Here is a 236111-nt window from a genome sequence, read left to right as displayed (position 1 = left end):
TGTGTATATGGGAGATTATTGGAAAACTTAGGCTGCTACCACTTACCTGCGAGTAAGCTTCATTGAACTCAACAAAACTCACTTTGAGTCGACATGTAGAGGATAGCACTGTTGTACTTGCAGCCAAGCCCTCTTCTCAGTGGGGCAGGTTCAGCAGTGCCTTTCTCCTCCATGCATTTCCCTAAATTCTCTTTCCCACTGGGTACTGCCCTCATTGTGTCAGGGTAGGAAGTAGAAGGCTTTTATTTTAACACTTCCCAGCAACTCCATTATTTGGCTTAAGATTAGCATTATTTTATAAGAAAAATGTGAGTCTTTAATACAGTAGTCAAGATATTAAAAAGAATCTATATCAAAGTAAAACCAAACCCCGCCCCATTACCTAAACAAGTGGTAGCCAGTATACAAGGGATTCAGTCGAGAATAAGAAATGTAAAAGGTGCATATTCAGAGTAACAGGGTAAGTAGAGGTTTTCACTTGCTCCAGGCTTACTCAGACTATAATCCTATACCCTCTTACCTGGGGACAAGCCCCACGGAACTCAGATAGATTGAACATCCAAATACGCATACAATATAGGATTGCAGTATAATATTTTAGTAATTGTCTTAATCTGCAGTAATTAAAAAGGTGCCTGAAAAGCATTTATTTGTATTTATTTAGTGAGTCTTGTAAAAAAAGTGTGCTGCTGTCATTCAGTGGGGAAGAAACGGGAAGAACTCTTCTTTAAATATGTTCATCCTCCTTTTTTGTACAGCAGCATTTTCATAATTGTGAACTCAATTACTGTAATGTATTGACTTCTGCAGTTTTATTATATATATGTGGACTGTATGCAGCATCTGGGTATCTCAGTGTGTTAGTGGTGAGTCTGGATTTTGGAAACTATACCATGGTTTTATGCTCATGATTTATGCAACTTGGTTAAAATTAACACAGTTGTTTGGGGCATTTTCATGCCTCCTGCTACAAACAGGAGTACAGCAGGAGGCTTGGAGAAGCATATAAGCATATCGAGAAGAGCAATCTGAGCAGCATCTTCAAAATTCAGGGCAACACTGGGACTAGCCTAGGATAGAATTTCTTACTTCAGTGGACTGCATAGAATGATGGGTGTAAGAGCACCAGAGGCCTGCTATTCCACCATCCTGTTCTCAGTAGCCAAACAGATGCCTACATGATCCACAGACCCCTTCAAATCTCTGGGGCCATTCCAGACTTAGTCATACAGTGGTACCTCTAGTTACGAACTTAATTCGTTCCGGAGGTCTGTTCTTAACCTGAAACTGTCCTTAACTAGAGGCGTGCTTTTGCTAATGGGGCCTCTTGCTGCCGCTGCACCGCCAGCACACAATTTCCGTTTTCATCCTGAGGCAAAGTTCTCAACACGAGGTAACTCTTCCAGGTTAGTGGAGTTTGTAACCTGAGGCGTTTGTAACTCGAGGTACCACTGTACTTAGAATAGGCCCATTGGGATCAATGGGATTAAAGTTAGTCATGACCTTAAGTGTCGTTGATATCAGTAGTTCTACTTTAAGCATGGCTAAGTCTGAAACCAACTTTTGTCACTAGATCCAATCCCGTACACTTACCAGGACACAAGCCTCCTGAACTCATTTCGACTTGCATCCGAGTAAACATGCATAGGAGTTCACTGTTGTATCATTCAAATCAAGGACAGATACCAACTGGGAGAAATGTATTCTTTTAGAACGCTGATTGACAGATGACCATCTTTAGCAGGAGCCAAAAAAGCAATGGAGAAGGCAACTGTCTGATATGCAGTGGGAAGGCGTTCCAAAGGGCACATTATGCGGAACAGGCCTCCTGATCAGATGGTATCTGCAGAACGCAGTGCTCGGTTGGGGATGAGACAATCTTTCAGATATCCTGGTCTCAAACTGCATAGGGCTTTTTACACCAGCACCTTGAACCTAGGCCTAATCAACAACTGAATTTTTAGATCCTTTACTGTAGCAATGGGGAACCTGAAGTCACCAAATATGGTTGGTTTACAACTCCCATCATCCTAGGCTGGCTGGGGCTGATGGGATTTAGAGCCCAACACAAACTGGAAGGCCACAGATTCCACAGCCAAGGAATGCCTTCCCATCAGATGTCAAATAAATAAACAACTATCTGACTTTTAGAAGACATCTGAAGGCAGCCCAGTTTTGTGAAGTTTTTAATGTTTGATGTTTTACAGTGTTTTTAATATTCTGTTAGGAGCCGCCCAGAGTGGCTGGAGAAGCCCAGCCAGATGGGCGGAGTATAAATAATAAATTATTATTAATAATAATATTAATTACTGTTTTACTGCATAATAGATATCGTGAGGGCAAACTTCATGCTTATAGCCCCCCCCCCCCAAATCCCCAGTCCACCACCTGGAGACCAGGAATTTGTTTTCAATACAAAAACTGAGCTCACAGTCCTTTCCTTCAGTCTGTTGGTACTGGGAGTCAGAAATCTTTGGTGATTTACTGTAAATCACCCTGAGATTAACCAGTAGATATAGATCTACATTCTGCCTTTCCCTGGCAGAATGTGGTGGTCTGGCTTTTTTTTATTGCCAAGTGTGTGTAGGCTTGTTATAACCTCACTCTTATGTATCCTGGCAGCTGATATACAAAGAGAGAAATGGAAAACTGTTATGCAGTGCCCCCTTGTGAGTGCACACTCCACACAGTCTTATCTATGGAGTGCCTTACATCTATCTTCTGCCTCTGTTGCATTTGAATGGAAACTTCTGATGAAGTGCTTTAATTACAATTTATTAGCAACAGCTAACTTAATACAGATCAGGGTAGGAAATAATAGCTGAAAAAGGAGGGCATTCAGTTGTGAGGATTTTGCGGGTGCATGTTTTTCTAGCAGTTCATTGTGTTAAGCGAATGTGACAACTTGAGCTTCGGTTCTTGGAGCATACTGAATTTGATTTTAAGGTGCCATCGCTGTAATATGATGTTGAAAGATCTTGACAGGCTGCAATAAATTTTTGCCTCTGCAAAATGACATCAGCTGCCTTTGCATTAATTGGAAAATAGACATTCTTAGTGGCTGCATGTTTACCTGAGCATGAGCATCATCCAGAGCTAATAGTCATTGGCTGTGATATCTTTTGGTGGACATGGTTCAGCAAGCGGAGATTGTCTGGTGGCATCCCACCCCAATCCCCGTGTGGTGCGAGATTCTAGGGCAGTGGTGGCAAACCTATAGCACATGTGCCAGAGGGGGCACTCAGAGGCCTCTCTGTGGGCACACATACCATCGCCCCAGCAGGGCCATAGCTAGGGGGTGAAACTGGCACTCCTGGCCACTTCCAGCATGGTCCCAGTGCTGCTAGGGCACCATTTTCACCCTTGGGGCCGCGCTGGGGGGTGGGGTGGGGGGAGAAGGACTCTTGCCAGGAAACTGCTGCTCCATCCAAAGCCTGCAGCACCGCTACTCAAGTCACCGACCACACCCATCTGCCACTGCAACCAAAGCTAATGGCTGCCTCTGGGCTGGCTCCACCTCCCCACTATCAAACTCTGTTGTGTTGGGAATGGCGCTCTCTCGGAGGCGGCTCCAAGACCCCTGGGTGACTCCCAAGAGGCCCCTCTGGAATGGCATGTCCCTTCACTCACAGAGTGCCTATCTGCGACCCTTAAGAGAAGAGCACACAAGTCTTCTAGCATCACGCAGCAAGAAGAAGGAAGCATCCGTAGATCTAAACTATGTTTATTTACAGTCTATATACAGAGAGTCCATTTCCATGTCTGTGTTCTCCAAGCTGGCAGAACAAGAAGCAAACTGCAACACAGCAGAAGTGAAACTAAATTACAATAACTCTCTTAGGCGGAAGAGATAAGACTGTCTTCCGTTCCCACACTCACTCAGACACTCATGTGATTTATACTAATCACAATAGTCCTGCTGAAGCAGCAGAGGCTACACAAAAATCCTAACAGGTTGTGCCCGACCCGCCTTCCTGCTCTGCTCTCGGGTGCCTTTAGAGCCGTGGTAACCCAGGTGAGCAAGGGGCTGAGCAAGTGTCGATTGATGCGTCAGGGCCTCCTGCCAGTCTCTTGTTCCTACTCGAGAGTAAGCTGCCTTGAGTTCAGCAAGGTTAGACAAATCATCAGCATGCGTACAACAGCAAAAATCACATTAATTGTTCAAAAGCATGCAAAATGCAAACTTTTGACTTTCAATAAAAACATTGTTTGTATCATTGAAAGCTTTGTTATTGTGTTTTTCTTTTAAGACACAGGATGTTAATGTATGAGTTGTTTTTTCTAAACTAAAACCTCAGTATTCAGGCTAAATTGCCATGTTGGCACTTTGCGATAAATAAGTGGGTTTTGGGTTGCAGTTTGGGCACTTGGTCTCTAAAAAGTTCGCCATCACTGTTCTAGGGGTTCCAGGCGCTTACCCAGGATTTGGCTTTCCTGGAAGGAAAGACTGTGGTGTCTTTATGAAATGTTGTTTTATTTATACCTATATACAACCTGAGCCTACAGTGGAGGGGCCAGAGCATTAACACCCAGAAAGTCTTGCTTGTCCCATTGTCACAGCTTTGGATCCAAGCAAATATCCAGCATGGCTCTCCCTCTCAGGCATCTGCCTGCAGCCTGCTTGTAGCCCAGTTCAAACATACAGGTGACTCCCCACTTACACAGGGGTTACCTCTTCCAGCCCCCCCCCCCCTTGCAGAAGTGAAATTGTGTAAAGTGGGGAGCACCCTCTAAACAACCTTTAATTGCCCTCCCATAGAATGTGCTCTTGTTACTTTAATGGATTGTGCTATTCAATTTCTCTGCCTCGTTTCATTTGCCAGCCCTGGTCCTGCAAAATAGGAGATAGCTGAAGTGTAATCTGGTTTTATAGTTTTAACTCGTTTTTAGTTTCGTTATATTAAGTCTTCTGCACACTGCTTAGAGACAACCATAGTAAGTGGTAAACAAACTGTTAAAAGTAATTTTAAAAATGCACAGAGGCCCCAAAGCAGAAAGCACTGAATACAACAGAAAGGACGAAACAAGGAACAAACGACCAGTAACGTATTGTTTTGTTCCTCCTAAAGCCATCCTTCCCACCCCAAGAAAAGGGAAGAGAGAGAAATACATTTCTGAGTACCTCTTACCTCAGCCTATACCTCTTTTTACATGCTGCCATGGCCTCCGGTCTATATACTGTTATCGCACTTCTCTGGACTCTTCAAGATGGTGGTAAGAACATGTCTCTTTCTCTTCCCCCCTTTCTATCTAATCTCTCATTTGTTCAGTCTGAGAAAGCCTTTTCACCAGTCTCTTAAAAGCAGTAGTATTTTCAACCATTTCTGCTGTATATGATCACCTCTCCCTTTCTCAATCCTTCTCTCTCCTGTTCTCACCCTTATCTGTGGCCATCTTTTAAACAATAAAAATAAAAAATGAAGCTGGTGCCATTGGGGTGATCTATCTAAGATAAAGCGTGGCTTGTCTGTGGATCCAAATTTGTGGGTGTAAAATTGAATAATAGTTTGTTTTTATTCTCCTCCCTGTTAATTGATAAATGCAAGGTTGCCCTGAGTGTTCTGAGTTGAAAGTGGGGAGGGGGAAATATTCACATTTTGTAAATAGTGAAATAATAAAACCCACCGACTGATAGTCAGTGCCTTAAGGCAAGCAGTCTCTTAACACTTTCCAGAACTGACAAAGCAATCAAGGATTAATGGGTGTAGTGAGTGAACATGTTATGTGAATATAGTGGTGAGTAGGGTTGCAGAAAGTATTGCAGCTCTTTCCCCCCCTCCCTCTCTCATCAAACTTGATGAGACTTTAGCAAACAATCAGTGATATTCCATGTATATATTGCTTATGTGCTACAAATGCTTCACATACATTATCAGTTTTAGTAATTCTATAAGCCTAGGGGGGTGGGAAAACCTTTTTTTTAAAGTCATAAGGGCCAGAAATAGAACACTGAAGGGTTGCATTTGGCTCCTGGGCCTTAGGTTTCCCATAACTATTGTCTCTGGGCCAGAAGAGTTGATTGTTACCACAATGACTGTCAGTAACAAGCAGTTTTCAATGAAAAAACACATCTTAATTATGTTAAAAATAGCCAGAAATAAGTAATATCCAGTTTGGGGCCATAGGGTTCACACTTTTAACCCAATTTGGGCTTGAGGGATCAATATATCCAAAGTGTATTAAAATAACTTTTGGCCAGAGGGTGTACAAAAATCTGTCAAAATATGCATGTTCCACAAAACATGTTTGGGCTATGCATAAGGACTAGATAATGTACAAAATTCAGTCAATATTTGCACATTTCCCAAAGCCCGTTGTAGTATTTATGTATTGATTGGGAAACAGGAACAATTTCCTATTCATGGATGATGTGCACATTCTCCATGAGGCCTGGTGAATGTGCACAACAGCTGGTTGTTATACGCATTAACCAATAATCTAGCATTCCCCATAACACACACACACAGAGAGAGAGAGAGAGAGACCCACCGAGCGAGCGAGAGCGCCACACTACAAGGTTGACTGTTTGTTTGGGCTCATGGGGAGATCTTTTGATTGCTTTTAAGAGAGAGAGGGGATCCTATGAGCAGGCTCTTGGATTCCTGTTGGGTCCTGCTTATGGGTTCATCAACAGAAAATTAATAAGCAAGTCACATGCAGCTATTTAATGTGTTTACACTGGTGAGATATCGTTCAAAAAAATTATATCACAAGAGGTTCGTGTGAACCTCATCACCATACAGCCTCACAGAGCAAGTGGCAAAGATAGACATTGAGCACTCGTCCACTACTTACAGCTTCCTGGCGCATGAGACGAAAATAGACGATATGCTTTACGAAACAGCCAGTTTTGAAACACTCTCCCTGCTCCCATTATTTCTTTGTCATCAAACTGTAATGCAGAATTGCTGCAAACAGTAAACTGGCCACTTCCGCCCATCGCTTTCCACATACCAGAATTTCATATGAACAGTAGTAAGTGGGGTGGGGGGTGGGGGTAGGGGAAGAAGAGGAAGTCGTCGGCAGCAAAGATGATAAATTCCCACAGCATTCTGCTAATGGACTCTGCGTATCATCTGAAATTTGCTGTTTCCAGTTCAGACAGTAGTTTTTAGAGTCAGCACAATCCTCTTTCTGTACTCCAGCACTTCGCTGGGCATCTTCCAGGTTGGGAATACCCAGAATTGCATTGGTGATATCTGAATTAATGGAACAGAGACCTGGCTCCCAATTTGCCCTTGTGTGTAGGTTCTACATTTGGCAGTTCGGCATGGGGGGGGGCAGATCTTCAGCTCCTTGTCTAAAACTTTGTGTAGAATATTTAACGTCAGCATTCAGATATTTAATTAGAAGTAAAAATTTCTACAGACATAGGCTAAACACTGTGGGGGAGAGTGAGTGTGCTCTGCTAAATGTAAAGCTAGGTGCACTGTGAACTGTCTTAGTCAAAAAGGCAACTAGATTGTGGACTTGTGGTTAAGTCCACTATCTTGTGGTGTAGAACAGTGGTAGATGCACACCTGGAGTATTGTGTCCAGTTCAAGGAGCCACAATTTAAGAATGCTGACAAGCTGGAACATGTGCAGAGGAGGGCAACCAAGATGATCAAGGGCCTGGAAACTAAGCCTGATGAGGAATGGTTGAGGGAAATGGGTATGTTTAGCCTAGAAAAGAGGAGACTGAGATGTGACAGCCATCTTCCAATATCTAAAGGGCTGTCACATGGAGGACGGAGCAAGCTTGTTTTCTTTTGCTCTGGAGGCTAGGACCCAAACCAATGGCTTCAAGTTACAGGAAATGAGATTCTGACTAAACATAAAGAGCTTTCTGGTAATATGAGCTGTTCAAAGGTGGAATAGACTCCCTTGGAAGATGGTGGACTCTTAATCCTTGGAGGTTTTTAAGCAGAGGCTACATTACAGATGGCCATCTGTAATGTATGATCTAGTTGAGATTCCTGCATTGCAGGAGATTGGACTAGAATGACCTTTCCAGCTCTATGATTCTATGATCTAGTGCAGGGGTCAGCAACCCACGGCTCCGGAGCCGCATGCGGCTCTTTTACACCTTTGCCACGGCTCCTGGGCTCCGGGGCGGATACGCCCATCCACTTCTCCAGCTGGCCAGCGGCAGCGGCCACCCTCCAGCTGGCCGGCGGCCCGCCCTCCGGAGGCTGAGGGCGCTGCTGCTGTGCTGCTGTGCTCATGCGTCATGCCTCGTTTCTGCCAGCGCAGGCGCAGCAGCAGACAGCAGCAGTTTCCCTCCGGAGGTGTGGCTGCTGCTGCTGCTGCTGCTGGCGTGGAGCTGCTGCTGGCTGCTGCGTCGAGGCGACGACGAGGTAGGCAGCTGCGGGCTGGGCCAGGGGCAGCGGGTGAGGGCGAGGGGGGAAGCCCTCTTTTAAAAAATGGTCGAGGAAGCAGCGCCTGTTTCCCTGCCGCTGCCTCCTTCGCTCCTGGTTCCGCTCGCAGCCTCAGACTGCCTCTGAGCCTCTTGCTCAGACTGCCTCTGAGCTTGCAGCCTCTTGCGGGCGCACGTCTCTCTCCGCCCCGGAGTAAGGCCGGGACGCCCCAAAAGGTTGCAGTTTTTCCTCTGTCCTGAGTGTGTGTTAGGGGAGCCTTGACAAAGCACCTGTTGGCATGGAAGAGAGGAGTCCTAACTTGGATCTGTGTTCATGTGCAAAATCTATCGCCATTGTCATTAAGGGGGCAGGGAACTCCCCTAAAAAGGTTTGAACACTATGAACTACTACAGCCACCTGTATGCAAGTCAGCACAAACATCACAGGCTTCTCTGGTGCAATTCTGTGCTTTATTTAGCAAGAGAGGAGGTTGGAAGAGGTGAGCATAGCCTCTGGTCTGGAATATTAAGGGTAAAAGACACTAAGATTATTGTAAAAGCCAGCAGTCTTCAAACATGGGACAAACATTTAACACAAGTGTGCAGTTGAGGACTCATTTTTTTAAAAAAACAACAACAACAAATCAAATATTTGTATACTGTTGCAACCCACCTTGGATCAGGCTGTGACCTGGTAGTGGTCCCCAGGGTGGATAAAAATGAATGATTTAAAAAAATAAAAAAATGGATTTTTTTTTTATTTAAATCAGATTTTTAAAATTTAAATCAGATTTTTTTTTATTTAAATCGGATTTTTATAAATAAAATGCAGTGTTATATTTGTTTTAAATGTCGCAATGGTTTTGCGGCTCCCAGGTTTTTTTTTTTCCTTCGGAAACGGGTCTAAGTGGCTCTTTTTGTCTTAAAGGTTGCAGACCCCTGATCTAGTGGCAGATTCCTGAGTCATTTGCTGTAGATTGGCCAGAATTTCTGACTCCCTATAGTTTAACAAGAGCAACACCAAGATGACTTTTTCCATCTAAATTAGAATGCTTTACTGAAGTTTGCATGAAAGGACTGAGCACTCATAGAATCAGAACTGTAGAGATCCTAGTTGCCAGAGGATCATCTCGTCCAACCCCCTGCAATGCAGGAATCTCAACTAAAGCATCTATGACAGATGGTCATCCAACCTCTGCTTAAAAACCTCCAAGGAAGGAGAGTTCACCACCTCCTGAGGGAGTTCGAGTTCAGATCCTGAAAACAAATTGCTAGACACACAGTGTGTTCACCCCGTTCTTTAATTCTAACTCTGTCTTTTGTACCTGTCTCCAGCTGGTAGAACTTTGGATTCTAGTAAAAAGCTAACTAGATCTGACAACCTGAAGTCCATCCACCCATGGTATATACTCCTCTAGTGTCAGACTACTCAATCTGTTGCCATCTCACTCCAGTTCAGATATGATAAAATTAGCATTCTTCTTACAGGCTGTTCTAGGATATGGGCAAGTGTTGCCAAAATATAGATGACTGAGCAACTTTTCTCAATCTTGGTAACTGTAAAAAAATAAAATAACATTCTCCTCATCTACCAGGGACTCTCCACGTGGATAATGACCATCTAATCAAGATTGCTTTTGCCAATGAAGAAATTATTGCACTCTGCAAAACAAACATAATTTATAAACCAGATTATACAACATTCATCCTTAGCTATTATCGGATTGACTCGGAAGGCAAGGAGATCACAGTCATGAAATCTCAAAAGTCTGTGGAAATTCCTCCCGGTCGTGAGAACAAGTCAGAGACATTATATTATGAATTTAAAATAAAGCCTTATATACATTCCTCTGTTTCTGGTACCTACTACTGCAAAGCTCTTTGGAGCTTTAAAAACCAAGTAAGAAGGGGAAGTGGGACATTTATCCTTTTCAGAGGTAAGTTCTTGAAGGCAAGTGAGCGGTGGTGGGTTGAACAACAACCGGGGGTGGGGCGGGGGTGGTCAATCTTGTATAAAGGCATTTTAAACTTTTCCTACCTTTATTTGAATGTATACTATAAGCAGACAAATTACAATGTCTAATTGCAAACAAATCACAACCCCCTTAAAGACCAACACATTTTATTCTGATGTAAGCTTTCATGGACTAGCAATTAGGTATAAGACCTTGAGTTCCTTGAAGGAAAAATGGGATGTAGATTTAAAACAATGAGCCTTGGCTCCCAGTTACCTGCATGCTTGGCTGCATGCTTGGCTTTCCTCATTTTCTTGCAGAAAAAGGATATACAGAGCCCTCTCTTACCATGTGGATGTGCCTTATCACCATCACCATTATTTTGGCTGTTGCAAGCATCATGGGAACTGTCCTGCTGTTCTGGAAGAGAGAGGCAAGTAATTATTACTTAACATCGTGTTGCATTTGCTACAAAATGCAAGACGTTTTGCAGTATCAACCATTCAGTACTGCTGAATATTAAAGTCAGTTACAAAATGCTTGGAATGAGGGCTTCTTACTTGATTAATATTACTTGATTAACCAAATCAAAATCTTACTTGATTAATCAAATTTTAATTATTAAGATTGAGTTGATTAATCAATTAAATCTGCATATGTTTGCATGTGGCTAACATAACAGTTCTGGAGAAAAATGCATTATTTCTTTGTCTGTAGAAAGTGAGTATACAGGCATCACCTTCAAGAGGGACGCTCCCCTCCTGTGGGAAATGGATGTTCCCTACCATCTGCAGTTTTACACACACACACACACACACACACACACACACAATTTTAACTCATGTGAAAAAACATTTATTTAATTATTGAAGTGTTGCCTAATCAGGAATGCCTTTTTGGTCAATGAAAAAATATCAAAGTACCAGTTTGTGGGCTTCTGATCAGCCACTGTGAGAACAGGATGTTGGACTAGATGGGACTAGATTGGCCATTGGCCTGATCCAGCTGGCTCTTATCTTCATACTTCCCTTATCCTGAATACTTTCGTGGGAAGTCCTGGACAGTCTTTACAAGGTCAGTGTGTTCTTTGGAAGAGAAAATACTACAGGCTTAGGCTTGTGGTGACTTTGTGACAAAATGTCTACAGATTTGAAGGCTGATACTTATATTGTATTATTGTTTTGAAATTCTTTTTTTAAAGTTAATAAGGAGGGGGATGAAGGTATCTCACCAGGCAGAACATTCCAGAAATTGGGAACAAACACCAAGAAAGCCTTATCATGGGTGAGCTCCAACTGGGCAGCACCCAGCACCACCAACAGAGCCTGCCAATCATGGTGCCTGTGATAGTTCATATTGGTCTGACCATCTTTTAGTTACTTGGGTCCCAAGCCATTTAGGGCTTTATATTCTAGAATTAACACCTCGATTTGAGCCTGGTAGCTCAATGATAACTCAAAAGCAAGTGCTAATCCCATTGACAACCTGAAAGGTGGAGATGACTGAATCACACTTCCATTGCTTTGAATGGGATATTAAATTTCCCATTGACCTCCATCAATATGCCTACCACAGGGAAATTTTAGCTGCAATGGACAGTCAGATGCCCTTGTGTTTCTGTAATAGTTCTGGGGCATTTCCTCTGAACTCCAAAGTTCATTATGTGGACAGTTCCTAAGCTTTGGTTTATTATTCACACCACAGAGGGGTAGCCGTATTCAAAATCCTTTCAACTCCTTTGAAAGGTAAAGAATTAGGAAGAAGAACCAAAGCTTGTACATGTTGAATTTATGCTTTGCCATTTATTCCCATTCATCGTATCCTCACGAATTTGTGGTGTGGCCTCAGTGGAGACAGATCAAGAAGTGCCCTGCTCAGAGACAACACCCTCCACACACTTCAGGCAGCTCAGAACCCCCAGAGCCCTCATATGCTGTGAGTATTACTGTATATCAAGAATGACTTTTTGTAGCAGCCCTGTTCAGAAGCCATTAAGTGTAACACGGTGGAGGCTCATGGGGATGAATCCACTGCAAAGTTCTGCAAAGAGGGAGGTTTACCATGTCTAGCTGTACATGGGAAGGTTCCCTCTCCAGGCAATGGAAAAAGATACAGGGGTCAAAATGGGCCTGGAGTGGGAAAGAAATGTATGAGGTACAGTGTGAAAAATTTAATTAAGAACTATGAGCCTCAGAAATAAATGACATGAGCATGTACAGAGTGTACCTCCCTTGGTCTTCTGAACAACACTGAAAAAGGTTGAACAACAAAGAACATGGTGACTTAAGACTCCAATTCATAAACCTTCAGCCCAATATTCACATGTTTGCTAAAGCCCATCAGGTTTCTCACTGGAGAGTACGCTATATATATTATTTTCACAGAATCGTAGAATTGTAGAGTTGGAAGGGACCCCAAGAGTCATCTTGTCCAACCCCTTGCAATGCAGAAATCTCAGCTAAAGCATCCATGTTTAGCTAGCAGATAATCATAATGCTACTAGATAATTCTGCAATGATTAGCGCATCAGCTGAAGATAAAACTGTCATTGAAAAGGAACTTCATATTCACTTTCTATTACCAGGTCTTTTCTGTCAATTCCATCCCTTAAAAGAGGGATATATGCTATATTACTTAGTAAGCAACGGAGATGAAGAAAAGCATCTTGGGCATCTTGAATAAATGCATCTTCAAATTTGTTATGTATTGTTGAAAGCTGAAGTACTCTGAGCCATGGAAGATATAACAGTAGAAAACCATGCAGCTGTGCAGGAGGAAAATTGCTCTTATGACTTGGGTGGGAAATAGGGTTGAGCAGAGATTTGAAGTAGATGCTTGGAAGTTGTATTCTATCCTTGACTATTAGATGCATGAGCAGTAGGTTTTAATTACGGTTTATGGTTACCAGTCAATTCAAGGGGTGGTTTTACAGGTATCATTTCATCTCTCCTCTTGCTGTGAGAAAAGGTGCACAGGGCATATGGTCATTTGATATCATGCTTTAAAATAACAGCTGAGACTCAAAGAACAGAGAAGGAAACTTTTATCTAGTTTTGTCAGGCCTGGGGTGTTGGCAACTGTCAGGAAAAAGCCAAGAGCTGTAAATCACAAGTTAGGAACTGGACACAGTGAATATTGTTCATGCTTCATGAAAATTCCCAGCTAGAACAGGAAGCTTGTACGGGCCTTTCTGGTCAGGGGCTGCCAGTGGGCAGCCTGGGTGAAAGGAGGAACTTCAGGGCAAAAGCGACTTTAGCTTCCCAGCAGGTGGGAATTACGGGGGGGGGGGAGGCTGTGGGGAGGTGGGCACAGTGCAAACATACCAGTGAGAACACGGCTGTTCTCACAATACTAAAAAGGCCTTGGGCTGTTCCTCAATGCACCTCTCTTCTCTCTTGGGGTTCACACAATGTTTTAGCTATTCCTTGCCTTCCCTACTTCCCTGTAATATCCCCCAATCATGTTGCTACCTACTGCAGTGGTGAGATCATCTTTAATAGTTAATTCACATCCTCTGTCAGCTTAGGGTAGTGCTGGTGTATTCATGGCTGCAGTCCCACCTAATAAAAAACTTTCCATCAAGCCTAAATCCAGCTGACTGTTATTTGGGGGGTCCTTTCACCTATGCCCCCCTTCATTCTTCTCTCTTCCTGCCCTTTCCCATTGCAGTCGCAGAAGGAGAATTGATTATTGGACAGCGCTGTGCGTTATCAGTTTGTTTTGGAGCGAGTGGTGGGAAACAGAGTTTGACAATTTGTTCTTTTCCTCTTGCTGCGTCACTGAGCCTTGCAAATCCTGCACGTTCCCCATTCTTCTGTTAATGCCACCTGTCTTCCTGCATGCTGAAGCTCCTCCCACCTTCCTGTTGCTAGGGGAACTGGCACCACGACCATGGCAACCTGCTGTTACCATAAACACACATAAGTGCTGTTTTTGGTGCCTTTTTAGATAAGAGACTTAACATCAATACATCTGACATACATATTTAGTGGCAAGATGTTTCATCTCTTTGCTTGTGCTTATTTGCAGACTCAGTTTCTCAGTTCTAGGTATTCTGAGCCGCTGCCTGGGGGGTGTAAAGAGCAGACCCCCCTTTCTCCTCCAGCCTTTCTTAGTGATAACTAGGAGGAGCCTAAGCATGGCTATTGTGTTCTTAAGGCAATTGTTGGGATTAAGCGTAGGGTGGAGTATTCTGCTGTATTTCCAAAAGATATAAAACTGTATCAGCTAATCCATTTTTCTTTTAATCACCTAAACTGCAATCTTAAACGCATTTACCAGGGAGTAAAGCACTGTTGGCAATGTGAAATGTATTTCCAGTGTAGAATAGTGGTTAGAGAATTGGACCTAGGACCTGGGAGACCAGGGTTCAAACCAGCATTTGGGCATGAAGCTCACTGGGTGACTTTGGACCAGCCAGTGCCTCTCAGTCTGTCATACCTCACAACAAAATAAAATAAAAAATTCCTTCCAGTAGCACCTTAAAGACCAACTAAGTTTGTTCTTGGTATGAGCTTTCGTGTGCATGCACACTTCTTCACAAGGTTGTTGTCAGGATTAAATGAGGATGGGGAGAACCATTTTTGCCACCTCAAGCAAAAGGTGGGATAGAAATTCTATAAATAAAGTAAGTATTTCCTTGTCAATATGCACAGGATTTTGTTGTTATATAGCGCTGTCTCAGTGTCAGTGAATTAGTCATTTTAGATTTGAATATATTTACATGAATCTCTTATGTAGCATAGTTATTACAAAAATTGAGTTTATAGTCAATGTCTCACACCAAAATATGCTGACAATTCATGACACTCCTGTGAGGCAGGGAAAAAGCAGTTTATGAGATTCCTGGCTAAACAGAGTTTCAAACCCAAGTCTAACACTCTTAACTGTTAGGCTGCAAACAGCTAATATGTACAGTATATAGGAATGATCTAGGGGTTATCTCCCCTTCTGTGAGAAGTGACAATTCAAGTTAAAACAAATTAAATAAATCCCAATAAAACTTAAACCCTGTGCAGAAAAGACTCATCAGATTGTTTTCTTTTCCCTCAGACTTTAATTCAAGGCTTGTAATATTATAAATGTTTGAAGCCTTGGTTTCTAGTGTTGGGACAAGGAGTAGGACATCAACAATGTTTGCTTGGTGCCCAAACTGGTTAATAATGCAGAGCCATTCTCATGAAGATTATTCCCTTCTCAATTTCCCCTATCCTCACTTGGGAACCTTGGGGGATGTACATACCGTAATTTAGGGCAAAACCCTGTGCACATTTACCTGGGATGAGAATAGTCTATTATTGAGATCCCAACATAGAAATATAAAACCATTGGTAGGAATTATAATTTAATTTGTATGTATAGGATATTATGATTAACACGTGTCCTTCCCATTCCTTCCTGCTTCAGGAATTAGGACCACGGGAACCTGATGTCTATTTTGCCATTAATAAAAGTACAGGTAGTCCATTGCACAAAAAGGTGCCAGCAGTCAAGGTAAGTCTGATACTTTTATCCCTGTTTCCTTCTGGATTGGCTGCTGTTACAGAAGCCATATGTGTGATGGGAATGCTAGCAAGAACAAACACATTATAATCTGCAGATCCTGGCTCACCCAACTCAGCCAAATTACTTGTCACCATCAGTGGTATCTCCTGTCTGCATCCTCGACTGACAGGGCATGTGAGGTATGCTTCCTGGCGTTCTGAACACTGCACAGATAACTTCTACATGCCCAAGATTAAGACAAGCAACTTCTAATAATACATTTTATCTGGGTCATGTGTATCCACTACTAAGGCAGAAGCAGCTCTTCGGGGTCAGTAAAGGATAAATTCTACAGGTCAGGGGCTGCTTCTCACCATTGCACTTTAAAGGTTCCTTGTGCTTCCAGATCAGCTTGTCAGGTAGACACTGTTGATCCAGTTTTTCTGGAATAGTTCAACAGTAGCTTCTTCCCAGCAGGGCAACCAGAGGACAACTTTTAATCTAATTAAATAGACTGTGACCAGGTCAATCTGATATAACTCTTTCAAAACTTGGGTTGCATGTATATGTAACTATCTTGAACCAAAGGTATAACATAATGGTATGACCAGACTGAGGGCAAGTCTGAAAATGTATCCAGAAGTGGTCAGACTTTAGGTTTGCAGGATCTGCTTTGTTTTTCACTAGAAGTCTCAGATTCACTAACCAGAAACAGGTGCAAAATAGTGTCTAAGGAAGGTGGATATAGATTTGATGGGGAAATTGCCTTTGAGGGTATGTTCAGTACTGTACCAGAACTGGAGTTCACAGACATTATTGATCACACATAAATTTTGGTTGTCCCCCCCTCCCCCCAGTATATTTCCTGATTTCAGCAGCCTAATTTAGAAGGGGAGAAATGGTTTTGTTGCCACTATGCTTAAGGCACTGGGAATTTTGCTGATCTGTAAATCATCTGGAGATCTATCTGTAAATCCCAATCTGGCTTCTGGCTGCCTGTGCTCTACTTTATGGTGTTTTGGATTTTTATTTTTATTTTTTTTTAAAAAAACTTGCCTCTCCATTGTTGCATATGCAATAAATAAAAACCATTGAAAAATGGAGTCACAGAAATCTCAATGTCCAATGGGTGAATACTTTGCCATAGAGGTCATTGAAAGAAGCAGGGAGTAAGTGTTGAAGTATTCACATCATCAAGGCTACAAAAAATCCAGTTAACCAACCACTACTGGTGCCTTTGAAATGAGAAAGAATAGAAAAAATGAAAAGAGGGGGTGTACCCACGTTTGCACATGTACAGTGCCCGGATAGTGCAGTCAAATTTAATTCTGCTAAAGGTAAAGCAAAATTGCAGTGTTAGCAACCTGCACTATGAAAAGATTCTGGGTTATTATGTGTACTGTCATGTATGCTATGTGCATGCCAGAAAATGGAAATAGAATATGGCAATATCTCCTAGATTAGCCAATCATGAAAAGGTTTTCAATCTTTTGGGTTTCACAGAACTCTTCATCAGGCAAATTGAGGATTCAGACCATTAAACAACGATATAATTTAGACCCTTATACTTTGAATTGCGGTAGCAATGTGCTTTCTGTACATTAGAACACTGTGTACTAAGAATCTCCTGTATTTCTTCCAAAATAGAGCATATTTCATTATGAGCTAATTCTTCTAACTCAAGTTAGAAAGGGAACATTTGTACTTGACTGTCATTTATCTGGTGTCTTGTTTCTATGCTTGGCTCTGAAAACATATAAAGGTTGCCAGCGCATCTCTCTCTAGACTAGACCAATTGGAATGCCAGCTGCTTAATTTCCAGATTATGCCTATATTGCTCTTGGGGCCAATTTGGATGTTGGTTGTTCTCTGGAAATAGCAGATGTGGAGTCAAATGCAACTCGGCATACCCACAGAAATATACCGGTAATGTGTGAATTAGAATTGTGTGGATTTCATCCATGCACTAAAATGTGTTTTGGAGTACACACATCAGAGTACAAGTGAGACCCATTGTTGCTGGGTATTATGTCAGTTTCGGGTGGATATGCAGAAACATGAGTGATTCCCATATCTTCCCGAAGAAAGTAACCTCTGAATTGCCACTTGCCAATGTTAAGGTAAACATATGAAACCAAACTGATGACTTTGACAGGTTAGGCCTTCAATGTTTTTTAAACTGAAGAAGGGAATAGAAAAAATGAACAACAACAACAACAACAGTATGGTAAATACAGAACCTCCATTACTTCTGTGTGAACATCTACACACCCTTCACTTCACTTCACTGTACTCATAGCATTCAGTATTACATGCCACCCCCTTGCCCAGGGCCTGTGTTTCCTGTGTTTAGAGCTCATTATCTCTATATCAGAACAAATGGCAATTCACTGAAAACCTGAATTGCTGTTTGCTCCAAATGAGTGCTAAAGAGGGGTTTTCCTTGGGGGAAAGCAGTGCGACAAGAGGAATGTGCATAAGCCTTTACTGCCTGAGGGTTTCTTTTTCACATGACTATACCTTGTGAAGATATCCCGAACTAGTAATCTTAAGGGTTTGTAACATCCATATGAAAGTTCCCTTCTTGGGTGTCATCCAGGTCTTCATGGCCTCCCTAACAGACCTGCAGCTATCCCATGTGTGAGGTCCTGTTCCACTCTACTTAAACTTGGGTTGAAAAGTAAGAGGTGCAAGTTCTTACAGGAACATAGAAAACTTCCTTATAGCAGGTCAGACTATTTCCCCATCAAGGTCAGTATTAGCAGCAGCTCCTCGGGATCTCTGGAGATTTTCCCCATCACTTGCTACCTGATTTTAAACTGGAGTTGCCAGGGCCTGAATTTGGGACCTCGTAGATGCAAAACACATTCTCTGCTGTTGAGCTATGGCCCTTTATTACTTCTTGTAGAACACATACCACAACAAGATCTGTCAAGCTTGCTCTATGTTCTGTTTTAGAAAGTTGGTGAAGACTTTATTCTAGCAAGCCTATGGGGGCAGTGGTTAAAACATTTAAATTGTAAATGTTTAAGTGAAGTATTAGCTATTTTTTAATCTGCACATTTTAATATTTTAAGGTTCTTTTTAATGTTTTATTGTTTCATTTCATTTCAATACCACGATATATATAGATATAAATCTCAAAGCAGTTTACAACCTACATAAAAACATCAAATAAAACAGTCCAGGATTAAACACTCCAAAAGAAGCTCAAATACAAAATATACATTCAAAGCAACATAATTAACAGGAAACTAAAATATTTTCTTAAATATTTCAAAATAAGACCTTACTAAAGGAGGTCAAATATAGAATATGCATTCAAAACAGGATAATTAGCAAGAGAATAAAATATTATTTTAAATATAGAACCTACCTGCTGCTGCCAGCGGTGGTTGATGGCTGTAGGAATGCAGTCTCGATGGCCTGGATCTACACTAAGTGACTTGGCACCAGCAGAACAAGCAAGGGGGTATTCACGTCTTCAGGTGCTTCACTAAATGCACACTTTGCAGCACACCTTGTGCATCACCAAGGTACTGCCTATGCAGCTTTTCACTCTATATACCGGTACCTGGAGGAAAACCAGGCGATTGCAAAGTCTCAGTCTGGTGGCAATCACCTGGAACAGAGTGCAGCCACACCTCCTTTCCAACAAGCCCAAGCCCAGTTTTAACTGCTATCTTGTTTTTATGGGTCCCTCTGCCAATTGAAAGGGCTCTTTATATTTGTGGACAGGGTTCTGCTTCACTAACTGGATGTTTCTGCAGATGAAGGGGAGCACTGAAACATGCTGCACTGCTCTTTTGAAGCGGTAACGGTTGTAGCAAATAAATATTTACTTTCTATTAGGGCTGCATCCATGGAGTGTTCTCCAGCGCATCTATTCCAGAGACAGACTGTACCGTTATATATCGGGTCCTCTTTTCCAGAACATTTTTTTTTACCCTTCCCCTGCCAATTTGCAGGTGTCTCGACAGAAAACGCAAGAAATCACAGATGTGTATGAGAACAATACAGCAGATTTGTATGAGAACATCTAAGGAGAGAGAGCTACACTGCACAGCCCCGCCTTTCTCCAGAGCTCAGAAGAAGGTTCTGAATTCTCAACATGGAACAAGTCATACATGTTCTATAAAGCAAAATGTTCTACTGATGTAGATAAAGGTAATACTGATACAATCAACACATGGAGCAGCCCAGTATTGTTCCTAGAAAATCCAGCTCTTTGAGACACATGCTTTCTACTGAAGAGAATGGGCTAATAAAGTGGGAATGGGAGCATCATGCAAGAACAGAGATTTGGGAGAAGAAAATAGGAACGTCTATGATTTTTAAAAAAATATTTATGATTTCCAATTATATACATTTCACTAGTTTTACAATCATTCTAACTCTACTTCCTCCTCTTTCTGCAGTTCCTTAAATTTATTTTTTTACATTTCCTACATATTCTAAATTAACTTAACTTACTCATTTATTCATCTACTTTAAATATATATTATAAAACTGCAGGTTATTACAATAATACTGCCAGTGTTCTTATCTGTTTACAGTTTGTAAATATTCAATAAACCATTTCCATTCTTTTATTTAAAAATTGTTATCTTGATTTCTTATTTTTCCGGTAAGTTTCGCCATTTCTGTATATTTCATAAGTTTTTGTATCCATTCTTCTTTCGTCGGGACTTCTTTTTTCCATTTTTGGGCAAATAACATTCTTGCCACTGTAGTCGCATACATGAATAAATTTCTATACTGTTTAGGTAGTTCTAAGCAATGAATAAAAAAGTGCAGGTGGCCATGCATTAGATTTTTGTAATGAAGTCAGATACTTAGACCTGTGCAATTATGATAAAATTCAAACTGACCTGGAGGTTCCTCTTAGTTTTAGACAATATTTTGTGTTTGGGAAAAGAGGGGCACACTAATATTGCAGCGCCAAGAGGCCTTTTGTTTAAGCCACAGCCAAAAAGACTATTATAAGTGTTTACAATAAATACAAATCATCTAAAGAAAATTTTGTGCCCATGAATCAAAGACATTTTGTTTGTTTGTTCGTTAATCTTCAGAAATGCATTGACATAAGAAGAAATAACAGAACTTTTTTCTTTTCTTTTTTTAGCTTAGAAGTCTGTGGGCAGGAACCATCTTATTTGCTAACATTATGTTGGCTGTTCTTTCAACCTTTTGGGCTGAAGAGCAGGGTAAAAATGCTTTGTATAATAAATATAGGTTATTAAATGTTACATGTTTCCTAGAACACCCACTTAACAGCAAATCCAAAGAATCTATTTTGGCATATAAGCGGTATATTAAACAAACCAACCAACAGATAATAGTACCCACCACACAAAATGGCTAAGCTCTAGTACCACTGAGGTATACCAAGTATCTATGAATATGGGTTGGGGGGAACCTCGGGACTGGGGGGGCAAATGCTGTGCTCCAGGCCTCTCTAACTCTTTTGACTCTCCGGAGGCCAAACCCCTCACTGACCCAGCTTTATACCCTCCTTGAGTGCTTTTGTTTTGAACAATGATAAAGATTATACATGGGTACAATTTACATTCATTGCTGCATCCCTGGCCATGCCCACCACTGGTGTGTGGCTCCAGTAAGATTGTCCAGAAAGGGATGTGGTTGGGAAGAGGTTCCCTGTCCCTCAGACAGAAACTACAGATTCAAAAGAGGAGCTATATTAGTCTCTTGTAATGAAAAACTTACAGTCCTATAGCAGGTTACTATTAACAGATTTTAAAGACTATTGCTATAACAGATATATTAACACCTGTCCTTGTGAAAGGAAAACTTACTTTATCAGATGCATGACATGGGCAGGGAAAGTATATAACGTGATTTTGTATGTCATAAAATGTAATCAGATATTCAGATTTTGAACAGTGGGGCTGAAAGACAAAGAAAAGCTTGCTGATAGCAGACAATAAACTACAGGAATCTGATCCAATCAATCAACTGAAGTTAATTTGTAACTGACATCAATATGAGCTTGCCATGCTCATCCCTTGTCTGATAACACTCAGTAGGGATATAGTGAAGCTTTAGTGGAGAACATTATGAATATGAATCAGCAATGGTGTCACCATTGGGAGAAAAATATACTGAATTGCATTAACAGAAATGTCACACCAGAAATAAAAATAATATGATTCTACCTGGTACAGACTTGGTTGGCCTCAGCTGAAGTGCATTCAGTTAAACATACCATAAGAAGTCTACAAACTAGTCAGGATCCAGAGATCTACACTTGTGGTTTTAAGAGTGGGATGCAGACATTAGGCCTCCATAATATAGAGGCAGAAATGGTGAAGACTCAACAGCAATTTGAAATATCTTCAGAGCTGCCACAAGAAAGAGTTGGGAAGGAATGTTTATCAGAAACCCAAAGGAAAGGACGAGAAGCAGTCAAGAAATGTACAGTAGGATGGAACAAGATATGAAGTAAGTTCTCCAGCACTGGCTTTAAAAGAGTGTGTATATTTCACAAATGGATTACAAAATAGCAAACTTTGCCATTGTGTTGTGTTTTGTTGCCAGAGGATACTCATCCCTTCCAAGTATTTTATATGGGTTTTCTTCACCCCCTCCACCAGTAATACATCCTGCACAGAAGGGAGAAGGAGGATGGATTTAAGAAAAGCTGTCCCTTAAGCCACCAGATGGTGCCCTTGATTCTCATTGGCTGCCTTCTTTGTAAGGTCTTCTGCCAAGATCTTGTGCTGCTCCTTCCACTAGTGGAATTGTATACATTTAGTCCACAGCAAATGCAGTCAGCTTGTTTGTCTGTAACATTATTGCTTCCCAGAATAGTTGTGATTATGCCTGTTTGGACACAGGTGTTTCACCAAGTATCACACTACAACATGAGATAATAAGTTCAGGGTACAGGCTGAATGTCAGCAATAACATCTTCTCTATTCCAAACCATTGTAACACTATGATTTCAGATGGCATGTTTATATACCGGTACTTTCAGGGGTGCATGAACTGGAACAGGTTACCTACCTATCACAGAAACATAGACACTAAAATGGTTTGGCCTAAGGGTTAGGGGTCAGCAAACATTTTCAGCTGGGGGCTGGTCCACTGTCCCTCAGACCTTGTGGGGGGCTGGACTAGACTCTGTTAGACCAACAGAGGTTACTGACCTTACTCAAAGCACTGAACAAAGTCTTCTGAAGTAAAAAGGACTGTTCTTCCATAACTCTTGAGCAGGCATCCCCAAACTCGGCCCTCCATATGTTTTGGGACTACAATTCCCATCTTCCCTGACCACTGGTCCTGTTAGCTAGGGATGATGGGAGTTGTAGTCCCAAAACATCTGGAAGGCCGAGTTTGCGGGTGCCTGCTCTAGAGGATTAAGCTCCAAAGTAACAAGGCTTAGTTCCAAGCTACCTGAAATACTGCATTCCCTAATATAAACCTGCCTGGGTTTTGAGATCTTCAGGGGATGCCCTTCTCTTGGTCCTGCTCCTCTCACAGGCATGCTTGGTGGGGATGCAGGAGAGGGTCTTCTTGGTGGCTGCTCCCAGACTTTGGAATTCCCTCCCTAGAGAAATTAGGCTGGCTCCTGCCTTGCTGTCCTGCCAGCAGGTGAAGACTTTATTTTGACTGCTTTTAATTAAAGGGCTGGTGCTGTGCTGTTTCTATTGTAATTATTGGTATGTTTTAAACAGATTTTATATATGATTTAAATTCTATCAATGTTTAATTCTATTTTAATGACTGAGCCTTCTAAGTTTTTAGTGGTTCTTGTTTTTATCTGTAAACTGCCTTGAGTCCCAATGGGGGGGGGGAAGCGGGGTATAAATATATAATGATGAAGAAGATAATTTTGTCCTACTTTGTCTATGTGACATCTCATTCACCAACCACATGTTTGTAAAGATCTTGATGCTGCATTCTATCAGCTATCATAGAGATGGAAAATAAAGAGATAAGATGCAAAATTCCTTATTGATACACAGGGCTTTTCCAGACTTTGTGGCAGTCTAACAGCATAGTGCAATTGTTGGGAGAGTACAATTATTTTCGTTTATTAATAATCAAATGTATATTATTAGCAAGAGTAAATTCCCACAACCATTAAGAGTAGACCTGTCATAAAGATGTCAGTGGACCACCTCTGGAGGTTCTCAAGACCTTCAAAGGCATCTCTAATTTATTAGGAAGTTACTGTTTTTTATAAATTTCTTTCAAAAATTAATAGCATTTTTCATCTACTGGTAACCATGTAAAGAATTAAGTAAAGCATTCTATATATCAGTCCTGAGAAACATACCACAAATTTTAAAAATATAATAACTGACAAAAAATTACCGACAGCATACAAATCAATATGGCTAACCTGATCAAAAACACCCACCCACCCCACTCACACAGGAAACCAAAGATCACCACAGCCAACCACAAATGAACAATCACACCCTATGCCAATCCCGACCTCTCTCACCGCCAAAGAAGCACAAGCGAACAACAGAGAACCTACACAAACAACGCTGACACCAAACCCTACATATATTAAGGAAAATAGAAACATCATCGTCACCACACTTCACCCATCCCCCCATCCCACCCACCTCCTTCCCACCTCCTCTCCCTAATGTCTCAACAACCAAAACTGATTTGCAAAAATGTTACATGGAAAAAATACGAGATAGACATATGTTCACGTCACTTCTCACTTCATATCGTTTTATAATTAGATTGAAACTGCTTTAAGAAAACACACGCCCAAGAGCAGTATTTGTCAAGAAACCACAAAATCAATATGGATCATGGCCAATGTTGTGTGAAGGCGGCTTCAAAAATTAGCAGTGGGGGCAGAATGGATGGGAAGTAAGCAGTTATATGAAAATACTCTAAATCTGCTCCAGCAGAGCAATCTCCTGCCCACAACAGAGCCACACCTTGGGAAACCTGATTACTTTATATAAATTAATATTGTTTTTCGTGAATTTTAAAATATAGTGTCATGCTTCTTGTTAGCTGCCTTTGATTTGTATCCTGAAAGACTATAAAAATAACCACTAGTAGTAATAATGAAGTATGATAATATTTGGGTGTCCCAAAGGTTAGTTTGTGGTGCAAAAGTAGTTAAATATAAACTTATTTAGTTTCCTTATTCGATTTGTTCTCTATTTAATTATTATCACATGTAAGCATGTTATCTGTATAATGCAGAGGTAAAATGTGTCATTTCTCACATGTTTTTGGACACCTGACTGCCATCAGCCCCAGCCAGCATGTACAATGGTCAGGGGAGGTGGGTGTTGCAGTCTGCCAACATCTGGAGGGTCACAGGTTCCCCACACCTGGTTTGAGGTATGTTTTATTCTTGGCCATGGGACATGATGGTAAGGCACCTTGTTGATGACAATCTTTTGGTGGTGTGGATGCTATAACATGGTGTGGCCCAAATCTAGCATTCTTCCAATCTATTTCGTGATTGATTCCTGGTAAGATTTCTGGGGTCCCATACTGGATAATTTTGTACTAAGACAAGTATTTTGCTAAGGTACCTCACAGAAGGCAAGTTGCCCTGATAGCATGGACATAGGATTTTGAATAGCCTTAAGCGTAAACATTATTTTGCTTTAAATCCCTGTTTGTTTTATTCTGACTGTGGAAGGGTCTCTGAAGTAGAGTGAATTCAGATCTGCAGAAAGGGAAATGGGCCGATTTCCAACCTGCAGTTCCAGGAACTAGTTTTTAAAATTTCTTTGTTCGTTTGCATAAAATCTATATACTGCTCCATCAAACAAACAAAAAGCCTCTAAGTGTTTTACAAAAAAAGGATCAAGAATTAAAATCTGCTTTTCTTCTATAAAAAAAATTGTTTAGGGATACTCTTATTTTCCAACTTGTATTGAAATACTGCCCCTCAATGAGGCCAAACTTGGATTCACAAAATGTTTAGAGGTATGCGTGTCCTTGCGTCCCCCCAGGAACAAAAAACACTGATTAAATTATCACAAAAATATTACAAACGTACTTAAAAATATACAAAAAGTTTAAACCACACTAGAATAGACTAAAACGAATTAAAGCTCATACAAATGTTCTAAACGTGTGGGTAATCAATAGGCAGGAAGTTCAGTTAGCAGGGTGGTTCGGTCAGGAAAAATCAGAGCAAGGTGGGGGGGGGGGTTGTTTTTGGACACGTGCTGCACTGAGACAGAAGCGACCCGGCTTTTTCTGCTGCCTTCCAAGACTATATATATATATATATATATATATATATATATATATATATATGTACAAATATATATATTTGTACATCTGTAAATCTCTCTGTGTATGGTGGTGGTGGTGGGGAAGAGAATTGCCCTCCTACTCTTCAAGGCATCACTGTGAGATGCCAGACCCTAATCAACAGCACCGGTACCTCCAGACTCGATCCTCATCTTCAGCCCCGGCTGCCGCGGAGAGAGCCAAGCCCTGGCAACGGCAGCCGCGCTCCTCCTCTCTGTCATCAGCCAGTTTGGCCTGACACATTGAGTACAGGCAGCCGAGTATTGTCCTAAAAGCGGAGGGGGGGGGGGATAGAAAAAGAGAGAGAGAGAGAGAGAGAGAGAGAGAGAGAGAGAGAAGGAGGGGTGGGAATAATTCAATCAATCACATGACTTGACAGGATTTCTAACCATTTTCTTTTTGTGTGTGTGCAACAAAATCATATCTATATATTTTAAAAAACACACACACAGCCCCCCTCCCTCCCTCACCACACACAGACACACACAGGAGCTAAGATGGGACAATAAGGAAGCATCTCAAGGTAAGAATGTCCTCCTGGAGGAAACTGATCTTTACAGTCAGGCTTCAAAGATCATTCGTCCTCAGGCTACATCGCTTGGGGGGCTGGGGAGCGGGGCTGGCTTGGTCTTCTTGCGGCTGATGTGCCCAAGGTCCTCAGCAGAGGGGAAGGAGTCGTGACAGGGGAGAAAAAGAAGCTGCTCCTCTGCTCCTACCATGATTGCTCCGTTTCCCACGTTTCCTTTTTTTTTGTGGCTGGCGGGTGGAAGAGAGATGTAGGCGGAAGGGGCGCGGGCAAGATTGCTAAGCTCTTGGAGGTGTGATAGAAAAACTTCCCTTCCCTGAACTACTCAGGTTTTAATGGCTCGATAGGAGGAAATGCGGAAGGAGAGGTATCCAGAGCGAATTCCCATGGGGGTAAAACAACAAGCAACTCCTGGGATGGGGGTGGGGAGGGAGAAACCTAGAAAGTGGAAACAGTTTTAAAAAACACGACCTCTCTCTTTCTTAAGGTGCGTCAAATAGGATGAATATAACATACACATATGAAATGGATTTCTTCTCGTCTCCTTCCCCCATCCCGGAATTTTGGCAGGTTAATAAAATAAAAACAAAACAAACTATTTCATTTGACTGCGCGGGAAATGAATCAAAAATGAAAAGACTCATCATCTCGGTGGTGATGAGTCTTGAAGGAAAAATACACCACCACCCCTTTCAGTGTATCCTGAGCCCTTCCCCCTTTTGGAATGGATTTGAAGAGCAGGCTGTTGTTGAAATGTATTACTGAAGGCAGAAGGGAGGGAAGCGGTTAGTGGGGAAGGATCTGTCGAGCTCACGTTTCACATTCTTGAGCAACCTTCCTTCTGTTAAGTGTGAGGGACGCACGCGCGCGGGCTTTCAACAATCCCAGCGTTTAACCCTTGGGAACAGATCTTTGCCTTTCTCTGCTTTGAACCAGAGACTTTTCAGACCCGTGTAAACAATGCGCGGGCGCGCGAGTATGCAGGAGGTGGGGAATGCGGGGAGGAGGGCGAGTTTTCCCCCTACGCTGCTATGGAGGAGGTTGAGGGTGGAGTGATTGTTGAAAGCTCTTCAAAGATCCGAATGGAATATTTTTTTTCCCCCTGTGATGTTTTCCATCTGCCACAATTTATCCTTGCTTGACGTTACCAGTTGTGAAACGACTAGGTATCTCTTTTGCTCTTGTCCAACCATCGTTATCGACTTGAAATTCTATAACATTTTAACTACCTTATACTCAGACCGTCTAACATGTTGTCTCCAGTGGATCTGTGCCAGCCTTAACTGGAGATCTTTGGGATGGAAACTGGGACCTTTTTAATATAAAGCATGTGCTGTCCCATGGCCCTCTCTTACTGATGACTCAAATATTGGTGTTTGAAGAAACCCTATTAACCCCGCCCCCTGCAGCCTTAGGACACATTCTTATTTACATGGTGAATTGTTATTCCCAAAGGAGGAATATTTGAGGAGCTATTCCCAATATGTACTTCAGTTACATGTCAAAGTTTATGAATTAAGTCCCTTGACTTTTCTAATACTTCAGCTGCACTTGTTCAGATATGTGTATCGAAAGGAATATTGAATTATCCAGTTCAAAAATCCATGGGGTTGAGTTGCTCAGGGATACTTTGTAAGGTACGGAAAAGCTGCAGACTGAAAAGATAACCTTAGTGTGTTGTTGGTGCCCAGTGGGGATGTGGTTGGTTGTGATGATAGCAGCCTCAGTTGAGCAGAGGGGTGTAGGATTGTCCTACACCAAAACACCACTGCTTCATGTTGTGTAAAATCAAGCCTCTTGATTTCAGAAAGCTACAGCTCTGCAAAAGAGCTCAGTAGAAGTCACGGCAGGTTTGAAGGAACTCTTTTCTCTCAAAATTTTCTCATCCAAATTTAGTGTTGAGGGCCTGGGCTGGGGAGAAAATTGCTTTGACTAAGGATCTGACTTCTTTCTGTACAGGGCTGCTAACCTAAAGGTGTTCACAATAAATAAAATAAAATCCCCCCTCCCCGCCCCGCCAAAGAATAATGCATTTTGATCCATTTCATTTCATTTCATTTCACAGGTGGCACTGTGGGTTAAACCACAAAGCCTAGGGCTTGCCGATCAGAAGGTCGGCGGTTCAAATCCCTGCGATGGGGTGAGCTCCTGTTGCTCGGTCCCTGTTCCTGCCAACCTAGCAATTCAAAAGCATATCAAAGTGCAAGTAGATAAATAGATACCGCTCTGGCGAGAAGGTAAACAGTGTTTCTGTGCGCTGCTCTGGTTTGCCAGAAGCGGCTTAGTCATGCTGGCCACATGACCCGGAAGCTGTACGCCGGCTCCATCGGCCAGTAAAGCAAGATGAGCACCACAACCCCAGAGTTGTCTGCAACTGGACCTAATGGTCAGGGGTCCCTTTACCTTTACCTACCCAAGTCATTGACCTGGAAGTGAAAGTTTTATGTATGATGAAAAGTTGAGAAGAGATGTAAATACTTCCTGAAATTGTGAAAATGGGAAATCCTGGGTTTACTAGACAAGTGGTATTAACCTGCTGTGGTCTGGAGCAGAACTTTGTTGGCATCCATCTATCTTGAGACACAATGCAGTGTGCCTCCAGGGGTGAAGTAAAACCACCTTGTTTTTGCTGCATTAGCAGCACTGAAGTGACCTCTCAGGGGCACAAGCCTGGGCAGTGTATGTGGAGGCTCTGGGCTGCTCCAGGTTGACGAGCCCCATGTGCCTCTCATGTCCCTCTACAGCACAGCTTTCTAAACTGTGTGTTGCGAGTGTGACACATTAGTGTGTTGGCCGCAGCGTGTAGGTGTGTTACATGAATGCTCCCAGCGCTCCTCCTGGGGCTGCAAAGGGATTAGTTTAACCTCCCGTTTGCTAGTAAAACTGAATTACATGTTGCAAAATAATGCATGTCTAAAAAGTGTGTCACCGACATGAAAACTTTTGAAAGCTCTGCTCTACAGCTTGTGCAGAAACTGCCTTCTTGACTGTTGGATCCACTGTTGGTCTCATCCTCTCAATCCACTGGGGCCTGTCTTCGCATGCAGGAGAAGTTCCTAATTCACTGAGGGTTTGACACCCATCAGCTTCCCTCACCTAGTTTAGCTCACCAGTCAAAACTCTTTCCCAGGATGTGGCCATTATTGCATGCTGACAGCTTCTAGGAGCCACAGGTGAGAGCTGAGTGCAGGGTGGAGACCAAAGGTGGGCAAAGTACCCCAGGATGAGCATGGCCTGTTTGCTACCAGATGTACTTCCTCTCCCCTAACATAATATTGCCTCTATCTTACCTCTTCATTGGCCCCCAAGAATAGCCCTACCTGCATACCGTGTTCACAAAGTGGTCAGCAAGATGCCTACAGGAGCCCTGCAAGCAGAAACTTAATGCATGTAAGATAAATACACAAGCAACACATCATGGAAAGCTTGGAGGAACATCTTTTGTAAAGAAGAACAGAATAGCAATATGAAATTCCTGATTTCATTCAGATAATACCAAGTTCAGGACTACCGAAGAAGAAGAAGAAGAAGAAGAAGAAGAAGAAGAAGAAGAAGAAGAAGAGTTTGGATTTGATATCCCGCTTTTCACTACCCGAAGGAGTCTCAAAGCGGCTAACATTCTCCTTTCCCTTCCTCCCCCACAACAAACACTCTGTGAGGTGAGTGGGGCTGAGAGACTTCAAAGAAGTGTGACTAGCCCAAGGTCACCCAGCAGCTGCATGTGGAGGAGCGGAGACATGAACCCGGTTCCCCAGATTACGAGTCTACCACTCTTAACCACTACACCACACTGGCTCTCTAAATAGGATAGCCCTATTTAGAAGTTAGCCTAAAGACCAATACATGAATGGAAAATGGGTCCTCACTAGCTAGATGGGCAGGGTATAAATATATTATTATTATTATTATTATTATTATTATTATTATTATTATTATTATGATGATGTTCTAAGACTAGTCACACTCCAAGGGAGCCTCCTTAGAGACATTCACACTGCACATGCAAATACTAGGGTCTAGGCCTGGTTGAAATTAAGGGGGATAAATTACTTGGAAGTCGGTGCTGATTGGAGGGATCTGGTAGGGAAACAAGCATTTTGGTTCATATTCCACCTCCGCCTTGCAGCCTTTGGCAAATCACTTGTGCCTGATCCTCACTAGTTTGCCTTTTGCAAAATGAATATTGTTCAGTAAATGTTGTGTCAAAGGAATGGTTTGGTGTTAAAGACTCAGATGCCACCAGTCTTGTACTGAGTTTGTGTTTTTAGGCAAACTTGTCTCCAGGTGTGCCAACTTGGAAAAATATATATATTTGGGGGGCCCAAGTAAGCCCCACCCACATAATTTATCACATGACATGATGCATGCACATCATTTAAATGGCAAAGCCCATGAAATTGGGGGGCATGCCCCCTCAAATATTTTATTGGGGGCCGAATACCTCTTGGCCCCTAGGAGTTGGCTCCTATGCTTGTCTCCATCTAGTCCAGCACTCTTATTTCCATCAATGGCCAGCCAAATGTCCTGGGAAAAACTTAAAAGGAGAGCATGATAGCAACAGTATGCCCCAGTTTTCTGTCCCAAGTGCCTGCAACATAAGATGAGCCCTGCTGGAACAAGCCAAAGACCCATCTAATCTAGAATGGAAAGGTTTTCTTCAGTACAATTCAAGCAAGATGTAAGTGTGGTTATGGAGAGGGCTCTTGAGAGCCAGTGTGGTGTATTGGTTAAGAGCGGTAGACTCGTAATTTGGAGAACCGGGTTTGCGTCTCCGCTCCTCCACATGCAGCTGCTGGGTGACCTTGGGCTAGTCACACTTCTCTGAAGTCTCTCAGCCCCACTCACCTCACAGAGTGTTTGTTGTGGGGGAGGAAGGGAAAGGAGAATGTTAGCCGCTTTGAGACTCCTTTGGGTAGTGAAAAGCGGGCTATCAAATCCAAACTCTTCTTCTTCTCTTGCTGTGGAGAGCCTTTTAGTCACTGCCGTGGCGGTGCAACTCTCAGAGCCTAATCCCTTTGATTCCAATAGGTTTAGGCATGCCTAACTGTGCAGCTAGGCTGTTAGCAGAATAGCCAAGGGGAAAGAAGAGTTTATGCTGCATAACTTTGGGCAAACTTGACAGAAGATGCTGGTGGAAGGTAGTGCTGGGAAAGGATGAAGAGAAAGAAATGATGAATATGTGACTGAAGCAATCAATCATGTTGAAGTCTTAGGCTGCATAGTAGATAGAAACTTTGCAAAGGGACATGGGAAAGTATCTTGCACAGTTCTCATTTGCAGTATTGCTTGGTTAGCCCAGCCTCAGAGGTGTGTTGCTTTGAGTGTGGGACTTGGTTTAAGGGGATGATTCAGTTCTTTAGGTCTCCCTCCTCAGCCATGAGTTTAACGGGTGACCTTACCCCAGCCACTTGGTCTGAGCTAAACCTACCTCACAGGATTGTTGTTGAGTTTAAAATGAGGACGGCAGCATTTGCTCTGTCCTGAGTTCTATGAGGTTACATGGAGGTATGGAAATTTAATTAATAAATGTGAATATATGGTGTATGACCATTTAAGATCTGCAGCCATTCGCCTTTCATGACTTCCTGGAAGGTGCACTGAAGAATCTGGCTCACATATAATTTTAATAGGTGAAAATGCACAAGCCTTTAGCACTGCTGACATGGGCAAGATTATTTGGCACACAGGTTTAGAGCCCTTAAGTAGGGCTGGCATCAGGGATCAGCATTGCTGGACAGCTGCCAAGGCTTATGACCTAGTAGTGAGTGGGGGGCACTGCCAATTCCTAGAGCCTCCTGGCTCTGGTGTTTTTATTTATTTATTTTCTGTTGCTGCCTGTTCACCAGTGCTCTCTGAGCAAGCAAACAAGCATAAGGGGGGCGAGGAGAAGGAACAGTAACCTTCATACGCCTTATGGAAGATGGTGCAGATTGGGCCAGAAGGAGAGTCAAGAAATTGGGCAGCGGCCATAGTGGTGATGAAGAGCGGGAGATCTTGCCATTCCAGCAGGCTTCACTGTGAAATGGCAAAATATCTGAAAACATGTCAGGGAAATCAAGAAATGTAAAACAACAACAACGTTTACTGTACTGTATTTCTATCTCACCCTTCCTCCCAGAGATCAGGTCTTATACACACATGAGAAATTGTTGCTTCAAAATAAAAGCTAAACAGTCGTGAAAGTCGAGTTGTATCATTGTAAACACAGTTGTTGTTTTTGCTGTTGTTTTAAGAAAAAATAGTTCTGAAAGCAATAATAATGTGGATCTTCACAAGATTATTATTTTATAGTATTTGAAACAGCTTTGCCATTTACCTTTTACAACAACTCCCCTCCAAATGTTTTTTTCCTGCACCAAATTTCTTGCTAATTATCAAACCCATTTGCCTTAAAATAGATGTTTACAATTCCACATCCTCCACTGTGCTTTCTTGCCTGATTCTGTTTTGAAATCGAGATGCTGGAGCCTGTGACATCACATTAATTCACCATGGCAACAGGCTCTGATTTACTTATTTCAATTTAATTAAAATGCATTTATCAAATTTTAGATGACTTAAATAAATAAATAAATAAACTGAGATCAGAGAGGAGAATTTCATACTGCATTCAGCTCACCCTCTCTGAAAAACCTTGGCAACAAAGAGAACCTTTAAAAATGTGTACTGAAATTAATCCAATCTGGATTTGTGAGCTGGAATGCCAGGAAGTATCGGTAATTCTACAGCCCTAGGATCTTTGATACCAGGGAGCTCCTGGATTAATCTTTGTAGTTGTTACTTCAAGTAGCTGAGGTGTTCCCTTCAGTAGCCGCTAGAGCTCCATTCGGCACCCACACTTGACTCTTCAACCCTGCTGTAATGGCATGAAATACCTGGTCACAGATATTGGAGGATGCACCAAAAAGATTTCGGACTTGGTCCGCCCTCTGCCACCAGTGCTCCTGGTCAGTAGTAACCAAACAATAATCTTTTAGGACTTTCCCATCAAACATGGCAGCGCATAGCTTCTGATACATAATGGTTCTAGTCAGTGTAGTTTTTCCTACTGCTGCATTTTAATTAGTTCCAGGTGTTTGCAGTCTTCAGACGGTTAAATACTCCAAAGTGATAAAAACTGAGTGCATAGCTGTAAAGGGGAAGTTTTAATTCTGACATAAATTGCAGTTGTTGTCATGGAAATGTAGGGTTGATGGGCTAGGATTTTGGTTTGTCCTTTTGATATATGATCTTGTACCAGATAAATATTCTTATACAAAAAAGACATCTGTTTTAGAAAAAGTTTGCTTTCATTGTTTGCTTCATGCTTGAACTTTAAGGAAGCCCAAGAAGAATGGTTTGTCTTGGTACTGCAAATGCTTCCCTCTGTTGGTACACAAACTAGCGCCATGGAAGTTGAATCCTAATTGAGTCATCTGGGCTATGACTATGGTAAAAAAAATAATCTTTATGAAGCCAGGGAACTTAACTATGGAGATGATGGAGGGAAGAGGGCTCCTGCATAATGAGATAGCAGAGGTAAGCCATATAACACAGGGGTAGCCAATGTGGTGCCTCCCAGATGTTTTGGATTCCAGCTTCCATTAACCTTAGCCATGATGAGAGTTGTAATCCACAACATTTGGCATTTGGAGGATTCTGTATTGGATACCCCTGATTGATAAATTTGAGGCAATTTATTGAATATTATATTATCAGGAAACGGAACATCCACAAAATACAGCTTGATCCAGTTTTGTACAATTCCTATTACAAAACAGCTTCTCCCAATCTGCTGCTCTCCAGATGGACCACATTATCCATCAGCCCCAGCTAGCATGATGGGCTGAGGCTAATGGGAGGTGTAGCCTAAAATATCTGAGTTTAGGGATATATTGCAAAGTTTTGCTTTTGTTTCAATAGGAACTGTATATTTAAAAACGAAGGGGCCAAAATCTTGAAGTTCATAAGTATAAAAATAATTTCACTTTTAATGTGTCAAATATTAAGGATCTTACGCCCTAAAAGGTCTCTTAAAATTGTGTTATCCCTTGGCTATATCTGTAGCTGTGGGCTTAAAAAACATAGAAGGGGCTCTGAGAGAAAATTACAGCTATCTTTCCTCAGCAGAGGAGGATCCAAAACAAACCTTTTATCTGACTCTCAATTCTTTTCAGAGGGTGAGGTGACTCTTCAGTTATGGCAAACATGAAAACTATTCCAGCCAGCCTATGGTGATACCATACCTTCCAGTTTTCAAAATATTGTTGCTTAGTAGTCTGACATCTATTGTTTAACACTTCAATTATATATCAACTGTTGTTGTATTCTGGGGTACCTATGCAACAACCTGTGGAACAAGATATTTTTCTGGACATTTCTGGAATGGGAATGCAGAAAAGCTTATTCAGCTTTTAATCCCACAGTGATAAAATCTCAGTTGTCCTTAGTGTTCAGGTTGATACCCACTTACCTGGGAGTAAGCACCATTGAACTCTCTGGCATTTGCTTTGAGTATACACATATAGGAGTCTGCTGTAAGAGTACCTGTGCATACATTTTACTAAAACATTTTCTCCAGTTATTTAGACCAACCTAGACAATATACAGAAGATCTGCACTCCGCAAGTTTAAAAGAGACACATTAGAGATTTAGGAATGAACATGGAAATGGAACTGATGTGCTGCATACTTCAGTGACTAATGTGATCATTATATCTGCTGCTCCATTTTCTATAATCTGAGCGCAAGATGTAACATGGAATTTTAAGGCAGGCAGACTGGCACAAAAGGGCGGATGAGTGAGAAAAACTTAAGCTTGTATATCACAGTTTACCATGACTTGCATCCTCAATTGGTTGGTTGCTAGAGGCACCTGGTTTCTCTTTCAGTGAACCACTTCCTAAAAACACAGGAGTGTGACCCAGTAACTAGAGAACTACCGGTCAGCTGGGAGATCAGGGTCCAAATCCCAGCAAAATCCACTATTTACTGGGTGGTCTGGTCATAAGCAAGTCTTGTGATTATCACTCAACATCAACTTCCCTTCTGTAAATTAGGAACATTCATGACCTTGTTTGGAGGATGAATTAAGTCTGTAAACAACTTCATATTCTGAAAGTTGTATAGAAATCACAAGCAGCAGTAAGAGATGCAATGCATAGCCATTTCATTAATTTTTGTTCCTGAATCCACCAGTTCTCAAAGCATAACGTCCTCCAAATGAAGTCACAATCTTTTTATGTACCACACATCACCATGAACATTCCTTTTGGAGCTCAGCAATGTAAGAGGGGTAAAGTAAAGGAAAATGTCTGCATGTGTCTTGTCCTACCAGCCTCATCCACTGACCATGTCACTGTCAAAGCTCATCACCATTCTTCCTGCCAGAATAGTTATCAACAGGATTCTGTAACTCACTATAGTGCTTTTCATTGTTTTTTTATGTTGGTATTTTTGAGTTGCTGGGTGGCACTACTATTCACGTTGCTCCTTATTGCTGGGCAATTCTCCACATGATGCATTCTAACAACCCTAGGGCAACTTGAAAGAAAACTGGGCACCAGCCAGGGAAGTTAACATAATTTGGGGATTGAACCCCACATACAATGCAACATTTCACACTAACACACAGCTGGCTTTCTCTTAGGCGATTTAGCCACATTTGTGATTTGTACATTGAGGAGATTTTTAGAATAATGGGTTGCTGTGGTCTTGTGCTGTTCAAGTGGTAGGGTGATGTTCTGGAATGATTTAAGCTTTCATGAAAGCCTCTATAGATGGGGGATCTGATGCAGTATTATAAAAAAAATTGTCATAGACTGGATAAAGACTAAGAGCCTAGTCTCTTTTGAGGGATAGAGTTCCAGTTTTTCAGTGTGAGTGCATCCTTCCCCGCTTTGTTCTTTGTACGAGTTGCTTGGGCTCCCACACATCCTCCTTTCCTCATTTTGAAGTCCTGTCTCCCACGACTTCCCCACTCACCACCTGCACATGTCATTTGCTCTATGACTACCAGTATTAGAAATTTTCAAAAATTCAGCTAGGGACCATATCTGCCAGTGGTGCACTTGCATCCCCACCCCACCCCCCTGCAATTTTGCTTAGACAGGCATATAGTTGTGCCCAAGTTCTTGAAAAACAAGGAGGAAGAGAGAAAACAGCCTCACTGTGAGGAAGAGGTTGAAACTGAAAATATGAGGAGATGGCTAAACTTGGAGAAGGTGGGCAGCTGGTCTCTGGAAAGTTCAACCTTTCCAAGCCCTACTAACATTTCATCCATTCCCCAGTATACTTTATGATGTTGTCTTGGAACAGGTGACTTGAAAAGAAAAGAAAAGAAAAGAAAAGAAAAGAAAAGAAAAGAAAAGAAAAGAAAAGAAAAGAAAAGAAAAGATATACAGAAGGAGGGAAAAGAAGACCCAGGTAACTACCGACCGATGAGCTTGACATCACTACCACAAAAGTTCATAGAACAGATCATTCAACAGTTGGTCTGTGAGCACTTAGAAAAGGATGCTGTGTTTACTGAGACCCAGCATGGGTTTCTCAAAAATTAGTCATGCCAGACCAATCTCATTTCTTTTTTTGACAGAGTTACAAGCTTAGACCCCCTGATCCACCAAGCTTGATGGTGTTTCACACGTTACATGTTTTCAGCAGGAAAAGCACTTGCATGCTGGAAAGTTTGAAAACTGCAAATAAATAATTGGATATGACAACCATGTGTGGCTGTCAGCCATTTAGAGTTTCATAGGTCAAAAACAGACCAGCTGTCAGTCATGGTCAGTATAGGCTTCCCCCGAAAGGCTTCTGGATCCCACTTAGCTCATTAAGTCTCTCCTTGAGACCAGGCTTCCAGCCCACCACCTTGCCTCATGCAGGGACCTGTCTCCTCAGAAGCTTTTATGCCTGAATAGTAAAATGAACATATTTCTTTTTTATGTTCAGCAAGTGTTGTCCCAGTTATTGAGGATAGACCTATGTTTATAAAGGTTACAAAGTCCTTATCAAGCACTGAAAATCTGGCATTGGTTTATTTTCCAATATTCCCTCGACCAACTTGGTGAGTTCAGTTGGAGTCTCTTCAATATGGTGGCAGTAAATCTTCCATTGATCTCAGGCCTCTAATAAACTGGTAGAGATGCATTTCTGCAGCTTTTGTGTGCGAAAGAAGCAGCAGTGGGGTGGGGGTGAGAAGAGACAACTTGAAGGCCTTCTAGGAATAAAAAATCTGAAGTATACTTGCTAGCCAGCTCAGGAACCTTGACTGGGAATCAGGATATAAATGGAATCAATCAATTAAAAAGAAAAATAGATTTTGTAGCCTAAAGTGGAAAAATGTAGCTTATTCACTATGTTAAAATGCTGAGCCAAAGATTACTGTGAGGCAGGACAGGATTATGTTAGGGAGGTAGTTGTGGAGGCTGTTCTACAGTTCTCATAAGAAACTCATGTGGAAATAATCCCAACCTGCATCTGGAGCGCCTCCACTTTCTGTATTTAGTGTTATTCTTTAGGGTCTTACTGACACCTGACAAATCTAATTTAGAGAAATTTCCATCTCCTCAATATTTTTTATGTATTAGATGACAAGGACATGTGGACACCAGGTGATGTGTCAAAAGTCGCTTTTTATTCTGTATCTTTTAAATGAACCAGATCCCTCCCTATATCCATGCCCTATGTGCGTTTCCTTCCTCTCCTTAAATCATCCTTATTTTTCTTTTGTCCTAAGATGGCAACATTTGGTAACAATTCCTATTTTTGCCTCCATGTCTCACCATGATTTCCTAAGATCTTTTTGTTTTGCTTTTCCATGAACCTCGCTGCTGTGGTTCCAGGATGTTGTCTTGGAACTACCATGCAGCAGGAATGCATTGCTAAATTGGCAGTCTAAAAAGATAATTCCCCATCTGTCCTATAGCCTATTGGTTCAATTAGCAATTTGTGCTCTTTTTTGGCATTTCCAGTGTCTATTTAACTGGCTTTAACTCTGGTTTTAAAAATGTCAAGGCACTGTTATTAGATTCTGCACAAACATACATGAATTAAATATGAAACAGGAAGTCCTTGATGCAGATCTTGACATTGGCATGAACACTCTTGCAGGCTCAGCCTAGTGTGTGGGGGGGCACAGGGGCGGTTGCTCCAGGTGCAAAATTGTTAGGGGCACAAAATTTAAACACCTGGGCTGCCTTAATAGAGCTGCACCCTTCCATTGCTGGGTTCTGTTGAAAACAGCTTCTCCGACTGCTGGCGCTCCTGCCATGGCGAACAGTGGTTCCCACGATAGTGGATGCTAGCCGTGCAGTTAATTAAGGATAATCTGGGGGTAATTATCCTTGCTAGCCCTGCCCCCCGGGGTTGGGGGGGAGATTTGACCCGCAGATCTTCCGATAACTGCCTCTCGCTCCGATGGAATGCAAGTGCAGGGACACAGAGTGCATAGCACTGTACATATTGGAAACTCCCCAATGCGGTCGCCATGAGTGGAGGTACTTCTGTTTCTTTTAAAATGGATCTAAATTTGGACTTAAGAAACAGATGTGTTCTGGATGAAGGAGAAAGATAACCTGCTAAATGAATCAGCCACTGAGGGCCAAGGTTTTGATCTGGAGAGGACTCTCGCTATCGTAATTGGAACGCTAAGTAAGTGAAGGGGAGCCTTTGTTTTCGTTTTACATTATATTTACATTATATTTGTTGTGTTATGATTCAGCAAGCCTTCACTGAATGGATTATAGCTATATATGAAATGCAAGAGGGATTCAACAAGAACCTATAATTTTATTTATGGACTACTTGAAAGAACAGACTGTGTGAAATACTTTGATGATTTGTGACATTGCCTACTAAAGAGAACTCTAATTTTTATTTATTATGGTTTTGGCAAGACACCAGTTAGAAAGTTGGAAAGGAGTAAAGGAGATAAATGCTGGAAGTAAGCCAAGAGTCACAGCTGGACACTGGAGTGCTTTCGGTTTTGGAGAGGCAAAATGGAGTTGTGGTATACTTAGAAATGAGTTTTCGGAGGAGGGGCAATGTTGAAGAAAATTGATTGATTACAACATGAAGGAAAAGAAGAACGCAAACAAATATTTCACACAGAAACTACAGGATATAAATTCCCTCTGCAAGTTAATGGATATGGATTTATTAAATACGAACGAAAGCACACCAGTGGCTGCTAAAACAAAGGAATAAGATCGGAATTGTAGAATTTGGACTAATTAAGAGAATTGGAGCAGGACCAAGGATTAACATCAACTTCAGATAACCGGAACACAGGAAGTCATCCAAAAACATTGAATTCGGAACTGATTAATTGGCCTTTTCATTGTATTGTGATTTGGCATGATTTGGTATTGTATTAATGTGGCCTCCATTGGATTGTTATTAATGAAAAATTTATAAAAATTAATTTAGTAATAATAATAAAAGAAAACAGCTTCTCCATTAGAACTAGGAAGTGACCTCTCCAGACAACAGAACAACTCTTATTTTCTTATCTATGTGGCTGTGATTTCCTGGGTGACACGTACGCCATTAGGCACTTGAATGCACAAGTGTACTCTGTCCATTTCTGTATCCCCACTGTGTGGCCCCGGGCGCTGGCAGCCCACGCTACGCCACTGCTTGGTTCTCTTTGGGCTATTTTGATTTTATAAAAACCGCTTTACCACCTGAGTCTCCTACTACTCCATGATCATACATGACTGATGCTAATGAGAGTTGGGGTCCCAACAATATCTGGAAGGCCACAGGTTAGCCACTGTTGTGACTTACACAGTTATGTGTGGAGAGAAAGAGGGTTTCCCCCCTTTCCCCTCTGTTTTAATACAAGAGTTTGGGGTCACCCAATTAAATTTAGTGATGGTAGATTCAGCACAGACATAGTCCTTCACACAATGCAAGTACCGTATTATGCATAGCATTCACTGCCACATACAAGGTGTTATGATCAGAATGGGATTAGGCAAATTTATAAGTGACAGGTCTATCAGTGGGAATTAATCATGTTAGCTAAAGGGAACCTTCAGGTCTGGAGGTACTGTACTAGTCTTCTGGGTTCCAGATTGTGGGTGAGGGCGGGATGAGGAAGGGGGCAAAAACAAGGAAGTTGTCTTCATGTCCTGCTGCAAGCTTCCAGTAGCATAATTTGGCCAATATTCTAATCGGGATTCTGGGCAAGAAAAGTCTTGGCCTGATCCCACAAGGCTCTTCTTATATTCATATGCTTTAGAGCCATTGCAGTGTAGCAATGAGAGTGTTGCACTAGAACCCAGGAGAGATCAGGGTTCAACCTTCCACTCAGTCATGAAGCTCTCTGGGTGACCTTGGGCCAGTCACGGTCTCTTAGCATAACCTGCCAGTGCAGGGTTGTTGTGTGGGTGTGATGGTGAGGGAGAGAACCTGTATCCCACCTTGAGCTCTTTGGAGAAAATGTGTGTCACACAGAATCAACTAAAAATAAATATTATTCTACATTTGTAGGATTTGGACGGTTTGGGTTTGAGGGCATCCTGTTAGATGGAGCAGGACATTTTGTGGCAACTGGAAGCGGTTATAATTCACGTGGAGAAACAAGACAGAGAGAAATATGCTCTTCCTCCCCCTCAGTTTCAGGGGGTCGTGGCAAAGGGACTGCTGCTCGAGGGTGTGAGATCAGAGGAAAGCCTGAGGAATCTGAAGGATGGTTATTTGTTCGGATGATCCTGGCGGACTAAATCTGAATGAGTCTGTGTGTCTCGGTACTGATGACAGTAGGGAAAATCAAAGTCTCCAGAAACCTTGATTGCAAACCTCAAACACTTGCTCTCTGAAAAGCTTTTGTGGCTAATTGGGATGTGTGTGTAGGAATAAAGGCAAAACCTAACAGTCAGCTCTGCCAGATCGTCACTTTTGCGCCAATATACTGGTGGCGTGTGTTAGTCATGCATCAATTTTTATTTCCAAACGTGCTTTATGTTGCTTGAAAGGCATTAAATGGAGAGGCAGAATAAATCTGAATTAGTGCAGCTTTTCATGCATTAATCTAAATGAGAGAGACTGAAAAGTGATTTCAAGATAAAAGAGGCATGTTACTGAGGAGCCACAGTTGAGGGCTGATAGACAAATATATCAGAAATATGTTGGCTGGTGAACTGAGTGCACTTTTTAATTTCTTGTTACAATAAAAAGCTGCTTTCGAGATTGTGGTTTCTTTGACATCTTTTCTTTTCTTGTCAGCCATTTTGATTCTGTGAAACATGGCTTTACCAATAATGAAAGTGCAGAACATTTTGGTGGGTGCTGACTTGAAACAATTACATTTTCTTTATCCCGACTTTTAACACTTGAGATGTATAGTTTTAGGACCTACCTTTGTGGTCATAAGTCCTTTTAAAATGTTTTTAACATTGTGTTTTAATTGTTGTAACCTGCCCTGGTACCTTAGAGTGAAGGGTGGGCTAATAATAGTGATAATAATTACAACAACAACAACAACAACAACAACAACACATAACACTCCTGTCAACAGAAAGCATGCAATGGACATGTGATACCAGAATCTGCAAATAATGAACTACTGCATGGGTTTATGTTTGATGCATGTCATTTGGAAGTATTCAGATAGAAGAGTCCCCACCAAACTTGCCCCCATCGCTTGGCAACAAATATTTGAGGCACCTAATGGCAGGTATAATCACTCCAGACCCCTTAATTTTCTTCAGAAGGAAGGGAGCGTTACCTTATTACACAATCAACTCAGGATGAAAGCTCATTGCCATATAACTAGTTGGTCTCGATGCTCAATAAAGACCAGACATAGTCTAGTCGCCACATAAGCTTTGTGCAAGTGAATCACAATTAATGCTGAATAAACAGACCATCTGAAGGATCTTTAGGAAACAGCAACAAACACTTCTGCTGTTCCATCTGCCAATTTCCTGTTTCACTTCTCTACCAGTACCTAAAGGACTTCGGGGCAGCTAGACCCAAACTTATTCTAACAGAACATTGTTAAACTATGGAATTAACTTCCACAAGGTGTGGCAATAGCCACCAACTTAAATGTCATGACTAGGTAATTTTTCAAATTCATGGGGGAAGGTTGTCACTGACTATTGCCATGGTGACTATATGCTACCTTCAGGATCAAAGGAGCCTGGGAAGAAACAGCAGGAGAGATTGGCGAGATTGGATCCAAATCTCTGATAAAGCTCATAGAGTCGCTTCCTTCACATAATGTGTTATGAGGCAAAAATGACAGGGAAACTAGCAATGCCACCTTGAGCTCCTTGGAGAAAGCATAGAATAAACTGTAGTCACTAGATTACCATACATTTTATTTGGTAAACTAGACATAATTTATTTTGACTTCTGGACTGTTGTCTTCCCAAAACATGTTTATCCAGTACCATCAGGTTAATTCAAGTAGTGTTGATAAATATTGTGACTAAGACCAATAGGGAACAATCTAATTTCAGAAGTCTTAGTTACCATTGAAGGAGCCAGCTCGTCTCCCTCTGCTTTCTCCTCCTTTCTGCTCTCTTCAGCAACCCTATTCTGGATTTCTGATCCCTAGATTTTTTCACCCCTGACCTTAAAGATACCGTGAGTGCTGTTTGTGCTCTTCTGGTGGTTAACAGCCACTGGTGCCTCTGCTGCGCCTGAATCTTAGTCCCATTTTTAAAGAAAAATATCTGTGCTAGTGAGGTTGTGCTGTGCATGTGAAGGCTATAGGTCAGTAGTGTACTGTACCATTATAATCCGATGCATGCCCCATTGAACCAGATAGGACAACTTCTGAGTAATCTTGAGTAGAGCTGGAATGGAAGAGTACTATTATTACTAGTTTAATCCAGCATGTTGTGCACTCTAGCAGTATGCTACTCAATAAAGGCTTTGACTATACTGCATGTGCTGCTTTTTTTGTTGCCATGGAGTGCTGAAAGGGATCCTTTTCTCCTACTCCAGTATGAGCATGGCAGGCTACAGGGAGTTTGATGGGCTCAAGGGCAATGCCCCTTCCATTCTTGACTCACTTTGTTCCCTGGAGTCTGAAGGGGGAAACAAGTGGGATGGGTGATGTTGCCAGTGTGCATGTAGCAGTCAGCTGTGGGAGGGAGAATGGGATGAGGGAGGGAGAGATGGGGTGTCGGGGTTTGGGTGCTGGAGCTCCTCGTGCACGGCCTTAGACTGGTTATGCACGAGGTACCAGTTGCGGGGAAAGCGGCCAGCGTTCCGCGTGCTTTTGAGCACGGTCGCCGGCCAAGCCTCACAGTCTGAAGGATGTTGAGTAAGCCAATTGACGACTCCGATGAAGTGTGAGTTCCTAATTGCCTTCTTTAATGAACGGTTGCCTCGTGAAATAAAATATATACCCTGACTCTGAATAGGCGGATCAGCTTAAAGAAATTAAAATTTTTAATTTACTCCCCCCTTTAACCCCAAAGGAAGACAGACACCGGTTGTATCTTTAGTGGCTTCGGCAGAACCCGCATAGGCTCGTCCCCTAAGCTAAGTTCTCCTAAGCTTAAAGTCCCTGCACGCCCGATCTTCCGCGAGGCTAACTAAATAAACTAAAACCGAAATATCTTCCGCGGGCCTAACCCTAGGCTAACCTAAAAGAACCTATCTAAAACTAAAACCGAATGATCTTCCGCGATCTAACTCTAACTAAAGAAAAACCCATCCAACCCATCCAGCCCGCTCCTAGTCCCTTAAACTAAACTTGACTTCAACTAAAACCCAACTAAAAGAACATAAGAAGAACGTGCGATCTCTCTCGCCTAAGCGGGGTGCCTCTGCCTTTTATTAGGGAACAAACGTGACATCATCAATAATGCCTTAACCAATAAAATCACTGTTGCTGCCCTCCAAAAGGGCGGGAAGCAAGTTTAACGCTCATTAACAACTTTGAACATGACCGGATCTATAAAATAAAGGCGGATTAATCTTGTAAGTGAACCACACTATTCATTCATGCTTTCACTTTCACTTTTACGCGCAGTTATACCAAAAGTAGACCTCGAAAAACTCATAAAATAACCAAATAAATATGAATCCATGGCGGATCCGTGAAACGTATTCCGACAATGGGGGTGATGATATGATAATGGAAATGTCAAGGGGTCCTGCTGGGATGTCACCCAACAGGGCTGGGCTATCCAGCAAAATAGCAGAAGTGGAGTGGATTAGTCACAGGGATTAGGGTGGGCCAAAAGGGTTGGCTTACCCCACAGGACCAGATTGTTTCCCAGCTGGAGCCTATGCAGCATTTGCCCTGTTTGGCTCCAGTTTGCATGCCTGGCCCTTTTTATTGCGGGGTAGTACTCTAGATTTAAACCAGGGGGCTCTAGCACATAAAAAGTTAGCTGTTCGACTTGGATGGGACTCCTTCTGCACCCCCTGTGCTCCTGACATCTATGGGTGGGTGTTGGGACTTCAGGCATTGGGGAATTGAACTTTCTGGGTCTGGTTGCTGTCTGCTGCTGTAACTGAGTGTCTCAGAGAACACTGCTCAGTTTGAGTGTGGGTTCAAGGCTTGTTACCTCCTCCTTTTTTGACCCAGGCTTGACTTTTCTCTATGCATGCAAATGGTGAGTGGAGGCATGTTTTCTTTCTTCCACCTAGTTGGGCTTGAACTCCCACCCCCCACCCCCCATTTCTCAGCTCCATGCCCTTTGGAATGACTCACTGGAGGCTACTGTTATTGGGGTGCCTGTCTGTGTCTGCCTCTGTGGCATGTCCTTGCCATCTCCTTGGGTTGCTTGGCGACACCATCTTTCACAACCTGAGTGGGTCTTTTACATGCTCTCTACAGACATCCAGCCCAGCGAGCTATGTGGCTGGTATGTTTTGTAGGTATTAGTCCTCTGTTTTTGGTGCAATGCTCCAAAAATGGTGGCTGTGAGAAGCATAAGAGGATTCAAACGCCTGTCTGTAGGAATGCCTGGGAACCTTCAGTATCATGTTTGATGCTGTCTCTGCCACTGGTGCTACTGCTGTAGCATCATTGTGCATGTATAGAAATAATAATCTTTTGGAGGTCCCGAGCAACAAAGATGCTAGGTTGGCCTCAACTACGGCCAGGGCCTTCTCAGCATTGGCCCCGACTTGGTGGAACAGTCTATCACAAGAGACCAGGGCCCTGCGGGATTTGGTATCTTTCCGCAGGGCCTGTAAGACGGAGCTGTTCCACCTGGCCTTTGGGTTGGCTTCTGTTTGATATTTATGCTTCATTCTTTTATTGGTGGGTTATTTGAAAATGAGACTGCAGTTTTAATATTGAATTTTTAAATTTGTATTTTAATCTGTTATTTTAAATTGATTGGGTTTATGTTTTCCTGTGATTTTAATTAGTGTTAGCCGCCCTGAGCCCGGTTTTTGGCTGGGAAGGGCGGGGTATAAATAAAAATTTATTATTATTATTATTATTATTATTATTATTATTAGGCGCTGCAGAGGCATGTGCTGGACTTCCCTCCCATCATCAGGAGTTAATGCACTTTCCCAGTGCATGGCTGGCTTGTGGGCACAGGAGGACTTTCTAGGGCTGCTGGGCATGTGTTTTTATGCCATTGTTGTATTTTTTTTGTGTGTTTCCCCTCTCCGCTCCTGGGCTGATCATACATTGGATACAATTCAAAAGCACACTAGTGTAAGTAGATAAACAGGTACTGCTGCGGCGGGAAGGTTAACAGCGTTTCCGTGTGCTCTGGCTTCCGTCACAGTGTTCCATTGCGCCAGAAGCAGTTTAGTCATGCTGGCCACATGACCCGGAAAGCTGTCTGTGGTCAAACGCCAGCTCCCTCCGCCTGAATTGAGATGACAAGCGCCACACCCTATAGTTGCCTTTGACTGGAGTTAACCACCCATGGGTCCTTTACCTTTACCTTTTTAACCTCACATTGGATACAGTAGCCACTCCACCAGAATAGTGGTGATATTAGCTTTGATCCTCACATAATGTGAGCATAAGATTGCTGTGCCAAAGGCAAATAAAGTTGTACCTCGGAAGTTGAATGCCTTGCGATTCGAATGCTTTGGCTCTGGAATGCCACAAACCCAGAAGTGAGTGTTCGGTTTTCAAACGTTCTTTGGAACCTGAACCTGAGCTTCCTGCAGCCAATCGGAAGCCACACCTTGGTTTCCGAACGTTTTGGAAGTCAAACAGAGTTCCGGAATGGATTCCATTCAACTTCCGAAGTATGACTGTAATAGTTTTTAGCCACACACACAAACACATGTTCTCTACACCATATAGTTTCTAAAATGTTAATCCCTAGCTCGAATTTTCTAAAACTTGTTCCTTTGTGCATTTTCTAATACGGTACTACAGTATTTGATTTGACCCAGGGTGATAGAAACAGAACAAAGTCCTCAAGGTCCAGCTAGACACATAATGATTTTTAGATGGGCCCTAACCGTTTCCATTGCTTTTGTAACTATCTGTAACATTCGTTGCCTTAGTAATGGCTGCTGTATGCTGAAGTGGTGTTTTCAATGGTCTATATACAATGCCTTCAAAATCCTTTCCCAAGTTATTCAAAAATCCAACCACAGAGAGCAGATTATTTCCCTCCCCAACATGCACTATTTTTCACTTATCAACATTAAATTTCATGTGCTCATTGTGTTGTTCAGTAATCCAATTATGCGAGATCTTTCTGCAACTCTTTCAGAGACTGCTTTGGACTCTACTGTAATGAACAGCTTTGTGTTATCAGCATATTTTGGACTTCATTGTTCACCCTTTGCTTTAGATTGTTAATTAAGATGTATGCCAGAGCAGGTCTTAGTGGAATTTCTAAATGTTTCTGCTAAAGCAGTGAGGAAAGACATGTGGGTATGCCTGTCACCTGGCAGGTTATATTTAGTTATTACATTTCTATTCCATCTCATCCATTAGGCATAAGCAGTGTTCAAATTACAGGTGGGCCAGAGGGGCCCTGCCTCGCTTTTCCTTTGTAACTTTCCCCTTAGCCTTTTTTTTTTAGAAGTTAAAGGGCCACATTTCAAGCACTAGACTCACGGAGGACAACAATTTCACCAATAGAAATATACTTATGCAGGAGGTTATGTTCTGGGGCCCCTCATGCATAAGTGAAATCGCATAAAGCGTGGAGGACCCTCTAAAAAGCCTCTAAATGCCTATTTCCCCCTGCTCTCCAGCTTTCTCTCTAAATATCCAGATGTGAAGTTCTGGGGCTGGCAGGAGCATGCAGGACATGTAGGAAAGCAAGTGCTGCTGGTGTGCTACCTGTGGGGAGGTTGAGCAGCCTAAACAAAGCCCCACTGAGCTTTGGGGCTTCCTCCACCCACACTGACGCCCTCTTCGGGCTCCGGGAAGAGTCTGCTTGCGAGCCACAAGAACTCTCCAGCTCTTTCCCGCCATTTCCGGTTATGATTCCAATTATTTCTTTCTTTCCCGGTGCTGTGCATATACGTGGTCGTGTGCAAGCTGATTGCACGTAAATGGGGAGGCAACTGTACAGTGGTACCTTGGTTCTCAAATGCCTTGGTACTCAAACAACTTTGAACCCAAACACTGCAACCCGGAAGTAAGTGTTCCGGTTTGCGAACTTTTTTTGGAAGGCGAACGTGCTCCATTTTGAGTGTTACGCTTCCAATTTGAGTGTTACGCTGGGGTCTGTCCATTTTTGCTATTTATTTTGGGTTTTTGTATTTGCAGCTCTCTCTCTTTGTTTTTGTGACTGTGTGGAACCCAGTCCAGCCACTGATGGATAGATTGTGTGAATGCAGTACATGGTTTTTCGCTTTCATTTTATGGATTAGTGGTCTCATTAGATAGTAAAATTCATGTTAAGTTGCTGTTTTGGGGGTTGTTTTTAAAAGTCTGGAATGGACTAATCCATTTTGCATTACTTTCTATGGGAAAGCGCGCCTTGGTTTTGGAACGCTTTGGTTTTGGAACGGACTTCCAGAACGGATTAAGTTTGAGAACCAAGGTACCACTGTATTAACAATTGCATATCTGTATACCTGATGTACCAGCCCAAAAAAGTTGTTCAGTTAAAGGAACTATTACTTTTGAAGCCTGCTTGTCGCTAAACCAGACCATTGTTTAGCTTAGTACAGTCTTCCGTAAGTGACAGTGGGTCTCAAAAGTCCTACACAGAGGTCTTTTGTGGGCCCTCCACCCAAGCTCCTTCCTGGAGATAATCAGAAATTGAACTTGGGGCACTCCTGCATGCAAGACATGTGTTTTGCCTCTGGGCTATGGTCCCAAGAGTGGTGGTTTTGTACAAGATGGATGACTGGCATTTCAAGTAGAATGTATTGTGCCATTCTTGTAAGTTCACATATTTTATTAACAGTTAAAATGTAATTTCAAATACAGTGGACCCTCTGGATATGAATTAAATTTGTTCCAGGGGTCTGTCAGCAACCCAAAAAGTCCGTAGGCAGCATAGCTGTCAAGTTTCGGATTTGAAAATAAGGGATCAGCAGTCTCACCTATCCCGGGGACAGTCACATGTCAGTGGTGGGCGGAGCCAGAAGCAAAAGTGGGTGGAGCAGCAATGTAAACTCCAAGCGGGGTCAGGCTCGGAGCGGAGCAAAGAGGAGGGCAGCCATGTGCTCTGCGCAATGGAGCCCCATCGTCTTCTTGTCTGATCCCATCAAAACAGGACAGGAAGCAGCAGCTGCTCAAAGGCAGCCAGGCTCCGCCCGCCAGCTAACCCTATTGGCCGGCTGAGGGGCTCGGCGGCAACGGATAGGGGCTGATGCAGGGGGAGGAATACACCCCCCTGTAAGCACGGGAAACGGCTCCCACTTGCTTTGAGGGCTGAGGCTTTTCTCTCCAAGTAGGCGAGGTCTTCCCACCCAGTCCCTGGCCAGCAGGGGAGGAGCTGCTTCCATTAAAAACGGGAAATTTAAGGGAAATAAAAAATAAGGGAGAGCAGTGGGAAACTGCTTGAAATAAGGGAGAATCCCGGGGAAAACGGGATACTTGACAGCACTGGTAGGCAGAGGTGCTGCAGTGTGCAGAGTGCTTCTGCTCATGCGTGAAGTGCACAGAGCGCTTCTGCGCATGTGCGCTCGGTGAAACCTGGAAATATACACTTCCAGGTTTGCCGTGTTCATAACCCGTAAGTTACATATCCAGAGCAGTACGTAACTAGAGGGTCCATTGTAAAGGGGGGGGGGGTCGAAATGGGGTTTTGCTTGTGGTCCAGAGCTGGAATGGGTTTTGTGTATCCCTTGCCTTGGAACTTGGACAATAGTAGCATGCATTTGCCCAACAGAGAGGTATGGAGAAAGGATTGCATGGGGCGTCTGTTTTCACTGACTTGCATCTGTTCTTGAGGAGGCTTTCACCTTTGATAAACACACACAAATAATTCCAGAGTTTCTCATTTACCGGTATTTGCTTTACTTTAGGGACTAAAGTGGGCAGCTACCTTGGAATTCTGTTTTGGAAAAGACTATGAAGAAACTGGGTTATTGTAAATCTCTTCCCAGTAGCAAATATTTTAGATATATACATCTAATTATATACAAGTAGTGCCAAATGCCCCTGCAATACTGTGGTTTGAGTTGTACACCATCTCTTCTCAGTCCCCACCCTCTACTCAATTCTCCCTCCCATTCCAGTGAAGTGACTTGAGAGTGGTGGGGTTTTGTTTTGGTTTGGTTTTTATTTTACTGCTCCTATATTTTCCCCTACCCTTTAGCATTTGACAATGGGATGTAGGTGGGCACATTTTTGTTTTACTTTAAGCAGACAGTGTACAAGCTAAATGAGCCTGACACTTTATGAAGATGAGGGGCATGACTCATCAGTAATTTTTATTAAAAACTACTTTCAGATTTTCAGAATGTACATGTTCATGTTTAGGTGTCATAAATACTAAAGCGTTGATATTCATATATCTCTTTCTCTTCAAATAGATACGAGAGTTTCCTTTCAGTGCCAAAAGGTTGCTCAAGTCAATTTATAACTAACTTTAAAGCAATACGAAAAACGGATCAAGAACAAGAGGGAAAAAATCTGCATTAAAAAACAGAGTGGAGTTAATGACATTTATAGCCAGCCAAAAGCTGTGCAGAACAAAAACGTTTTAATGGTCCACCTAAAATTAGGCAGCGGCAGGGGTGGGGTGGTGGTGGAATGAAGCAAGTATAACTTCCGAGTCGAAGCACACTTTCAAAATAATTCATTGCATACTAGCTTAGCTACAGCTGTGACTATTTGTAGACAAAGTGATGCCCTTCAGATGGTATTGGACTACGACTCCCTTAATGCCTTGCGATGCTGGCCAGGTCTGATGGGAACTGGAGTCCAATAACATCGGAAGGCACCGTGCTGGCTGCACCACACCTTGAATTGTAGGTGGGCTTTATAATTTACTCCTGTGTTTTGGCTTTTGAAGGTTTATTTCTCTGCAGTGTGGAAGTGGAACAAGTGTACTGCAGAGCCACATTTCCACAATGCCTTGCTCTGAGGAGGCATCCCTTCCACACAGAGGAGGTGCAGGAGAGTCGGAGGTGGTGATGGCAGGAGGAGTTTGTGGCTGCAGCTAGCTGGCATACAATACCTGGCACTAGAAGCAACTGTATAGGTTAAAACATGAAACTGAGGAGAGTTTCAGTAACAATTTCTAACTTGGTTTTCTGTGATTTGCCAGGCAGTAGAGGAAGCTATTGAAAAGCACAGCCCCAAAGCCCTACTGAGCAAACAAAACTAACCTACATGGTTCTTTGGATCTTAGTCACAGTATTAGGCAGAAATGCATTAAACCAAGCTGATATATGATGATTTGTCATTCCCAGCCTGGTGTCCCCATCTGCCCCAGCCAGCACACAGGGCAAGAGGGTGAGGAAGGCTGGGGTGGGGATAGAGCCCACAGGGTCCTGGGCACTATCTACCACAGCCACAACAGGCCCATTACACTTAGCTGTGCTGTTGTGAATTATTGTAATTTATTGGACCCAAAGTACAACAAGCAGGTTGTGGGAGTTTTTTTTGCAGTGAAACCTAAAAATGCATGTACAGTATATGTTAGTTAATGCCTTAAGAGGCTAAGACCATAGACCTGAATTTGCTAGAGAAGGCTCCACGCTCCCTCACCTTTGGGGCATTTAAACTTACTAAAACGTGTGGTCTATTCACTGTGAAAGGGGTAGAGACAGGGGGAAAGACAAAGCAGCACACTGTAAGTGTCTAAAATGAGTTATTTAAAGGTCGAATAACGTATTTTTTCCGTGCTACACAAATGATATACATGCTTGTGTGTCTAAACTCTGCTGGGGGCTCTTTTGATTAAAGAGTGAGCCAAGCCCCATGCTTTTTAAATTCAGGCATCCAGCTGTTTCTTTTGTAGTTTCCCCCATACATAGGACTTCAGGATTAAATACACAATCAATTCCCATCATAGGTCCCTTCCACTCACCTGAAGCCTCTGGCAATGAAGATATAGGAATGCCCCCCATACCCCCATGCATAGCCCAACAACTCAGACCAGGCAGCATTTATATAGCAATTTTTGTGTATCCCACTTTGTGCAGGTGGGTCTGGATTGTGGCCATTATTTCTCTTCGGCTTCTTTGAGGATTATTCTCTCTTGTAAAGTATTTATTTTTCTTAGCAACTACTCAAGGATATATTGTATCATTGAATTGTACCTAATGAAAAGTCATGGTGGCCTTGTTGATGGCTTTGTAGTCATGATCACCCACTGGTGCTGAGGGCCTAGCAGCACCTTCCTGGGTTATGCGTGGGTTATGATCCTGTGGAACTACGATGATAGCCATTAGCTAACTATTGCTGGAACAAGTGGTCCATGGTACACTGCCACCACCTCTCGGTGTGTGGATGAGGCCAAGCTCCAACCTTGGCAGCCTAGGAGACTCAACCAGCTGTGTGGACACATCTTGAGCGCAGATGGCTCCGTGTAAACTGTTATGGGCTTGCTCTGCGTTCACATTAGCATTGCTTGACTTAAAAGTAATTTTAGACTCTGTTCAGAGGCTTTCTGGGCACCTGTCCCAGAGTTCCCTGCAGAGATTCCCAAAACAGTACACCGTGGGTGGGACATTTCAAACAGGCAGCATCCGCATTAGGATGGAAGCAGCTGAGAGAGAAACAGTTCCGAATTAAGTAAGCGTTTGGCCCTGCTGAAATGCGATTTGCTCAGAACAGTGTGATGTAAAGATGTAAATAATTTGGAACGGTCGTATGGACAAACAGCACCACATTCCTAAGGAGAAAAAGAGACACATTGCATGGAAATTTTATTTTGCAGGGCCACATGTTTAAATGGAATTGCAAACAGAGAGCATCTCAGAAAACTGCTGGTTTTTAATCTGCTTTTTATAAATCCTTGCTTTTAATGATAAAATAGCTGTCTAGAAATTGTAATGACTACTCAAAACAGTCAAACTGGAAGGGGGAGGCGGGACTAAGCTAGAAGGACTCCCAAAGTGCCCCTTTGTACCCCTACATAAGCCATGGATACCAAGCCTCCTGCACCCATTAGCACACCTGGCTAAATGCTGAGTTAGGAGTACGGACAGAGAAGGCACAGTGTTAAGTTATGGGAAAGATGGACGAAGGACACAGCTCTTTAGATCAGCAGCTCTTTATTCCAGCAGTTAGAACTGCTCCTTGTGTCTGACACAACAGCGTAGCTGGCTGCCTTATATAATACTAAGTAACTTGTAACAGTAACAAATTCCAACTAACTAACCAATCAGTGAACACAGCTCTCAATCCTTCATTTGCATACTGGTGGCCCTGAGTGAGAACTGCAGCCAGTCTTAATACATAACACCCAGCATCAGAAAGTGACTAAAAACAACTGGGCCATTTCCAATAGCCACACCCTCTCCCCATCCTATGTCATTCAAAGCTTTATCTTTGGGGGGGGGACTTAGATATGGGGAGGAATTTTCACTGCTACATTGAAATTGAAATTCTCACTGGAGAAAAATGGTTAGGAGTGTGTGGAGGGGTGGAGGTGTACTTTTAGAGAGTTTTAATTTGTCTTTTGCCACTCTTCAATATTATATACCTTCAATCTGTATTCCTGCTGGGCTAGGAGTGTTTGTTGGTAGAGCACTTTGCATTCATGGCCATAAGACGAAGAAGGTTTTTTGGGTTTTTTTATGGGGGAAAATAATTACGTTTCCTGGATTTTTCCATTTCCAATGCCTTAAATGGACTGGGATCTGATTTACATGTTTATTTGACCTGTGCTTAGTAAGCAAAACTAAAAATAATATTAATGACATGTTAATGTTTAAACAAAATATAAAATCAAAAAATCCTTCCAGTAGCACCTTAGAGACCAACTAAGTTTGTTCTTGGTATGAGTTTTCATGTGCATGCACACTTCTTCAGATACCTTCAGTTAATGTTTGTTTTTCCAGTGACTTGAGCATTTAAATTGAAATATTTTATTAGGAAACAATATAAATCACACTCTAGCCACAGCTGTGGGCAGAGACGGAGTACCAGAGATGCACTACTCATGAGTAGACCCCTTACTTACAAACAGACCAATGACTCTGGGTGTGTACATGTATACTGTGCTGCTGCTCTTCAGCCTGGACCCAAAGCTTTTGTTGACATTGCTCTCACTGGTGAGCCACTCCACCTCCTTCTCTGAGAGTTCATGGGGTTCTTCTCAGTGTTCGAAACTCCCATTTTTCTAGGCGCATTTTTGTGACAGGGAATTTCATTAGCATGAGCAGTTTCTGAGCTCTGGGTGCAGTACTGTGCCTAAGATTTCAGATTAAAACCTCAGAGTGGAAGGAAAGGAGGACACTTTTCTGCCTCCCCACTTCTAGCTACTCTCTGAAGACTAGAGAAGATACCCTCTGAAAAATATTAGGAGGGTAGGCAGGGGAAGGACTAGAGCACGTGAAAAATGAACATAATATTTTAGCTGCGGTTCATTCATTTTAAGCTTTGTATGCTTGTAATTTAAAAAGTGTGCCTCGACATTCCGTTGTTGCGCCCATAACCTAGGATTAAGGTGCCATTTAGCTCATAGCTTTCATATCTCAGTTTCTAACAGTTTCTATTCATCAGGTAAAGACCCTCCAAGTGTCCCTATTTTCCAGGGACAGTGCCTGATTTAGAGAAGCTGTCCCAGTTTCTGATTTGATCCCGGAATGTCCCACTTTTATTTAGAACGTCCATTTATCATTGGAGGGTATGGAGTTATCCTATCCCCGAGCCATCTGAAGGCAGCCCTGTATAGGAATTTTTTTTAAATGTTCAGTGTTTTATTATTCTTTTATATGTGTTGGAAGCTGCCCAGAGTGGCTGGGGCAACCCAGTCAGAAGGGTGGGGTGTACATAGTAAAATTATTATTATGGAATGGGACATCCCTATTTTGGAGAAATTTTGGAGGGTATGCAGGTAGCAACCCAGAGGGCCCCTCAAGGAGATCCTCATAATTGGAAGCCCTACCTACTCCTCAAGGTCTTCATCCTGTGGGGGTGTCCAGTTCAACTCCATGCCTGCTCCTAAGTCAGGCACAGCCATGACATTATGCAAACTAGCCTATGCAAGCCAAGGTCTTGTGTGCGTTCCCTCTCCCCTCTCTTCCAGGGCAACCACAAGAAAGACTGAAAGCTTTAGCTTCCATTTCCAACTGTCCACATTTTAGCATTAAATTTCAATCAAAAGTTGGTAAAACTTGACTATGTTTCATTGAAACAAGCTGGTTTTGTGAACCACAGTTTGGCTTATTTCAATAAAGAACAATAGACTAACATAGTTTTTCTGGGTTTGGACATATAAACTGTGGTTAGTCAAAACAGAAGTGAAAGTTTCCAATCTGTTCTTCATGGACGTGCTTAAGGACGAGAGGGAAGTGAGGCTTGCCTAGGCTTGTTCTCATAATGATTAACCATAGTTTATAATAAACAATCATTTATACTGATGTCCAAACACAGTCATAGTTTTCTATGCATAAAGTTGTGTTGGGGCCAGGAGTGATCCCAAACCTGGCATGAGGAAAAATATGCTGACAAACTTGGCAGTTCCCCCACAATCCCATTTTTCACTCATTTTTGTCTTTGCTTCAGAGCGGCTTCTGTTTGATTCTGCTGTCATTAAGTGATGAACATGCACGTGTGAATCTATATTTAATGTTAAGGCTAAGTATGTTTCAGAAACTCAGAACCTTCTGTCTTTAATATTGTGCACTGATGACCAGTGAACTAAGAATGGAGGCAAACACTTACCCTCTCTTCAACAGATGGACACTAGCAAATTATAAATAATTTTGGCACATGTCTTTGATCACTTCTCAGATTATAGACAATAAAAGCTACTCACTACCACCTGCATCATGGACTTGTCATGCTTTTTAAAATTAGTATGAATACAGACCACAGCCTGCTAACTGAAATCTGAGCAGATAGGCACTGTCCATTTTGCTCTTTGCTTAGTATCCTGCACTGCTATTTTTACTGCTCACTTCCTCTCTTCAATTGAGCAGAGAGATGGGATTGCCACTGCATCCCTTGGGAGCCTATGCATCAGTCTAATAGACTTCACTGTCGGGAAACATTTCCTAGAGATTTGCTTTAATCATTGGTGTCAGATTCCTGTCCTCTGGCATGGCATTTCTCCTTTTGCCTCCATCAGTTCAGGTTCCTGTGTTTATAATAGTAGCTGCTCAGTTTACCATTTCTCTTTACCTGCTGAACAAGCTCTTGTCAGCTATAGGCTCTTGTGGTTTTTCTCTGGAGGCATTTCCATGTATGCAGGGAAATGCATAATCAGAGGGACATTGGTTTTGTGAGACGAGCTCTTTGAACCCACTGCAACAGGCAGATTGCAATAAAGACAGAATTGCATGACTACAACCTGTTGCAACAGTTAAAATTTGTGTCATTAGCCAGACCCAACATGTCTCTGGAATTGGGATATAGCTAAGCTCTTAATGCCTGTTAAATTACTGGCGCTATGTGCTGTTAATTAAAAACAAACAAACCTTCAGTCCACATATCTCCCTGACAAAGGAACAAGTACATCATCCCATCATTTTTCTCTGATAGTATCCATTTACCGTCAACCAGAATTCTTCAGACATTGGCCTGTTCTGACAGTAGTACTGTATTACTGGTAGTTTACTACCAAACACGTTTCTGCCTTTGCATGAATTCCTGGATGGCATCTGAGACTGCCCTGTCTTGGGTTTTGGCATGGCGCCTTGTAGTTAATAAGGTGTTCTGAGAAGAGATTGGAAGCAGCTACTCATCTCTCTGATTGCTCGGAAAACCAAAAAGACAAAGGGGAAAAAAGGAAACTTGTTCCTATGTAACTGTAGGCTCCTAAAGGCTGCAGCAAGGTGGAAAATGAAAAGTTGCATAAGTTTGTAGACCCCCAAGTTTTCCATTTCTCCCACACAGCAACTACTGCTTGTCATGGGGCTGTTATTTATTAATATAAAGTAACCATAAAAACAGAAATTCAAAATGAACTTGCAGATACAACCATAAAATTACCAAACACCTTGCAGCTGCAGCAAGTTAAAAATCCTACAGACTGTATTTCAACATAAGGATACTTTTTTGTTTATCAAGAATGGCAAAAATATTGTTCATGGGTGTGTGCTTGTTGAGAGTTGTGAAAACCGCACATGCTTAGGGTATCTCTGGCTTGTTGTTGTTTCATGTTTGCATCTTGCTTTTCCTGTTAGGAACTCAGGGCTGTGTACATTGTTTTCCCCTTCCCCTCTTTTTATTTTCGCAATAACCCTGTGATGTAAGCTAGGCTGAGAGTTGGTAGTTCAGACACCAGAGTTATGAAACTGCACATACTTAGAGTATATATATATATGCTTGTTGTCATTGATCAAGGTTGGCAAACCTTTTTGTTTAGTTTTGGTATTTCGCTGAAGACACACATCTTTTCCCTGGCACTTGAGGTGTATATTTTTAGGACCCACCTTGTTTGTGTGTAGGTTGTTTTACACTGTTTTTAATATATGTTTTAATGTTGTCATCCACCCTGTTGTAATCCACTTTAGGGTGAAGGGTGGGTAATTAATAATAATAATAATCAGGAATATGACCCATTGCAGTTGAAGTGGTGGTGGGGTTACTTTTCTGGCATGCTTATTTTTCTTTACAGGATCTGTGTGAATGACTATCTGTCTATGTATATTTCCATTTTCCTTTTCCTTTTCCTCTAGGAGCTCAAGATTGTGTACAGTGGCCTCCCCTCCCCCTTTTATTTTAGCAACAGCCCTGTGAGGTAGACTGTGCTAATATACATACATAAGCAACAGTTATTGCCAATAGATTACCAGGGTGTGTGTGTGTGTGTGTGTGTACACAATATACTAGGCCCAGGAAATGCTGTTGGCATACCGAGATGTGAGTGAACGAAACATTGCAGTTTCTTACTAAATGCCTGGTGTGGAAGCACCCTGGGGGGGTTAAAGAAATGCTATTCCTTTTATACTGTCTCTCCTGCAAAGCTTTTCAAGTTCAAGGCCCGTTTGAAGAGAAGCTTCATATAAGAACTGCACAAAAGTCTGCAGCTAGGTTTCCTTTGCAGGAGTACCTTTTGTTTTTAATTTGTTCAGCTTGAAATTAGAGGTGGGCGAGAGTGAAGAGTACTGAGTTCTAATCTGCAGGTCCAAGGTCAGTACCCATGGGTGTAGCTCTACTCCCCATGGGGTCACATGGCTTAAGAAATGGAAATATCCCTCCCAGGGATTTTTAGGTATGCAGGATTAAGCTGAGAGATTTGGGGTGGTCACCCAATGGGGTACAGGTCTGTCAAAATAACTAAGTGAATTAAAGCCAGTACAGTAGTTGGTGGTGATCTCCGGAGGATTAAAAGAAAAACACAGGACCTGGCAGAACCTTCAGATCTCTTAATTCCTGGGAAGCCAAGAACTGTAAATTGATTCCTTAAATGCCAAAATCTAGGCACACAGTGACCCCCGCTGTTCCCCTCTATTATTGGTACAGAGAGTTGTGTTTGGAAAGGAAAGAAAAACAATGTTTGCACTTCTGGGCTTGGCAATGGCCTATGCAGTACAAGAACCAGGCTGGGAAGGGTGAGGGAGAAATCTGTGCCTCCCTTGATAGGTCCATAGCCTTGCTCTGTGGCCCTGGCTTTTGATATCTGTGTTTCCAAAAAGCCCCCACTAGCAGGTTATTTCACGTTGTGTATTTACTATGGGTAATTCAGGGGTGAGGGGAACCTTTCTTTCCACTTTCACCCTCTCTCCGTTTGTATATTTCTAGCAGCATGCTTCTCTGGGCTTAATTCTTGTTTAATATCTTAGTGTCTTTTAATGACAGCGGGAGCTTCAGGTTGCTCGCTGTGGGAGGCAGTGGGAGGCTGTGCTTGAGGTAAAGAGACTTGATTAAATACTGTACTGCTTTTCTGTGCCATGGTTCTTTTCCTCCTTGTTAGGGGGGAAATAGTAGATATGCTTGCTATAGTAGATATGCTTGCTATATTAATGTATATTGATATACATTATCATTTGTTTATTCATCTAATATAAGGGGCACATCAGAGTTCTTAGAATGCCCCATACATTTAGCTTTCTTAGCCAAGGAAGAATTGCTAACAGGAACTTGCTTTTGAAAATATTGGTGGGAGAAAATGGGCACCATGTTAGGAAGCCAAATAGGTGATATTTCGGAAGTTCCTATACCCACTTCCTTAGCTCTCTTCTAGAATGTTCCTTGGGCCATGAAAATCAGGGGAGAATCTGCCTCATACTACAATGTTTGAGCCAGGAGAGAATATATCCTTTTTCTAGAATAATTCCTGCATATCTTAGGAACAAAATAATGCCCCACTTCATAATTGAGTGGTACAAAGGAGACAGAGATGACACGTTTAATATAGGCTAGGCGGGGGGTTACATTTGTTTGTGTAAACAGTGGTTTAGAATGCACTGTTCAGTCCTTGCCTCTTCAGCTAAAATGCTGTTTAGGTGGAAAATGAAATTAGCCTGGTGGTCGGAATTTTTCCCGTGAGGACACTTTTTGAAACAAATCTTGTGATGCAGACCTTATTACTCCAGGGGGAGGAAGTTGACCGAACTTGGTAGAGAATCGAGAACAGGGCACTGCAATATGCCTGAGAGTGTATTGATAGAACTGTGGAATCCAGGGGAGCAGCATGGCAGGAGACGTGCCAGGCTGAGCGAGAGATACACTGAAAGAGTTATGTGGGAAGATTTGCGGGTCAGAGCTGAAATGCCCTGACAGAGCGGCGCCGTGGAGAAATCTGCACAGTGAGAATCAGATTGGCTTTTGTAGAATGAAATGCTGCGTAACTCATGTCAGGGAAAGAGAAGGGAGACAGAGAGAAAGTGCAAACAACGGCAGGCTCTGTCTGTCTGTCTGTCTGTCTGTCTGTCTGTCTCTTTCTCGCTCCCTCTCAGGGTCTGATTAAATAGAGCTGCCAGAAGAGGTCAGCCCTTGTTGACTTGCTGACAGCTTGGGTGGAAGGCGATATGATTTGGAAGGGAAGTGATATTGATCACATTTTAAAAACAAAACAATCCTCTTCCAAGCCGGGTGATAATGAAGTGAGGGTAGCTGGTTTTTAAGTGTTTCCTAAACATCTCGAAATAAGAATGGTCTGTCCCTGGAAGGAGGAGGGAAGGAACCCAGGCATAATGCAAATGTCAGGAGCTGGCAAGGAGGAATCCAGTTGCTTCTCTTTCCCAGCAGCTGATGTTCAAGGTGGGTATTTATTTGCCAGAATGTTTTTGTTCTCTCAGGTTTAGCTGGTAAGTCAATGGCTATTAGCTACCAGAGATAAATGCAGCATCCATATTCAGTGTACCTCAGATGCTGGGAGCAAGCCACAAGGGACAGCTACCCCCATCTTGCTCTGTTGGTGAGCTGCCCTAAGGCAAGGATGGGAGACAGTGTGGGGCTGTGTGAGACTCCTCGTCTGATCTGGCATAAGCAGCTCTTATGCAGCTGCCTGTGCCTTCACCATATAATGAAGGGGCTCTTGATTCAAGTAATGCTGAGCTTAATCAAGGTGACACGCTCCATATCTCAGGGAAGGGACCTTCTTTTATGTTGGCTGAGTGACAGCTCTTTTTCATGACTACTGTATATATTTTGCATAAGGAGGAAGATATCGGATACGATTTGGTTTGGATTTCATGGCATACTTCTATTTGCATTTCCTGCAACACTCTTTAAATGTACAATATGCTTTATAATTTTTCATCAGTTCTCAAATCTGGTAGTAGCGATAGTGACTTGCCTAAGGCCATCTAGTGAGCTGTGGTCTGAGCTTGGATCTGCTTGTCACTCTTTTTCATTCTCCAACCCCATCTTTCCTTTAAGATGCTCAGAGTGCATGGGATTGCCTCCATTTTATCCTCAGAATAACCCAGTGAAGGGGGCTAGGGGAGAGACTGACTGGCCTGAGGCTGCACAGTGAACTGCATGGCTAGTAGAATGGGGGATTAAAATATATGAAATAATAGAAATATGTAACCTCTGCTGGTGCTTAGGTATTTTTAACACAATAGACACATCTTAACAATTTGCATTAACTCTCTCATAAAAGATCTTTCTTATTTTGTTTTAGTGACTTCTCTGCCTCTGTTCTGACAATGATCCTCAAAGGACTTTTCCCTTCTTCACAGAGGATAAGGTATGAAATAGACATTTTTTGTTGGGGATATTTATAATGCAAAGTGTATATAAGACTTATCCTTTCCTAGTATTTTTTTAGACTGCTGGAAGGATAGATTGATATTTATTGTGAGCTTCAGGGATCACTTCACAGAGTGCAGAGGTGAGGAATCTTAGGTATAGAGAACCTTCAGGTGTTCCCATCTAGTGCTTGGGGCTCTGCTGACACCACACCTCCTGCAAGGCTTCCTCTCCCAAGCCATGCTGCTCATTGGCCATGTTTTTCACCTCCCTTTAGTAGTTTGCCTAGGTGGAATGTGTCCTTGAACAGTGATAATAACTCTTGTCTGAATGGAGGACAGAGAGGGGATGTCCATGTGTGTTGAAACTAGCCTACCATAGAGAGGTATTGCTATTTTTGTTGTCTGGTCTTTGGCTGGAATAAAGATTGATGATCATTAGTTGCTCTGCCCACTCTTGCCTCTGTCTTTACCCACCACTGGTATATGTCCCCCAGAAGGTTGCCTTGAAAGGAATGCAGTTCTCAGGCTGAAAAAGATTATAACCTGATATAGTGTATACATGCCAAAAGGTAATGCGTGTGCATGGCAAACACAACATTACAGGTGCCTATATACCAGGGCGCTGAAACTGGAAGCAGAGGCCTGCTGTACTTCAGATGAATTGGCTAACATGCACTTGTTGCGGTATGATGTGTGAGGTGGCTGTTCACTGATTACTGAGGACCCAGAAATCTGAAGGCTTCTTCATTAAAATATTTATGTCGGTCATATTTAAACTAGAGAAATATGGAAACAGAAGCTTTTAAAATCAGACGCAATTAAAATTCTTCTCCTCTTCCAATCTTCCCTGAAGTTGCAGCTTTACTCTTCAGTTACATTCTGTTAACTTGGATGAGACCTGAATTTCAAATGGAATGAAGCAGAAACCAAAATGTTTTGAAACAGACTTTCAGCCCCTCAAAGACCTACTTTTTACAGTTATACACTAAGGCACAAATGCAGCAAAGCCTCGTCTCTTGCCACCTTGTAGATCAACATTTCAAAGCCTCATGCTCCACAGCTGCTATAGCAACTCCTTTGGGTTCTGGAAAAACATACACACTAAAATACATCAAGCTCTGCTACGCATATCATAACTCAGTACCTTCTTTTGGGTTGCCTGTCAAATCTGAGCTGCTGGTTCTGGCTGAGTTTAATAGAAAAGGCACTGGATTGATTCCTGAGTGTCTATATAAAGATTCACATACAATCTGTTAGCAAAGAGTTTAAAGCTGATCCATTGGTAGGGTCTCCTGGCCTTGCTTATGTAACCCCTGTTTAAAAAAGGGAAATGCAGGTCAGTAGAAAACAAGTGGTGACACTTGTCTCCTGGAAGTCTGGAGATAAAGAGGCAGAAGTATGGCTCATTTGCTAATCTAATAACTCCCCATCCAGATTTCCCCTGTATCTCTCATCTTCTCACTTGTAGATTTCCCTCCGACCCTATTTTGCTGTCCCTTAAGTGGCATCGAGGGGTGTAGGGAACTGCAGTCAGTAAATCGCATCCAACAATTCACAGTGGCTGCTGCTAAATCAGTTAGCTGAGCACCTGCTGTCTGAAAGCTAATGGAACTGAATAGCTGGGATTTCAGTCTTAAAGCAACAGAGACAAGTAAAAGAAACAAACATCACAGAATGTTATATTTGGCTTACGAAAACATCAGAAATGTTTCTTTCTTTTTACTGCAATAGAAATTGCAAACCCAAACTTCTAAGCATAAGATGTACTTTTAGTAATTGTGTGCTTGATCAGGTAACCTCAGATAACAGCCCCCTTCATCACTCTGTTTCTATGATCAAGTGGGTATTCTGAAGCTGAAAACAGCTAAATGTGAGCAGTAGGGCTGGGCAATAACTTTTTCAACATCGTGATATATACCGGTAACCAGCTAAACATTGCAATATATCGATATATCACAGTATCTGAAATAAGGAAGGAACTATGCAGAGGCGAGGCCTGGCAACTGCTACTACTTAAGGGTCTAAAACTGATTATCAACCACCTCATGGTCACTTTCAGCAGCAGGCAAGCCAAAATGCATCCAAATGGGTTTGGGCTTGGCTACCAAATGGTGGTATTCAGGCCAAAGGATGGTAATGAGTCATAGTGAATACAAATAATCTGGGACTGCCACACTGCCAGCAGGCTTGCTAGGCGGCGGCAGCATGGCTGCGGCAGAATCAATAATGGTGGCGAGGGGGCGGGGAACAGTGGCAGCCTGGCAACAGTGCCACAATAATCACCAGCCTGTGAAGCCTTGTCGTAGTGGCAGCAGTAGTAGTGGCCTGCAAGGCCTTGTGGCAGTGGCAAAAGTGGCAACGGCCTGCAAGGCCCTGTCATGGTGGTGGCAGTAGCGGTGGCCTGTGAGGCCTTGTGGTGGCAGCAGGAGATGGTGGCAGAAGCAGACATGGCCTGTGAGGCCTTGCTGAGGCAGGCTGCCACAGCTTCTCCCACCACCTCCCACTACCTCCAGGAGGACTTGCAGGCCGCTACCAGTAATTGCCACCATGGCGAGGCCTTGCAAGCCCCATTGCTTGTGTTGCCACGAGGGCTCGCAGGCTGCCACTACTATTGCTGCCATTTCCCATTGCCATCGCAAGGTCTTGCAGGATGCTGCTACTGCCGTCACCTGCTGTCACTGCCATGAGTTCCTGCAGGCTTCTGCCGCAAGGACTCGCAGGCTGCCGCTGCTTCTGCTGCCAAATCCTGTCGCCACTGCGAGGCCTCGCAGGCCAATGCCATTACTGCTGCCACTTGTCATCACCTCCACAAGGCCTCACAGGCCGCTGCCAACACTCCTTGTCACTGCTGTGAGGCCTTGCCGCCACCTCCAGTCATGTGACTAAGTGTGCGATTATTGAGAATATTGTCATTTATCCGTTTTAGACCCCTAAGTAGTAGCAGTTGCCTGGACATTGTTGTGTCTGCCTCTGTATGCAGTAGTTGCATCCTTATTTCAAACATTATGGTAGCTTGCAATGTTTAGCTGCTGATAACATTGCAGTGTTTAGCTGGTAATATTGTAAGGTTTAGGTGGTGATAATGTTGCAGTATTTAGCTGTTAAGTTATCGTGATGTTTAGCTGGTGAGGTATCATGATGTTGAAAACCAGATATTGCCTAGCCCTTACACACATTGTGATTCACGATAAATTGCCAGCTCAAATATTATGAAACAATTATCATGATGTGAACTTCAAACCAGTTTTGGACAATATATTGATATATCGCCCAGCCCTAGTGAGCAAACAAGCTAGGTAATTAGGGGAATCGTAATTTAACTCCTTTAACCTGGAATAGATAAGTATACAGTTGAGTTGCAACCTTGCATATGTCCTTTTGTCTTTTCATTTCCTTAAAATTATCCTACCATTTCAGTTTAAAGCCAATTTCAAAGTTGTTAGTGATTTTTCATCATTTTTTCCACTGTGTAGAGACCTTTGGTAACACTTTCCTGTTTTGGTGACTGTAACAGAATACCCCATGGTAGCCTGTTTTACTCTCCGCTGCACAGTGTCTTATTACCTGCATTGAACCACTGGGGTTTTTCTGATGTGTGGAGTATGTAATACCTTAATAACGCCAGTTTATTTGCAGTGTGGCAGTGGATTAGCCATATGCATATGATCTTATTTGCAAAAGCTGCTGTAAACTATGGGATATATAAGTATTGTGCAAAAAGTCTCCAGACAGTTTTGAAATTAATTTCTTTTTCTTCTTGGTAAATGGGACACCTTATTGGGAGAGAAATTCTGTAACTTTACAAGCCAATATCTCAAAGGTAAAAAAACAACCCCTGGATTTTTGGCAAAGTAAACAGTAGTGCTGAAATAAATGGAAGCACAATCGTGATATTGAGCATTCAGAAGTGGGTGGAATTTACAATTCACTGCACATACATACACAGAGTAGCGTGAGAGAGAATAATGCAATGCGGCATGACTAAATCCTACCAGAATTCCATGCCAATGTAAACAAGGTTTTTTGGATCAGGATAACACCACCAAATAAGCTCTCAGGTGCCCCAGGCCATTGTACAAGCTCTTGCTGAGGGTGGCTCATGGCCATTCAGTAGTAAACTTGGTCTGTAATGCTAAACTGCAGAAATGTTTCTGATTCAATAATGTTTCCTTGAAATTAACCAGTCTTCTTGTATCGTTGGGCTTTGTACATTGTGAACATTGTGAAGGGGGGGGGGCCAGGAGAATGGTAGCTTAGCTTGGGAGTCTAAAAAGTCAACTGCACTTGATATCTTGTATAGATCTTGAAACCTATTATTTGCAAAACTACTGTTCAGGTCTACCTTTTGAGGGGGGTGGGCTTTGCCTCTAGATGAATCTTGTGCATAGAAATTAATTTTGCTAAAACAATCCCTCTCTCTTCTGTTGCCATGGTAATGTGTCCCTCCTCCTCTGCTGCATCGTCTTCTCGTAGCTTCCCTCAACATCCTTAAGTCCTTACATACAGTACTGTATATGTATATATATTTCTGACTTGTTTCTGGCCAGTTTCTTATAAAAGAAAAGAAAAACGATCAAACTGACATGAGTTCTGTGCACCCTATTTTTGTTTAATAATGGAGTTCCACTCCTTCACTGTCTAATTCACTAAAGGATAACACTAAGACCTGTACTAGACTGGTGGCTGGCCAGAACTTGTGAACAGTGCACAGCAAAATGGATATTTTTAAGCAAAGGAAAATGTTTATTTGGGGTGGGGTGGGGAAGGTAGAGAACAAAAAATAAGGCATGTTTGAAACCTTCCCTACCCCACAAAATAACATGGCAACTTGGACAAATCTAATGACATGAGGTGGGGAGATACACCATTGCTATTCCTGTGAAATGGCTGTTGTATCCCTGGTGGGGAAGAACACAGAAAATCCCCAAATGCCCTAAAGAAGGAAGACATGCCCCCCAGCATCCCTCCAAAGACCACCAATCAGGGACTGTGCTGATGTGACACCCACATGCTATCCACACATGGAGGGAGCCGGTTAACTCACCCCCAGCACGCGCACTGCATCACAACACACATAACATGCAAAATGATGCTGCAATGCCCCCAATCTGTTAATCTAGTGAGTATATTTCCCCCCTTGGAGGTAGCATGGGAGATACTGCTCATAACTGTTGAGGGGGGAAAAGCTCTATTCACTTCAGACAAGAAATAGAGTATTCACAAATGGCAAACTTGAAGGCAGTTGCAGCAGTCGTCCCCTGCATTATATAGCACAATTATACCCACAATTGTAATAGTGACTTGAGGGGTCCTATGAGGTGTTTGAGGGGTGTTCGTGTCTCAATATCAAGGCATGGTGCCTGTAAGGGTTCCAGGAAGTGAAGCATTGGCAATATGTTCAGATTTCTAGAAATGTTCTGGAGACAGGTTGTTTGTGCAAAGTGTTCCCATTGTGTGAAAAGTGTCCTTTGCCCATAGCTCTCTTCACCAAACTTGTGAGTTATTTCTGTGCACAAAGCTAGAGACAGATAGTTATGTGCCCAGTGACCTCCATTTATATACTGGTTATGGGAAGCAGTGGAGTTGGTGTTGAGGTCAGTGACTTTATTATTGAAAGCAAAATGCAAAACAAGCACATCTCTAATGATAGTATCTGGAATCTAAACAGGTTATCACCCCGGATGTTCTAACCACTAGGAGTAAAACCTTCTTTTATATGAGCAAAACTATTTCTTGTGTAGCTAGTGATCTTGTAAGCCAGGAGTATTGGGGAAATCAATCAAAAAACATTTGAATTACATTTCAAATCAGAATAATCAATTTTAATGTTTAGATTTGATGTCTAAAGTATGAACTAGGAAAAGGGGGTACAGGTGCAATTCCCAAGACTCCCACAGTGCCATGTGTGTCAGGAAACTGCAAACTGAAATAGAATAATGATCAAAGAGCTGGTTGTGAATGGCTCCCCATACGTATTTCAGAGCAACAATGTTCTCTCTCTGAAAGCTTAACCTTTTGGCTCTAGCAGGAGTGACAATACAAAAATGCCTGTACTTTGGTGAAGAGAAATGCTAAGAATAATAGACAGAATAAGATAAGACCATTTCTCTCACAGTCACATTGCACCCTGCAAACTGACTTTGTTTCTGGTGAGGTGGAATGAAAAAGCTGCAGCAGAAGTATGGCAGGAATAAAGCTTGTATTTTGTGCTCCCCTGTCGCTCTGCAGAAACTGTTTATTTACTGACCCAGTTAGCAGAGTGGTTTTTGTTATCATGGGTGATTCAGGTACATGAACATAGAAACACCAAGAGCAACAGGAAGCAGCAGTTTCCATGGGACAAAGGAGGAGTGACCTGCAATCTTAGTCTGAAAGGATTTCTCATACAGTATACAACTTATAAAAAAATATAAATTCATTTTATACTGGGCACTTCTTCACATAGCGCACAGTTAAACTATGGAAATCTTTCCCACGAGATGTAGTAATGGCAAGCAACTTGGATGTATTTGAAAGAGGATTAGGCAAATTCATGGAAGATAGGGCTATTGGCGCTGTGGGTTAAATCACAGAGTCTAGGGCTTGTCGATCAGAAGGTCGGCGGTTCGAATCCCCGCGACAAGGTGAGCTCCCGTTGTTCGGTCCCAGCTCCTGCCCACCTAGCAGTTCGAAAGCACATCAAAGTGCAAGTAGATAAATAGGTACCGGCGGGAAGGTAAACGGTGTTTCCGTGCGCTGCTCTGGTTTGCCAGAAGCGGTTTAGTCATGCTGGCCACATGACCCCGGAAGCTGTATGCCGGCTCCCTCGGCCATTAAAATGAGATGAGCGCCGCGACCCCAGAGTCTTCTTTGACTGGACCTAACGGTCAGGGGTCCCTTTACCTTTAGTCATGATGTCTGTGTACTCCTTCCACTCTCAGAGGCAGTAAGCCTCAGAATACCAGTTGTGGGAAGCACAAGTTGAGAGAGCACTGTTGTACAAGTCTTGGCTTGCAGACTTATAATAGGCATGTGCCTGGCCACTGTGAGAACAGGATGCAGGGCTAGACTGGTCTCTGGTCATATCCAGCAGGGTGCACCGTACATTTTCCCACTAATGCCATCATCATTCTTTTTGCTGGTGTAGAAACAGCAAATGCAAAAATTCCTACTGCATACAAAGCAGATGCCAAACCTACCGGTACTATTGTTTGCAACTCTGTACAGGGCAGAAGCAAAACAACTTCTTTATTTCCACTTTTACCGTGTTACCCGTAGAGGCAGTTCAAAAAAGTTGGAGGTCATGGCTTTTTGGTATGCATTGCTGACTTTTACTATGGGGCCCTTGGCTTGATGAGAAGCAAAAGACAAAGATGTTAGTCATTAGGCAGTCTGTTGATATTTTCCCGAGAATAGGGAAAGACTTCAGGACTGCAAGGTCAAATTCACCAATTCGTCCCCTATTCTTCCGTTCTTCTTCTGTTGTCTTAGTGGCTGATGGCAGTGACACGGGGAGAGAAGTAGCAACTTTTGTGGTGGGGAGGCAAACCCGACATGATTGGTCAGTTAAGTACTGTATATCTTTTGTTTTACTTGATGGGGTAGGAAGCTGCCCCCCCCCCATGACCATGGCATGGAGGCAGGTGGTACAGGACAGCAAGAAAGGGAGAGGAAGAAGGCAGCTGTGGGAGTGGCAGGTTAGTGGGGAAAACATGCTGCGTGGTGTGTAGGGGACTTGGCTAATTGTCCTAATATGGAAGGGCAGCTGCTGATAGCCATGTATAGGTCTAGCTGCCAGAGAAGGGAAGCTACTACGAGCTCTGTGGAAATTACCAGCTGCCACTGTTGCTAATACTGCAATCAGTTATACTAAATCTCTGAGTGTTTATCTTTTTGTAGACTAAAAGACATCAACCCAGAATCTTGGGCCATGTTACATTGAAATGAGTGCACCTGGACATGTGCAAAGTGTCTTTACTTCTAACAAAGCCTTTGCTTTACTTCTAACAAAATCTGCACGTATCGGGAAGAGACAGCACTTAAGTGGCTGTGCAATTGTGTGTTGTTTTTTTCCAACAACTGGGGGCGGGGCGGGGGAGTAATTCTCATCTTACTCCTCCAACAAAATTTTGTCATTATCCTTTGCATATATGCTCAGAACTAGGTACCATTATGTTTTCAGTTTGATTTAACTCTCAGGTAGGTGAAGTTTGATATTCTTTTCTATTGCGGGTGGGAGGCGGGGAGGAAGTTTGCAAAACAAAACAAAACAAAACACCCCCCCCCCCAAGTAGATACTCTGTCTGGCAAGCAAGCATGAAACAAAACAGAAGGAGAGTGTATGTTTTAAATTGTTTTATATTTTTTTGTGGTGGTGGTGAGGGCGGTTTGCATTCACCAGTGGATGCAGGAGGGGGAATAGTATGGCCTCTTGACAAGAGAAGAGGCTTGGAGAAGGAGAGGAAGTTTGTATCTTTCACACACATCCAATATCTTTCAAAACAAAATAAAAAATAAAAAATCCTTCCAGTAGCACCAGCTCATACCAAGAACAAACTTAGTTGGTCTCTAAGGTGCTACTGGAAGGATTTTTTACCATATATACTTGAGTATAAGCCTAGTATTTCAGCACATTTTTTGTGCTGAAAAAGCTGCCCTCGGCTTATACTCGAGTGAGGCGGGTGGTGGGGGTGGCGAGAAAGAAGCCCTTTCTCTCCGCTTGTGCTGCCACCCGCTCTCCCCAGTCAACCATTCCTTAAGAAGCATACAAGAACAGCGGTTCTTTACTCTCCCCAGGCAGCTTGTTCCATTCCTGAACTGCTCGCATAAATGCAAACTTGGCAAAGGAAGAAGAGGAAGGAGCAGCCCAAAGGGTTGCTTTCGGACTGCTCGTTCCTCCTCCTCCTCCACAGCGGCAAAGGTGAACCGGCTTATACTTGAGTCAATAAGCTTTCCCAGGTTTTTGTACGGAAATTAGGTGCCTCGGTTTATATTCGGGTCGGCTTATACTCGGTTATATACGGTAATTTTGTTTTGACTATGGCAGACCAACACAGCTACCTACCTGTATCCAATATATTTCCTCAAGTTTCATTTGCTCTTAATACTTGCTCAGCAGCCAGACAAAAAGCTGCAAAAGAGATCCCCCTCCACCAGAAATGATAAGACATTAGCTATCTCAGTCTCCTTGTCTGCAACAAACAAATAAACAATGTCTTTTACTCTCCACTGTTGCTGCAGTGAAACTAGAGACACTTTGATTCTTCCTCTGCTGCCCTTCCCTCTGCCTTCAGACTTCCTTGCTCATTAGCAGCAGCTGCTGCTGCAAACCAAAATGGCATCAATTCTGAGAATCTCTTATTTTAAAGGGGGGTGGGTGGGTGGGACCAAAGCAGGCATGTGTCACTTAAAAACAAAAACACCAGCTGGATTCCACTGCATAAGCCTACATGGTTTGTGTCCAGGATGATAGTCAGGGTCTGTCTCCTCCCATAACAGCCTGCCCTGCTCCCTCTTCCCCATGTCTTGCCCATGGCCAAGGGACAAATGGTTGAGTCCTGAGAAAGGGCCCTCCACATGGCTGTACCCAGATCATGGATCATTTTACCTTCTGAGCTCTTTATCCTTCCCTCTCTAATTTGTTTTGTCACCTCATCAATACTTTTTGATTTCAAAAGGCACTTGACCTGCTGGGTGGATAATTTTTTATGTGTCAACCCCTCATTTTTACATGATTTTTTATATGCTCTGCCTGTCTGTATTTTATTGGTTTGCACTGTTTTTATTGTTGTCGTTTGATTTTTTAAAATTGTTTTCACCGGTTATAAAACAACCTGGAGCAATGCAGATGCATTGGAAGGACAGCATACAAATTATTATTATTATTATTATTATTATTATTATTATTATTATTATTATTATTAATACCCCACCCATCAGGCTGGGTTTCCTCAGCTACTCTGGGTGGCTTCCAACAGAACACTAAAAGCAGAATAAAACTTAAAACATTAAAAACTTCCCTAAACAGGGCTGCCTTCAGATGTCTTCTAAAAGTCTGATAGTTGTTTATTTCTTTGACATCTGATGGGAGGGCATTCCACAGGGCGGGCACCACTACCGAGAAGGCCATCTGCCTGGTTCCCTGTAACTTCGCTTCTTGCAGTGAGGGAACCACCAGAAGGCCCTTGACGCTGGACCTCAGTGTCCGGGCAGAACGATGGGGGCAGAGACTCTCCTTCAGGTATACTGGGCCGAGGCCATTTAGGGCTTTAAAGGTCAGCACCAACACTTTGAATTGTGCTCGAAAACATACTGGGAGCCAATGTAGGTCTTTCAAGACTGGTGTTATGTGGTCTTGGCGGCCACTCCCAGTCACTAGTCTAGCTGCCGCATTCTGGATTAGTTTTAGTTTCTGGGTCACCTTCAAAGGTAGCCCCGCGTAGAGCGCATTGCAGTAGTCCAAGCAGGAGATAACCAGAGCATGCACCACTCTGGCAAGACAGTCCGCGGGCAGGTAGGGTCTCAGCCTGCGTACCAGATGGAGCTGGTAGACAGCTGCCCTGGACACAGAATTGACCTGTGCCTCCATGGACAGCTGTGAGTACAAAATGACTCCCAGGCTGTGCACCTGGTCCTTCAGAGGCATACTTACCCCATTCAGGACTAGGAAGTCCTCCACACCTGCCCACCCCCTGTCCCCCAGAAACAGTACTTCTGTCTTGTCAGGATTCAACCTCAATCTGTTACCCGCCATCCATCCTCCAACCATCTCCAGACACTCACACAGGACCTTCACTGCTTTCACTGGTTCTGTTTTGCAAGAGAGGTAGAGCTGGGTATCATCCGCATACTGATGAACACCCAGCCCAAACCACCTGAGGATCTCTCCCAGCGGCTTCATGTAGATGTTAAAAAGCATATTGGAGAGGACGGAACCCTGAGGCTCCCCACAAGTAAGAGCCCAGGGGTCTGAACACTCATCCCCCACCACCACTTTCTGAACACGGCCTAGGAGGAAGGAGTGGAACCACTGTATAACAGTCCCCCCAGCTCCCAGTCCCTCTAGACGTTCCAGAAGGATGTCATGGTGAATGATATCCAAGGCCGCTGAGAGAGCCAGCAGAACTAGGAAACAGCTTTCACCTTTGTCCCTAGCCCACCAGAGATCATCGACCAGCGCGACCAAGGCAGTTTCAGTCCCATGGTGAGGCCTGAATCCCGACTGGAAGGGATCCAAATGGTCCGCATCCTCCAGGCGTGCGGAGTCACCTTGCCCAAGAATGGTAGATTTGAGACTGGGCGATAGTTGGCCATATTGGCCAGGTCTAAAGATGTCTTTTTAATAAGCGGTTTAATAACTGCCTCTTTCAGCGGGTCTGGGAAGTCTCCCATAGGTTATGTACAGAAACTGGATTTGGAATGGCTATGATTAATAGCACCCAACTGTGGCTTTCCAATCAAGTGTACCGGTATGTTTCTCAATAGTAGCACTTCTCCTACCCCAACAAGCTCTGGATTTGTATTCACAAACTAACTATAAAGTACAGTAATCTGAAAAATATAATAGTTTGAAATCATTCACACACATTTTTGAATATGTATAAAACAAGCAAGAGAAAAAATCAGGAACAAAAATTATAGTAAACCCATATCCCCGATAAGTATAGAAAATTGTTGGATATAATACCATTTATACTTTACAGCTTATTTTATGCTGTTCCATACATTCAAAGGCAGGTAAGCAATGGTATTGATTAGAGAATCTGGGAGCTTTCTTTCAAAGCTGTATTGAAAAAGAATGATTCCCACTCTCCTATCAAGACAGGAAAATATTTTAATGAAAACATGACATATAATTGGACACTAATGCAAACAAAATGTTATCCGTGTACGTTAACTTTTAACAGAGGGAAAACAGAATGAACTACCTACATAAAGAACCATGAAATAGTGAGAAAATACTGCAGCAATGCATGGAGGGATAAGTAGAACTAACATCTTCACTCCATAGCAACAGAAGAAATCAGTAACTAGGGGTGGAGCAACAACAACCAAAGAACAAGTACAAAACCAACCATGGGCTTCTGTATTATAGCAAATTTTCTCACATTTTCTATATGATAAGCTGGTCATCAGTGTCCACACAGAGCTAAAAGGTATCTAACGATGTAACATAGTCAAAATTTTAAGCTGAAGTAGGGATATGTTATATTTCATAGGTGCCCAACCTATAGCAGTTTGGTATCACAAGTAGCATAGGCAGCAGGAATTTGTGGCACAGTATGGAAGCCTGTGGGCCTAATTCTGGCTTGAATTCAGGTCTGCATTCAGGCCTGTTTCCCTTATGCTGACTCATGCCTTTCTCACTTTTGCTTCCTGGTCCCTGGTATAGTACATTAGAGGCAAAGGAAGACCAATTCATGGCAAATGCGCTGTAGCAGGCACTAGAATGGTATTACCTCAAAATTAAGAGGTGCTCCATATTGGCAAAAAGGGTTGACCACCCTTGTGATCATTAAATTATAAATACACAAAGTGTATACTGATTCAACAAATACATTATCTGTAATCAATAATACAACAGCTTCAGAACAAGTCAATAGAAATAATTTTATCTCTCTATATACAGTACATACACATCATAATCCATAATCAAAGTAGAAAATATTTATTTTAACCATAACCAATAATTACTACAGAATTCCCCCCTAATATTCAGTTTATCATAATTATCACTAAATACCTATAATAATTTACTTTTGAGGCAATTTGTTCTGTACCTATAAAGCAAATGCTGTATTTGCGTTAATGTCTGTATTATAGTTCTGCTTCATACAAAGAATAAAAGGTATCCAAATTTGTTCAAAATTTTGCTTCTTTGTTTAACTTCCAATAAATATACTTTAGCCCACCCTTAATTGTCTGTTACCAGGAGAGGATGAGAGGTTAAACAGCTCTGTCAAATGTTGGGAGAAAGGGAAAATTGGGGTTGGGAGAGAGTCGCTGTCCACTGCTAAGAGGAGCTCTGGCAGAGGGTGGTGAGTTTTGCCCCAGACTTACATTTCATCCTTTCTCCTCCTTCCACCATAAATCAGGTAAAATGCTTCCAGTTTTGCCACCTACAAATAAAGTGGTATGACAGAACAGTATTTTGGGATGGCTTTTCTCACAGCCCTGTCCTCACAATTACTTGGAAATAAAGGCTTTTTAGTGTATTACCTGAGTTTGCCATCAAGTAATTTAGCTGGGAGCTTCAGTCAATTGTGGCTTTGTGATTAGCATGCCTATATAATAATACACACATTTCTAAACACGTGTTTGTCCTGCCCACACATCACATTTTTAGGTGTACACTTTGTGTACACCTAAAGAACATATTGTATGAAGCAGCCTTAAATCGTTGTGATTTCAGTGAACCTTAAACCCATGTTGCTGTTTATTAAGGTTATAAATGTGTTAATCTTCTTTCTGTAGGTTAGATCTTTGAGCCTTGTAAGGTTTGTCTTCTGGACTCTTTGAAGCTCCCCTGCATTATTTCCAACCTGTCAAAATGAAGAGGGGGGGAATGAACTCTTTTACTTCAGAGTAGTCAGTCTAGAATAATTAGAAACCCTTGGTTCTGTTCTCAAGAATCACATTAAGCCCACGAATTGGAAACGTGAAAAGCGCCTGTTCTCTGCCACTCCTCATTTTATGTGCAAAAGATGGGGAAAGTCCCCCGAAGGGAACCTCTTCAGGATTAACAGGTGATCTTGAGCATGCAGCTTGAGACTACAATGCATTGAAGCCCTTTGTCTTGGCTGGGTTCCAGTTTGGATGAGTACTTCTCTCTCCCTGTCTGAATTTCCCGTTTATATTCCAGCCCTTGATAATCTCCAGCCCTCCCAGCTTTGTATGTGTAATGCGGGTGGCAGGCGAAGAGCCGCTGTCTCCTTGTAGCCCCCCAGATTTCTGCAAAGCTCTTTGGGGATAAAAGGGGCTGCTTAGAAATGTAAAGGTGTTACTCAACACCTCTCTGGCTTTGTAATGTCCCCTTTAGGCGTTTTCCGAAATCAACTGTCTCAATGTGCATTTGGAAGAGAGAGAGAGAGAGAGAGAGAGAGAGAGAGAGAGAGAGAGAGAGAGAGAGAGAGAGAGAGAGAGAGAGAGAGAACACGTCTTTCCCCATCTCTCTCTCTCTCTCTCTCTCTCAATAAGAAGAATGTGCTGAGCCCTCTGGCTGGGAGCCAGGACTCTCTGTGGAAGTATAAATCGACCCATCAGGGGAAAGGGGGGGGGAGAGAGAGATTAACGTTGGCCGTCTTCATTAGTGGGTCCCCTGAGGAAGCCGGGGCTGCCAGGAGCTGTGAATGAGACCAGCTGGGGAAGGGAAGGGAAGATTCGCGGTTTTTATCACCCCCTTTAGAGTCTCCTGAGGAGAGGAGAGAATGATAGCGGCGGAAGGACATAAAATGAAGGAAGGAGCCGAAGCGTTGTAGCAGAGCGCTTGCTGCCTTCTCATTGGACGAAGGGGTATTTGGCTGCTAGTCCACTTCTCCAATCAGTGCCCAGTGAGCTGTTTGGACTACTTGGCATGCTAATTGGGAGAAGAAGAGAGGAAATTGGCCCCGTGGCAGCGCGATGCCCTGCCATGCCAAACAAGCCAGAGTAATTACACTCGCAGCACCTTCATTATATGGGTTTTCAGGGTAACCAGAAAGGAATAATTCTCCTTTTTCTTTTTTCCCCCCTTGGCGCTTTCATCCAGGTAATTTTACTCCAGCCCTTCCATGCTCTTTGCATACTTAACCCCTTCCTACGAAATCTCCTGTCTCCCTCAGGCCCGAGTCTTTTGTGCATGCAGGGGCCTGTTTTCACTTGCATGCAAGTTTTGCCTTTAGCGCAGGTTGCTCAGTATGGGAACGATTGCAATTTCTGGGTTGGGAAGCATTTCTCTTTCTTTCTTTCTTTCTTTCTCTCTCTCTCTCTCTCCCCCCCCCCCTTTTCTCTTTTGTCTAAATCTTGAAGAAACACATTTCTTGGTACAGTCCTTGACAGATTGAATTGTGATGGAGCTGCTGCCGGTACAATCCAGTTAAAGCTACTCGCTCCTCCCCCTCCCCTTTCCTCCTCCCCTGTTTCTACATGCAGAGGAAGGATGCAGATATGACAGCTCTGGCTCTTGGAGTTCTTTATTCATAAATACAGGTATGATGACACTCTCACTGCCTGTCTGAACTCTTGATCTCTAGGGAATCACAGGCGGGGAAGTTTGTAGTCCCTTCCCCCTTTTGGTCCCTTACAGGCTCACTGTTTGTCCGGAAGGGGATTTGTGAGTGTGTGGTAAATGTGCCGCTGCTTTTTAGCAATGGGACAGAGAACTGGTTAAGATATAAACAAAGGCTTGAGACACAGGGACCTGGCTTTGTCAGCCTTTCCTGAGACTAAAAGGTCCACAGATAGGTGGATTCCAAGAATAGATTAGATTCCACATTGCTAACACAATGCAGGAATTTGGGCAGAGTTCAGGCTATTCCATGTCTTTTCACAACCGCCTGGCACTCTCTGAAACCAGGCACTTGGAACAGGTGCTGTTCCTTCCTTGGCTGAAACGAGCATCTAGTCAGCCAGGGAAATTGTAGCTCTAGCTTTGAATGCCTGCCTTTTCCCTGTGGAATGAGGCCTGAGTGATTCCCTTCCAGACAACTGATCTGACAGTGCTTCCATTCCTGTTTTTTCTTCTTTTCAATCCTGTTTCTCTGTGGATAATTGAAGTCAAAATGAGCATAGAATGGTTAAACAACTTCCAGGGCTTGTCTTTTATTTTCCCCAGATCCTGGGTCAGAGGTTTATGTTTGTGAATGGAAGAGAGATTCTAACTCTAAAAATTATGCCAGAAATACATGTGTATGTGTGTACCTAGACTTGTCTGCTATTCTCATGTGTGTTCTGCAGATAGTGACAAGGTGGATCATTATTTTCACAAGAACTTTCATTTCACTAATTTCCTCTCAGTAACCAGCATCTTACATTTCTAAGGTGCCTAGAATCCATGATCTCTCCTACAGGGTTATTTGATCACAGAAATTGCACCATTATTCAACCTCAGAAAGGTGAAGATCGAAACAACTGTGGTTTAGATTATAATTTGCTTTGTTCATAATTTGGTATTGTCACTTAATATGGATTGTTGTTCCTGTTTTATATTTGTAACTGCCATAACCTTTGGTCAGTTCAATTCAATAAATTACTTTCCAAGACAAATACAATTTGTCTGTATTGTGAAAATAATACCTAGTGAATCCTGTATAATCTATAATATTATATGCTCATACTGCCTCACATACATTTAGAATCATTATAGCAAACTTATGAGGTAAAGCACTATTAATACTGTTGACCAGTTCCCATTGGACTTGGTGGAGTGGAGGGAGAGGCAGTGAATGGTAGGTGGAGCCAGGGGTCACAATAAAAGTGAAGCCAATGGTAGATACATCCACTCCCCTCCCATTTTCTCCTATATATTTAACAGCAGTCTGATGAGCTTCTGTGTTTATCAGCTGGCATCCATCTAAGTAAGTCCCACTGTGGTCCAGGGGATTTACTCCTTACTGCACAGGTTGCAGCATCTATCAGTTTATTCAGAGTCCCTTTACAAGGGGAGAAGACTCAAAATATCTGGCATATTTCATTTGTAACAAAGCTTTACTTTTCAGTGTGTGGATGCTGAAAATGAAGTTCATCAATTTGCCAGGATGCCATGAAGCTATAGATTAAAGCAAGTTTATTTTTTGCACAGCAGGTTGCTCTTAAACTCACATGAGCAGAGCCAGTAAAAATAAGTTGGCAATCCTGCTGTTGCTATGTAGTCTAACAATATGTTTTGAGTTGTACATTTGCAAGGTACTAGTAGGGTTATCATTTCCCACTCCTTTTCCTTCTTGATTAATCCCCAGGACCACCACTTATGAGATAATTTTATTTCCGTTCCTAGTCCCAAGTACAAGATAGATGCTTGTGACATCCATTTTGAAGTAACTGATACTGTGTTTTTATACATGAGTACAAAATTATCTCCTAAATGTTTTGGAAACTCTGCAACTGGCTTCCCTTTAGAGTGGTTTGCTGGGCTGATCAGTGCACAGGATCCAGCACAAAACTCAATTGCCCACCTAAAGACTACTGAGAAATCATACAGACAGATGTGCTCAAAATACTTGGTCAACTGGAGTGTCTGGTTCCTCAATAATATGTATCACTTCTCTAAAGATCTAAGGCAAACTTACCTGCTCAACTGGCCTTTATTTCACCAGCTTCCATTGCTCTTACTTCTCATATCCTAATTCTAACAAATTAATATCTTCTTCTTTTTAAAACATTAAAGTGGGGGGAAATTCTGGTGATTCCTATCGTGGTAGTTTTACTCAGCAACAGGCGGCAATATCTCTCTTAAGAAATTTACACATAAAAGTCTTATTAAAATCAACTAAGACTGCATTTCTCTTCTGCCTTACCTGGGAATATGCCTCGAACTCAACAGGACTTACTTACGAGTAGGCATTTATAGGCTTCCATTGTACACTTATGGTTTGTTGACAATTTTCTTGTTTATTTTTTGAAAACCACTTAGAGGTTCTATTTACAATTGAGTGGTATATAGATGTTGTTAAATAGAATAAATTAATTAACCCATGCCTGACTATGTGTGGGAGAGAATAAAACAAACAGATTGAAAGAAGAAATAGGTGTATTAGCTGGGAGTTGAGAGACCTGTGGTATGTAGAAAGAAATATTATCAAAGTTGCATTGGCACACTTGACTTGACATGGTTGTTAAGACAATTGATGATGACAATTTGAGTTGTGCATATTCCCCCCCCCCCTTTCTTGTTGAGAAGTCAGGGCACAGAAAGAGAGAGAAAAACTTTAAACTCCTGAACGGCTTGTTCAAGCAAATGACCAGAAGAGAACCTTCACCATCTGTCAAAAAATGTGACTTTGTGTACCAGAGACAGAAAGGCTGTTTACTATTTGGGTCGATGTATTGTTGTTGTTGTTGTTGTTGTTGTTGTTGTTGTTGTTGTTGTTGTTAGTTTGCTGCAGCAAAATACAACAAGCAGTTTTGTGGCATCTTAAAGTCTAACAAATATATTGTGGTAAAAGATTTAATAGATGCACGAAGTGTTTTCCTGAGTTGCGTGTGCTCACGCACACACACACCCCGTTGGGAAGAGTAACGGTAAAAATTCTACTTGGGCCAGTCGGTGGAAGGTGGTTCGGGAGAGGGAGGACTATACTTTTGCTGTGCCAGCTACAGCTGCTGCGACAGAGAGGCACATATCGGGCTTATTGCTGGTCAGTGGGCCAGTTTAGGTCTAACAGGTACCTTAAGGGCCACTGAGAGAAGAACAAGAAAGAATGGTTTCAAGATTTTAAAGAAACATGGGAAAATCTTCATAACCATAACTTCTGCAATGGAATAAAGAAGCTGTGTCATTTCATTAAACCCCCTTCCCCCAACAGAGAGATTTTTGATCACCTGTTGTGAACAGTTGGAGGAATCCTGTCATTACTTAGATGATGAACAAAATATCTTCTGATTAAGTGATTCGCTGTTACATTTAAGTTCCATATTACAATCCCCAAATATTTTTATTCTCTTAAAAAAAATATGTGTGTGCATGGTGATTGGGAACGGGAACATGGGGGAGGAAGTCTTAACTCTTTCTGTTCACACTGTGTGGACCCAATCCAGATCAGCCCCTGTGGAGCTCTACTATTAGCCCCAAAGGATAATTAGTGCAGGGGCAAAGAGAAATCCCTCCCCAACCCTCCATACCATGATCCTAATCCAAATTACTTTTTTCCAATGACTGCTTGTTGAAGAAGGAATTTATGTTGGTAGGGATAATTTGCATTTTGATGATTGGTAGACACATGGCTCAAAGAAATCTGCTGGAAGACTTTGTAAGAATTTTGGCTACCTCAGGAAGGTGTGTTTAGTGAGAACAATTTGATAACCAGGATGGGCACTCACCCTTAGGGCACCAGACTGAGTTCAGGGACTGAGGACTCATCCACACTGCGCTGGTCCCATGCATGGGTCTGAGAGTTTTCTGTTTGTTCTGTGCTTTCTAGTATTGGGTCTGAGCAGCTTTTCGTTTATCCCACGGCTATTTACCACTGAATCAGAACAAACATCAATCTGCAAAAAGAAGAGTGGTGTTTGTTCTGATTCAGCTGTAAACAGCAGGCTTGGGGGGGGGCACAGCAGAACCAGTGTGAATGAGCCCTAAATATTTGTTGACTGTACCGTCTGCAGTGACCTAGGGCAAAATTAGTGAGACATAGCTCTGGACTCTTTTCATGGCCATTGCTGGGGAAGCCTGGGAGCATTAGGCCAATCCTGGCACAAGCCACACAACTTGGCAATGCGACTCACAGCATGGAAGGGGACATTAATTGTGCCCCTTGACCCGGGCACTGTTTATCATAGGGCCAGCCTTGTTGATAATCCGAGAAGAAAAGTAGTTATAGTTTGGAAAAGCTATGAACAGCCACTATTCTATGTTCTATGTCAGCTTACCCTTTTTAATCATCACCATCATCATCATCATCATCATCATCAATTGTTCTTGGGGGCTTGCTTTCAGAGTTGCCTATGTTTCAACTACATATTAATGGTTGTGGATAGGAATTAATATTTTGCTACTGCGCAGTTGTACTACTCTCATTCTCTTCAGTGCATCTCTAATGCTGCAATTTGGTTCATGTTTATTCAGAAGAAAGTCCAAGCCTAAGGTTGCAATCCTATACAAACTTACTTAGGGGTAAGACCTATTGGACTCAATGGGACTTATTTCTGAGTAAATATGCATAGGATTGGGCTGTGAATGAAGTCAGGGGCATGTGGAAATGTGGGCTCTGAGGGTGGGTGGGAATCAGAAAGGTGGGGAGCCTCCTCCCTACTTTCTTTATGTCCAATCCATGGTACAGTACTCTTTTCACCCAGTATGGGAGGGAACAGTCTTTTGGGCTTTTGTCAATAACAAATGATTTTGCTGTGCCTTATTTGCATATTGTTTTTAAAGCCTCTGCATCATCCTGTTCTTTCTTCCATCCCCTCCTTTCTTCCCCCCACCGCAATAATTCTCTAGACATTTAATTCTTCCAGCCCCCTCATAATACATCTTTCATTTTGTTCTGATTTCCAATGCCCAGGAGCAAAGAAATGAAGAGAAATTGAGAAATAATCTCATTCTTTTTTTTCTTATCCGGGAAAGGGAATTGCAGGGAGGCAAAACTGTCAGCTTGGCAGCATGAGAGAGAGACTGCATCTCTGAAATGTGCAGAACATTGCTGTCAATCCCGAATGATGTCCTTACAGTGCCACACATCACAGTTCCTTTCTTGTCAACTGTGGATGGAACTTCCCTTCAAAATATTGCTGTCATCTTCTACTGCTTTTACAGGGTCAGAAACCAGGATTAGATGCAAGTCATAGAGCTGTCCTTTATGACAACCTCCCCACCCTCCCAAACCTTTGCGTTAGTGCTATACTTCCACTAGCGGCATCGAGTCTCTGTGCAATGGCAAGGAGGTAGCTTTGCTGTAGGAGCGTAGCTTGTTTTGATTTGAAAAATGAAAACGAACACCAATAACAGCCCAAAAACAAATGTGAGGGGTGATATGCAGCCTTCAAGTAAAAGAGTTAAGGATCCAGCCACCTCCAAAGGACATTTTTTTTTCAAAAGAAAAGGCTCATAAAATAATGTGGAATTGTTGAACAGAGGGGTATCCTTGTTGGTGTTTGCTAGTTTTTTAAAAGCCTATGTAAGTGATTTCACACTGGATTTTCACATTTTGGAGCATTTGGGTTCTAAAGAAGTAAAAATAAGAAGCATTTAGAAAGAATTCCTTAGAATGGTGCAATCATAGGTACAGGACAAGGAGAAGATAGTTCTGTTGCTGACTATCAAAAACAACAGAAAGCAGGACTGTTTGTTTAGACATCTGGTAACTGCTTGTCAGCTTGTTAGAGATACCATTCAGTTGTACAGCCTTAAAAGTGGACATAATTCTTGGAGGATGAGGCTGGCATGCTGTGTGCTTAAATCTTGTCCATTGATTTAGGCAGCCAGATGTGGGCTGGCTTGAGTGGATAACAAATGCCTCTTGGACAGGTGGAGCAATAGTTAAACTGCTAAGAAAACCTTATTGGAATCTACCATATTGGGTAAGTTCTAGCCCATTTCCAATATTCACTGTTGGGGCACGGTCCTTAAAGATGTGGTTCTAACCCATCTTAAGTTTTTCCAGATGCTAGATTTTCTAAATCCATCTTAATTCAAGTTTTTGCCTGGATTGGAGACTGAGATGGCCTGGTAGCACCCTAGAAGTTAATCTATTTCAGGAACTGGACAGAAGTAGTTATATCCCTGTAGGTGCTGATGGACTTCTCAGCAGCTTTCATGACCATCCATTGTTGTATGCTTCTGGACCACTTGGCTGTGGGCATCATTTTATGGTGTCTCTGATCCTTCCAGAGAGTAGCTGTCAGCAGCTGGTGCTGGGGGACTTCTGCTTACCATCTTGACCATTGGCTTATGATGCAGTTTAACATCCCCATGAAGTCCCTGGCAGGGATTGCCCAGGAGTGACTCGACTTACTTCTCTTTCCATGTCATTGTAGAGAGACTGTGGCGTTCTGAGATCATTAAGGGACTGCAAAACAAATGGAAGCTTAATCCAAACAATGTATAAGTACTCCTGGACAGTAGGGCTGCCAACCCAGTGGCAGTAATATAGCCTGTTTAGGATGGATTTGCAAACCAGGAACAAAGAAAGCTGCACAGATTGGTAGCGTTGCTCAGTCTGTTCCAGCTAGCTGCAGCACGAATGTTTTTGCAAGTAATGTTTATTGAGCATGAATCCCCCTCCCCCACTGCTAAACAAAAAAATCAAGCAGGAACGCTATCAATCTGTGCAGCTGTCTTTGTTCCTGGTGCCTTCCATAGCTGATTCCTCCCACACACAAAAATCAATGTTGCTGTGCATGGGATCGTTCTCTGCCTTCAAAAACCATATTTGCATTGGGGAAAGATGACCAGAGAAGCTAACCTGTAACCCTCCAGATGTTGTTGGACTATAGCGATTGGGGATGGTGTGAGATGTGGCCCAACAACATCTGGAAGACCGAAGGTTAGCCACACTGCCATAGACTATTGTCTTAATTGTTTCCTTTTATGCACTACTGCCACGACCTGCCCCCTTACATCTCACTCGTTAAAACTGTTCTCCTGGTTTGTTGATCTTTGTCTAACTTTTTCAAAACCCTCAATTTTAAAAAGAAGTTTGCAGCTTGGTTTTGGTTCTGCACCCAGCTTTACTTCTAGTTCCCTAGGCTGAGGCAGTGGCCAGGAGCTTAGGCTGGTATACTGACTGTGCAGATTTCTGGAGGGAGCAGACCTGGGCATAGTTAGGCACACGCTTATTTTTAAAGCACATATGCTGCCATTCAGTCATGTTTCCAGGGTGATTTAAATACAAATACAACAGAAGAAAAGAAGAAGATACAATAAAAATGAAAACCACAGCAGAAGCTAAAAATATATAAACTTAGGAAAGCTGGGAGAATAGAAATGACTTTGTCTGTCATCAAAAGGATAACAATGATGCCGGCAGACTGACCTCCCTGGGGAGGGAGGAGATTCCATAAACAGGACATGACCACTGAGAAGGCTCACTCTGTAGTTGACACTGGCCTTACCTCATATGCCTTGGTTACATGAAGATCAGATTAGTGTAATGTATTCCATATGGAACTTCCTTTGAAGAGCTTTTGGCAACTTCAGCTGGTATGAAATTCAGCTGCTAAAGTGCTGACTGGAGCTATATTTTTCCCCAAGGATGTTACTCCATTTTTATATTGACTTCATTGGCTGCCAGTCTGTTTTGAAGGACCATCAGAAGACAGTCCTCTCTTTGAAGGTGTATTCTGTTTGAGGGCTTTCCAGTTTGAGTTAAAGGTAAGGAAGCATGAAAAAGGAGAGCAGGAACCTTGAAGCTGCCCATCCACAGTTAGCAGCACCTGGTCAGCAGGTGGAGCAGACGCACCAAGTCACCTGATGCCTTAAGAACACAAGAAGAGCCTGCTGGATCAGGCCAGCAGTGGTCCATCTCGTCCAGCAGCCTGTTCTCACCATGGCCAACCAGATGCCCGTGGGAAACCTGCAAGCAGGACCTAAGCACAAGAAAGAACATTTTCACCTGGAAGTTCGCAGCAGCTCTATTCACTTCCCCAATATGGTAAAATATATTACATATATTTTTATTTAAATTTTGGTAATTATTTCTTGTGTCTATTTTGTCCTCTTTATCTGATGATGCAAACCCTCCTTTTTGACACTGCACAACTGACCATCCTAATTCAAAGTGTTGAATTGAGGCACAATTAAAACCCTAAACAAGTTGGGACCTGTATACTTAAAAGACTCTTTCATCTAATGCAATCTTGCAATCCCTTAATGGGATAAGCTATTTTGTGTATCTTCCCTCTCTTTTGTACACAGAATCATAGAGTTGGAAGGAACGCTGAGGATCATTTAGTCCCCCATTTCGTGTACGTGAAGAAGAGTAGAAGAGTTTGGATTTGATATCCCGCTTTTCACTACCCGAAGGAGTCTCAAAGCGGCTAACATTCTCCTTTCCCTTCCTCCCCCACAACAAACACTCTGTGAGGTGAGTGGGGCTGAGAGACTTCAGAGAAGTGTGACTAGCCCAAGGTCACCCAGCAGCTGCATGTGGAGGAGTGCAGACACGAACCCGGTTCCCCAGATTACGAGTCTGCCGCTCTTAACCACTACACCAAACTGGAAAAGAGTGTGCTCAGAAGTGGTACCAAGGATGTAGAACCCCTCTCCCTGGTGGTCTGCTTAGCCTCGCTCCTTTGGTCTTGAGTTGTTGACTGAAGAACTTTTGATTTTTGTTAGCTTTTGGCTTTCCTTTAGTGCAGTGGTGGGGAACCTGTGACTCTCCATATGTTGTTGGATTATTGGGGAAGCTAACCAGGGCTGATGAGAGTTGGATTCAAGCAATATATGGAGGACTACAGGTTCCCTACCACTTGATTTAGTATGGCCTTTTTGCTTCCTTTGGTGTATGTTTTTGTTGATTATAACTTCTTTATTGTTTTGAGCTTTTTTAAAAAGTATTTTTAATTTGCTATAAGCCACCTTGAGCATGTTGTTCAGAGTGGAAAAGTGGGGATTTAAAAATTCCCTAAACTAACAGGTAAATAAAAACAAATAAATAGATCCTTTAATCATACAGAGGGGGCAGTCATGGCGTGTTGTTGCTCCTTAGTTCTTTGTGTAGGGTGGGGATTTGTTGGGTGGATAATGCTTTTGCAGATTCTGGGACTGGATGAAATATTCCTGTATATCAAAGCCACGAGGAATTCAGTTGCTCAGTAACTGGTGGGGAATTTATGCTAATAAAAAATACTGTTTGATAATATGAGAGTCTTTACTATGCTATAAGAGGACAGCTGCTGGAGGCCTAGCAGTCAGTAATGCCCGTGGGGCTTGGAGGCAATCCAGCCATCTGGGAGCAGCAATATTTGGGTGATCTAGTGCTGTGCTGGAACAGTGTGTGTGTGTGTGTGTGCACGCACATACACAATCTTCTATCTGGAAGAAAGTTATTTAAGTCAAATGCTGTTCTACTACAAACTGTTGGAAGGTTTTGAACAGGAAAATGAGTAAAATAATTGCACGGCACTATTTTCATATATATATGTGTATGTGTTGTAGCGTGTGTGTTTGGACACAGAATTCTGAATAGTTTGGGGAACTTTGGAACATGTAGATGAACAGAAATCACAGCTGATAGTTTACTGTGTAAATTTGGATAGTAGGCTTTCTGTTCCCACAACTAGATATTTAAAAACCATAACCTTTGTAATTTATACCTCCAATCTTTATTGGAAGGTATAAGCCTATTGAAGGTACAAGTGCTTATTTTAAAACCTAGACTTTTGTCTCTGAAATTTCTAACATTACCACCATGTGGGTTAGTTGTTGTTTCCAGCCATTGCAATAGTTTCAGGAGACTCCCAGTTTTCTGGAGATTTGCTTGTCTCTTGAGAGTCATGTCATGAACAAAATAAATAGTCTCATAGAAGAAGAAGAAGAAGAAGAAGAAGAAGAAGAAGAAGAAGAGGAGGAGGAGGAGTTTGGATTTGATATCCCGCTTTTCACCACCCAAAGGAGTCTCAAAACGGCTAACATTCTCCTTTCCCTTTCTCCCCTACAACAAACACTCTGTGAGGTGAGTGGGGCTGAGAGACTTCAAAGAAGTGTGACTAGCCCAAGGTCACCCAGCAGCTGCATGTGGAGGAGTGGAGACGTGAACCCGGTTCACCAGATTACGAGTCTACCACTCTTAACCACTACACCACACTGGCATCAAAACTAGATCGTGATGCTATTATCTTCTTGGTTTTTGTGGATATTGATAAAAAGGCAGTGGTCCAATGGGTGCCACTCAACATTGAAGTATAATGGGAATTAGTAGATCTCTGAAGTCTGAATGTTGGCAAATTTCTATCACCCCTGATGTCCTCCCACTTTGAATGATCAGTTAAATGTAGTTTTTTCTTTGGTTGTACAACCAAGATGTGGCAAGTCAGAGACCTCCATAGGCAAACCAGAAATAATTCTTCATTCATCTCACTTAAAAAAAAACGAAATAAAAAGGAAAATAGACAATATAGTTCTTTTGAAAATTCTTCTATGTCATATCCAGAAGGGATGATGAGGTCTTCAGTGGGGGAGGGTTCACTTCTACAAATTCCCTGCTCTCTGTAATGGGATAGAATTTGCTCATACTCACACCAGTAAGCTGCAATAAGAGGTGACCCAGAGATCCTGTGGCAGAGGTATAGAGGCGGCTTATCATTTGGCCCGAGATGACATCACAGCTTCCTAGTTGATGGTGGTCCAGTGTTGAACTTGGTAAAAGCCACTTCAGATTCCAGCTCAGCCATGATTTTACAGAGTGGCCTTGAAAAAGATGTACTTGAACAAACAAACCCTGATTATGTACCTGAAAAACTGAAATCCATCTTGCATGTTTGCTGTGAGGATTAATAAGTAGGACTGTAAGCCACACTCAAATGCTAAGGTGATGGTGATATTACAGTTCAGTGTTTTTGAAATGGGGCAGAACTATGCAGCACAAACCTATATATGTTTACTTAGTTTCAGTAAATGAGATTTACTCTAATGTGAGTGAGTTTAGGTTGGCAGCTGTCACACATTTCTTGATTGTCAGTCATTTATTGTGCAGGAACACTGAGCACTGCAGCCTCCATATCATGTTGGGACTTCAGCCAGGAGTATGAGTGTGTGGATCAGATCCTTCCAAAGTTGTTTTCTCACAGGTTGATTGTCCTTCCTGGGATATATAGAGGCCCAGGTTGCACACAGCAGCAAGCTGAACAATAGCAAAGATTGTGGCTGCTTTGTATCCCCCCCCTCCTGCCCTGTCCTCCTGCTACCCAAAGCCAAGCCATGGACTAGCTTAGGTCTGAACCTGACCTGTGGTTTGCCTTATTAAACCACAAAGCTTAGTTGGGACAAAACTTTAAGCCCAACCATGGCTTGGCACTGGGTAGCACATTAGGAGGATGGGGTGGGGAAGGGGCACAGCATCCATTTTTTATTTGCCTCCCCAAATCTGCTTTGGAGGGTGGGGGAACCTGCAGAAGAAATTTAGGGAGTGCGTGAGGGAGGAGGAGCAAAAGTCACACTGGGCAAGTGTGAATCCTTGTGCTGACTAGATTCTTATTTAGCGCTAGCCCCTTACTTTAAGACTTTACCAGTGCAAGATCCTGAATTGCTGCAAAAATTACAAAATAACATGACATGGTACTGCTGGCATTCTCTTTCCTCTCTCATCACCCCTAATATTTTTTTACACTGCATGCTGTTCTGCATGGGGGTCTATTTTGTGGCCTGTCCAGCTATCCATTTCAGTATCATGTTTCTTACAGGGGCTGTTGGCAGATGATAAGGAGGAATTGACAGGACAGTACCTTAGAATAAATCCTGTATAACTGAACCACAAGAGGAATGTGGTATTAGCAATCATCAATTAGTTCCAGAGTTATAACCTGAGACATGAAGGTTTGTTTCCCCCATAAATCATTATTGCAGATGTGGTATGATTGCATCTGCAACATTTGGCAGTGGGGAGGGAATGGTGTGTGCAGTGTAGTGTCATGTTATGTCTGTCAACACTATTTCATTAGCAGCTCTTTCACAGTACCTGTCCTTTTGTGGGCAGATACACACTTCAAGAGGCAGATGAGTTTCCTGCATGCCTCCTTACGGATTAGCAGCAAACTCTGCTGTGTAAAATGTCAGTCAGCCCTGACATCAGCCAGTTCATACATGCACATATCTCAGTTACTTGTTTATTACTAGATTATTCTGGGTTTGATGACTGGCAACAGTTATCTGACTGACTCAGAAGTTTTGTATTTGAGGTCATATGGGATGATACGGAAATTCTATGGTGTTCTTTCTCTGATGGCTCATTCACACAAACCTTATAGGTGGAGCTTCCCTATCACCTCAGAAGTGAAACTTTGAAATGAGTCAATTCACATATTCAGTTGCCATTCATTGAGTGATAGGAAAGTGATTAGTGATAAAGCAATGATACTTCGCTTGTCCATTATTGTGCATTTGTGAACCAGACCTAAAGTAAGGCTGTGTTTATGCTCCCCTTTACTGTGCACTCACTACATTTCCAGTGTTGGGTTTTTCATCCATGTTCACATGACACTATCCAAAATGCTTATGTATCCTGTACTTCATTATAAATTACCCGTTTGATGTTATTTCTCAAATCAGCTTCACACCAACTGTAATCCTTAAGACTCCTCTCCAGCCTACACGTGAACACCTTTGCTTAGGGTAAAATGCACCTCCCCTCATAGAATCATAGAGTTGGAAGGGATCAAAGGGTCATCTAGTCTAACCCCCTGCAATGCCCCTTGGTGTGTACACAAACAGAAACAAATCTGGCATTAATTTGACACAAAAGTACAGTATAGCATTTACCAAAAAGTCCCTTTGTGCTGGAAATTCTGTCTCTTACAGAACATGAACTTTCATATACTCTGGAGAGAAGCAGTAGTAACACATGCAAAGGAGTGTTATGCCTTGACTGTAAAGAAGAGGGAGGGAGGATCTGTTAGAATCTTTCTTCTGAAAGCAGCTATTGCAGCTACAAACAAAATGCTAAGATTTTTATTTGATTAAAGAATAAGTGAATACTAAAAAGTAATTTTAAGTTTTATTTTACTCAACACTTAATTCTTTCTGAAGTATGCAGTGACAAACTAAAAATAACCTAATCTCTTTGTGTTTAAAAGTAAGTATAAGTTTCCTGCATAACTAGCTACTTTTTCTTGTACTTGTGCCTAGGTTGACCTTTGAATGATATTACCAACAGAGGACATCGCCAGTGTTGCCTTTCCAGGGTCTTCAAAAGCTATGTAAATTATGAATAATGCGTTAAATTAGCATACCTCCATTGTGTAACATCTAACTGCTTTTTCCCCCTTTGTATTTTAGAAGGTGTGATTTTTGTGTATCTAGCTTCCATTTCATACCATTCCAGGCAGGAAAAGAGGGATGGAGTGAAAGGAAGATTAACTGGATGCAAAAGAAAAAGGAAGGGAAAAGAAGAAAAAGAGCCTAGTTTTGGATGATATGTAGTTACTATACTGTAAGTTCAAAGAAGACCTGCTCCTATTGTAAAACAAGAGGTGTGGAACATCTTTACACTCCCTTATGCCTGAAGCATGTCTTCCTTCACTTGCTTTTAGTTGCAGTAACAGAGCAATTCTGGTGTTCATGTCTGCCAGGAAGCCACACCTGTTGACTTAGAAGCTCTGTTCCAATTTTGGATACAGTATTTGGGAAAAGATTGTTGTTACGTAAGGAGGAAGAGGAAGGAAGAATTTGGCACTACCTCAAGTATAATCTTTGTTCCCTTAAGAAATGTCCCAAAGATGAACTGTAACATTCAGAACAGGCTCTACAGCAGATATGGGAAACTTGTGGCCTCCTAGATGGTCTTAGATTCCAACTTGCGTTAGTTCTAAGCAGCAAGGTCAGGGATGGCAGGAACTGTGGTCCTGCAACATCTAGAAGGCCACAGATTCCCCATCCCTGCTAAGTGTAACTCAAATTTAGGCCTGCTCCCGCAACACTCTTCATAATTCTAACTAAATTGCTGGTTGTTGGATTTAGTGCCATCCTCGGTATTGTATTTCCACCTCAACTCACACACTTGCTGTTGCATGTTCTGTGTTTCTTTAAAAAAATGAAAATCCACGAGTGCTAGAAAGACGGTTCAAAATAAAAAGTTAGAATAGGAATGGGAAGCTTGTGGCCTTCCATATGTTTTTGGAGTCCAGCTTCTGTCATTTCCAGCCCACTTGGCCAATGGTCATAGATGATGGGAGTTGTAGTCCAACATCATCTGGAGGGACACAGTTTTCCCATCCCTGGGCTAAAAACTTAACCAAATGATGGTTAAGCCAGCTACTGAGTAGAAAGCTTTGAACCCAAGTAATATCTGGTGGTGCAATATGACCTCCTCCCTATTGTGTCAGCATTGTAGGAGTAGTGATGGGAGAAAGTATTTTTTCAAGTTTTTTATATTCCCTTCCTTTTTCTTCTCCCCAGAGAGTATTCCTGTTAGTAGGCTAGTGTGAAGAAGCAAGCCTAAAAGGGGAGAAAATGGAATTAGCTATCTACCAATAAATGTGTCTAAGATTATTTCATTATTATGACTTTCATGTATGTTGGGGACCTTGGGATGGTTCACACACTCACAATTATAACCCCATAAGGATAATGGGGCACCAGGGGAATTATTAAGCATTAAAGCTCATGTTAAAATATCTGACACAGTAGATAATCATGTTTATTTGGAAGTAAATCCCACTATATTCAGTAGGTTTTGTTTTCAAGCAAACCTGCAGAGTATTGTGGTCTCAGGCTGCAGTCCTATGCATATTTGCTTCCAAATAAATCACATTAAACTTCACAGTAAATATGCATAAGATTAGGCTGCGCATCTTATTAGATTGTTTTTCGTAGAATCATAGAATTGCAGAGTTGGGTCATCTGGTCCAACCCCCTACAATACTGGAATCTCAACACGTGGTCCCCCATCCAAACTGAAACCATCCCAGACCCTGTTTAGCTTTACAAATGTGCTAGCTGTTTTATTGCTGCATCACAGAATACATCACCATAGGCAAGGGTTTCAAGAGAAAAGATTACAGTATCAACCACTTCTGAATTTTCAGAGATGGGCCGGTATGGCTTCATAGATCTTGGATTCTGCATGCTGCACAGACCACTTAGCCTCTGCCAATGCTTGTATTCAACCATGTTTAGGTACAATCCTTGAGAAATTGCAGAAGGTGTTTAATTATGCTTAAGCGGAGGAGGCAAACACCCTTTTGCTCCTTGTGTCTCTTTATTTGGAAGGATTTCATTAAAAAATCAACCTCAAAGCAGAGTTCTTCAGGTGGGCTTATAAAGGTTCCTTTCTCAACCATGGTGTGCATGTGCTTGCATGCATGAACACATGCACATGTACACACATGCTTGGTTTAAGCAATAATTGAATTTCATCTCAAGTTATTGTTATCTGAATACAGATAAAACATCTGGAAAAAGTTAATTAAAATGCCTGTCACCACTTCATCTCTGTACTATACAGATATTTGCCACACTTCACTTGGTTTGTGCACAGTCTCCTACACTTAAATGATAATAAGCATTCTTTTTTCTAAGGTAAAAAACACCCTGAAATTTAGGAAAGATTTCAGCTGCAAACCATCATATTTGCTACCTTCCTCTGCTTGAAGGTGACAATTCGGGGGCCTTTTATTGTTTCAGTGCTTTGTTTTAATGTTAAAGCAGCAGTCCTATACTTGAAACATATACATAACCCTGTATATATGTAGAACTGCAGTCCAAGTGCTCACATTTTACCCTTCTTTTTGCATTCATGAAAGCTCTGTGAGATATCTTTGAGAATCTCATGTGTCATAACATGCCTCCCTGAGATAGGGTTGAAGAAAGCAGAGTAGCAATGCTGTCCTTTGAAAACTGGGAGAGTTAGCAACAAGGCATAAAAAGTATAGAGCATGAATACTTTATACAGCACAGAGACATCTTCCTGTATGATGAAAGCTCTCGTAGGCAGACCTAGTGGTTGGCTTTTTAAAGGATTGAAACACATTCTGGTAAATAACAGCATACTGAGTAAGACTAGGAATGGGCATATCTGACAATTTTGATTTCTCCCAGTTTTTCATTTTTCCAGTCCTCAATTCTCCATATTTTCCCATATGTTTGTGATTTTTTTTTTGAAGTCCTCATGAAAATTCACTAGCATTTTACTGCAATTTTCTCCCAATATACACCTTTTGTATGCACTTTCCCCCCAACATCACAGAATCACAGACTTGGGAGAGTTGGAAGAGACCACGAGGATCATCTAGTCCAACCCTCTGCAATGCAGGAATCTTTCACCCAACATTCAATTTTCACAAACACATGCATCTTTGTGCCCATTTACCCTAGCATATGAACTACACTGCAAATATGTGCAGGTTTTGAAGGATAGCTATGTTTTGGTTTGCATACAACTTTGGAAAGTGCAAATTAGGTAGTTCACCTTTAACTAAATTAAATTTCTCCATCTCTAAGCAAGACCAATAAACTTGGGTTGTTAGGTCCAGATTTTGAGAAGCTCCTGTGTCTTTAACTGTTACATTGAAGGAAGAAAATTCACCATGCAACTTCTTTTATCATTGTATTAGGGAGAATCGCATCTAGTAAATTTTCACCTCTGCACAACTCCTAAAAGCACAAAAAAACCAATTTGGGATTTCGTTGTCTTAGGTGTACAGTGGTACCTTGGGTTAAGAACTTAATTCATTCTGGAGGTCCGTTCTTAACCTGAAACTGTTATTAACCTGAGGTACCACTTTAGCTAATGGGGCCTCCTGCTGCCACCGTGTGATTTCTGTTCTCATCCTGAAGCAAAGTTCTTAACCCGAGGTACTATTTCTGGGTTAGCGGAGTCTGTAACCTGAAGTGTCTGTAACCCAAGGTACCACTGTACTTAAAATTGCATAGTCAACTTATGCAGGTTTCCTCAGATTGGTGAGGCCATGGTGGGATAAGAGTTTCTGCCTATCAGGCTGCTGTGAAAGACTCTTATATGTCATGACAAGAAAACAAAGGGGTGGATAAATTGTATCAGCAAAATAGTTCATTCCCCTCCCCTAGCTTCCTTTTCACCATTTGACCATGGACATTAAGTTTCTTGGTTGCAGCAAGGCAATCTGTACCACATAACAAGATGAAGCACTTGCTCTGAGCAGGAGACTGCCACGTAGTACCATTTTTTTGGCCAGCCATCTCCATCTCTGTACAATTTTTTAAAATAATGAACTCCAGTCATTTTAACATTGTGACAATGTATAGCTACAGGGTTATGTGGACTTCACTTCTACTAGGGCTTTCTTAAAACATCCTCCAAATAATACTGGAAACTGTTGCTTGTTAAGGGTTCTGGGAATGGTAGTTCTTTGAGGGAGGAAACAACAGTTCCCAGGGTCCCTTTTTTGGGGTGGTGGTGGTGCTTTAAATGAATAATAAACCTCCTATTAACACCGTGGCGAGAGTGGATTCTGGAATGCTATGTTTTATGTTTCTGTCTGCTCCCATGATCTATGTTGGAATTTCTATTTAGTACCTAGTACTGCCTCTCTGTTTCTTAAAATGGTGAGATTTTGTGCATCGCACACCCTAAATTTTAGTGCCCCTTTCTTTGAGGTTCGGTTCCTAATATTTCTTCAAAGGACTAGATTTACTATTGAATTGTTCTTATCAAACAATTACATATATAAAGGATATGTGTGTGTGTATGTGTGTGTGTAGTTGCTGTATATGAGCCTCAGTTGCTTAGGTGGAAAAAAATTGAGTAAATTATATATTGAACTGCTAACTGGTGTGGAGGCCTTGTGGTTTCCATGGTAACTGGGCTGGAAATAGCTCCATGTGACATCAGAATGGCACAGGTATAGTCAGATCCAGCTTTTTCTACCACCCCCAGCTAGTGAGCGCAGTAGGTGCAGATATCGCACATGATTAGCAAATAGTAATATGCTAAGAATTTCAATTAAAGTATGTAAATATTCAAACAACCTGGGGTGACTTCTTATCTCTAGTTAGTAAATTAGAAGAGTTCATTATATGCCTGAAAAATATATGAATTCTCTTGCAGGTAAGAATTAGAAAATATCCCCCTCCCAAACTCTCCATTCAAGCATCTCCATGTTTTTTAAGTTGCCGTAAAAGATCCTCCAGCTTCTATAGGCAAAAATAAAATTGAGATTGGGACAAGAAACTGCACTTTTAATTGTGTTGTCTGCTTTGCAGAGCGAAAAGTTACACACAATTTTGTAAAAAAAAAATTGGGGGGGATGTTAATACTCTTTCTCCACATGCTGTAGATAAAGATGAGTTCTCTGTAAACATTTTTTTTTTTTTGCTGGAAAGAAATAATAATGAAATGTTAACTTTGACATCATCCTGATTTTTCAGTTATTATATGAGTGTAAGCTCTGCTGTACTGTACTGAGGAAGTGGCAGTGAAAGGCTTGAAGCATTGAATTGATTGGTAAGAGATTAGTGATAAATGAATTTATTAATGTGAGCATTTTTACACTTTAATAGAAAGAGACAGGGTGTTGAATTTTTAACAGAGGTGTCTTTTAATCAAAATGTTAATTAGTCATTGACTTTAAATAGTTTTACAGAAACAAGCAGATCTATTTAAATAGTCTGACAGAAGTATAATAATAACAAAATTGCAAAGCTTTTATTTGTATCCTGTCCTGGACCATGTTTTGAAGGGTACACATCCTGAAAGCTAGCCCTTTTAAGTGCATATGGGCAAGAAAGACTCAGAAGTATGTAAGTATATTTCCATAGAGATAAGAAGGAGTGGGGTGATTAATTTTGAAACCCAGCTCCCCTTTCGTCTTTCCGGCCTTTCGTAGCTCAGTTCTTTCAACCATCTATTTGTGGGTGAGAGTATAGATATTCTGTATGCATCCTGCTAGATCAGTGGAAAAAGATTAATGGATGTTTTCAAGAATTATTTTAGCTGGAACACCCAGGGCCTGTCCAAGGTATTTTGCTGCCTGAGCCAGAACAGCACCTTGTCAAGGTGCATTGTACCCAGAGCTGAACAAGTTATTTTGGTACCTAAGGCAGAAAATCCTTCAAGAGCCTCTCTCTCTCTCTCTCTCTCTCTCTCTCTCTCTCTCTCTCTCTCTCGGAGTGAAAACGCAACAATAATAATTCAAATACCATATTTTTCCATGTATAACATGCCCCCATATATAAGATGACCCCTATTTTTTTGGACCACAACAAAAAATGGGGGGGGGGGAATTGCCCAAAGTTGTTGAGCTTCTTTTGGAGGGCATCACCACAGCCACCAATCATTGTCTACACATAGTTGCCGCCAAAAGCCCACCTGCACACTCGACTCAACCACAGCAGATTGAACACACACCTCACCGCTGCTGTAAATAGCCTGCCCAATTGCCGCAGCCAATCACCAGCAGGCCTTGCCGTAGCAACCATTCACACGCCCCATCACCACTGCCAATCTCCTTCTGGCTGCTGCCACCAATCACCCGCCCCCCTCTGCTATCCATGTATAAGACAACCCACAATTTTTGCCTAGTATTTCTAATGAAAAAATATCGTCTTATACACAGAAAAATACGGTAACTAAGTTTTCTGCTCTTTCATGATATCCAAAACCACCTGCCCAGTGGAGATGCCTCACTCCTATCTAATGGTTGGGCCAGCCATGGGAACACTTCTCCCTTTGTCTCATGTGCCCTAGCTACAGAGTAGGAAGGAGGGAGGGAATGACGCTTGTTGGTGATGACTGTAGAGAATTGGTTAATGTCACCAGCTTCTCCAGAGGCCTAATGGTCTGGAAAAAAGCTGAAAGTGAGCTTTATGCAACTGAGAGGGACAGAAGATGATGAAAAGGATTATTACAGGCCTTGACCGTGACAGGAAATGAGCAGCTCCTTCTCCCAGACTCTGCTTTTCAACTTTTCCTCTCAAGAGTCTTCACCTCCCATTTGGGTGAGAGATGTGGGGAGTCTGAGGCTGCACACACACCAGACACCTAAAGCATGCCACTTCCCTTAAAGAATCCTGGGAACTGTAGTTTACAGCTTCACAGGGCTGCAGTTCCTGGCACTCGCTAAGCAAACTGCAGTTCCCAGGATTCTTGGGGGGAAGTCATCAAAATTTTATTGTATATGCAGTCTCAGGAAGGAAAAGAGAGTGAGAGCTGTCCCCAGGAGTAGTCAGTTCATAGCTAACACTGTTGTGGTGTCCCCTGCAGCACAGTGCCCAGTGCAGCCAAAGCCAATGCAGTTATTCTAAAACCATCTCTGCTCAGGGACACCCTACCATCAAGAACTGGAAACATACTCTTCCCCCCTCCCCTTAAGTGAAAGCTGGGAATCTGGGGGTTGTGGTTCATATGGGGAGAAGGCAAGTACCCATCCCAGACCACAAATCTCCTGTTTTGCCAATCTTTTGCTCTTTCTTTTTCCTTTTATTTTGAAATAGCCAGCCTGGAGCAGGTCAGAGGGGAAGGGAGCACAGTGACAGCAGGCAGCTGATCAAATGCCTTCAACAGGGCAAGTGCTTATGGAAAATGCCCTATTTACCCCATTGTTTATAACATTTCATACTTCACACTTATCACTGATTTGTTCTTGGAAATGCTAACACCTTCCAGCTCCCATTATTCTTATCATCTGCCCCCTGGCTGGCAGGGGTTTTGCAGTTGGGCAGCTAAAGGGGCAAAAACGATAGGGAAAGGCGAAATGGGAGGTAACTATGAAATACCAACTTGGAATGTAAATCAGATCAATCAGAGAGGCTTTCTTCCTATTCTTTGTGTCACATCTTTTGTTTTAAGCTGTGCTAGTCTGGAGACATTCCCAGTAAGGTTTCCCTGAGAATGTTTCCCAGAGAATGAGAATGACAGAAAAGCAGTTAGACACACATAAATGAGGAATATGTTAAGGGTAGACAAGGATCAGAAAATGGTTTTGGAGAAATTGATTAATTGGGGCTATGAAAAAGGTGTGTGTGTGTGTGTGTGTGTGTGTGAGAGAGAGAGAGAGAGAGAGAGAGAGAGAGAGAGAGAGGAAGTCTAGGATCAGATGACTCCCCTGGGAAAACCGCTCAGTAGGCCCTGGCCAAAATCCTTTGGAGGTTTCTTGCTCTCAACTGCTGCCGTTGCGGTTGTTTTTAAAGCCAGAGGGGGAGCAGCAGGCATGTCTCAGAAGTAATTAATCATGTATAGCGAAGAAGAGATTCTTCAGAGAGAGCGCACCAGATTAGTTCTGCCTTTCCCCCTTTTGCAACTTTCCTTTCCCTCTCCCTCCTGCCCTGTTTTGATTGACTTGCTAGCTTTCCTGCTCCTTATTTTTGAATATGATGTGTGTATGAGGGGGGGGGGTAGATATAGTAATTCATCCACTCAGGTGTTTCTCTTTTCTTACACAGAAGGATATAAGCAGTATTTCTAGACTTTCGTGTTGAATACATGTGAGAAAAGCAGTTTGTGGAAGACGGCGGATAGAATGGTGGAGGGTTAGTGCAGCGTAGAGGTGAAGAGCATGAGCTGTGGTTTGGGTGTGCCCCTGATTCAGGTCTCAGCTTGCTATGATTTCTCTGGCAGGGAAGCCACAATCTCTCTCAGCCTATATTCCATATGCCAGCGTGTGGTTCTGCTGGGAGTTTGCTGTAGAAAGAGCTGAGTGCAAGGCTGCTTCCCTGAAAGTGAATTGGGACCCTTTGAGTGTACCAATTCAGTTGCCCAGCCTCCCCAGCCCTTTCGAAGGACATGGTGGTGGAGTGTTCAGGCATTTGAAAGAAAACCCAAAAGGTCGTAATCATGACAAATGAATAGTGGTTCTCTTACCAGAACCACTGCAGGTGCTCTGCTGCAGGTAAGTTCCCACCATGTAACAGTGAAGGCAAGAGGGAAGAGAGCTGCTTTGGTTGGTGAATACCAGGTGTTCCGCATCACCTGTTGTCACTGTTGGCCAAATGCTCATGATTCTTTCTCTTTTTTTTTTTTTGCGCAGGGCAGCAGAGTGGGCTCTTTATTGGGTGAGTCAGTATTGTGTCCATGACTGCTAAGGGGAGAATGTGGAGCTAGGCTGGAGCATGGAAAATGGAACAGCACTTAGGTGATACCACAGTTACTCAACATTTCCTGCTGAGCACCAGTTGCAGCTGCTACACATTGCTGCCTCCCTACAATGTCCCTCATTTCTCCACAGGCGACAAGGCAGTTACCGGTATTTGAAATTCAGAAGGGCAAAGATGATTCCTACCCTCAGTGTCATGTAGATTACAACTCAGGCCCACAGCAAATGTAGCGACCAATAGGAAACTAGCCATTCTATGCGGGGTTGCCAACTTTGTGTTCTGCCAGGGCTTTCCGAGTGCGTGATGGGCAGTACTGTAAGTAACAGAGGAAACTGTACCAAGTTGGAGGTGCTACCATGTAGACAGCTGCTTCTGTTGCTCTTCTATTTCCATACAAGAGTTAAAGCCTCTAGTCAAGTTGAGCATCCATCCTGCTTGTATATTTGGACCTGGGTGGGGGCGTGTCAAGTGATGGATATCTCGAGCCATCCCAGTACTTTGCAAAAAACTTTCTCTCCTCACATATACACTAGTACTGGTGTGTTAATTGCAGTGTGGTTAGCATTGTCTTCTCCTGGAAAGCTTCTCAATTCTATATTCTACTCTACTTGGTCATTGGGGATCTGAGCAGGGCGATACCTTCTAGTTTTGTGACATGCTTGTGCCTTGTATGCATACCCTCCAACATTTCTCCGATGAAAATAGGGACATCCTATTCTATTATTATTATTAATAAACATCATAAACATAATAAAACATGAAACATTAAAAGTTCCTACACAAGACTGCCTTCACATGTCTTCTAATGGTTGTATAGTTACTTATCTCCTTGGCTTCGGGGTTGCATAACTCCATACCCTCCAACATTTTTCTGATGGAAATAGGGATGTCCTAAGGAGAAACAGTATCAAATCAGAAAGTTCAACCATAGTTTTATTGGGTGACTGTGGCCAAGACTGTTTGACTTCACCTTCGTTCCAGTTGCTGTTGGTTGCTTTAGTAGTGTGAATTACTTAGGTTGTTAGCTGAGAGTGCCAGCCAAACCAAAAGATATTGTGTTTTTAAAGTGGATAGTGTAATTTGTGAGTTTGGATCATGTTAGCTGGTAAATGTTTGACTGAACACTCAAAAGACCAATTTATAAATCTAGTAGTAGGCTTCTAAACCTTGATATGTGTAAGGCCACGGAAAGATTCGGGACCAGTTTTTATAACCACTTCTGAAGTGGAAAAGTATTCATGATGCCATTGCCCACCCTTTCTTTTTTCATTTGGTACAGTGGTCTTGTGAGAGTGCATCCATGTAACAATTGCATGTTACCACATCCTGCACTACATCTGAAAATGAGCATATGTCGGGAAGCGGCAACTTTTAATCTTACCACATGGAATATGTTCGTTGTAAACACACACACACACACCCAAATTACCGGTACCTCAGTTGGTCTTTTAAGCAACTTCCTTATTTTGGCCTATTATGGTTGTGATTGGCAACACTACTGGTCACCCACAAATGCCTGGAATACTTGGCTACTGAGATTACTCTTACATTTCCCAGCATATGAGGAACTGTTTCCCAAATATGAATTTCCAAGAAGGTATCACAAAGGTGTGGCATGCCCACAAGCAGTACATTCAGGCAAACAACTGTATGTGCATATAAAATATGTAAATAATCTGACTTTTGGCTATAGTATATGTTTCTATGGAAGCCTTCGGTGCTTATAAAGTGGTCATGCTTTTTAGCCCTTGCTTTCCTTGATTTATGGGAGCATTTGGTTTAAAAAAATGATATAAGCATTTGCATTTTATTGGTTAATCAGAAGATTTTGATTCCTCTCTCAGAAATGCTGACCTTTTTCATTTTTGATACAGTCATGTTTGGGGATGACTTCTAAGGCTGTGGCAAAGTGAATTTTCTGCATTGCCTGAAGGCAACCTACTGGTATGTCTTCTTGGAGTGGGAGGAGATGAGCAGGACAGCCATGCAGCCAGGGGCCATTTTAACTCTGCATTCTTCACAGTAAAATAAAATAAAATAAAATAAAATAAAATAAAATAAAAAGTGGCATTTGCATTTATTTTTTAATATAAAGACAAATTCACAGTGCATTGTGACATTGGACTTTGAGCATGATATACTTGGTTGAGTTAAAAAAAACACCTGTTGGGCAAATAAGGAATAAAATTTATGAATGCAGTTCTACTTTTCCTGGGGGCTCCTGTATTTCTTGAATATGTCTCAGGATGGTGGGGGTTTTTTTTGGCCTTAGATACTTTCACATGTGAGGTGAAAAGTCAAAATATCATCTCTTTCTCACACCACCCCCGGCCCTTCCCCATCCATAATTTGGATTACTTTCCATTTTTAAAAAAGCAATAAAACCCAAATATATGGAGGTTGGAAGGGGGGGGGGGAAATGCCTCGAGGTAATGCTTGGTGAAGAACTACCAGATGGTTTTTAGCCAGACTGTTCATTTGCTGCCTGTGTGCAAGGCATGTGTTTATTATGAGACAGGAGCTGACCAGAAGCTATACCTTTGCTGTTTAAGGTGCAGAGGAATAAATGAATGTTTTGGCAGATACCAGCCCACCAGAGAAAGGACAGAAAGCAGTTCAGTTTAAGATATGCTGTCCTTCTGGGAATGTTTAGCTTTGTTTGGGTATCTGCTTAACCAGCAGTGTAATTTGAGCTTTTGACATAACATAGAATGTGGTAAGTGTAACCACCAGTCTTCCTTTAATCTCGCCAGCTGACAAGTAGGAGACCTGCCTTGGTTGCTGAGGTAATAACAGGGAGCAAAGCCCCTTTAATCCAAGCCCTGCCTTTACCTGTCCCGCACCTGACATCCTATATGTCAGGTATGGGGAAGAGTGTGTTTGGCTTGGTTGAAATAATAATAATAATAAATTTTTATCCATCTTACTGCAGCTTGAATAAACCAGAAATTCTTCCCACCTCTGCAATAAGTTTGCTGCATAACCTTGATCAAATCACTTCATCTTTTGCACCTCTGCTGTTTTCCCTCCATTTCATTTTCTGATTTGGGCAGCCTGAAATCCTTTAAGAGCCACCTGATGTTGATCTGTGTATAGCCAACATTTAATCTTAAGCCTTTAAATTTGGTTTCAACTAATTTGAGTTATTTAGCATTTTCAGCTTTGACTAATTAGTCAGACTGTTAATGGAGTAAAACATGTTTCCTATAGAATCTTATTATTAATGGAATATTCTTTGTGCAGAACTTGATTCCCTTTTACAGTGGTACCTTGGGTTACAAACACTTCGGGTTACCGGCAGCGGGAGGCCCCATTAACTAAAGTGGTACCTCAGGTTAAGAACAGTTTCAGGTTAAGAACGGACCTCCGGAACGAATTAAGTTCGTAACCAGAGGTACCACTGTATTTGGGAGTTTGCCCATTAGATCCTGGAGAGGCACTTGTATCTTTTAGGAATTGCTGCCAAACAGTAGCAAGTTTCCTTTACACTCCTGTCATGAACTCCAGGGTTTCCTTTCTTTATGCTTTATTGAGAAGAAAAGCATGGCAGGTAGGGAGATCATTCAGCAGGTGGTTTCTCCCCTGGCTCCCATCTCTAGTACTTCAGCTGTCAGTACCAGACCTAGACAGTTTGCTGTCTGAAGTGGAGCCATGGCACACACCCATCCCACCAGGGCCAAACTTTATTTGAAATGTTACTCTGTCTATTGAGAGCCAGTTTGGTGTAGTGGTTAAGAGCGGCAGACTCGTAATCTGGGGAACCGGGTTCGTGTCTGCACTCCTCCACATGCAGCTGCTGGGTGACCTTGGGCTAGTCACACTTCTCTGAAGTCTCTCAGCCCCACTCACCTCACAGAGTGTTTGTTGTGGGGGAGGAAGGGAAAGGAGAATGTTAGCCGCTTTGAGACTCCTTCGGGTAGTGAAAAGCGGGATATCAAATCCAAACTCCAAACTCTTCTATTCATGCCTTCACCTATCTCCTTCATGTACAAGTGACTCTTGTGACCCTGCTGCCTGGCAGGCTTAGACCAGTCCAGCCAAATGGGGGGAAAGTAGCCATGCGTCCTTCACTCACAGTCTCTTGATAGGTTCCTCCACACTAGGGATGTAAGGAGGCAGATATTTCTGTCCTTTCGTGTGTTTACTGCAATCACTGCTGTTTCTGTAGTGTTACACTTTGGCTTCTGCTGAAACCTACGTTACTCATCTCACTATCTGCTGTGGCCAAAACCAATGTAATTAATTACATAATTAACCATGTCAGTGCATTTGAGTGGAAGGGAAGCATCAAGAACAATGTAGAAAAAAAGCATTTATGTAACATTTGTGGACTAAAAAATAATAATAAACCTGTTGCGAATGCTGCTCATATTTCTTGCGTGATTTCTGTTCTTGATCTCAAACAAGCATGCGAGGTGCAGGAATTTTTGCTCCCACTTCCATTTCCATTTCTGATTGAATTCTCCAAAAAGCACCAGATTGCAGCAGATTGACTGGATATACCGTATATACTTGAGTATAAGCCTAGTTTTTCAGCACATTTTTTGTGCTGAAAAAGCTGCTCTCGGCTTATACTCGAGCGAGGCGGGTGGTGGGGGTGACGAGAAAGAAGCCCTTTCTCTCCGCTCATGCCTCCACCCGCTCTCCCCAGTCAATTATTCCTTAAGAAGTGTACAAGAACAGTGGTTCTTTACTCTCCCCAGGCAGCTTGTTCCATTCCTGAACTGCTCGCATAAATGCAAACTTGGCAAAGGAGGAAGAGGAAGGAGCAGCCCAAAGGGCTGCTTTCGGGCTGCTCGTTCCTCCTCCTCCACCACAGCGGCAAAGGTGAACCGGCTTATACTTGAGTCAATAAGCTTTCCCAGGTTTTTGTAGGAAAATTAGGTGCCTCGGTTTATATTCGGGTCGGCTTATACTCGGGTATATACGGTAGTTAAAGCAGAGAGAGGAGATTTCACATGCTTTTCCAGTGATGTTCAATGTTGGGCAAGCAAATGTTCTCCTTTCTTGGATTAGGAAAGCATGTCTGCCCTGTATGTTAGATTGCTGGATTATCCCCATGTCATGTGAAGAGCGTGCAGAAACCTTTAGCTTACAATAGCAGCACACCCATTCAGAGTTTGCCAAAAATCCATTGTGAAGAGTCAGCAAAAAGGCTGCATGGCAGGCTTACTGTAAATCAAATTATAAAAGTATATCTCTCTGCATTAGTCCAAACAGACCACAACTCCTGACAGACTTTCTCAGTTCTTTCCCCCATATATACATTTTATCACCAACTTGTAATTAAACTCTTTTTGAGAGGGTATAAGACAAGGAGTCAAGTTTGCATTACTTATTTTGTTGAGCTAGAGGGAAATGTACTAATGGTGTAGAGAAATTGATTGCAGGAGGGGGAGGAAGAAACAGGGTGAGATTGGCAGGTGACTGCAAGCTTCAAAGAAATGACAGCGACCGCAGCTTCTCTCATCCCAATTGTATGCTGCACTGCAGGTACTAAGCTAAGATGTGGGACATGGAAAAGGCTGATCAAGGTTGGTGCAAGGATGTGGGCAAAGGAAGGGTGCTGACTGAGGGCTGTTGCATTCTCCTGAATAAGGTCCTAATGCTTTTTGTGATGTTTGTTTGGATTTTCCAAAATACTGTTACGATATTCTACAATCACTGCAGCACCTTAAATGCTCTGCACAAAATTATTCTGTAGTTAATTGCCCAAGGTTGCATTCTAATGCATGTTTACCTGGAAGTAAAATTCACTGAAGTATAGATAAGTACACAGATTTGGGTATCAATTGTGATTCCTCTTCCATTGTTTGTATTTTTTTAGATGGGGCTTGAAAAGCGCCCTTCTCATTCCCCTTTTATTCACATGTTATAAGGTTCCTTGACTGAAAATGCAGTTACTGTTGCAAATGAGATTGCACCATTTTTCTTCGCTTTCACAGACAATCCTTTAATATATTAGTGTTCCTTCCTGCCCATCCCTTCTGTATATTTTATATTGTGTGGAGTTGGGAAAGAGGGATTTTGCATACTTAATATGGATCTTCACTTGATGTATCCCTAATGAGTCTTTGTTACTATTACTAACTCATGCTTTGGAAATGAAGAATTGAGGGTGAGAACTGCAGAGTGATAGTTATATATTTTTTTTCTTTAAGAAAAAAAATCTACTGATTGCGTTTGTTTACTTGATGGGTGGGGAATATCAGAAGATGCTTTCTTTAGCCTAGTATTACTTACACTGACTGGCAGCAGCTCACCAGGATCTCAGGCATGGGTCTTCTGTATAATCTACTACTTGACCCCTTTAATGGGAGAGGCCTGTGATTCAAGCTGGAACCAAATGCATACATGGCAGGTACTCTGTCATTGACGGATGGTCCATCCCTTGAATATTTTGAAAGGAGAGAAGTTTTGAATCATAGAATTGTAGAATTGGAAGGGTCATCTAGCTAAACTCACTGCAATGCAGGAATCTTTTGCCCAATGTGGGGCTCAAACACATGACCCTGAGATTAAGAGTCCCGTGCTCTACCAGCTGAGCTACCAGTAACACAGCTACTCAGTCATTTGCTAAATAATAACACTCTTTAAGGGCCCATCTAGACAAGATGCAGGAGATCCATTAAGGCATCTCATAAGTTGTTTTTTTTTTTAAGTTAAAAGCAGTCATGGGGTGGGGGAGCCCAGCAGTGGCAGACCCTGAGGGCTCTAATTTCTGTGACACCCCTTCCATTCTACATCATAGTTGTGGCACCCCTGCAGTGCCCCGTGTGACCAAACCAGTCATGCTCGCCTAAATCTGCCTCTGAGCCCAAATTAGATCGGGGCCACAGCACTTTGAGAGAGCAATAAATGCCCTCTCAATGTTGATGTTTTGCACATAGCAGAAAATCTGCAGGTGCCCATGCATTGTTGCAGGCAGGAAAAGGGTTATGGCCTTCTTCTGCACTGCAGTCCTCATGTGGTTCCCCCTTTTAATATAACATCTAGTTGGGCCCTAACTAGCACAATTCTAGTCACGGGATATGAGTTTCCTTGACTGAAAATTGGGTATGGTCAGTTGCATTATTGGCTGCAGAGTTGATGGAAGAGAGACTGATGAGAGAAAGGAGGATTGCCTGGAGGTCACCGTCTCACCTCCAATAAAGAAAAACAGAAAGGGGAAGAATATCCTGGCTCCAGCAATTGGCCAGAGGATCAAGGTAAAAGTAAAGGACCCCTGGACTGCTTGGTCCAGTCGAATTCGATTATGAGGTGCTGCACTCATCTCCACTTTCAGGCCAAGGGAGTCAGTGTTTGTCCACAGACAGTTTTCCGGGTCACGAGGCCAGCATGTCTAAACTGCTTCTGGTACAACGGGACACCATGACAAGTGCCAGAGCACATGGGAACGCCATTTACCTTCCCATCATAGCAGTACCTATTTATCTACTTGCGCTGGTATGCTTTCAAACTGCTAGGTTGGCAGAAGCTGGGACAGAGCAACAGGAGCTCACCCCGTCAAGCGGATTCGAACTGCTGACCGTATGATTGGCAAGCCCAAGAGGCTCAGTGGTTTAGACCACAACGTCCCCTGCGTCCCCTTGGCCAGAGGATCAACAGCTGCTGGAAGGCTGCTTCCCTCTCCCTTCCAAACAAAGGAGATACTCTGTGGCTGCAGAGGTGAGGAAGAGATCATCTGGTCCCAGTTGTTGGCTAGAGGAAGAAAAATGCTTCTGGGAGGCTTCCCCATCTTCCTCTAGCAAGAATGCCAGTGAGTGGAAGACCTTCAGCTCTTGTTTGTTTTTCTTTCTTTTAAAAGTGAAACTGTAAACATCTGTGATTACTTAAGTGCAGTTAAGAGTATTCCACAGAGAGCCAATCATGTTGCTTTCACTGAGGGGGTGGGGATATGTGTTGTATGGTTCTTAGTTTAAACTTTCACATGTGTAAAATTTGGCACTAAGAAGTGGAGGACATTTACCGGTAAACTGTAGATATTGGCAGACTTGAACTTACTCAGTTGAGAAGAAAGGAACACAATTCCACTATCCTCCTCTCTTTGCTTTCTCATTCCCTTCTGCATTCCTTATTGGGGGAGCGGGTGTTCCTGTAGTCCCTGAATCTGATATTGATTTGCTGTCAGGCCTTGGGAAAGATCCTGAAGTTTAATTTTGCCTTGTATCTTGCCCTGTGACAAGTCTGGTGCTGGAGAGGCACTAGGAAGAAAAACTTGCTTTACTTTACAGTGAAAGGAATTATTTGCTCTGGTGCCCTGAGACAAACCATGGTTAACCACTATGCTTTGTATTTTCACTGCTGCTAATTCTTCCTCAAGGACTCCTCTCCTCTCCTCTTCTTGTTAATAATCTCCCAATGCCCAGAAGCAAGCCTTTAGAAAATACATGTGTAAGAAAGGGAAGCTAGGGAATGCAATTAATATTCCTGTAATGTAACATCAGCAGCATGCACACACTGAGTAGAATATTAGAGCTATTAGTGATGAGAGTGCGTGCAATATCTAGGTGGAGAATACAGTATGATTAATATGCCTCTAAGCAGCAGCCTCTCAGCTTGGGGAATTCTGTAGCATGGCCAAAATATTTCTTTCCTTTTCTTTTTCTTCTTTAAATTACCGGTACCTTTCTATACCAACAAAAGCACTATATGTAAAAAGGCATTCATTTGCTTTTGCGCTGTCTTGTGGAATTTGTGCAAGACCTATAATGAGCCTTCTGACTCCTTTAACATCTTGCATAAGAATAACAAAGTTATTTTGTTAGCCTGGATAGATTCCAGATAGGTTAACATTGCAAGCCTAACACCCAGCCTGGAGATGGTTTGGATGGAGCGGACGTGCCCCTCTGTACCAGTCCTCCCAGTATGTTCGCAGAAAGCTCCATGGGCACAAATGTTCCACCAGCATTATTTCTGCTACTGGTAGGCTGTGAAATGGAGTGTTCCTGGGATGGGACAAAGGTGACCTAGGATCTGCTGCATTGAAAGCTCTCGAAGCTGAACTTCTCAAATTAGGTTTTCATCGGATTGACCCATTTTAAAACATAAACACAAAGCTGAAGAAGTTGGGAATATATATCAAAGAATGATATTTCATTTTATTTACAACCTGTTTGAAAGATAGCATCTGCCCTTGAACAAGAAAACATTTCTGCTGATCCTTGTCTCCAGCTTTGATCCACATCTGTTTTAAGTTTGGCTGTTCTCCAGGAATTTCTTTACAATACCCCTAGGCCCAACGTTTTTTAAGTCTGCTCCATACCTATGGGATGGCGGATACTCATTAGACTTCTTACACTCTGCTGTAGATAATCATGGCCGAAGATAATATAAATGATGCATGTGCTGTGGTGGGTTATACAATATTCAACCCTAAAAGTGAGGAAGAATTTGGACAGTAGGTTATTCAGATGATAAGCAAGTGTCTAACAGGGCTAGCTGCTGGTTTTTGTGAGCTCATGGCCACAGAGTCCATCCCCCTCCTCTAAACACAGCTCACTTCTTTTGTATCAGTTCTGTCAGTAGGAAAGCATGCATACATTTGAAATGTGATGTGAGATAAATCACATGGTTTAGATACAGGGGCAGCCAGATCCAGTCCTTTATGTAGGGAAATACACTGCACCATACATTTGAGAGGTCTAATGCAGGGGTGGCGAACTGAGTCTGGCCAGTGGGCCACATTTGATGGGTGGATGCGGCCTGTCAATCACCTGAAGCCATATGACATCAGGTGATCCAACTTCAAAGGAAGTATATGAAATGCTACCGATTCCATGTGGAGAGTCAGCGAAAAAGGCACAGCTGTGGTGTTGCAATACATGGGTGTCAGGAAGAGGGCAACTGGGGAGAAGTCTGGCCTGTACAAAAGGGAAGGGCTCAGTTTTATCCAGGATGGAACTGGACTGTCGGGACAGTATACACAGGAAGCTTGCACCACTCTAATGAGAAATAGAGCCAAGATGGGTAGGTAAAGGCAAATGAGTTAAGCAAAACAGAAGAGAATAACAAATTGGAGAGGGGAGCAAAAGAGACTGCTTAAGGACCTAGGTGGGGGTTATGACATTTGAAAGAAGATTATAAAAGAGTTTATTTGCAGGTAGGGCTTATCTGGATGGGCTACATTCAGAATTCATGTCTCCGCGAACCCAACTAGTGCACCAGTGATGGTATTTAAACCTTTTCTAATGCATCAGTTCTTCTAAAGATTCCATCTACTGTTTGTTTAGGCAGAAGACATTGGTTTTGTAAAAGTTCCCACAGTGAGGGAGGTTCAGTCTCTGTTGTGGCCAAGTCTATTATGCCAATATTGTTATTACGCATAGTTGAGGTTTCATTATGTGGAGGAAGCTGAAGTTGCCTGGGAACATATATATCAGCTCCTAGCAAGTCTGGATTGGTTGACCAGTTAGCTAAGCTTTCACTAAAGGAATTTGTAGCAAAACCTCTTACGTGGGATAAGGCATCACGAGCCCCATTACTTGCACACTCGCCACGTAGCTGCCCATGTAATACGTATTAATTACATCTTGCCACAATTTCTTTCCAGTTGCCTCTGCCTCCCTTGTTGAGTCACAATACTGTAGTCCAGCATACATTTATGGAGTAAATTTGGCAATGGAGTTCTGTACACTTTGTCTGAAGCAATGTGGGTCTGTGTTCATATAATAGTTAAAACTTATCTTATCAATTAAAAATGCAGAGCCAACACAGCTGCTTTCCCAGTGCCTGTCTTCCAATTAAAATAGATGGCTTTTAAGTCCACATAGAAGTAAAACAAATATGCACATTGTCTGTATGTAGCAATTAACATTAACTGCTTAGCCAATTGACTTTAAAACTTTGAAACAATTCATAACAAATTAAAGCAGACTGCTTAGCTCAAGGACAAGCAGCCTTACTCATTGCCATATTCACCTGGAAGTCCCCATAATCATAATTCTCATAATTTGGTTACAAGATCTTAAAAGGTGTCCAAATGCATATCAAATACAGTTTTCCAAAATATATACTAAATAACGCCAGTGCTATGTTAAACAGTGTGCTAATTGCAAAATGGGGTGTAAAGTGTGACAGTAAATGAGAAAAAATGATGGGGCTCATGAAATATTGGCATGTAGCCTGAAAGAAAGGAAATTGGGACCGCTCACTCAGATGGCTATTTAGAAATCTCTTTCAAGCATCAATTCAGAATTATTTAGAGACAGTAGGATGTGCACTAAGACTCTTGGGCAGTGAGCACTGAGAAGCCTGGGGGATTGATTGTTTATTCATATATATATATATATATATATATATATATATATATATATTATAGAAAAAGAGCTGCTGAAGCTCAGCATGAACACCTCTCTTGTTCTCTTAGAATGGCAATGGTGTCCACCTGAGAGGTGCCAGAACTGAGTTCCAGAGAGTTATGGCTGAAAAAAACCCTTATATATATTTATATATATACAGTATTCTACACGCACACATCCTATTAGAGAAGCCAAAAAACAGCATTCAACCCTGATTTTGATGTTTCGTTGGGTTCTTCGCCTTTTAAATAAAGAGCTTTTACACTAGCTGCTGTAGTTTCTAGTATCTGCGTACTGCTCAGTTTTGTTCTTCATTGGGTTAGTGTGACTCCTGGAGTGGAGAAATCACATGAGTCACATTGCTTCAAGCAGAACCTTAAGAAGGGACCACAATTTTATGTTCAATTTATATACAGTATAAGCAAGTCCAAGGGTGATCTGTAGTTTTATTTTTTCTTATAACACTTGTATGTTGTGATATCAAGTTGCAGTTTTTGCAGATGAGGTTTGCAATTAACAATTGCCCCCCTAGAATTATAATGCAGCATTAAGAACATCTTTGTTTACTTGCTAATTATTAACATTATTGAAAAGACGGGTAACCTGTGTCCTTTTCAGATAACATTATCACATCCTCATCTTCACAACTGTCAGTGTGCTTCTTGTGTATTTCATGGTCTACTGTCACATTAGGTTGTTGCACAACTTGATGCCCTGTCACATCAGTGTTGTTGTATTATGGCAGAGATTGCTCCCATCTGCATGCACTCTTTGGCCCATTCCCTCCCCTGCCTCGTTTCCTTGAACATGGAAACTGTATGAGGACATGTGTATTTCCTTTTTTCCAGGTAACAATTGCTGCAAGAGATCTACAGCAAGATGGGGGATGGGAGAGAATTGTGCAGGTATGGGTTCGTTCATCATTTTGTGATAATTTTTCGTTTTCCGTAATGTGATGATGCATATGAGCCAATGTAATACTTATAGCTCTCAGCTACGGATGAGGAAGGACAGATTGGCAATTGCTCCTGAGTTAGATCAATGGGAACAGTGTTTATTTTATAGATTAAACATACATTAATACTATCCATTATTTTACAGTAACTTATCAGTTGAATAAACAAACCAAAATCCCCACAAAAATGTAATCAGTCCACTGTTGATTACACGGCAACTGCATCATTTGTCTGTCCCTAGTTTAGGGTTACCAGGCATCCCCAGTTGATTGGGACAGTCCCCGGATTCACCAATCTGTCCCCGGACAAAATCTGTCCCCGGATTTATGCCTGGGGACTTCCGGCGAGGCAGCATGGCAGGCGCCATGGCAGCGAGCAGCACTGGAGGTCCTGGCCACTTCAAAGTTCCAGCCAGCCAATCCACTGGCGGGGGGGGGGGGGGCTGTTTAAACCGAGGTGTGAGCCAGAGAGCTTCTTTCTGGCTCACTTCCTTAATCAGCATTCGCCTGAACTCATGCAGAGCTGCCTGCAGCAGAAGAGCCCAAATTTGAATGGGGTCTTACTTCCAACAAATGTCTCCCCTCCTATGTGAAATAAGATGAAACACCATTACATGAGATAACAATACCATTTCAATGGGACAATGAATTGGCCCTCAATGGTGGGCTTGTAAATCTCTTGTATATCTCATCAGTTCATTACTCACATAATAGCTTTTACATGAATGTGTGAATTTCCTTCATTAGAAAGTGATAAGAAGCCTCTGTCTGTTTTTTTTATTATTATATAAAAACAAACCGTGGTGCCTCTTTCACATGTATGACTAATCTATCATTTGATATTGCAGGTGTGAAGCTATGAACATGCATGTGTGAACAGGACCTCTGACATGGTAACTTTTTGTTTTTGTCTTGCGGGGAATGTAATATTTGACACCAATTGCGCCACATGTGAAATTGAGGCAACAAAGGCCCAATATGAGGACCCAATCACATCAAAAACTAACGCATCCCTTTACTGCAGTAACTTAGCAGGAAAATACATTTCCCTAGAATTTGTTCCAGAAAAGCATCTGGGGAAAGTGTTAGAGAAACATAACAAATGTTTGCTACCACCTGCCAGGGAATTAACAGTGTACAAATATCCCTAAACAGAAAAGTGCACGGTAGAATCTCAGAGAGCATGCTTAGGGTCTTCTGGAAAAGGTGGTCTTGATATACAGAAGTAATTTTAAAAAATTGTCTCTCTCATCTTGGCAATAGCTGCCAGAGGCAAAGCCAAGTTGAGCATATGATGCAGAATTGAAAATTGAAAAGAAAACCATCTTACAATAATCACATGTGTTTCTACCATAGGGAATGGGCCATTGAAACTGACCTTTAAAAAATCAGTCTCTTGGTTTGGATTTTTTATTTGTACTAGTAGGCTGCCTTTAATTCAGTGATGAGCTAGCTACCTGTGGTACTCCAGGGGTTGTTCGACTCCATCTCAGTCCTAGCCAGCATGACCAGTGGTCAGGGATGATGGCACCCTGTAACATCTGGAGACCTACAGATTTTCCACCCTTGCTTTAATTGTACTGTGCATATGTACCAGGCCTGAAAGGCTCTTAGGATATAAAGGAGGTTGCCAGATCTGTTCACAAACCAGTAAACCAGAATATACTTGGTCATAATTTTAAACCATTGCTCACAGGCTTTCAATTGTATCTTGAACTATAAAGTTGGGGGGGGTCCTCTTTTAAAAGAACTGAGCTCTTCAGGAAACTATAGTTCTATTTCAACTGTGATCTCTGTGAAATCCCACATTTGGCTTCTGTACTATATGTATCAATATAAAGATGAGCACCAGAAGAACAACAGTTGCAGGTCTGCAATGTTCCTCTTCAGAATTAGATTCACCTCCCTGCACCCCAACATGTACATATACAAACTTACTTTATTACATAAAAATGAGACAAAATGGGGGGGGGGGGCAACTTAGGAGAAAGAAAGAAAATGATCTCTACCGTAGTACATGCTACTGAGAGAAGACTCTGGATGCCATGTTCTTCCATAGAACATAAATTGTGGTCACAAAACCGTAATGCACATTTCTGACATTATTTATTTATTGCATTTGTCTACCACCCATCCAGCCAAGTTCTCTGGGCAGTTCATGTGAACAATAAAATACAAATTGCTTACAATGGAAAATGAATTATAATGACCGTAATGAAATAGCTACATTTCTAACGACTAAAATTCAAATTCAAATAGTACTTTCCTGAGTTGTATATAGCATTTGTATTCACAGATTCACTCTTTCTAGTGCCATTGTAAAAATGTACTTAGGTGAGAGCTAGGTTTGGTTACTTCAAGTCTTTGGAGGGGCCTGAATGCCACAGTGGCATCCCAGAGAAAATATGCACCTTAAAACATGCAAACCAACCTCAGATGATATTCAACATAATCTGATAAAAGAGACAGTAAAAATGACAAGATTTCAGAGAAAATTAACAGATATGGGGTTGTCTTCAACGTGGGCTAAAGGGATCATTCTGTCAGTGCAAACATTCCTGCTCATCCAGCAGAACAATCTATCCTATCCTCTCCCAATATGCTGTTCTGGGGGTTCTCCTGACCCACCAGAGCAGATTTGGGGAAGGTGTGGGGTGCAAAAGGGAGGAAGAGAAGGGGGAAATCCCATTGTGCTAGTAGGAATCCTTGCGCAGGCTTGTTCCAGGGCAATGAGTTAGTTGAAAATGGCCCACTGTAAATGACTTAGGTAATGTTGAATATTAACCTTCACTTTAACTCTGCAATAATACTACAAAATAAAAAAGTACTCCTGTGCCTGTTTTTTCTTGTGACACACTCTTTCCATTTCACCAGTGGGTGGTGCCAGGGTTGCCACATGAAATGAGATTTCTGTTCTCTACTGTTATTGACTGAAATAAATCTATCTTACTGTATATATAGATTTCTGTTTAATATAGCCAGTGTCTTTTGGAGTAGGCAAGCTTTTACATATGCAACGTCTTGAGATGTTAGCAGGCACTCTGCATCTATCTTTGGCCCAGGGAATTTCTTGGTATAGAGGTAAGAATAAAAGGTAGATTCTGAGCAGCTGTAATACTGAACCAACAGCTTTGTTTTGTTTTAAGAGGCCACTTCTTAACATTATTTCAAAGACAGAAAATTACTCCTCCCCCCCCTCTCTTTTTTATGACTAAAAACCAGCACTCTGGTAACTGTGGCATTAGTTATTCCTTGTTGCCAAATGTACCTTATACTACTGTATATACATAGGCAGGTACACAGGGATTGTGGCAAGGAGGACAGAGTACAGAGTGACATCACCCCACTGCTGCTTCCAAAGACAGTTGCAGGGAGAAGCTGCAGATCCGTTCCAGTCTTTTTCTTCTGCCTGCATCCGCCTCTGCCTCATGGCTCTATCCAAGCTCCACTCACTGCCTTCTGTGGGGAAATATCTGTGGGGGTAAGGGGCTGCTTTTGTGGTGTGCAAGCAAGGAGAAGGAGAAGCCATCCTATCATTGGCTTTCCAGATGTGTTCTGCCTCTTGTCAGTTTATATTTTTCTCTGCAGGAAAAATGTCCTGTTTGGGATTCTTGTTTACTCTTGTTATAGTTGTTTTGTTTTCCTCCCCCACCTTCTTCTTTCATGAAATAAATGAATAAGTATCCCTGGTCGCCTCTTAATTATTGGAAGTTTGGTTTTGATGCTGGTTTAATGTCTGAAAAGGAGAGAGGGGGAACCTAGTTTAGACTACTCTTGAACAAGCATTGAGTCTGCAGATCTGACTCTTTCCTTGAAAAGGATAACTGTAACATTCCTCTTTTTTGTCCTAAAAATTCAAAAGGTGCTAATTACTCTCCCTAAACATACCCTGCCCCCTAGTCTGGGTGGTTATAACCCTTTTCTGTACAGAATCATTAAACATCCCTGGAAGATGTTCCTGTCTCTGTTTTCCTGCTAATATCAGTGCCCACTTGGTTGCTGGCCAATGTGAGAATGTCACTTAGTAGTAAACAGTATACTGAAGCTGCTTGCTCTTTTCTATCCTTGGCTCAGTCCCTCTGCCTCCTGTTGAGTTAGGTAGACATGAGGACAAGTGCCCCTCGTGGCCTTTCTAGTCCTAGGCCCTCTCACAGCGAGAGATAGGCAGCGGTTCCAGTGTGTGGTTGTGAATTTCTGTCTGTGGGTCCTTCAAGTGAAATAAGCAGATTGACTTTATTGCACCTTTGACCTTCATGTAATCAAATTTGGTATTGGCTGAATTCTATTCAGGTTACCTCTTCTGAGCTCTGCCAGTGCAACTGATTCTAAACTGCTAAGCATATTCTGCTGTTTTTATTTCTTCCAGTGACAACCCCCCCTCCCCAGCTTCCCTGTCCTCAGTCCTTCCTATCCACAATGCACACTTGATCTTGACCACCAAACTGATATTGGGAAGGTTGTGTCCATACTCTTTGAAGGGGGAATGCTTGTGTGCAGAAAATAATAATATTTTACTTACTTGTGGCAGGGGAGAGGGGCTGCTTCTTCCCCATTATTTTCTCAATCCATCTTGAATTATTATTTTATTAGAAGCAAAATAGTGTGTGTATTTATGTACTGTATTTATGTGTATGCATATATATGTACTGTATATGGTATTCCCTCTGGTAGTCCTTCTCACTGTGATCCCTTTGTTACTCTTGCAGATATGTGTTTGAATAAGAGCATTTCCCCCTCCCCTCCACCCCTTTTTTTAATCCTCCGCGCTCCATCCTGCAGTGAAGTCACAATCCAGTGTTTGTAGACTCCATGTGATGTCACAGAGTCAGCCTTGTGACTTCACTTGCAGGCTCAAACAGAAGGTGCAGACGGGGCTTGAAGAAGAGGGGAGGGGGGGAAATGAAAGCCCCCACCTCTTCCCATCTCTCTCCCCCTCCCCGTTATAAAACCAGTAGCTGAGATAAATCGGAAGGGGGTGGGGAGAAGCAGCAGGAGGAAAAAAAAAAGCCGAGAATGATGCCTGAAAGCAGGTACAGTAGCTTTGGCTCCATGTCTGTGTTCTTCTTGAAAGTTCCCATTGGCCCGGAGAGGCCAGATCTTGCAGACCACACGCGCTGGGGTGTGTGTGTGTGTGTGTGTGTGGCGTGGGGCTGTGTGTTCTGTGTGAGCCACCCAGTGACGCTTCGGCTGTGCGGTGCATTCGGCGGCGGTGTCTGGGTCTGTGCATGCGGGGAGGGAGGCGGGGAGCTATGGCAAGCGAGGGGCAGGCGAGCAGCTTCAGCCCATTTCTCAGAGGCGGCAGCTGCCGTCCTATTGGGCTGGCCGCGGCGAGCCTCCGGCTTGGCCGCTCGCAAAGGCCCTCGCTGCTCGTTGCAGCAGTCTGTCTTGCGGCGTTGCAGAGGTGACAGAAATGGGTTATTGGGTTCGCGCGTCTCTTAGGTGGCGGCGGCGGCGGCGGCGACCGTGCGTCCCCCTCCGCTCTCTTTTTTTCGCTGGTTCCCGGGGGCGGGCGCGGGGGGCTTTGATTCGAAGCAGCCCGGGAGCAAAATGTGGCGCAGGCACACGGGAAGGGAGAGAGGTGCCGGGCCTCGGGGTCACATTCGCCGAGGCGCCTGCGTGCGTGTGGGCGAGAAGAAATCTCTCCATCTTTTCCACTGACGACATCATTCACAATAGCAATGCGGATGCAGCGGCCACGCAGTACCCCACGATCGGGAGTGGCGGGGGGGGAGGTTTGCTGGAGCTGGAGCCGCCCCTCCCTCCCTCGTCTCTCTAGCTACGTTTTCTATGCCGTTTGTCTTAAGGTGTGGGATTTTGGGGTGGGGTGGGGTGGGGGTTTAGGGAAATAGGATCGGTTACAGGGCGGCTTGCCCTGAGCCCTGCGCTCCCATCGAGTTCGAGGAAGAGAATGCTTTGCTCGCTCCGGCTGCCGAGGAAGCCGTCATTTTGTGTTAGCGCGTGTGCGTCTGGCAGAGGAAGGATCGGGGTGGGGGTGGGGAGCGGGGAGGAGAGCACGACACTGGAAGGATGTGTGTGACATTGTGTCCTCGCTCCCTGCTTGTTAAATGCACACTCCAGGGGAGGGGGAAGGACTTCAAAGGCCCTCTGCAGAGAAAAGGGGTCCTTTTGGAGAAGACCTTGCGCTCTCAATCACGTCCGCCGAGAGGCTTGCTGACAAAAGATTGCGGGCGGCGGAGGCGGGGGGAGATCTGTCTTTAAAATGAAGGGCTGGAGGCAGGCGGCTACCTTGCCTCACACAGATCTGCCTGCCAAGATGCCTTGCCTATCCTGATGTGTAGGAGTCATTCACTCTGCCCCTTTTATTCATGCGCCCCAATGGAGGGGGCGGGAGGTGGGGTTGCGTGTGGGGAGAGGTGAACGAATCTTTACAGGACAAATGGCAGAACCTCCAGGATGCCCGTTTCTCAGTCCAGATCACCAGCTGCAGTCTACTTGAACAGAGTCTGATGCAGAAAGACACCTCTGCCATTACTGGCCTGATTTCTGAGGGCAAATGTGTGTCATTCATCCTGCAACCTATTTGCCTAGATAGAAATGTTCCAAATCTGGTGCCTTGCTGGCTCCCAGAGCTGCCTGGAAGCAGCCTCTGAAGCCTGCGCCTGGCTTTTGTGCCCAGCATGGAAACGCTGGGAAGAACCATTGTGAGCAATGAAAAGAACAGAGACATTTTGGGCACCTATCAAGGCTAACAAATGCATTGTGGTTTTTTTATGGGCCAGTGCCTTGTCAGGTGTATGTGGAGTAATGGTTAAAAGTGATTGCTACTCAAGTTCAGATCCTGGCTCAGCTGAGAAGCTAAAAGCATTGCCATTCAAATGAGGTGTGTGCACTGCCTCTTGTGATGGATTATGCAGGGTGGGGCTTACCTGGGCCCTCCCAATTATTTTATTCAAGTTGGCACCCCTGTCTGAGTGCAACCCCTGTTGCAAGGTTACTGTGAGGCTGGAACACGCATCTGCAGCAGAGGCCAGTGCTCTTCAGGACTGGTAGGCCAGAAGGCATGGAGGCTGACAGTAGGTGGCGCCAGAGCCAATGACAGCAGAGGCAACTAATTCTAGTTTTGCCCTGTCCTCTTCCCTGCTGAGTTGTACAGGGGCAAAGCTGAGACTAAGGAGGAGGAAGCTGTCAGCCAGGGCCACTTCCAGGACTGATTGTAAGTAGGGAGCCAGGTTTGTGGGGGCTGCCTGAGGACGGTTGATGAGGCTGTGCCACATTAGCCCTAATGGGACCAGTCACAACCCATAAAAATGTAACCAATGGAAGCCCTATCTTTCTGATCAGATGTACTTTATACTTGCATTAGAGATTTCAAGGCTGAGGCCTGCCATTCAGAACAGATTCTCAAGACTCATCCCTAGTGACCCTGGGCTTGACTGCAAATGAATTTCCAGTGGTTGTTAAGCTGAGATTTGAGATCAGGTGTCTGAAGGGGAGAAGAGCTCAAGCTCTTTAATGTCCACTTGCCTGGTGATTATAAGGGGGTGAATGCATTTTTGTCAAATCATTGTATAATAATCCTCCCATTTGCACACAAGTTGTAAATATGCCTCTTTGTCTCTTCCTCGCTGCTCCCTCTTCAAATTTATTAATCTTCTTCCATGAGGATTGCAGAGTTCACTGTTCCTACATTCAAGCAACTTCCCGTTTGTGCGGGGATTGCGTTTTTGGCCCCCATGCGCGTCAGTGGAGCATGCTTAAACCCGTTCTGCCTCCACACCGTTTCCTGGCCACTTCTGCATCAGTGGTGATGAGCATGTGCACGGTCACACGTCAACTGGACATGCATAAAATGGTGACTGCCTGTACTACATTTCTACATACCACAACCTAAAAATTCTAAACTTTACATGTTTGTTTGTTTGTTTGCTTGCTTGCTTGTTTATTAGATTCCTTATCCACTCTTCACTGCATGATCCAAGGGCAGTTCCCAACCAAAAAATGCACAATTATAAAACAAATAAAACAATTACAACTGCAAAACAAGAATAGCGTAAACACAATTAAAAACAGTTTCATATTTAAAACACCTCCTATTATAAAAAGTTACAAATATTTAAAAACAATTCCACATGATAAAAATAGTTCCAATACAGATGCAGACTAGGCTAAAGATCACCACTGAAAAGGCTTATTGGAAGAGGAAGGTCTTCAATAGTTGCTGAAAAGACAACAGAGAAGGTGCCTGTCTGATATGTAGCAGGAGAGGATTCCAAAGGGTAGCTGCCACCATACTAAAGTCCTGATGCCTATATTGTATAGAATAGACCTCTTGATAAGATGGTTTCTGCAGCAGGCCTCTCTTGCAGAGTACAGTGACTTTTGGGGTATATATAAGGGGTGAACAGTTTTATTGAGCATGAGTTGCAAGAGGGCAGATATTGGTTGTACTCTAGAAGAAACCTGCTTTGCAAACAGAACAGTTGGACAGTGGAATTTATTACTTAGAGGGGTCTTAGGCTGTCCATTGCTTGAGGTCTTTTTACAGAGCAGCAGCTTGACCAACCATCTGCTGGTGATGTCCAGGGGTGGAGCAAGGAAGGGGCGTAGGGGGTGGGCTGCCCGGGTACCACCTTGGAGGGGGTGACACTCAGGGCCCCGCCCTTGTGATTGGCGACTCCCAGTCGATACCAAAACCTCGCGACGCGGCGTCTGGCTTGTGCTTGCTTGCTCGCTCTCTCGCTCGGCCGGTTCACGCTTTCCTTTATTTTATTTTATTTTTTGTTTTTTTCGGCGCTGGGGTGGGCCCTGGGCAGAGCCGCGCACGGAGGCGAGGGGCAGGCCAGCGAGGAGGGGCGTCATGTCAGCCACAGCTCCGCCCAGGGCCCACCCCAGCGCCGAACCCCCCCCCCCCAAAATAATAAAATAAAGGAAAGGAAAGGAAAGCGCGAGCAGGCAGAGTGAGAGAGCAAGCACAAGCCAGCCACCACCCTGCGCGGTTTTTGCCGGGCGGCGGGGCTTGGCTTGCTCCCTCTCGGCTGGCACGCGCTCTCCCTTCCTGCTGCTGGGCCCTGGGCAGAGTCCAGGGGCGGGCCAGTGAGGCGGCATCACGCTTGTGGGCGATTTTCAGTGATTTCCCTCTCTCCCCTACATCCCTCTTATGTCTCCTCCTATTTTGGACTAGAGACAGGGTGCCTTCTATCAGTAAAGTGGACAGCTTCGGATACTAATAATGTAGTTGCGATCATCTGCATGTGCAGGGACAAAGAAGCACTGCGGATGATAGCTGCAGATGTAACAACACTAACAGACATTTCTACAACGCCCCATGAATTCTATTGTTCACCAATCAGGAGCTGGCAGGCTGATGGCACTGTCACAATTACCATGCAGGAAAGGCATCAATGTACAGTTGTACCTTGGATCCCGGATACCTTGGTACTCGGACGTTTTGGCTCCCGAATGCCGCAAACCCGGAAGTGAGTGTTTCAGTTTGCGAATGTTCTTTGGAATCCGAATGTCCAATGGAGCTCCTGTGGCTTCCGATTGGCTACAGGAGCTTCCTGCAGCCAATCAGAAGTCAACGCTTTGGTTTCCGAATGTTTTGGAAATCGAACGGACTTCTGAAACGGATTCCGTTCGACTTCCAAAGTATCACTGTATAGTTATTACTGAATGACTTCACATCATCACCTGCCTAGAGAAGAGGAGATATGATAGCTATCTTCAAGTATCTTAAGGGCTGTCACATGGAAGAGGGAGGATGCTTGTTTTCTCCTGCTCTTGAGGGTAGGACTCAAGGCAATGGCTTCAAGTTACAAGAAAGGAGATTCCGACTAAACATTCAGAAAAACTTTCTGAGAGTCAGCAGTGGAACAGACTCCCATGAGAGGTGATGGACTCAGTGGCGTGGGGGTAGGGTGGGGCGCCCTGAGTTCCAGGGGAGGGGGGTGACACTCAGCGGCTCCTCCCCAAACCGAGCCCCGCCGCCTGGCACCCGTCCGTACTGCTTTACGGATGGACGGGGCAGCCCCATGACCCGCCGCTTGCTCGTGGGGCTGCCCCGTCCGTAAAGCAGCATGGATGGGGCAGCCCCACAAGCCGCCCAGTTGCCACAGGAGCAGCAGTGCTGGCCCGGATGGATTGGGCATGCTTGGCATTTCCGTGCATGCACAGTCCGTCTGACGTTGTAACGTCATGGTGCCCCTGCCCCCAGGGGGGTGCTTCTGCGCTGCCGCCCCAGGCAATCAAAAGGCTTCCTCCGCCACTGGGTGGACTCTCCTTCCTTGGAGAGGTTTTTAAGTGGAGGTTGGATGGCCATCTGTCATGGAGGCTTTAGCTGAGATTCCTGCATTGCAGGGGGTTGTGCTAGATGACCCTTGGGTCTCTTCCAACTCGTAAGATTCTATGATTCTATGAACTTGTAATGCACATGCCCCCAGCACACAAAAGTGCCCAGGAAAAGACCATAGCACATTCCTCAGTACACCAGACACTGAAATGCTTTTCTGCCAAGTAAACAGAGCTAGAGAAGTAAGTCAGGACTATTGTTACGATTACAACACCCAGCCCATTGGTGGAAAGACCATAGCTTGGGTAGAACCATGGCTTTTTTCAGCCGGAACTCACTGGAACTCAGTTCTGGTACCTCTCAGGTGGGAATCACTGCCATTCTGAGGGAGGTGTTCATGGTGAGTTCCAGCAGCTCTTTTTCTAGAAAAATAGTACTGTGTAGAGTGTCTGCTTTGCATGCGGACGTTTCCAGGTTCAATCTCCAAGGATAACTTTCAAATTCCAAAAATGAGGGGTGCTAAAAAATTGTAACATACTTTGGTTAAATTAATATAATTTTGTTTTGCTAGGTAAGTAAAATATGTGTAACATTGCATAGAAATCATTAAATATGATTGTCAGGTACTTGCATTTATATTGTATTATTATTATTATTATTAAACATTACCTGACATTTTCAGAAGGTAGAATTAAATTTATTTGGTTTTCTGAGAGCAGTTTATTTGTTTTTTAATCAAATGTAGATTTGCCAAGCTAAATGTTACAAATAACAGCAGATTTGAATTATTTACACTAAAAAACATATTTTTACCACCCCCCCACTGAAAAATGTTTCATGCCCTAAAATGACATGTGCTCCTGGGATAATAATGTCCCATTTCTGAAACCCTGCAGAGCCTCTATGTTTCAGTGTAGACAATACTAGTTAGATAGACCAATAGTCTGATTTGGTAGAATCTTCCTACATTGCAATGTTTGGAGGAAGCATACACAAAGACCTCTTGGGTTTTCCAGAAGAAGTGCTCAAGCCCTGCTGTGGGAATACAGTAATGTGCTATCCCTGGAACACTCTTCTCAACACAGTTGTATTTTTGTCTGTATGAGAGGAACAAAATACTTTTTCATTGGGAAAGAGCACATAGGAGGTGTTGGTTCATGCCCAGCTACAGGGAGATACAAGTAAAAGTTTTCATTTGGGTGTTCTTTCAGTAACAATGTCAGATGCAAAGGAGGAGGAGCAGAACTAGAACCCAGATCTCCCACTCCACAAAGCCAACTTCCTAACTATAGACCAGAAAAGGGGCAACCAAAATTGGATTGGAGCAACTCCCCTATCAGAAAAGGTCACAACACTTTTTAGTTTGGAAAAAAGGCAAATAAGGAAAGATGTATTACAGGTGGATATACAAAAGGAAGGACTTGTCTAATGTGGATGTGAAGGTGCTTGTGTCTCTCTTCCACAGCATCCACACAGCATCCTCATCCAAGTGGCAGCTCGCACTTTCCCCTTGCTAAACTCAGATTTTCCTGATCCGTGGTTAATCCAATAAGGGAAGAAAACACAAAATAAAATTACATGTTACCTGACTAGACGTAATGAAGTTCATTCTTGCAGTTACAGGGGGGTAGCCGTGTTGGTCTGCCATAGTCAAAACAAAATCGAAAATTCTTTCTAGTAGCACCTTAGAGACCAACTGAGTTTGTTCCTGGTATGAGCTTTCGTGTGCATGCACACTTCTTCAGTTTGTTCCTGGTATCTGAAGAAGTGTGCATGCACACGAAAGCTCATACCAGGAACAAACTCAGTTGGTCTCTAAGGTGCTACTAGAAAGAATTTTCGAAGTTCATTCTGTGTGTGGGTGCTGGTTTTTCAAAAAAAGTATATTTGGTGATGTTACACAGAGTGCTTTCCATTGACATCGCCTCTACTTCCTTTTTTTCTGAAGGAAGGGATGCTGCCTGCCTTTTTCCAGCGGCTGTTGCTGAAAGTATTGTTCTCAGTATTTTTATTTTTAAAGCAGCTCTTTTGCTCAGAACTGCTCTTGAATAAAACAGCTGTATTAAAATAACAGGGTTTTTATATTGGCAACATTTTATCCAAGCAATTCCAAATCCTTGTCTGGCGTCAAGTGACACAGATATTTATTTAATTTTTTTAAAACTGTTCTTTTATGCAAATCTGGTGAATCAACAAACTTGTGGTTTTTTTTTTAAAAGAAATGTGTGCACAGGTGAACAAATACCTGCCTGCATGCCTACAAACGTCCTCAGATTTCCTGGCTTGGAGCAACACATAAATTTTCTAAAAATCAAAAAATTGACTGCTCTTTTGTGCAAATCTGGTAGATCAAAAACTTTGTATTTCAAAACTTTAAAAAAAAACTAAAAAGGGAAGTGTGCACAGGTAAACAAATAGTCATGCATATGCCCACAGTTCTCATGTTTCTGGCAAAAATTACCGGTACCAATTGAGTGGAGGGGACAACACCACACAGTGGAAATGCATCCCATCAACCGCTGCCCACAAGTTTGGATGGAAGACATCAATAAAAGTTTTGGAAGCATAACATTGGAAGCACTCATGGAAACAGCAGCCCATGCACACTTTAATGACCCAGTGTGGACACAGCCAAAGTAGTTGTTTAAATAGTTGGAATTCACTACCTATGGAATTCACTACAGATTCTGGTAGGTTTTAAAAGGGCATCAGCCTTGTCCACCATCATTTTTTCTGCCAATTGTTATGTATTACCTCTGGTATCAAAACGCTATGCCTCCGAATACCAGTTGCTGGGAAACATGAACAGGAGAGAGTGCTGTTGCACTCATGTCTTGATTGCAGGCTTCTCAGAGGTGTCTGGTTTGCTACTATTGAAACAAAAGCTGGTCTGGGTGATTTTCTGGTCTGATATAGCAGAATTCTTTTGAGCCTCAGGAGCAGATAGGTGTCTGATGAATGATGGGGCCATTTTGTTTATTTATTAATTATCGATTTCTTTTAACTGTCAGCACCTATGACTGAAATGTTTGTTCTTCCTATTGTTCAATAGCATGAAGAGATAAACATGTGAAAACGAGTCAACCCCCTCCCCCAAAGTGTTGGAGATCTCACGGGAAGAAAATGCTGCTTCCAGAGGTCATTTTAAAATTAATAAATGGCATTCCTACAGGATCCCGTTTCAAAAACCTAAGATTTTAAAAGTTCCCTTTTCTGCAGAATTACAATTGCACTCCCATAGGAAGCTTTCTTTATCATAGCAGAGGGTGAATGTGCATAATCCGTTATTGGCATTTCGAAATACGGAATTCCTACTGGAAGACAAGCGAAGCAGAACCCAAAGGGTATCAGATTGGCACAACAATAACAGAGGGGAAGTGAGAAATCTGCTCATCTGGAGTCGAAACTTGTCTGGAAGAATGGGCCATGAGGGTTTAGCAGCAGTATTGATAATTGGAGTGCAGTATATAGTGTTTGCCAGCAAAGCCGATTGTGCTTTCTGTTGCTTTCAGCAATGCAGCATGGGAGCTTATCTGCATTTTAGGGAGTTGTGATGAACAGCACCCTCCCTTTGTGCAACCCACATTCTTTATTCTGTTTTGTCTGTGGGAGACACTCCTATCGCCTGTGGAGTAAAATAGGTTTATTTGGTCAGTGTATTTTTTCCAGATTAATGTAGTGAAGTGGAAGAGATACCACATGGCCTTGGGTGTCTGAGCATTCATAATGGGGCGGAGGGTGTTTGGAAATTCCCTCCCTCCCATAACACTGTGGGATGCCTAGTTTTTATAGCCTCAGTCACAGCAGTGGAGTTCAGATTCTGGATGAGTGTATCTGGAGTCTTAAAGGAGAGTTTCTGCAAGGATTCTGGAAAGATGCACTATGTCCTTCCTCGGCATTTTTTACCCACCACCAAGTTTCCATTTTAGTGCTTTAAATTCTATGGACATGATGACAAATTGATGTAATTACATACCTTGATATATGAAAGGGGTGGGGAACCAGAGGCCCAGAGGCAAACTGTGACTTCTCTGTCCGGCTCTTGGGACTCTCCAGACATGCTTCCTCCCTAGGCTTCAAGTGCTTTTTTGCTTGGTATGGTTGCAGTAATGCCTCTTGCTTGTCTTGGCGGAGGATGGGGTGTGCGCGAGTGTGCAGAAACCCAGGACTTTTGATTGGCTAGAATGTCGCTGACTGTACAAAGGGAACAGTCACATCTCTTTCACCATCCGCTGTTATTTCTGGCCCCCACCAACCACTAGCATGCTGCCCCCAGAAGGTTGCCCATGAGATCATGCAGTCCTTGAGCTGAAAAGGGTTAACCATCCCTAATACAGTGGTACCTCAGGTTACATACGCTTCAGGTTACATACTCCGCTAACCCAGAAATAACGCTTCAGGTTAAGAACTTTGCTTCAGGATAAGAACAGAAATTGTGCTCTGGCGGCGCAGCAGCGGGAGGTCCGATTAACTAAAGTGGTGCTTCAGGTTAAGAACAGTTTCAGGTTAAGAACGGACCTCCAGAACGAATTAAGTTCTTAACCCGAGGTACAACTGTATATGAGTTCAGAGTTCCAGGTTTGGAGCAAATACTCTCTTGGTGAGAGAGCCTTATCAGCAGAGATTTAAAATCACAAAATATGCAGTAAGGTAAAGCAGGGAAATATAGGCTGTTATACCTTTGAAATACGCCTTTCTAAGTTTCTCCCAAACTTCCCCTTTAGCATAGAAATAGGCCACACACTTGCGAAGTTAAAAATTGTTTGCTTAATGAACTCATTAAAAAAATCAGGTTCGTGTGCTTTTCCATACAGTAACAAGAAAGGACAGACAGCAATACTTCATTTCAAAATTGGTACATGTTTCTAAATTATTTGTAGAGAAACACAAAGATGGCTTGCTCTGGGCTTAGAGCAATCAGCCCAGGTGTTCTTTCTGGTGGGAGTAAGCAAAGGCCTTGTTAACACTTCCTCTCAAGGTGAGGGGATATGACCTAGTTAAGTCTGGCAGAACAGCTTACTCTGTGGTCTTAACCCCTTCACACATCAACTAGAGCTAAGCTTACTGGTTATATGAGGCTGATATTTATCCCAGAGTATGCACTTTTGGTTAAATGAAAGAGTTAAATCTTGCTCCAATATGGTCCCCAGCTGTTTTCATTCACTCACAGAGATTGCAGTGGAAGAATGATGTGAGATCCAGCTGAGTGTGTTGCCTCATCAAGAAGATAAAAGCATTTGAGCTGGAGAACCAAGCCACCTTCCTTACTTATAAAAGGAGTAATGAGTAACATCCAATGTTCTTTCCATGCATCTAAAGGGCTGGGACTGTCATGGCTGTCTCTGCTCTAAAACTAGGATTTGTAGTCCCCCCCCTTTTTGCTAACCCTCTACTAACATTTTTTACAAATATTAACTTTGATTTTGTTTCATAGCTGTGATAAGCTTTTATAATAATATAATCTATCATTTATTTATCATGGGAATATAGTAGTACTCTAAGTAGGGTTGTCCTTACTATGAATATCAGGTTAACTTCAATGAGTTATTGTAGGTGTTGTTGAACTGTGGATACAAAATAGCTTGTACAAAACTATTTAGTATAGCTGAGGATGATCTTGTCCTTCAAATATGGGTCATTTGGATATTGCATTTGTGATGATCAGTTCTGGCATGATTTCAGATACTCACTGCTCAGCTGCTATGAGCCTCTAAAGAATAATAGCTCTTAAAAGAAGGGGTTACCATTCTGTAAAAACGGCATAAATCTGAAATTTAGAAGCTTATTATGTAGCATGTTCTAAAAGAAGGGCGCAAGGTTTATTGGAGTAATACTGTATATATTAAGGCTAAGTTATTTGCAAGGTGAATTCAGATTCTCTGGATTCCGCTATTTGGTGATGTTCTAGGATTTGACGAAACTCCATGTCATAAACCAGGCATTCAGTCACATGAATTACAGGAGGCAACTTAGACTTCTAGAATCTATCCTACCGGGAGTAATTGTTCTGTTGTTAATTTCCTTTTAGGTAGTTATTTAAGCATATCGGTGCCCTAATAGAAAATCAGTAAAAGGTAGCTTAAAGGGGTTTTTTTCTTCTCTAAAATGATATTCTTTCCCTGCTCCCTCCCAAATGGAGATACCCTAAAACTAAGATAGTATTCAGAATAACCATTATCTCTTGTACTTTGGGTAGTTAACATCATTTTAAATTGTAGAAAATAACACGTGTGCATAAGTCAAGCTGTAAAACTTGGTCTGTGTACTCCTTTAAAAAAAAAAAGACAAGGTGAAAAAATGGGATATCCTCAGTTGCATTTTTGTATATTACCAACCAGGGATGCATCTAATGATTCAGATAATGGAGATTTATTGACTTTCTGGCCTCTTCTGCTGTGCTGGGGACAGTCCTTGCCAGCAAGCTATAAATTTTGGGTGAAAAAATTCTCACCGTTCTTGCATCTGTTGGAAGAAGAGAATGCTTCTCCGTTCAACTCCTCCTGTGGATTTTCCTTTTGTTCAAGCTGACATTATGTGACATCTCTACCACTTAAACATAATTGTTTGAGGATTCTGGAGTTGTACTGCTATGCAGGGTGAGAGTAAGTCCAATTGAAGTTGGCATGAGTAAATCTACAGAAGACTGGGCTGCAAATATTACAAGGGGAATAAATTGGTAAGTGAAAGGTAAAAAGATTTTCCCACTAGTTGGTGGACAATAATGTATAATGTGAATATTGAAATGAAATCTATGTTTGTAGGCAAAGTCTTTTGGGTGTATTGGCAATGTTGTAGCAACTTTTAGGAATTGCAACCCTATCCAACAAAGGTGTAACATAGAATTCTCATACTGATGATGAATTAAGTAGATTGGACAAGGTGGTTAGTGGATATGGGAGCAAACTAGTTTCAAAGAATAGGTTGAATCATTACTTTTTGGTTACTGCTTTTAACAGTGCAATCTTATACATACTTACTTTGAGGTAACTCTTGAGTTCAATGGTGCTTACTCCCAGGTAGTAGGTTGGTATAGGCAGCCTGAGTGAATCCAGTGGTTAGTAAGCTCATGGGGGTGGAACCTGTTCAAGTGCCTCTGCAAAACATCTATAGATAACCATCTATATATGTTGTGCTTCACTGTTGGGCCTTCTGCAAACTGGATATGACTCCTGAACTGCTGCATTGAAATCATGTTAGACTTAAAGGAATGTACTAGTACTAGAAAGTGTTAATCAGTGCAGAAGTGTGTTGTCTTACCAGGAGAATTTGTGCAGTTTCCTAAAGTTGAATTTACTATTGCTCATGTAGTAATTTATCTTGAGTTCCATGAGTCCCAAGGCATTGCTGGGCTCAGGAGTGGAGTGGGTGGCAGAGACCTAGGAGCGTGAACAGGAAGATGACATGGGACTGGGGAACACAGGCTGGAGGCGGCATCTACTTCTCCCTCTCAGCATATGACTGCCCTTGCTGATGAAGCAGGGCTCTCATCTCCCCTCTTTCTTCCTGAGGAAAAGAGTGCAGTAATGGAATCCAAGGTGGAGTGCAGGAGCCAGCTGGGGTGGGGGGGGGGAGGAACTGGAGGCTGAAAGGGAGGCACAACCTGGTCTCCCAGGACCTGGTGATGAAACTATTCTCCTGCCCTCCACTGGCTTGCATCACAAGAGTCTCTGGAATGAGCTCTCCTTGCCCCTTCTTTAAAAGTATGGGGGGGGGCCTCCAATTCTTCCATGTGGTTCTCAGCTCATTGCCTTGGTCTTGGGACTCCTTAAACATGGACCACTGCTTCTAGGCTGGCTTGCTTCACCTTTCCTGTTATCTAGTCTGAGCGCAGCAGCTGCTGGGACTCATTACCTGTTGCTGAGCCTGAATCTATGTTTCTGCCTTAGAGATTTATTCCTTAGGACTCAGCTATACAGCTGCAAATAGCGTTTTAAGTGCAATATACAGTGTGACACGAGATGGCAATAGTGGAAAATTCCATGTATTTTTAAAAACACTTTATTAAAAAATCATTTTCGGAATGGTTTTTATATGTGTGTAGTTTCCACCTTAGTCTCAAGTAAGAGCCTCTGTCATTGTGAGCTGGACAGGAATCTGGATAATGAGATATATTGTATTATCTATAGTTTGGTATGAAGTAGTGTACTGTGTCAAAACAAAATTAAAAATTAAAAAATTCCTTCCAGTAGCACCTTAGAGACCAACTAAGTTTGTTCTTGGTATGAGCTTTCGTGTGCATGCACACTTCTTCAGATACCATGAAAGCTCATACCAATATCAAACTTAATTGATCTCTAAGGTGCTACTGGAAGGAATTTTTTAATTTTTAATTTTGTTTTGACTATGGCAGACCAACACAACTACCTACTGGTACCTGTAACTGTAAGCTGTGTGTTTGTTGTTGTTGTTCAGTCATGTCCGACTGTGTGTTTACTTACCTCAAAAAAAGCTCCTTAAATGTATTATTGAAAGTAGGTAAGCTTGAAGTCATGTCTCTTGATTGGCTCTTTTGGACATTTCCTCTCAGTTGCCTGGACTGTGTGCCTGTCAGTTTAGTATCTATACTCCAGTCTTGGCTAATGTTTGTCTGAAAATGTGTTGTACACTGCAATTATGCAAGATAAGCACCTGAGAGAGGCTTGTAGAAAAATCATAGCATTTCATACCTCATACACCCAAGGTATCTATTTTACCTCCTGATCTCTGTTGAATCATTCAAACTAAAGGCAAGTATATGGATACTGGGGCTTTCAAGATCTGCGTTGTAGTGATCTAAAGATTTGAAAACCTGGGATTAAAACAACTAAACATAGTGATCATGAATTGATTCACTAAGGATGCTTTCAGACACTGACAATTTAGCAGCCCCCAGTCTTTGCTCTGCTTTTAAGATAATAGTGAAATAACAACTCTGCTTCCAAACGTCTTAACACTCTGTTCCCCAGCCCCAGTATGGATTTTAACTGGAACTCTTATGGACGGGGAAAGGATTGAATACTCCCTTTTTGTCCCCCTCTCTGCAATTTGGAAACATGGAGGGAAGATATGGAAATTAAGGCAATTCTATTTGGAAAAGGAAGGGTTAAAATGAAGAGCTGATTCCTAGAGGGGAGAGACAGAAATAGAACCTTTAGAGGAGAGAAAGAAATAGAACCTTTAGAGCAGTGGTTTTCAACCAGTGTGCTGTTGCACCTTGGGGTGCCTTGAATGGTCATGGGTGCTACAGGCAACACTGGCCTCTGTCCCCTCTTTCCTTCCTTCCCTCCTCTGATATCCTCTTGCGTCTCTGCCTCCCAAAGCCCTCCACAACTATTTGTTGCAGCAGCCCTGACTACAAGCCCCCCAGGCAAATGGTGTCCCTGGGGCTGGGCCAGGGGGTGCTTCCCAGGCCTCTGTGGGGCAATGTGAGGAGGCACCTCTCTTTGGAGGGGGCAGCTCAGAGACCAGGGTGGCAGCTATGGCTGCCCAGAGGACTCCCAAGGAGAGGGGAGTGAAGAGGAAGCTGAGGGAACACTCCACAAGGGAAGGTGTTCAAAAAATCACGAGAGGCTGCCAGCTCTGCAGGCAAGGGGTGCCATAACTGGGCTCCTGAGCCCCACAGAGGTGCCACAGAAAGAATGTAGTTGGTCAAGGGAACTGTGGGCTCAAAAAGATTGAAAACCTCTGCTTTAGAGCACTATATACAAGCCATAACCAGCCACAATAGCAATGTGGTAGGCATCTGCACCTAGGGAAATAACACAGCTATTTCATAGAGTTTAAAAACATGGATTTTCTGAGTTTTGGGGAAAAGAAAACTGCACAAGAAAGCAAAAAAACAAACAGTGGTTGGTTTGTGATGCCACAGTATATGCCTACTGTGGAAGCAGCATAATGACAAATTTTGAATAGATTCATGGGGTGGGAGAAAAATGGGTGGTTTATGGTCTAAGGAGCTTCCATTACAGTACTTGCTATAGTGCAGGACTGAAGAGTTTGGTTTAAAGTAGCCCTTTTTCTAGCAGAAAAACGACCTGCTTGCAGAATTAATTTCTTCATTGCCTGGGAGTAAGGGGAGTGGGAATCAGTGAATGGCAGGAACTCGGTTAAGTAGATCAAGTATGTGGTATCCAGTGGGGAGGTTGAAAAGATGGATTAATAATGAGCCTGCATTGAGGATTTGTCTTACCTTTTTATGGCTTCATAGCAGGGTGTTGCTCATCACAGTGTTGCTTTAAAGTTTAATAGGAGACACATTGCCCTGGGATCTTGCCACTGCTATGCAGCTAGGAACCTGATATTATGGGTAAGGGCCTCTGTTTGCTTAGGCAATTCAATGCTTTTTTAAAAAAACGAGTAAACACTCATGTTTCAGCAGCAGCTGGTGAGAGACAGGGGACGAGAAATTTAAACAGAGTGGGTTCTAGCCTGTGCCCCCCAATCATCTGCAAAAGGCAGGAATAACTCTTTTGGGCTGCCTCCAAATTCTAATTTTCTTGAGTGCCACCTATAGGAGAACCATGAGTGGGTTGGGATGGCGGGCCAGACCTCGCCACACTTTGGAGCCAGCCATGATCTGGACAACTCAAGCTGTAGCCTCTGACTGAATCTGTTACTATTCTGTTCACAATCCCCCATCCCTTGGCAGGCCAGTGGGAGGTGGGAAGGGGAGATAATATACTGAAAGGGAAGCAATAGGGGCTGGAACCTGTGGTTGGGACATTTCCGGCTGAAGCGCGAGATAGAAAATGTTATCAATTGCTGCATCTTGCACAACTGCACCCCGATCCTACTCGTATTTACTCTGGAGTAAGCCCTAGTTTAGCGGGACGCGGGTGGCGCTGTGGGTTAAACCACTGAGCCTCTTGGGCTTGTCGATCAGAAGGTTGGCAGTTCGAATTCCTGCAATGGGGTGAGCTCCCATTGCTGGGTCCCAGCTCCTGCCAACCTAAGTTCAAAAGCACATCAAAGTGCAAGTAGATAAATAGGTACCACTCCAGCAGGAAGGTAAATGGCATTTTCGTGCGCTGCTCTGGTTCGCCAGAAGCGGCTTAGTCATGCTGGCCACATGACCCAGAAGCTGTAGGTCGGCTCCCTAGGCCAGTAAAGTGAAATGAGCTCTGCAACCCAAGTTGTCCACGACTGGACCTAATGGTCAGGGGTCCCTTTACCTTTATGCCCTAGTTTGTTCACGGGGTTTTGCTCCCGCGTAAGTGTTCAGAGGTATGGCAGCCTTAAATATCGGGGAGATGCAGGAGTTGCCTGTGCTGCTGTAATTCCCTCTCTTGGGGAGGGAGGCGTTGCGCTACTGTGTTTACTTGGAAGCCCCACGGAAGTTAATGGTCAAGGGGTGCATTAGGCCAGTGTTTTTCAACCTTTTTTGGGCAAAGGCACACTTGTTTCATGAAAAAAATCATGAGGCACACCACCATTAGAAAATGTTAAAAAAATTAACTCTGTGCCTATATTGACTATATATAAAGTAATTTTCCCACGGCACACCAGGCAACATCTCACGGCACACTAGTGTGCCACGGAACAGTGGTTGAAAAACACTGCATTAGGCTACTACTGGCTTAAGCTGGTGCCCGCCTTCATCCCTAGGCGAGAGGCACAGAGTTCTGTTCCGCCCGGGCGCTGCCTCTTTAAAGAAGCGCGTGGTGGAAGAAGGCGCTTGCCCAGCTCCCCTCTGCGCTTCGGAGGGCGGGTTTGAGCACGCGCAATGCGCCGTCCTCCCGCCCTGCGCCGCGGCCGTCTCGCGCTCCTCCCTTTTGCGCGCGCTGCCCCGCCGCCGCCCCATTGGCCGGGTCCTGTCAGCTGATCCTGTGTTATTTCCTGTGTGTGTGTGTGTGAAGGGAGAATGGAGAGAGAAACCTCGGAACCACCACCGCGGAGCCGCCCCCGGCTCGAAGCGGATCCCCGCCGCCCCACGCGCCGCTGAGAAGCGCCGCCCGCTCCGCGCTCCCCCCCCTTAGGGGGGGCGGGAGAGGACAGCGACGCTGAGGTAACGGCTTCGGTGCGTGTGAAGCCCTGTCGCGGGCCTCGGTGGAAGGGGCGGGGCGCACGGCTGAGGCGGGGCGGGAGAAGGAGACGGGGAGACGGGTGCCCAGGCGGCCCGTGGGCCGCAGCATCCGCGCCCCTCCCCCAGCCAGGCTCTTGCGATAGATGCTTGCAGGAGGAATGCCCGGGGTGGGGGGGGGATTCGGAGTTGGGGAGGTCCTCAGGAAATCCTGCGATCTACCTTTGCTCCTGCCCCGTACTTCCCTCCCTGCCTTCTTGCGTACATTGCATCTGAAAAAAGGAGAGGGGTGTCGGAGGGGAAGGTTGTTAAAGCGGGTCAGGGGGAATGGCTCCTTTTTGAATACCTGCTTGGGATTTCAATCCCCTGGTGGGACGATGCTTATTCCAAGTCGAAGGAATCGTGGTCTCATGGAGGAGTACAGAAGGCATCTTGGCTTCTTCCCTCAGTCAGAATTCTTGCATTTTGCCTCGGTGTGAAGCAGACCGAAGGAGATTCAGTTAGGCCTACTGAATTGGTGGCTTCCCTCTTACACAGTGTGTGTGTGTGTGTGTGCGTGTGCGTGTGTGTGTGCGTGTGCGTGTGCATGCGCGCTCGCGCGTTTGTTTTAAAAAACAGACTAGGCAGGACTTCCATAAAATTGAAGTATGAATGAAAAAATAAATAAATTTGGGACCTTCATGGTGTTGTTTTTAGGATGTAAGCTCCTCTCTGGTTCAGCTGGTCCCTTGCTTTCTTTCATTTCATCTCTTAGGCAAACTGATGGAATTGACTGCCTCATGTCACTCTGAACGGTCTAGGTAGGGACTCAAAACATTAAATATCTTAAATGAGTTGGGAATAATATTTCCTGATGTTGTGCATTAATATGAGCCAAATTGAATTGCATGAAATATTTCTTAATGGCTCTGTAGCAGTAATTGCTTCATGCTCTCTTTTCCCTATTAACACGCCATCCACCTTTTTTCTTCATAAGAGTCAACTGAGGTTGTTAGAGGGTATGCTGTCACTTCTGGTAAAACCTAACTGGTGGTGTAGCCACTTATTGGAAGTAAGTGTCATGAGTTATTGCCTAGAAAGAGTGATAGCAATGCTATATATGGTGAGCAGTGTTAAAGTTAGGAAGACTTAGATACTGCTAATTAGTGTTGCCTTTGCCTGATATTAAAAGGTAAAGGGACCCCTAACTGTTAGGTCTAGTCGTGGACGACCCTGGGGTTGCGGCGCTCTTCTTGCTTTACTGGCCTAGGGAGCCAGCGTTTGTCCGCAGACAGTTTCCGGGTCATGTGGCCAGCATGACTAAGCTGCTTTCTGCTGAACCAGAGCAGCACACGGAAACACCGTTTACCGTCCCGCCAGAGCAGTACCTATTTATCTACTTGCACTTTAACGTGCTTTTGAACTGCTAGGTGGACAGGAACAAGAACCGAACAACGGGAGCTCACTCTGTCGTGGGGATTTGAACCACTGACGTTAGGATCAGCAAGCCCTAGGCTCTATGGTTTAACACACAGCGCCATCCGCGTCCCTTGCCTGATATAAAGGTAAAGGTACCTGTGACCATTAGGTCCAGTTGCGGACGACTCTGGGGTTGCAGCGCTCATCTCGCTCTATAGGCTGATATACTAGTTTTTAAAAAAGCAAAAGTATAAATGTTCATATGTCCCCTATATGCTATCCAGTACAATCATAATTGTGAATGACAACAAGGTAGTGTTTGGGCAGCAGGCTTGTACTTGCCCTCAATAATTAAAACAATGCTTTTTTGTACATTCTACTTTTTTTTAAAAAGAAAATAAACTCTTAGTTCCCTTGCTTCTGTATTAGGTGGCAAGTAGTTCCAAAAAGGAATCCAGAGCATATTTAACCAGCATAGTATATACTATAGTATATAGTATATAGGATTGGGGACATCTGACTTCAAATGCTGCTCTGCCATGAAACTGATGGTGGCAATTGCTTCATGGTCACCATCTTTCAGCCTAATCTGTGCCCGCAGAATGGCTGTTGAGGAAAAATGGAATAATCCTGTTCATTGACATCCTGAGCTTCTTGATGAAAGGGTGAGGTGAAGTCACATTTATTTGTACCTTGTCTGGCTGCATGTCCTCAATTCAATTTGTCATGAAGCATGTTTTCATGGAATTGGTCTATGTTAGTCTCATATTGGAACAATATTTAGGTTTCTGTGATATATGAAATTAACCATTTCATTTTTGTGGGTGTGAGTGCTCAGTTATTTTTAGTTTGTTGTGAGGGTAGCAATAACTATTTTAGTGCCTATTATTTTACTTGTAAACAAATGAATCCTAGTTCTTCTTTTGTGAAGTTAATGTATTTCGTTTGTCAAAATGGATAACATTTTACTATAATATAGTGCAGCTAGATCTATATGGAATCAGCTGTACACACTGCTGTACTTTAGTGGTCTCTATATCAGGCTATTCTGACATCTGTAGATAGCAAGTCAGGGAACTGAGTGTTTCGGTGCATTCTGAGCACCTCATGAGCAGCATACTTAGTGTGAAGCTCTAAAGAAGTTGACCACACTTGACAGTAAAGGTTCCACAAACCTAAGGTACAGTTGTGCTTATATTCTGGGTTAAAAATCCTCAGGCAACAAATTGGTGCTCCTTTTCCTTTTTGTGTTTACATAGAAGAGAAATACAGTAAGCCTGCAACCTACGCTCATGTGGAGGGTGAATGGAGCCCACCTCCAAAAGGCTCCTTAGGCACTCCCTCCATCGACTTGGCCGCTAGACCAACCTGCCTGCTGCTGTCCCTCAGCTGCCAGGGCTCCATACCTGCCGTGGGGGTGCCTCATTGTGCCCCCTCAAAAATGTGCACCTGAGGCCATTGCCCGCCCCCCCCCAACTATGCCTTCATCCTGCATAGTATGGTCTGCTCTGGTTGGCAGTGGTTCTAGGGTATGAGGCAAAGATGTCTGTGAGCACCTGATCCTCTTAACTGCAGATACCAGATACTGAACCTGGACCCTTCTACATGTGAAGCATGTACTCTTCTGCTGAGCTATAGTCTCCTAAATACCATTTCTGAGTGCTGTGGTATGTGAGCTTTCATATTTAAATAGTTACGTTCTGTCACTACTGTATCAGACTAGTTAGAGAAGTATTCTAACCTTCTCCTTATGGGTTGTTGTTTTTATCAATAGGGAGTTCTTTTGTCATGTAGAGCATTCAGACCTTTGATCCCACTGACGTCTAAAACTGGTTCAGTTCCAAGAAGGCTGTATTGTATTATGCTTTTCTGAAATATGCATTTAAACTTTGAGACATGCTGTTTAATATGTTTTATTATTTTCCAAGGGAGTATCATTGCCTGTGTCTTGATAGTCCTCTGTGTAACACATGCAGAATTCTACTACAGCTATGGCTGTCATCCTGTGCACACATAACTAGGAATAAGCTCCACTGAACATAGCAAGATTTCCTTCTGAGTAAAATATATACTGATTGTATGGTAAATCTGCAAGATCTTCCTCCATTGCAATATTAGCCTGAAAGAGTTAGCAATGGAGGAAATGTATGGAAGAATTTTGGCATAAACTGGATACTGTGTTGTGATCAGTAGTCTAAATAAAGGTATTAAAGTTTTGACTGCTAGTTAACATAGTTGTCCATTTGAAGAGATGCAGCATGTAAACTGCTCAAATGATACAAAACTGCACAGAGTTCTTTAAACCTGGGTTTCTGGCCTACTAGGGCAGCTGCGTTAAATTCACATTAACCAGAATCCCAGTAACACGTATTGCGTGACTACATGTAGTTGTCTGCTACTCACTATACAGTGGACACTCGGGTTGCGAACACGATCTCTGCGGGAGGTGCGTTTGCAACCCGTGCCTCTGCGCACGCGCATGACACAATTCGGCACTTCTGTGCATGCGCAAAGCGCGATTGCCGAAACCTGGAAGTAACCCGTTCGGTACTTCCAGGTTCAGCATGTTCGTATCCTGCAGTGAACGCAACCCGAGGTATGACTGTATTGTCATTGTGAATAGTATAGCAAAATGAAACAATATTGTAATTATTAAAGTAGGTTGATATAAATGATTGAAATTTGTTAGTATGTGGAGCTAGTGAAGGCAAAGTGGTTATGTTCATGAATTGCTTATTAATATGCAATGTCTTTCTGTTAATGCATGAAAAGTATCAATTATATCAACTTAAATCAGTCCAAATACAATCCATTCCCAACCTCGCAGCACCACCAAAGAGCATGAACCAAAACTATCCCAGGAAAATAACAGAATTTCACACTGAGATTCTATTTTTAACATCCCAAAGGGATAGAAGAGAGAATTGTCTATAGCCATCAATGGCAAAATTAAGAATTTGATAGAGCTGGGATTGGGCACAAATGTGCACACCAAGTATGGAGGAACAAAAAATCAATGGAGAAAAACCCAAAACAACTCAATGAGAACTTGTTGTATTTAGTGGACATGGGATGCTGCTGGAAACCTGAACAGAAACCCTCTATACTGCAACATTTTGCTGCAGGCCTTTTTTTTGTATTTCTATTACCGTATTTCTCCCTCCATAAGACGCACCTGAACATAAGACGCACCAAGTTTTTAGAGGAGGAAAGGGGAAAGATCTGTTTTTTTTGAGGATCAGCTCCCAGTTGTGCAGCTTCTTTTGCAAAGGGGGGAAAGCCTCGTTTGGAGGGGATCAGCTCACAGTTGTGCAGCTTCTTTTGGAAAGAGGAAAAGCCCCATTTTATGGGGTTCAACTCAGTTCTGCAGCTTCTTTAGGAAAGGAAAGGGAGCCATTTCTACAGTTTTCAGACAGATATTCTAATCAGCCAGTCACAAGCCGCTAGGGAAACAAACAGCCTCCTCTGCAAAACATTCAACAAGGGGGTGGGGGAGAAAGGAAGCCTTATCTCTCTCCCGATCGCTTGCTGATCAGCTGTTCAGCAGCTTCCTTTCAACACCTCCTTCTCTCTTCGTTAAAAAAAAAGCACGATCTGCTTTTGGCCCCTGGGCAATTCGGCTCCAGGGACCACCATTCGCTCCATAAGACGCACAGACATTTCCCCTTACTTTTTAGGAGGAAAAAAGTGCATCTTATGGAGCGAAAAATACGGTACTGCATTATCCTGCTAAGTGGCTTGTCTGTGTCATGTACAGCAGCTAAAATACTGTTAGTGCTAAATGTGTCACATGCTTTCTTGACACATCACACTCTTCTTGAACTCATTCTAAATTCTTTAAAAAGTATTATTTTTAAGAATTCACAAAAGCTAGCTGTATGTGCCAGGAGGCATCATGTTGGAGATAGGTGTTATGCAAATAGTGGCCTGTTTCAGACAATCATATTTCAGCTTAGTAAGCAGATACATAAACAAGGCATTTTTCTACGCATACAGCCCTTTTGTAGCATTAGCAATCAAATGAGGAAGCCTCTGATAAACTATAATTAACCATTTTGTCCACATGGACAAAATCACTGCAGTTACTGCCTTTGGAACAAGCCAGGATATAAAACTGCAGTTTGAAGTTGGTTTGATATCCTGGCTTGTTCTAAAGCTGATAACCATAGTTGCCCAGTTTGCATGAAAATTGAAATAATGGCTAATGGGAGACTTCCTGGCTTGATGCATGTGTTGCAAAGGGCTGGAGCGCGGGGAGCAAAAGTCTTGTTTATGGTTTAGTGTATTAAACCAAGGTATGATTGTCTGAACATGGCCAACAGTGGAAAGTGTTTTATGTTCTTTTGGGCTATTTACTCACAACAACATGAAAGTATAAACACTTCCTAATAAGAACAAGTAGAAGCAGGAAAGCTCAGGCCAGGGAGCTTATGCCATCAGCTCCCAGTTGGCCTAAGGCTAAACAGATTTTTACTACTTTTTATCATGTTTATTTATTTTAGTATTTCAAAATGGTAAACTGTCTTTTCATATCAGTGGACAGCTGTACAAAACAGCAAGTGGTGAAATGACAGCTGTGGTGAAAAGTGAAAGCTTTACCTTTCGGTTTTGATTAAACCACAATTTCTTGATATGTCTGATCTCTAGCAAATCTGATTTATTCTAACTAATTAGTTAAAGCAAACCAGAATCAAACAGAGGCTTCATATCCTTGTTCAGTAAGTAGAGGTAATATGCAGCTCTTAGAAGAGGTAATATGCAACTCAGCTCTCAGTTCATATGCAGCTGGAAGCTCTTGCTTAGTCAAAAGTGGTGGAAGCAGAAGCATTTACAGTGGTACCTCTGGTTATGTACTTAATTCGGTCCGGAGGTCCGTTCTTAACCTGAAACTCTTCTTAACCTGAAGCACCACTTTAGCTAATGGGGCCTCCCGCTGCTGCTGCATCGCCAGAACACGATTTCTGTTCTTATCCTGAAGCAAAGTTCTTAACCTGAAGCGTTATTTCTGGGTTAGCAGAGTATGTAACCTGAAGTGTATGTAACTTGAGGTACCACTGTACTCTTCTTTTACATGCAGAGGACCACAAGAGGAGAGGGTGAGAGCACAATACCAGGATCTTGTTCATAATTATCATATTCTAGAGAACAGTTTAGATAATCTGAACTAGGCCTTGGTATTTTGCCTTCTTATTTCTGATTCTTTAGTTTCATCAAAATATGTCTCGGCTGGCTTTTACACTAAGAGGGCTGATTGACATTATCTCTGTCACCATGGGTATAAAGAGGCTCAATATACCATTCAGACAACCATTCTCCTGCTTACCATACTGCAAATTATCTTTTGAATGTGTGTGTAGTCATGTGCAAGATTTGAAACTGGACTTATGGTAATGCACTTGGACCATTGTTATATTGCCTTTTCATCTATAGGGACATTACTACATGCAGCTTCCCAAGGTGATCATGTAATAGTAGGCCTCAGTAAGTGACATTTGAGATGAACCGTTGATCTAATCCAGGGGTGGCCAACTTCCAAGAGATAGCGATCTACTCACAGAGTTAAAAACTGGCAGTGATCTACCCCCTTTTTGGGGGTTCAGGTCAAAGTTGATGAGCTTTTTTGCTTTTTTTAGGAAGGAGGAAGGCCCATTTGGGGGGGGGGTTCAGGTTGAAGTTGTTGAGCTTTTTTAGGGAGGGGGAAACCACGTTTTTAAGGGGTCCAGGGCAAAAATGTTGAGCTTTTTGGGGGCAGCCACACTTGTTGAGTTTCTTTGGGGGGCAGTGATTTACCACAGACGTCCAGTGATCACAATCTACCTGTTGGACGTGCCTGATCTAATCCATTTACTGCACTTCCTTCCTGGAAAGCTACTCAAGTAAACAAGATTTGCTTTGCTGTCCTTTTCTGCATTGTGTGGATATTGTCACAAATTCTGAATAAGGAAGGGTATGGCTTTCCTCACAATACCTTTCATTCATTTCACAATACTTTTCATTCTTTAAGGATATGGAACATATTTGAGCATTTATGGTGTAGTGGTCAGAATGTTGGACTGGGACCAGAAGACCTGGGTTCAAATTCAGACTTGGCCATAAACCTCATTGGAATACTGTGAGCCAGTAACCCTTCAACTTTTGCAACATTACAGGGGTGTTGTGTGAGGATAAAATGGAAGGGAAGATACTATATATGCTGCCTCAAACACCTTAACAGAAACACAGGACTGAAAGTAGTAAATTAATAAACCATTGAAGAGCAACATATACATTCTTTAGGGTCCAGGGAGGAGAAAAAGATAGTTGCACCAACTCAGATTAATTTGATCAGTGCTTAGGAAGTAATTTGATCATACTACAGAAGTATGCATGAAATATGCACCTGATGATGAACACATCTTTTTTTAAACAATAAATTATATACGCGCCCTCGTCCCTTGCAGTAGGAATAACAATGTTGGAATCCTACAACAGGCAAAAGATAAATTTGCCATTTTATGTGAATGGCTTGCTATCATGAGATGAGGTGCAATACAAAGCATAGTTACTAAAAAGTCACGTTCAGCTCCACAATTCTTACTAACTGGTAAGTATGACTTGATTCCTGCAAGGCTTTTGACAAAGTCTCCCATGATATTTGTCTTAATGACATTTTGCCAGATGGTGTGTTAGGTGGATTTGAAGCTGGCCCCAAGAGTGTTTAGCAGTGGCTCCTTGTCATCCTATGTACTGGTTTTTCTATGTTGGGTACAGAGGAGTGGCCTTCCATCCTCTGGCAACCCACTTTTTGTGCACAAAAAAGTTGGAGTGTTCTGATCCTCCTCACCCAGCCTGTTTGTTTGCCTGCATATCCCCTATCAGTGCAGCTTCATAGAAACCTCTTCAGCTTCTCTAGCCTATGGATATGTTTTCACACCTGCATGCTGTGCTTTTATTCTTGTGATACCTCACAAAGAATGTAATTGTTAAGCAGATAAAGTAATTGGTCTGCTTTAATTGTGCATGTTGACTGCTAGTTGGAATTAATTAGTTTCATTAGCAGCCAGCCCTTACTCTTTTAGTGTTCCATACCTTATTGCAACAACTAAGGAATGATGGTTCTTGGAGGATTGACTTCTTTAATACTGATACTTACATACTGATTACTTTTGCTAACTAATGAACTGTTCTTATAGCACACTCCTGCTTCCTTAAACTGCAAAGAAAGGGAATAAAAAAGCAGGAAAGCCCGGTTGCTTTCACTTTTCATAATACTTAATAGGAATTTTTTTTGGGGGGGGGGGATTTTAGGCCTCTCCCTGTGTCACCCCCAAACCATTCCCCTTAAAGGAACACCACACAGTTGCAACTTATCTGCCTCATCTATTGACAGCTTGCAACAGATACTGTTTCTGTGCCATGACTATACAAATGAAACCACATTTATAGCCTTTGTACACAGATATAATCTGGAACCTGCATTAAACATGTACCAAATCACAAGGAAACAAATTGAAATGCATTGCATACAAACATCATGGTGGAGTCACCTGTCTTACAGTTATGGCATTTGATAATTTAAATTGGCAAATTCACCTAATTACAAAGTCATATCTTCTCCTTTTACTTTGATAGGCGCATTGTTGTGACAAAGAGTGATGTGTTTACCTGAGCTCATTACTCAAATTATGAGAGGAAAATATAGAAGAGGAAGTCCTTCATGAAATCCAGAAGCCCCCAACCCCCCCCCCCCATTTTAGCAAAATCATGCCCTCTCAGAATGTATCCTTCTAAAAACAGTAGCTAAAGGAACTACCGCAAAAGTCTCCTCACTTGTAATTTTAGTATTGTCTGATCTCTTCATTATCTTAATTGACATTTACATGTGTGTTCTTTGTGTCTTTTGTTTTTCTTGCTCTAAGTTTATGCTCACCTGTATATGCCTGTTGGAAAAGAAATCTATGTATTTTAAATATTTGTAGTTTCACCAGTTCAAGCCTCTTGATGTGGGATGCTGTTGTGAACAGTACAACATTGCTGGTTTGGGAAAGTGTATTTCTATAATCTCTCATAACAATTCCTCCAAACAAGATGTTGAAAAGTTAGCTAGTAAAATCTTCTTAATTACCCTTGTAACATACAATCAAGCTGACATTCTGCTCCAGTTTCCTAGATAGCAGGCCAAACTGCTGATAATAGGACAAAAAACCAAGAGGACGTTTTGAGTTTGAAATTGCTACTATAAGATCACAAGTGATTTTAAATATACATTAAAAACTACTTACTTTAGTGGGAAATAGGAATTATTTTGCTAATTTCTTTTTCTCTTTTTCTCTTCTAGGCGGGTTGCTGAGCTGTCAGTCTGCAGCTGAACAGCATGCAGTCCTTTCGAGAGCAAAGCAGTTACCACGGAAACCAGCAGAACTACCCACAGGAAGTGCATGGTGCATCCCGTCTAGAAGAATTTAGCACCCGCCAGCAGGCTCAGATGTTCCAGAGCTTTGGAGGAGGTGGCAGCAGCAGTGGGCGCCGTGGAGCAGCAGGCAGTTCTGCCTCAATGGCTGGTGAGAGCTCTGGACATCAGAGCTATCAAAGTTTCAGAAAGGAAGCAGGAGAATTCTACTATATGGCCTCAAGTAAGGATCCTGTGGCAGCCGGAGGGCAGCAACTTCCTCAGCGCAGGCCTTCTGGGCCAGTACAGAGCTATGGACCACCCCAAGGGAGCAGCTTTGGGAGTCAGTATGGGAGTGAAGGTCATGTGAGCCAATTTCAAACGCAGCACTCATCCCTTAGTGGTGTGACCCATTATCAACAGGATTATACTGGTCCTTTCTCCCCTGGAAGTGCTCAGTACCAGCAGCAAAGTTCAAGCCAGCAGCAGCAACAGGTTCAGCAGATGAGACAACAGCTCTACCAGTCTCATCAGCCTTTGCCACAAGCCTCCAGCCAGTCTGCCTCCAGCACATCTCATATGCAGCCAATGCAGCGTCCTTCAACTCTGCCCTCCTCTGCTTCTGGCTATCAGTTGCGAGTAGGTCAGTATAGCCAACACTATCAGCCTCCTGCTTCTTCCTCTTCTTCTTTTCCTTCTCCTCAGCGTTTTAGCCAATCTGGGCAGAACTATGATGGCAGTTACAGTGTGAATGCTGGTTCACAGTATGAAGGACATGCCGTTGGGTCAAGTTCGCAAACTTATGGAACTCAGTCAAACTACACCTTTCAGGCACAGCCAATGAAGAACTTTGAACAGTCAAAGTTACCCCAAGGCAGTCAGCAGGCACAGGGACAGTCACAGCAGCAGCCGCAGCCGCAGCCGCAGCAGCAGCCACCTCCCTCACAGCATGTAATGCAGTACTCAAATACTGCCACCAAACTATCTCTTCAGAGTCAAGTAGGTCAGTACAACCAGGCTGAGGTTCCTGTGAGATCACCCATGCAGTTCCACCAGAATTTTAGTCCTATATCTAATCCCTCACCAGCTGCCTCTGTGGTTCAGTCCCCAAGTTGCAGCTCCACACCATCTCCTCTCATGGCAGGTGGTGAGAACCTTCAATGTGGACAAAGCAACATGCCTGTAGCCTCTAGAAACCGCATTTTACAAATGATGCCTCAGCTTAGTCCAACACCATCCATGATGCCAAGTCCCAATGCTCAGGGTGGAGGATTCAAGGGATTTGGGCTTGAAGGACTGCAGGAAAAGAGGCTTACGGATCCAGGACTAAGCAGCCTAAGTGCTTTAAGTAGTCAAGTGGCTAATCTTCCCAATACAGTCCAGCACATGCTACTTTCAGATGCTTTGGCACCCCAAAAGAAAAACTCCAAAAGATCTTCACTATCTAAAAAGGCTGATAGCTGCACAAACTCAGAAGGCTCTTCCCAAGCAGAGGAACAGCTCAAGTCTCCTCTGGCAGAATCAATTGATGGTGGCTGCTCCAGTAGTTCGGAGGACCAAGGCGAGAGGGTGAGACAACTGAGCGGTCAGAGTACCAGTTCTGATACCACCTACAAGGGGGGTAATTTAGAGAGATCCCACCCATCACCAACACAGGCATCTCAAAATGAGCCTCCAAAGCTCAGCACCAGCCCTGCAGACGAGGAAGAAGTGGCCTCTCCTCCTGATGAAAAGGAGGCCTTAGTTGCTGTGGAAACACCCCCAAAGGTCAATGAAAAGGCAGTTGGTGTGATAGTTTCCCGAGAAGCTATGACAGGCAGAGTGGAAAAGTCAGGTGGGCAGGATAAGCAGCAACAAGATGATGTTTCCACAGGTGCTCAAGCACCACCTTCTGCCAGTGTGATGAAAGACACTGGGCTTCTGGGACCACAGCAAGAGCCACAAGGAGGGAGTAAGGGGAGCAAAAGTGGGGACAGCAGCACTAACCACAATGGAGATGGGAACGGACAGCTTGTTCATGCTGTTGTTGGCTCCAGTTTTCCAGGCAGAACTGAGCCTTCAAAATCCCCTGGTAGTTTGAGGTATAGCTACAAAGACAATATTGGGGTTAGTATGCAGAGAAATGCTGGCAACTTCCCTCAGTATCCTTCAGGTCATGATAAAGGGGATTTTCCAGGGCATAGTGAGCGAAAGGGCAGGAATGAGAAATTTCCTAGTCTGTTGCAAGAAGTTTTGCAAGGCTATCACCATCACCCTGACAGAAGATATTCTAGAAATGCACAAGATCATCATGGGATGACTGGAACTCTTGAGGGTACCATGAGACCCAATGTCCTGATCAATCAAGCCAATGAATTAAGTAATAGAGGTCTTTTAAACAAAAGCATAGGCTCTCTCTTGGAAAATCCACACTGGAGCCACTGGGATAGAAAATCTAGTGGCACAACTTCTGAGATGAAACAGATAAATCTAGCTGACTATCCCATGCCTCGAAAGTTTGAGGTAGAGCCGCAATCTTCTGCTCATGAAGGTGGAGGACTCTCTGAGAGGAGATCAGTTATTTGTGATATATCACCCTTGAGGCAGATTGCTAGAGAACCTGGGCCTCACTCTGTGGGACACATGGGTCCTGATGGCAGGAGTGGAAGGAGTGACCGTCTAACTCCTGGTCAGTCAGTCATCCTTCCTGGTGGTCTGGTGACCATGGAAGCAAAGCTAAAGTCTCACAGTGGGCAAATCAAGGAAGAAGATTTTGAACAGTCTAAGACCTCTGCCAACATCAACAATAAAAAATCTGGAGATCATTGTCATCTTGCAAGTTTTAAGCATGAGTCTTACCGAGGCAATGCTAGCCCAGGAGCTGCAGCTCTTGATTCTGCAGCAGAGTACCTTTTACAACAAGATAGCCGATCACAGCTCAGGCGAGGACCCAGCAGAATGGGAAGCAGCCGAGAGGGAATGAGAGGTAAATCTCCCTCTCAGTTTCATGATCTGGCAGACAAATTAAAGATGTCACCAGGCAGAAGCAGAGGTCCAGGCACAGATCTTCACCACATGAATCCACACATGGTGCTTTCTGACAGGGTGAACCGGGGTTCCTTACACTCTCCTTTCCCTCCAAATTCTGAAAGCTCATCGTTAGCTTCAGTTTATCACACTAATGCTCGATCTCATGCTTTTGGTGATCCTAATCAGGGGCTGAATTCCCAGTACCACTACAAAAGGCAGCTGTACCAACAACAACAGGAAGAATACAAAGATTGGAGTAGCAGCTCAGCCCAGGGAGTGATTGCAGCTGCTCAACATAGGCAGGAGACAGCAAGAAAGAGCCCGAGGCAACAGCAGTTCTTGGACAGAGTAAGGAGTCCTTTGAAAAATGACAAGGATGGAATGATGTATCTCCATTCTGGTTCTTACCATGATGCTGTCAGCCAAGACGCAAGCCGTTGCTTGTTAGGAAGCGATGGGTCTCTTCAAAATAAGTGTGCTGAAATTAAACATTTGAATCAAAAGATTCAGCAACAAGAATCTGGTTGGGATCTTTCCCGACAGGTGACTACTGGGAAAAACAGTGGCTCACTAGGAGCAACTAGTCAGAAGAGATTTACATCTCAAGATAGTGATACACACAAGCGTGAAGATGCTGGAGATGTACTTAAATCTGGCAGTGCAATGGTAAGGATTCCTGGCCAAGAAGAGCAGTCTTCTCAAAATCCTTTAATCATGAGAAGGAGAGTCCGCTCTTTTATCTCTCCTATTCCCAGCAAGAGGCAGTTGCAGGAAATGAAGAATAGTGGCACTGAAGACAAAGGACGCCTGCTCACTTCATCAAAGGATGGAGCTGATAAAACACTCAACTCCTATGCCCATTCTTCCCAAAGCCAAGATGTGAGTAAGTCACTCTCAAAAGGAGAATCTCCTAGGAATCTTCCAAGTCCTGACAATAGAAATTGCTCTGCTGTTTCCCTCACAAGCCCAGCTAAAACAAAAATTCTGCCTCCACGGAAGGGCCGTGGGTTAAAATTGGAAGCTATTGTTCAAAAAATCACATCCCCTAATGTTCGGAGGAGTGCTTCTTCAAATTGTGCTGAAGCTGGCCCAGATGCAGTCACCCTTGATGACATTCTGTCACTGAAGAGTGGCCCACCAGAGGGTGGGAATGTGTCCAATCATGGAATGGAAGCAGAAAATATAAAAGAAGAAATTGTGCTGGATCAAGAGAGCCAAGAATTGACTAGTGAAATTTCTCTGACAATATCTTCTGAAGAATGGCATGCGGAAAGAGATGAGGTGGTAAAAAAAGAGACACCTGATCTTGCAAATGTTGTCAAGGAGGCCCCAGTGCCTACTGTGATCCCAGCACCTTCACAAAAATCTGTTTGTCAGGGAAGAACAGATGGCTCACTAACTGGGGCAGGATCTATAAACTTTTCCGAATTAAAAACAGTCTCTCCATCCAAAGTCTTGACTCCTGAACCAAATCTAAAGTCTGAAGAGAAGGGTGGAGATGCAGTCATTGTGACAACCAAGCCGGACCCTTTTCCTCCAAAGGGTTATTTTCCTTCTGGTAAGAAGAAGGGGCGGCCTATTGGTAGTGTAAACAAACAGAAGAAGCAGCAGCAACAGCCACAGCCACAGCCACCGCCGCCACCTCAACAACAGTTGCTGCTTCCACCACTTCCACCAGTACCAGAAGCACTGCAGCCATCGGAGGATGCAGGAGGTGGAGAACCTAAACCTAAGAGACAGCGAAGGGAGAGGAGGAAACCTACAGCACAGCCACGGAAGCGGAAGCCAAGACGAGCTGCTCCAATTGTGGAGCCCCAGGAACCAGAGATCAAACTGAAATATGCCACACAGTCTCTTGATAAAACTGATAACAAGAACAAGTCTTTTTTCCCCTATATTCATGTAGTGAACAAGTGTGAGATAGGCGCTGTATGCACAATTATTAATGCAGAGGAAGAGGAGCAGAATAAGCTGGTGAGGGGCCGAAAAGGGCAGAGGTCATCAACACCACCTCCCAGCAATGTTGAGAGCAAAGTGCTGCCTATTTCCTCTTTCATGCTACAGGGCCCTGTAGTAACAGAGTCCTCTGTCATGGGGCACCTGGTTTGTTGCCTGTGTGGCAAGTGGGCCAGCTATCGCAACATGGGTGATCTCTTTGGACCTTTCTATCCCCAGGATTATGCAGCCACATTGCCCAAAAATCCCCCTCCCAAGAGGGCCACAGAAATGCAGAATAAGGTCAAAGTACGGCATAAAAGTGCATCTAATGGTTCCAAGACAGATACGGAGGAGGAGGAAGAGCAGCAGCAGCAACAAAAGGAGCAGAGAAGCCTCACTGCCCACCCTCGCTTTAAGAGACGGCATCGCTCAGAGGACTGTGCTGGGGCCTCACGGTCCCTTTCAAGAGGTGCTGCTTGTAAAAAGGCAACCACTGAGGGTAGCAATGTTGGTGAAAAAGCTCCTTTGGACTCTAAACCCCCCATGTCCACTTCGGAAGGTGGTCCTGAGTTGGAGTTACAAATTCCTGAACTACCTCTTGACAGCAATGAATTTTGGGTCCATGAGGGCTGTATTCTCTGGGCCAATGGGATTTACCTGGTCTGTGGCAGGCTTTATGGGCTGCAAGAAGCTGTGGAAATAGCTAAAGAGATGGTGAGTACCATAAATGAATAATGCTGTAATGTTTCTTTTTCAACCAGCTTGGTGTTTCCTGTGTTCCCAGTTTTATTTCCTTTACTTATGCCTTCGCAATGGTGGTGCCATTGTAATTGTGTGGATTAGGTATGGCCTATATATGTAAACCGGAATTTGCTCTCAACGTTACTTGTAGTATAGTTTTAGACTGGCATTTACAGAATGGCCTTGTGCATTGACTGCTGGTCCCTATTAGGAATATTAGTGACTTTGTGTGGCCCATGGGGGTTGGGAGCCAAGCTACTAATTATGGTTTTTAACCGATAGGGATAGCTAGCTGCCAAAATATGATTAATTGCAGCAACACAATTCTATTTCCATTTCTGTCTTTTAACAATTTTAATGCTTCTTGGACCCTAGTATTTTCTTCTTTCCATCACAGTGAAACTCTGAGTTATATATTTATAGGGAAAGGCTTGTATCTGATACAGAAAATGGAATGAGAGGTGCACCTGTCGAAAGACATCCTGAGGCAATAGAAAGAATTAGTTGAACTAGTTTCTATTTTGTGTTGTCACCTGAGGTTAAGCTTCTGGCTTAAAAAAGCTGAAATTAATTTTCAATGCCCCATACACATAGTAAAGGTAAAGGGACCCCTGACCATTAGTTCCAGTCGCAGACAACTCTAGGGTTGTGGCGCTCATCTCGTTTTACTGGCTGAGGGAGCCGGTGTACAGCTTCTGGGTCATGTGGCCAGCATGACTAAGCCGCTTCTGGCGAACCAGAGCAGCGCATGGAAACGCCGTTTACCTTCCTGCCGAAGCAGTACCTATTTATCTACTTGTACTTTGACGTGCTTTCGAACTGCTAGGTGGACAGGAGCTGGGGCCGAACAATGGGAGGTCACCCCGTTGCGGGGATTCGAACCTCCGACCTTCTGATCGGCAAGCCCTAGGCTCTGTGGTTTAGACCACAGCGCCACCAGCGTCCCTCATACACATATTAGTGATTGATATATATATATATATATATATATATATATATATATATATATATATATATATATATTGTCTCCCCTGTTCCTATAATAGGCTTTTATTTGTATCATTGCTTCATTATTTTCAGATTATACAAAGAAAGAAACATAAATAATTTAAGCAATTGAGGATAGTGAATATGATGGATCATAAAGAAAATCAAATGTTTCTAAGACTGTTAGGGTGCTGTTCATTTATAATTTGGTTTTTGCTTTGAATTCAACATCAGCTTTGTTTGGATCACCAGTAAGTTATGCTACTTTATTTTTAATCACAGACTAAATAGTCTCACATGTAAGTCAGACATTCAGTAGCCTGCAAACTGTTTTACTAGCTTGCCGCCTTCTACACATTATTGCTCGGGGTGTAACTGCATTCTAGTTCTGAGCTCAGCAATATGCTAACGAGTGTAGGAGGGAATGGGACTATGACATGATTTGACTATGATATGATATGGGACCAGTATAAGTGAGGGCTCTCCAGGCTAATAGCATGGGATGGTGGAGAGAAGCATGCAGGAACCCTTGGTACTCTCTTGGATGCAATTACCATGGAAGGTGAGTAACCTACGGGGCAGGTTGTTGGATCTGTTTCTGAGCTTTTCTAGATAGCTGTCTAAGAGCAGTGTTAGAAACTCACATATATAAGCTAATTGACAAATGGTGCCTTAACCTAGGTTACAGTCATCACCACGGAGTGTCTGCTTGTGATTTTTTCAATGAAATTATTATTGTTGTTTTATTATTGTTGTTACTATTGTTGTTGTTATTATTATTGTTTTACTTTTATTTTTATTAATTCTTTTCTATACTGCGTTATATTTTAAACACATTAAAACATTCAATAAAACAATCCAGAATAAAACCGTGAATGTAACACTAAATGTAATGTGGATGGAGGTCTGGAGCCTTGAAATGTATGCAGTTTTACACCCTTCTTCCTAACTGGTGCTTCTTTAATGGCCTCATTCTATTGAGCCTAAAGCATTCAACCTGAACTCCCTGCCTTTGGCAGAGAAGTGATCATGGCTCAGTGATGCCAGCAAAGTGCTGGATATGCCTTACTCTTGAAATAAATCATCCATTGGAAAGGAATGAGATCTTCCAGGGCATTCTTTTCTCTCGGGACAGTAATCTCTCATTAATTTGAATGGGATCAACAGATAAAATCATATTCTTTATGTCATTGATTCCAACTTACATACTGATAGGTAACCCAGCCTAGGTTTCAGCTGAACTGCACTACCAAATATTTTGTGCTTAGCAGAATCAACAGGCGCCTGAACCATAACTTCACTAGCAATTTAAAATGAATCATAGTGTGTGAAATTCAGTCATGCCACCTCTGCTGCTTCTTAGTCTTTGTGCCCCTATCCCACTAATTACCAGGCTCACAGTGCTGCAGTGACAGCAGAAACCATAACTGGTAGAATGTATTTGGCTGGACATAGCAACCCTATGCCCTCTTGGCTGCTCCCTTCCTTTCTGTGTAAAGTACCTAGACCCTCCTGTCTCTAACCCTCCTTTTCCAACTCCATGTCCTTACCACTCACTGCTTCCTCAGGCCACAGCTTGTCAGGTCACTGCCTACTCTGTTCCCCTTCCTTTCTCTAGCATGTGTCTAGATGCAGGTTCCCAAACTGCAGTCCACAGACCACACATGCTTCATTCAGGTGATCCTGACTGAAGACAATAGACGGCACACATCTATAGCATTAAATATTCATATTGATTTTAATTGTATTTCTATTGCTTATTTTGTTTCTTATATATATATATATATTTTAACAGTTTCTTTATTGTTTTGCATCTTAAAAACAAATAAACAACAACAAAACTAAACACATAAATGAACAAAAAATAAATACACTTTTGTCATATTATGTGGTTTGCTGACTAGCTTAAACTCTGCCGAGTTTTTAGACTTCCCTCCACCTCTACATTAGTTTTCCAAGATACCTCATTCATTCGCTTTTCTTTAATTTTATCTAATTAAATCCGTCAAAATATTTTTTCTAAATTTTCCTTTTTCCCTTCTGCTGTTTTGCAAGAGTTTTCGTCACACCTGTAAGTGAATTACACATTTCTATTGTCTTTTAAATATTCTAGGAATTTACACCAATCCACATCTATCTGCTGATCTCTCTGATTTCTTATTCTACTTGTTAATTTAGCCATTTCTAAATATTCCAATAGCTTCCTTCTCCACTCTTCTACCTTTGGTAAATTTGGTGTTTTCCAATTCTGGGCTAGCAGGATTCTTGCTGCGGTGGTTGCGTATAGGAAAAATCTTTGATCTCTCTTTTTGATTTCATTTCCCACCATCCCCAGCAAGAAAGCTTCCGGTTTTTTTGGAAATGTGTATTGGAATATTTTTTTTTAGCTCATTATATATGATCTCCCAAAATGTTTTAACTTTTCCACATGCCCACCACATATGGTAGAATTCTCCATCTTTTTTATCACACTTCCAACACCTCTTATTATTTTTCCTGTACATTTTTGCTAATTTCACTGGAGTTAGATACCAGCGATACATCATTTTCATGATGTTTTCTTTTAATAACGTACAAGCAGTGAATTTTAAATGGTGGTTCCATAATTTCTCCCACGTTTCCATCTGGATGTTATGTCCTACATCTATAGCCCATTTAATCATAACTTCTTTTATTTCCTCGTCTTTTGTGTACCACTCCACCAAATAGTTATACATTTTGGATAACAGTTTCTCGCCTCCCTCCAGTATTTCCACCTGAAATTTAGATTTCTTTTTGTCGAAATTTCCCTTTCTTTTCTCTTCATTAAATAAATTATATACTTGAAAGTATTGAATCCAACCTGTAAATTTATCTGCCACTTGCTGAAAAGGTCTAATTTTCCATCCTTTCTCTGTATCTACTAGCAGTTCTTCATATGTTATCCAGTTGTCTTCGGTGTTGATTTTTTTTAACGTCAAAATTTCCGTTGGGGATAACCATCTGGGAGTTTTTCTTTCTAATAAGCTTTTATACCTCTCCCACACCTCATATAGTGGCTTTCTAAACACGTGAGTTAAAAATTCTTTGTGAACTTTTACTTTATTTTGCCACAAATATGAGTGCCACCCGTATCTGTTGTTAAATCCCTCCAGATCCAAAATTTCTTTATTTTTTAGTAACATCCACTCCCTAATCCAAATCAAGCATGACGCCTCATAATATATTTTCAAATCAGGCAGTCCAAAACCGCCTCTCTCCTTTTTGTCCACCAATAGTTTATGTTTTATCCTGGGCGGTTTTCCCTGCCAGACAAATTTTGATAATGTTTTTTGCCATTCCCTGATTTGGCTTGTCCCCTTAACCACGGGTAGCATTTGGAAGAGAAATAATACTCTTGGTAGAATATTCATTTTTATACTTGCTATCCTTCCCCAAAAGGACAACTTTAATCTGTTCCATGTTTCTAAATCTTTTTTGATTTCTCTCCATATCGGGACATAATTGTCTCCAAACAGATTTATGTTTTTTGGAGTGAGCCAAATTCCCAAATACTTAATCTTCTTAGTTGCCATAATGCCATATACTTCTTGCAACTCTTCGATCTCCTCCTTGCTCAAGTTCTTTGTTAGCATTTTGGTTTTCCCTTTATTTATCTTAAGACCAGCCAATCTCCCAAATTCTTCTATCACCTTCAACAATTTCTCCATACTCCTTTGTGGTTCCTCCAATGTAATCACAAGGTCGTCGGCAAACGCCTTTAGTTTAAATTCTCTCTTCCCGATTTTTATTCCTTTGATATCTTTTTCTCCTCTTATTTTATTTGCCAGGATCTCTAAAACCAAAATAAATATAAGTGGGGATATGGGACAACCTTGTCTTGTCCCCTTTGTTATCTTGACATCCTCTGTTAATGCACTATTAATAATTAATTTTGCTGATTGGTCCGAATAGATGGCTTTAATTCCATTTATAAACTTTTCCCCAAATTCCATCTTTCCTAATATCTTTAACATAAATTGCCAAGAGACGTTGTCGAACGCCTTTTCTGCATCAATAAAAATCAGGGTCGCCTTTTTATCTATTTTTAAGTCCAAATATTCAATCAAGTCCACTATTATTCTTATATTATTTTTCATTTGGCGGCCGGGTAAAAAGCCAGTTTGGTCGTTGTGTATCAGCTTATTTAATGTTTTCTTTAATCTTTGAGCTAAGATATCCGTAAATAATTTATAATCAAGATTTAACAACAAAATTGGCCGGTAGTTTTTAACATTTGTCAAATCGGTATCTTGTTTTGGGATCACCGTAATATATGCCTCCTTCCATGAATCTGGGATTCGTCCATTCATTAGAGTCTTATTCATTACTTCCAGCATAGCAGGTATCAAGTGTGGTGCTAGATCTTTATAATATTTTGCCGTTAGGCCATCGGGGCCCGGAGCTTTTCCGATTTTTAGTTTTTTAATTGCTTCCTTCAATTCTTCCTCCGTTATTTCTGCATCTAATTGCTCTTGGTCTTCTTTTGATATTTTCTTTGGTTTATTATCTTCTAAATATAAATCCATTTCCTCTTCTTCCTCGATTCCCCTTTTGTAAAGTTCACCGTAAAATTCTTGAAATGCTTGTTTAATTTCTTTTGGGTTTTCGGTCAATTTATCCTTCCATTTGATTTTATTTATAATATTCTGATTTAATCTCCTTTTTAACTGCCACGCTAATAATTTCCCAGTCTTATTAGCGTACTCAAAGTTCTTTTGTTTCAACCATTTTAATTTCCACTCTAATTCTTGATTTATTAACGCATCAAATTGAATTTGTAACATTTTTATATCTTGCTTTAATTCTTGATCTTTCGGTTTCTTTACCAGTTGTTTTTCCTTGTCCTCCAGCTCTTTTATAATTTCCTTCTTTTTCTTTTCTCTCTCCTTCTTTCTAATGATATTTTGCGATGTCAAAAAGCCCCTCATTACCGCCTTACTGGCATCCCACACCACATTTGAATCCGTTCCTTTATTAGCATTTAATTCAAAATATTCTGCTATTGCTCTTTTTGCTCTATCCACCACCTTTTGGTCATAAAACAGACTCTCATCCATTTTCCATCTTCTCCTGACACCTTCTCCTTTCATCTCCATATATATAGCATTATGGTCAGACATGGTTCTTGGTTGGATTTCAACCTTATTTACTCTTAGCATTACAGCATTTGATACCCAGATGTAATCAATTCTACTTGAACTCTGGTTAGGCTCCGAATAGTATGTATATTGTTTTATATTTGGGTGTTTCTCCCTCCAGGCATCTCTTAAACTTAAGTTTTCTACTAATGTGAAAAATGACTTTGGTAATTTGCCTTCAGTGGAACCTAGTCTCCTTATTGTTCTATCCAATATTGGGGCCACTACACCATTTAGGTCTCCCAAAAGAATAATTCTTTGGTCCAAATATTCCGTCAGGCTATCCTCTAATTTTTTATAAAATTTTGATTTTTTATTGTTTGGTGCGTATATTCCCACCAGCAGGATTTTTTCGCCTTGCCAGATAATTTGTACCATCACCACTCTTCCCTCTTCGTCCTTAAAAATCAGCTTAGGTTCCAGTTTTTGTTTTACATAAAATACCACCCCACGTTTTTTCTTTTGATCTGCCGTTACAAAGTCCAAGCCTAACCTCTTATTTCTCAAAACTCTTTTATGTTTTTTTGAAATATGGGTTTCTTGCAAACATACAATGTCCAAATTTTTCTTAATCAAAACGTGTTCTACTTTATTTCTTTTGTATTTATTGTTTAAACCGTTTACATTCCATGACTCAATTCTTAGAGTCATGTCCTTGAGAAAATTTCTCGTTAAAACTACTTAAGTATTTACACTGTCTTCCTTCGCTTGTTCCTCGCTTTCTTCTTCTTCCTTCTCCTCCTGGTCACTTTCCTCTTCTTCTTCTCCTTCTTCCTGTTCTTGTTCCTCTTCCTCTTTTTCTTCTCCTCCCACTGCTCCTTCTTCCGGTATCTCCAATTCCTCCTTGCTTTTCTTCTTTTCCTTCTTTTCTCCCTCTAATCCTAGCTCTTTCGGGTATCTTCTCGTAAATTTCTTCAGCTCCTGCTCATTTCTTATCTTGAACCTTTTATTTTTAAAATAAAAAGTCAATCCTTCCGGGAATTCCCACCTGAAGCTTATTCCTTTTTTGTTTAGAATTCCTGCTAACAGGCGGTATGGATCTCTTTTTTGTAAAAATCTCGTTGGGATTTCTTTATAGATAAAGATTTCCCTTCCGCCAATTATTAATTTCTGGGTGTGACTTAATCTCAAAATTTCATTTCTTATATCCAATGAATTAAACATCACCAGGCAATCTCCTGGTAGTTTCTTTGCTCTGGCCTTAACCGATTTCACTCCTATTCTAAAAGCATTTAGAATAGAGTATTCCAAATTTTCTTGTTTTACATCCAGCCATCTTGCTAATTCTGTCACCAGCCTTTGCCTGATGTTCTCATTTGCTTCCACAGGGATTCCCCGGAATTTAAGATTCAATTGTTTTTGTCTGAGTTCGAGCAAAGCTAACTTATCCAACATTTCCTCCTGTACCTTATTCACATCCACCACTTCCTCTTTTACCTTCTCTGTCTCTTTCTTTGATTGATTTACCTCTTTTTGTATTCTCTTAACTGTGCTTTCTATTGTTTTGGACTTCGTTGATAACTCTTTCACTTGTTCTGTTAACTCTCCTACCACCTTATCAAATTTCTGATCCATTGACTCTTTTAAGTCTTCCAACCTTTTTTCAATGTTCAATTCACTTTGCCTTATTTCCTTTTTAATCTCTGTTAATAGCCCCTCCCACTCTTTTCCTTCCTCCTGTTTCGAAGTCCTTCTTTCAGTTGGGGTTGCACTTCCTTTATGCCCTTTCATCCTGCTATTTATATCTATTATTTATTATTCCTGTACTTATTCTTTTCCCCACCAGGGGGCTTTCTTTTGCACAACTCCGTTCTTATACTTTTTAGTGCAACCACTTTCCCCCCCTATAGATGGCGCTTCTCTACGCTATACAATATACAGTAGGGTGAGCCCTCCCACACCGTTACTTTCAGTTTCTTTGTTCTCGCAAACCCTCCGCTACTTTCGCTTTCTTTGTTTCAACCAGGCTTCCCTTTTCGATATTATGTTTCCAAAATACAGTCTCCGCGCTCTAATTCCGAGGTTTTATCAATCAAAGTCAGAGTCCCAAATCCAACCTAGCAGTCCAGGAGTTCTTACCAGTCACAGTTCGTTTTTTTAAAATGAAAAGAAAGCGATGATCCAAACCTGCAAAGAAAGATCCCCCCCCAAAAAGCCGGCCCTTTGTCCACGCAGCTCCTTAGCTTCTTAACTTCTCTCAGCCTCCGATTCTTTCCGCCCCCGTTCTCACTCGGTCTTTCAGGTCGCCCGGAGGTTAGCTACTAGTTTTATATTTTTCAAAGTCCGCCAGTCTTTTCAAAGTCCGCCAGTCTTTTCTGATAATCCTCAGCCGATGTTTGTAATCCACGAGGCTGATGCCTCCCCTCCTAAGTCCTCCGCTCGTCCGTCTAGTACTTTTGTATAGGGGGTTTTCTTTCCAGCAAGGAAAAACTTTATAGACAGATTTTTTCCTCAATACGCTATTTCAGGGGGTTCTCAACATGCTCTCTCACAGTTTCTACAGACCAGTCCGCCCCTCGTTGTCTCTCAACCAAATCGGGGCCCCTCTTGTCTCCTCCGCTTTAGCCTTTGTTTAAAAGCCCGATACCAAACGGATGACTAAGCGAGAAGGAAACTTTCGTTCTTCTCCTCCCCCTCTACGAGATCTCCGCAGCCTTTTATAACTTAAACTTTAAATGTCACTGTCCGTTTTGATCTTCACAACCCCCCGGCTCCGATGATAACTTACCGAGGAGTTTTTTAGAGTCTTTACTCACTTTCACAGGATCGTTGTCTTTAGTTCATCTTGCGCAGTTTTTCCGAGCGCCATTTCCTCGCTAATGTAGAGACGGACTCCCTCTTTACGCCTCTTACATTTGTCCCGATCACCAAAGTGCCGAATGCCAAACTATAACTGCGGGTTTCCAAACACCCACCGAACTCTTTATTTCTCCGATCTTACTGTTTTGGAAGCGGGCTGCTTTTCATCTGGAGCTCGAGGCTTCGCGTCGTTAGGAGGGTACGATGTCCCCGTCTTGTGTCTGCCCTCCGCTCCCTTCTCCAAAGTCCTTTTTTTCAAAAAACCCTGGCTTTGGGAGCACAGCAAATGACACCGCCGGGTGCACTGAACTTCAAGGTAGCCCCCCTTGAAGTAGTTGGGTCCGCACAGCCTTTGCTCGACCCCCTTTCCTCCTAATTACGCTCGGGGACCCCAGAAGGGTTTCTCCGCGCTCCTCACGATGGCCGCAGCTCCACCGGAAGTCCTCTTATATATATTTTTAATATATATATTATATTACAGCTTGAATTCCATAAAATTGTAAGGCACAGTGCATTACAGTTGCTAAACAACCGGCAGAAAAATCATTAAGTCCACCAAGATGCTCAGCCGTTTTCAAGTGGACTGTGAGTGGGAAGGTTGGAAACCACTGTTTTAGATCATTCACCCTAGTTCTCCTTCTATCTCCCACATAAAATTCTACTCATCTTAAGCCCTGTGACATTCCTCCAGGGGTTGAATTTCTCATTGTTGCTCTTTCATGCCTCAATTCCCCCTCTCCTGCCCTACCTATAGGTGTTTCCTCCTCCTTATTTATTAAATGTACTAGTTACTTTTTTCTATGGGAACTCAAAGCGACTTACAACCCTTTAATCCCAAAACAAATGAAACGCATACATTAAATTCAGAATTAAAAAAGACAATTTTTAAAGTTTGTTTCCCCACTGTGCACCTCATACAGCTTTCTTGCTTTGGGACTCACTTTTGCTTCTCTACCTGGAATCAACAATTGGGGCCAATTCACATGCCACTGTGGAGGAGGGGTTGTACAGCCTCTTGGCTTTGAGAAGATTTTTGGAGTGTATTTATTTTAGCAATTGTGGTTCTTTTTGTTTATAGGTATTGCGGGAATGCTTACAGGTTCATTCTGATTCAGTTATATGAATAGTTGCAGGATTAAGTGCCTCCACAGTCACGAAGGTTATGTTCACATTGGCAGTTTAGTTCTGGAACTCCTGTCTAACATATTCCTACTACTGTAGGGTTCACAGTTGCCTAGTAGTTACTTAGCTTTTAATTAATGCGATAAAGTCCAGCTATAGTTTGCTGTTTTCCCTGGGTAAGAGCAACTATGTAGACCAATTGGGTGGCAGTTAACAAAGTTTTACTCAGAGTATAATCCCATTGAAATTAATGAACATGACCAAGTTAGGTCAATTAATTTCAGTGGGCTTACTCTGAATATAATTTAGTTGAATGCAAGACTTTGGGAAGAGAATGTAACTACTTTTTCTATCTGACCCTAAATAGTTCATGTCCTTTGCAAAAGTAGCATCATTTTTACAACCTTATTTAGTGCAAGGCAATCTGGGATAGACTCTGTTCTTCTCGGCGTGTGGGGGCTGAGCAAACAGGAGCAGGGCTGAGCAAAGAGGAGCAGTAGTAGGTTACTCCTGTTTGAAGTGGTAATATGAATAGTACATATGTTGTAGTTACTCCTGGAGTCAAATGTTACTCTTTTTAAAAGATCGGCGTAACTCTTCTTAAGGCTGATTTTGCTATATTATTCATACCAAATAAAGTAAATTTCTTTAGGTGCTGTCATTGAATCTTCAGTCCTTTTAATACACAGATTACACACACACACACACACACACACACACACACATATATATATATATATATATATATATATATATATATATATATAAACACGGCAAATGTCCAAAATTTGGAGAAGGATAATATTCCTCTGTAAATACACATAATCCCAGATGAATTCGGCAAATGCCCCCAAACAAATGCTTCTTTGCTTTTCAGGCCTATATTGGTGAACAATGCCAACTGAATTTAAGTGACTGTCAGCTTCTGTTGGTGTATCCCTGAATTTTTTGACATATAGCCAGACTGGGCAGCTCCTTTCATTTTTCCCCCTTCCCCCCATTGTTGATGCAAGGGCTGATGTAGATTGGGTGACTGTTTGGGGACATACAAGTAGAACAAGAGACGCAGGAACCTACAGATCCCAATAATGTCCCATAGTTCTTTCCCCTGCTGATCCCTCTGAATGTTCCATATTGCCCCACCTCCCATGTCTGGTGGAATGCCACCAGTGGGACATACATGCATGTAGAGCTTTCTGTGGGTGTACCAAAGTGCTTTAGTGGCGTAAGTGCTGTTGTGTTGGCAGGCTGCCCACTCTTCCAGCAGATCAGCACTTACGTTGCTTACGTAGGGCTGTAGCCTTGAACTTGGTGTGTGGATGTCATTAACACTTAATGACATCCAGGAGTGTGCCAACTGCAGTGTGATCCCATTTGAACTATATATAAATTATTTAAGGTATTTTTGTGTGAAACTATCCTATCAAAGGAGAACTAGACATGACATTTGGGGTACAGGCAAATTTAAAACCAGAATATTCCAAGATCTATTGCTAAATAAAACATCTTCCTTATATATCACCCCTCCATAAGAAGAAAAGGTTCCTGAAATCCGGTTTTATCACAGCATGATATAGAACATAGGAAAAATGGGTTTAAAGGACTTGAGGCATAGTACAACATGGGTGTTAGGGTTGAGATACCATCAACTGAGTAGTCAAATATTTTATGAAGCCATGAATTCTGTATGTGGGTAGAGTGGCTTAACTTTATTGGGTAAGGTTTTTCAGCCTGAGGGCTATATTCCCTTGTAGATTACCTTCTGTGGCTACTTGCCAACTGTGGGCTGAACCAGAGCCAGAAGTCGACAGGACAACCATCCATCCATCCATCCATCCAGAGATACACATACAGGATTTCCCCACCAATTTACTGTGCTTGTGTTCTTAAAATACATGTTGGGGAATGTTTCTATTGTGCAAATGTCAGATTTTGATCTGAGGTGTGTAAAATGCCAAATATGCAGCTCAGACATATATCTGACAGATACAAAGATGCCCCTTTTTCTATTCACTTCCTGTGTTTGATTGGTTACACACACACACACGGAATGTAGGGGGAAATGATGTAGGAAGGATTCATGTTTTTTCCTCCTTTGTTTTCATTTGTACTGGAACGGGCAGGTACAAGGAGTGGTCACTAGACCACATGTGGGCAACCTGTGCCACCATTTTTACCCCTGCTACTAGATTTGGTGCCAGTTCTTCTGCAAAAGCTGTGGCTATGCTAATATTGTCACTGAAACCTGTCACTAGCGTTACTGCCAAAAGTATTGCTGAAAAGTATTTCTGATTCCCCTCCAGTTGGCATAACAGAATGATTCCATTGCCTTGTGCCCTGCCAGCCTCTGAAAGGTCTATCAAGCTCTCTAATCCAGCACCAGTTCCTGCTTCCAGCCACAGCTCGCAGTGGTAGAGTTTTGCTTGATGCTCTACCAAGGTGTATTAGGTGTGGCATTTCAAAAAGCCCATTCCATCTCCTTTTTCAGCAAGCATGTCTGACATCTGTTCTGGTTGAATGGGATCTTCTGTTAGTCAGCACACAAGGAGGGCAGTGGTGAGGCCTAGCTGAGGGTGGGAGATCTCCAGGACCAAGCCGGGTCTTCCTCCCCAGGGCTGAGGGCTACTCTAGATTGAATCAATTAATGAGCACTGAGAAAGCAAGATCCAGAGAACATTACTATTTTGTGTGTAAGAACCATATTGTTCCTTAGTTTGATCTCCTCCAAGCCATTTCTACTCTATTTGTCCCTGCCATGTGTGACAGGAACAGGTCACTGAATGAGTGAAGGGGATGATGGATTGATGCTGTGTGTGTGTGTGTGAGAGAGAGAGAATTAAAGGTTGATTGAAGGGGAGGGGGAGAGAAGGGGAGACTCACCCATACATTTGGCTTTTGTGCCAGTATGTGACCCTCACCATTTTTCTGAAAGGGAATGCCTGAAAAGGTTACCCAGCCTTCATCATCATCATTTTAAATTTGTATACCATCTTTCTAGCTTAAAATACTCAAGGCGGTTTACAAGCTGAAGAAACAAAAAATGTACCGGTACATCTTACAACAATCTAATGCAATACAAAAATGTGATAATAAAACATAACTTTAAAATTGGCAGCCTACATCAAAAAAGTAACATTCAACAATCATTAGAATAGTATAAAATAATATCCACATATAAAAGTTAAACAGAAATCCACTCAACAGTTACAATAAATAATAGCTAAACTATAATCAATAAAACAATGGCAAGCCACAGTACATAAAATAATACAATACACATTGAGAAACAGAGACTAGAGGCAAGCAGGTGGAAGGAGGGAGGCCTCTCCCCTCACAGTTCTTCCTCTAGGAACAACTCCCTTATGAGGACTCCTAGGGCCGGAGTGTGGGGCAAGGCAGGTGGAAAGAGGCCTTGTCTGATGGAGTCTCTCCAGGTGGAAAGAGGCCTTGTCTGATGGAGCGCGGGGAGCATTCACGCGACACACCTACACACTGCAGCCGACACACTAACATGTCGCAACACACAGTTTGGCAAGCTCTGAACTAGGGACTAGTCTAATTGAGCCTGTAATACATGTTAAGCTCTGGCTCATTAACGAGGGAACACACAAGAATAGGTGTAGGTACCTAGGTTTTCACATTGGCACCTGGTAGCAGTCACCACTTTTGTTACGGATTTAGGTGCAAGGAGATAAGGTAAAGGTAAAGGGGCCCCTGACCACCAGGTCCAGTCATGTCCGACTCGGGTTGCGGTGCTTATCTCGCTCTATAGGCCGAGGGAGCTGGCGTTTGTCCGCAGACAGCTTCCGGGTCATGTGGCCAGCATGACAAAGCCACTTCTGGCGAACCAGAGCAGCGCACGGAAACACCGTTTACTTTCCCGCTGGAGCGGTCCCTATTTATTTACTTGCCCTTTGACGTGCTTTCGAACTGCTAGGTGGGCAGGAGCTGGGACCAAGCAACGGGAGCTCACCCGGTGGCAGGGATTCAAACCCCCGACCTTCTGATCAGCAAGCCCTAGACTCTGTGGTTTAACCCACAGCGCCACCTGAAGGAGATAAGGCATACTTAAAAACTGAAATACTTGGGAATGATATGAATTCAAGGCACTTTTCCTGTTTATCACTGGACAGCTTTATAAAGAAGTAGCCTAGGAGCATAAATGGTTTTAGATTTATGTAATATAGGGTAGAGCTTCCAACGTCCTAAAGGAAGACTGAAGCATATTATTAAAGGAAAATTCTTATTTAAGAGACAAATTAATACAAAATTAGTCATATAAGAAAGTAGAACACAAAGAAAAATGTTAACTAATATGCTGTCATGGCTCTTAGATATGCACAGTTTAGACTGTACTCTGATATACATGGTTGAGAACAATATAATTTATTTATTAATGTCCCATAATCTCCTCATACATTGTAAATATTAATGATTACAGCAGGAGAACATGGCATTATTTATTAGAACACGCAGTCTCCCTTACGCAGAATCCGGTGAAAAGCAAATTTAGCCCCACAGGGTCAGGGAATAGAATGACATCACTAACGTGCTAATCAAAGGGTTTTACATTACAGTGGGGTAAGTGATGGGAGTAAATTTCTGTTACCTTTGGGCACTTCTCTGTGGGAATGTCTGGGCTGGCCTAAGACACAGCTACTTAATCAGATTTGCACACATTAAGAATTCCATGTCTGTATTCCCTGCATTTAACTTAAGGAGACGAAGTGGGCAGGCCTCCCAGTGGAAGGTACTGACTGGTATTTACATTTGTGTTTGTAAAAATAAACAAAGAGTTCCATATATTTATTTCCTGTGTCATCTTAAGGGAAAGGACAATGCAGAAATGTTCCAGCTAGCTGGATAAAGTTGGGTTAGTGAAATATAAATCAAGGCTATTCATTAGATCAGCATTCCCCAATCTGGTGCCTTCCAGATGTTGGACTACTACACCTCCCATCAGCCCTGACCATTGGCCATGCTGGCTGGGACAGATGAGATTTGTAGGCAGTGAGCTGGGAAAAGTTGAATGAGACCTTTCAGCTGATTGGGATCTGCAGGTGTCATTCAAAAATTCATCCGTTTTAGGTGGAAGAATTAAATTTAACAAGATAATTATGGGTAAAGTGAGGCCTTGTCAAAAAAAAGGTTGCAGTGTGTATACTCAGGATCCCAGCCATGTTTCAATTTCCCTCCTCAACTATCAGTCAAAATTTTGTTTGCTGAGCATGCTCAGTCCTCATTTATTTTGTTTGTGGTTGTGGGGTAACCTCACTGGTGCTCAGTCTCAGCTATCATGGACATGACATAAAAATAGGTCCTCAACGAGACCAGGAAATTACCTATAAGCCAAACCATGGCTTAATGCAAATATGTAGGCTCCGAAGAGAGGATTGTGGCTGCTTTACTCCTCCCTGGCCTGTTTTGCTTCCCTGTCATCCAGAGAATTCATAGTTTAGCTCTCCTGGACAAATCATAAGCCATAGAATATAGGAAAACCTTGGTTACAGCTTTAAGTTGCAGGGAGCTAAACCATAAGCTCAAATTCCAATGTCACACTGAGCCATGCCATGCACACATATTTTCCCTAAACCATAGTTTTGCTTAGAATGCCATGTGACCCAGGCTAATAAGATGGTGCCCCTCTGTCCTTTTCCAGTCATTTGATTCCACCACCACCCCTTATTTCACTTACACACACCCGAGTCAGCATGCATTCTGTGAACATTGAGCTAGCTCATTGGGTCTCTTTCTTGGGGTTTTGTTCTTTTACAGTTTTTTCCTAAATATGTTTCCATACTTATGCAAATGTCAATTAGATTACTGTACTGCAGCCCACTGTGTGGATGGTGTGCTTTTGGCTGCGTAAGCAGCAGCACTAGGGGAGTGGAATTGGAATTAGCATATAGTGTACATGTGGGGCCTTGCAAACAAAATTGTGTGTGTGTGAGTGAGAAAGAACTTTCAAAGCAAGATAGTAAATGTTGAGTGTCTATATCTCTGTATATCTGTGTCATTTCCAGCCACTCCACCCCCCTCAATTTTTCATTTCACACACCCCTCAACTGCCAACGAGCATTCTGTGGGTATTAAGTATGCATAGTCCTTATTAGGTTGGTGGGTTTTTTGGGTTTTTTTGTGCCTGGCTGTTGCCATTTTAGCTACATAAGCAGGGAATTTTATAGTAATTTGGCATGATGGTGCCTAAAATGGCACCTTGAGCAATCAGTTACCTGAGACAAGGCAGGCTAATTCCTCTATTCCAGGGGTGGCCAACTCCCAAGAGACTGCGATCTACTCACAGAGTAGATCTACCCTCATTTTTTAGGGGTTCAGGTCAAAGTTTTTGAGCTTTTTTAGGAAGGGGGAAGGCCTGCTTTTTAGAGGTTCAGGTCAAAGTTTTTTTAGGGAGGAGGAAAGCCCCGTTTTTTGGCATTTGCCTTTTGCAAGGCAATAATGTTGAGCTTTTTTTAGGGGAGACAAAGTTGTTAAGCTTCTTTGGGGGGAGTCAGTGATCTACCACAGACGTCCAGTGATCTGCCAGTAGATCACGATCTACCTGTTGGATGTGCCTGCTCTATTCTATCAGAGTAGCAAGGTCAGTGGCAGCCAGGATACCATAACTCCCTGCCAGCACAGATAAGGGAGGTGTAGTAAACTGTGGTGAGTGAAGAGGAACAGAAAGCAAAAATAAGAAGAGAAGGGAAATCTAGGAGAGTGTTGCAAGAAAATGATTAGATCATTAGATGAAGGAAGAAGCTAATAACCATTAGGAGGGATATTTACAGTTTGTAACACATTGTACTGGTGAGTGTTTAGATAGTTTTCGTATATCAACATACTTTCTTACCACACCAGCTAAAAATAAATATAGAAAAGTTACAGGCTATGGTTTATATTTTGGGTCAATGGACCGCAATAAAGCTGTGGGTGGATGGGTTTGGTTTTATTACTAATCTTATGAAGGCATGTGTGTGTTCAGCCATACCTCTGTTTTCTCCTTTTCTAGAAAATGGGGGTCTCTCTTGCAGAGTTAGAAAGATCTTACAGTCAGACATCTTCTAATGTATTTGGTACATTTTCCTTTGGGATGATTTTACTTGGGGTAGAATACCAGCAGTCAAGTACCAACAATAACAGGCCCTGAGTTTCTTTAATTTCCTGCATTGTGTTTCTGTTTACTGAATCTTTATCAGTTATCAATCTCAGAACACAGAAAATGCATGGTCCCTAAGTAGCCAGTTGACTTTTTGTTGGCTTTGTCTGCTTGGTTTAATATTAAAGTTATTTCACTAACAGACAAGCAGCTTTTGGGAAATGGGTGAGTGTAGTACCGCTTTTATATATACTGTAAACTTCCTGTTTCCTTAAGGGATTAATTTGGCAACATGTACTCTGATTTTCAGAGAAATTAAAATAGATTTTAAGCATATGAGGCAAGGATCTTGGATGGTAAGTCATGTGATAATTGATGACAGCAATATCACACATTCAGGTCAACCAGTGATTACTGTAATTATCACATGAATAACGTACTATGCAAACTCATGCTATGAAGAAGAATTTCTAGCTCTCAAAGCTTTAGCATTCAGACATTCCCCTGCAGAAATCCAAAGTTTAATTTAATTTATTTTCAGTAGTGCCTTCCAAAACTGCCTTCAGGGAGAATGTGCTGGAACCATCAAGAGGTACCGATAAATGTTTCTTGCTGCCTTGCCTGGGACCCTTGAAGGAGGACCTGTTGCTTAAATATTTACTATAGATCTCTCTCATATCTTTCTGTGGACTGCTCTTTGCCTTTTTGGCAGGAACAGGAATGCATTTTGTTTTTAATATGTTTGAATCATTAAGATTTTGTTCCAAATTTTGTAAAGTCCCCTTTTTTTGGCACTTCAGTGTTATAAAGTCATACATCTGGTTGCGTTTGCTGTGGGATATGAAAGTGCCGAACCCGGAAGTACCGGAAGAGTTACTTCCGGGTTCAGCGCTTGCGCAGAAGCAGCGAATCGCAACCCGTGCATGCACAGATGTGGCGCTGCGGGTCGCGAACACGCCTCCCGTACAGGTTGCATTCGCAACCCGAGCATCCACTGTATTTGGGTGTTGTTGCCAGGGGGTGGGGGTTTTTTGGCTGGAAGGTGGCATATAAATAGTTACAGTAATAAAAACATTAAAGATGGGACAGAAAAGGTACAGTGGTACCTCAGGTTACATACGCTTCAGGCTACATACGCTTCAGGTTGCATACTCTGCTAATCCAGAAATAATGCTTCAGGTTAAGAACTTTGCTTCAGGATAAGAACAGAATCCCCCCCCCGTTTTTTTTAGGGGGGGAACGGAAATTTTCGGAAAAAATTGAAAAAAAATACTACATTAGCACTTCTATTTTCTTTTTCAGATTGAAAGTCATTCTGTTGCTTTAGAAACATAAAATATAACTATGGACAATTTTAATGGGCATAAAATTATCACAACTAGCATATTAAAAATATAGTGTATCCAAACAATTATTACAAACAGAATTTACTTTTAAAATAATATTTATTTGTATTTGTAACAAATGGAGCAACAATCTCCTGAACTGTTTACTAGTTTATGTGGAACAAAAAAACCCTCCACAAAACAATTTTTAAAATCCAGAAGTAACAATTATTCATATTTCCTCTCCTGAGTATTTAAAAAAAAACATTCTCATAAAAAGAACTGAAGAAGGAAATGGGACTAAGTTTCAATGAGTGGGCATGAAATTTAATCAGAATCATTTTCTGAGCTGTAATTAACCTTTTTTCTGGTGACAATAGCACCTCCTAAAGGAAGAAATGTATCTTGTTCTTGCATTGGAGAGTTCAGTTTGTAACCTAGGACTTGCTTGTCCTCACAGAAATTAGAATAATCTGATACCATACATATTTTTTAGAAACAATTTATAAAATATTTGAACCCCTTATCTTAAAATATTTTATTCATCATGTTAAAATAAAGCATTCCATAATCTATTTTTTATTTTTCCATTTTTTCGGGGGGAAAACAAAAAAGGCTTCAGGGAAAAAAAACACCCGGTGTGTGTGTGTCCCCCCCCCCGAATTTTTTCGGTTTTTTCCCAGGCCTTCACATCTCTATATAGAACCTCTTCATGCTATCTGTGTGTTATGAATGAATTCAGCACCCCCTCTTTTTTTAAATAAATTCTGCTTTCATGGCCCTTTCCAGATGACATTTAATGCAACAGTGTTTCATCTTGGGGAAAATAGCATTTTATCAGCAGGGGTTAGTTGTGGTGGACAAGTCAATAGATGTACATATGTATGTGCTTCAAATTACTGTTATGCTTCAAGTAACAGTAAGGCATACCTGTTAAATATATAGCATATGAAGCACTCCAGCTGACTTGCATATTTTGCTACTGGAATGTATTATAAGGAAGAGGCCTTTTAACCAGTTATTATAAGGAAGAGGCCTTTTGCCCCCCCCCCCCCCTTTTGGAGTTCTTGCCAAAGCACTTTCAGCACTTTTAGAGCAGAAAGGCTAAGTCTGATCACAGTGTGAAATTTCTTTTCTCTGTAGAATCCGTAGCTGTAATACTGTATGCTGTAAGGAGATTCCTAAACCAAAGAAGGGAAAATCCTTGGCTTAATTCAGTGTTTTGCATTTCAAGAAGGTTGCTGCCATCTGCTGTCACTTTAGATGTAGGACAGTTTGTAAAATTAAACATGAAGAGATAGATAAGGGGGTAGGTGTAATATTATAGGTATTGTATTACAGTTGACTTGCATCTTACACATGGGTTTTGTTCCAGGGATTGTGTAAAGTTGAAGTCACATATAGTCTAAGCCAGTGTTTTTCAACCACTGTTCCGCAGCACACTAGTGTGCCACGAGATGTTGCCTGGTGTTCCGTGGGGAAAATTGAAAAATTCGAAAGATTTGTGTTTATTTGATTCCTATTCAAGAGAATTACTTTATATATAGTCAATATAGGCACAGAGTTAATTTTTTTAACATTTTCTAATGGTGGTGTGCCTCCTGATTTTTTTCATGAAACAAGTGTGCCTTTGCCCAAAAAAAGTTGAAAAACACTGGTTTAAGCAACCCTTAAAAACCAGAAAGTGGCCCGTAAAAACATAGTGCAGCATTTACCGGTGCACAACAAGTGTTTTTGTTATCTGCCTTTATTTGCTGGGCTCTAACAGGCTCTTTTGAGGTTGTCTGATCTTGCGAGAGCCTCCCAGAGCCCAGTAAGCACTCTGTGTCTTCTGTGCATTTAATTTGTGCAATTTCAACTGGCCGGTCTTCAACAGCATAAGGTTGAAATTGCACATGTTAAATGCATGTAAGTTGCAAGTCAACTGTATTTATTTGTAAAACTTCCATGCCACTTTTCTTTCCTAAAATAAAATAAAATCAAAGACAGGTAATAATGCAAGTAATTAAAAGCAATCCAGAAGCACAGTAAAACAACAATAACAATTAGCAATAAACCCAAACCTAAACCAGCAGACAGTAATAACAGCAATACCAGTAATCCAAAGCATAGCAAGGAGTTGCAAATTACAGTACCCACTATCAAAAGCTTCCTGTAATAGCCATGTTTTCACCAGGTGGTAATGGGAAAGGCAATCTGACATTTGCTGTAATGAGTCCCAAAATGTGAATCAATAAGAAACACATTCCAGATTACCAGCCTCCTTCCTCACAGTTTAAAAAGGATTCAAACACACCCTCTGAGAACTCTACTGTTGGTTCCCTAGGGTATCTATTTTGCTCCTCTGCTTCGATTAAGATACTTCAGTTGTATTGGTTTTTGTGTAATAAATCTCAAGCGTTAATTGCCTGGGGCATGCAGGTGAAAGTTCACATCTAGCTCAGTTGTTATTGAAATATTGTTTCAGGGAATAATAGGCACTTCCACTCAGAAACCATTACTTTGAAAGATACCCTACAAGCTGAGTAGATTTTTAAAAGTTTCCTAGGAAACATTTGGTTGAAGCATATGCAAGAAGAGATTTGAAAATGTTGAGGCTCCTTAGCAAACTCAGAAAAATTGCCTATTACCTCTAAATAAAAATCTTTGAGAGGCTGTTCACACTTGTTGACTACACTAATACATGAGGTAAAATGATTTGAATATGTGAATAAGCCACCACAGATAGAGTACTCATATAAACTCAGATGCTAATAATTCTAGTAGTGTCAGATCGCATACTGAGCAGCAAGTTATTGCATGCAGTATGACCAGTGAGGGTGTGGCTCATCATTAATTTTGGTGCCCCTTATTGTGTTGAGCATCACAACTCAAATATTACAAACATCCTTCATGGAAATGCATCTGTATCCCTCTGTACTTTCTCAGTGGTATTGTGTAATGTTGAAAAATTGTTATTAGAGGAATCCTTCTCTAAGTCATTTTTAGTATACTGTACTTGTAGTTCAGCATAGTGTTAGAGACATAAACAATGTAACAACACATTAGACTCGTTTGGGATCATCAAATCCTCCCTTACCTGTGAAGCTGAGCTTAGATAAGCTGTTACATTGCACTTCAGTGTTTCTGATTCTTGCAGTATTGTGGGGTCATAAAGCTAGGTACACAGTGAAAAATGGTTCAGATAGTCTGTTGCCTGGGCAAGCAACAGTCTCCTCAGTGTGTAGTTTGTCTACCACTGCTTCTGCTGACCTCTTCCTGTCAACTTGTATGCCCTTTGGTCTGTTTCACATCTCTAGAAGTATCACATTAGAATGACAACTCATTGTTATGTCATAGTGTTTTTCTTTCTTTACCCACATTAGTATTTAGAAGTATCCCTTAGTAACCAGTGCTGAGCATACTAAGACAATATTTTTATTTAGTGTAAAGTGGGTCTGTGGTCTTTATAGTTGATGTACATTCTGCTACATATGCTGTATTAAGAAAACATAATTTACTGCTTAGTATAACAAAAGGACAGGTATCTTGTAGAAGGGAGAATTACATTTTTAGCCTGTCAATTCTTCTAGATTAAGAGAATATGAAGGAAATACATCACCAAGACAGCTTGCAAAACCAATCTTTCTCCACCCTCCCTCTGATCCTTCTACACACACACACACACACACACACAGCCTTTCCAGGTCAGGGGCAACCACTGAACATTGTGGGCTGTGACTTTTGCTGCTGTTGTGGGAGGAGGAATCGTTTGAAATCAGGAACCTTGTGTGAACAGTACAAAATTTCTGTCTAATTTCAGGTGGTTCATCCTCCCATTGCAGCTGCTAAGAAAACATAGCAAAAAATATTCAGTAGGTCTTCCCACTCACTGCAGAGGCTTTTTGGGGGTACAAGGGGATAGGGGAAGAGACAGCTCAGTTGTACAAGTTGCCTTCTGTTCATTCAACATAGATTGAAGGTGTTGGTGATTAAGAGTTGGGCCAGTGCAGATCCTAGCAGGAGACCTTGTTAAAAATGTAGTCTGGTGTCCTATATTTTTGAGTTCTCATGTGTTGCTGTAGTTTATACTATTTCCATTTCTCTCTTCAGGCTTGGGTGGGGATCTAGAGTGTTTATACCTAGTGTTCTACCTAGCTTACCTGCCTCACTACCCAGCAGTCTCCCTGCCATAGCTGTCAGAAGTGACCTCATATGGGGTGGGGGGAGCCCCAGACTGTTGGTTCTGCGAGTCTTCAGCATTCATACCAATACCAGTAAATCTGAGGCAGCTCAGGACTTCATGACCACCATGACTACTATGGGGTTGTTCCAACATGTGATCAGTCTAATGCATGTGGCTGGCTACTTTCTGGATCTAGTCTTCTCAACCAGGCAGGAAGAGGGTCACCTTAGAGTGGGGCATATTAATACCAGATCACCATCTCTTGAGATTAAAACTTTCCATTACTTTCTTCCTCCACATCAATTGATACCTTTTAGTATGGTCCACCCTTGGAGGTTGTTGGATCCATTGTGTTTCCAGGCAGATCCAGCTGTCCTCCTGGGAGAATGTTTCAGCTAATATGACTTGTCCTCCAGTTGAACTCTTAGTTGATCTGTGGAACATGGGATGAACCTGGGCTGTTGACACAATCATTCCTGAGCACCCTCTCCTGTTTTATAGAGCTTGTGTGCTTTCTTGGTATACCAGAGCTAAGGGCAATGAAACCAGCTGTGAGGTGGCTTGAGCATAAGTGGAGGAACAGTTTAGACCAGGGGTCTGCAACCTTTAAGACACAAAGAGCCACTTGGACCCGTTTCCAAAGGGAAAAACAACAACTGGGAGCCGCAAAACCATTGCGACATTTAAAACAAATATAACACTGCATATATTGTTTCTTATCTTAATGCAATAATAATAAATAACGTATAGGAGCCAATGCAAAGTATAATTAGTAAAAACAACAAGAATAAGTTATTACTTTTTTGCATTGACTCAGGGGCGTACCCAGGATCAAAACTGGGGGGGGGGGCAAGCCATGGTCATTCAGGTTGTGACATTTCAGCACGGAAAGGCGAATGAAACCAAAATTTTAGGGAAATTATATATAATTATAGCAGTGCTTTATTACAGTAGTTATTACAATTATTTGCTTGGTTTTTTAAAATTTTTTATTCTAGTTACATGTCTTATACCAGGGGTGGCCAACTCCCAAGAAACTGTGATCTACTTTCAGCAGTGATCTACCCCCGTTTTTTGGGGTTCAGCTCAAAGTTGTTTTTTGGGGGGTGTGGTGGGTGGGAGAGAGGGCTTCCCCCTCTAAGATAGGTTGGCAAGCGAACTAATAAAGAAAGAAAAAGGGGGGGAATGGAAAAGTGGGGTGGAAAAATATAAATTGGGGGTGGGGTGGGGTGGGGAGAATATCTATTAAAAATATGTAGTAGTTTAAAAAATAAAAATAAAGGGGGGAAATCTTTTTCTTCTTTTTCCTTTTTTTGAAAACAAAAACAAAAGGGGAAGAGAAAAGAAAAGGGGGGATAGAGGGAGAAAAGGGTAATAATAAAAATTCAAATAGAGTGGCTGCAGCAGCTGTGGGGGTGTTTGTTTGTTTTTCGTTTGTTTGTTTGTTTTAAAAATGGGATTTCTCCCCTTGGATTAAAAAAGGAGGGGAGGAAGAAAAAGAGAGGGGGTGGGAGAGCAAGGCAAAAAGCCAAAAAGCAGGTTTGGGGGGGGGAATCACGCCAGGCACTGCAGCGCGCCGGCCTCGGGGCTCCGGGCCCCCGAGCCGCCCTTGGGGCCGTCTTGAGCATGTACACCGCCCGCAGCGAGCGCTGGCGAAGCACCGGTTGGCGGAGGTTTCAGAAGCAGCCCGGACGTTTTCGCCGCCCCCGCCCCAAAGCAGCTCTACTTCATCCTGTCGGCGACCATCACCGCCCTCCCGTCATGGCGACGCCTGGCCCGCCTGCTCCGCCCTCCGCGCGGCCGCTTTGAAAAGGATTCCGCCCGACAGGGGCTGCTCAGAACAGGGGCCGCTCCAATCGCCGCCACCACCTCCGCCGCCTTTATTATCCCGACTCTTTTCTCTCTCTCTCTCTCGATAACTTGCAAAGCCCAGCTCCTTCTTCTCCCCGCCCTAACGCCACCCTCATTGGCATGTTCCCCTCAAACAGGAACAGGCATCCCGGCGGCTCATTGGCCGGACGAAGCATCGCTCTCCCGTGCCCGCCTCCCGCCTTCATCTTCAGTGGCTACCTCGGCGGTAAGGCCCCGGCTCCGAGCCTATGCGCCAAGGCGGGTGATCTGTCCTGCCAATCGGCACGCCGAGGTGGTAAAAGCTCAGCCCTCCCCACACGCTTATTGGTGTGAAGAAGTCGCTTCCTCTCTCTGGGAGTGGTCAAGGTGGACATCGATCTTGGGTCTGTCCTCGGGAACCCCGAGAGGGCTGAGAAAGACCGCCCAGCTGTTCAACGTTGATGCGGATTATTCATGTTTTTTTTGGCCCTTTTTTTTGGCCGATAACCATTTAATTATTATTGAAAGGGCATTGAAAGGGGGCATGCCGGAGCCGCGGGAGACCTGTCAGAGAGCCGCATGCGGCTCCGGAGCCGCAGGTTGCTGACCCCCGGTTTAGACTATGTAATCAGACACTAGTGAGTGCTCATTAATGAGCCTACTAAGTGGTAGTGTAGGCAGAAAAGAAGACATACTTTACTGCTTCAGTTGCATCCTCATTATGCCATCTGGTGGAGCTTTTCTGGGTAGTAAGGGGCCTAAAACTCTGGCCCAAAGGAAGTGGAATAGATTTTGGTAGACTGCTATGACTTGTTCGCAAGGATAAAATTGCTTCTGTCTGCTAGGATTCTGCTGTTGTAGCAGATGGATCTCTCGAGGTCTCCAGAGCACGGTTTCATTTAGTATGGTTTGAGGATGTGTACAAGGTACTTAGATTGGTTCAGGTGATCAGTTGTTCTCTTCACCCTTAACACTCATGCCTGATGAAGACTTCCAAGCAGGAGCCACTTACTGGGCCAGGGAAATGATTTATGCTTCATTGGGAGAGTGGGTAGCTCCTGCCTGCCCAAGCGGCCATTCCTTTAGAATGGGAAGGCCATTGCTCCATGGTTTCAGGAAATTTAAATAATTACCAGTCAGTCACTAATATTTCCTTTCTTGGGTAAAGTTCTTGAGCATGTGGTCAGTGGCCAGATCCTTGCTCTAGGATGAGACTGATTTTCTAGAACAATTTCAGTTGCAGTTCTGGCACAGAAACAAAGCAATTTGGTCACTTGCTATGATGACGTTTTTTTGGGAGACAGACAGGTGGTCCTGTTGATTCTCCTTGATTTCTTAGTGCTTTGAATACCATCACCGTGGTATTCTTCTGAAGTGACTGTCCAAACTGTGGGTGAGTGTACTGCTTTATGGTGGTTCCAGTTCTACATGGATGCCCATTCCCAGAAGCAGGTGTGCTGCTTGAGGGTACATCTGGATCTTTTACTGTCGCTTGAAGCACAAGTGGTCCCAGCTGCGACCCTGCTTCAAAATGTTACTTAGAGAAGGATCTGAAATATTTTCCTTGAAACCTGAATTTGTTTTATTCTGGATTGTTTTATTTCATGTTTTGATGTGTTGTAAACCACTTTGAGATTTTTTTCTTTAAAATATAAAGCGGCATAGAAATGAATAATGATGGTGATGATGATGATAATGAATTTCACCACAAAAAAGACTCCTAGACATTCTGTTGTGGTGACTGTAACCTAGGTTAAAGGTGCCATTTGGTGATTTGCTTAAATATCTGAGTTTCTAATACTGCATGTTGTTGTCGGCATCTGTTTGTCTCAGGAGTGTCTTTTGGGGTGAAGTCAAACTGTTGGATGGTTACAGCGCCTGCTGTGGCTGTAGAGACCAGTACAGGATAAAAGGAATGTAACTGGCAACTACTGCCCATACACACTGTGGATGACTAAACAAAAAAAGGATAATTCCAGTCATAAGGGAAGAACAAGTGTTTTAGAAAACAACATAGATACAACCAGTGCATTTTACTATACATTAGTTATTTGTTTATGATGTTATATATTGTTTTGATTTTGTTACAAAAGCTTAATACTTAAAAAAAAGTCTATCCCAATTGCTGGGATTGATGAAAGAGGTTAGTGCAATGGACAGGCTACCAGGTGGGAGGAAGTTGAGGATAGTTGTCACTCTTATGTTGTGGTGCTTGGAAATTAAATGTCAGAATCTCTGATATAAAGCAAGGGTTAGGTCGCTTCATTTCTGGAAATGTTCCTTTTCTTTTTGCCAAGATTGTGGAGCTTTGTGCACCATTCATTCTTGAAAGAAGCAGATGGCTTCAGGTCCCAGGAGGTGGAGAAGCTGGAGCTATTATGGTGCTCGTAGACTGTGGAAAGCAGCAGCATCTGTCAGATTGGAGACTTGTTTGACAGCAGGGAAGCTGGCAGCAGTAGCAGATGAGTTCTGCTGGGCACAGTCGGTGGAGCTATAGTTCAGTAGAAAGTACATTTGTGTAGGTGGTTGAGGGTAATCCTAGTAATCACGCAAATGGGACTTTTGTTCCTGAGGCTAATTGCTACACTGGGGGAGTGATTTTTGGAAGTGACAGCTGGGCAGAGAAGGGTTAGCCTTCCCCAAGTGTCAGCACCCCTGAAAATTGTAAACACCCTCTGTGGGGTGAACAGGATCTTTTTTCAAAACCAGAAATTGGTTGTGGGGGAAGAGAAGTAGAGACAAAGTTTAAATAACTGTGTATTGAGAGTGGAGGGCCCTCAGCCTGAAAAAGCTTTCCCACTCCTGCTCTAATCGACTTTTTTATAATGAATTTTTTATTAATTTTCCAATATTTACCCAATATTACCACAATTTTGCTAGTTATACAGATTTCAATTAATATCAAGATAATTCCAATTATTTCCAAATTTATCCATCTAGTCAAAGTGGTTTCCCATGCTCCTTGATCAATGTTTTTTATCCAGTTCTTGTATTGCTGCAGTTCATATTTTTTTAACATCTAATTACATTTCAGTTGGTATATTAATCCTTAAGATAACAGTTGCATTTTTAGAGATTACTATTCATGTTAATACCTTATCTAACTTTCCATAGGATTTCAAATGAGGTGCTCTAATTATTTTCTTTTTCTCTGCATGCGTCAGTCTGAATATGTCCAATTATAAAGTCCTTAGCCTTTATCTGCTGTCCCATTCTTGAAATTCCTCCAATTGCTGTTGTCTCTCAGCACAATTGGGATGGGACTATAATCCTGGGGAATTCTCAAAATATCTCATTAGCTCCCTCCCATTGTGCTCTCATCTTGTTTGGTGTTTCCAGACAACAACATACTCCAACTGTCCACTCTTCCTCACTACTCAGTCAACATCTAGAAATTTCCACAGCCCAAGAAAGAGGGATCCAGCTTCCGCTGCAGGGGATCTTGGAGTATTTTCATTTTAATTAATGACCATCAGAGTCTCCATGCCTCCCTCGTCCATGGCTCCAAATTCCTTTCATCTTTATGGCTGCATTTTGGCCAAAGTCCACTTGTATCTCTTCTCTGTTGTTTTTAGGGGGGTGGGGGTGGGGCAGAGATGGTATCCACTCTAATTTTCCAAGATAATCAATTCCAGTATAAGAGCTGTCCCCCATTTCTTTAAACCACACACAGCTAACTGTTCTTTTAATCACAAGTTTTATTTCATACCGCAATCCAACTTCATTTTGTATCTTTAAAACGTTATGTCTGGAGAGGGTTGCCAAATCATTAATAAAGAAACTCAAAGTAAACAGGAAACTGGAGGCTCCCCTCTCCTCTATCTACTGACCACACTGAATAAAATCTTTTTCTCAGTTCCAAACCTCAGATCAATGCAGCTGGGTAATTCCGCAGTTCTGATGACAACATCTTCTCTCGGAGTGTGCCTGACTTTAAAGCCAATTAAAAATACAATTAGCAGAAGCACCTCTGTTTCTTAATGGGGACATGGGAGGGTTTTCACCAGACGAAGTGCTTTTACACTCAGTGCCTCCCTGCCCCCTGCTTTCCATGCTGGAGCGAGAGCCAGGTACAGAGACGGACTGCGAGTGAAGCCCGTTCCTCCCTTTCCTGGGAGGAATTTCCAATAATGATTTACCCTCTACCACTCTTTTTTTTCTCCGCCTTCAATCCCCACGATGTCATGAGGGCTGCCTCCATTAAGGCAGATCAGAACCGGAAACCCGTTAATGGACGTAGAGATGTAGTTGTTCTTACAATAATGTGAGCAAGGGATGAGGACAAGGACACCAAATGCTAGGAGCCCAGGTCACTCCAGCTCCCCCAATAAAACATTTGAGGGGGCAAGTTAATGGGCATTGAACCTTCATTGTGAAAGTGCATCAGAGGAACACAGCTGCTGCCTGGCACAGGCTCACACGCTCCCCAGCTACACTCCCTCTCCTGCCTACTGCCACTCTGTTGCCAGGCTTGGGGGCAGGGACTGATGCCAAAGGAGGTAAATGCACTGTGTGTGCCGTGTCTTGTGATTAGAGAGGCTGCCAAGCCTAAGGTGCATAGGATCTTTATGCCAATAAAGGTGTTGTATTGTATTGTATTGTGCATAGGATCGGAATGGGGCCTTACCTGCCCCCCCCCCAAAATATTTTATGCAAGGTTGCACCCCTGGATGAGGCAAATATAGTGCTAGGTAAACAAGCACACAAACAGTATTGTGAGAAGGTAGTGTTTCAGAATGACTAATCCTCTATGTGTTTGCAGTATTTACAAATACTTATTATTAAATAATGCCCAGTTGAAAACTTTTAGGCATAGAGGGCATTAGGCCATAGGGCTTGGAAATAGGAGAAGCTGTGAGCTGTGGACAACTGAGTAAGGTTTACACAGTTTCTGATATTGCTCTTGTTCATTTTACACTAGTAGTTGGAAAAGTGTGGTATCAATTTTATTAAATAAGCCTGGACAAAAGAATTAAGCAAATGAAGCCTTTTTTAGCTGTGTGTTAGGTGTCTCTAAAACAGTGGCACAAGATTCACTTACATAATTTCATTTTGTCTACAGCTGTTAGAAGTACAGGAGCAGATGAATTTTTATGTGATGGAAACAAAGGGATGGGGTAAAATCAAAAGTTTGTATACAAGTTAGTGCTCAATCTTTCCATTTCTTTCAGAAATGTTCTCATTGCCAGGAGCCAGGAGCCACCCTAGGCTGCTACAACAAAGGCTGCTCTTTCCGATATCATTATCCGTGTGCCATTGATGCAGGTAAGAACAAGGAAATGATTTTAGAATGACTGTTCACTAGTTTGATCTAGAACACTTTATAAGAGAGGCATCATGAAAATCACTTGCCACTTAAAAGTAACCTGTAAGAACTGATTGCGGCACCATTATATAATAAATCACAACAAATTATGGAAAAAGAATTTGCTTCAAATACCAGATTTTATGTTTACAGGTGTCAACCACAAGACAAATATTTACTAATGCAGAGTTTAAAACCTGTTTCCTCTTGGAATATAATTAGGACTTCTGCCAAAGTATGCTAAAAGTAGAACATAAAGGATCGTGATTTGTGTGGTTTCTGCCTTTCCTCATTTGAAGGAGTGAATTGAATTATAGTACCTGCTTCCTCTATTAGTATAATTAGATGTAATCATAAGACATTTGGAGTGCCAGAGATTGGCAAGAGACTAAAATGGCAGACCAGTGAATGGAGTTGGAACCAGAGAGGATAGCTTTGTTGAGCTGCAAAGCACTTCAGAGCATTCGCTGTAACAACATGCTTGTGTGTTGTTACATTCTTTTTACTGTCATATAAAAATGTTACTTGAAGAATCTTTTGTGTTGGCATATCCTTGTACAGGTATAGTGCCTCTCACATGAGTCAGCTCTAATGCTGAATTAATTCTGTGCAGGGAAGTAAGAATTGTACCCCTCCCACCACTAACTGCTGGAAAATTTACCAAGCCCCTCTCCTTCCTATTTTTCTTCTCCACCCCTCTTAAGGTTGTTTTGTTTTGTTTTTGTTTTTTAAACATGGTTGGTTCCTGTCACAATGAGTCAAAATTAGTCAGTACCAACTAAGTATGAAGAAAATGTGTGGGATCTTTGCTTCTTGACAACAGACATTTCTTTATTTGGTTTACCTTTGTTGTCTGGAGTTTGGAATGCTAATGGAGTTTGGAATATTGAGGTCTACCTGCCCTGTAGGAAGAGAAGAAGCAGCCGAGAGTGAGGCTCTGCCAGTTCCACATGTTTCTGCTCTCACCAGCCAAGCTGGGCCTAGCCTCCCACTTGTAACAGTGGTCATCCATTTTATGTGCCCTGTGAGATAGAGAAGAAGCAGCATCTCCTCTCACCATTGTTTTCACCAGATAGGTTGCCCCCACCCTCAACAAAAATAACTTTTGGAACCCTCTATGAGGAAGAGCAGCAGAATCTGTGGATGATGGTATCAGCTGGGCCCCTGTCAGCCAACTTGCCAAAGGCAGAGTAACAAGAAACCAGCAGATTCCAGCTACAACCCAGAAAGCCAAAACTCTACCCTCAACAGCCTCTACATACATTAAAGCCACTTCTAGGAAAGTCTGGTTACCAGACTGTTTCTCAGTGACTAAAGAGCTGACCATTATAATAACTTTGTAATAGAAAAAATGGTGCCTAAATTTGCTTATTTTTATTTTCCATCACCATTGCTTTTTCCTTTTATATCACGTCTTCTTAGATTGTAAACTTGTAGTTAGAGACCATATTGTTTTTATTGATCTGTAAGCAATTATGTGACCCTTCTTGACTGAAGAGCAGGGTATAAATATGTTGAAATAAATGAATGAATGATCACAATGAAGTGGACATTAAAGCATGGTATAGTAATATCTTTGCTAAAAGCTGATGAATTATTGTTATACAAAGATACTTTCTTATGAATGGAATTATAGTTTATTCTGTAAGCAGAAAAATGAATTATATGCTGAATAGAAAGCAACCTAGGCAGCATCTTAAAAAGCAGAGACATCACCTTGCCAACAAAGGTCCGTATAGTTAAAGCTATGGTTTTCCCAGTAATGATGTATGGAAGTGAGAGCTGGACCATAAAGAAGGCTGATCGCCAAAGAATTGATGCTTTTGAATTCTGGTGCTGGAGGAGACTCTTGAGAGTCCCACGGACTGCAAGAAGATCAAACCTATCCATTCTTAAAGAAATCAGCCCTGAGTGTTCACTGGAAGGACAGATCCTGAAGCCGAGGCTCCAATACTTTGGTCACCTCATGAGAAGAGAAGACTCCCTGGAAAAGACCCTGATGTTGGGAAAGATTGAGGGCACAAGGAGAAGGGGATGACAGAGGACGAGATGGTTGGAAAGTGTTCTTGAAGCTACCAACATGAGTCTGACCAAACTGCGGGAAGCAGTGGAAGACAGGAGTGCCTGGCGTGCTCTGGTCCATGGGGTCACGAAGAGTTGGACACGACTAAACAACAACAACGGAAAGCAATTTGGAATGCTTATGATTACTGTACAACTATTTTGTGAATATACTATTTTAGAAATTTTCTTTGAGAAATTGGCATGTGTAAGTCTATTTCTCAGTTACTATTACTTTGTTTTCTGCTTCCACCCTGAAAAATTTTCAAGACAAATAATTTTGCTGTTAGAAAGGAGTAGATATTGTTCTTGTTATCAGTAAGGAATTCATTACCTTGAATCAAAAACAGTTTAAAGGTTTTTTTTCAGGGAGGTGGCTACTAAACATGCTGTTATCTATTCACTGCTTGTTTGTTATTGGGTGAATCAGCTTTGACTTGTGTGGAGAGCCAGACATGCTTACTTCAAACCGACAGTTGCTTCTAATTGGACCTTCATGGCAATCACAAAAAAACCTGTAAAATAATTTTTTGAGGAAGAGATGGCGTCAGTAAGGTTGATCTGGTGAGAGGAGAGATTTATTAACAAAACATTTGGCATCATTTTTTGATGCCGTCATTATAAGAACAATTCTTTTCAGACTGAAGCGTAAACGACATAACCCTGGAATATACAGTAACAAGCCAACTTCATAAACCATGTTTTCAGTTGGTATGTTTTGAAACTGACGAGCAGAGCATTCCAAACTGTATGTCGCGACACGTTAGTTTGTTAGCTGCAGTGTGTAGGTGTGTCACACGAACGCTCCCTGCACTCTTCCTGGGGCTGGAAGGGGTTAGTTTAACCTTCAGTTAAACTGAATTACGGTGTTGCAGAATTATATGCATGTCCAAAAAGTGTGTCACCAACTTGAAAACTTTGGAAAGTTCTGCACTAGATTATATTATAAACCACAGTCCCTGTTCCTGAGAATACCAGCCCAAGATTCATTGAAAGCAAAAGCAAATGTCTTCATGCCATGTAGGAAGAGGAGTGGGGGGAACACGAGACCAGGGCTTGCTTGGGATTTTACCAGCTTGTACATGCCATCGTAAACCAGCCTTCCCTGCTGTTTGGAACTGAATTGGGAATTGGGAGTCTAAAACATCTGGAGGGCACCCAAGTTGGGGAAGACTGCAATAAACAGTGTTTTCATGTTATGTATGAATGTGGCCCATATGCTTTGAATTGCAGCTGGGATAAATGCTTGTCTTAGAGAACTGCACAGGATTGTTTTAGCCTTCTTTAAGCTTCTTTTTATGCTGCTCAGAGCTTTCAGTGTGGAACACTGACATACCCCTTGCAGCAAAGGAAACTGAGCCAAAATCAGAGAGAGAACAGTTTTTTTCCTTGTTAGTCTCATGCTGACTGTTATAACTTTTCCAGCAGATTGCAGCAGGAGGAGGATATGGTTATAGCACATATTTAAGATTATTTTAAATTAGCATGCTTTTATTTACCACCATGGGAGTCACTTGGAGGTTGTAAGGAATTGTGGGAACTGGATCCATTAATGGTTTTCTGAAAACACACTATCTTGACGAAGCAGCTGAAATTTGACACACACACCCCAAAAAAGATAGTTAAAAGAATGTAAGGTGCTGCAGGATCACATGTCTGAAGCTTGAACTGGAAGTATACCCCGAGGAAGAATGCCCCTAAACAAGCAGTTTTTTAATCAAAATTTATTGGTGAGCATGGAATCAATCTGTTAAAGAGCCTCTGTAGTGACTTAAGAATTTTGAAAAAAGTATTTGTAGCATGTTCTTTAGCTGAACAACTTCATGTTACAAGGGGAGATAAGTAGGCATATTCCTAGGAATGTGAGTTTGCTAAGGCTTTTGAGTACATGCTTACAGTGTGCTTGCAGGTACCCATCTCTCCTTCAGACGTTAGTGGTTACTACACTGTGAGCACCTTTTTCATATTACGAAAAAATGATCTATAATTGGAGATGGATGAAGAAGCAGACACAACACTTTTGATAGCAGTGTTGTTTAAAATCACTTCATGCTGGGTTTGGAGTTGGTGGCTATTTTCAGAATATTTTTTACTTTTTGTTTTCTTCTCTTTTAGATTGTTTACTAAACGAAGAGAATTTCTCAGTGAGGTGCCCCAAGCACAAGGTAATAAAAGTTATCAATTTGCAGCCATTTGCTATATAGGTCTCATCATAGTTTATTTTTAGACATTTTGTGTCTGGGCAATGCTTTCTAAATATACTCTTTGGCATCTCTTTCTATATATATATATAGTGTGTGTGTGTGTGTGTTTCCAGTTCCTGTGGGATGGCACAGTCAGAAATTATGAGTCTTCATATTTTCTTTATTCTGTGGAATTAGTTTATTTTAATCTGGATTCTGTTCATTCTATTAAAGATAGCTTCATTGCATAGCTTTTGTACTGAGTGTTTTTCTCTGGCTGTAGCTATTCACCAAATGTTCTGCTAAAAGTGGTTGTCTGCATATTGTCTGAGAAAAAGAAGTTTCGAAATGGATGGGACGTAGAAGGCTACTTTATATTAGAAATACAGATATTTTCAAGTTCACAGGTCATGTTGGATTAGGACTTCTGGAAACAGCCAAGCCTCAGATAACTGAATAAAAACTACACATCATATTATGTTTTCAGAGTTATTTAGGTTATATTGGATAGTGTTGACAGCTTGCAAAAAAAAAACCACCCATGTTTTTGCTCACTAAATGTACCAAATTGATTATTATAAAACAAGATTAGTCTTTGTAAGGTCCGCTGGGTGGTTGCTCGTGAGTAAACAGCCAAAACTCTGTCCTGTCTTTTAGCAGTTTTATTGTGCATACTATTTACAGTGCAGAGCTACAAGTTCATGTCTGTATTAGTCACTCGCAGAATCTGGGAGTGGCCCCTTCCGGCTGTGACCCCAACATAAGAGTTTTGGTATACGAAATCTCCGCCTCCCATCCTTATGTTTCACCCCTCTGCGCACTTGGGGTGATGGAAATGGCATGTCTCCCCCCTCGCCTGCGGGGCGAGCGGAGTGCAAGGTCTCTCCAACATCCCTAGAGCCTCTGCTCTCCAGCCTCTGAGCTGCCTGCCCCTCCCCACTGGAGACATCGCTGCTTCCTCTGCTGGAGGAGGAGGTGCTGCTGGTCAGGTGGGGTCGGGGCTCTCTGTAACATCCTGAAAGCCCTTCCACCACCCTGCTTTGAGCCGGGGACAGTTCCCTGACAGTCTTTGAGGAGCAAAATTTACCAGAGTTCAGGAGAGAATACCAACATAAACAAATAGTGGCATTATTGCTAATTTATGTGAGAAATGAGCAGTCAGCCACCAAATGGTTGATTTTAGTAATTAAAGCCTTTTGTTGTTGCATATATTTGATCTAATATTTATACTCTGCCTTTTTACTCATGAATCCATGAGCAGCTTATAAAACTGGTAAGAACCACAATGCAGGTTAAGAACAATATCACAATACCAAAAAATAGCAATACCAAACAAACAACAGGATATGACTCTTCCCTTGATAAATACGTCACTGACAGTCACTCCTCTGATCCAAATGTTCTTTTGTGTATAAGAAGTTGGGCATGTGCTGTGGAATTGCATTGAACTTTCTGTGAACCATGTTTGCCTTGTCTGTATGGTACTGATAAATGGATCCAGGAACCTTTTTGGAATGAATAAATATTATTTCTTCATTTCTAAATTTTTCAGATAAGTTTATGTATGCTCTGTACTTTTAAAAAGCAAAGGTGTCCCATGAGAAACTAAATTCTGCAACCTGTATATAATTTTTATGTACTGGGCAAATCACAGAATTGTAGAGTTGGAAGGGACCACAAGGGTCATCTAGTCCAACCCCCTGCAGTGCAGGAATCATTTGCCCAGTATGGGGCTCGAACCCAATTATTCAGGGTTCTGAAACCTCATTCCCCAATCTACTGTAGACTCTTTCTAACATTGGAGAATCCACCAGGCATTGTGGGGTGCACACACTGTTCAAGTTGCTCTGCATAACCATAAAGCCTAAGAGATGTTTTACTATAAATAAAATTAAGTATGTGATTCTCAAGGTACTGAACACAGTATATCTGTTTTTGCTATTTTTCTGTGATTCTGAAATATGTACAACATTGTTTAGAAACTGTGTTGTGTTTCAATAGAAGACAAAGACTTGAACAGTGTATTAAAAAGTGATTGTTTTAGAATTAATTGAGATATAGCAAGAAGTAATGCTTTTAATTTGGAAAGGAGAGTACTTCTAGATATGTTACTTGTTTTGTAGTATTAACACCTCTTTTCTGTTGTAAGTTGATTCTTTTAGTTAAGATATGAAAACCAGATGTAATCTGTTTCAACATCCACAAGGTGAAAAAAGCTTAAGTTTGACATTTCTGATCAACGGTTAGAAACATCTGACACCAGGGAGCAAAAATCTTTCACAAAATGTCCTTTCAGAACACTTAAGGAAGAAGCTGTAAAAACCTTCTTGTTGCTCAGCTTGAAAACTTTGTGATTATGTAGGGAGCACAGCTCAACTTTCTTGCTAAACTGCTTATTTCTTTCCTCCCAAAAGTTCCAAATGCTGTCGTGCAGAAATCCTGTCTGAAAGATCTGTGTTTGGTTCTCATACTGATGCTACTTTCTCTCTTTCATTCTCCACATGTTCCATCTTCCTTCTCATCTGCCTGTCTCCTTTTTATCTTCTCTTTCCCCCTCACCTTCTTCTTGGCATACTGGACATTAGCCCCTCCTCCCTTGCTTTCTTCCCTCCTTGCAGAACAAGATGGTGAAAGGCAGCCTCAGCACAGAGCAGTCGGAGCGGGGGTGAGGGGGGAAGTGTGTTCGTGGGAATGAAAATAAAAGCAAGCACAGGTGAGTTGAGGGAAGGATGCCACTTTCTCTCCAGCCCAAGGGAGAAATAGGTGGTGATACTGCTATGCAGATATTTTAACTTTGACTCCTACCTACTTGTATTTTGATACTAAGCTCACCACTTCACCAATGAAGGGCAAAACTGAGGAGAAGCCCTTTTCTGCTTTATCCTAATGGACTTCCCATGTATCACCTGTTTGTCTATTTATGTAAACACAGAAGGTTGGGTGAGGGAGATGGGTGTTTTATATATCATCATTTGATGGGTAACTCTCATATTTCACCTAGATTCCCATTTTCTGAGCTCCAGTTAGTCAAGATCAGTTGCCTGCCTGACAGCCTGGTACAAGTGCCTAGAAGAAAAGGCAGTGATTAACTCTGCATAGCATCATAAGCATAACATACTTTCAGTGTTCTGGAAGAAGCCGAGAGAGAGAGAGCAAGAGAGCTGTCTTTCTGAGCTCAGCAGAAGCAATCAGAACACTCTGAGGGACACAGCCTCAGATAGTCTAATGATGGGTTTTCTTTGCCCTCCCAGTCCATGCCAGATATAGACTGGGATGATGTTCCAGGGCAGATCCTTCTATCCTTTTGGCTGAGAAATCCACAGGAAGCCTGGAACAGACTTACATGTGACTATTGTGTGTGAGAGAGGGGGGGGGGAGGGAGGGAGAGAGTGCATCTGCCTGGCTTCCCTGCTTCTCTCAACCATGTTACTCTGTTTCTTTCCTCCTCTGCCATGTTATTACCACTATCTACTCTTCCCCCACCTCTTCATGCTGTGAGGGTATTGCAAATACCTGTCCAAGCCCAGGACAAGGCCTCTATAATGCTGCTTCGTTTGTCATAATGAAGCCAGTAAGCCAGTCGCTCTTTAAGGCTAGAACAAGGGTGTATGTATGCATATGCACATGCAGTTACTATAACAGTCCAGCTCTGCTCAGCTCTGCCCCCATGGCAGCGGGAATGCACCTCTCTCCCCACAGACAACCAGCTTGAGTGCTGAGTTGCAAGGCTCATCCACATAGAATGAGCTTTTCATCTCAAGGTAGTTATTTTTTTACCGGTATCCTCATCTTGAAATCACTACTACCACTATATTGTTATATTGGTATATCTTGGTATGTTTTTAGCTCTTGTGGATGTGGGTTTGGAGTTAATGCTAGCCTGTTGTCCACATTTTGTAGACTGTGAAACCAAGATGCTAACACTCAATGAGTTCTTCTAAAAGACACACAAAAATGGCAATCTAAAAATAAGGCAGAGGTATCCATGTTTTCCTCATAGAGTTTTTAAAAAGCAATTTACACCACAGGGAGCTTGTTGAAAATTAGCATTGAACATTCATTCTCGGATTACTATTTCACTGTGTCTTGTCATGTATGAATTGGGGCATGAACATTTATTTAGCTGTAAGTGCATTCAATGGACAATCCTATATGAACAGATTTAGCTTTATGAATTGAGATTTCACTTAATAGGTGGTTCAGTTAGGATGGCTTTCACAGGGATTATTCACAGAATAATGGAGGTATCTTCAGTGTACAGGAACTATGCCATCATTAGTATCTTTATCATTACAGAATGGGAATGCACACTTTATAAAATATTTATGAGTTGGGTGGTTTGCTGAAGTCCCTGTCTCATTGGTCTTTATTGGTCTTTCTTTCTCCCTTACCTATTCACTAATAATTTGTGAGTTTGAACAAGTGCTGCCCATCTTATTTTGCTTATATGCAAGACAGTACGTGTATAGGTTGGAATTGTGTCACTTTGGCCTTGTTTCATCCGTCCCACTTCTTTCTCACCATTTAGAAATCATTTTCACACAGCATTGTTTGTTTGTTTGTTTGTTTGTTCCCTTGTTTTTAAGCATTGCTTGAACCCCTTGTTTTTGCTTCTAGCCAAGTGACTGTGAATGGGCTTTGTTGATACTATATGAAGTGAATGTTTTAACAGAGCAGATTTTATTTATTTATAAGATTTGTTATTACTGCAGGCAATCCAGGGCAAGGCACAAAACAATACTATAATATCAACCCATTTGAACTATCAGAAGTTGCATTACACTAAAACAACAGGCTCAGCACCTAGTGTTCAGCATATGCCTGTCAAAAAGATGTGATTCCTTGTACTGAAGTCTTACTATTTATTGTTAACGTCTGTCCATTTCCTCACATGTATTGTCTGTTAAAGTGTTTTAATATCTTTTTTAAAAAAGATGAGCCTTCAGCTGGCGCCTAATGCATAGGGGTTGGTTGGGGTTGGCCATATTTTAAAGAGGATATATTTTTCAGAGTAGTATTGAATACCTGAAGGGTAGTGCACAAAATGCTGTGTCATTTAGAATGGTTTGGCTCTGAGTCCACATGTCCCTTCTTCCTGGTGCAGTGAAGGCTCCTGAAAGCAATACATTAAAGGCTATCCTGGTCACACAGAGATGGAATGTCTCCACCTGTTTCTTTCTGAGCTGGTTGACCCAGTACTGTAGTTCTGCAACATTTCTGAGGCATGAAGATGAACTGTGAATGAATCTAGTGATCTGCATTGTCTCCAGGAATTAGAAGAGAGCAGAGCACAAAGGAGCAGTGTTGTGTGTCTTGTTGTCTGTCTCTGAGTTTCTGGTTTAGTGCTCTGGCTTGTTTCCAGGTAAGGGCAGGACTTCTGTATACGAAAGCCTGAGGCAGGAGTCTCTCAGCTCTTTCTAAAGAAACCTATAATGCATTATGAATGCCAATCATTTGCTTTTTATATTTTTGGGAATATCTCTTTTCAATTAATTGTCTAATGTCCATTTGCACTTTACCTATTCACCTGGGTCTTTTCTGATATCAGAAAAATATGCCTACTTCGTAAATAAGTAGGGAAAGGTGCTCCTTTTGAGTTATAGGTGTCCTAGCTCTGTGACTGCCAGTAGAGAATGGGTTAAAAGGTAAGAGTAAAGGACCCCTGACAGTTAAGTCCAGTCGCAAACGACTGGGATTGTTGTGCTCATCTCGCTTTACGAGCCGATGTTTGTCCGCAGACAGGTTTTCGGGTCATGTGGCCAGCCTGACTAAGCAACTTCTGGCTAAACCAGAGCAGCGCATGGAAACGCCATTTACCTTCCCGCAGGAGCGGTACCTATTTATCTACTTGCACTTTGACATGCTTTCGAACTGCTAGGTGGGCAGGAGCAGGGACCGAGCAATGGGAGCTCACACCGTCGTGGGGATTCGAACCGCCGACCTTTAGCTAAGCCCCCTTTTAAGTGTTGGTTGATTTAGGCTGCAATCCTGTGCACAGTTACTTGGATGTATGACCCACTGAATCTTAAGCACAAACATTCATAGGAAGGGATCCTAATTTAAGATGCAGGAAATATAATAATAGTTCACATTCTGTGGACAATCTGAAAGGAACTTCACCTAAAGCATTTGCAGAATGTTTAAGGCTGAGTATAACACTCTTAACTAGCAGGATGGAGTGAGTCTGAAACTTCTTGTCATAGAGAGACTAATAACGGTCCACAAAGGAAATTAAATACATACACATGCCACCGCACAAGCTTTCTAAAGTAACATTTGTGCCTCCAGTAAAATAGAACCGATAAATTTCAGCTAACCATACCTCTAAATCCAGACAATATTGGCTACTGTAGTTAAAGCATCTCCTTAGTGTGCACTCATGGTTGCCAATAATCTATCATTAGATAGTAATTCTGAGTTGGTTTTTTTAATGGTTGCTATCTGGTGGTTGTGCAGGGCTATACAATGTTGATATGAAGCTCCTTTCATTGGGTGCACTGGTATCAGGCTATAGCAGAGATTCACCCTCTGATTAAATTAGCCACACATTGTATCTTCCAACAGCCATATATCCCAGCACTAAACGTAATGAATTCTGAGATGGACACTTAAACAAAAGGGAATGGGCTATAATTTTTCATTTCATATAATCTCTGCAGAATTGCTTGCTTTTCCAGACCTTAAAAGGGTTTTTTGTTTAAGGAAAAAATAATTAAAAATGCTACACTTTCATAAACAGTTCTACCAAGTTTTAAAGTTCTTGGAAGTATTGCTTCTACAACATTTTCTTGGGCCATGGACTTAAATTTTGCCAACAAGTTAATAAAAAATGTTAAGCACATGCACATTTTGCTAATGGCAGTGCTTTTCTCCTGTTACAGGTTAAGCTGTTGAGATAAGAAAGCGGTGGACATTCATGATTGGATGGATTCTTTCCCACTGTGCAGTCATGCCCCTCTCTTGATGTGCCTGCCAATGCCAGCACTTCCTTCATCAACTCTTTCATCACACTTGACCGACAACATCACAGAATATGATCAAGGAGTCTGAACCAGCTGTTTTCATGGACACAATCTCCATAGTGACTATGGGAAGGGGAGGGAAAAGAAAAGAAAGCGGGGGAATTAAAGAGGGAGGGATAAAATATATATATAGATTATATATATAAAGATCTATTTTTAGTCTTGATAGACTTGTTTTAAATGAAAGGTGCGCTATCCCTTTTTATGCATTAAATTGAATTTTTAGGACCCATATATGTTCCAAGTTGCTTATGAACAAGTATAAGTAAAATTCAAACAAGGCCTTTGCAAATGGAACTCAACTTGTTTCAAAAGGAGTTAGGAGCTTGCTTAATCAAACTTGTCTCTTCACTCCAACTTCCACAACAGATAGCCCAGGTTTTAAAGAATATGGATTTTTTCCCTTGTATGTTGGTGAAATTGTCCGTAGGGGTGGGAGGTGGGAGTGAATGGTTGCAGGGAATGGGATGTTTGTATTTGTGTATGTGTGAAAAGGGGTTTTTCTTTTTCTTTTTAAGAAACGCTATTTATTTTTATTAAGAAAGGAAGCACCAGAAGACTCCTATGTCATGTGACTTGTGAAATAAGAGTGGCTTCTACTAGCTTCATATACAGATATTCTGACCTTACTATACGTTACTCTGTACCAAAAGGTGGGGGATTTGCGCCATTCTTGGCATTGACAAATACTCCCAAATCATTCCAAGGAGCTGCTGCCTTTTTGGGGGGTAGTCTGGAGGAGGATGTTGGCTTGCCTGCTAGAAAGGGGCATTCAACAGGAAGTCTGAATGTTGACATAATCAGTGTGTGTTAAGCTGACCAGGAAAATCCAATTAACCCTTCTCTTCTCTGTCTTTTGTTTCCCAAAGGAAGGAAGGGAGAATGTCTATTTAGCAGCCTGCACCACATGGTTACTTTTAGTTTGTTTGTACATTGTGTAATTTTTAAACATTTGAGTTTTTTAAAAAAACAAAACTTTTTCTCTTGTTAAGGCCTTAAGAAGGGGTTAGTGCATCTTTCAGTGGTCACTCTGCCATGGGAATAAAATAGCTGTTTCACAAACAGTTTTATATAAAAAACTAAAACAAAACAAAAAAACCCCACAAAAAAACCTAATAAACTTCATTTTAACCTTGTTTCTTCTGTGGAATGTAATGTATTTTGCTTTTCCTGTCAGTTGCAATTTTTTCTGTGATTGCTGTTTGGGTCATTTGCACACCACCCTAACTCTCTTGGATTTAATATAAGTATGTCTCCATAGCCACCTTGAATGGTCCAGAGAAACTATTCACACTCATATACAGCAAGCTTTCTGGGGGTGTTTTATCTAGCAGAAGCCACCATCAACATGGTTCCTGTATTTTTACAACATTCACACCCCTGGAATTACTCATTTCATCAGGCTTTGGATAGTCCATTGGGGTTGATATTAAAGGTACATGAGCTCACAAATGCCATCTGATTCCTCTGAGACATGCTGTTTAGCTTGGAGGACATCCTGTTTCTGACCACTGAGATATTTGCAATTGTTATAGGTATTCAAGTGAGCTCTGCACTTAGATTCCACAATGAAAACTTAGCAATTCAGAGACTACAAGAAAAATCTTCCTCTCTATCCTGATCATCACCACTACTGCATCTGCTCCCTTTGCTTCTTCTCACCAATTCCAATACCTATTTACTACTACATAGTATTGGTCCCTGTTCTAGTTACAGCATCTGTGGTCATTACCACAATATTGGCTCCATTTTCAGTGGTGACTTTTGCAAGTGGGATTCTATATGCTGTTTAGACTCCTAGCACATGATGCCCCTTAATCCAAGAAAGTTCACTACCATTCATTCCTGCCTGGTTAATTTCCAGCTCCTTCTCTGACACTACGGCTGTGAGGTAGGTAAAGTCAACTCATTCACTATTACGTTTGTTTATCCAATATGAACTGTTAATGTGTTTACCATTCATACACTGGAATTCCCACAATGCTACTGCTGTTCTGCGAGCTGGGATTTTCTGATGCTGGGGAATGAAGATAGAATGTCTGAAATCATAGCATAGTAATCCTGAGGCAAGTTCTCCACAGAAAACCTTTGTAGACGATACCAAGCATAGTTAAATCTGTCATGCCCAAGGTTCAACAAGCCCCTCCTCTTTTAAATGATTCTGTATTCAGAAACCACCTCAGAGATGGCTCCAGTTTTACACTTAAGCAAGTCTTCAAGGATTCCTAGGATAAACCACTCTATAATTTGCATTCTGCAAACTGGGAAATATCCACAAGATATAGAAGGATGCGATTGGTGGTAAAGCATATGCACCATGAAAAGAACAGCCTCACTCAGCTCATGACAAATGGCAGAAAACTCAATATGGCAGAAAAAGGTTACACTTCAGTAGTTCTTGTCCACTTATCTTCTGATTGTCAGGTGCATTTGCATAGCATTAGTACCTTCCATGAGAGAAAGCTTCCTGCATCTTTTATCTGTTACACTTTGTAGGCAGAACTGGCTACGATTCTTTTATCCTCCCAAGAGCAGGCTGCACATTTGTTCCTTTAGCATTCCAAATCCGCTATGATTGTGCAATCTGAATTTACTGGTATGCCACTGAAACCCAACTGCAAAATACAGAGTCTGCAAACACCTGAAGTATCCCTAGTCTCAAGTACAAATCTCCACTCTTCTGCCTCTAGAGTTCTGTGGACTTCTGTGTGTATCCTGCAAGACCATAACAGTCCTGCTAGATGAGACCAAAAGTATTCTGTTCCCACCGAGATGGAGAGGACTTTGGACAGGTGCTCTAGTTGTTTACCTCAGGGTTGAGCCTCTGAGCTTGTTCATCTGCCTACATGCTTCCCCATCACTCTCGTTGCTGGGCACTCATCTTGTGGCAGTGCAAGCTAGGTGAGGAAGGGAAGCAATGGCAGATGCAGGGCAGGCCCAGTACATTTTAGTACCTGGTGGAGATCCCAGAATGGCATGCCCCTCCAAGCCAGGGAAGATCTTCATCAGGAATGGGGGGGGGGGATCAGCATCAGGAACTGCTGCCCTAGTGGACCATGCCGTCTAAGGCAGTTTCCTCACCTTGCCTAATGGTTGAGCCAGCCCTGGGCAGATGCTTTGGAAGCTGCAAACAATGAGACCACAAGAACAAAAAACAATTTGTAAGGAGGAGGAACAGAAGGCAGGGAGTGCATGATGGGGGAGTGGGGAGGAGATAGGTGTATATGTGTGTGTAAAATGGGGTGGGGTTCCTGTGTGTATGATAAAATGAAACAAAAAAGGGGAGGAAAGAAAACAGGTGTCGCTGCCTACCACCTGACTTGAAAACGGTCTTTGTCTAACCTTATCCTTGGAGTTGTTGAAAAGCTTGTGTGGGATCTTGAATTTCTCCACAGAACAGTGGAATAAAAATGGAAAAAATAGATGCCGCTGCCTTTATAGCAGCAACAATACTTGGGAGGGTGAATAAGATGGTGGTAGAATAAAAATGAGCAAACAGGTGGTACCTCATGGGACAGATTAGTTTTATACTCAGTTGTAAACTTGATTTGAGAAGTTATGAGAATGTTGAACAGCTGGGGAGTGTAGCAAAATGCTTGGCCAGAAATTTGATTGTAAAAGAGTCCCATCTGCTGCAGATAACTTGGTTACAAAATTAATTGAGAGAATTCTTCAGATTCTTGGGAGGCACAGGCTGCAATCCCATACAGTGGTGCCTCGCAAGACGAAATTAATTCGTTCCGCAAGACTCTTCGTCTTGCGGAAATTTCGTCTTGCGAGGCACCTTTTCCCATAGGAATGCATTAAAATTTAATTAATGCGTTCCTATGGGAAAAAAAGTCCGGGGGCCCCTCCCGACCGGCACCGGAGCCAAGCCAAGCCGCGTTTTAAGACTGCAGTGAGCGAACAGCAGCGCTGCTGTTCGCTCGCTTCAGTCTTAAAACACGGCGCCGCGGCTCCGGGAGGGAGGGAGGGGGCCGTGGGATGATGCCCGACATCGGGCATGATGCCACGGCCCCCTCCCGACCGGCACCGGAGCTCCGCGGTGCTGTGTTTTAAGACTGCAGCGATCGCTGCAGTCTTAAAACGCAGCTCCGCGGCTCCGGGAGGGAGGGAGGGGGCCGTGGGATGATGCCCGACATCGGGCATGATGCCACGGCCCCCTCCCGACCGGCACCGGAGCTCCGCGGTGCTGTGTTTTAAGACTGCAGCGATCGCTGCAGTCTTAAAACGCAGCTCCGCGGCTCCGGGAGGGAGGGAGGGGGCCGTGGGATGATGCCCGACATCGGGCATGATGCCACGGCCCCCTCCCGACCAGCACCGGAGCTCCGCGCCGCCAAGTTTTAAGACTGCAACGATCGTTGCAGTCTTAAAACGCAGCGGCGGGGCTCCGGGAAGGAGGGAGAGGGCCGTGGGATGATGCCCGACATTGGGCACGATCCCACGGCCCCCTCCCGACCGGCACCGGAGCTCCGCGCCGCCGAGTTTTAAGACTGCAACAATCGTTGCAGTCTTAAAACGCAGCGGCGGGGCTCCGGGAAGGAGGGAGAGGGCCGTGGGATGATGCCCGACATTGGGCACGATCCCACGGCCCCCTCCCGACCGGCAGCGGAGCTTACCTTTTCGCTGCGGTCGGGAGGGATGTTGTCCGCGTCTGCCATTTTGGATCGACTGCGCATGCACAGTCGATCCAAAATGGCGGACGCGGACATCACCCCTCCCGACCAGAGCGAAAAGGTAAGCCAGCTTACAGTGGTACCTCGCCAGACGAATTCGTCTTGCGAAAAACAGGCATAGACGAATTCGTCTTGCGAGTCAACTAAAAACTCGCAAAACCCTTTCGTTTTGCGAGTTTTTCGTCTAGCGAGGCATTCGTCTTGCGGGGTACCACTGTATATATTTACTAGGGGGTAATTTCCATTGAACTCACCAGAAATTTTTGCTGAGTAAACAATCCAGAATGTGAACACAAAAGAAAACCCCAGTATAATCTATTTGGGGTGAGATAAATGGGTCTCCCCTGGACTCGCTATCGAAACAGGTTCCATTCCCAGGAGGGAGTCCAAAAACCCCTGGAGAGAGAGCGCAATTTTGAAGGCTCTTACCGGCAGCGTAAATGACAGAGACCAGACCAAGGCTTCCGAAAGCAAGGCGGGTTTCCCGACAATTTATTTTCAAGAAAAATAAGAAACTGTTGCAACAGGGTCCCCCCTCACGTGGCAGAGACGGAGTGAAGAACCCAGAACAATGGCACTGCCCTTATATACAGTTTTCTTCCCATACAGTTCAATGCTACAGAAAAGGCGCAAAGTGCGATAAGAGGATTAACATAAAGGCGTTGTAAGACCTTGGGCAGTGCTAATTTGATTTTGAGGGTTTGAAACAAAGGTGTTGAGTTTCCTTTATTTAATTTACAGGAAGGAACTCCGGAGCTTCTGGCTGTTATGCAGATTATGTGGCTGGAGATTTAGGGAAATGACTTCAGCATCAGTGTGAAATCCTGCTCTGCATAGCTATCAGTTTTGGGTGCGAAGTTTTATGTTGCATATCTTTCAGTGGCGGAGGAAGGTGGGGGCGTTGACAGCGGGATGCCCCCGGTTCCATCCAGTTCCATTCTGGAGGTGGGGAGACACACTGCACCCCCCCCCACCCAGCAAAAGGTGCGTGCTGACGGCTTGCCTGGGTTTTGCTGGCGCCACCGCTCCACAGTGCACACTCACAGCGTCGCTGCGTGCGTCGCATGCGTCACAATGCTGCGCATGCCGGCCACGGAGCAGCGCGCACCGCCGGAAACCCCAAGCAAGCCGCAGAGCGAGGCTGCCCCACCCTGTGGCCTGTCCGGGGCCTGTCCACCGGTGGCATGGCCGCTCCGCAGCGCCGGGGCAGCACACACCGCTGGCGGGCCCCAAGCAAGCCGTGGAGCAAGGCTACCCCACCCCGCGGCCCGTCCATGGCGTGAAACCACACCCTCGGGTGCCCCCCAGGTTTGCCGCCCCGGGCAGCCAAGCGGCTTCCTCCGCCAGTGATACCTTTATAAAATAAATGGGTTTGTTCAAAGGTTGTTTTTGTGTGTTTTTGCAACACACACACCCCGGTCATGTTTCCTGAAGGTGGGGTTTTTCAAGGTGTTTTCCGATTCCCTTCTCTGACCATGACAAAGGTTGCAAATAAATGGCTATTTCTTTACCTAGGCTAGGATTATGATTGCAACTTTAGCAAAGGGAGCAAAAGCCAGCTAAAATAATGATCCTCCTCTCAACTTTCCACTGTTTCTCGTGGGCAAACAAATCTAAAGGAGAGGAGAGCAGCCACAACTGCCACCCCCCTTTCAGCTTCTGAAAGCCCCTTGTGGACTCCTGGTGGGACTACAGGAGATCATAAACGACATCCTCCTCAAAATGCCTTCATGAGCAAATAACCTTGCAGAAGAGGACTTTTAAACTGGGCACACCAGCCCTTTGCAGTGCGATCCTTACCACGCTTACTTAGCGCTAAGTCCAGCTGAATGGGGGGGGGGGCCTTCCATGTAAGTTAGGTTGAGATTGCAGCTTTAGCAAGGGGAGCGACTACAGCAGTGATCCACCATCTCCCAGTTGGCTGACAGCAACAGAACAGAAAGGCTGGCTTGCTGTAACCTCCTGCGCCTTTTGGAGCAAACACCTACTTAACCACCACCACACAGAGAGAAGTTCTGCTCTCAACTTAAAAGGAAGAAGAGTGGCCAGTTCTGCCATCCAATCGTGTTTACTGGGGTGGGTTTACTGAGATGGGTTCAACCTAGAAGAGACAGCGGAGATAGCCCAAACAGCCCCAAAATACAGCAATAGTGTCTTTCTAACATTAGTTCCAGGAACACTAGAGACTTAGTTAATGTTTTTCAATGAAAGTTCACAGTCTGGGCCTCCTTGCAGGCACAAGCCCATTGCAGCATTGGTAATCCTGCCTTGAATGGACTGGGAGGGGCAGCCTTGCCACAGATGGGAGATTCCCCACCCCATCTCAATGTTATTGCTCCTAGCATTCTTCCTTGGTTTATCCACATCTTCAAATCTTTCTCCACAGGGTATTCCCCCACCCTTCTATCTTTAAATGTGTTCCTATTACTCCATATTTTGAAAAATCTACTGTAAAGCGTGTCAAACCCGAGAATAACACTAGAGGGCATACACTGACTTATTTGGTGGGTGTTTTGAAATTTTCATGTTTCTACAAACAGTGCAAATGTTGCTTATGATTGCTTTGTTATATATTTCGCTCTGATCAGTACTTCATATGGCTAGTGTGCATGCACACGAAAGCTCATACCAAGAACAAACACAGTTGGTCTCTAAGGTGCTACTGAAAAGAATTTTCTATTTTGTTTCGACTATGGCAGACCAACACGGCTACCCACCTGTAACTGGAACTATGGAAGGCACCACATTGAGCCGCATGAAATGGAAGTCCATCAACCTCACCAAGAAACTGGCACAGGTACAGACAGACATCTTCTTTCTAAGCAAATGCAAGAACCTAGACATTATACCCAAGGGTCTTAGAATTAAGAAGCCTCTACAATCCACTTATCCTACTGAATATTCAAAGAAACTATTCCACAATCTCTCCAAGAAGCTGCTATTAATACAAAGAAATTTCAGAAATAGACTGGAAAGAGAAGTGGCTGAATTGCAACTAATCACCAAACTTAAAACCATGGAGAAACCTAGTCTGAACAAAGACATTGGATTCTTATCTCATACATAACAAAGCTATCTTTAGCCATCTCACCCCTTGCCTTTCCCTGCAAGACTAATTGCAGCCGTTAAGAGTCGTCAACAGGTTTTCCACACCTATCAGCTGATCACCCATTCCCACCACCCTTCTGAGTAATACCCCTCCCCACTCCCTCACTATATTTAAGGATCTGGTGACTTCTGTTTCAGTGTATCTGAAGAAGTGTGCATGCACACGAAAGCTCATACCAAGAACTAACTTAGTTGGTCTCTAAGGTGCTACTGGAAAGAATTTTCTATTTTGTTTTGACTATGGCAGACCAACACGGCTACCCACCTGTAACTGGTCATATGGCTAGATTTATTATGTTTTTATATAAGCTGTAAGCTGCCCAGAGTGGCTGGTGAAACCCAGCCAGATGGGCAGGATATAAATAAAACAATAATAACAACAATGATTATTATTATTATTATTTTGCATATTTTGAGATTTCTTCTCTGACCCACAGGAGCAGAGTGCTTACTAGTCTGAAGCCAGTGATAAAGACAGGCATTTTGAGAGCTTGCCTCCTGTTTGGTTTTATTGCATTCTTCCTGTAGCAAAATACAATAAAAAGAGAGAAAGCAATAGTTAAAATAGTTAAAAGCCGCTTGCTGTGAGTGTTTGGAAGGCCGCTCCCTTCTCCTGCCAATTCCAACTGGTTTGGGGGGCGCGGCCTGCACTCACTGCTGCACTTTTAATTTGTTTTAATGGTGGCTTTTATATTATTTTATTATTTTTTGTTTGGGGTGGGGCAAATGTTTAGTTTAATTTTAGCGTTGTTCTCTGTTTCCTATTTGTATTATTTTGTTAATTTAGTGTATGGTCTTTATTTGTTTTTTAAGGGGATAGGGGTAGGGCTGCCTGGGATTGGGCCTCAGCCAACAGGATGGCTGGGGCAAGTTCCACAGGGGGGGTTGTCTTGGAAAGACACCCGATCTCAGTGATCATGGGCAGGAGGAGGAGTCACGCTAAGACCAGACCATGTCATTACCGAGGAGGCAGGTTTAGTCGTTGTCTGAAGACTCGTTGTCTGGTCCTGACCAGATGGATACTGGAATCAGCAGGGGATACCCACATGACCTGAAAGTGTTGCTGTGTAATGCCAGGTCAATGATTAACAAAACCACTGCCATCCACGACTTGATTGTGGATGGAGGATTTGACCTGGCATGTGTAACAGAGACTTGGTTGGATGAAGCAGATGGGCCTGTCCTTGCCGCTGCTTGTCCACCAGGTTTCTCTTACGCACAGCAACCCAGGCCATCTGGGCGGGGAGGGGGGGTTGCAGTGATTTTTAGGAAGTCATTAGTTTGCACCAGGCGTCCTATTGGGAAGACCCAGTTTTCTGAGTGCATGTTCTGGAAGTTGGGCAATAGGGGCAGTACAGGATTCCTTTTGGTGTACCGACCTCCCCGCTGCACCAAGGATTCCCTGCCCGAGCTGCTTCAGGTCGTGGCGGATATGCTCCTGGAGACACCTAGTCTGGTTGTCTTAGGGGATTTTAACATCCATGCCGACACGACCTTACAAGGGGCCGCTCGGGACTTCGTGGAAAGCATGGCCTCCATGGGGCTGTCCCTGAATAAGTCTGGTCCAACTCATAGCCGCGGACATGCCTTAGACCTGGTGTTTACCTCTATGGATGTTGGTGATCTGACACTAAGTAAAAGTGAAACAAAAGAAGTGCCATGGTCAGATCACTTCCTGGTGCAACTGGACTTCTCTGCGACCCTTCCCCTCTGCAGGGAGGTGGGACCGATTCAGATGGTCCGCCCCCGCTACTTAATGGATCCAATTGGTTTCCAGAGAGTGGTAGGGGATGCATTATCCCATGTTGATGGCCTTTCAGTTGATTCCCTGGTGGCCCGCTGGAATGCGGAGTTAACCAGGGCTATTGACTGTCTGGCTCCGAAGCGTCCTCTCCGATTGCATGGAGCCCGGACAGCTCCGTGGTTTTCCCCGGAGCTGAGGGCGATGAAACAGTCGCTGAGACGGCTAGAGCGCCGGTGGCGGAAAACTCATTCTGAATCAGACCGGACACGGGCTAGAGCTCAACTTCGAGCCTACCAAGTGGCAATGGCGACAGCGAAGAGGACCTTCTTCGCTGTTTCTATTGCATCTGCAGAAAACAGCAGCAGGAGACTCTTCCAGGTGGTTCGCAACCTAGCAGAACCACCTTTGTCACCGGGGTCTGGTAGGGACCCCAAGATCTCCTGCAATGCTTTTGCAAAGTTTTTTGCAGATAAAGTCGCTCAGATTCAGAAGGAGGTAGACTCCACCGTGGGAGCAGGGCCGGGGCGGGAGAGTGCTAGAGCCCTGTCTAGTCATGTTTCATGGGATCAATTCCAATCTGTTACCTCCGAGGATGTGGACAGGCTGCTTGGACGAGTGAAACCGACCACCTGTCTCCTAGATCCTTGCCCATCCTGGCTTATAAAAGCTAGCCGGGAAGGGCTGGGCGATGGCCTCTGCGCGGTGGTGAATGCTTCCCTCTGCGAGGGAATCTTTCCAGACCCGCTGAAAGAGGCGGTCATTAAACCGCTTCTTAAAAAAACATCTCTAGACCCGGCCAATATGGCCAACTATCGCCCAGTCTCAAATTTACCATTCTTGGGCAAGGTGATTGAGCGGGTGGTTGCTGAACAACTCCAAGCACGCCTGGAAGATGCGGACCATTTGGATCCCTTCCAATCAGGATTCAGGCCTCATCATGGGACTGAAACTGCCTTGGTCGCGCTGGTTGATGATCTCCGGCGGGCTAGGGACAAAGGTGAGAGCTGTTTCCTGGTTCTGCTGGATCTCTCAGCGGCCTTTGACACCATCGATCATAACATCCTTCTGGACCGGCTAGAGGGGTTGGGAGCTGGGGGCACTGTTATACAGTGGTTCCGCTCTTTCCTCCTGGGCCGTGTTCAGAAAGTGGTGGTGGGGGATGAGTGTTCAGACCCCTGGGCTCTCACTTGTGGGGTGCCTCAGGGTTCTGTCCTCTCCCCCATGCTTTTTAATATCTATATGAAGCCGCTGGGAGAGATCATCAGGGGGTTTGGGTTGGGTGTTCATCAATATGCAGATGACACCCAGCTCTACCTCTCTTTTAAATCAGAACCAGTGAAGGCGGTGAAGGTCCTGTGTGAGTGCCTGGAGGCTGTTGGAGGATGGATGGCGGCTAACAGATTGAGGTTGAATCCTGACAAGACAGAAGTACTGTTTTTGGGGGACAGGAGGCGGGCGGGTGTGGGGGACTCCCTGGTCCTGAATGGGGTAACTGTGCCCCTGAAGGACCAGGTGCGCAGCCTGGGAGTCATTTTGGACTCACAGCTGTCCATGGAAGCGCAGGTTAATTCTGTGTCCAGGGCGGCTGTCTACCAGCTCCATCTGGTACGCAGGCTGAGACCCTACCTGCCCGCAGACTGTCTTGTCAGAGTGGTGCATGCTCTGGTTATCTCCCGCTTGGACTACTGCAATGCGCTCTACGTGGGGCTACCTTTGAAGGTGACCCGGAAACTGCAATTAATCCAGAATGCGGCAGCTAGACTGGTGACTGGGAGTGGCCGCCGGGACCACATAACACCGGTCCTGAGAGATCTGCATTGGCTCCCAGTACGTTTCCGAGCACAATTCAAAGTGTTGGTGTTGACCTTTAAAGCCCTAAACGGCCTCGGTCCCGTATACCTGAAGGAGCGTCTCCACCCCCATCATTCAGCCCGGACACTGAGATCCAGCGTCGAGGGCCTTCTGGCGGTTCCCTCACTGCGAGAAGCAAAACTACAGGGAACCAGGCAGAGGGCCTTCTCGGTAGTGGCGCCCGCCCTGTGGAACGCCCTCCCGTCAGAAGTCAAGGGAATAAACAACTACCTGACATTCAGAAAACACCTAAAGGCAGCCCTGTTTAGGGAAGTTTTTAATTTGTGACTCTGTATTGTATTTTGATATTTGTTGGAGGCCGCCCAGAGTGGCTGGGGAGACCCGGCCAGATGGGCGGGGTATAAATAATAAATTATTATTATTATTATTATACAAGATGCCAGAAGTTTCCTGGATTTCATTTGTGATTATTATTATTTTTGCAAATTCTGAAGGATTATTATTATTATATTTCTATATAAATATAGATATAGTAACTTCTTTAGATTTATCAGTTTCACATCGCTTGCATGTCCTCTCTGTGCTGTCTCAATGTTTCTCCATATCATCCAGCCTTCAAAAAGAGATATTCTTCTTCCACCAGCTCCATTGGATATTAGGTTACCTCCTGAAGTCAATATTTGAAAGTCTGTCCTGTGAAAGGGACTAGAACAGGTCAAAGTTTCTGGTCTAACCAGTGTAACTGAATACTTTATTAACACAGATAAGGCTAGTACTGTATATATATTAAATCATTCAGTAGTGCTTGAATGTGCTATTCATCATGGGCAATCTCCATTAGGCACCAACAGCAGTCATACCAACTGTGTACAGCAATCTATTTTGCAGCACAGCTGGTCACTTTTATGGGGAGGCTAATGCTTCCTTTTCTTCTATCTAAACTTTTGAAGCACTTTGAAAACATGGGAAACCTGGCTAGATCAGATATTATAGCTGGACAAGCGTGAATGAATGTATGGGCAAAGACAACTCTATAGCTGCTGTCTTTGTGCAGCTGAAATGAGGTAGGAACAGATTTTGGAACTGTCTCGGTATGTCCATGGAAAGAAGGGGGGTATTCATTCTGAACAATTGACCATTATGTTAGTGGTGATCCCCAGGCAATGGGAATCCTGACTATAGTTCAGCACCCAGAACTGCAGAGGGAGAAACAAGCTGGATGCAACTGTCTGAACATTTAAAATCAGTTTATTGTTCATTTAAAAAAGAGAAAAGAAAAGAAAAATGCATGTGGGCAATCTCTAAAGTTATGGATATTGTACTTTCTAGTTAAAATGCAAGGACAACTATTGTTTACTGGCAGCAAGAAGGCAGGCTTGTTGCATGCAGGCGGGGCTATTCTACGATGCGACTCCCACCCAGATTTTCATTTGTTGCTGTGATAGATTAGCTGTTGAGAAACTTGAGCAGTGAGCTCAAGAGAGCACAGCAACATCATGGATAGGGAGGAACAGCAGCAAAAACAACACGTACAAGGCCAAAAATAAAAAGGGGCCCGAAAGAGGAGAGAGGAAGGCAAAGGAAAGCAGAAGGGGATTCATCCAGAGAAGAACAAGATCATGGATCTCTTGCTCTCATTGCCCTCCCTCTTGACAGCTGTATGGAACAACCCCATGCTGTTGGGGATTTTTCTCGCTATTTTCATCTTGGCCTTTGATTACATGAAGCGTCGGAAACGCTGGAGCCACTACCCTCCAGGGCCAGTCTCCCTGCCCTTCGTTGGCACCATATTGCAGATTGACTTCCACAACCCTCATGTTTCTTTTACCCAGGTAAGTGCCTCCTGGGAGTTAGGAAGCAGAAACAAAGCAAGCCTATACATACCCAAGCACTTTTCTTATAGGAACTGCACAGTGTAATAAAGGGCATGTCCGGGCAGTATTACCCCCCCCCCCCCAAGTTTTATTTGCTGTGCTGAACTTGGAAGGTGGCAAAGCAAAGTTGCAGGCACCTTTTTTTTTTTAGAGTGCTGCAATGCTACTTGGCCCTTGTGGCGATCATGCACCACACCCTGGCCTCTGTCTGCAGTGGGGTTAGGCAGGAAGAGCAGAGACCCGTGGGGAAAAGCAGGCAGTGTGGTGCGTGGACTGCAGGGGAAAGAAATAACATTGTTTCCCTCTGCACCCCTTTCGAACTACTATCTGGAACCACACCCTAGCAGTATGAGAAAGGACGGTGACCACAAATATGCTTCAAGTAAGCCTTCCATAACTAGGCATGCAGTAAGCTGGCAATTTATGCAGGGGTTACGTTCTTGGGATAAAGCCAAAATCGGGGATAGTCAAAAACCATTGGGTTCAGCGGTGGGTGGAATTGCCAAAGTCATTTTTCCTGGAACCCCACCCAATTTCCACCCCTTTTTAATTTTTTTTGCAGCATGTGTATGGCTGAATGCAGTTGCACACAAGTAAAATGTGTGCAACTTGCAGGTTTACTGTATTCTGTGGAATTTGAGGGCTGAAAGAGGAGCAATAATCATTTCCATTAATGGTAATTTTTGTGATCCTGCACCTGCAGGGATAATCTACCCAGAATGCATATTTCAAATCTCACTATTGCCTGGAGCCTTAGTGAACAAAACTAGAATCTTCAGTTAAGCTGCTTTGAGGAGGGCAGAAGAGAGCATTTAGTGGTTGTAACCTTTTGTTCTGGAGACTTATTTATATTGCAAAATAATGCTTTTTAAGTTTTGAAAATGCAAATGCCTGCAAGGAAAGATTCTTATTGGTTTGCTAACTCTTTGGGCTCATCCACATTTACCTTTTGCCAGTGCTTTTTTTTTTTTTTTTTTTGAAAAAAGAAAAGAAAAAAGGTGCCAGCACTCACCATGAAGTATTTACAGTAAGTGCCACACTTTGGGGGGAAACAGTGCCATTACCCTGTTCCCTTGAGTACCCCCAGAAAAAAGCACTGCCTTTTGTCACTCATTTTCTAAGCACAGGTTTGTTCTGATATAAGAAAAAATCTGCCCTTATTCACTTATGGGGTACACAAGAGCCCTTTTAGGTTCTCCATCGGTAGGAGAATATAACAGAGGCCAACCAGAGAAGATTGAGAAGCAAAGTCTTTATTATCGCTGTTGCAACAGGGTGTTTTGCAGGCAAAAGACCTAGAACAATGGAGCGCAGGCTCCTATATAGACTTTTGAAATTGCCCCCCTCCAGCTCAAGACCACCCCTCCATACATCATACATACATCAGAATTACATTACAAATTGGGAGGGTCAGAGGAGGTAACCTGAGAATTCTCACACCTGTGCCATCTCCCCTTGAACCCCTCCCAGACACACAGGGGCGGAGGAAGACTCCGCGGTACCTGGGGCGGTGAAACGAGGTGCCGCCCCGGGGGGCGGGGCGTTGTGACGTCACGGCGGAGTGCGTCTGGACGACATTTCGCGCAGGCGCACTCTAATCGGGGGGCCGTCGGTGCTTCCGCGGGCCCCTTTTGAGCCGCAGAGTAAAAAGGTGGCTCGTGGGGCTGCCATGCACGATCGCCATTTCGCTCTGCGGCTTAAAAGGGGGCCGCGGAAGCGGCGGCCCGACGGCGGAGTGCTGCTGCTCCCGAGGCGATGGAGCAAGCAGTGGCGTGTGGAGAGTGGCTGCTGCTTGTCACCCCCACGCGCCGCCGTTTGCTCCATCGCCCCAGGAGCAGCAGCGCTGCACACACCGTGTGCTGCTGCTCCTGGGGCGACAGAGCGGGTGGCGGCACGTGGGGGGGACAAGCAACAGCCCCTCCCGCCATGCCGCTGCTCGCTCCGTCGCCTTGGGAGAAGCAGCGCTGCACAGACAGGGTGCCGGGCACTGGGGCTACCCTTGGGGAGTGGTGGGAGGTGCTGCTGTTTGTCACCCCCCTCCCCTGGCACCGGGGGCTTACCGCCCCCCCCTAGCGACGCTCCTGCAGACACACATTTCAGCAAAACAAAAGTGTTCATGGTTTCCTGTCCTGGCCAGGCAGGGCTAATGTTCTAGCCCGGGCCAAATCCAGGGGAAATGGCCCATCAGGATGCCAGAGATTATCACTCAGGCAGAGGGCTGCTCACCTCCTCCCTCCTTGCAGAGAAACAGTTTGTCAGTTTGGGAGTGAAAAATGGTGTTTGGCCTGTTTTTCCTGTGTTTGCTTGGTGTGTGTGTGTGTGTGTGTGTGTGTGTGTGTATTCTTTCAACAGTGCTTTCCTGGTGCATATCAAAGTCTGTGTTTTTAGCCCCTCACTTTCCACCGGAAAACTTGATCATTACCACTGAATCAGAGCAGAAATAAAGAAAGAAAGAAGTTGGACCTGAGCCTGGACAGCCTGGACTTGTGCCTAGAAATGTTGAACAAAGGAAAGTGTGGATGAGCCCATTGTGGAAGTGAAATGAAAGGCTTCTTGTTTTTTTGGGGGGGGCACACATTGATTTGCATTCTAGTCACATACTCTCTTTTTAAAATTTTGCTGGAAGCTGCCCAGAGTGGCTGGGGAAACCCAGCCAGATGGGTGGGGCATGTAAGTATTTATGTATGTGTTGTTGTTCAGTCGTGTTTGACTCTTCGTGACCCCATGGACCAGAGCACGCCAGGCACGCCTATCTTTCACTGCCTCCTGCAGTTTGGCCAAACTCATGCTAGTCACTTCGAGAACAGTGTCCAACCATCTCATCCTCTGTCGTCCCCTTCTCCTTGTGCCCTCCATCTTTCCCAACATCAGGGTCTTTTCTAGCGAGTCTTCTCTTCTCATGAGGTGGCCAAAGTACTGGAGCCTCAACTTCAGGATCTGTCCTTCCAGTGAGCACTCAGGGCTGATTTCTTTAAGGATGGATAAGTTTGATCTTTTTGCAGTCCATGGGACTCTCAAGAGTCTCCTCCAGCACCATAATTCAAAAGCATCAATTCTTCGGCGATCAGTCTTTATGGTCCAGCTCTCACTTCCGTACATTACTACTGGGAAAACCATAGCTTTAACTATACGGACCTTTGTCGGCAAGGTGATGTCTCTGCTTTTTAAGATGCTATCTAGGTTTGTCATTGCTTTCCTCCCAAGAAGCAGGCGTCTTCTAATTTCGTGACTGCTGTCACCATCTGCAGTGATCGTGGAACCCAAAAAAGTAAAATCTCTCACTGCCTCCATTTCTTCCCCTTCTATTTGCCAGGAGGTGATGGGACCAGTGGCCATGATCTTAGTTTTTTTGTATGTATGTATGTATGTATAAATAAATAATTATTACTATTACTCCTCCTCCTCTTCTCAGAGCTGTAGGAGTTTTCACTTGCATGCCCAGTCTTTTTGCTTGGGTCGAGAACAGCAACTGGCTGGCCCTGCGCCACTCTTTAAAAGGAGAGCGGGATGGGCGGGACAAGTGTTGGGACAGTAATGCCTCGCCATGTATCCTAGCAGGTGAATATATTTCCCATAAACATGGCAAGGAGATTTTGCGCTTGCATTTTTCACAATGCAGAAGGAAACCCAACCCTATAGTAGAGCTGAGTGTCATCAGCATATTGCTGAGAACACACTCCAAACCTCCAAACTCTTTGCGCTACTTCTACCAAATCTTAATGTGAATCCTAAAATAAATGAACGAATCCTATGATGATAGTAAGATAACAAAAAAGTGTTATGATCCAGGGTAAAAGCTTGACTATGTGGTTCTAATGAGTGAAATTCTTGAAGTGAGGTTATTGTGGCTGCCTTGTGTCATGGTCGCTTGGAGGAATGAGTGAGGCTGGGCAGGGCATGGGCAAGATGCTTCTGTGCATCCTGTGGTCATCCAAGGAATGGGTCTGTTACTGGCAGCTTAATTAATTTATAGCTTTATTTGTGATACAGGGTTAATTTGCTCTGCTGGATGTTATGAAACAGTTGCTGGTGTTTATTTTAGCAGAGTACCAAGGTTTAAATTCCGTCCTCTCCAAAATATCAACAGTAGCTTTTTTTCTTTATTTGTTGGGTAAACACTGTTTTCCTTGCTAGGCCTTTCATCTGGCTCCAGTAGCGGTTTTCCTTCTCCACATATGTAATTAAGCAATATTGCTGCAAGCAATTCTGCTCCAGGGATTCTGGAACATCGGACAAAACACATTTTCACAGAATGGATTTCATCAATTTAGTCCTTAATTATATATGCTACAACTGTTCACCTCTAGATTGGACTACTGCACTGCACTTTGCATGGGGTTGCCCTTGAAGACATTTTGAAAACGTCAGTTGGTCCAAAATGCAGCATGCAATGTTAAGATTCGCAGAGGGGTCTCTCTTGGTAGTTCTGCCACCCACAGGAGCAGGGAATGGCAGCCTAGTATCGGGCTTTTTCTGTGGCAGCCCCACTGAGGTACATCATTTGCAAAGCTTTGTCCCTATGCTGAAGATTTATCCCTTTACTCTCACCTTTGATAGTTAAGGTATTTTGTTTTCTCAGCTCCACCTCTTCTGTAAAATGTGTACTGCTCTGTTTTCACTGGCATGGTTTGGCTTGCTTTTGCAATGCTAACTTTTTATCAATTTATAATTTTTTTTATTGAACTGGCCCTGGAACTTGACAGAGTAGGATGGGTAAGAAATCTTAAAATTTTCCCCATTTCTTGTCTTTATAGCTAAGTAAGAAATATGGGAATATTTATAGCCTGCAGAACTTCTGGACAAATGTGGTGGTACTGAATGGTTTCAAGGCCGTGAAAGAAGCTTTAGTCAATAAATCAGAAGATTTTGCTGATCGCCCCTTCTTTCCTGTCTACAGACAGCTAGGATACGGAGAAGTCAATCAAGGTATGTCTGGACCCCAAGTTCCTGGAGATGAAAGGGGTTGGGAGCCCCCAGCCACCACTTGTCACGCTAGCATTGCAAATGTGACACCAAGTCCCGTTCCCTTAATGCAAAGTTGCACTTGGAGGCTGTGGGGTATTCAGCATTTTCCCTAGAGACCGGTTCAGAAGCTACTTATGCCCATTTCAGTGCATAAATCAAGCTTTTGAAAGGGGCTGTCATGACTCCGGACTCCTATTAGAAGAGACCTGAAAACTGTGAGGACAGAGAAAACAGGATCCTTGAAGCTCCCCAGTCAGCAGTCGTTCAGGAGAAGCTTTCTCCACCTTCTTGCTAAGCCTAGGTTCCACAGGAGACCTTCTATCCATGCCAGAACACACATCTGTGTAATAGATCAAAGATCCGTTCCAAGCAGGGACTTCTCATATACATCTGCCCTGTATGACAAAACCATCCATGTTGGAGCAACTCTTCCAATTCCCTACTTCTCAGTGAAACTGGCAACCAGTTTATACTGATTTGGGCTTCAGAGGGAGGGAGTTCTCTGTGCTTCTAACTCTCTCCTTCCTGATCCGCCCTTTGCCCAAGCCAGTTGGAACAGCCCCACATGCTTGCTGGGCAGGGATGGAAGGGACGCTGTGTAGTTAAATTGTGTATTTAATGATTAAAAAAATTGTATATATGAAAAAAAATGTATATGTGAAATTTGTTGGTGACCAAGGGTTATCCAGCAAGGTCTTTAAAATATAATGTACAAGCAAAATGCAATTGTTTTCTCTTCATTTTTTCAGGACTGGTGATGGCACAGTACAGCCAAGCCTGGAAGGATCAGAGGAGATTTACCCTCTCCATACTGAGAGACTTTGGAATGGGAAAGAAATCTCTGGAGCAGCTGGTGACTGAGGAAGCTGGATATTTGTGCTCAGTGTTTAGCTCTAAGGAAGGTGTGTTAAAACTGGGAAGGGCGAAGGGCGAAACCTTTAAAAAGCAAGTAGAAGATGTAGATAGACAGCTGTTTCCATCATAAAAATGGGTGGGGCGTTTTCTATACCATGAATATTTCCTCCCTCACTACTTTCATTGTGTCTTTGGAGCATTTGAATCTTCCTGGGATCAGGGTCAGTCCTTCCTCCAGTTCTGGCATACTGACATGGTCTTGCTTCTTCTGATGACCCAAGTAATACATCTGAGTGTAGGACAGTAATGTGTGTTTCTCTTACTTCTGTAAGGTTTTCATTCCAGACAGTTATTTGTGCAATTGGTTGACTTTTCATAAAGAAATTAGTTATCTACTCCCATAGGGATATAGTGGGCATCTATGGCAAGAGTTCATATTAAGAATCAGGCTGATTAAGACTGAGAGTGGGTGAATCTGTCAATATCAGTTTCTCTCAGTTTCTCATTCTTCGAATCTTAAGTTCAGTTGACATTTCCCCATCTGCTTTACCGCCCCAAAAAGCAACAACCACTGACCTATTTTTATTGTTTATCATTTTAAAAGCAGCTAATATTTTCTAGGCATTACAAAAGTTTAGAAAATTAGAATGTTAAAAGATAAGAAAACAAGACAGCAACTGTCTGCAGGTTTATAATCTGATAGGCAGAGCGCAAGTGGGAAAAACGGATCTTGAGAAATGAAGAAAACATGTAAACTCAGGCACCAGTTCTTAAAGTTAAACCATTTGATCAAGAAGCAGGGGGAACAAATGGTAGCAGGTTTCTCAGCCAGCCAATGGAGCAGCCCTTCTGTCCCACCCCCTGAGTGACAGCCTAGCAGAATGGATGGTAATAAATGGCAGTTCAAGTAGTTGATGACCAGCGATAATTTAGGCTGTAATAAGTGAATTTTTTTCTACTTTCACAGTGCCTCAGCTGCTTTTTAGAGACACTCAGGACCTTTGTTCAGTCATTTTTAAACTTACCGTATTGACCCAAATATAAGCCGCACTTATATTCTGGTTTAAAGTGCGGCTTATATTCACGACCTTACAGTATGCAGCCAGGAGTGTGGGGCAAACAGCGCCAGGAGCGGGGCAAAGCAGCAGCACCTGCCCCGTGTGTAGTACCCCATCCTCTCCCCCAAGGCCGGGAAGGGAGAGAGCAGAGAAGGGGAAAGGCCATTGGCAACTCAGCGCAGCTCGCCCTCCCCGCCCAGTATGCAGTCAGGAGCAGCGAGGAAGGGGCTTATATTTGGGTGTTTTTTCTCTCCCCCCTCCAATTTTAAAAGTGCAGCTTATATTTAGGTGTGGCTTATATTCGAGCCAATATGGTGCTCATTTATTAAACTGATCAAACTGTGAGTATTCTGAGCATGGGCGAAGCCATGGTTTTTGTTAGGAGGGGGCAGAACCTTAGAATTGTATTGGTTTGTATTGATGGGGGGGCAGCTGCCACTCCTGCCCCCCACTGGTTACACCCATGAACCTGAGAGAAAAATATTAAGACTGTGTATGCTAGATAAGCTTTTGGATGACTTCTCACTTAGGAATTTCTGTGGATTTAGGAGAGATTGTTCAATACATGCTAAAACAATTGATGAGTATTGGTTGTGAAGGATCGAATCATTGAATTTGTCATTGGAAGGGATCACAAGGGTCATATAGTCCAACCCACTGCAAGGCAGGAATATTTTGCCCAATGTGGGGCTCGAACCAGCAACCTTGAGATTGAGAGTCTTATGCTCTGTCTACAACTGAGCTATGCCAGTTGGATGTGTCCTAATACCATTATTCTGTCCTTTTCAGGTCAATCATTTGATCCTCACTATCTCATAAACAATGCAATTAGCAATGTGATCTGCTTCCTCACTTTTGGCAATCGTTTTGACTACGAGGATCAGAAATTCCAGAATTTACTTCATTTCCTTGAACAGTCCATGAAGGAAGAAGCTGGACTTTTGCCACAGGTAAGATAAATTGTTTTGGGGGCAGAGTGATCATGCTTATGTGACTGTTAGATCCTGGGTTTGATTAATATTTACCATTATTATTATTATTATTATTATTATTATTATTATTAATTTATTTATTTTGGCATCAGGTTCTTAATTCACTGCCTTTTTTGATGCACATCCCTGGAATGACGCAGAAAGCCTTTCCTCATCAAAAGAAATTAATGGACTATTTAGGTGAGCTTGTGAATGAACACAAAGAAACTTGGTATCCCTCTTCCAAGCGAGACATCACGGAGGCATTTTTGGAAGAAATTGAGAAGGTGAGGTGCATTTCATTTATGTAACAAATCTTTATAAACTACTACATTTTTCGGGGGGGGGGGGATCAAAAAGGTGTACAGAATATATAACCCAATAAAACAAAACATAATACCATTTCAAAAACTGCTTTGACCAAAAAAAAGGTACATGGCTGAGATTGCCACTCTGGGAAGACTTGTAAACAATTTACTCAAAATTTGCAATTCATTGGTAGACATCTAATATCAGGAGGAAGTGAGTGCCACCATTCTAGATACCCTGCTCCTAGTGATGGTGGAGTGGACCTCAGAAGCATGTGGCACCACAAGGAAGGCCTCTTCAGATGACCTCTGTGACTGAGCAGGTCAATAAGGTCAAAGGCAATCTCTCAAGTAATCAGGTATCAATGTGTTTGTGGCTTTATTTACCAATAATGGAACCTTCAACGTGACCCAATAACAGGTAGGTAGCCAAGGCAGATAGTACCATTGTTTTAACAAGCATGTTTATATGCTGACGGTAGGTTGCACCATTTAGCAACCTAACTGCAGCATTCATAGAATTGGGTGTTTGTTTGTTTTTTAAATTATTTTCTAAAGGAAATAATAATAGAGCTGTTGAATTCGAAGGGGCCCCGAGGGCCATCTGGTCGAATCCCCTGCAATGCAGGAATCACAGCTAAAGAATCCCTGGCAGCAGTTGCAGTTTTGGGATCCCCCTTATGTGCTGCCTCTCAAAAAGTGCACTGCAGTAATCCAGTCTAGAAGCTACAAGTACCTGGGACCCCATGGCCGAGCTATCTCTGCCCAGGAATAATTACAGCTGACATATCACCTGAGGCTAGTAAAGGTTGCTCCAAGCTACTGAGGCCATGTGTGATTCCAGCAACAACAATGGATCCAGGAGTCTCCCCAGGCTGTTTACTTCCTGAATGAAACCCCATGCAGAGCAGCCAATTGACATATCTCCCAGCCTTGGGAACTGCTCAGCTACAAGGCTTCCATATTTCCATCTCAGTAGGTGATCTAGGTATTCCAGAGTTTGCCTTGGAGTTGAAATGCAACCTGTTAGTTTGTCTTGTATTAGAATATGCCAAGCAATAGGATTAAACCGGATATTGCCATGTTATATTTGTGGACAGAACTGTTGCATGGAATTCTCTAACTGTTCCTTAAAACAGCTCCTCCCCGTGTGGAGCCTTCTCCTTCTCCCCTGTAATCTTTGTGCTGTAAGTCCCTACCCGCTGCTACATACTCCACACCATTTGGCTAGGTAGGAGTGAGAAATGTATAAAATGATGCTGCCACATTAGGGGCAGTGTTCCTACATGCCTCAAGAGGAGAGGGAGAGAACTAGTACAGTCATACCTCTAGATACGATCGCTGCGGGTTGCGAACTGCGCGGGTTACGAACGCGCCGAACCCGGAAGTACCGGAACAGGTTACTTCCAGGTTCGGCAGTTCGCGCTTGCGCAGACACGTCAAATGACGTCATGCGCAGAAGACCAAATCGTAACCCGTGCATGTGCAGAAGCGGCGCTGCGGGTTGCGTTCTGCTCAGGATGCGAACAGGGCTCTGGAACAGATCCCGTTCGCATCCAGAGGTGCCACTGTAGTAGTGTTTCTGGCAGCAACTCTATGGAAGGTTTAATGTGTACTTCAGGCCTCAGGAAATTTCTGGCAAGCATCTCTTACATTCTACCTGTATACTGTCTCCTCAGAGAAAGGGCGAAAACAGTAGTTTCAATTACCAAAACCTCCCTCTGATGATTGGTGACCTGTTTTCTGCTGGCACGGAGACCACCACCACTACCTTGCGCTGGGGCCTGCTCTACATGATCCTCTATCCTGACATCCAGAGTAAGAGCCACTGCTGGGTATTGTTTTAGGGACCACCTCTCTGTCCATGAAGGTCTTGGGAGGAAGCCCTGCTTCTACCTGCTGAGTCAGATGGATCAAGGCACAGAGTAGAGTTTTCTCTATAAGGGCCTCATTACTATAGAATCCTCTCCCTTAGGAAGCCTACCAGAGCATGACAAGGTGAGCTTTTAGAAGGTACTGTAAATCCTTCCTTTTCGCGTAAGTTTTCTGGGGCTGGGGGGAGGGGGCAGAATATATCCCATCTTTGGACCCTATAATTCAAGGCAATTCAAAAGCATAACTACAAATAAGTACAATAATGATATAATAAGTACAGTAAGTACAATAGCAATATAAACCAGTAGAAAAAAAGAAAAGCATCAAAAGAAGAAGTAGAATCTATTCAAATAGCAGAGAGGAAATCAGATTATATTCGCGGAACTGAATACATTGCAGCGTTATAAAGCTCATCCAGACTTCCTTTTGTGCTGCATTTCTAGGCACAGGTCTGTGCCTTGTGTCCACATGCGTTTTTTTGCCTCGGCACTTTCCCCATTGAATCAGTGCAAACAGAAATCCCCAGAAAACTAAAATTTTCATTTGTTTTGACTCAGTATTTAAAAAGTGAGTTTTCCCCGGGAGAGCAGTGGGGGCAGGGGCTGGGGTGGGGACCAAGGACTCAGAAACTGTGCTTTAAATTACAGACCTGTGCCTTCAAAGTGTGGGCCAAAAGCTATCTTCTGTCAAATCTCTCCAGCTTTCACTGAAGTGTACATAAATTTCACATGGCACACAGAACGACATAGGCTAATACCTGCATTATTAATTTTGTGTGTGGGGGGGGTCATCTTAAAATTATTGATTTTTGTAATGTTGTATCTCTATTATTATTGCAATTCTTTTGTTCTAACTGGCAAAGGTTGGATAATAAATGTCCACGAATAAAATATATTTCCAAATAAACACACATACATAGATATGCATTGATATATAAATAAAAGAACGCACACTGTACAGTACAAAGTAGAGCCCAATTCTAGAACTGTATTGGAGCTGATCTAGATGTTCCCTCCCTCCCTGGAAAAACAGTGTTGAAAGATCTGCAGTCAGACAACTCTTGCATTCTTCTTGGTGTAAAGAACGTTTAGATCTCCCTGTTTTTCCATTGTCAGTTGCAGCACATTGTAAGTTACATCCTTCTCTTATTTTCCAGGTAAAGTCCAAGAAGAGATTGATGCAGTGATAGGTAGGAACAGACCTGCCACAATAGAGGACCAGGCAAATATGCCTTACACTCGTGCTGTGATCCATGAAACTCAACGTTTTGGGGATATTGTTCCTGCTGGCATACCCCATAAAGCATACCGTGATACAGGGGTGGAAGGCTTCTTCATCCCAAAGGTATGGTGGGTTAGAGAAAAGATATAGTGAAAGAGAGCAAAAAGTTATGTAAATAATCACAAAACAAAAACAAAAACAAAGCTTTTTGCAATTCATATTGAATATACCCAATGTCAGGCCTTTGAAGCTTAATGAGAATGTGGACTCTTCTTCATTGGAGGTTTTAAAGCAGATGTTGATGGCCATCAGTCATGGATGCTTTAGTTGAGATTTCTGCATTGGACTAGATGACCCTTCCAACTCTACAGTTCTATGATTTTATGCATATCTTCTGACCTGACAAAAGTATGACCGTTGTACAATTTTACCTTGGAAATCAGACTTGTAAGCATCAGCCAATTTATAACATTCCATGCATCTGGTTGAAAGTAGTAGAACAGTTGGGTCTAGGAAAATATTTAGGAGAATGTCCATGATCCTACAAGAGCTTTTTGATCGGATTACTTAATATATTGACAGTACAGTCGTGCCTTGGTTCTCTTAACGCGTTGTGACTCGAACCTTTTGGCTCCCGAACGCCGCAAACATGGAAGTGAGTGTTCTGGTTTTCGAACGTTTTTTGGAAGCCGAACGTCCGACGCGGCTTCTGATTGAGTGCAGGGAGCTCCTGCAGCCAATCGGAAGTCACACCTTGGTTTTCAAACAATTTCAGAAGTCGAATGGACTTCCGGAACGAATTCCATTTGAGAACCAAGGTACGACTGTAATGGTTTTGGGGGTAATACACTGTTATTTGGGGTAATGCATGGTTATAAATATATTTAGATTTGATAGTCGTGTTGTCTTACCCAAGGCAACCCAAAGAGACAAACAACCAAAGAAAACCCCCCACATAGCTACATTAAAAACAAGGGGGTGAAATAAAAAAAAAACCACATCAATTACATCCCACCCACTTCTAAAAGGCCACAGTTAGTTAAAGGTCAAAGACTTGGTTATAGAGGAAAGTTTTTGCCTAGATGGCACCACCCCCAACTCAAACTGCCACTTCATTTCGGGAAATATATTGAGGTTGATTGGATCTACATGCAGATTTTCTGTTCCGCTCTGTCCAAAAGAGAGAGAGAGAGAGAGAGAGAGAGAGAGAGAGAGATATTAAACAAAAAGAGATGATGAATCTACTTTGTTTGTCCATTATTCTAAATCACATTTATTTCTGGGGGGACGTTCTTAGGGTACCACAATCCTGACCAACCTGTCATCCGTGCTGAAAGATGAAGCCATGTGGGAGAAGCCGCATCAGTTTTGGCCAGAGCACTTTCTGGATGCCAATGGACAGTTTGTCAAGCGAGAAGCTTTCATGCCTTTCTCAGCAGGTAAATTGAAAGGGAAGAAGAGTTTGTGAGGAACCATCACTTTCCTGCCTTCACCAGAGAAAGGGTATTCTCTATGGGTTCAAGTCAGCCTGTTCCATTGTTATGATCGGAAGTTCGGATGATCAGTTTTATCAGCATCAGAAATCAGATTAGGCTCTGCACAGACCAAAACTTTGCAGAGAGCTGGGGTTGGTTTTGTAGAATTGTCATCAGGCATTCTGGATGGGATATTTTCTAGGAAATTCATGAGCTCTTCCAAGCCCAAACCATTTTTCTTTTTCTTTTTTTCTTTTTTGCAGCAAAAGCAGATTGATATCAAATATCTTACAGTGCCGGCCCTGCCATTAGGCCAATTGACCAGGTCATCATAGGAAACTGGTTTGGGGTATCATGAAAGGGCAAAGAGTTGCTTTTTATTATTATTTGTATTGCATTTTTACTCTTAGGGAGAGGTCCTTGTGGTACTCTGCCTCAGGCAGCAGGTATAGGTATTATGAACTTGGACTGTGTGGGGCTCTGTTTGGTTTTGTACCTTAGGCAGCAAAAGTTCAGAAGGAAAATGAGTTGGCCAGGCTTGTTGTTGTAATTTTACATATCTTTATCAAGCTATTCCATAAGCACCACAAAGCTGTCAGGTTAGGGGGCAGGGTGGAGATAGGAAGGACCTTCTTGTAACTGATTTGAACGAGCCAGGATTGACATTTTGGTGTTGTCATTGTTCTTTGCCCTCAGGTCGTCGTATCTGTCTTGGAGAACAACTGGCTAGAATGGAGCTTTTCCTCTTTTTCACCAGCCTCCTACAGCATTTCACCTTCCATATTGCAGAAGATCACCCAAGACCAAGAGAAGATGGGTGTTTCGCTTTTACACTCGTCCCACATCCTTATCATATCAAGATTGTTTCAAGATGAGTGCAGGCACCTGCACAAACATACTTCTACATTTTGAGTTTGTCACTCACAGTGCAAATTACCTTAAAGATATAGAACTGCTGAATCCATAAAGTAATAGATCACAGTAGCTTATTTACTGATTCTTCATTTAGCAAGAATCACATTTATGGGTTGTTTTTTTCAATTTCCCCCTTTCTCTTTTCTTTTTTCTTTTTCTTTTAAATAAATACAGTTTTAATAGAATCATGGAATCTTATAGTTGGAAGGGACCCAGGGGCCATCTAGCCCAACCCCCTGCAATGCAGGAATCTCAGCTAAAGCCTCCGTGATAGATGGCCATCCAACCTCTGCTTAAAAACCTCCAAGGAAGGAGAGTCCACCACCTTCTGAGGGAGTCCGTTCCACTGTCAAGAAGCTCTTATGGTAGTATCAGAAAGTTCAGGAATGTCATCATCCTGCTGAAGGTGCGAGAGTGAAGAGCAGCTCTTACTGTCATAAAGTTTTTCTGTGTGTTTAGTTGGAATCTCCTTTCTTGAACTTGAATCCATTGATTTGAATCCTACCGTCCAGAGCAGGAGAAAACAAGCTTGCTCCATCTTCCATGTGATAGCCCATTAGATATTTGAAGATGGCTATCATATCTCCTCCCAATCTCCTCTTTTCCAGGCTAAACATACCCAATATATATTATATAACAATATATAACAATTATATACAACAACAAAAATATATAACAAAAATATATAACAATTACAAAAAAGAATAAAAAGGTACAAAACCAAAATCCCATCTTGCCTTCCTCCCCACTCCAGGACAGATCAATCTAGTTAAGCTTGCCCAAGTCCAATCTGTTATTTCCGTGGCTGCCATTCTTCAGGGCTATCAGTAAAATATTTGTTAAAAGGATGCCACATTTCAACAAAATTATCTACATAATTTGCATTATTAAATGCATGTAATCTGAATGTTAATTTTTCTGATACAGCAATAGACCATACATTCTGTTTCCAATCACAGATACACAGACTTTCCGATCCTTTCCAATTCTGTGCCTTTAGTAGACGTGCTGCTACTAAAAGAAAAGTAGTTATTCATAGGAAAGGTCAGTTTGCCCTTCTTTAAAAATAGTTAACAGTCTCAAACTTGGGGTACATCCCACATGCTGACCTGTAATGTAGCTTATTTCTGTAAATACCTTCTGCCAGAAGGGCTTCATATGATCGCACATCCACCACAAGTGCAGTGTTGTACCTATATTGTTGCAGCCTCTCCGGCACAATGGTGGGATGGTTTTATTAATATAGCTACACCCTAAATGGTGTCAAATGCCATTGGTGTGGTAATTTAAATGTATTTACTCATATCTGAGTTGATACTCATTTTAGTGGTTTTTTTAGCCCACAAATTATTCCAATCCACCTCCGAAATGTCTATCCCTAGATCAGATTCCCATTGCTGTTTCACAGAGTTACATCCTCCAATTGTTAACTCATTAATTACTTGATACAGTATAAAGGGTTTTTTGTATATTCGTTTGTATGTAAAATCAAATTTTCAAATGATGTTAAATGTCTTGTGGAATGCACTATAACTTCAGAATTTGATATAAAACACACTATTTGATGAATATAAAGACAATTTACACACTGCATTCCAATTTATATTGTTATTTGTTCAGCAGATATACGTGAACCACTTTCAAATAAATCAATTAGTACATTAAGATCTTTCTCCATTTCTGAATAACATGTTCTTTTCCTGTCATATGAAAAAGTGGATGCAGTACAAAAGATGTCAACGGTGAGATTGAAGGAGCTAATTTAGGTGCCCACATTTTCCATACTTTCAGATATGACTTTGTAAATGGATTGATTATTGAATCAAACATATTTTTATTGTGTATTAAAAATTATAGACTCAGTAGTCTATATATTTCTATCAAACTCCATTTGCTGCCATGTTTTATCATTTTCATTTTGTATTGTTCCAATTACATTTTGAATATGGTTAGTATCCTGATATTTTGTAAATGAGATAAAGCAAGACTCTTCACCACTGAGACTACTGATAAATTTCAGCTAATTGTAATCTGGGTCTTTTACCCTAGTATACAAAGTTTACTACTATATCATCCTTTGCATTTTAAAAAAAACTCAGTCTAAATACAGATGAGTATAGTCTGAAACAAAAACAATTTTTTTGGTAGAACCATCCTTTTCACTGAGGACACTCTTCCCATCCATGATAACTTCAACCTGGACCAGTTTTTGAAATCTTTCTTAATATTTCTTATTAATGGCAGGGGAAAAAACATTTGTGTGTGTGTGTGTGTGTGTGTGTGTGTGTGTGGTGTTGTTGTTGTTGTGAAACATATGTTTGCATATCATTGTGTTCAGTGGGTTAGTGGGTTGGGGACATGTGCCAGAAGAGGACCAGAGATTGAGTTCCTGGGATGTCACTATAGGCTAGCTAGGTAAGGAGAGATATGGTGTGGGGCTGCAGCCAGGTTGGTTGAGAAGAAGGGATAACAGATGGTTAAAGGTGGTTTCCCCTTCCAGGCTGCCCTGCACCTGACAGGACTGGTAACTAAGCCATCGTGCCTTCCTGCTTGGTGGTGCTGTTGCTAAATGCCAGGTCATTTTGCAAGAAAACATATCCATGATTTGATTGTGGGTGATGTGGTTGACCTCCATCCAGGTCTTGGAGGTGTTGTGTGGGCCAAATTTGAACCAGCTATGTCCACCCTGGTACTCGGTGCAATATCAGTATAGCTGGAGATTTGAGGGGTTGGATTCTTGCCATCAACACCCTTCAAAGCAGGAATCTCGACTAAAGCATCCATCACTACTAAATGCCGTTTCTGGCACTGTGGAGCTTAGAATGCCCCTGGTTTTCTCAAGAACTTGGGGCAATGAAACAGACCAGCTGATGGCTGAAGTCTCACAACAACTATGACCAAGAACAGTCAAGAGAAACATAGCCATACCTACCAGCAGTGGACCTTGTGGTAGGGCACTGCCCACTGATGACACTGACTGGGCCGAGGCCCTTCTGAATTCTGGCACCTCCTTGCCCTGGCTAAACATGTCTACCCCTGGAATTCTCACTGCTTGGTGAATTGAGATAGGATCTTTGTAACAATATTTATGAAGTTGAAGTACTGCTGTCTGAGGATTGCTTAATCCTGTGAGAACTGGGGAGATCACCCAACAGAAGAATGCAATATTATTGCCTGGGCTTTATGGCAGTTTGGGAAAGATACGAAGCTCAGTGAAAGCATATGAGTGAAGTGTCCTGACTCTGCTGCCACATGACTGAATTTGAAGGAGGGGAAGGAACATGTATCCCAACCCCCATGTGTGATAAGTTGGACTCAAAGGTGAAAGGGACCCATTTTCCCTTGTGCCATATCTGTGGGGAGTGTCAGACTATTGAACCCTGAGTGGCATTGTGCTTTTAAATATGTATGTAGAATTCTGATAAAACTCCAGATTATTATCTCCTTGTCCCTGTTTAAATGAAATACTTTTTTTATTTACCTTGCAGCTCATGCTTATCCTGGAACTGGCCCTATCTGGAGAGGAGTGATTTTGAGAAGGAAAATGACTGGCAGAGAAAGGGCAAAGCATCTCTACCTGGCTCAGTTTTTAATTGGCTTGGTATTTGTTTATTTTGTTTAGGAGGGAAAACATATAGACTGCTTTTTCAGAAAGCTCTTAAGTGCTGTACAGTAGAAAATCAGCAGAACTTTTAAGAACAAATTACATAACTAAATTATATGTATTAAATAATAATAGGCTTTCTGAAATGAAACAGTTTTCAGCAAGCATCTAAATCACGATAGCGAGAGCACCTGCCTAATGTCAAGGGGGGTCTACAGCAGGCTTTCTCAAACTCAGCCCTCCAGATGTTTTTGGCCTACAACTCCCAAGATCCCTAGCTAGCAGGACCAGTGGTCAGGGATGATGGGAATTGTAGTCTCAAAGCATCTGGAGGGCCGAGTTTGAGGAAGCCTGGTCTACAGGGAGGTCTTTTAGCTGTCATGCTAAAAGATCAACCCACAAGTAGGGAATTAATATTATATGTCTCTTCTAAAAGTATAAGTTTATGAGCTTTCTTGACCAGTGTTCAGAAAAAGCTGTTTTGTTTTGTTTTAGCTTTGTCTCCCACTTCCAAATGATGGTGCATGCATGTTGACGGTGCTGCATTCAAGTGCATTATTGCATTGCTCACCTCAGTTTCACCCACCCACTTCACAGAGCCAACCATGTTGTAGAGCTGCTTGGAAATTCAACAGCCCCCATCCCTAGAGGCACACCCAGGGAGGACAAGAGGCTTTAGATATGAGAAGGGGACAGCAACCACATGAAATATTGGAAAGAATGCATGTTTTCAGCTATTATCTGGAGTAGTTCAACATGATTTTAAAATTATTTTTATAGTGCTTCTAACATAGGTGAAATTGGCCAGTTCCTAGTGGTCTGACTGGAAAAATGAGCCAGAAAGAGCTTATCAGTTCATATCCAATGCCCCTCCTACAAATATTTCAGTCAGCAATAAACAAAAAGTCAAGCTAGTAAAATGCCTTAGATGGACAGCGAGCACAGGGAAGTGAAAAGGAAGGTATACTCACTAAAAAGAAGCCAGAAATATATACTGTATACCAAAAAGAGAACAAAGTGATTAAAAATAGGAATAGAAAGGAGTGGATAATTTTGGACAGAAAAGAAGACACATCCATTTGGAGCTTTAGACTTGAACACAGAAATCATGGTGTTATTCCTATCATTGTTCTCCTTGATCATGGCTATATGGGATAATTTCATGCTGCTAGGAATCTTCCTCCTATTCTTCATCTTGTCCTTTGATTTCATGAAACGTAGGAGACCTTGGAGCCACTACCCTCCAGGGCCAAGACCCCTGCCCTTCATTGGCACGATACTACAGATTGACGTCAAGAACCCTCACCTTTCTTTTATGTGGGTAAGTGTCCATGTTTCTTGTGTTTCCAAAAAGGCTGTCTGCTGCCATATCTAGCCTGAAGTTACAATATGAAATCTCAAAATGGACAAGAACACTGAGAAACAAAACTAGAATATTGGGGGCGGGGGGCAGGAACTGCTTGAGATACAGTTCTGAAATGCTTACAGGTACTTCTATTTGTAAAAAGCTATTTGCCCAGCAAATCTGGTTGAAGGCGTGCCACATTACCGAGATGTATGAGATGAAATTGGGGAGTGAAAGATGAACAGTTTTGCAGAGATCAGCCACGGTGATGACTCCACTTTTAACTTTTGCTGTGCTTGAATTATTTAGGAACATAGGAAGCCATCTTCTACTGAGCCAGACCAGTGGTATCTAGTACAGTATTGTCCACACTGACTGGCAGCAACACTTTAGGATTGCAGGCAGGATTCTCTTCCAACCCTAGCTGGAGATGCCCGGATTCTGCATGTAAAGCAGATGCTGTAGCCCTTCCCAAAGATTTAGGGTTCTTTGCTTTTGCTGTAAGAAATTAATGTTGAATGATATGGAACTGCATGAATGATGTTGCATGAGGAGCATTTGCTGAAATAAGAATGTGTTCAAGTTATTGATACTGAATGGGTGTGCTTTGTGCTTTTTTTCTTTAATGGAGTAGAAATGCCTGCAAAATTTTATGCTACATCTATGACTCCTGGTCTCTGACGCCCCCAACTATCATCAAGAAGCAGTTATTCCATCAGGCTGTTTGAACCAGTTGCTGTCCAAAAACTTCAACTAAACATTTTGACTTGGCGGGAGTTTTCTAAAACCTCTAGCATTCAGTGATGCTATTTGCATTATTATTATTTTAATGCATGATTTGATAATGACAAGCATGCCACACTTTTCATTACAGCTGTCTAAGAAGTATGGCAATGTTTACAGTCTGCAGAATTTTTATACTAATGTGGTGGTACTGAATGGGATGGAGACAGTGAAAGAAGCTTTAAGACATAAATCAGAAGATTTTGCTGATCGCCCTGACTTCACTCTCCAAAAACATTTGACAGGAAACAAGCATGGTATGTCTGTCTTTATCACAAACTGATGAAGTAAAGGAAAAAGAGAAAGAGACCACTGGTCATCTGTTAGAAAGAGCAAAATCTAAATGTGGATTGTACCAAATTATGCTCCTTTAAAACAGATAAATCTAGAAAGAAATGAAAAGTTTTGGGTACTTTGACTTTCCCAGAACACCAATTCAAAAGCAAGGTGGTTTGAAAGATCAGACATCTGAAATGTGTTAGAAGTATATTGGATGTGTTTCTGCATTATGTATGCATGAAAGTTCTGTTGTTCTCGCTCCTTCATAAGCATCCATAGCTCATATGTGTAGGTCCTGTCCCTATGGTATCTATTGGCTAAGGTGATGTTATAGAATGTTCATGAATACTTTGGTCAGAATGAATGAGTCAGCAGAATCCAAAAGCTCATTCAATGCAATATTCTTTCTTTTTCTCCCTCACACACCACATCACAACCTATTGTAATCACACATGCTTCAATGTACCACAACCTTCACAACCTTTCCAAGGAAGCTGAGAAAGCTAGGGTGAAACCTGGAAGATTGATGGATTCGGAATTTGCGTCCAGGATTTTCTAAAATAAAAAATTCTGCCCACTCTAAAAGATACTGATAATAGTTGTCAGCACAGAGACTTTCTATCAGCCAACTTGCAGTTGTCCTCATGACTGCTACAGCAGCAGGTAAAATGGACTTATGAAGAAAACAGGACATATTTCATCCTCTCCCCAAGCACCTGTCTTTGCATGTGATAGGATTCATCAAGTCGATTCCTCTTCCTATAAGGTGCACTATTATGTCAACAGTCCCTCTTTTTTCTAAAACCCCACTCTAGGACTGGTACTTGCAAAATATACTAGTGCCTGGAAGGAACAAAGGAGATTCACTCTCTCTGTTTTGAGAGATTTTGGAATGGGAAAGAAATCCTTGGAGTGGCGAGTGGCTGGGGAGACTGAATATCTGTGTTCTGCATTCCGCTCTGAGGAAGGTGAGTCAAATCTAGAAAAGTTTGGAATGGGAAAAGTGTTTAAAAACAAGTGAGATTCTTCCAACAAAATAGAGTCCTAATGGAAGGCCTCACGCTAGCAGCAAGGGTGGAATGGGGGGGGGGCTGCAATGGCCTGGCCCCGCCTACCTCGTTGGTGCTATGCTGGAGTCTCAGTATCTAACCTTCAACCTGAGTTGGGTTAATAGAAACCAATAGAAATATTTTTAAAATTACAATTTTAGTCTTTTTTTAACAAAAATGTTATTTATATATATGCACACACCCATACTGGGCTCTAGGATGCTTCAGGGTTGTTGTTGTTGTTTTGAAATATGGATAGTTTGGTTTGCCTCTTGATCTGGGTGCTTTAACAATGAATGATGGCCTGCAATAAGCCACATTGTGATGCAATGCATTGAGTTAAAAATGATTTATTTATGGATTAACAGTCTTTCTATTCAGTATTTCAAGTTCAATTCCAGTAGTTTGTCATAAATTCCTTGATCATAGTCTGCTCAGTAGTGGGTTAGCTTTTCAGCTGGCTTGCTATCTAGGAAGTCCTGTGGAATTTGGAAGACTTGCTCAGAGAAAGCAGAACAGGGATGGGGAATGAGACATCAAAAGTCCTTCCCTTTTTCTCTTTCAGGCCATCCATTTGACCCCCATTATTGTATAAACAATGCAGTTAGCAATGTGATCTGCTCCATCACTTTTGGCAATCGCTTTGACTATAAGGAAAAGAATTTCCAGAGACTTTTATGTCTGTCAGAAGAGACCTTGAAGAATGCAGTTGGATTCTTGCCCCAGGTATGAGAAGGAAGATCACACATGAGTGACTATATCCTTGATACTGAGAATAATTATCTCATTATACATGACAAAGCTATCTTTAGCCACCTCACCCCTTGCCTTTCCTTGTAAGACCATTGCAGTTGTCAACAGGTTTTCCACACCTATCAGCTGATCACCCATTCCCACCACCCTTCTGAGTAATACCCCTCCCCACTCCCTCACTATATTTAAGGGTCTGGTGACTTCTGTTTCAGTGTATCTGAAGAAGTGTGCATGCACACGAAAGCTCATACCAATAACAAACTTAGTTGGTCTCTAAGGTGCTAAGGAATTTTTTATTTTTGTTTTGTTTTGAGTATGGCAGACCAACACGGCTACCTACCTGTAACTGAGAATAATTGTTTTCTTTGTCATCATGCTTCAGCTCCTTGAAGTGGTGCCTTGTTTGCTGTACATCCCTGGATTGGTACAGAAAGCCTTTGGATCCCAAATAGCTATACTTGACTATATAAATGAGGTTATAAAGGTGCACAAGGAAACCCGGGATGCTTCCTGTAGGAGAGACATCATTGATGCTTTTCTAGAAGAAGCAGAGAAGGTATGTGGGTATTTTGCTGTTGACCCCATGGAACATTAGTGATGAAACACAAAGCATCCTTATCCTCCTGAGACACAACTAAATTAATGCATGCATTTATGGTGCTGAGGGGATGCCAACAAATGTAATTAACACCTCCTATAAAAAGAATCTGAAGAAGTGTATCTGAAGAAGAATCTGAAGAAGTGTATCTGAAGAAGAATCTGAAGAAGTGTATCTGAAGAAGTGTGCATGCACACGAAAGCTCATACGAAGAACAAACTCAGTTGGTCTCTAAGGTGCTACTGGAAAGAATTTTTGATTTTGTTATAAAAAGAATGGTTTCCACATACCCAATAAAATATTCTACCAAAGATAAAACTCAGGATTCAATAAAGAAACAATATTACCAGTAAATCATTGCTCACTACAGTCATGTCCTTTCAGCTATAAATGAGTAATGTAACAAAATAACCAACAGACAGGAACTTGTAGGGGGGGGGAATGACTTCCTCTTCTTTACACAAGAGTACATTGACTCAAAATAGTACACTATGCTCTCAAGGTCCACCCTGACACTCTGCTTTGCTTCAGCATACCCTTCTCATTTTCTTACTTTCCTTTTACTGGGGGTCTGCAGCAAAATTGCCACACACACTTTTATGAGGCTTTTAGGGGAATAGATAGGGATCCTTTTACAGTCAAGATCCATGTGTGCATGCCGTGTGATTTGCTGCCTGCTTATATTGTAGCTTTGCTCTCTGCAGCAGCATCCATATATTCTGTCACATTCATTTCAAGTAATAAACCAGACTTCCTTCATTCCTCTTGTGTGTGAACTTTTTGTTGGCATAAGGTGAAGGGTAAACATGTATTCATAACCAATGCACATTATAACTCTAGCAAAAAGATCCTAAACCTCTCAGCTTAATATTAGTAGTGTTTAGAAATACCCACGAGTGCTGGGCATGCACACACCTTGTAACAACTCTTTCTGAATGCTATGGCTATCTGAGCTACATCTTTAATATATATATATCTGGTAGACTCTACTGAGTCATATGCTTTCTCCTCAGAGAAAAGAGGATGAGAAGAGCAAATTCAGCGATCCCACTCTCAGTCTAATAATTGCCGACCTGTTCTTTGCTGGCACCGGCACCGTTGCCAACACTCTGCTTTGGGGTCTGCTCTACCTGGTCCTCCATCCAAATGTCCAGAGTAAGTACTGCTGCTGCTAAATGCTGCACAATGGTTTTAGTGTTCAGTACACAAAAGAACTCAAGCTGGAAGAACTACTACAGATGTGTGCAGTTGTATAGGGATGCAGTATATTGGCCTACAACTCGTGTTGATCCCTGATTGGCTGTGCTGGCTGGCTGATGGTTGTTGGCAGTGGTTTTTTTTTTATTTAAAAAATGTTTAGAGGTACTCTCATTTTCCTACTCATATGGAAATACTGCCCCTCAATGAGGCCAAACTTAGATTCACAAAATGTTTAGGGGTATGTATACCCCTGCGTCCCCCCAGAAATAAAGTACTGGTTGTTGGCATTCCCCAATCATTATTTAGATGCTGCTCCCCCAAGCTGCACAGGATCTGCTCACAGATAGATAGTTCACCACATAGTTTGGAGAAAATGTGAAAGAGCACTTCAGTTGTACAACTTGGAATGTTATATCCCCCCCCACTGAAAATTCTTCTTTTCTAGCAAAAGTCCAGGAAGAAATTGATGAGGTGATATGCAAGAAGAGGTCAGCCAAAATGGAGGACCAGGCATCCCTTCCTTACACCCGTGCTGTAATCCATGAAATCCAACGTTGTGCAAATGTTTCTCCAGTGGCGCTGCCCCACATGACATACCGGGACACTGTGTTGCAAGACTTCTTCATCCCCAAGGTATATAGAGCTGGTTGAGACTTGAGGGCATTCTGAACAGAAGCAGACAGACAGCTTCTCTATTTTGTAGAGTGTTTAATCTAATCAGAATGGACAAGCTATTCCAGAGGGTTTTTCTTCTTCAATGAACCTGATAACAACAACAACAACAACAACAACAATAGTTGTTGTTGTTGTTGTTACAGGTTCAAAGCAAATGGTTTAAATTATCAGTGAATATGACTCTGTCCTTCACCCCTATGGAGGGAGGCAAGAGGTGAAGGAGTAGAGAGAACAGGAGAATGGTTTCTGAGATTGGAAGTTTCCTGGATTTCTTTTGGCATTGATATTCTACCTCTCTGAAATAAAGGTATCAAAGACAGTGGGGCTAACTGATCAACAGGAACTGTAGGAAAGTGGGATTAGATAGAGGTGATGCTGTTGACACTGTGTACTGAGACTTTCCCCCTTCATGGATCACTGCCTTGTCGTGGCGAAGGGGCTTGAATTACTGAGGGAAGCTATGGACAGGTCAAGATGGACAGGTCATAGTGGAGAGTTTGGACCAAACGTGATCCACCTGGAGAAGGAACTGGCAAGCCGCTCCAGTATCCCTGCCAAGAAAACTCCATGGACAAAGACAACAGGCATATAAAAGATATGACGCTGGAAGATGAGCCCCTCAGGTCGGAAGGCGTCCAACATGCTACTGGGGAAGAGCGGAGGACAAGTACAAGTAGATCCAGAGCTGATGAAGCGGCTGGGCCAAAGCCGAAAGGACGCTCAGTTGCGGATATGCCTGGAAGCGAAAGGAAAGTCCAATGCTGTAGAAAGTAGGAAAAACCACTGGGCCAGTAAGATTCAATCTAAATCAAATTCCTTATGAATACACAGTTGAAGTGAAGAACAGGTTCAAGGATTTAGATTTGGTGGATAGAGTACCTGAAGAACTGTGGATGGAGGCTCGTAACATTATACAGGAGACAGCAACGAAAACCATCCCAATGAAAAAGAAATGCAAGAAAGCAAAGTGGCTGTCCAATGAGGCCTTACAAATAGCGGGGGAGAGAAGACAAGCAAAATGCGAGGGAGATCGTGGAAGATACAGGAAATTGAATGCAGATTTCCAAAGAATAGCAAGGAGAGACAAGAGGGCCTTTCTAAACGAGCAATGCAAAGAAATAGAGGAAAATAACAGAATGGGAAAAACCAGAGATTTGTTCAAGAAAATTGGAGATATGAAAGGAACATTTCGTACAAAGATTACCACAATTAAGGACAAAAGTGGAAAGGACCTAACAGAAGCAGAAGAAAATCGAAAATTCTTTCTAGTAGCACCTTAGAGACCAACTGAGTTTGTTTCTGGTATGAGCTTTCGTGTGCATGCACACTTCTTCAGATACCTGAAGAAGTGTGCATGCACACGAAAGCTTATCTGAAGAAGTGTGCATGCACACGAAAGCTCATACCAGAAACAAACTCAGTTGGTCTCTAATGTGCTACTAGAAAGAATTTTCGATTTTGTTTTGACTATGGCAGACCAACACGGCTACCCACCTGTAAACAGAAGTAGAAGACATCAAGAAGAGGTGGCAAGAATACACAGAGGAATTATACCAGAAAGATATGGAGGTCTCATACACCCCAGGTAATGTGGTTGCTGACCTTGAGCCAGACATCCTGGAGAGTGAAGTCAAATGGGCCTTAGAAAGCCTTGCTAACAACAAGGCCAGTGGAAGTGATGATATTCCAGCTGAACTATTTAAAAGTTTAAAAGAGGATGCTGTTAAGGTGCTACACTCAATATGCCAGCAAGTTTGGAAAACTCAGCAGTGGCCAGAGGATTGGAGAAGATCAGTCTACATCCCAATCCCAAAGAAGGGCAGTGCCAAAGAATGCTCCAACTACCGCACAATTGCACTCATTTCACACGCTAGCAAGGTTATGCTTAAAATTCTACAAGGCAGGCTTAAGCAGTATGTGGACCGAGAACTCCCAGAAGTGCAAGCTGGATTTCAAAGGGGCAGAGGAACCAGAGACCAAATTGCAAACATGCGCTGGATTATGGAGAAAGCCAGAGAGTTCCAGAAAAACATCTACTTCTGCTTCATTGACTACGCAAAAGCATTTGACTGTGTCGACCACAGCAAACTATGGCAAGTTCTTAAAGAAATGGGAGTGCCGGATCACCTCATTTGTCTCCTGAGAAATCTCTATGTGGGACAAGAAGCTACAGTTAGAACTGGATATGGAACAACTGATTGGTTCAAAATTGGGAAAGGAGTACGACAAGGCTGTATATTGTCTCCCTGCTTATTTAACTTATATGCAGAATTCATCATGCGAAAGGCTGGACTGGATGAATCCCCAACCGGAATTAAGATTGCCGGAAAAAATATCAACAACCTCAGATATGCTGATGACACTACCTTGATGGCAGAAAGTGAGGAAGAATTAAAGAACCTTTTAATGAGGGTGAAAGAAGAGAGCGCAAAATATGGTCTGAAGCTCAACATCAAAAAAACTAAGATCATGGCCATTGGTCCCATCACCTCCTGGCAAATAGAAGGGGAAGAAATGGAGGCAGTGAGAGATTTCACTTTCTTGGGTTCCATGATCACTGCAGATGGTGACAGCAGTCACGAAATTAGAAGACGCCTGCTTCTTGGGAGAAAAGCAATGACAAACCTAAACAGCATCTTAAAAAGCAAAGACATCACCTTGCCGACAAAGGTCCGTATAGTCAAAGCTATGGTTTTCCCAGTAGTAATGTACGGAAGTGAGAGCTGGACCATAAAGAAGGCTGATCGCCGTAGAATTGATACTTTTGAATTATGGTGCTGGAGGAGACTCTTGAGAGTCTCATGGACTGCAAGAAGATCAAACCTATCCATTCTCAAAGAAATCAGCCCTGAGTACTCACTAGAAGGACAGATCCTGAAGTTGAGGCTCCAGTACTTTGGCCACCTCATAAGAATAGAAGACTCCCTAGAAAAGACCCTGATGTTGGGAAAGATGGAGGGCACAAGGAGAAGGGGACGACAGAGGATGAGATGGTTGGACAGTGTTATCGAAGCTACTAACATGAGTTTGGCCAAACTGCGAGAGGCAGTGAAGGATAGGCGTGCCTGGCGTGCTCTGGTCCATGGGGTCACGAAGAGTCGGACACGACTGAGCGACTGAACAACTGAGACTTTCACAAAGCTTTTGACAAAGTATCTCACTAGGGACTCTTTAGTAAGCTTAGTAGCTGGAAAATAAGAGAAGAGGTCCTCTTGTGGACCAGTATCTGGTTATGAAACAGGAAGCAGGAAGTAGGAATAAATGGACAATTCTCCCAATGCACGGGTGTTAGGGGTGAGCAATTAAGGTAGTTAAGTTAGCTGAAGGTGCCAAATCATTCAGGGTGGTTAAAATTGAAGAAAATTGTGACGGATATATCCAAACAAGGTTAAAGGGCAGTTAGATGGCAAGTGAAATTCTATGTAAACAAGTGCAAAGTGATTAACCTTGGGGCATCCCCCCCTTTAATTTCACATATACACTTGTGGCATCTGAACTAGTTGAGGCTGACCAAGAACAAGACCTCTGCTAGAGGATAGCTTGATGTGGTGGATAGCTTGCGATCAACAGCTGTAAAAAAAACAGAGAATTCCATGCTAGGGATCACTAGGAAAGGCATTGAAAATAAAACTTCCACTATCAGAATGCTGTTACATATCTATTTTGTGAATAAACTTTGAATATTGTGTATATTTCTGGGCACCTTACCTCAAAAGGGATATCACAGAGTTGGAAAAGGTTCAGAAAAATGATCAAGGGGATGGGGCAACTTTCCCCAAAGAAAAGGTTACATTATTCTAGGCCTTTTCATTTAGAGAAAAAGCAAGTAATTTATACTATTATGAGAGAGGGAGAAAAAACTTTTACCTATCCACTTCCTTAATGCCATGCATTATATTATGACTTTGGCTCGTGTTACCTCTTCCTCACCTTTCCTCTAAACAAAAAAATCCTACTTGCTGAAACCTTTCCTCTTTGAGGAAGTGAAGATGTACTGCTGGTATGGTGGCATTCCTGTCAGCGCTTTGCTTTTTGGAGTTGGAACTGGCCCGACTACTTTATTTCATACTTGAGAAAACTCAAGGTCTAATAATATTGCATTTTTCAAGGAGTGAATCCGACTAGACAATAAACAGTTTGCATTAAGATTCTATAAAACATAAACTGCTTTGCTTTTGCCTTCATACATATTCATTGGTGCTATTATTTTTCTTGTTTCTTTTGGAATTAGGTACAGAATAAAAAGGCATAGTATGTTCTTTTCCGGGGGAGTTTTATCACCCCCAACTTTCTCTTCTCCATGGTTGTAGCAACAGCAAGACTCTCACAGGAGTCAACCTTTCTCATGATGTTTCATTGTTGCTGCATTGTGTGATTGTGCCTTTTAGTTCTTTGCTCTATTTGTGATCTCATGGTCTTCTTGAATAATTTGCTATCACCAAGTGCAAACTTACTGATTATTTAAAAGTGGGGGGAAACCCAATCTTTGTCTGAAGATTGTGTTTCCCCCACACTGCCCAGAAGAGGATTTATGCCTCTATCTCATGGGTTTTGTTTGTGTGTGTAAGTGTGTGTAATCTCCCTACTTCATTTGTGGAGTCAAAGGGCCAGAAAATTGACTTCCAGCTTTCAACTCTTTTAAATTGTTGTCTCCTATAAGACTGATAGTTTTGTTTAAATTCTTCCTCTGGGAACAAGAGATTGGATAGAGAGGGAATATGATGCTAGTATATTTAGCAATTGTTTCTGAATTTGATGCTTAGGGTACCACAGTCATTTTCAATCTGACATCTGTACTGAAGGATGAAACCATGTGGGAGAAACCATACAACTTTTACCCAGAACATTTCCTAGATGGAAAAGGGCAGTTTGTGAAACATGAGGCCTTCCTGCCTTTCTCAGCAGGTAAATCCAAAGGGAAGTATAACTGGGTGAGGTATTATTTCAGCGTATCAAATAATTTAATATTGTAAATGTTTACATATTTACTTACATGGCTTATACATCTATACACAGTTTTTGTTGTGACTGGAAAGAGAAAACCTACTTTGTAAGTTTTTGTTGTAGAAACACAGTTACATGTTATTTAGATGGTTTCCATTTTGCATGAAAATCTCAGTGGCATCTCACCTATATAGCTATTTCTGGTGCTAGTTAAATGTTCTCTTCTCAGCAAGTATCTCTACTGCTATGATTTTGTGACTGCCATAGTCACTTACTGGTTAGTGGCCATGCCACACTGATGGCAAGGCATGCAACTTCTCCTTCCCCAATACCCATGCAATTTGTAGAGTATTTTTTAATGGCTAAATTCGCTTTAAAAAAAAAATGGTTGAAGAATTGTTTCTCAGTTCTCTCTTCCATCATAGAGATGCCTCTTTTTTTCTTCAAAGGATGTACAATCCTGCTTCAAAAATAAATGACACATCTCCTTCATGAATCATTTTTTTAAGCCATATTTTCCAGTCAGTTTTATATTCATATGGATCTTCCACAACTGTTTCAAGCATGGCCACTGAGTCAAGGGAGGGGGGGGATCTCATGGATCTAAATGGAAGTCTCTGCAAAAATGTTAGGATCTAACATTTTAATCAGAGGCCTTCTTATAGTGCATTGCAGGCTGAATGCCCACTGGAATAATAAATTGGAAACTGAAACATAAGCTGTTTCTAGACTGTCACTATTTTGCGGGTGGGATTCAGTCACATACCAGTAAATTGAGGTTACACAATGAAGGTGATCTTGTTCACCAAATCTGCTTCCCCTAAAATTAGACTTTTTGCAGTAAGCAAGGTGATGGTGAAAGCACAGAACAACAACCACTTGATGCAACATCATACAATATCTCTGCAAACAAATCAGAATGACTGCTCAATAAACTGAGGACCTCATAGCACTTTGTAACTTTGAGCAAATAAATCAGGGTGAATCCTGAATAAACAGGTATGGATGGGACATTAACTTCATGTCTGCATTCTCTTTCAGGTTTGCGTGTATGTCTAGGGGAGCAACTAGCCAGGATGGAGCTCTTCCTCTTCTTCACCAGCCTCCTTCAGCATTTTACTTTCTGCCTCCCAGAAAATCAGCCCAAACCACAAGAAGACGGCTGCTTTTCCTCTCTATTGGCCCCTCATCCCTTTCAGATTCAGGCTTTTCCAAGATAAAATCAGATATTTGCATAATTATTGTGATGTGTGTGAGATTAAAAATCTGGCATGTGTTGAAAAATCTCTTTAAGAGATATTTGAATGCATCTTTCATTAGTTATCACAACACACATTTTTTTAGGGACTTTCCAGAGTATTCTGCTTTTAGTACACATCCAAGCCTGCACAAGTGATGCAGTATACCCCATTAAATGGTAACAGGGAAGATTATTACAGTCCCTTGCTCTAGAGTTAAGGAAGTGCACTGACTTTTAAAAACACGTATATAGGACATGTTCCAACTCCACATTTCTATGATTTGTGGTGTTTAGGCTGATGCCAGGTGCCAGGTTGCCCCCAAGACTGAAGGGACCTAGTGCACACATGTGCTATGGGCAGAGGACAAATTACTAACAACATTTTTGCTGTCTCATATGGTTTTATTAATTATGCAGTGGTACCTCGGGTTACATACGCTTCAGGTTACATACGCTTCAGATTACAAATTCCGCTAACCCAGAAATAACGCTTCAGGTTTAGAACTTTGCTTCAGGATAAGAACAGAAATCGTGCTCTGGTGGTGTAGCGGCAGCAGGAGGTCCCATTAGCTAAAGTGGTGCTTCAGGTTAAGAACAGTTTCAGGTTAAGAACGGACCTCCAGAACGAATCAAGTACTTAACCCGAGGTACCACTGAACAAATAAAATAAAGCATCACCATATTGCCCTCACTGTTTATCAAAGCATATGGTTTAATTAAAAACACAGTGCCAGAATGCCTCTGTATTCTTTTGTGTATTTGATCTGTAAGGTACATGCTATTGTTTTAGGTTATTTTCTTATTGTATTTGAAAATTCAATTAAAAAGCTAAATAAAATTCAATATTCACAAAAGAGAACCAAAAATACTCCATAACTGGAAATGCTTTATTGATGCTCCCAGTCCTTTAATATAGTTCATTAAAACCAAACTTTAAACTAAAACTTAATGGTATTCTTGCATGCCACCCCAGTCTCCAAATGATGTGAGATTCCTGCTTACCCAGAGTTCAGTTTCCTTTGGAATGATGGACAGCAGAAATTGTGGTATCTTTAGGATATGTAGTTTATTTACATATATATACAACCTGAGCTTACAATTACCACCCCAAGAGGCTCTTGCTTCTCCCATAGCCACAAGCTTGGATTTCAGCAGAAATCAGGCATGGCTTTGCCTCACAGCCTGCAGTCTGCAGCCACCTTTGACCAAGTAAACACCAGTTCTCAACTCTGGCCTTTGTCTTTCTAATTACTAGTGTGTTGGGGGGGGGGCTACCCATTTGCTTTTGGCATGTAACTGCTTCCTTATCTTAATGATCCATACTTAGAGGGTGTTTGCCAAGAAACTTGGCTGGCTGGTTCAAGCATTTGAGTCCTTGCTTAGATTATAACCCTTGATTCAGGAATTAGAAGGGACTCAAGCATACAACCAGCATTCACCCCTCAAAACAATATGCTGTAACTGAGTTTCTCCTTTCTGAATTCTGGAAACAATTTTACTTAAATTATTTTTGCTATTTTGATTCTCTATCATTCTGTACTTTGGCCACCTCATGAGAAGAGAAGACTCCCTGGAAAAGACCCTGATGTTGGGAAAGATGGAGGGCACAAGGAGAAGGGGACGACAAAGGATGAGATGGTTGGACAGTATTCTCGAAGCTACTAACATGAGTTTGGCCAAACTGCGGGAGGCAGTGAATGATAGGCGTGCCTGGCGTGCTCTGGTCCATGGGGTCACGAAGAGTCGGACACGACTGAACGACTGAACAACAACAAAATCATTCTGAGGCCTTGTTTTCCAAAGAAATGGGTAATTTTTTGTTTCAATTTGTTTTCCAAGTAGAAATTGGTAATTTTTTGTTTCAATTTGCATTTAGAGGCATACCTGCCTGATTCACACTTTCTGAACCAATATGCAAACCAAAACATAGCCCTGTTTGAGATTTGTGTGACTCTGAATCTTGCAATTCAAGTCCCCAGCCAAAAAATGCATCATACAAAATGCATTTATATTAGGGAAAATTGTTTTGCAAAAAGCATTTATTAGGGAAAAACATGTGTACTAGGAGAAATGAAATGCTAAAATACAGATGAAAATTTATGAAGACTTCTTAAAAAAAAATCACAGATGCAAATGTGAAGAGCTGAGGACTGGAAATATGATAAACTGACACTAAATTGACATATTTGCTCATCCCTGTTTCCAGGGGACACTCTTCGTGGAACTGTGAAGGTATTTCTTTATTCAACTCCACTAATATTGGCACTATTTAGTTACCTCACCTTGCTAGACAAATAAAGGTATGACAGACTCCCTCAATAAAGATGAGAGATAGGTAATATGATTTTGCTTTGGGTGTTTTAAAACATAGACACTCCCTGTTGGTAATACCTGAGGTGTCTGGGAATATGTAATAATAATAATAAGTACCCCAGCCTTCTGATTGGGTCTTTTCCTTCCCCTCAGGGAAATAATCTGGGTTGCCCTGCCTAGTCAACCTCTGAACAGCCAGCTAATCCCCCTCAGCCCTATTCAGGCTCTAACCAAGTCTTATCTGACAGTTTAACTGTCAAGTTCCAACTTTTAACTCGCCACCCCCTCCTGATTGGTTGACACTCCTCCCAGCCCTGATTGGCTTCTGGGTCTCTGGGAAGATGACCCAAGGTCCATTAGTCACAAAAGGCTGTGTACCGAAATACATTTCTGGAGTGGCGCACCTGGAGTGGCACACTTGCTGTGGATCTGCATTCACTCCTTCCAAGCTGAATCAAGTTAAGAAGAAAACAAATATCCCCATTTCCAGCAACTGCCAGCTGAATGGCTGGCTGGTGTGGCAATCATGAAGTCTGCCTACTTTTCCACTCCCACTCTCCAGCTATCTGTACAGAGTGCTGACTGGGCCTTGTGTCAATCAGTAATTCACTTCTATCTCATCTCCTCTTCAAGCAGTCTTCCAAGTTTAAATAAAAACTAACTGGCCTTTAAAGAAAAAAGGTTCCTGTACAAGCATCTAACTGAATCAACAAATGTTTTTTAAAAGCTGATAACCTGCCTAAAACATGACAGAAGACGTGAACATCTGCACAGTAAATGGAAGAAGATATAAGCATCAGTTGAGGAGCAAAGGCAATGTGGAAGTCCTGTCCAGGGCCTAGATGAGGGTCACCACCAACTGGTTCAAGTCCAATTTGAGCCCAGTCACTCCACCAGCTCCAGACTGACACAACAACCTGCCCACTCCCCCAACTCC

The 236111-nt window shown here is 42.6% G+C and overlaps 3 protein-coding genes across 11 annotated transcripts; all 3 read left to right on the top strand.

The window, feature by feature from the left end:
• Positions 1-5122: 5122 nt before the first annotated feature.
• On the top strand, positions 5123-20090 carry NFAM1 (NFAT activating protein with ITAM motif 1). Its single transcript, XM_033163024.1, has 6 exons — positions 5123-5214; positions 9933-10274; positions 10613-10725; positions 12141-12227; positions 15699-15785; positions 19745-20090. The coding sequence occupies exons 1-6, from the start codon at positions 5160-5162 to the stop codon at positions 19817-19819; spliced, it is 759 nt and encodes a 252-aa protein (XP_033018915.1). The 5' UTR covers positions 5123-5159; the 3' UTR covers positions 19820-20090.
• A 6423-nt stretch (positions 20091-26513) lies between these two features.
• On the top strand, positions 26514-216506 carry TCF20 (transcription factor 20). Of its 9 annotated transcripts, XM_033163414.1 has the most exons (17): positions 26515-26574; positions 61122-61187; positions 88204-88336; positions 89645-89715; positions 110673-110729; positions 111628-111672; positions 142742-148453; positions 178135-178228; positions 182445-182494; positions 207503-207674; positions 208463-208615; positions 210416-210576; positions 210711-210884; positions 212585-212723; positions 213937-214124; positions 215299-215440; positions 216173-216506. In XM_033163414.1, exons 7-17 carry the CDS (start codon positions 142778-142780, stop codon positions 216349-216351), a joined length of 7128 nt encoding a protein of 2375 aa, XP_033019305.1. In that variant the 5' UTR covers positions 26515-26574; positions 61122-61187; positions 88204-88336; positions 89645-89715; positions 110673-110729; positions 111628-111672; positions 142742-142777; the 3' UTR covers positions 216352-216506. The 9 variants fall into 9 exon arrangements, with proteins under 9 accessions (XP_033019310.1, XP_033019309.1, XP_033019305.1 ...); XM_033163417.1 differs by lacking the exons at positions 26515-26574; positions 61122-61187; positions 88204-88336; ... (1 more) ...; positions 110673-110729; positions 111628-111672 and adding an exon at positions 115611-115809; XM_033163415.1 differs by lacking the exons at positions 26515-26574; positions 61122-61187; positions 88204-88336; ... (1 more) ...; positions 110673-110729; positions 111628-111672 and adding an exon at positions 132573-133011.
• Positions 216507-221059: 4553 nt separating this feature from the next.
• On the top strand, positions 221060-232921 carry LOC117054332 (cytochrome P450 2D14-like). Its single transcript, XM_033163056.1, has 9 exons — positions 221060-221316; positions 222215-222380; positions 223218-223370; positions 224017-224177; positions 224587-224760; positions 225816-225957; positions 226448-226635; positions 231441-231582; positions 232663-232921. Exons 1-9 carry the CDS (start codon positions 221104-221106, stop codon positions 232839-232841), a joined length of 1518 nt encoding a protein of 505 aa, XP_033018947.1. The 5' UTR covers positions 221060-221103; the 3' UTR covers positions 232842-232921.
• The last annotated feature ends 3190 nt before the right edge of the window (positions 232922-236111 follow it).

The sequence above is a fragment of the Lacerta agilis genome, chromosome 10, assembly GCF_009819535.1.
Source record: "Lacerta agilis isolate rLacAgi1 chromosome 10, rLacAgi1.pri, whole genome shotgun sequence".
NCBI lineage: Eukaryota > Metazoa > Chordata > Lepidosauria > Squamata > Lacertidae > Lacerta > Lacerta agilis.
This window is presented reverse-complemented; position numbering and strand designations above follow the sequence as displayed.

Coding starts and splice junctions, on each gene's coding strand:
- TCF20 (XM_033163414.1), top strand. CDS start 142,778: ATGCAGTCCTTTCGAGAGCAAAGCAGTTACCACGGAAACCAGCAGAAC. Junction 178,229..182,444: donor TCCGTGTGCCATTGATGCAG/GTAAGAACAAGG, acceptor CTTCTCTTTTAG/ATTGTTTACTAAACGAAGAG. Junction 214,125..215,298: donor AAGGCTTCTTCATCCCAAAG/GTATGGTGGGTT, acceptor GGACGTTCTTAG/GGTACCACAATCCTGACCAA.
- NFAM1 (XM_033163024.1), top strand. CDS start 5,160: ATGGCCTCCGGTCTATATACTGTTATCGCACTTCTCTGGACTCTTCAA. Junction 5,215..9,932: donor CTGGACTCTTCAAGATGGTG/GTAAGAACATGT, acceptor CTCATCTACCAG/GGACTCTCCACGTGGATAAT. Junction 12,228..15,698: donor CCCCAGAGCCCTCATATGCT/GTGAGTATTACT, acceptor TTCCTGCTTCAG/GAATTAGGACCACGGGAACC.
- LOC117054332 (XM_033163056.1), top strand. CDS start 221,104: ATGGTGTTATTCCTATCATTGTTCTCCTTGATCATGGCTATATGGGAT. Junction 221,317..222,214: donor CTCACCTTTCTTTTATGTGG/GTAAGTGTCCAT, acceptor TTTTCATTACAG/CTGTCTAAGAAGTATGGCAA. Junction 223,371..224,016: donor TGCATTCCGCTCTGAGGAAG/GTGAGTCAAATC, acceptor TTTCTCTTTCAG/GCCATCCATTTGACCCCCAT.